Source organism: Melopsittacus undulatus, chromosome 20 (genome assembly GCF_012275295.1).
Source record: "Melopsittacus undulatus isolate bMelUnd1 chromosome 20, bMelUnd1.mat.Z, whole genome shotgun sequence".
NCBI classification, from domain to species: Eukaryota; Metazoa; Chordata; class Aves; order Psittaciformes; family Psittaculidae; genus Melopsittacus; species Melopsittacus undulatus.
Window position 1 is genome coordinate 375,231 of NC_047546.1, and position 240,882 is coordinate 616,112.

General features: G+C 58.1%; 24 protein-coding genes, 1 long non-coding RNA gene and 1 other non-coding gene across 45 annotated transcripts; 14 read left to right on the plus strand and 12 right to left on the minus strand.

Annotated features, from left to right (window-relative positions):
- Positions 1–4,179: 4,179 nt before the first annotated feature.
- On the plus strand, positions 4,180–13,595 carry DAP3 (death associated protein 3). The gene is made up of 13 exons (XM_034071196.1): positions 4,180–4,262; positions 5,425–5,470; positions 8,465–8,584; positions 10,261–10,362; positions 10,624–10,732; positions 10,990–11,082; positions 11,443–11,573; positions 11,708–11,788; positions 12,079–12,237; positions 12,584–12,643; positions 12,945–13,034; positions 13,106–13,223; positions 13,465–13,595. Exons 2-13 carry the CDS (start codon positions 5,429–5,431, stop codon positions 13,548–13,550), a joined length of 1,191 nt encoding a protein of 396 aa, XP_033927087.1. The 5' UTR covers positions 4,180–4,262; positions 5,425–5,428; the 3' UTR covers positions 13,551–13,595.
- A 41-nt stretch (positions 13,596–13,636) lies between these two features.
- Positions 13,637–17,493, plus strand: MSTO1 (misato mitochondrial distribution and morphology regulator 1). The gene is made up of 13 exons (XM_034071310.1): positions 13,637–13,769; positions 13,847–13,970; positions 14,043–14,097; positions 14,415–14,703; positions 14,770–14,933; positions 15,044–15,161; positions 15,254–15,388; positions 15,497–15,649; positions 15,956–16,087; positions 16,314–16,495; positions 16,672–16,770; positions 16,869–16,987; positions 17,191–17,493. The coding sequence occupies exons 1-13, from the start codon at positions 13,695–13,697 to the stop codon at positions 17,427–17,429; spliced, it is 1,884 nt and encodes a 627-aa protein (XP_033927201.1). The 5' UTR covers positions 13,637–13,694; the 3' UTR covers positions 17,430–17,493.
- On the minus strand, positions 17,420–38,068 carry LOC101877025 (GON-4-like protein). 2 transcript variants are annotated; one of them, XM_034071195.1, is made up of 31 exons: positions 37,832–38,068; positions 36,919–37,080; positions 36,401–36,597; positions 35,502–35,576; positions 35,127–35,177; positions 34,712–34,762; positions 33,961–34,056; positions 33,678–33,782; positions 32,716–32,886; positions 31,947–32,139; positions 31,410–31,511; positions 30,731–30,771; positions 30,338–30,441; positions 29,377–29,575; positions 28,931–29,017; positions 28,455–28,626; positions 28,142–28,286; positions 27,834–27,984; positions 27,107–27,223; positions 24,603–26,327; positions 23,940–24,183; positions 23,276–23,457; positions 22,961–23,158; positions 22,367–22,510; positions 21,457–21,600; positions 20,994–21,113; positions 20,651–20,764; positions 20,063–20,270; positions 19,080–19,731; positions 18,496–18,598; positions 17,420–18,193 (listed from the first exon to the last, which is right to left on the minus strand). In XM_034071195.1, exons 1-31 carry the CDS (start codon positions 38,037–38,039, stop codon positions 18,044–18,046), a joined length of 6,411 nt encoding a protein of 2,136 aa, XP_033927086.1. In that variant the 5' UTR covers positions 38,040–38,068; the 3' UTR covers positions 17,420–18,043. The 2 variants fall into 2 exon arrangements, 1 of the variants encoding a protein (XP_033927086.1); XR_004550419.1 differs by lacking the exons at positions 17,420–18,193; positions 18,496–18,598; positions 19,080–19,731; positions 20,063–20,270 and having other exon boundaries at positions 20,900–21,113; positions 37,832–37,916.
- Positions 38,069–38,346: 278 nt separating this feature from the next.
- On the plus strand, positions 38,347–45,455 carry SYT11 (synaptotagmin 11). Its single transcript, XM_034071242.1, has 4 exons — positions 38,347–38,493; positions 40,311–41,134; positions 42,245–42,368; positions 43,315–45,455. The coding sequence occupies exons 1-4, from the start codon at positions 38,460–38,462 to the stop codon at positions 43,623–43,625; spliced, it is 1,293 nt and encodes a 430-aa protein (XP_033927133.1). The 5' UTR covers positions 38,347–38,459; the 3' UTR covers positions 43,626–45,455.
- Positions 45,456–48,385: 2,930 nt separating this feature from the next.
- On the minus strand, positions 48,386–53,665 carry RIT1 (Ras like without CAAX 1). 2 transcript variants are annotated; one of them, XM_034071081.1, is made up of 5 exons: positions 53,554–53,665; positions 52,973–53,029; positions 52,347–52,420; positions 51,557–51,748; positions 48,386–50,677 (listed from the first exon to the last, which is right to left on the minus strand). In XM_034071081.1, the coding sequence occupies exons 2-5, from the start codon at positions 53,025–53,027 to the stop codon at positions 50,447–50,449; spliced, it is 552 nt and encodes a 183-aa protein (XP_033926972.1). In that variant the 5' UTR covers positions 53,028–53,029; positions 53,554–53,665; the 3' UTR covers positions 48,386–50,446. The 2 variants fall into 2 exon arrangements, with proteins under 2 accessions (XP_033926972.1, XP_033926971.1); XM_034071080.1 differs by lacking the exon at positions 53,554–53,665 and adding an exon at positions 53,188–53,420.
- An 835-nt stretch (positions 53,666–54,500) lies between these two features.
- Positions 54,501–62,330, minus strand: KHDC4 (KH domain containing 4, pre-mRNA splicing factor). The gene is made up of 14 exons (XM_034071079.1): positions 62,232–62,330; positions 61,893–62,130; positions 60,849–60,977; positions 60,432–60,511; positions 60,098–60,150; positions 59,709–59,872; positions 59,216–59,427; positions 59,061–59,121; positions 58,542–58,599; positions 58,133–58,386; positions 57,523–57,678; positions 56,461–56,573; positions 55,819–55,910; positions 54,501–54,916 (listed from the first exon to the last, which is right to left on the minus strand). The coding sequence occupies exons 1-14, from the start codon at positions 62,276–62,278 to the stop codon at positions 54,717–54,719; spliced, it is 1,857 nt and encodes a 618-aa protein (XP_033926970.1). The 5' UTR covers positions 62,279–62,330; the 3' UTR covers positions 54,501–54,716.
- LOC115945850 (small Cajal body-specific RNA 4) lies at positions 59,501–59,629 on the minus strand. Its single transcript, XR_004080061.1, has one exon. It is a non-coding gene; the product is annotated as a small Cajal body-specific RNA 4 (non-coding RNA).
- Positions 62,331–63,635: 1,305 nt separating the features above from the next.
- Positions 63,636–71,794, plus strand: LOC101876687 (HORMA domain-containing protein 1). Of its 4 annotated transcripts, none has more exons than XM_034071161.1 (14): positions 63,636–63,688; positions 64,375–64,425; positions 64,784–64,928; positions 65,237–65,300; positions 65,555–65,591; positions 65,985–66,005; positions 66,107–66,133; positions 66,476–66,543; positions 67,198–67,349; positions 67,926–68,182; positions 68,857–68,920; positions 69,444–69,520; positions 70,265–70,348; positions 70,925–71,237. In XM_034071161.1, exons 2-14 carry the CDS (start codon positions 64,393–64,395, stop codon positions 70,997–70,999), a joined length of 1,104 nt encoding a protein of 367 aa, XP_033927052.1. In that variant the 5' UTR covers positions 63,636–63,688; positions 64,375–64,392; the 3' UTR covers positions 71,000–71,237. The 4 variants fall into 4 exon arrangements, 3 of the variants coding, with proteins under 3 accessions (XP_033927052.1, XP_033927053.1, XP_030900973.2); XM_034071162.1 differs by having other exon boundaries at positions 63,661–63,712; XR_004550417.1 differs by lacking the exon at positions 63,636–63,688 and adding an exon at positions 71,567–71,794 and having other exon boundaries at positions 64,326–64,928; positions 70,925–71,216.
- A 177-nt stretch (positions 71,795–71,971) lies between these two features.
- GOLPH3L (golgi phosphoprotein 3 like) lies at positions 71,972–75,753 on the plus strand. 2 transcript variants are annotated; one of them, XM_034071156.1, is made up of 5 exons: positions 71,972–72,036; positions 72,735–72,924; positions 74,238–74,369; positions 74,474–74,588; positions 74,940–75,753. In XM_034071156.1, exons 2-5 carry the CDS (start codon positions 72,757–72,759, stop codon positions 75,365–75,367), a joined length of 843 nt encoding a protein of 280 aa, XP_033927047.1. In that variant the 5' UTR covers positions 71,972–72,036; positions 72,735–72,756; the 3' UTR covers positions 75,368–75,753. The 2 variants fall into 2 exon arrangements, with proteins under 2 accessions (XP_033927047.1, XP_033927048.1); XM_034071157.1 differs by having other exon boundaries at positions 72,740–72,924.
- A 274-nt stretch (positions 75,754–76,027) lies between these two features.
- Positions 76,028–78,596, plus strand: ENSA (endosulfine alpha). Of its 2 annotated transcripts, XM_034071356.1 has the most exons (4): positions 76,028–76,182; positions 76,779–76,904; positions 77,143–77,309; positions 77,389–78,596. In XM_034071356.1, the coding sequence occupies exons 1-4, from the start codon at positions 76,126–76,128 to the stop codon at positions 77,420–77,422; spliced, it is 384 nt and encodes a 127-aa protein (XP_033927247.1). In that variant the 5' UTR covers positions 76,028–76,125; the 3' UTR covers positions 77,423–78,596. The 2 variants fall into 2 exon arrangements, with proteins under 2 accessions (XP_033927247.1, XP_033927248.1); XM_034071357.1 differs by having other exon boundaries at positions 77,143–78,596.
- A 1,586-nt stretch (positions 78,597–80,182) lies between these two features.
- MCL1 (MCL1 apoptosis regulator, BCL2 family member) lies at positions 80,183–83,078 on the plus strand. The gene is made up of 3 exons (XM_034071223.1): positions 80,183–80,543; positions 81,489–81,736; positions 82,057–83,078. Exons 1-3 carry the CDS (start codon positions 80,195–80,197, stop codon positions 82,171–82,173), a joined length of 714 nt encoding a protein of 237 aa, XP_033927114.1. The 5' UTR covers positions 80,183–80,194; the 3' UTR covers positions 82,174–83,078.
- Positions 83,079–85,602: 2,524 nt separating this feature from the next.
- Positions 85,603–88,258, plus strand: GLMP (glycosylated lysosomal membrane protein). Of its 2 annotated transcripts, none has more exons than XM_034071222.1 (6): positions 85,603–85,710; positions 85,993–86,250; positions 86,641–86,823; positions 86,928–87,139; positions 87,220–87,497; positions 87,618–87,757. In XM_034071222.1, the coding sequence occupies exons 1-5, from the start codon at positions 85,648–85,650 to the stop codon at positions 87,491–87,493; spliced, it is 990 nt and encodes a 329-aa protein (XP_033927113.1). In that variant the 5' UTR covers positions 85,603–85,647; the 3' UTR covers positions 87,494–87,497; positions 87,618–87,757. The 2 variants fall into 2 exon arrangements, with proteins under 2 accessions (XP_033927113.1, XP_033927112.1); XM_034071221.1 differs by having other exon boundaries at positions 85,604–85,710; positions 86,928–87,146; positions 87,618–88,258.
- A 2,290-nt stretch (positions 88,259–90,548) lies between these two features.
- On the minus strand, positions 90,549–97,072 carry NTRK1 (neurotrophic receptor tyrosine kinase 1). Its single transcript, XM_034071311.1, has 17 exons — positions 96,885–97,072; positions 95,961–96,035; positions 95,722–95,793; positions 95,276–95,344; positions 94,906–95,060; positions 94,680–94,828; positions 94,447–94,573; positions 94,029–94,358; positions 93,752–93,769; positions 93,517–93,575; positions 93,245–93,347; positions 92,563–92,709; positions 92,340–92,470; positions 92,071–92,243; positions 91,238–91,478; positions 90,822–90,980; positions 90,549–90,734 (listed from the first exon to the last, which is right to left on the minus strand). Exons 1-17 carry the CDS (start codon positions 97,070–97,072, stop codon positions 90,549–90,551), a joined length of 2,382 nt encoding a protein of 793 aa, XP_033927202.1.
- Positions 97,073–97,972: 900 nt separating this feature from the next.
- On the minus strand, positions 97,973–107,599 carry INSRR (insulin receptor related receptor). The gene is made up of 22 exons (XM_034071129.1): positions 107,506–107,599; positions 106,135–106,686; positions 105,005–105,317; positions 104,509–104,651; positions 104,259–104,403; positions 103,958–104,172; positions 103,763–103,889; positions 103,411–103,649; positions 103,165–103,332; positions 102,875–103,070; positions 102,538–102,579; positions 102,196–102,455; positions 101,951–102,087; positions 101,317–101,482; positions 100,282–100,390; positions 100,119–100,189; positions 99,566–99,795; positions 99,375–99,485; positions 99,101–99,260; positions 98,587–98,716; positions 98,386–98,520; positions 97,973–98,241 (listed from the first exon to the last, which is right to left on the minus strand). The coding sequence occupies exons 1-22, from the start codon at positions 107,597–107,599 to the stop codon at positions 97,989–97,991; spliced, it is 3,996 nt and encodes a 1,331-aa protein (XP_033927020.1). The 3' UTR covers positions 97,973–97,988.
- A 1,154-nt stretch (positions 107,600–108,753) lies between these two features.
- On the minus strand, positions 108,754–114,423 carry PRCC (proline rich mitotic checkpoint control factor). Its single transcript, XM_034071278.1, has 7 exons — positions 113,858–114,423; positions 113,000–113,047; positions 112,085–112,657; positions 111,602–111,697; positions 110,796–110,939; positions 110,283–110,348; positions 108,754–109,892 (listed from the first exon to the last, which is right to left on the minus strand). Exons 1-7 carry the CDS (start codon positions 114,284–114,286, stop codon positions 109,806–109,808), a joined length of 1,443 nt encoding a protein of 480 aa, XP_033927169.1. The 5' UTR covers positions 114,287–114,423; the 3' UTR covers positions 108,754–109,805.
- A 1,986-nt stretch (positions 114,424–116,409) lies between these two features.
- On the plus strand, positions 116,410–121,360 carry HDGF (heparin binding growth factor). Of its 2 annotated transcripts, XM_034071241.1 has the most exons (7): positions 116,411–116,626; positions 116,764–116,829; positions 119,969–120,045; positions 120,141–120,279; positions 120,625–120,801; positions 120,895–121,067; positions 121,153–121,360. In XM_034071241.1, the coding sequence occupies exons 2-7, from the start codon at positions 116,800–116,802 to the stop codon at positions 121,157–121,159; spliced, it is 603 nt and encodes a 200-aa protein (XP_033927132.1). In that variant the 5' UTR covers positions 116,411–116,626; positions 116,764–116,799; the 3' UTR covers positions 121,160–121,360. The 2 variants fall into 2 exon arrangements, with proteins under 2 accessions (XP_033927131.1, XP_033927132.1); XM_034071240.1 differs by having other exon boundaries at positions 116,410–116,829.
- A 518-nt stretch (positions 121,361–121,878) lies between these two features.
- MRPL24 (mitochondrial ribosomal protein L24) lies at positions 121,879–123,294 on the plus strand. The gene is made up of 6 exons (XM_034071036.1): positions 121,879–121,990; positions 122,235–122,410; positions 122,494–122,589; positions 122,682–122,785; positions 122,883–123,013; positions 123,099–123,294. Exons 2-6 carry the CDS (start codon positions 122,237–122,239, stop codon positions 123,233–123,235), a joined length of 642 nt encoding a protein of 213 aa, XP_033926927.1. The 5' UTR covers positions 121,879–121,990; positions 122,235–122,236; the 3' UTR covers positions 123,236–123,294.
- METTL25B (methyltransferase like 25B) lies at positions 123,280–126,395 on the minus strand. Of its 7 annotated transcripts, none has more exons than XM_034071029.1 (7): positions 126,178–126,393; positions 125,680–125,793; positions 125,098–125,391; positions 124,620–124,682; positions 123,858–124,546; positions 123,561–123,748; positions 123,280–123,473 (listed from the first exon to the last, which is right to left on the minus strand). In XM_034071029.1, exons 2-7 carry the CDS (start codon positions 125,782–125,784, stop codon positions 123,301–123,303), a joined length of 1,512 nt encoding a protein of 503 aa, XP_033926920.1. In that variant the 5' UTR covers positions 125,785–125,793; positions 126,178–126,393; the 3' UTR covers positions 123,280–123,300. The 7 variants fall into 7 exon arrangements, with proteins under 7 accessions (XP_033926920.1, XP_033926921.1, XP_033926918.1 ...); XM_034071030.1 differs by having other exon boundaries at positions 125,952–126,393; XM_034071027.1 differs by having other exon boundaries at positions 123,858–124,682; positions 125,952–126,395.
- ISG20L2 (interferon stimulated exonuclease gene 20 like 2) lies at positions 126,147–128,464 on the plus strand. Its single transcript, XM_034071034.1, has 3 exons — positions 126,147–126,691; positions 127,425–127,625; positions 127,818–128,464. Exons 1-3 carry the CDS (start codon positions 126,269–126,271, stop codon positions 127,929–127,931), a joined length of 738 nt encoding a protein of 245 aa, XP_033926925.1. The 5' UTR covers positions 126,147–126,268; the 3' UTR covers positions 127,932–128,464.
- Positions 128,465–130,038: 1,574 nt separating this feature from the next.
- Positions 130,039–132,778, plus strand: CRABP2 (cellular retinoic acid binding protein 2). 2 transcript variants are annotated; one of them, XM_034071037.1, is made up of 4 exons: positions 130,039–130,282; positions 131,403–131,581; positions 132,302–132,418; positions 132,513–132,778. In XM_034071037.1, exons 1-4 carry the CDS (start codon positions 130,213–130,215, stop codon positions 132,561–132,563), a joined length of 417 nt encoding a protein of 138 aa, XP_033926928.1. In that variant the 5' UTR covers positions 130,039–130,212; the 3' UTR covers positions 132,564–132,778. The 2 variants fall into 2 exon arrangements, with proteins under 2 accessions (XP_033926928.1, XP_033926929.1); XM_034071038.1 differs by having other exon boundaries at positions 131,442–131,581.
- A 2,552-nt stretch (positions 132,779–135,330) lies between these two features.
- On the minus strand, positions 135,331–138,038 carry LOC101870460 (dnaJ homolog subfamily A member 1-like). Of its 2 annotated transcripts, none has more exons than XM_034071032.1 (8): positions 137,976–138,038; positions 137,614–137,758; positions 137,145–137,343; positions 136,578–136,682; positions 136,269–136,496; positions 135,958–136,188; positions 135,657–135,757; positions 135,331–135,580 (listed from the first exon to the last, which is right to left on the minus strand). In XM_034071032.1, exons 2-8 carry the CDS (start codon positions 137,743–137,745, stop codon positions 135,356–135,358), a joined length of 1,221 nt encoding a protein of 406 aa, XP_033926923.1. In that variant the 5' UTR covers positions 137,746–137,758; positions 137,976–138,038; the 3' UTR covers positions 135,331–135,355. The 2 variants fall into 2 exon arrangements, with proteins under 2 accessions (XP_033926923.1, XP_033926924.1); XM_034071033.1 differs by having other exon boundaries at positions 137,614–137,763; positions 137,976–138,001.
- A 3,890-nt stretch (positions 138,039–141,928) lies between these two features.
- On the minus strand, positions 141,929–148,762 carry NES (nestin). The gene is made up of 4 exons (XM_034071312.1): positions 147,915–148,762; positions 147,196–147,320; positions 146,726–146,799; positions 141,929–146,341 (listed from the first exon to the last, which is right to left on the minus strand). Exons 1-4 carry the CDS (start codon positions 148,725–148,727, stop codon positions 142,278–142,280), a joined length of 5,076 nt encoding a protein of 1,691 aa, XP_033927203.1. The 5' UTR covers positions 148,728–148,762; the 3' UTR covers positions 141,929–142,277.
- A 3,779-nt stretch (positions 148,763–152,541) lies between these two features.
- Positions 152,542–165,054, plus strand: BCAN (brevican). Its single transcript, XM_034071238.1, has 15 exons — positions 152,542–152,748; positions 156,668–156,763; positions 156,893–157,288; positions 157,378–157,552; positions 157,641–157,768; positions 158,416–158,709; positions 159,703–159,945; positions 160,635–160,796; positions 160,959–161,402; positions 163,094–163,201; positions 163,375–163,533; positions 164,081–164,163; positions 164,418–164,562; positions 164,749–164,931; positions 165,022–165,054. The coding sequence occupies exons 1-15, from the start codon at positions 152,739–152,741 to the stop codon at positions 165,045–165,047; spliced, it is 2,652 nt and encodes an 883-aa protein (XP_033927129.1). The 5' UTR covers positions 152,542–152,738; the 3' UTR covers positions 165,048–165,054.
- Positions 165,055–165,743: 689 nt separating this feature from the next.
- HAPLN2 (hyaluronan and proteoglycan link protein 2) lies at positions 165,744–169,864 on the minus strand. Its single transcript, XM_031050331.2, has 6 exons — positions 168,836–169,864; positions 168,497–168,610; positions 167,777–168,127; positions 166,954–167,070; positions 166,696–166,881; positions 165,744–166,382 (listed from the first exon to the last, which is right to left on the minus strand). The coding sequence occupies exons 1-6, from the start codon at positions 169,752–169,754 to the stop codon at positions 166,099–166,101; spliced, it is 1,971 nt and encodes a 656-aa protein (XP_030906191.2). The 5' UTR covers positions 169,755–169,864; the 3' UTR covers positions 165,744–166,098.
- A 495-nt stretch (positions 169,865–170,359) lies between these two features.
- RHBG (Rh family B glycoprotein) lies at positions 170,360–175,124 on the plus strand. 3 transcript variants are annotated; one of them, XM_034071235.1, is made up of 10 exons: positions 170,360–170,567; positions 172,053–172,239; positions 172,490–172,640; positions 172,724–172,871; positions 173,122–173,288; positions 173,458–173,595; positions 173,691–173,824; positions 174,195–174,316; positions 174,461–174,525; positions 174,673–175,124. In XM_034071235.1, the coding sequence occupies exons 1-10, from the start codon at positions 170,387–170,389 to the stop codon at positions 174,727–174,729; spliced, it is 1,350 nt and encodes a 449-aa protein (XP_033927126.1). In that variant the 5' UTR covers positions 170,360–170,386; the 3' UTR covers positions 174,730–175,124. The 3 variants fall into 3 exon arrangements, with proteins under 3 accessions (XP_033927126.1, XP_033927128.1, XP_033927127.1); XM_034071236.1 differs by lacking the exon at positions 170,360–170,567 and adding an exon at positions 171,789–171,841; XM_034071237.1 differs by lacking the exon at positions 174,195–174,316.
- Positions 175,125–234,124: 59,000 nt separating this feature from the next.
- On the minus strand, positions 234,125–238,472 carry LOC117437241 (uncharacterized). Its single transcript, XR_004550412.1, has 2 exons — positions 237,644–238,472; positions 234,125–234,979 (listed from the first exon to the last, which is right to left on the minus strand). It is a non-coding gene; the product is annotated as an uncharacterized lncRNA (long non-coding RNA).
- Positions 238,473–240,882: the final 2,410 nt, after the last annotated feature.

Below are 240,882 nucleotides of genomic sequence, written 5' to 3' on the forward strand. Positions count from 1 at the left end.
TACTCCTGGTTCTGCCACTCTTAGTCTGGATGCACTGCAACAGCTGCACCTAAGGAATGATGTGGCCAATGAGCCCTACTCTAAAGCATCAAAACCCAGGAACAATCCCATTTTCATCACCTAAGCCACCAGGAAAGTCGAGATTAACCCAAGTTATGCACTGGTTTGCAAACAGGCCACAAAAGCTGCTTGTCAGCTAACAACTTTCAGGAAGAAGGAGAGGAGAACAGAAGGAAACCCACAAAACAAGCCCACCAAACACGTGCACATGCAGATTTGTACTTCCTGATGCATAGGAACTGAGAAATCCACACTTCTGGCAGCAGACACGTGGTTCTCTGCTACTTATCATACGATACTGAGGGAACATTCTCATCTTAACTAAAGCAACAGTTGATTTGAGCCAACTCACTAATGCCAGGCCTTCGAACCCCAACTGCTTGTGCAGTGTCTTCTCCTTTCCCATCAAGCCCAAAGCTCGGTCCATCAGGCTACAGCACATCACAAGCTGCCCAGCAGCAAAAGAAGCCTAAACTCATGCACGATGTGGGATTATTGGAGTTCAAGAATGAGAGAGAATCCTACAGGCCACCATGGGGCACACAAATCCACACTCACACCACTGCTTCCTTCCCTAGGGCCTGGGCTCCACAACAGGTCCAACACTGCGGTTGTTGTCTTACACATAAGGTTAGCTTCAAATCTGAACCCAAATCAGCCTCTCAGGGCACCATCGACCCTGCTGTACTTAGCTCCAAATGTACTTAAGAGCAAGGCTTGAAGTAACTCCTCTTACACACCAGCCTTAGAACCTGCAAGAGCAAGACAAAGTGCACGCTGAGCATTAAAGAACTGTGTTAAAGAGCTGTTCTGTGGTACGAGCATCAGTAACAACCCTAGAAACAAAGGCACAAATTGATGCCTCTCATAAACATGCAGCAGGTCATTTTATTTAGCCATTAATTCCTCTCTAAACAGGCAACAAAAATGCTAATCCTGGAGCTCAGCATCATTTTGCCTCCATCACTGTAATCTCTGACTCTGCAATTACTCCATCTGATTCACAGAAAACCCCACAACTGAATCATTTCCTAACCACAAGTTCACCTCCTTGAGGCTTCTTCCCCACCTGATCAAGTGCTGTCCTCAAGGTGTAACTGTACCTTGGCTCTCCACTTGTTCCTGTTCCTCGGTCCCAGTGACAACATCCATCCCACAGCTCCTTTCTGTCATCCCTCCCCCTTATTGTTAAGTAACACCACTGCTTCCTCTGTGCTACTCTTCACACTTGGCCTCCAGGATCTTTCCCATCCTTCTTGCAGCTCCAGCCTTAAAATCTCCATGTGCAAATGCAGCCAAACGATGACAGCCCCAGTTCAGAGGCAGCCACATGAGGCTGAGTTCCCTGGCCTAAGAACCATCTTGGATCATGACAAATGATGCTCCAGACATGCCCTAACCACCACCCCAAGAAGCAAAGCAGAGCAAACTGCTGGTCTCATCCAGCAGATTCTGTGAGTCTCAAATCCCTGCTGGAATCAGTCTTCCCCATGAGATTAACTAGGCAGCATTTTAACATCCGCTTTGAAATGTGCAACCTAGAACTAAATGCTGTTCATTAATGATTCTTCTAATGCCATTTACAGGTTTCACACCTTTTATTCATTCTTATTTCCCTGGTGACACATCCAAAGCCCTTTTTGTCCATCATCTGCTAACATCTCTGACTCCCACTGCCAGCTCCTCAATCCATTTCTCCTCATCCCATTAGCAATATTAAATGAGATTTTGTTTTCTTCTGTACAGATCTTCACTCCTCTCCATACAAAACATGCAGGGATATTCCAGTTGGAAGGTATTTGTCTCCTGTTCAGCTTCAGCTCCAAGGGATGTCAGAAAATCCAGCTGAGTGTCTGAAATCCCAAAGCATTCCTAGGAAGTCTCTGGCCTCCTGGAATTGCTTCTCACAGGCCTTGTCTTCTTTCTTCCAGTGTCCGAAAGGGGCTCCAAGGATGCTGGAGTGGGACTGCAGGGACAGGACAAGGGGTGATAGGCTCACACTGAACCCGGGGAGTTCAGGCTGGGGATAAGGCAGAAGCTGTTCCCTGGGAGGGTGCTGAGGCACAGGGTGCACAGAGAAGCTGTGGCTGCCCCATCCCTGGCTCTGTTCAAGCCCAGGTTGGACACAGGGATTGGAGCAATTTCCTCCAAGGTTTTGCTTTCACAGGCTCTGAATTCGTTTTCCTTCTCCTTTGGCTCTCAGGTGCTCTCTGCCTTGCTTGTACTATGGGGAACAGTCAGCTCTCAGGCTGTTGGCTTTCCCTTTGGGAAGCTGGGAGATGAAACATCCCCAGTGGCAACCGTCCTGCTCTCACCAGCACCAAGTTAGCTGAATGAAACCCAACAACCCATCTGACAGTACCTGCTTCAAACCAACTGTAACTCAGTAGCTGTATGTGCTCCTTCCACTCTTCCCTTGTGCCAACAGCATTGCAGTTTCCATCCCTAAGCCCATCCCTTGCATCAAGGGTGTAAACTGCTTTTTGTATCCTCGAGGACAGCTGAAGCTTCCAAAAAGGACCAAACCAACCTGCTGCTTTTGGGAACTCATGGCTCACGTTTATTATCACTCAACATTATGTCCTTTCTAGATGCTGTTGACTGCACCAATCAAATGTGACTGAAGTTTTGGCTGTCAAACGGAACCAAGATTTGTCTTTACACCCAGACATAGACCTCCTCAAAAGAATAAACCCAAAGTCTTATTACCCAGCTTAGAAAAGCTACTGAAGCTTTCATTTTTCAAGTGCAAATGCTGCTTAAGAACTCGAGTGTGCAGACAGATGATGATTTTAGAGCCCATCTCTACCCATATGTTCAACCAGCTGCTAGAGCTTCCCCATTCACACTGAGGCAGAAGCACCAGGGATGGGCTGGAGGTCCTCAAGGATGCCCATGTGAGACCCAACCTTCGGGATCCACAACCCCCCTGTGCTCTTTGGCACGCATTGCTTTGCAGGTGCAATCCGTATCAGGGCATGGAGAACAGGCAAAACAACCCCCACAACATGCAAACGAGGGGTCTGACCATGGAGATGCAGTGGATGTCAATGTCGGGTCCCATCCCTGCTCCCCACATGCCTCCTAACCAGCGGTAAGAACCCACTACCTGGAGTGTGGCTCCTGACAACACACAACTTCCAGCAGGAGCGAATGTGTGTCCCGAGGCCATGCGATGGGAACCCACATCCCGAGCCCGTTCCAGTTCTCTGCTCCGTAATTACCAGCGTGAGGGAACCACAAACCAGGGGTGAACCCAGCAGCAGGGAGCCAGGAGGCTACCGAACGCTAACCGGAGGCCGGCAGCACCTGGGCTCCGAGCGAGGCGGCTCAGGCTCCACCATCTCACCCCAAATCACCGCTTGATTCAACCGACAGAGGCTAAACCAGCCCTAAAGCGAGATTCCAGCAGCACCACGGAGGGGAGGGGGGGGGAGCACCGGTCCCCGAGCACCGGCCCCCCCGGCTCCGTGCACAGCCGGTACCGGCCACAGACCCCACGGTTGGGGCTCCGGACCAGCCCCGCTCCCGGTCCGCAACCGGCGCCCCCCGGTGCGGCTGTCAGGTGACCTCCCCCCCCGGCTGTCAGGCAGCGGCACCCCCGGGCCTCCCGCAGGCCCCGGGGATCCCCGCCCCCTCCCGGCGCGGGCCCGGCTGTCAGGGATCCCCCGCCCCGCCTCCCGCAGCGGCCCCGCCGGGTCCCCCCGCACGGCCCCACACCCCCCGGTCAGCACCGGGGATCCCCCCCCCCCGACAACGGAACCGTGCACCGGGCGCTGCGGGGCGGCCCCCGCCGCCGGGCTCCCCTCCCCCCCGGGCTCCGGGCCTGAGGCGCTCCCGGTCCCCGCCCGACGCCCCGCTCGCTCCTCACCGTGTCAGCGCCGGCACGAGCGGGGCCGAGCCCGGGCTGCTCCCCGCCGCATCGCTCCCGGCCGCCCGCACCGACGGGGCCAGGGCGGGACCCGCACGGACCGGGGCCGCCGCTTCGGCCCTGCTCCGAGCCGAGGCAGCGAAACCAAAATGGCGGCGGCTCCTGCTCCACCGCGAGCGAGCGCCCCGCCCGCCCCGCGCGTGGCCACGCCCCCCGCCCCGGCAAGGCCACACCCCCCCGCCCCAAGCCACGCCCCCGTCGGGCGCTGGGCGGGGCTTGGCCCTGCTCGGCTCCCGTAGCGGCCCTCGCGTGTGGCGGAGCGCGGCCTACGGTGAGTGCCGGGCCGGGGGTGCATCCGGTGCCCCCGCAGGAGAGCGGAACCGGAACCGGAACCGGAACCGGAACCGGGGGGGGGGGGGGGGGAGGGGCTGCCGTGGTCCTGGGGCTTGGGTCCGGCTTCCGGAGCTGATGTGAGACCCACCAGGGCCGTGCTCGGGGCTCTCTGCATCGGTTCTGTGCAGCTGCTGTGGTGCCGATGGCAGCGGTGCCCTGAGGTAACAGCCTCGGCTGTGCTGGAGCAGACCCGTCCCCTTCCTCACCGTTAAACTGCTGTGGAACCAAGGGGCTGTGCTCCCACCAGAGCAGAGCTTCCCCTTCCCCTCCTGGACGAGCATGGCAAGGGAAGGGGCTGGGAGAAGCCTCCCTGGGCCGATGGCTTCACTGGTCCTTGAAACAGCAAACGTGGGGCTTGTTTTCCAGCTGTGGAGCTGTGGGAGGATGGGATGGAACTGCTGCAAGAGGAGAAGCACCCTCCGTGTGCTGCAGTTAAGCACCCATCCCACTATGAGCCATTGCTCCTAAGGGAAGGATCTGCCTTTGAATGCATGGGGGTAGCTTCCTGCAACCGGGAATTCCTAAAGCATCTTTCTTAGGTATTGGCATTATCTCCTCCAGGAAAAGGCCATGAACGCCCGCGGGGATGACAGATTTAACCATTGAGTGACCTTTGTGCCTTTCTTTCTTGCATCACAGTTGCTCAAGTGGTTTGGACTGGGGTTTGGGTTGGAATCTGTTACTGGACCTGAATCCGAAGCATCTTCAGCCTCTGCATTAGTCCAGTGTCTTCAGAGTCACCACTGTGTAGCTGTTGCTTTTCCATCTCTTTAACAGCTGCACTCAAACTAATGCCTTTCCCCAGGAAAAGAATTGGCCTCCTACTAGAGAAATGAAGTATCTTGACCTCTAAAGTGAGGTTTGGCTTCGGTGTTTTATTTTGGGCTTTTTAATGTATCTCTGGAAAAAGGCAAGGCAAGAAAGGAACAGGTTTTTATCAGGCAGATGATGCTGGTTACCAGTAGCCACTGCCCTGCTGCAGGTTCTGACCGCTTGTCCATAGGATCTGTGTGCCAAGACTTGAAGCTCTCTTCTCTCCCAGTGTAAGATCCATGAATGGTAATAAATCCCCCTTAAAAAAGTCTACTTTTTCTCTGCAGAAAGATGCTGAGGAGTTTGCAAGGACTTCTCTCCCATCCCCTAAAGGTAAGGACGTCTCTCCCATCCCCTAAAGGTAAGGACTTCTCTCCCATCCCCTAAAGGTAAGCCCTGCACTGCTGCGCTGCTGCTGCCTGGGTTTCAGCTCTCCTGTGGACTGGAATGACCATTTACACCTGGCAGAAGGGAGGTGCTGCTTACCTCGGTCCCCTGAAGCCTCCCACGAGTGGAAACTCCCACTGTAGGCAAAGGGAAGAGGGGGGTGTTAGTCCTTCTGCAGTCCCCTCTGTTGGCTGGAGAGAGGACACGGAGCAAGGCAGCAGCGCTGGCTTATGGTGTTTGGTGGGAGGTGAAAGTTTGGCCTTCTGCAATGTCCAGAATGCTGGAATTCCACATCTGAGCCACGAGTGTGGCTCAGAAAACAGAGCTCTGCACTGCTGGGAAGTACAAAGGGAGAAGCCCTTTCCACAGAACAGATCCCTCAGCCTTGCACAAAGGCTGTTGCTGGTGGGAAGATAATTTAGCATCAGGTGGGTGTAAGTAATATCAGCTCTGCCACAGCAATGCAGCAGCACTGTGTTAGCAGAAAAGCTTCCTTACCCTATAAACAGCACAGTGAGTTTAATGGTGCAGGTCTGGAATGACTTCACAGTGGGAGAGAATCTCAGTTGGTTTGTTTGCTCTTGTCTTTTCAATGCTTTTTCGCTAGCACAGCCTGAGATGCAGCCATTAAAGAGGATGCTGTATAACTGCTTCTTTGCAGAGCTGAGGCTCTGGCTGTACAGTACTGGTGATGGCAGCTTGATGAGATAAACAGCCTCTTCTAGGGACTAAGAAATGTGGAAACATGTAGGAACAGCTCCACCTTATGGCACATGACTTTGGGATTAATCTCCATGTACCACGTGATGGTTTGCTGCCATTTCAGGGATCCGAGTTACACTATGTCCTTTGGCAGATGCAAACTTCCCATCAACCCCACTCTACCCTACAAGGAAAACAGCATTAAAAGGTGACGTGAAAACCTGAGAACCTTCCTGACACGTTAGGATTTACTACACAGTTCTACACTGAGCCAGAAAGGTGTATGGATGTGTCTGTGGCACTCTGCGTGAAGCCAAGGGGACCAGTGATAAGCCACTGCCTTTTGTTCAGGAGGAGGGATCAAGTGGCACGTTGCTGCTGTAAAGCAGGAGTAGATAATGCATTGGCAGAGTGAGTAACCAGCTCACTATGAATAGCGTTGGATTCACTACCATAGAAGCTTGTGTTGGTTTTGTAGCACTTCAGAGAGTCAGGAAAGGATTTCATGGCCTCAGGTGCTTAGAAATTGCTTCTGCAGCCCAGCACAAGCTGCATTCCACAAAGGGAAAGTTCCAAAGCACTCAAGGCTACCCAGTGATTCTGGGGAAGACTGATCACATTAAGGTTCAAAGAAGGGATGCTCTAAACCAGGATCCTTCCAGGAGAAGGACGAAGGAAGATGGGATATATTGTGTTGATACAAAAATAGAAGTTCCTCGTACTTGGCTGCAAGAACAGAGGGCTGGACTCCAAGACCAAGTCCTTCTGTAGGCACACAGAAACTCAACACACAGAGCAAGAAGTGAATCCTTGCTTGATTTTCATGCACTGCTCCACAGGTCAGGATTTGCATGGGACTCCTAAGAAAGGATGTCCCAGAGCAGTGAGCTTGCCTTGAAGTGAGCAGAGCCTGCAGCCTCAAGATGTTCACCTGAGACTGAGGGAATGTGGGATGTTCAAAGGAAATGAGAGGGATCATGGTGACAGGTGCGGAATAACTTGGGGCTGAGCTTTTCTAGGTGAGCAGGAGACAAGAGTTGCATGCTCTGGGTATCCGTGTATTGCATTATCCTGGTGCCTTGCTCTAGCCTGTACATGAAGACACTTCTGTGGCTTTGAACTGAACACAGCCAGGCAGGACCATCCTAAACTGATGGTTTGCATTGAGGAAGAGACCACTGTGGGAACAAGACAAAACTGAATGTCTAGTGATGTTCTGTATTTCCCCTGCAGTTAGCTAGGTAGCTAGTGCTGAGTCCAAACCAGTTGAATTCCCTCCCTAAAAGGAGAGGGAGTGCGGAAATGCTGATGCAGGAGCCCATTGTGTGTTTGGGATGTGGGGTAATCCAACATTACACTTTCTTCTTGTGGCTTTCCAATGCCACAATGAGGAAAAGGGGGATGACAGCAGAATTGCATCATGCCACGGAGAGCTGAACCAGCTGCTCCTGTCTCTAAACTTTACCTTATGGCTCCTCTCATCTCTGCAGACAGACAAAATAGGAAACTACTCACTCTGTTTACAGCTGGAGCCTGCAACTGTTCCAGTCAGTAATGGCAAGGGTGACTTTTGCTTTGGTCCCAGCCTCGGCCTGGAGGAGTCACTGCTTCAGTCCCTGACAAATGCTTCTCTTTTCTTCCACCACAACATCATAAAATGCTTGTCCTCCCCCTCACTTTCTTGCCTGGTTTGGCCCTTTCAGCAGTCTCTCTATGGAAAAAAGAACTCATTGGCTTTGCTGTCCCTTTCTCAGCCATGGCTGTGTTCTAATGAAAGAGTCTGGATGCAGAGACACAGGAAAATCAGTATAGGGTCATTACAAATAGCAAATCGTGGCCATCTCGACCACTGACATGCTTCCGGGTTACCAGACAGCTGGAATGTTCAAGGTACTGTTCATCAGGATAGGCAGAAACATTGGGAGAATATCCCAGCAGTAAGACCTTGCTGGCTGTACTTGTGCTCTTAAGCAGTCTTGAAGAGGGGATGGAGAACTCTGCCAGGAACAGGGCTTGGCTCTCTAGGTAACTTACATGGTAGGCAGCTGAAGTGAATGGCAGGGGTGTAGAGGCAGCCTCTGGGTGGGATGTGGCTCTGCACTGTGATGGATTTACATCCCAACGATGAGGTTTTGTCCTCACTGCAGAGAACTGTTACGTAGTGCATGTTACAAACCGAAGCACCACCTGCTTCCTTCGGCTGCTGAGAGGTTTGTGCTCTCTTTGCCTTTTCCTCAGCTGGACCACGGCTGTGCCCTCCATGTGGCAGCCAAGAACTGCTTAAGTGCTGCTGTCAGCCAGGATGTCCAGACCCCAGCACCACCGAGAGCAGTTTTCTACACCAGTGAGAACAACCCGGTGAGTAACTGCCACAAGCATCACTGCCAGACAGCAAGTGCCTGGGCTGTGCTGCAGCCAGGGGTGCTCACTGGGCTTGGGTGCTTCTAGTGAAGACAAGGGACTGCATGGGTTTAATACCAGGCATCTGGAGCATCCCTGGCCCGAAGCAAACAGGCCCTGGCTGTGCACTGCACCGCCTGGGCTTAAACACCACAGGGCTGGTCCTCTGCCTGAAAGCTCCTGGGAACAAGTATTGATTCCTTCTCTGCAGTTGCACAGAGGAGATAGGCTGTGAATTGTAGAGGCTCAGATGTGGCTTACTTGTCATCAGGCACCATTAATTTCAACTCCAGGGTTATTCTTCCCTAACCTCCCCAGGTTGGCTATGAAGGGGGGTAAAAAGCACACCGCAGATGACCTCAGCGCAGCACAGCTCTCCAGCATCATCATTCCAGCCTCACACTCTCTGTCTCAAGCACAAAATGAAGTGGAATAAATGAATGGAATAAGCCTTTGAGGTGCTTTGCTGCTGCCTCTGTAATTGGAGTCTTTCAATACTGATTCCTCTGGGGTCTCTATGGAAACAGCAGCATGCAGATGATCTCACTCACGTGATGCCAGTGTCTCTATAGATTGCACAGAAGAGTCCAGATGGCAAGGATTGTCCCCACTGTCCTGTGCCTACCATTTAGGTTGCCAGGCAACTGGCTTTGGCATCCTGGTTTCAGGTGCCTGATGTTTGGCGACAGCCACCATTGCTTATTCATTTCTCAGGTCAGTGTTCCTTGGACTTGCTGTGTCACACATCACATACTGCAGCAGAGGGGCTCTGCTGCTCCCTGCTTGTGTGGAAAGCCCCACTAAAAATGGGTCAAAATGACCAAATAAAGACTAAGACTTAGCTTTTATACACCTTCCCATTAGCAAAAGTGCCTAAACGTGAGGATAAAGATACTGACCCACTTTACAGAGGTAGGAGCTGAAGAGTGAAGGAATTTGCCAAGGTTATGCAGCAAGTCAGTGATGAAACAGAAGGAAAATGGTCTCTGGAGTACTGCTCTTCTGCTCAAGTCCATGGGTAACACTGCCATGCAGAAGCACAAGAGCTGTTAGTCTGTGTCCAACACGTGCAGGAAAGCTCCAGGGAATCCAGCCCAGAGTTTGAAATACAGGAAGAGGACTGAAGTCTCCAGTGATAGGTCTCCTTCCAGCCTATGGCCAAGTAACATCTCACAGCACAGGAGCTATTGCCCAGCAGGTTCTTAACGTTTTCTTCCTGTTGCTGAGATTTACTGACCCGTGAACACCACATTGGCCACTTAAACACCTTAGGGAGCAGTTGCTGAAGGGACCAAATGGTTTCTCACTATAAATAGTCTGGCAAAGCTGCGTTTACCTCAGCTCCTGCAGCTGTACCAAGGTGAACATAGAGTCCAGGACACAGTGACCTGTCCTAGGAGTACCTGTCCTCAGGAAGGCATGGAATGGAGGTGCCATTAGCATGGGCTCTTCAGAGCAGAGGAGGCAGACAATAAGAGAACAGGCGTGCTGCATGCTGAAAATCCCATCTGAGGAAAGGAATGTAGTGAGAATCCTGGCCTTGAGAACTGCTGGGTCCCTGTGTGGTTCTCCTCAATCCAGAAAAGAGACCTGGGGCTCTCCCAAGTGTTCCAGTTTGCATTTTACCTTCCCAGGCCAACCACGGAGAGCAGCACGAGGGGCGTCACTACAGCATTCCACTGGAGGAGGTCAGAGCTGTGTTCCCACATGGGCTGCCCTATCGCTTCCAGCAGCAGGTACTTGTCTTGGAGCAGGTCTGGGGGGAGTGGACTGGGAGGTGGGAAGAATCAGATCCATTGGGTAGTTGGGATGCTTTCCTGTTGGGATAAGAGAGTGATGTGCTGCAAGAACGCAGTTACTCCTACTGGTCCTTACTGTTATATTCTGGCAGCAGTGGACATTCAGGCCCTGCACAGTCCCAGAGACAGGGTCACGCCAGGAAGAGCTGCAGGGAGCCAGCACTTGGCTTCTTGTTCACATTCTCTTCCTTTTCTCAGATTAAGACCTTCAACGAAGCCTTCGTGATGGTGCGGAAACCAGCTCTGGAACTCTTCAGCTACCTGAAGAGCTCCAACTTTGCACACCCAGCTGTCAGATACGTGATCTGTATCTTTTACTGCTTGCTTGAGAGTAGAATGCAAGTTAAATAGGAGCAGGTGAGTTTACCCACATCACCAGCTGTGATGCACTGGCATGGGGCATACAGAAAGAAGGAACTCCTGAGGCTAAGTTGTCCTGCTGAACAGAAGCAGGATGGAATGCCATCCTTGCTTTGATGGCCCTTGAACATCCCTATACCGGACCCAGTCTGGGATACACTGAAGGGCTTTTTCAGAGCCTTTCCTTGACAGTCCATTCTGGAGATGGTGAGAGGGGAACAGGGAAAACCATGACCCTGTGCCACGTGATTCACTACTGCGCAAGGCAAGGCTGGCTGGTGCTGCACATCCCCGATGGTAAGAACACCGATGCTGTTGTGTTACTACATCAACTACACGTGGGATGTGGGAGATGCTGCTGCAAGAGGAGGGTGGAGAAGGCTTCTAAAGCACAACCCCCACCAAATAAAGTAGAACAGAATGAGTTACTTTCACATGCTCTCAGGCGCTTATCATCAGTCTTTGTGCACTGGTAGTGAGTATGACAAGACGACATACTGTGTGTGGGTCTGTGTAACCTGCTCTCAAGGGAGAGTCTTCTCTGTTAAGGATGATGGGATTTTCTTACCAGTGTAGCAGAATAAGAGCTACAAACACCCCCTAACTCACAGCATTCTTTTGACTAAAAGAAAAGCAACTGTTTGACTTTGCTTTCAGCTCATCTCTGGGTGAAGAACTGCAGGCAGCTGCTGCAGTCTTCCTACAAGAAAGAACGTCTTGATCAGCCTCTGCAAGCATCCTCCTGGCTCAAGAACTTCAAAACCTCCAACGAGCGCTTCCTAAATGAGGTCTGTAGAGCCTGTCAGCTTGTCTTGGTTGGCAGCTAAGAACTTCCCACTGGACTGTCTCTTGCCACCTGGCCTTGCCAAAGCTGCCTTTGCACTACAGAGTTCCCAGTCTAACTGTAGCTCCTTTACTGCAGATAAAAACACAGAGAAGATACGTGTGGGACCAACGAGAAAGCACAGAGCAGGGCAGGCCGCTGGGTGAAGTGGTGGAGCAGGTAGGGAGTGAGAGCTGCTAACAACTGCTTCTGCCTTTGCCTCACCTGCTTTGGAAGATCCCATCAGTGTGTGTGTGTGACCACACTGCGTATGCCTTGAACGCTGCCAGGGATGGAGCAGTCACCACTGCTTTGATGCTCAGTCCCTTAGACCAGATAGCTCCTTTGAAAGCAATGAGTGGACTGGCTTCTGTTTCCTTTTCCTTCCCCCTTAGAGAGTGCCCAGAGCCACCAGAGCTCTGTGTTACCACGAAACCCAAGCTGAGTTTTGAGCCTTCTCCTCCTGGCAGGGTTTAGCTCGTGTGAGAAGCGCCAGCGATGCTGTTGGGGTCGTGCTGAAGGAGCTGAGGCAGCAAAGTCACCTGGGCTCCTTCAGGCTGCTCGTGGCCGTGGACGGCGTCAACGCGCTCTGGGGACGGACGACGTTAAAGAAGAAAGACAAAAGCCCTGTAAGAAGTGCTCTGTTCTGGTGCTGTTCCTGCATTCCCATTGCAGGGGGTTTGGCCTCATATTCCCTGGTCCATTGGGCTTTGCTGGCATGGAGGGACCTGCACAGTCTGGTGCCTGAGCGTCCTTACTGCAGACAGCTCCTCACTAAAAGTGCAGAAACACCTTGTTACAGCAGGGGAGGGCTGGGCACTTCCCTGGGTACCATCACTGAGTGCTAAGTGAAAGCAAGTCAGAAAGTGCTCCTAAAGGCTGCAGCTCATCCTTCCAGTGTGATGTGAAGCAGGGGAGGGGAACTGAGGTCTCCAACTCCAGTCAAAAGCAAGTGACCCAGACACTCCTCACCAGGTCTCTGCAGAGGAGCTGACGCTCGTGTACAACCTGAGGAAGATGATGAGGAATGACTGGGTGAGTTCCAGTCTCTACCTTTGGGGGTGTTCTCTTCAGCAAGTAAAGGTACACGCCAAGAACGTGGGACTGTGGTAATCCCAGCCTGGTTTGGGTTGAAGGGACCTTAAAACTCCTCTGGCTGCCTGCCTAAGAGCTCCTCTCCATCTCCCCTTGGGCAGGTTCAAGCCATTCCCCTTGGCCTGTCCTGCATCCCTTGCCCAAAGCTCCAGTTCCCTGTAACCCCTTAAAGTCTGTGAGCCCACAGCTCTCTCACAGACCCCCTGCTCACAGCTCAGAGGGTTTCTGATCTGCCTTTCAGACCGGAGGTGCCATCGTGACCACCCTCAGCCAGACCGGCTCCCTCTTCAAACCCAGCTCAGCCTATCTGCCGCAGGAGCTGCTGGGCAAGGTGAGTCCCGGCCCCTCCAACGGGCTCTGCCCCTCCGAGGGTCCACCTCCAACCCCCCCTTTGCCTCCCAGGAGGGCTTCGATGCCCTGGACCCCTTCGTGCCCATCCCCGTCCCCAACTACAGCCCCCGGGAGTTCGAGAGCTGCTACCGGTACTACCTGGACCGCAAGTGGCTGCAGCACGTGAACGGTGAGCGCCGCCCCATGCCCCGCCCACCGGTGGGTCCAGGCCCCGCCCACCGGTGAGCGCCGCCCCATGCCCCGCCCACCGGTGGGTCCAGGCTCCGCCCACCGGTGGGTCCAGGCCCCGCCCACCGGTGGGCACAGGCCCCGCCCACCGGCCGGCGCAGGCCCCGCCCACCGGTGGGTCCAGGCCCCGGCCGGCGCAGGCGCGCTGGGGCCGCGCTCACCGCTCCCCTCGTGTGTTGCAGCGCGTACGGAGGCCGGGAAGGAGGAGCTGCGGTTCCTGAGCGGCTCCAACCCGCGGCAGCTCGAGCGCCTGGCGGCGCCGCTCTGACGTAATAAAGGCGACGGAACGGGGCCCAACCCTCCGGTGTCCGCAGCCTCCGGTGTCCGCGTCCGTTCCTGTGGGGGGGGGGGGCGCCGGTGCTGACGCGCTTCCCGTTCCCCGCTGCGGGACGCGCATGCGCCGCGGGGCGCGATGCCGGCCGAGGCGGTGACGCTGCAGCTGGGGCCGTACGCGGGGAGCACCGGAGCGCACTGGTGGGGGCTGCAGGTGCGGGACCGGAACCGGAACCGGGGGGGGGGGAACGGGGCGGAACCGGCGCGGCTCTGACCCTTGACCCCCCGCAGGCCGCCGCGCTGCGCCGCCCCGCAGAGGCCGCCGAGCTCCGGTCCTCCGCGCTGCTGCGGCCTGCGCATGCGCCGGGCGGGCGGGAGGTCCACGTGCCGCGGCTCGTGGCGCTGCAGCTGAAAGGTACTGGGGGGCGGGGCCGGAGGGGCGGGGCCAGGGGCGGGGCGAGCCCCACGTGACCGCGCTCTCCCGCAGGCAGCGGGGGCGCGCTCAGGAACGGGGACGCGTCCGTGGAGGCTCCGGTGACCTGGTGAGAGCGGGGGGGGGAGGGGGTGGTACCGGTGAGTGCGGGGGGGGGAGCGGTGGTACCGGTGAGTGCGGGGGGGGGAGCGGTGGTACCGGTGGGGGGAGGGGGTTGGTGGTACCGGTGAGTGCGGGGGGGGGAGCGGTGGTACCGGTGAGTGCGGGGGGGGGAGCGGTGGTACCGGTGGGGGGAGGGGGTTGGTGGTACCGGTGAGTGCGGGGGGGGGGGGGGAGCGGTGGTACCGGTGAGTGCGGGGGGGGGGGGGGAGCGGTGGTACCGGTGAGTGCGGGGGGGTCCCGCAGCTGCCCCCATTTGTGTTGCAGGAACGGGGCTGTCGCCGCTTACCTGGACACCGGGAGCCAGGGAACGGGTGTACCGGCCTCCGGCAGCGCTGAGGCTCGAGGTGTGTGCTCGGATGCAGGGGGGACGCAGGGACCACGTCCACCGGAGCAGGATGCTCCGAGCCCGTGTCCAGCCGGGCCCGGAGCACCACCGGGGATGGGGCACTGGTGCTGTCCTGAGGGGCTTGGGACTGATGCTGGCCCCTGTGCAGTGAGCGACAGGGAAACCGATGGGATACAGGCTCCTGCCTATGGACAGAGGGGAGAAAGAGCAGGAAATGCATTAAGGAACTGAAGGCTTTTGCTCACCCAAGCGGCTGTTGGGAGCTGACGGGAGCTTCCCTCTTCCCATCTCATTCCAGGTGCGGCTCCTGCCCCTTCCCCACTTGCTGCTGTCCAGGACGTTCCCTCAGGCAGGAATGTGCCGCTCTGGTCCCATCACCCCAATGTGCAGCTGCATCCCAAGAGCCTCTACATCATCCGGCAGTACATGCACGATGGGTACGGCCTGGAGGGCTGGGATCCCTTACCTGGGACGGGGGCTTCATTCTGCCTGCAAGGAATGAAGAGGGGAACAGAATCAGCTCCATTCTTGTTCCTTTGTTCCATAGGGACTGTGGGTGTCTGGAAGCCTTTGCCCAAGGGGAAGGTCTCCTGCAGGACCCTGCGTGCATGGAGGAGCTGGAGGATCGCTTGCACTACTTCACTGAGGAGTGTGATTCCCTTCAGGTCTGAGAGCTCAGCCCCAGCCGCCCTTTGCTTTCAGGACCCTTCCCCATTAGGGTTTGAAGGCTCTGAGGTGCTGCCCTTGTTCTGTGCAGGGTTTTCAGGTTCTCTGTGACCTCCACAATGGCTTCTCGGGAGTGGGTGCCAAGGTGACGGAGCTGCTCCGTGATGAGTATTCAGGGAAGGGGATCCTGAGCTGGGGCTTGACGCCAGCCCTGAGCAGTGGGGCTGTGAGTAGGCAATGGGAGACCCCCAGGAGCAGGCGCTGCTCCCGTGCCCGGTGTGGATGGGATGGGGCCTTGGGTGCAGGTTGTAATGGTTGTGTTCTCCCCCTGCAGGATTCCCATAGGAACGCCTACAGACTGATGAACACAGCCCTGGGAATCATCCATCTCTCCACTCACAGCTCCCTCTTCTGCCCCATGTCCCTCGGTGGGAGCCTGGGGCTCAAGCCACAGCCTCCTGTGACGTTCCCATACCTCAGCTACGATGTACGTGTGCTGGTCTCTGCTTTGGCCCTGAGGCTTCACCCCCCATGTCTCCTTTTCACCCCATAGCAAACAGGACCCCGTTGCCTTTGCGCTGCTGTCACAGCGGCAGCAGTGACAAAGCACTTGCCTGGGCTGGTCCTGGGTGCCCTCTGGTGCTGCAGCCTTGGCTCAGCACCTGAAGCTGCTGACAAGAGGATGGGCACCAAGCAAAGAGCCTCTGCAAGAGCAGGGGTCCCATCTGCTGCAGTCACAGCCCCAGGAGCAATGGGTCCTGTCCTGTCACATCTCCCTTTGTGTCCCTTGCAGGCCTCCCTCAGCTCCCACAGCAGTGCCATCCTGGCAGCAGCCCTGGATACCCTCACTGTTCCCTACCGGCTCAGCTGCTCCCAGGGCTCCATCCTGCACCTCGCTGAAACACTCAACTTCTCTGGGAGAAAGGTGAGGATTAAAGGGCAGCAGCAACCACTGGAGCTGTTCTCCACGTCCATCCCCACATGCAGGGCAGGCTGTGGGGCAGGGCAGGACAGGCTGTGGGGCAGGACAGGCTGTGGGGCAGGACAGGCTGTGGGGCAGGGCAGGCTGTGGGGCAGGGCAGGCTGTGGGGCAGGACAGGCTGTGGGGTGTGGGTTCCAGGCCATCACTTGTCCCCCCTCTTCCCTTGCAGGTTGCAGCTGCTTGGGCTTCTGTTCCCTTCCCTGCCCTCCACGGCTCCTCCCTCCCTGATGCTTTGTGCACCCACCAGGACGTGCCCTGGAAGCTCCTGGCTTCGTGCAGGGAACGAAGGGGCAGCTCCTGCTTTGCTCAGTCTGTGGTGCTCCGAGGGCTTGGCAAGGACAGAGCCAGCAGGTGAGGAGCATCCGAGCTGCTCTGGCCCCAGCACTGAGCTCCAGGTGTCACTCACCCTCCTCCCAGTAGCATCTGCTGCTCCAGGCGGTTGTGTGTGACCCCATGCACAGCAAACCAGCAGCTCCGTGTTCCCAGGTGGGTGCTGTGGCTTGGGGTTGAGCTGGTTTCCTTTGCAGCTCTCCAGGAAGGCAGCCCCGTTCTCCCCTCCATGCCTGGGAGAGCCCTGAGCTCATCCTGCAGCATTACTTACACACTGCGTTCCCTGGGGCCTTCAGGTGGGTAACGTGGCTTTAGGTTTGGGGTCAGAGCAGGGAGCACTCAACTGGGAACTGCAGGGAGTCTGGGATAACTTCATTCCCCTTCCTCCTTACAGCACATCCCACGTCCTTGAGCAGCCATGTTACACCCCAGCTCCATACCCCCAGTTCTTCTCTCCTCGTCTCAGCAGACAAGGCTTCCTCCTGGACCAAGCTCCCCCTTCCTCCCCAGCAGGTAATGAGCACCCCCTCCACTTGCTTTGCAGCAGGAAGCGCTGATGTGGGGCTTCAGGGGCCAGAAAATGCCTCAAAAAGCTGCCCTTTTGGGTGTTTGTAGGGCACAAAACTGCTGAGTAGCAGCAAAGGATCTGCCAGTGAAGCAGAACAGGGAGAGAACGGGGCTGGTGGCTCTATTGACACAAAGCTTTGTCCCTGCAGCTGTGGAGAGCATCCCTGTGCTGGCTGCCCTCCGGTCTGCCCCAGTGCTCCACACGCTGCTCTATGGCCTGTACAAGGACCTGCAGCAGCTGAACCCACGGCGCTGTGCCAGCTTCTTCTCTGCTGGCCTGGAGCAGGAGGACTTCCAGGAGGCCTTGCACAGGCTGAGGACTCTGTCCCAGTGCTATGAGACTGAGCTGGAAGCAGAGGAATCGGATGATGAAGCAGATTCCGACTGACTCAGCTTTATTGCCAGAGGGCAGGAGGAAGGATCACTTTGGGAATAAAGGGAATGGCTTTTGGGATGGCCCCACTGCTGCTTTCAGCTACCCCCTGCCCCAGGCTGGCTGCAGGCCTGCAGCTCCCTGCACTCGGGTGGGAAGGAGGAACAGGGGGGGTTGTATGGCTGGGGGCTCTCTTCACCTCTGCTCTGCCCCAGTCAGACCACACAATAAATACCCAGCTCGGGGTGGAGCTTCCCCACCTACAAGCAACACAAGGGGAGAACTTAACCAACCCCCTCCCATCGTGTGTTGGTTCCACCACAGGAAAACAGGCTTCCTATTAACAATATTTACATGCTTCGAAGGCTGTGGTGTCCACAAGCATCCATTCTGCTGCTGGAGGGCCCCAGGGAGCTTCTAGAGCCTCTCACACCCTAACACCTTTCTCCAGGCCTTTAGTGCAGCTTGACACGAGTACAGCAGGAAAATGAACCCAAACCAAGGCCAAAAGTGCCATCTTCAGTACCTGTGCAAAGGTTTTTCCTTTACCCACAGCACAAGCCTAGCAGCAAACTGGCAAACACCTCCCTTCTGGTGCAGGCAGAAGCTTCTCAAGCCCAGACCAGCCCTCAGTCATCAGGTTCCTCCTCAGAAAGCAGCAGATCCTTGTCTGACAGCTGGTCCGTGTTACTGGTGCTGGTAGCATCCTCCTCATCCTCAGAGCTCCCATCACAGGACGTGTGGAACAGCCTCATCAGCTCTCTGAACCTGTGTGACACCTGAAGGGAGATGCAAGCTGAGGTTATCCTTTGGTGCTGCAACAAGGGGATGGCACAGGCTGGAGCTGGGGGGGTTTGGGCTTTCATGTTAAACCCACAGCAGGTTTTTATGCAGGGCTCAAGGGAAGTGGGAGAGCACCAGGTGCTTCGGTCTCCTTGGTTCTGTTTGGCTGCACCAGAACACACCAGGACTTGGTCTGAGCTTTTGGTTCCCAATGGGGATTACTCCTCCCTGACGCAGCATCAAACCAAAGCTCCACATCCCATCCTTCCCCCCTGCCCCATTGACTGCAGCCCCTCACCTCACTGGCGGTCTTGTTGCCCAGTTTCTGGGATATGGCATGGAATGTTTCCAGCTGGGCTCCCTTCTCCTGGCACGTGGTGAGGATCACTCTGTCGGCCTCCCTGCAAAACAAGGCCCTGCCTTGTGCCTTTCCTCACCCATCACAAGAGTCAGCTCAAAGCAGAGCCTCATCTGGCCCAGGTTTAAGGCGTTTTGAAGGTCAGGAAGTGACATCCTTCCCAGCTCACAGCATTACAATTACCCAATTACACTGCCACAAGCAGACCCCGTTTCCCCCAGAAGCAGCAATGAGAGACAAGAGGGAACAAGGCAGGAGCAGGCAGAGGGAGGGAGCAGAAGACATCTGGAAATGGGAATACACAACAAAGGACTCCATAAGACAAAAGCTGAAGTCAACCACTGCATGCTCAGGGGACGGGAGGTGCAGCTCAGGCACCTCCATCCCTGGCAGTGCTCAAGGCCAGCTTGGATGAAGCCTTGGGTGCCCTGGTTTAGTGGGTGTCCCTGCCCATGGCAGGGGTTGGAACCGGATGAGCTTAAGCTCCTTCCCAACCCGAAGTGTTCCATGATTCCATGACCTACCTGGTCCACAGGACAACCCTCTCTCCGGTCGAGCTGACTTTGCTGTTCTTGGCACAGACGGTGGCTTCGGTGACTCTCTGCTGCTGCTGCTCCTCATCCCTGTGCCCCATGGAGGCAGGGACCCCTCTGTCCTCTGCCTGCTGGGAGTGCTGCTGCCCCTGGTGCTTTGCATCTGCCTTGGCCGGGCTCTGGGTGCAGCCCAGCTCATCCACAGCACATGGGGACCGGGAGCTGCGGCTCCTCCCCAGCGCCGCTCTCCTCCAGCCCTGCTTTGCTTCAGCTTTCCCACCCAGAGGCAGAGGGGACCCCTCGAGTCCTTTGACACCCGACTCAGCCGCTGCCGGCTCAGGATGGAGCCCTTCAGTCTGAGCAGCAGAGGAACTGGGTCCCCTGGAAGCCTCGTGTGGGGCAGGGCCACAGGGCAGGGGGGCAGCTCCTTGCTGCTGGCTGGGTCCCTGCCTCCCCACAGGGCCAGGGCAGTCTTTGGTTCCTTGAGGTAGTTTTAGAGCTCTGTGGAGCTGGGGCCCTGTGGGGCTGTTGTCCTTCGCAGCAGCTCGAAGCCGGTTCTCAGGCTCTTCAGCTTCACTCATCTTCCCTTGCAGATGAGGTCCTGGGGGGAGCCCACACAAGCTGGGATGAGCTCTGAGAGAACCTGGGGAGGTTTCATTGTGGTTATTACATGCGCTGTGAAGGGAGGGAGCAGCTCTGGAACCCCAGCTGTGGTTCCCCATCCTCTCCTTCACACAAGTCAATGCTCTTCAGCACTGCAGGTGCTGCTGGGTGAGGGAGGGCAGGGGCTGGAAGCACAGGAGCTTTAAGGTCCCTCCCAACCCAGCTGTGATCTATGGTAAACGCACACTTGGAGCATCCACAGGGGATGAACACAAGGTAAGAGAATGAAAGGTTCTCAGACTTCCCCTTTCCACTTGGGTGAGCCAGCTCAGAGGTGACAGAGACCTGGCTGGGCACAGGCTGAGATGTACCTGAAACCAGGGACTCTGCTTTCCTAGACCCAGTTCTTGGTTTGCTCTGCACTTCCTCTGCCTCCTCTCTGCTCTCCAGGCTTTCTTCTGCAGCCTCCTTGGACATTGCAGACTCCTTCCCTTCGGGCTGAGGACTGGATTCTTGTTGACCCAGGTTTGCACTGAGCTCTTGAGAATCCTTGGGTTTATAGAACTTGTTTTCACACACCTGCAAACCAATTCAGAGGGATAGAGTTACACATGGGGCAGATATCCAGCCAAACCTAACACCTTCCAAAGCATTCCTTGGCCCTTGCAAAGGCTTCAGTTGGCACTTAGATCTGAGTCTTTCCTTAGGAAGAGGCTCAGTTCTTTCCACAGTGGCCACAAAAGCATCTTCCAGTTAAAAAGCTTAATTCTTAATACCCAACTTGACATCATTGAGCCCAGCAAGGAGGGGCAGTGGGAAGCGAGCAGGAGATCTAGAGGGGAAGATGCTATTGGGCATCTTCCTCAGCACATCACGTTGGGGACACGAGGCTGGAGAGATCATCACAGCAGGGGTCTCTTGGCAGGACCCCACTCCAGCGACTGGGCCTAGCAACTGACCTTACTACTGCAATGGCTGCAGGTCCTCCTTTTGCTTTTCTTTAGCTTGAGATCGCTGCTCCCTTCATGGCAGGAGCAGGAACATTCCTTCATCCCATCCACCCACTCGACCTCCTGGAAACAGACATATTCCAGCTGACAAACACGCATGGAACACAAAGGTGAGAGGCAGGGGAAGGTGAACCCCAGAGGGAGCAGTGGGGCTGGGCCCCTCTGCACGCCCCCAGCCAAGCAAAGCACAACAGAAACCTTTCAGTCCCTTCCTTCAGCTCTTGCCAGGCTCTTGCCCTGCCTCTCCCGTTCGTCCTCATGGGATCTGCTCAGTGAAACAGCCCAGCCCCACCTTGTCATTGGTGTGGCCGCCCAGCTCTTTCCGCTTCTTTGCTCTGGAGGCTGAGTGCATCTTGGCTGGTTCCTCCTCCTCCTCCACATCGGGCAGGGACACTTCTTCAAACCCATCAAACTACAGGAGAGAAACACAAACCCTGCTCTTACCATGACACCCAACTTCATTCTCCCCATGATGACTGAGCTCAGCTCCAGCATGTGACAAGTTCAATGATGTTCAAACAGAGATAAATGCTGGAAAACCATAAATGTTTGGTTTGGAAAGGACCTTAAGATCATCCAGTCCCAATCCCTGCCATGGGCAGGGACACCTCCCACTGCTCAGTCCACCAACAGCTATCCCAGCCCTCTGCTTCCCTCGCTCTGCCAAGGCAGCCTCAAGTCGAGGTCTTGAAGCTCAGACAAGTCCAGTTCCTCCTCTTTTAGCTTTTGGGGTCTTAGGGAAAAGGCTGCTCCACCTCATATTCCTTCTCCTCTGTCCAGTTGATCTCCTCAAAATCCCCCATGCGGCTGGCTGAGGGCCGCAGGTGATCGAAGAAAACAGAGAACTCATCCTGCAGGTGGTCGTGGCCTTTCAGCAGCTGCCACATTTGGGTCTTCAGCTGAAAGAGAGGAACAGAGAAAACAGGACTTTCATTCCATGCTGCCACATCCTCCTCTGAAGGGTTTCTCAAAGCAAGGGGAGCATCAAGGCCTGGCAGACCCTCAGTGTTGCTGCTGTTCATGGCTATGCTGCACCCATGCCACAGCCACCTTCAGCCCTTGTAACAGTCCTCCAGTACCTAAAAAGGGCTGCAAGGAACCTGGAGAGGGGCAGGGGGTTGGAACTGGAGGAGCTTTAAGGTCCCTTCCAACACAAACCAGTCTATGATTAGCATAGAAATATCCCTCTAGAAGCCCAAGCAGACTCTGTAGCACTAAACCAGAACAGACAAAAGCAAAGAGGAGGTAGGAGAGGAGACAAAGAGGCCAATTGACGAGGAAGCCTCTTGAAGGAGCAGCTTCACTTCTCTACCCCTGCTTAAGCTCGTGTGGTCCCAAAGAGCACCCAAGGGAGCCCTGCAGCAGGGGGGCAGCAGGGGGGCTGCAGGGGGGCTGCAGGGGGGCAGCAGGGGGGCTGCAGGGGGGCTGCAGGGGGGCAGCAGGGGGGCTGCAGGGGGGCAGCAGGGGGGCAGCAGGGGGGCAGCAGGGGGGCTGCAGGGGGGCTGCAGGGGGGCAGCAGGGGGGCTGCAGGGGGGCTGCAGGGGGGCTGCAGGGGGGCTGCAGGGGGGCAGCAGGGGGGCTGCAGGGGGGCTGCAGGGGGGCAGCAGGGGGGCAGCAGGGGGGCAGCAGGGGGGCAGCAGGGGGGCTGCAAGGCTGCCTGCTCACCTCAGCGATGTCCTGGGGCAGGCACTCAGTGCAGCTCTGCAGCACTTTGATGATCTTCTGATGGTGAGCAGGGTTCTCAGCAAAGCAGATCTCCAGCTGCCGGAGGAACTTGCGGCTCTTCTCGAAGGCCTGTTGCTCCTCAAACTGAGCAGAGGAGAGCACTGAGCACCCTGCTCAGGACCCCCTGCCCCACAGCCAAACCGGCTCGATGCTGCTTTCCCATTGCCATTGCCTCCCAATGCAGAAGTGGGAAGAGGTGGAAGAGAAACAAGGCTCTGTAGAGCAGGATTCCTGTCAGCTCTAAAGCTTTGCTTTCCATCAGAGGCACAGCAGATAGGAAAAGCCAGACAGGATTTCCAGTGAAGGCTGATTTGGGAGACAAGGGAACTGTTCCACTTGCTGTGTCTGCACAGCCTCTGCAGTTAGGTTCTGATTCTCCAAAGCAATACTGAGCATGAGACTTAAACCCTACTTATAACCCAACGAGGCAAGCAAATGACTTACCAGCTCTTTACCTTTCTTGCCCTAGAAAGAGCTCCTTATTCTTTCCCTCCCCAAGCATTCACATCACATTTATCTGCCCACAGCACCTACCAGCCCACACTCCAAAGCTTGCTCTGGAAGAAGAAAGGCAGCAAAGTCTGTGAGCAGCTGGGGCCAGTCATGCAGCAGCTTCTGCAGGGTGGAATAGAGATCCACGGCCGTCCGCTTGTCCGGGCTGACCTCAAACTCATAGATAACCCGCAGGAAGTCTTCATACTTGCCAGGAATGTGCTGCAAGGCTTCCCGCACCTGCACAAGCATCAGGACAACATGTTATCCCGCATCCAGTTAGGAATCCTTCAGCTCTTGCTACCTGAGCAGTGTCAGAGGACTCCAAGCATCCGCTGCTCCTCTGGCCTGGCTTACCCTGCTTAGATAGGCTTGTGCAAACGCCAGGTCCTTCTGCTCCCGCAGGGGATCTCTCTCCAGGATGTCCTCATCGTACAAGAGCAGCAGCTTGGATGTATCCTTGCTGGCCCGAGCCCGTCCCCTCTTATTCCTGGTTCTGTGGGAGCTCCTGCTTTTCCCAGGGGCTTTCATGTTTTCTCCTAGGAAGAAGCACAAAGAAGTTGGACAATTCCCTGGCCTGGCAGCTGGTTCCTCTCCTACATCAATACTGCAATAGGAAAGAAGGCTTCCAGAGTTGGTGAGGAGTTACCTGGTTACACTCACCTGTAAGGGTAGGAGCAATGCACTTGTTGTGAGTGAGGCTCCTAACACCTTTTACATTGCCTGCTTCTTTTCCTAGCATCTGGGTACAGCAGCAAAACCATCCCAGCTTTACTCAGACCTACCAACAGCTACATCTACTGCACACCAGGGTGACCAGAGCTCTGCTGGGAGCATCAGAGCTGCCTCCTAGCACTTGCCAAGGGTTCTTTTAGCTTATTATCCACAGGAATAGTCAGCATCACAGATAAATAACTAGGGGAAATGCAACCCAGGGACAGTGCCCCCATCCCTCTGCTGTTCATGCAGAAGCAGCCCCATTGCCCCATGCCCTGTGTCAAAAGAAACCCACAGGACTCACCTGCCGGAATCCTGTGGGCTTCCACCTGCGGGGCTGCCTTTGTCAATGGGAAGGCAGATTTGGGTTCCTCTGATGTATCTCCACATATTTCATCATCTTTCTGGGAGCTCTCTATTCCTTCGCCTTCCTCCTCCTCCTCTTCCTCGGGCTCAGAGTTCTCTTCCTGGGAATTCTCTTCCTCAGAATCTCCTTCTTGGCTTAACCGTCTCTTGGTTGCCAACCAAGTCAGCTTTTCCATTGTCTCCTTAGAAAGCAACAACAAACAACATCATCTGCTTTGCTTTCAGTGGTTAACATCAGGCAGCAAGCAGCTCCCTCCAGGAGCAATCACCCCACTGGCAATTCCAACAGCCAGTTTGACCAGTAGAGGGTCCCACTGAAGGGCCAGAATCCAACCACCACCAGCTCTATTTGTGTATTCCAGAATCTGCCACTGCTAAAAGCCTGATGTTGGACAGAATTCCTTACTGATCTTCTCAGCTCCCAAAGTCTTGCTGGAATTGGGAGCTGGAAAATAACTGTCCCTTAAGTCCTTGCTCTTACACAGCTGACAGTCCAGCTTTCCAATTGGATTCCAGCTGTGATTGGCCCTGACTCCACTGGGGTGTTTCAGGATACCAGCAGTTGCCATTAGCAAGGTTTAGAACCTTCTAGAACTCTTACCTGAAGTTCTGGCACTGAGAGGATGGATTCTTCTGAGGCTGATGACATTTCTTCATCCTCATCTTGTGTAAAGTCATCAAAGTCATCTTCTTCCTCTTCTTCTTGCCCTTCTCTCTCTCCGCCAGCTTCAGGGCCAGCCGGTGTCCCCACAGACTGCCCATCTATGCTGGATGAATCCTCTGGTCTTCCCAGAGGACTACTGAACTCTGCCTCGACATCTGCTGGGTAAGAAGGATTCTTTGGGGACTCATTGCTTACTTGTGGTCCAGCAACAGCACCTGCATCCAGCTCCTGTTCACCGTGGGGAGACGACTGCAAAGGCCAGCGGTGTTCTTCTCCCTTCTTATCACACAACTGATGCTCCTGTTTCAGTTCCTTCAGGTCATCTGAGCATGAACATGCAGCCTCCATGTTCAGCTCCTGGCCAAGATCCAGCATGAATTCCTCCTTCGCTTCAGCACACACAAGATCCCTCTTCTGCACTGGGTTTACTTCCTTGGTAGCATCATTCGGTTCTTCGGATTCAATTTTCCCTGTTTCATCTGGATCTTCTAAATGAGGCAACAGGTCCACAGACAACCCCTCAGAAGTGTTCTCCTCTCCTTCCACCACTGCCCAGCCACAGCACTCACTGCTGTTCACCTTCTCCTGACTGCCATTGCTTGCAGGGGCAGGATGGGCACTGCAGTCCTTGGGGGAGAGAGCAGAGCACGAAGTGTACAGCTCGGAGGGTTCAGCCTTGGCCTCTGCTGTGCTCTTGTTGTTTCCAGCAGAGCAGGAAGGAACCAGATTCAGCTGCTCCTCATTCTCACCAACAGCTGATGCCGAAAGACCAACAGGGTTAGGGGACACGATCAGCGAAGGGATTGAAGAAGTCACCAGAGGCTGATTTAATGGACAGGGGAAAGTGGTTGGATTTACCAGTAAGGTTGTGACTGGAATGGCCTGAGCGCCTCTACCAACTGTGGGGTTTATGGGCTGAATCATATTGCAGCCATTGCCTATATTCACCACCTTCACTGTGGTAGCAGGTACAGTGAGGATGACAGGAGACGGCTGAATCAAAGGGGAAGCCTTGAGCAGTGGGGCAGATTTTGCCCCTTTCTTCCTCTGGTACCCCTTACGAACACAAGGCCTGCGTGCCTTGGCTCCAGCCAAAGCTGGCAACATCACTTTGGGCTGAATGGTCACTGGGTTGGAGGACACGAGAGCTGGTGGGACAGCAGCTGGGAAAGCCTGTCTGGAGTCCGAGGGGGAAGGAGAGAGCACGTTCTGGAATTCCAAGGCCTCCCCACTTCCTACCACTGCTGGAATGTTCATAGGCTGCACTCCTGGCACCGTCTGCACCACTGGAGCTGGCTGGATGAGCCGGGGAATCTGAAGCATCACTTTGCTGGGAGGAGCTTCGGGCTGGGCCAGCTTCACAGCTCTCTGCATGGTGAGAGGGGCAGCGCTGGGCTGCAGGCAAGGACTCGGTCGGATGAGGACAGGCTTAAGAGCTGAAGCCCTCTGCCTCCTCCAGGCCCTCCTAGAGAATCGATTGGCAAGGGGCTTGAGGGTCAGCACGAGGCCCTTTGGCATGAGGAGAGGATACTTTTCATCATATTCTGTGTCTGAAGCTTCCTTTCCTGCCCCCAGGACACCTTCTGCAGCAGGTGAAGCTGGTGCCTCCCTGGCATCTTCTGCCAATTGCTTCAGTTCCCTCTGAATGGATGGCAAGCTTGCCTAAAGGGAACAAGAGTTCATGATCTCAGTCCTTTGCCTCCTCCTCTTATTACCCCCTTCAAAGAGCACCACAGAAGGCAACAGAGCAACCTGCTTCTCAAAGGAAAGCAGTTTTAGTTTATACTCCTGCTCATTACTGCCTAGCACTTGATATTTGCTGTGTATTACTTTATATGCATGGGGTTTACTCAAAGCCTTCCACAGAATCCGAGAGCCTGAAAGAAACAAGAGAACTGAGCTGCTTCAGAAAGGTTCCTTCAGTAAATACAAGACTCGGGGGGAAGGAAGCTTCACCACAGCAATGAAATGCAATGGGTGATTAAGAGCACTGGATTTTATGGCATCCAAGCCTAATTCTGTCCTGACTCACTATGGTCACTGTGTCAGTGCTGATTAACAACCTAACGAAGCCCAGTAACAAATATCAACGCATCAAACCAGAGACATGCAGCAAACCAGGGAGCAGGGATGGCCACACTCACTTCAGTCACTTGGCAGCTGGGCAGACAAGCAGCAGGAGCACTGCCTGATCCTTACAGGTTGCCAAGTACTACTGGGTTTGCTACATTTCCTAGCTAGAGTCAGCAGAGCAGATAAGCAGGATGACAGCAATACAATCGGGTAGGTTTTGACTTCAGAGCTGTAGCTTACCCAACAAACCCCTCTGGCCATAGGCTCTAAAGAAAAAGGAAGAAAAACCCACCACCAGCACCACTACCAAGAAAGAAACCAACCCAAACCAACCTCCCCCACATACACACGTTTATAGCAGGAACTACCTTCAGCCAAAATGGGAGGCGATGCTCTTCTCTCTCCACAGGAGGCTTCCACTCATCAGGCTGGACTTCCTCACAGCACTTGAAGAGAACAGGCAACTGCTTTGTCTTCTTGTAGTACTACATGGAAAGAGGGGAGAATGGAAGACAAGAGGATTGTGGTCACCTGGCTGGGCAGGATAAGGGCTGTGCTCTGGAAGTGTTCATGTGAATGAAGTGATTCTCATTACTACTTTGATAAAGGAAGAAAGAGCAATAAATGCTGACAAGAGCTCGCTGCCACCTTGGCTTCTCAAAAGGAAGCATGAAGTTCTAGCAGACGTGCACTTGCTTTACGTGCTTCTGGTTCTTGCTCTCACTCCAGCAGTGGCTCTAGCTTACGGGACCTGCTGGACATTCCCCATGGCTGCAGACAGCCCTCTGGTTTAAGCTTCACTACTCCAAGTTTATCTGTATGAGCTGGTCAGGATTACTGAAGCCACAGTTGGGCTGTCTGCCAGTGCTGGTCTCTTTAGTCAGAACAGTAAGAGCAGTACTTGCACAGTCCAGAGGGTGAGGTCTTTGTGAAGATATCCTCATTGCTAATGAAAGGAGGATATTTTCTTCCAAGACAATAGAGCACAGGCACAAAATGATCCTTGGCACAACCAGCACAGCTCTTCCTGTACAACAAACCCGCAGACATGCGAAGCTGAGTGATACCAACCCAAAAGCTACAGGCACCACTTACTCTGATGATGTTATCAGGGGCTCGGTTCATATTGAGGTTCTTGATCCTCACTGTGAGCTGGTGGGCAGTTTTTGTTGGCAAGAGATATTTGCTGATCAAAGGCTTTGGAAACTCTGTCCCTTCAAAGTGTTTCAGACCTAAAGCTAATAAACTGGAGGAAGAAAAAGGGGGAGAGGGAAGAGAAAAGGCCCATTAGACAGGATGTCAGGCTGCTGTTTGGATGTGCTGTTCCACAGGACACAGCTAGCCCCAGATTTGCAAAGCAGCCCCATTCATGTGCATTTCCTGCACCAATTCTAAGCTCTTACTTGTCCTCCGCCTTGGTGAAGATGATCTTGTCCCGTGGAGGGTTTGCTTTCAAGGAACATATTGGCAGTAACTCAGGATACATAAAGACTCTCCTTGTTGCCAAAATCCATGCCACTTGCTTTGGTAAACATGGGAATTCATTGGCTGTGAAGAGAATTAACTTACTGTGGTGCAAGCAAAAAGACTGTCAATGGAATGGGTGGATTTATGGACAAATACCTCACAGAATCAAAGGAAATCCATCCCAAAGAGCAGCCTGAACCACCTCTCATTGGGAACACCTTCCCATGGCTTCTCCCTTCAGATACTCACCACTCTTCTTCACAGCTTTGCGAGGGCTCCAGTCAACTTGGACTTGGGCATGAAAATCCTCAATGAGCTGCAGTGCTCCCTTCAAGTTGCAGGGCTGGAACATGGTCTGAAACTTGGGGTTGAAGGACAGGCGAAGGAGTGTGGAGCTACGAGCAAAGTTGCCAAGCTCACTCTGCCAAGTCAAACACAGAGGAACATAAACCAAGAGGCTTTCCAATGGAAGGTGAAGACAAATACTTTCAGTATTTCCAAGGAAACAGCAAACCAAAATGACATTTCAAAGCCCTGTTATTAGTGAGCATGATGTGAATTATTTCTCTGAGTACTGAGCATGTTCATAGTAAGCTTACAACATCATCCCCTTCATGAGTGGTAGTTTCATTTAAGGGCATCAATGAATTCATCTCTCTAAACATCTCCAGCAACCAGCAATCATTAACATTCACTTTTAGCTCCGATTTGAGACATATCCTTACCAAAAACATCCTGGTGGTACTGGCCTCAGAACTTAAAGCAGGGTTGGAACTTGCGAGGAGATGGATTTGAGTCAGAAGCTGAACATGCTTGAAGAATAAAATCAGACAAATGGGGGTTTGTTTTCAGTGGATCAGAAATCCAAGAAACTGGAAAGCACAAGTACAGAGGCACAAGAAATATCTCCTGAGCACCCCAAAAATCACATTCGGACTCTAATAATCTCTTAAGCAATAGAAAGCTGAGGGCAAACTTGAATCTCCATCCAATTCCCATTGTCCTTCAGTGGAACTGGGCATGCAAACGTCAACTACAAGAGCTCCAGCTTCAAACATGGCTTTTCCAACTCATTGCTCTAAGAAAGCACCCCCATATGCTTGCTGTACCATTGCCTTCCCCTGCCCCTACAGTATCCAGCAAATACTGAGAGCAGGTAACACTTTATTACCTGCTGCATTTGCTGCTGGAGCCTCTTCCTTTGCACACTGTCCAGAACAAGGCTCTGGAGAGGCTTCTCATTCTGAGGTTTGGATTTCTCCATCTCCTGTGGTGCCTTAATGGAGGACTTCTTCATCCTCAGCTGCTCAAGCTGCTCCTTCACCGTCCGGTGTTGTTCGTTCAGTAAATTGGCCAGGGGCTCTTCAAACCTGGTTGAGACCAAAAGAGGATGGTATCCAAGCAACAACCAACCTGGCAAACCCATGCTTGGCCACAAAACAACTCCAAGAATCTTGTAGATGGATAAAACTGGGGAAGAAGCCACCAGAACTGCCCCCAAAGGAAAGAGTCACACAGGTAGCTACTGTCAAAAGACAAATCATACAAAGTACGAGAGAGCATCCAGCTTCCCTGCTTCTAGTCTGTAGCTGGTTGAAGAGTTGCCTCACTCCCCTCTGGTACTGCTCATCCCAGAGAGAGCATCAGGAAACCCCAGCCTTCACTTTAGCTCCTTTCCCAAACAGATACAGCTTGATCTTGAGCTGATCTGCCCCAAAAACCAGGAGACACCATTCATGCTGCAGGTCACCTTCAGCCACTTGCTGTAACTGGTTAAACAGACTGACCCAGAAAGAAATGCTTTAGACCCTTCCGAGTCACTGTTTCAAGTATAACCCATCCCAGAAATCCTTGAAAGCCAACTTCCAAACTTTATAAGCACCTCAGCCCTAGGCCTCAGCTATATTAAGCAGTCTTCCCTTAGAAAAGGCCACCATTACATCAAAGCTATTTACTTAAAAGGCAAGGTGACACTTGGCCAAACCAGCTCCTCCAGTTGCTTGTCACCAAGCAGTGGCCTGTGCTCAACAGCCATTACCTCACTGGGGGATGGCACAAGAAAACTGCAGGTAACCATAGGCTTTTTAGCCAAACACTGTGATTTTGCAACCATTTATAACCATTGACCCTACCTAAGTGCCTGGGGTGTATTGAAGTTGGGCCGTGACTCTGTAACATTATCCTCATCTTCTGGACCTTCATCTTCCATGTTGGAGAAACCCATCTCATCCTGAAACTGAGAGCAAACGTGTAGCAGCACTCAGGAACAGAAAGCTTGAGTAGCACATTGGTCTTTAGCTGAGACAGCTCATGACAACCCTCAAGCACAGACATTCATCTGCAGGGATTTAAGGAAGTTCCTATGGATGCTCCTTCCCATGGCTAAAAGTGACACTTTCATGACAGGATCCCTTTGCAGTCAGCACTAAGCATCTTCCTGGGACCACCCCTTTATGGCTTTCACGAGTTCATGTCAGAGCTGAGATAGATCTGTTCTTCAGTGCTATACCCAATTTATCACTTACTGTCTCAAAGAGCTCCTCCATCAGTTCATTCACTTCCTTTTCTGCAAGTAAAATTAAAAAGCATGAGGATTTCTTTCCCAAGAAACACTGTCATAGTATCAAGTCACTGAAGGAATCTCTCTTCAAAAGCAAACCCCTCCCCTTGCAAACAAAGGACCATGAAGGAAAGACCCTGATATTACACTCTTTTCTAATGCTGGACCCCAGAAAGCTTCAGCTGAGACTGTTCTGAGTCAGAAATGGAATCTAAAAGCTGATTTCCAGAATTGAGCTGGAAGTTAACCTGGGATAAGCCCTAAACCAAGTTGCTTTGTTGAGAAGATGAAAAATGTGATGTTTATAAAACTAACTTGAAGACTGAAAGGACTTGGAGAACATGGAACTCAAGTCACAGGGCAAGCATCCAGTTCTGCATTGGCCAAAGCTTTATGCTAGCACCTAAGGGTTATTCTTCAGTCTCTGCTATGGAGGAAAGCTGCATTTGACAGCAGAGCAGCTCTGGCCGGAGCCTTCCATGTACGCACAGAAAGGCAGCTCTGCAGAGTCAGGATGCAGACTGGTTTCAACTAGCCTACACAGGAAGAATCTTGGCACCAAAACACTTCCCAAAGCGAATCATTAATCCTAACAAGAAAGGAGATGTGATTCCCACAGGAGGTGGGATTCCCAAAGGACTTACTCGTAATCCTCACAGCACGATCATTCCTGAAGTCTTCTGTATCTGGTTCATCCAGATCTTCCAGGAAATTGTACTCAGGGTCATCATCATCATCTGCTTCATCTAATAAGAAGCACGTTTTGAAACATCATTACCCTGCCCCAAGACCAGCTGCCAGGAGCAGAAGCAGTTTACTGCCTGACCCAGCACAAAGAGCATCCTTATTCGTAGCCATTTCCATTTAGAAGAGGTGAATTTATTCTCTGGCACCTGAGTCCCAGCTCAATTTACAAAGACTGAAGTAGCAGGATTTCAATTTGTGCTTTACATTCCATGTGCACAGCTGTAAGCAGCTGGGAAACTGAGGACAAAAGGAAGTCAAGTCCCAAAGCTTGTTCTTGTTTCTTCTCAAAGAGCAAAGCAGTTGCTTTTACCAAAACAAGTCCTGTGCTAACAAGGAGTGTGATGCACTCCATGGATTCAGGCATATCAGTGCTCAGCTTCCTGACACAGCAGGATGGATTAAGGGCTGAAACACAGACATTTACTGATGGTTACCTTCATTCTCCACATCATCGTTCATGAGGCCTCCAAGCCACCTTTTCCACTCTTCATCATCTGCAGTGTTAGGATCATACATATCAGGTGTGATATCCGGGGCTCGGAGCTCAGCCTCCAGCTGCCCAAGAGGAACATCCTTCAGTGGTCTCTTGGATCGGGTTCGGAAGGCAATGAGGCTGTCTTCCAGAGACTGAAAGGTGAAGGGAAACCACAAGGGAATTACAAGTCTCTGCTTCTCCCACTTTCTCTGGCAGCCAAAAAATCCCAGTACCAAAAATCCAAGATTCCTGACACAAGGAATCCTTTACTTTGGTAGAAAGCCAAACTCATTCCTTTTGCTATTAAACTGCTACTGGTGATAACTATATTCTTGTTCATTTGGCTTATGTTAAACTCTTCTCTGCTACCAAAGAAGCAATCCCCACTTGCACTGTTTTTCTCACTATGACAATGAAACCATGTTCTCTTTACAACCAGCTTCCTCAGGGCTTACTACAGACGTGCCTGCAAAACACAACTGACAGGTTAGCTTTCAAAAGGAAAGCTATCTTCACCAGTCATGTCAATGTCATAGAATTACATCGAGCAGTCAAAACAGTGCTAGGGAGAGTTACGAGCAGAAACAAAGTGTAGTTACAACACAAGAAACCAGGAGCATGTCACTAACACCATTTTACTAACAGCTGCCTTTATTCTCTCCCAGAGCTGGCATCCTACACACTGGGGAGACTCAACCCACGCTATTCCAGCATCCCCAAAGCAGTACCTGGTAAGAATCCATGCATACTGGGCTTGAAGCCAGTTCTTCATCCACTGCATGCAGCTTCTCCATGAACGTGCTGTCTTTGTTTTGCTTTGGTTTTGGAGGTGGTGGAGGTCCCATGGGAACTACTTCAGCACTAATATGTCTAACAACAGGCGTAGTGACCTTTTCCATCTAATTAAAAAGGCCTTTGTGTTAGAAGGGAAATGTCTGTTCTAGATAAAACAAGGACAGAGCAAGTCTCTGTGTGCTCGGCCAGAGCCTAACACAGCAGAAACGAGAGAAATGCTTCACAGAAGGAAAGGGATTCTTTATCCTACCCTCACTTTATCTTTCAGGAAGCACAAATAAACTCACTGTTGAAAAGCCAGGCAGGAAAGATGACATTTGGAAGAGCTGAGTATCAGCCTCAAGGTTACTAGAGCTGATAAACCTGAGCACCAGTGACTGTGGCACACTCCCAACCCTCCCAATAGCAAGCAGAAGGTGGAACTATCGGTACATTATTGCTCTTTCTTCAACTCCAGTGGCAGGGGTCAGTTCCCACGCATGCTTTCTCATTGTTGTCTGTTGATCCTCGGCTCTCACCGCCCTGCACATCCTCCCACTGGTTAACAGGCCCCAGAAATAACCTGTCTGCTTTTGGCAGCACCACTTCCTCCTCCTAAGCCAAGCACAGAAAGCAACTCCCCTGCACTCCTCTCCCACACAGGCAGAAAACCAGTTCTTATCTGAGAAGAGCCTCTTGCCATTGCCAGTGGTTTTAAGTAACTCCTTTATTTCAGATTGAGCTCTTTCTGCAGGGGTTGTGCTTCACTGCTCATGCAGGACCCGCTGCAGGGGGACCCTGAAGCCACACAGCACCTGCCCCACACCACAGCCTGAAGCAGTAGGATCTCCTTTTGCTTTTGCATTAATGGCTTAGGACTAAAGACCCAAGTTGCTTCTAAAGAAAGCAAGTTTACCTCGCAGAGAGTCCCTCCCTCTTCATCAGAGGATCGCCTCGTCCTAGATCGCTTTGCTCCCCGAGGAGAAGAAGCAGTGCTCTCTACATCACTTTCCAGTAAGCTCTACAGCACAAAAGATGCAGAAGGCAACAAAACACTGTTTCAACTCATATTCCAAAGCCATTGAAGACAGATTACTAGAAGGGCTGGGACAACTTAGGAGTTTTCCCATGTTAAAATGCTAAAACATGCAGGCAGCTCCATGCTGAACACAACACATCTTTGTCCAAGCTGCAGTTACCTCTTCTGCAGTCTCGTCCTCATCCTCATCCTCGGGCTGGTATTCTTCATCAGAGGAATCATCTTCCTCAAGAGGAATGTCCACAAACTGAGGAGGCTGCAACAGAATGGGACAGACAACTTCTTACAGGCGAAAGAGCTGCACTGTCAGGTCAAAGCTGAGGAAATGCCCTGAAGCTCAGAACGGGAGGAAAGTGCTGAGAAAGGCTGCAGAGACCAAAGAAATGCCTGAAGTACAACAGGTAAAGTGCTTTCAAATGCACAAAATATTTACATTTGTATGATGGAAACACTGCATGAGCAAACACGAACTTAGAGATACGTTTCTAGCACCTGAATGGTCATTCCCTCCTGCCACACTGCTGGATCCTGCCTACACCTAAATACCAAAGCTTTGGGGGCAGGCAAAGAGATCCAGGCTGTCTTTCCAGACAGTAACACGAGGTCTGGGCACTAACATTCACCATCAGAAGTTTCATCCAGGTAGAGGCTGCTGCATTACCAACGTGGGAAGCTGAAATGACATCCCTATGGCATGTCATCACCTCATCACATTCTGTCTTCCTCTAAGGGTAGCTCTTTCGGGCCTTCTCTGCACCCACTGCTACGTTAACTGCCTCGTCCTGTTTGCAGTGCTCCTGGTCACTGTATTGGCCGTGTTAAAGATGAATCTGCTCCACCCCTCCAAAAGATTCCTTGCTTTCAGGGTGCCCCTAGTACAGTCTCCCACTTCCCAGCAGTAGCTGACTTACCTTCACCTCATTTGCCTTCTTGATTGGAGAAATATTCCACGTTGGAATCACCTAAAGATAGCAAAAGCACTTTAGCTGGCTCTGAAAAGCATGGTCTGCACAGCTTCCATCTCTTACACCAAACCAGTACTTGAGCTTGAGGCCTTGTCCTCCAAACACCAGACTTCCCACAAAGGCTTTCTGAGCTGCCCCTGTGATCCCTGCAGCAGTAACTTCAGGATACTGCCCATTCACTGCATTTTCTAACTCTGACCTGGTTCTGTTCTGCCCATCTAAAAGCTTTACGCTGCTTTAACTGCTTTTTCTCACATGAAGAACAAATCAAAGCACCCTTTACACCTCCATTAGAAGACCCAAGTACCAAAGCCATTTGGGAGGGGGAGGCTGCAAGAGTAAAAGCAGATCACGTACTTACCACTCCTTTCTCCACAACTTCCTTCAGTTTGGAACGAGTCATTTTGGGCTCCTGAGGGTTTAAAAGAAGACAACAGCAACTTATTCAGCTGCTTTTCTTCACTGCAAACATTTCCCCAGCAGCTCTTCACTACAAGGCTTTTCTCTTCCTTACATCCACTGCCTTTTAGGCAGGATCAGAGTGACATCCAAAATAACGCCTCCTAATCCTGTTCCATCATTTACACTCACACACAGACACTACTCACTTCATCCAAGTGGTAATGAAACATCAGTTACGGTCCTACCTATTCTCTCCATAGCACATCATGGACCCACAAGGTAGACTGGTGAAGGTACCATACATTTAGAACAAGTGAAACCCCTTTTTACTTACAAACAAAGGGATATCTTCAGTCTCACTGATGGCTGCTTTCATCATGGCAACCACATGCTCGTTTGTGATCACTTCCTAAACACACACAAAAAATGGATCTTTTACATTGTTTGTTAAAAAGAAACAAACTTAAGGGTAAAATAAACTAGTTAGAAACATGATGGAGAAACAGTCAGGGTACAATAGACTTTGTAATTACACAGGAACAAAGCAAGACTGGACAAGGAAATCTGAAGTAAGCATTAAGGAGTGATAACAGCATCTGCCCCACGCTGCCTGGCAAGGTTCCCCAGAAGAGATTCCCAGCAGAAGGACAGAAAAGAGCTGAAGGAAAAGCCCACCCCAATTCCCCTTCCTTTGTGTCACATCATGAGGAAACTGTCCCTGGCACATGAGGAACGCTGCCGTGAAGCTGCACCAGCTTCCACAGGGGTAAGGGTCTCATTCCCTAAGGAAAGCACGGAATAATCTGTGCTTGCAACATCGTGGTCCATCATTTCAGGCAGCATTTTCTAGAGTCCAAAGGAAGGCAGAAGGGAGCCAGTATCTGTGACTCCATCTCCTGAATGCCACCATAAGGTTCCAGGGAACGTAGGCGACTCTGAGCCATCTCCAGCCCCCACATGGTGCCGTGTGACAGGGAGAGATTTCATTTCTGGCACTTGCACAGCATCAGCTGGTGCCTCTGCCTGCCAGAACCGTGGCAGCCTCCAGTGTGTGTGCCCCAGCCATGGCAAGAAGGGAAATCCTTGAGCTGCCCCGGATGGGAACAGTACCTGCACAAAGCAAACCCAAAGCAAAGCAAAGCACACACACACACGAGCCTCAGATTAAAGCCTAGAGAGCACTGCCTTAGAAAGCTGAGCACTTCCCTCCCTGTCGCATCGCTCCACACTCACATGCAGGATGTTCCTCACGTTGACAACGGTCAGGTTGTGCTGTTTAGCTCCATCTTCTAAGGTGCGGTCGAGGGTATCATCCAGCTTGATGTCACAGGACAAAGATCCCTCCTCCTCTTGACTTTTCCCTTCTCTTTTCCGCTTGGTCGCCTTCCTCCTCCTCTTCCTCCTTTCAATATCCTCTCCATCTTGCTCCTCTGAACATGAACAAACTCGGGATCACCCTCCCACCCAGTACATCCTGAGAACCCGATTTAAACCACCCCAAACCCAACAGCTCCACTCCTGCAGATACTGACGTGACAGCAGCTTTTCCAGAGGAGATCACCCAATGCAAACGGCCACAAGAAAAGGGACTGAACATGAATGTGTGACCGATGGACTCAAACTCTGCAGGGCCTGAGGGAGTCCCTCGAGCAAATAAAGGACGTGTCTTTGCCATCTCTATTGGCTTGAGCTTACAGCAGGGTCTCAGCAGCCCCTTTACCCCTGTGCCACATGGAGCTGGGGCCACTCACCTGCTCTGCTGCTCCTCAGCGGCTTCACCACAGCAGGACTCCGAGCAGGCCCCTGCAAGGGGCTTCTCCCTGGAGCCTCCTGCACCGGGGCCTGGCTCTCAGGCAGGCAGGGCTCTCTGTGCACGGTCCCTTCCAGCTCTGTACACAGCGTGGGCATCTTCCCTGCGGACACAACACTGCACTCAGCACCCACAGCCCTGCCACCAGGCTGCTGCTCTCCATCAAGCTTATCACGACCCATTCAAACCAACGGCATGAGCCTAACACAGCCTGTGGATGGGATCCACACATCAGAGGCTGGCTGCTCCAAGCCTCCCTGCTGCAGAGATGCAGCGGCGATGGGCACCAGCAGCCAGGGAACGTTGTAGCTGTGTGCAGCGTTAGGATGGGGTCTCGGAGCCACCTCAGGCGCTTTAAAACCACACCAGTGCTGACAGAGGTGCTCAAAAATGGGTCAGAAACAGCCAAAACCGGCTGCAGAACCGGTTCCAAGCCAGGCTTGATGCGTTCCCTGAAAGCAGCTCCAAAGAAGCAGGAAAAGGGAAGAAGCGAGGGGGCCATGTGGGAAACGGGACACAACCGCTTGCTTCAATGGGGTTAAAGATGAGGGTATCCGGTACCACTCGGATGGGGAAGCCCCCTCGAGCTCCACGCTCTGGGCCTCGCTGTTACAGCCCCCAAAGGACCAAACCCAGGGACCAGACGAGGAAACCGGGGCTGGATTGGTGCAACCGTGGCTGTGAGGCTGGAGAACCCAAAGCGGCTCCGGAGGCCCCGGGGCCCATCGGCACCACCGGGAGCGGCTCGGCCTCCCCAGGGCTTTTAAGGCCGGAGAAGGCCCAAGCTCCCCCAGCCGGATCCCTGCTCGTCCTTAACCCCCCAGCACCCGCACACAGCTCCGGTTCCCCGTTACCTTCCGCTGCCGCCGCCTCAGGAGCGCCCGGGGCCTCCTTCGGGCCCGGCCGCTTCCCCCCCTTCAGCGAGGCCTCCCCGGGGCCCCTGCCCCCGCCCGGGCCGCAGGAGGAGGAGCCCCCGTGCGCGCCCCCGTGCGCGTCCCCGTCCTCGCGCGCCCCCGCCGCCCTCCGCTTCTTGCAGGGCAGCATCTTCAGCGCCAGCGCCATAACGGCGGCGGCGGCGGAGCCGGGCCCGACCCGCCGGGCCCGCAGGAAGCGGAAGCGCCTCCGCGGGGCCCGCCCGCCGCGCATGCGCCCTGCCGCCGTGTGGGCCCGGCGCCATCTTTGCTGCGCGCTCCCGACCGGAGCGCGCACGCGCACGGGGGGGTGGGAGGGGGGAGCCGCGCGCGCGCGCGCGCGCGCGCGCCCCCGGGAGGCGCGGCCACAGCCCCGGCTCTTGCCGAGTCACCGCCGGGCGGGCGCGGGGGGGGCGGGGCCTGGGCGCGGGGGGCGGGGCCTGCGCGGGGGGCGGGGCCTGCGCCGCGGCAGGACCAGTCGGCAGCTCCTGCATCCCGGGTACGAGCATCCTGCGGGCGGGGGCGGCTCCGCACCGGGCTCCGCATCCCGGATCCCGGCCCCGGCTGGGCCATGGCGGAGATCACCAGCGTCCGTCCGGGCTTCGGTGAGTGCCGCCGGGACCCTGCCCCCATTGCGGCCGCGCTCGGTGCGCGCACCCCCCACAGGCCCCGCTCCGGCCTCCGCCGCCGGGGCGGTGCCAGCGCTCGGCCCCGCGGTCGGTAACGGAGCCTCCGCCGCAGGAGGCGATGGCAGAGCCGGACCCTTTGTTCGCAGCTCCCCGGGGGCCGGGGCGGCTGCGGCACCGGCGGCGAGGCGGGGCCGGGAGGGGGGGGGGGGGGCTGCGGCGGGAGGGGCCGGGGCGGCGGCCGGGGGCGCAGGCGGTGAATGGCGGAGATGGCGCGGCCGGGGCTCGGGTGCGTGTTCCAGGCCCGAAGGTTCCAGGCGCTGCCGCTGCCCTTCCATAGGGCCCCGCGGGGAAGAGCAGCGGCTCCATCGGCGCTGGCGTCGGAAGAACTTCCCAGCAGGAACATGTCCATGCAGGAGCATCTGTGGAGGGGGCTCCCTTCCCTCTGACAGCCGCTGGCATCCGGAGCCACGTGCTGGCATCATGGAGCCAGCGGCCACCATTAGGATAGAATTCCCTGCCCGTTTTCCATTCTTTCCCGTTAATTGCAGTGTGATTCCGTGTGTGTCCCCCCCCCAAAGCTGGGTTCAGCATCACGTCGGAGCAGAGACCTCTCCTGCAGGGTTTGGATTCAAAGGGGTGAGGAAGGAGGCTGCGGTGCCATTGACACGGAGCAAAGCTGCAAACCCGCAGCTAAAATCGGTTTTAGGCAGCTCTATGCAGGGCAGTTTTCAACTGGAAGGAATTACAGAGACCAGGCTAATGAAGGGGGGAATGATGAGCTCAGGAGGAGTTTCCAGCCAGGATAAGAGCAGGGAACCCCTCACTCAGACAGGGAACGTTATGGGGAGTGTTCTGTTAATCGGATTCCCCTTGCTTGAGGCTGTTCCTGCAGTGGGGCTGAGCCACGTTTGGCTCTGAAGTCAATGCCCATTGCAAACCATTGCAAACCCTCGCAGGGACAGACTGGAAGGTTCCTCTCTTGCCAAAAGCACCTTTGCCCTTTGTGCAGAGGGGAAACGTTTCCTCTTGGAAACCAGTTTATTCCTGAGCCTGTTGGGTGCTCAGGTTCGGCTCTGACCTCCTCCCTAACCAGAGATGTGGGGAGGAACTGAACGTGCAGGAGCTCTCTGGAGCATCATCGTCTCCTGGTTAGGGTTCAGAATGGAGACAGGGAAAGCAGAGCTTGGCGTTAGCAGCCTCGCAGTCCAGCTGCTGCAGGTTGTACCTGTGTGAGGAAGGAGCCATAGGGCTCACTTCCAAAGCAAAAGAGCAACCGCTTCCATGGGTATTAAAGCAGTGACACAATGAGGAGTTAGGGGAAGAGCCTGGCTCTGCCTCCCCTATCACCTCCCACCAAGGAACCGAAGGCAGCAAAAGGAGCTCTCCCTTCTCTTCCCTTGTCAGACTGAGCAAACCCTGAGCTTTCACCCTCTCCTTGTCCTCCCTCTGCTGTCCCTGCTCCAGCTTCTGCATCTTGGTGGCTCTTGACTGGGGTTCCTTGAGGGTTAGGACAAAGCCATCAACCAGTGCAGGCCACAGTTGGGCACCATGGCCTGTGGAGATGCTGCTGATGGGCGAGATTTGAGCAGGCAAGCACCTGTCTGACATTCCCAAGCCCAGCACAGGCCTTAGGAATGTGACATGTTTCCCATGTGGGGAAGTCTAAGTTAAAGGCTTTGATGCCCAGATCATGGCCTGAAGAGCAGCCCAGGAGCACTGGGTAGGTCTCCATCCCCATGTGCTTGGCTCCGTGGGGCAGAAGCTGGTTCCTGACTGCCTTGTCTCCTCTGCAGATGTCTCTCCAGTGGTGGCAGGCCTCATTGGTGCTACTGTCCTCGTGGTCTCTGTCTCAGTAACAGTGTTTGTGTGGACATGCTGTCACCAGCAAGCAGAAAAGAAGCACAAAACCCCCCCGTACAAGTTCATTCACATGTTGAAAGGCATCAGCATCTATCCAGAGACCTTGAGCAACAAGAAGAAAATCATCCGGATCCGGAGAGACAAGAACGGTGCTCCCAAGGAGGCTGGAAGGGGAAACCTCTTGGTGGATGCTGCTGAATCCGGTTTAATGGGCTCCGGTAACGCTGCCGACGGGCCCAGCGCAGCCCCTCGCGTCGAGCAGCTCCCCATCCAAGTCAGTTATGGAGAGGAGCTAAGTCCGGATCAAAGCCTCACGCCGGGAGGAAGCAAAACGTCCTCACCATCATCTCCAGGGGATGAGGTCCTGTTGGGCGAGCTCACGTTCTCAGTGGACTACAACTTCCCCAAGAAAGCTCTGGTGGTGACGATCCAGGAGGCTCACGGGCTGCCGGTGATGGACGAGCACACGCAGAGCTCCGACCCCTACATCAAGATGACGATCCTCCCCGACAAAAGGCACCGGGTGAAGACCCGGGTGCTGCGCAAGACGCTGGAGCCGGTGTTCGATGAGACCTTCACCTTCTATGGCATCCCCTACAGCCAGCTCCAGGACCTGGTGCTCCACTTCCTCGTGCTCAGCTTCGACCGCTTCTCCCGGGATGATGTGATCGGAGAGGTCATGGTGCCGCTGGCAGGTGTGGATCCCAGCACTGGGAAGGTTCAGCTCACCCGGGAGATCCTCAAGAGGAACATCCAGGTGAGTCACTGTGGGGTCCAGGGTCTTTGCCTTGCAGCTCATCCTGGTTCTTTGTTCCAGGAGCCTCCGGGTCTGATGAGCAGGAACACTGCAAATCCTTAGCCATGAAACCTGTTTTCCACAGATCATGTGATGGGTGTTAGATGGAGATGCATGTGATGGGTGTTAGATGGGGATACATATGATGGGTATTGGATAGAGATGTGTATGATGGGTATTAGAGATACATATGATGGATATTAGATGAAGATGACTGCTATTAGATGGAGATACATGTGATGGGTGTTAGATAGAGATACATATGATGGGTATTATATGGAGATACATGTGATAGGTATTAGGTGGAGATACCTATGATGGATATTGGATGGAGATACATGTGATTGCCATTACATGGAAATACATATGATGGGTATTAGATGGAGATATATATGATGAGGATATTAGATGGAGATACGTATGATGGGTATTAGATAGAGACAGATATGATGGGTATTAGAGATACCTGTGATGGGTATTAGATGGAGATACATATGATGGGTGTTAGATAGAGATACATATGATGGGTATTAGATGGAGATACATGTGAACCCAGAATTGCATCTAACCCCCATAAATGACTGCACTGAGCCAAGCCAGCAAAGGTGCATCCCCTGCTTAACAGCCCCTGGTTTCTGAGAGTGCAAATTGCTTTGAAGTAACTGCACTGAATTCCACTCACCAGGGCCAGGAATGTGGTTATTCTCCATCAGGAGTTGTACAGGAGCAGCAGCAGCCTCTGTTCCTTGCTCTGGAAGCACTGGCTTAACCCCCTGACTGATCACAAACACTGAAGGTTGCACCTCCAGCCTTTCCCCACAGCAGCAGTTGAGATCAGAGCAGTTAGAGGGACAGTTCCCATGGTGCTTCCCCAATTCCTGCCTTTGGGAATCCCCCCCCACTGCTGGGCCAGGTTAACAGCACCAGGCTCAGCACCGAGGGTCGAGCCCTCAGCAGGCCCCTGGCTGAGCTGGTGCCATTGCCTGCTCCTTCCCTTGGGCACCAAGCACAGGGAAGGGGATGTCAGTGGTACCCTGCTCCTCAGACCCCCTCTCTCTCTCCCTTCCCTAGAAGTGCATCAGCAGAGGGGAGCTGCAGGTCTCCTTGTCCTACCAGCCCGTGGCTCAGAGGATGACTGTGGTGGTGCTGAAGGCCAGGCACTTGCCAAAGATGGACATCACCGGCCTCTCAGGTAGAAGCTATTTTCTCCCCCTCGAAATGAGGAGAGCAAAGCATGGCCCAAGTCCCCTTTGGGCTCTTGTCACCTGCTTTGTTTCCACCTTTCCTCCCACTGCTCCTAAGGGAATGGGTCCCCAGCAGTGAGCATCCGCAAGGGATGGTTACACAAAGACCAGACCCTTCCTGTTGCCAGAGCAGCAATGGCATCCTTCCTGCAGCTCCTTGGTTTCCAGATCCAGCAGATCTCCATGCTGCTTTTGAGCTGGTCATGGATGCTCTGAGCCTCCATACATGAGCAGAGCATGGATGCTCTGAGCCTCCATGCATGGGGTGATCATGGATGCTCTGTGCCCCCATGCATGGGCTGATCATGGATGCTCTGTGCCCCCATGCATGGGCTGATCATGGATGCTCTGAGCCTCCATGCATGGGCTGATCATGGATGCTCTGAGCCTCCATGCATGGGCTGATCATGGATGCTCTGAGCCTCCATGCATGGGCTGATCATGGATGCTCTGAGCCTCCATACATGAGCAGAGCATGGATGCTCTGAGCCTCCATACATGAGCAGAGCATGGATGCTCTGAGCCTCCATGCATGGGCTGATCATGGATGCTCTGTGCCTCCATTCATTCCATGGAGAAACAAAGCTCTGTGTGCCTGGGGCTTCGTTTTAAGCCTGAGCAGAGAGAGCAAAGCAAAGAGCTGAGGGAAGGGGGAGGCTTCGGGTTGAGCTTCCTTCCTTTCGGTCCCTGAAATGGGAGAAAAGGCTCTTGTTAGGGATGAGCCCAGCACTGAGCTCACCAGGGAGCTCCCCCCCAGCCCCATGTCCTATTGAAACTGCCCCAGCCCTTCCAGCAGGAGAACCCCCCCAGGGCAAATCCATGGAGCTGAACCCCCCCTGCTCCATCCGGAGCATCGGGGGCTGTGTTATTGGTCCCCTTCCCTCCGTCCCCCCGCAGATCCCTACGTGAAGGTGAACGTTTACTACGGCCGGAAGCGCATCGCCAAGAAGAAGACTCACGTGAAGAAGTGCACTTTGAACCCCGTCTTCAACGAGTCCTTCATCTATGACATCCCCGTGGATCTGCTGCCCGACATCAGCATCGAGTTCCTGGTCATCGACTTCGACCGCACCACCAAGAACGAGGTGGTTGGGAGGCTGATCCTGGGTGCTCACAGCGGCACCGTGCCCGGCGCCGAGCACTGGCGCGAGGTGTGTGACAACCCCAGGAAGCCCATTGCCAAGTGGCACAGCCTGAGCGAGTACTAGAGCTGGTAGGGCAGCCTTAACCCTTGTTGTAGCTGTAGGACTAAACCTTGGTGCGGCGGCAGCTGGTGATGATGATGGTGATGATGGTGAGGGGGTTCTCTCGTGATGGGATTTCGCGCAGGGCACTCAGCTATCGAAAGAGCAGTCACTGAAACCCAGAAACACAGATATATATCCCAGTGTACTCACGCTATTGCATGCCTAATCCAAACTGACGTTAGTATAAATCCCACTATCAAGTTGCAGATTTTAATACACTTAATTCTCTGTCACTATGGAAGTTGTGTTCGTGCCGAACTGTCTTTGCTGGTATCACCGAGATTGGCCTGGCTTTAGTAGGCTTCTCCCAGAGTTTAACCTCTAGTTTCTTGTTCGTTTGCCTGCCCATTGGTTCTTGCGGTTCTGTTCTTTGCTGCTTCGGGAGCACCAACCACAGTTCCCTGTAAAGCTGGTTTGGAATTCTGCACTGCGTGAAGGGAAATGGCCCTTTCCTTGGGGAACAAAGTCCCCTTGTCAGCTCCTGGAACCCCTGCCACGTACTCCATGTGGGGGCTCTGAGCTCCCAACAGGGACGATTCACAGCCCACCAAAGGCATCTCTTTGGGTGATCTGAGGCCCTTTCCACCCCAGCCCAGGAGCACAAAGTGATGAGCGATGGCTCAGGGACCTCCTGCTGCTCCTTTTGAAGGGCCCACAGCTCAGTTCTGGTGTAGGGCAGCTGAGGGAGGAGCAGGGGCTGGGGGGGAAAGGGTCACAGAGCTTCCTTCCATGCAGTTTGCATCAGAGACGATGCGGAGCTAACCCAGGGCAGAGCCTCTTCCATGGTGCTTGGTCAATGGGGAACGCCTCAGGCTTCCCAGAGGTTTCCATCCCCTTGGAGGTGTGCAGACCTGCTTGGAGGAATGAAACTGCTCCAATGGGAGCTCACTTTCAGGTGGCCTCCAGTTGCTTCCATTATGGGTCCTGCTGGTGACGTTTGGAGCTCATTTCACTGCTCACAGGCCTTGACTCCTGGAGTTTAGAGCCCTGTTGGGACATGATCCTTCCCCTTCCTCCTGCTGAAGGCAGAGCAATGGAGCAGGCCTGGCTGGGGCCACACGTCAGGCAGCAGTGGGGGGCTCCTGGGGCACAGGCAGCACCCTGGGAGCTGGCAATCCCTTGGCATCCCTTCCTTCCTTTGGGAAAGCCGGATCTCTCCTTGGCACTTGCTTCCAGGCAGAGCCTCTGCAGCAGCAGACGCTGCTCCAGGCCTGCAGCTGCCTCTGCATAGGCAGAGGGGCTTCATTCCTGCTGCATTGGCTCCTACACAGGGATTCCTGCCCCAGGGTGCAGGTTGTGTCCTTAGTGCTGCTCTGGCTCCTGGAGGGGCTCAGAGCTGCAGCTCGAGCTCAGTCCTGGCTCTTGCACTAAGCGATAGCATTGCCGCAGGTTAGCGACTGTCAGGGCTTTGCCCATGGGGATGAGGAGGCTCCAGCACCAGGCAGGATGCTCCCCCCTTCCCTTCCCCTCGGCCACATGGATCTCCTCCGGATTCCTGGGGTTGTGAAGGAGAAGCTGGAGCTGGGGCAAGGCGACAAGCTCAGGGTACAGAGGTGCAGGCTCCCGGGCAGGCAGGAGCAGCCCCAGCCCTTGGGAGCACTGGGAAAGTGAAGATGTGCAGATGTCTATATTTGTACAGCCTCAGTAGACAGGAATGACAGGAACTCACTGTACAGCCCCCGCTGTGGTTGGTCTTCACCTTCTCGTGTCTCCTCGTGGCAAATTAACTGGGAAAATGACAACTTTGTGTGATAAAAAAAGAAAAATAAAAGGAAAAAAACCCAAACCCTATCTGGGCACCTGTGGAAGTGCTCAATGAGTGAGGTGCTCAATGAGTGAGGTGCTCCATGAGGTGCATCATGAGTGAGGTGCTCCATGAGTGAGGTGCTCCATGAGTGAGGTGCATCATGAGTGAGGTGCTCCATGAGTGAGGTGCATCATGAGTGAGGTGCTCCATGAGTGAGGTGCATCATGAGTGAGGTGCATCATGAGTGAGGTGCTCCATGAGTGAGGTGCTCCATGAGTGAGGTGCTCAATGAGTGAGGTGCATCATGAGTGAGGTGCTCCATGAGTGAGGTGCTCCATGAGTGAGGTACTCCATGAGTGAGGTGCTCCATGAGTGAGGTGCTCCATGAGTGAGGTGCTCCATGAGTGAGGTGCATCATGAGTGGGGTGCATCATGAGTGGGGTGCATCATGAGTGAGGTGCTCCATGAGTGAGGTGCTCCATGAGTGAGGTACATCATGAGTGAGGTGCATCATGAGTGAGGTGCTCCATGAGTGAGGTGCTCCATGAGTGAGGTGCTCCATGAGTGAGGTGCTCCATGAGTGAGGTGCATCATGAGTGAGGTGCATCATGAGTGAGGTGCTCCATGAGTGAGGTGCTCCATGAGTGAGGTGCATCATGAGTGAGGTGCTCCATGAGTGAGGTGCTCCATGAGTGAGGTACATCATGAGTGAGGTGCATCATGAGTGAGGTGCTCCATGAGTGAGGTGCTCCATGAGTGAGGTGCTCCATGAGTGAGGTGCTCCATGAGTGAGGTGCATCATGAGTGAGGTGCTCCATGAGTGAGGTGCTCCATGAGTGAGGTGCTCCATGAGTGAGGTGCATCATGAGTGAGGTGCTCCATGAGTGAGGTGCTCCATGAGTGAGGTGCTCCATGAGTGAGGTGCTCCATGAGTGAGGTGCTCCATGAGTGAGGTGCTCCATGAGTGAGGTGCATCATGAGTGAGGTGCATCATGAGTGAGGTGCTCCATGAGTGAGGTGCTCCATGAGTGAGGTGCATCATGAGTGAGGTGCTCCATGAGTGAGGTGCTCCATGAGTGAGGTGCTCCATGAGTGAGGTGCTCCATGAGTGAGGTGCATCATGAGTGAGGTGCTCAATGAGTGAGGTGCTCAATGAGTGAGGTGCTCCATGAGTGAGGTGCTCAATGAGTGAGGTGCTCCATGAGTGAGGTGCTCAATGAGTGAGGTGCTCCATGAGTGAGGTGCTCAATGAGTGAGGTGCTCCATGAGTGAGGTGCATGATGAGTGAGGTGCTCCATGAGTGAGGTGCATCATGAGTGAGGTGCTCCATGAGTGAGGTGCTCCATGAGTGAGGTGCATCATGAGTGGGGTGCTCCGTGAGTGAGGCATGGAGCAGCATGGAGAAGCTCATGGCATTGAGCTCATCCATGTGTGAGCTGCTCCATGCCATGAGCTGCTCCATGCTGTGGGCTCATCCATGCTGTGGGCTCATCCATGCTGTAACACAAGCTTGTCTCTTGGATTTGTTATCACACATGGAGCATGCAAATAAAGCTGGAATCGCTTTAGCTGCTGCCTGGGCCGTGACTGATGTAAGCCCCACAGATGGGCTGAGAGCTGGAAGGGCTCAAGGCCGGGTTGGACACAGGGGCCTGGAGCAAGCTGCTCCAGTGGCAGGGGTTGGGACTGGAGGAGCTTTAAGGTCCCTTCATCCTAACCCATTCCGTGGTTCTATCAATTGAAGCACTGGCTCCACAGATGGGAGTTTCTGCTCTGACAGTTCCCAGGCCAAGCACACACAAACTACAGCTCCCAGGAGCGAAAGGATCAGGACCCAATCCCAGCAAAGGAAGCCTCACGGTGATACTGAAGCACTGGCACATCCAAACCCTCTCCATGACCCTCACAGCATTCCCATTTGCTGTGATTTGGCAGGAATGGATATTCTTTAGCTCAGTGGGATGAGTGGGAATTGAGAGGCATCCTTGGACCCTGGCACTGGGGATGCTCCGGGCACTGGGCAGGAGGCTCCAGCCTCTCCCGAGCAGGGATCTGGCTCCTGTCCCTTGTTCCCTGCAGCTCCCGGCACAGAACAGCGCCGGGCACAAAGCCACAGCTTTGGTAATGCCGGATCCTGCAGAGCCCGGAGCCGTTTCCCAGCAACCCCAGTGGATGGGGGGGGGGGGGGGGTCGGTGTCTGTTTGGGTGGCTCAAAAGGAGCCTCAGGTCTGAGCTTCAGGAAGCAGCGAGGAGGAGGCCGAGGTTCCGGATCGATGCCTCAGGAGCAGGGATGTGGTACAGCCCCAGGCATGGCACTGCCGGGATGCTGAGCACACAGCAAGAGCACAAGCCCCGTGCCCCTGTGGTGATGCCCACGGTGCTCAGAGCCCAGTCAAAGCCCCCTCAAGGACTGGTCTGGACAGGGATGGAAATCCCTCCTCAGGTTCCTCCCTGCGGCTGCAACAGCAACGGAAGAATTTCCATGAGGAAAAGGCAAAGGGAAAGGTGCTGCTGAGCCCGGAGAGGAGTGGGTTTGGGCAGAGCATGGGGACTCCGCTCCCACTCGCTTCCCCCCTTCCCAACACAACTGGGGGTCTCCTCCTCCTGAGCCTCACCCCATTCCCTCAAGCAGCTGCGTTGCCAGGGCCATGGGATTGATGGGAACAGCAGCCCCCTCCCGGCTCCATCTTCCTGTAGGGAGCCACAAGGCCCCCCCTGAGCCTTCCCTTGGTCCCTTGGCTGCACCAATTCCTTCTGCTTGGAGCCAGACATGAACTTCCCAGCAGAATTCCCAAGCACAACGTGAGCTTTTCCCTCAGCAGAGCTCTGAGGCTGAGCAGCTCCATCCCATTCCGCTGAGCCCCCCAGAGGAAACATCAGCTGCAAGTGTTTGTCTTCCAACTGCTACACTCTGTCAAATAAACCAGGAATTCCGTGTATTCCAGCTGCTATATTGTATCAAACAAACCAGGAATTCTGGGTATTCCAATTGCTATATTGTGTCAAATAAACCAGGAATTCCATGTACAAATTCAGAGGTGTCAAACAAAAATAAACCCCTTTTGAGTCCCACTGCAGCAAACCCCAGCGCAGCAGCCTCACGCCAGCATCCACAAACACTCCCATTGCATTGAAGGCATCCCAGAAGGCACAGAGCTCCGCTCCTGCACGGTGGAAACAGGCCCCAAGAGCTTCCAGGCCTGCTCACGGCTTCCCTGGAGGTGCAGGGCCTGATCCTGACTGCAGGGGCTGAGCCACACTCTGTTATCGAGGAGAGCAGAGGGAGAACTTGGCAGCAGCACCAGGCCCTGCTCTGCCTCTCCCATGGCAGAAGCAGCCACTTTGCTGTTGCCTCCTCCCAGAAGCCAGGGCTGTTACAAAGAGCCTTTAACCCCTCCAGGGGAGGGATCTCAATCCTACAGCAGCGACCACTGAGGATGCACTCAAGTACACAACAGGGCTTAAAGCCCAAGCTCTCCCCACTGGGAATTATCCCCAGCCCTTCCAAACGTGGGACTGGGAGCAGTGAGGCCACTGGAGCAGAGAAATGAGAACCAATGGAACTGTTCAGCTCAGAACCATGCAGCCTCCTCCAAACGTCTTCCTGCCTGCATCTGGTCTTGGGTTGCAATCCCACGCCGAGAACAGGCCCAGAATTCCCAGTCACACCTCAGGCAATAAGGACTTCAGCCAGAAAAGCAGCTCAAGTTCATGCATTTGCTCTCCTTGTTCCTTGCACTAATCCTGTTACACAGGAGGTTTCAGTTTTGACTGCACCCTCGCAGGCAGCACACTCAGACCGACGTTGGAGTTGGCTTCGGAACAAGATTAACAGCGACTGGCACAGAGGAGCAGGGAATGGGAGCTCTCCTGCACTCAGCCTACAGAGCTCTTTCCCTCTGCAACAGAAAGATTCCAGGCACTTTGTGCTCCAGGAAACCTGGTTCAGCCACGGCTGAGTTACCCACCTATGGTTGATGCTGTCATTAAACCCAACACCAGACATTGGGGCTCTGCTGGATTTAACTCTGCAGATGATGTGGGTGTCAGTCAGCTCCAAAGTCTATGTACAGAGGGTGCCAGCAGCACCGTTCTTTACTGAGCATAAGAAAACCTGTCCCTGTGCCACCTGCACGGTCAGGATGTGACCCTTTAGGGACTGTCATTGCACTCAGCTGATCCCTTCCTTCCACTGCAGCAGCAATTCCACTTTTAAGACTGCACTGGAAGCATCTTACCAGCGTTAGGGGTGTTAATTCTAGGCCCAGATTCCTCTGGATCAGCCATTTTTGTCTACAAAGGAGTTATCCCAGGAAATAATCTGGAATTGCTGTTAGAGGCTTCTCCTTCCCAAAGCTCCTGGGTCCTTTAGGACAGGAACATAAAGCAAAGTGGAAATAAATAAGCAGCCCCCCCTCACTGCTATGGCTTTCAACAAGCAAGTCAGAGACCCCAAAGCTGTGGTTCCTGCAGCCTCGTGACACAGCACATGCTGGGGCACCCAGTAAGTGCTGGGGACAGTAGGAAACTGCTCCATCTCCATGCCTGTTGCCAAGTTACAGCTGCCATAGGAACCAGGATTTGCTGCTTGTGGCTCGGTTTGGATCCCACCTCCACCTCTGCTGTGAACTCATCACTTCCCCACTGGTGCTGGCAGGAAATCTGTGACACGAGAAGAGCAGAGCTCCAGCACAGCTCCTGTCAGTGGTACCCACAGCAGCCAGGGCTGCTGGCCACGACCAACACGTTCCAAAGTGCAGGGCCACAAACCTGCAGCATCTGTAAGCAGCCTACAGGCAACAATGGCTGGATCCAGTGCAAACCCGACAACAAACAACGGGACAACTGTTACTGCTCTGAAGTGGAATATCCAAAATGAAGGGGGCATCATTCTAAGCAAGGACTGGTAAAAGTCAGGTCTTCCCTCTCAGAAGTCCAGTCAGGTTTAAGACACCACCAAAACGTCGTCACTAAACTGCTTTGGTTACAAACGGCTGTTCCCAGGTTTTGTTCTATGGGCAGAGGAATTCTGTGTTCAAGTGACTGAATCCTTCTTCCTTCGGAAGGGCGACTTGAGCCTTTTCCACACGCTGCTTTTGGGTTTGGATTTCTTCTCCATGGCCATCACTGCTTCCTTCTCCTTCCTGCGGATCTCCCGCACCAGGGCATGGAACACGTCGTCGATGTAGTAACGGAACGCAGCCGACGTCTCAAAGAAGGGGCAGTTGAACTCCCGAGCTAAAGAGGAGCCTTCTTCTTTGGAGACCTGCAATGGCAAAACCAGCAGCATGGAATCAACTGGGTTGGGAAAGAGCTCTCAGCTCATCCAGCCCCAGCTGCCAAGGCCACCCCTGCCCCATGGCACTGAGGGGGTGTGAACACCTCCAGGCCGGTGCCTGCAGCCCTGCCCTGGGCAGCCTGGTCCAGTGGGGCAGGAATTGGTCCTCAGCTCCATCTAAACCTGCCCTGGTGCAGCTTGAGGCCGGTTCCTCTTGTCCCATCCCTTGGGAGCAGAGCCCAGCCCCTCTTGCTCCATCCTCCTGTATGGAGCCATCAGGTCCCCCCTGAGCCTTCTCTTCCCCATCTGAACCCCCCAGCTCCCTCAGCCCTTCCCCATCACTTGTGCTCCAGGCCCTGCACCAGCCCCATTGCCCTCCTATGGCCCCGCTCCAGCCCCTCAAGGTCTCTCTTGCAGTGAGGGGCCCAGAGCTGAGCACAGGACTCGAGGTGCAGCCTCACCACAATCCCTGCCCTGGCCCTGCTACCACACTGATGCTGGTACCAAGTTTCTTTCTCTTGTTCTGCCTGCCCTGGAGCTGTGCTTGCAGCTTCCCAGCCCCAGAAATGCTCCTTGCCACTGATTCCTACATCCTTCACAGAAAACCTGGTTTTCTTTCACTCCTCACTTCTGCAGTAACACAACCACCTGCAAGGAACCCTCAGCACATTCATGAAACAACAAAGCCACTTTGGCAAGCAAGGCAGAGCAGCTGCCACTGCCTGAAGGGTACAAGGATGCTGGTGAGGGACCTTCCTCACGGATGGATGCTGGTGACAGGACAGGGGCTGATGGCTTCAAACAGAACCCTTTGTACCCATGTGGTTCCCACCAGGAGGAGCCTGCAGCCGGGGCCATGCCCTTTACCTGCCGCAGCTGCGTGAGGTCGGATTTGTTCCCCACCAGCACCACGGGGGTGTCATCCGTGCGGCGCACGCGGTAGATGAGCTGCTTGAACTCGCGCACCTCGTGGAAGCTGCGCCGGTCCGTGATGGAGTAGCAGATGATGAAGCCCTCCCCGGCCCTCATGTACTGGTCCCTCATGGCCGTGAACTCTGCCTGCAAAGAGATGAGGCTGTAACAGCTGCTCCATTGCTGAGCTGCTCACCATGGACACCACAGGGGCAGCAGCTCCAGGAAGCAGGGCTCAGCCAGGGGCAGGCGCTGGCACAGGGAAGCTGGGGCTGCCCCATCCCTGTGTTCAAAGCCAGGTTGGAAACAGGGGCTGGGAGCACCCTGCTCCAGGGGAAGGGGTCCCTGCCTGTGGCTGGGGCTGGATGTGGTCCCTTCAACCCAACCCATTCTATGATACTTTCAACCTGCAGCATCCTAATGTCCCATTACTGCAGGACAAGGCAGTACATGTTGGGATTAACACTGAGTTTCCTCACTAGAGATCACACCAACACATCATTTCTCACCAGCACCTATTGCTCGTTGATCATGAGCAGGACAGTGCAACAGAGAAAGCGCTGCCTGGAAGCAGAGCACCCTCCTGAGGTGCCTAAATCCACACAGTGTGATACTGATGCTGTGAGCAACACAAGGCTTAGGAAAGCTCAAGAAGCAAAGACAGGGACACTTACAGGGTTGCTGTCTCTGTGCCTGACCATTGCAGACCTGTACCATCCTCCTAAAGGTCCTATTATTGCCATACCTGTCCTGCTGTGTCCAGGATATCCAGATTGGCAGGCTCATCATCAATGCGGATCCGTATTTTGTAAGCATCCTCTGTGAATCCACAGCACAAGGGGAAGAACGAGGTTGGCCACAAGTGCAGCACCCAGGGGCTCTCAGGCCTCCAAGAGAACCACACCAGAAGCACCCAAGCCGGGAACCCCCCTCGACCACTCTGAGCCCCATTGAACACCAAAAGACACGATTTAAGATGCTCCCAGCACCGGTGCTGCTGTTCTGGACCCCCCTCCCCAGCTCTGCCTCACTTCAAAGCACAGAGGAAGAGCAGGGCCCTTCTCCCAAAGCCAGAACAACCGGAATTCAAGGAAGAGCTGCTCCCCCCCATGCTGCTCCCTTAGAAGCCAATCCCTCACCATGGGGATGGGACTCCCAGGCAGGTTTCCAGCCGTTCCCTGCCAGCACACACACACCGGACAGCGAACGGGCTGAACACACGGGCAGCGAGAGGCTCAACCTCCGGCTGTGCCTGTGCCAGAGCTCTTCAGACTGTGAGGAACCCAACGGGCATCGGTCCTTAGCTGAGCCCAACTGCCCACCGAGTGCTCCCGCCCCATGGACCCCCCCAAGAGCAGAGCCTCTCCTCACCGATCGTGGGGTCGTGGTCCTCCGGGAAGCGGTGGCTGATGAACTGCATGGTCATGGCTGGGAACAGAAGCCAGAGGCACAATGACACGGGCCGGGCAGCACCCGCAGCCTCAGCCGCCCGCTCCTGCCCCAACCCCGGCTCGCTGCGAGCCCCCGGAGCCCCCGTCCCGTCCCGTCCCCCCCAGAGCACCCGGACACCCCGAGGCCTCACGCACCGCTCTTGCCCACACCGCCGGCTCCCAGCATCACCAGTTTGTACTCCCGGGACTGCCCCTGCGCGGCGCCGCCGCCCGGCCGCGCTCCGGCCTCCATCCCTCAGCGGCGGCTGCAGCACCGGGACCGATCGTGACCGGCGGCGGCCGCTGCCCCCCCCCCCCGGTCCGGTCTCGTTCTCCTCAGGCCTGAGGCGGCGGCACCAAAATGGCGGCGGCTCCTCCGCCGCCAGCAGCGCCCGCCCGGGCCGCGCCGAGGGGCGGCGCTGGACGGCGGCCCGGAGGGGTCAGCGCACGCGCGGTGGCGGCGCCGCTCCCTCTGCGCGCTCCCGACGGACGGACCCGCACCCAGAGCAGGGCTCTTGGCACCTTTAATGGGCACGAACGGAGGTTCCGGGTGGTTACAGCGCAGGGAAGGCAGCGACAGCACCCGTTTGTCCCGTTCCCAATGCCGTTTGTCCCGTTCCCAATGCTGCTTGTCCCGTTCCCAACACGTTTGTCCCGTTCCCAATGCCGTTTGTCCCGTTCCCAATGCCGTTTGTCCCGTTCCCAATGCTGCTTGTCCCATTCAACGCCGTTTGTCCCGTTCCCAACACGTTTGTCCCGTTCCCAACACGTTTGTCCCGTTGCCAATGCCGTTTGTCACGTGCAACGCCGTTTGTCCCGTTGCCAACGCCGTTTGTCCCGTTGCCAACGCCGAGCATCGCCTCTCCGCGGCCCTTCCCCATCCAAGAGTTCTGCACCACCAGGGAAGCGCCCGGTCCAGTTCATGTCCATCCCCAGGCCAAGAGCCTGAGCCCAGGGTCAAGGCAGGCACGGTCCCGGCTGGTGCCCACAGTGAGCCACAAGGGGTGGAGGATGAAGGAAGAGATGGGGCCAAGCCCTGAGCAGGAGTCCTGGGCGAGCCCGGAGGGAGGGGAGATGGAGAGGAACCCACTGGTGCCCCTGCCCTGCATCCAGCTGGAAGGAGGAGGTGTGGAGCAGTAACAGAAAACCCCAGTGCTGAGTTACAGGAGACACTCGAAGAGTAAAACACAAAGGAAGAGGTTGGAGAACCTCACTCCTCAGCTTCATCACAGCCATTTGTACCTTCCCTGGCTCAAAGTCCCACCACTGAAGCTGTGGTCACCATCAGCTCAAACCAAGCTGCAAACACAGGCTGAGCACCACACACAACACAAGCACCAGGCTGAGGGTGCAGGCAGCAGGACTGACTCTGGCCCTTTTTTAAGTGATCCTGGAACAATGGAGCCTTCCCTCTCTTCTCTTCACAGCGCTTCCCTCACTGCACAAGAGCCTAGCCCTGTCACCACTACTGCAGTTCATGGTGGGGTTTTATTGGACAGATTCACTGCAGAAATAAGGAGTTCAAAAACGATGCATCCCTTTCAAAAGGGGAACACTGAACCTGTTAGCTTCTGCAACTGTAAAAACAAGGGGTATTTGCAAAGTTCAGGCTGTAATGTACATGCATTATTGCTAAAGGGGGGGGAAGAAAAACCCAGATGAATGAAAACTCTTCTCTGCAGCTCTTATGGTGCCATCCAAAAGGGCATCTGTTGTTTAGCTCGCTGTTGTGAGGACGGGTACTGGTACCCCAAGCTCCATCCCTGTGAAAAGGTACTTGCGGTTTTATGGCCCCCGTGTTCCTCCTCTTCGTCTGATGAATCTCCAGCATATGCCACTAATCCAAAGCCCTTTTCTGCAGTTTTCATCTTCTTTGCTTGATGATCTAGGAGGGGAAAACAAAACACACCCCCCCCCAGCCCCCGAGAAGGGAAAAAGCAAACCAAAAAGAGATAAAATGCCCCAAAACGAGTTAATAAAAAAAGACGTTAATTGTAAATCGTTAGTTGGACACCATTTTGAGGTCACAAGGCCAATGGTCATCCAAGGTCGAAGGCCACACGAACACCAGCAGCAACAGCACATGTGATCCATCAGAACCATGTAAGAGAACAGAGAAAGAAGAAAGAAACACACAAGAAAGGGCAAGTTAGCAACTGGGCATCAGCGATGGCAACGTCACCGTTACAGAGATCAACACGTCAAGAAAAGGACCTTAGCTCAAGAGCAAGCTAACAGAAGGACAACCTCAGGGAGCAATACTGCAGAGAAACTGCGGTTAAAGAGGCCTAACGTGAGGCACCTGCAGAGCTGCCAGGCACCAAACTACCCCAAGATGCCTAGGGCTGCAAACACAGCCCTAGGAGAGGATGAGCTCGGAGAGCACTTGGGTCCTTTGCAGACACAAGTCATGTCTGTGCATACACACCTGAGCCACAACTCCCACCGCCAGTGCCTCTAGAGAGAGTTGTTCACAAGGTAAAGCCACAGGACATCCGTGTTACAAAACAAGCCTATGAGATCGTGTGCCTCTGGGTCAAAAATACCTGTCCTTCAGTCCATTACACTCTCCTCATCCACACAGGTATTTATTGAGGCTCTAAGAGAAGCATCCTGTCTTTAATCACAGTGGGTTTAGAGCAGTGCAGCATGAGCTGCTTTTCATCTAGACAGGCTAAAGAAGAGCCAAAAAGAACCCCCACTGCTTTAAACTCACATTAAGACCAGCGGAAGCCCATATGGGAAAGCAAACTTGACTTACAAGTGTCTCTCATTCACTGCACTCACCATGGTTGCCTGCTAAAGACCCCGCACCATTTCTGTCTTCAGAGTCCGATTTCATCCCAGTGACAGGAAAAGCTGGTGGAGGCATCAACTGCCTGTTTAAAGCAATGCAGGCCCTTAGTTCTTCTGGTTTAAACAAGCAGAGTCAAAGGTAACAGCAAACAAGTTCAGAAGCCAGATCCTTAACTTTTAACTGCCTGACTAATCTAGTGGTCTTCCACCGCATCAGTGGACAAGGGAAGAGCAACTGATGTCACCTACATAGACTTCACTATGATCACCCCATTCTTAGCTCTAAACCAGAGAGGATTTGATGGATGAGCTATTAAATGAGTAAGGAATTGGCTGGATGGCCACATCCAAAGAATTACAGTCAACAGCTCAGCATCCAAGTGGAAACCAGTAAACAAGTGGTATCCCTCAAGGGTCCATACTGGGACCAATACTATTTAATCTCTTCATCAATGCCAGACAGGGGGACCAATGACACCGAGCTGTGTGGAGCATCATCGAACAGATGTCCCTTCCCCTTCCAACCCCAACCACACTCTGGTGCTGTTTCACAGCAAAGAACATGAACCACGGATCCCCTTGGCTTTCCATCAGGATCAGGAGAGGCCTGGATGTCATCCTGCCCTCACTCACCTGTCCCTCTCTCTCTCCTTTCCTGAGGAACTTGCTGCCTTCGACCCGGCTCCATCGAGTTCACTCTGACTGGAGAAGCCTGTACCTAAATTAGTCATATGAATGGGTCCATGCTATGAGCAGAAAAACACACGGCATTAGCAAATCTACCACTACAACATAAGCTCCAGCTCCTTAATGATAATGATAGGAAAGCCAACTTTCCAGAGCATATTGCCAACTAGCAGAAGAAACCACTAATCACCACTGTTAAACAAGAGGCTTTCTCCTAAAGATACTGAGGGTAATGCAGTAAGGAACATGCCTGAGAAGCACGAGGGAAGGCACCTCCTCACCTACTCCACCTCAGCTCATAGATAACTGAGTCCCTTCTCAGTCAGCTAATTCTGAGCACTATCCAGACCTCATGCCACAGCCAGCTCTGCTGGAGATGGCCACAGTAGGGCCAACAGAGAGGCAGGTGCTCACTGCCCCATGGCAGAGGTTTTGGCAAGGGTTTCTGCCTGTGAGCAGGGCTGTATCATCTCAGGAGCATTTGCAGGAGCTCCCTTTTCTCACATACAAGCCTGAAGGACTCGAAATTACTTTAATTAAAATCAACTGCTTTGTTCTTTAAAACAAAAAGAACTATTTCTAACTCAGGCTGCTTGAAATCCTCTCAAGTGCAACCTGCAAGGAAGGTAAACGGGGAAAACCTGGGAGTTACTACCACGGTTCCCTCCCACCCCTCGAACAAGCCTGCAAAAGACCCCCCCAAACCCCAAAGAATCTCTCTTTAAGCTAAACAGAAACACACTATGGGCACATCTTTGACCTGGATGCACCAGTAGCCTTGAGGAAAGACCGAGGTAAGAAAACAAGGTGCCAATGCACCAGCAAGTCACAGTTTAACAGTGGTGCATCCACCCAAAGAGACCAAAGCGTGGTCTTGAGGCTGTGCAACAACTGCAGCCATCTGCCAAAGGCCTTGCACGACTCTTCCCACATCAACTGTGCTAAATCATCCCTCTCCAGGCAAGTTCTGGTTTGGTGAATGAAGTAAAATGGGTGATTTTATTCCACCTGGTATCCCAGCAGTCCTGACTCTCTCTCATCCGGCAGCTCCTCAGTGAAGCGTCTCTTTTGACCCTGGGGATGGGGTTGGACTTGTGGCTGTGAACCAGTCGGCAGGGTGGTTTTAACTGGGGCAGCAGGAAGGAAAGGAGCGCTCAGTGGGCTCTGGCGTGCAGAAGATGAAACAAAAGACAAGAAACTTTAATACCAGGCACAGGAAACACACCTCCCATGTAGCTTTCAGACACAGGAGCACAGCTGAAGAGAAACTAGAAGGAAATTCCCAACTTGAAGAAGAAACAAGTATTTCATTTCTAGAAGCTAATCACTGCCTGCAGCTCCAACTCACTGTACGCACACAGAGCTGCATCAAAGCCTCTGGTAACACTTTCCCTATGGGAGTGAGCACCCCCTGCAAATATCCTTTCTGTTCACAGGTGATGAAATAGAGGCTGAAGCAGCCACCCAACAATGTCATTGCTCAGACAGCAGCAAAGCGTGAACAAATCCAACAGCCCTCAAGAATTCTCCATCTGGAACCACCAACTCTTTTCTTGTTAGCAAAGAAACAACTCAATAAACTGATAGCTACAGGGCCAAAGATGAACTGTGGCAGTACCTGGCCAGTGCTGGCTGGAGGCTGTACTTGAGATATGGGATACTGTGTTGGCACAGGCGGAACTCCTGTAGGTAGCGTTGTCAAGACTCCAGGTGCCAAAGGTACTGCCGGTGGTACTATGCCTGGGACCCCATAGGGTGGCTGAACTGGTTGTTGAGGAGGAGGAACAACAGGATAACCAGACTGATAGCCATTGGAAGGGTAATAGGAGGGCTGGGAAGGTACGCTGTTGATAGCAGCGGGCTGTGTGAAGCCTAGAGGGAAAACCACATCTTCAGTTTGCCACCAAAAAACACCATTTCACTGCCAGAAATGAAGGGCTGCATGTTCAAAACTTCCACAACACTAACTGCAAGCACAGCTCTGCAGAATGCCACCCCAAATGCTCTGGGATTGCTGAGGTTTTTACCTGCTAGGGGTACTGCAGTGGTTATCTGATTCACAAACCGGGAGTACTCAGCATGAACCTGCAAGGGATTGGCAGAGATTAGACAAGAGCCATCATGTAGTGTATTAACCTTTCACAGGCAAAAGGCATTTGACCACACAGCTGTAAGGGGGCTTTGCTTCCAGCACACAGCATGCAGAGAGACAGCAATGATTCACACACACACACACACTGAGAACAAGACCCCACTCTTCCTGCTGGCTCTGGGACAGACTCCTGTAACACACAGGGTAATCCTGCACAGGAAATAGAGTGGCAAATGAAGCTAAAAGCTTCCACCTATTCTTCAAAAGAGGCTTTGCAGCCCACACTCCATTAGCAATGCTAACAGAAAGGCTCAGCAGTGCTGGGAAGGGAAAACACCCTTAGGAAGCCAGGAGACATGGGCAGTTTTGCTGGGAGCACACCAAGCAGCAATAGCCAGGCACACACTGGGGCTGGGACAGGCTCTGAAACCTCCCGGTTCTAAGAGCTACTCACGGTTTGCAATAGATTCTCACACAGCTTTTTAGCAGCTGCCAAACCTTCTGGCTTTGGGTGACTGCAAACACACACAAAGGAATAGTTCATAAGCACCAGGGCTTCTGCAGCTCCTTCTTTCATTGTTCCTGTTTGTTTCCAAACACCCCTCATACCTGATGTAAATGTACATGGGTTCAAAAGCTTCTCTGCCCGACGCTGGCTCTATGCAACCTGAGCCTTTGCCACGAAGAAAGACTTTGGCACCTGTTTCAATCTGAATGTGCTGCAAATAGGAGCAACCAGGCCCTTCCACCTTCTCCTTTACATTAAATGTAGGTACAGCATGTTCCAATCCAACAAATAACTTGTCCTGAACATAATGCATCTGTCAATGGAACAGTAAAAGCTTATTATTTCACTCTAAGTATGAGGCTAGAAGTCTTGTGCCTGTGACAGGTGAGTGTCAGATGGCACAGTCAGCCCCTTGCTTTTCTGTAAGCAGGACTGCTCTCTCCATCCCTTTTCTTTTAGGAGGCTGCTGACCCCTGAGCCTCACTCTTCAGACTCAGCTCCATCAGTCCTCCAGGACACACAAAGTACACGTTGTGACAGGTAAATCTTGTCACCAGTGACAGCCAAGGAAATCCACAGCAATGCATTACTCACCCCTGACTGGAATGGAGGTTTCTGGCCAACGGCTGGAGACAACTGAGTAATAGGGGCTGGCTGGTGGTAGACAGTAACTGTAGCTCCGTTGAAGGTCGGACTAGAACCCGTAGCTGCTTTCACTACTCCATTAGTAATGATCTCTTTAATTCTGTTAACAGCTCCTAGTTGACAAAACAAGGAATTCAGTTCTTTCGGCCCTTGTCAACTGTCCAGAGCACCCCAATCTAGTATTAGCAGTCCAGATTAGCTCACAAAGGATGCAACAAGCATGTTACCAACACCAAGATATTCACAGTACAAATCCACGCTGCTCATAACAAAGGCCTTTAATCCCCCCTCCTTTAGCACAAGTCATGATGGAAGAACAGGATTCATTCTGCACTTACGGTCAACCAGTTCCCGTGTCTGACCCTGGACGTGAAGATACAAAGGACGATCTCTGGAAAGGAAATAGTCAAATATTCCACTAAACTCCCAAAGAACACCCAAGAACGGAGCCAATCTAACACATACACTGATGGGACAGGCAGAAAGCCTTTCTACACTGTTTTCATCTCTCAGTATTAGGCAGGTGGGGGACCAGCCATGCACTTAGCACTCCGCTAATGGCAAACTTATTCCAAACAGTCAATACTCCATTGGCTGCCCCCCAAGGGTGATGCTGCCCTTGAAAACCAACCCAAAAGCCCCACCCCTGAGCCCCCCAAGAGAGATACAAACCCTGGTCCCACTTTGGCTTTCTCTTCCGCTGTCATGAACCTCCCTCGGGTCGATACAGCCGCTCCACTCAGGCGACTTATCTACAAATGATTGCAAAGCCCAGGGACAAGTTTAGCACCAAGAAAGCAAGCACAGCAAAACCCCAAAGGGTTTAAGCTTTGTTGGCTTCTATAGGGCACAGACACATTAATAAAGTGGTGAGGAATGGGATGGGGCCCATGAAAAGATACCAACTGTGCTACCTGAGCTCATTATATGATATTGTAGAGAATAAACCACTAAACACCTTCAGAAAACCCTGAGCTTGGTAACTAGGAAACCACCACGGACTGTACTTGACTGCAGCTCTTTAGGCCTTCCAAAGAGGCCCAAGCGTGCTGCCAAGCCCCACAAAGCAGCCGTAGATCCTGCCCGTACCTCATCCTGAGTCTGTCCTCTGGTCAGCAGGTTCCTGCACGTGAGGGGCACGTCATTGATTTCCACCTCTGCCACCACAAGGTCATCTTTGCTTTTATTTGTAGCTGGACCTTTTCCCAGCGCCTGCAGCTTCAAAGAGAACCATTGCAAAAGAGCAGACATGGAGAGAAAGCAGAGGAAAAACCATGCAACCACCTGGGCCTGGTACTCTAGAGGGGACAACCCTTTTCAGCTGTGGAACCTTTACACACATTAACAGAAAGCACATCACATCCCCTACTTCATCATTTACCTCTCACAACCTCGAGCTTAATCAAAACACCCGTTTTACCTTCAGCACATTGGAGTACCAGAAGGAATTGCTGCTTCTGCTCTATAAATAGAGAAAACAGCTGTAGAAGCAAGCAGCAAAGTTGCTCAAACTGACCCCAGGGCATCTCACACTTGAGCTGGCAGCTCGGGCAGAAAGCTGAGCCTAAGAACACCTGGGATTCAGATTTCAACTCCTCTTAGCCACAGAGCTGTTCAAGACCTGAACTCGTCCATACCATGACTACACCCCCCCCCCCCATTTCCTGGTTTAAACCAAAGGCATCACATTCTGTGTCAGTATCTAAGTGCTCTGAAAGAAAGAGCCAGAGACACAGAGATGGCAGAAGCTGCACGGAGACCTCAGAGCAGCTTCCAGTGTTTGAAAGGGGCCACAAGGATGCTGGAGAGGGACCTTCATCAGGGACTGGAGCGATAGGACAGGGAGTGATGGGTTCACACTGAAACAGGGGAGGTTTAGGTTCAATATTAGGCTCTTCCCTCTGAGGGTGCTGAGCACTGCCCCATCCCTGGCAGTGCTCAAGGCCAGGTTGGACCCGGGGGCTTGGAGCAGCTGCTCCAGTGGAAGATGCCCTGGGGTTGGAGCAGGAGGAGCTCTAAGCTCCCTTCAGCCCAGCCCAGGCCGGGCCTCTGCTCTCCGCCTTCCCCACCTCACTGCGGGCCCCTGCACACCTGAAGCCCTCCGGTTCCCCCCGCTCCGCTCCGGGCACCCACCTTGTCCGCCGCGTTAGGCGCCGGCTTCAGCTTCCCCTTGGCCATCAGCATCGCGTTGATCTTGGCGGCCACGGCCGCGGCCGCATCCAGCGCTCCCGAGGGGGCTGCGGAGCTCTCGGACCCCCCCACGGCGGAGCCGCCATCGCCGCCGCCGGTAAAGGGCCGTCCGGGCAGCGGGGCCGTGCCGGGCAGGAGGAAGGCAGGGGCCGGGCCGGGCTGGTCCCATTTACTGCGGCGCCTGCAACACAGAGAGGCCTCAGCGGCGGCCGCTGCCCCGCGGGGGCTCCGGGCCGAGCTCCGGTGCCCGGTGCCGTTATGGGGACCGAGACGCGGCCTCACCCGGCAGCGGCTCCGGTATCTCGCTGCGCTGCACCGCCCGCGGACATGGCTGCGGCCCGGCTGAGGCTGCGGCTCCACCGCCCCCGCGCCGCGCACAGCGTCATTTCCGGTCCGCCGCGCTCCGCCCCTTCCGCCCGTTACCATGGAGACGGCGCGGCTTCCCCCCCCCCCCCCTCTCCCCCCGAGCACCGGCCCCTCGGGAGCGGGGACCGGAGGGGACCGGAGCCGGGGGAGGCACCGAGGGACGGGAGCGGCACCGAGGGACGGGAGCGGACGGGCTCCGAGCAGCACCGGTGCCGAGGGCACGGAAGGGGAAGGAGCCGAGGCCCTCCCGCATGCGCACCGCCGCCGCCGCCATGTTGAGCGCTGCCCGGCGGTACCGGCCAGCCCGGCCCCGGGAGCAGGGATGGGACGGGACGGGGGGGAACGGGCTCGAGCTGCGGCAGCGGAGGCTGAGGCCGGGCGGGGGAACGGGCCCCGCAGGGGTTCACCCCCCGTGGGCACCAGGCCTCAGTGCTCGGGCCCTGCAGCCCTACCGGTGCCCAGGGGATTGCCCGTTGCCATTCCATAGAGTGAGGTGGGGATGGGAACGGGGCTTGTCCCACACGCGTGGCCTTGAGTGCAAGCAAAGAGGCCGCTGGCTCCTGACAGTGCCCCCAGGGTCGTTCTGTCCCGGGGTCACCCCTGAGCAGCCCCCACAGGGGCAGTGAGCACCCCGAGGATGCTCGGGAGCTGCACATGGGATGCTGTCACACATCCATCACTCAGGAACACCGCCCTGTGTGCAGGTAACGGAGCACACCCCAAAGGACAACAACAGCACCGAGCAGCTCAGCTCCCACCATCAAAGAGGCCCAGGAAGACATTGCTGGATCCATGGATGGTGACACTTCCTCCTTCCCTCTTGTCATGGAATGTTGCCTGGATCTCAGTGAAACCCACGGCACAGAGTGTGCTGATGCAGTTCAAGCCTTGCTGAGCTCTAACCACATACCCTGTCTTTTGTATGAATAAATCGTCAAACTACCACCTTGGTGTCGTTTCACCCTAGCACGAGGGCATCCCAGCTCAGCCGCTGGTCGCACGGGGAGGGAGGTCAGGCCACAACCACCTCTCCCAAACCACATTCCCGTGCGTGTGTGCTCTTTAACGCATTGAAGGCAGCCAGAAGCAGGGCCCTGAGGAGCCCCAAAGCTCTGCTCGCATCCACTGCTGCTTGGAGGAGAGCTCCATGTGGAATGAGCCCCCCCCCCGCCGCCATCTTGCTGCGCACGGCGGAGGCCGCGCTGTGCGCACGGCTCGCGGCGCTTGGCCCCGCCCCTCTGTTTGCACACGGCCCCGTGCCCTATAAAAGGGGAGGGCCGGGCGCTGTGGTGGCTTTGCGGGCTCTGTGGTGGTGCTGAACGGTGCTGGGCTGTCAATGCCTTCCCTGCCCTCGGGCTGGTTTCCATGCCGAGGTCGTTGTTAATCCTGAGGGGCAGGTGCCTTTGGGAAGGGAATAGGGCTGTGGAGGGGCTCTCCTGTAGCTGTGTTCCTCACAGAGGAGCTGAGCTCTGGCCTGCACCAGGCGGGGCTGTGGGGGCTCACCTGAGGGGGAGCTCAGCTCCATGCATGATCCAGAGCTCTCCTCGCAGTTACAGACCCATTGTCATGGCCTTGGGCATGTGCTGGTCTGTTGGTAGAGGTGATGAGGAGGCTTGGGTCATGGTGCTGAGTGTTAAAGGCTTCATGATAACATGGTGCCATTAAAGAGTAGCTCCTGTGGGGTCTCCTTCCCCAGGACTCATTGAACTTGCAGAGTGAAACAGCCCAAAGACTTGGGAATGCTTCCCAGAGGTGGCTTAAATGTGGAAAGCCCCTTTTTGGGGTGCTTTGGAACCAGAACCAGGGACTCAACCAGGGGGGAGAAGCCCTCAGCTCATCCAGTCCAACCCTTCCCAGCACTGCCAAGGCCACCCCTAAGCCATGGCAGTCTCTGTGGTGTGTGAACGCTGGTGCCTCCGGTGCATTGAGACATTGCTTGGAGCTGGTAACTGGTTCATTGCCCAGGAAGTGTTTGTGGGGTCGGGTATCAGAGGTGGGATAGCTGCAGTGTGCCCTTGTGAATGGGCAGCCCTGTGTTAATGCAGTGTTTCCTTAACAGGCAGGAGAGAGCTGCAGGATGGCGACTGCTCAGAAGCAGAGGAGCTGTGCGGTATGGTGTCCATGGGTGTTTCAGCACAGGATGCTATTAGGACAGGACAAGGCAGTCAGTGGCAGCTGAGGCACTGCCCCTGGGGGCTCTAATGCTGCTTCACTTGAGAACTGCAGGTTAATTCCATCTTGTAACTGAGCAAAGATGGAACAACAGAATAGCTTGAGCCTGACCTTTGTGCTTGTGCACTTGGTAGAATCAACCGTGACCTAAAATATAGCAAGTGTTAGGAATATGCTTGATGTTAGAACTGGCAGAAGTCATGCTCTGCTGTTCGGAGCTGAGGCAGCACCGGAGCAGACTGCAGCCTGTCCGGGTTGGATGTGGGCAGGGGTTAACTTCTTTCATCCTCTTTCAGAGTGCAGTTGTGTTTCCTACCAAAATAGCCACTGAGCAGCAGTCGCTGATGCTGGTGAAGAGGCTCCTGGCAGTAGCAGTGTCCTGCATTACCTACCTGAGAGGAATCTTCCCTGAGAGTGCCTACAGGACAAGATACATGGATGGTAACCGGATGGTTTCCTGCTGCTTTGCACAATCTGTGGTCAAAGGGCTGTTAAGTTACTGAGTGCTTTTAGAGACACTTGGTCTTAATGTAATGGCCATTGGCAGTGAGTGGGGTGAAAACTTCACTAAGACATGAACAGTTGCTAATGGTGATGCTGCCTCAGCAGTTAAAACTGCCTACACCTATTGGTAATGCTGATTTGAGTCTGCTTTTGCTAGATGCTTTTAGGGAATGAGCTTTCCTTTCTTAGCAATGTAGTTCCTTTTTGTCCTGAGTAACGTATGGATTCATTCTGCTTTTTTGGAGATGTCTGTGTCAAAATCCTGCGGGAAGACAAGAACTGCCCTGGCTCCACTCAGCTGGTGAAATGGTACGTTGGTTTCCATGCATCTAGAGCACTGCCACAGCGTGGCAGCTCTGAAAGGAGCCTTTCTGCTTGGGGGCAGATAGCAAAGTTGCCTTGTTGTGAGCACACAGCAGCTCAGGCACTGCTTTCATTCAGGGCAGGGTTGGCAGTGTTGTTTGAAATGGCAAGTCCATTGTGTAGAGGGAGTGGGACCATTTTGGATAGTCAGAAGCAAAGCAAATAGAGATTAGATGGCCAATATCATCTGGTTTTTGCAGGATGTTAGGATGCTACGATGCCTTGCAGAGGAAATACGTAAGTCTTTCTATCTTTTGGCTATTTTAAATGTATTAAAGCATTCATTGACCTACATCCATTACCTGCAGTGTAGTTACAGGACTTTCTGGTTAGGGAATAGCTGTGCTTTAATGTGTTAAAACAGCTACAGTGTGCTTGCAGACCCATCTCAGGTTCATATTCTTTGTAAGCAGACACTTAAAGTCAGGGCTATGTGGGCATTTTCTTCTGCCAGTTGTTAAGTCCTTTCTGAAACAGACAAGGAATTGAACATATAAAGAGGTTTCCCTTCAAACAGGCAATACAGTTGTCTCTATTAGTTTCCAGAGCTAGAGAACCAGAACAGCTTGACAAGCAGAAGTGAGCTTTGGAATGCTTTTAATGTTCTTTCTTTCCTTCTGTTTCCAACAGCTCAGAATGATTGTCCTGGCAGTGAGTATCTCTGAAGAGTAAGGTACATGGTTGGTTAAGGTGGCTGCTTACAGGGGTGAACAGTTCTGACTCTGCTTTTTCTCTTTACTTTAAAAATACAGGTCTATACCCATCCAGAAGATCCTCAGGTAAATCTAATGGAATATTTTAGTGGATATAGTATGGATATAGTGAAATGTGTACGAGCAGTAGTACTTGCCATTCATACCTCTATACAAGCAGTAGTACTTACCATTCATATCCTGAAAACTCAAGCTGATGTTCCAAGCTATTTTCTCATGGTGATTCCTGGGAAATGTAGATCCTCATGTTTGTGGATGGCAGTTGCATGCATGAATGCTGTGAATGAAGCCATATTAGGTGCATGGGTGTGCCTGAAGCAGGTATTGGGCTGTCATTAGCTGAAGCACCAGGTTACCAGCCAGCAGCAGTTTGCCTTGCAGCTCAGTAACCACTGCCTTTGTTTGCAGACCATCACAGAGTGTTACCACTTCAAATTCAAGTACACCAACAGTGGGCCCCTCCTGGACTTCAGCAGGTACTGCCCCTGGGATCTTCTGCTCCAGGGCTCTCCACCTGGATGTAAAAACTGGAGAGTTGATCTCTTTGGTGTTGCTTTTCTTCATGCTGGCTCTTAAGGCTCATTGTACCACTAAACACTGTCAGCTTAGACTTCACATGCAGTAAAGCATTTTGGCAGGTGATGCTTTTCAGTATCCACTCAAAAGATGATTCTTGGTGTCAAGAATCCAGCACTCTCTGAGCAGGTTCTTTAAGACATTTCATGTGTAGAGGGTGAAATGTTTTAGTACTGGAATGTGTTCTCTTACCAGTAACCATTCTTGTCAGTCAACAGTGTTACCTAAGGGAAAGCAAGGATGTGAGACCTCATAGAATTGGGGCTTTCAGAAGTTCCTCCTTTTCTCCTTTCCTCCCAGGTGTTGTTTAAATACAGCAGTTGGTCACTGCTGCTGAAGCATAATGCTTTCAGGATGCCACCACCTCAGGCTTGGATCTCCAAAGAGCAGAGAGCACACAGGTCACTTAGCATTAGGAGCTGCAGTGCCTGTAATCTCAGCCCTTGGGCAATATAGATGATGTTTACTTCTGACACTCATAGTCTGTTACTCATGTATCTAAATACTGAAAATAGCTTGGTGTATTCAACTGTGAATACTCTGTTCATTTGTAGTAAGGACACAGGGAATAACTCCACCATCACCTGTGCAGACACCAAGAAAGCCAGCATCCTCCTCATCCGCAAGATCTACGTCCTGATGCAGAACCTGAGCCCCTTACCAAATGATGTTTGCCTCACTATGAAGCTGTTCTATTATGATGAAGGTAATGTTTCCATCTTGCCCTGATGCCTCAACTCTGTTCAGGCAATGGAAAGCAATTCAGAGAACTCTTTCCAGGTAGAATCTTTATGGATGTTGGGACTTGTGAGATGATATTTCACTTGTGTCCGTTTCCCATGACACTCTAAAATGTAAAGGGAATGGATTTGATCACTGTAGGAACACAATGTTGTCACTGACTTCACTGGAGCAGGATTTCAGTGCATTTTAAAGTACTTTTCCTGAGTATGCCATGATGTAACATGTTTGGCTCACTATTAAATGTCTAGCTCTGCTTTCCTAAAGTATTACTTTACATTGCTTTACAATGAAAAATCAGAGCTTCAAGATCATCTCTTTCTATATTTAATTGCTTCAAATAGCTTTAATGGGGTTTTGCCTGTTGTGTAGAGGGAAAAAGAACTTCGTACAAGTTGAACATTGATCATTCTCTGCTCCCCATGCATTTATTTAGTAGCTCTTTGTATTTAAAAGAGAAAAGTCTTCTTGCCATCCAAGTTCAAATACATTTTACAGACTGTGTTTCATTCTAACACATTTAATGAATCCTTTCCTGCAGTTACACCACCTGATTACCAACCCCCTGGCTTTAAAGAGGGGGAATGTGAGGGGATGATATTTGAAGGGGAGCCCATGTATCTGAACGTGGGTGAAGTGCCAACACCTTTTCATATGCTGAAAGTCAAAGTGACAACTGAAAAGCAACGAATGGAAAATGTTGATAAAAGCATCCTGAAGAGAGGAGAAACGAATGTGCCTCTCCAGGTGATCCGAGTGGACAGGGATGATCCGGAAGAGGAGAACTGCGACATGAATGTAAGAGCATAAACGTTCTGTGTGGCTTGTTCTGTGGGTTATAGCCTAGAGAAAGGCCATTGAGTCACTGCATGTCTTGCTCTACCATTAATAAAAACCTCTGGGCTTCCAGATGTGTTTAACCAAGATCACGTCTTCAGTACATTTTTTCCTCAAATTTGACTGCTCCAGTTAGAATCTGTCATTGTCAAAGCAGTATTGAACAAGTGCATCTGCAGAATGCCCAGCAGCAGTACCAGTGGTGGTACTTGTGTCTCTGTGAGGCTAGAAGGGAGCCAAGGAGAGCGAGGAGCAGCTTCATGCTGTGGGTACCTGTTATGTGGAGCTGAATAAGCAGCACAGGACACAATGAAGCCTCCCTGAAGCTGTCCCAGTGAGCTGCTACAGCCAGAGCAATGAGTGTGCTCTGGGATCCTTTCGTGCAGCACTAGGCATACAGACAGCCACAGTTGTAGTACTTCTTACAGGTGTTTTTCTTGGTCGTTGAATTAAGTGTGTGTTTTGTTACTAATGAGTTAATGCTGAGCTGCTCTGCATGTTCCATGTCAGATTAAATGACTTCAGTGCAGCTTGTTCCACTGAGAATCCATGGAAAGCTCTGGCCAGGAGCATCTGAGTACAAACCCTCTTCCTACTTTGTCTGCAGTAAATGGTAGTCCCTTTTCTTAATCTAGGAAAACCCCAGCCCGGATAACAAAGTGGAAGAGAGGAATAATGTGAAGATTTCTGAAGCTCAAGGTAACATTCCTGTGTATTTGTCAAGTCTCTTCAGGTTGTGCCTCTGTTTCCTGCAGGCAATGACAAGGGAACTGTAGCTCCAGGAGCTGCTCCCTTGGGTTGTGTTTGGTTACAAACTGGGGGTGGGCTCAGAGGCAGCACAGGCTCTGCCACAGGGGTCCCACAGGGACATTGCCTTGTTCTGCAGTGTAAAATAGGCTCGTGAGTTGTTTGAGCAATTCCCAACATAGACCAGCCTTTAGCTGTCCAATGGATAAAGGAGTTCAGGGATCAAGCCCACTTTTCCAAAGATCCTGTGTGTAAATCTACTACTTAGCATAAGCATCTCTTATGGCTGTGATGGGAAATCACTGAATGCTGAAGATGTACGAGAGTGCAATGCTGGGGCAGTTACCAGCTTGCACCTAGAGAATCAGAGCCCTTGGAAGAACACATTCCCTGCATTTCTAAAGTGTTCCTGATGGCAACACCAGTGCTGAGAGGCTGTGATTGTCAACACTGTGCTTATGAAACTCTTTCACAGAACCACATGTAACTTGTGAGGAAGATGGAGTTACAAAGGCTGTGAGGAGCCAGAATTCCTGTGTTTCTAACCCTCAGGTATGAAAACCCCATCCCATCCTCTGAAACTTTTACTAGAGCTTTTGTAAAGCTTCTTTCCTACTTGGAGTAATGACCAGGGAAGCTGCTAAAGGTTAATTTACAATAGTATTGTCAGCAGTAACATGCCTTTACATTCTACTTGCTGGTGTTGCACAAAACCTGCTCATATTCCAAAGCAATGCAAAGCAGTACCAAAAGGCTGTTGCTCTGTGAGACAGCTTTCACACCAAGCAGATGGGCTGGCTGTTGGCAGGAGGACTGGGAATGCAGTTCTCATGTTTCTAAACTGCCATTGCTAAACGCTCTGCTCAACAGCAATGGCTCTGCTCACTCTGCCAGACCAAAACAGCTTTAAAGGTTGTTAAAAGGTGAGGTTCTGACTCAGGCTCTATCCCTGCGTGTAGCAAGGTGGTTTTAATGTAAAGGGGAAGGATGACTTCAACCACAGGTCCTTAAGAGAGCTTAAAAAAGCATAGCCCCAGGTAACTGTGAGTGACTTATGGATCCAAGTAACTGCAGCTTGTCTCTGCCAGGGCTCTTTGGCACCTCCAGCTGTAAATAGCGCTGCTGACTTCAGTGGGTGTGATTGAGGATTTAAATATCCCTGCATTTCAATTTCAGTTTAAGCAGTGGGGAGCAGAGACAGCTCTGTGCATGCTACAGCACTGAACCCTGCTGTAGCCTCTAATGTATAGATGGATTTACTGCTGTCTCAAGGAAACATCTCTTTTCTGCTTTTAGGTGGATCACTTGGCAAGTAAAACATCTCAACTTCGTATGTCGGAGAGCAGGACAAGGAGTGGGAAGCTATTCCAGACCAGCACTGTTAGTACTGTTCTATTGCTGTTCTTTAGACCTTTCTCCATTCCAAAGGGTGAATAAACCTCTTAAGCTTCAATACATTTCACATTGACAGAATGGAATTCTCATCACTTCTGAAATTCCCATGAAATTCAACACATTTGGATTCTTAGGATCCAAAAAGAAATCATCTGTTCCAAAGAGCTGAATGTTGGTGCAGTTAACACGGGCTGAGAAAGAGGTGTTAGGATGGATGAGATCTTCTGGAGAATGCCTTTACTCCCTGATGTGAAGGAAAAGCCACAGCTTCTGTGGGCATCCTGTGCCACAGAGGAGCTCCTGCTCTAACAGCATAATCCCATCCCAGCTTTCCTTCAGGAGGTTGGAGGGAGGGTCAGTTCTGCCAGCAAAGAGTATCCAGATGTTTCTCCAGGCTTAGCACCTCTGCATGGGGACCAGGTAGCAGCAGGATGAAGCCAAATGATGCTCAATGCAGGTCTTGATGCATCTGGGTCAGGGTGGTCTTTTCCCATGTTCCATTTGCCAATGCCATGGAGCTGTGCAGCACCTGGTAACACAGGGATTGTTCTCCCTTGGCAGGTTCATCAGTTTGAGCTCTCATCTAGTCAAGATGTGCTGCCAAAAAGGAGGAAGATCAGTGAACCAAAGGAGTAGTTCTGGATGCCTGTGTCCAGCTGGTCCTTCACCCAGTTCTCCACACCACTTCCATGTTGTTGTTGAATGCAAATGTTCCTATTGAAATAGCTTTTAGGGATCGTTTTGGTTCTGGTTGTAGTCAAACTGGACAGTTTTGAAAGGAATAAGCCTGTCAAGAAGCCCAGTTGAAGAAATCAGAAGTTATTTTCCTGTATCCCATGGGGAAGGACAGAAGGTGGGTGACTACTGAGGGAACTTGTTCTGAGGTGAGCTGGGGATTTCACTCCTGCTTGTAACCTGGTGCACTCTGATGGGGACTGGGGAAGGTTCGTTCCCCACAAGGCTTCACCAGGAACTTTGGGCTCTCTTTCAAAGCTGAGGAACTCGTTATCCAGAACCTGCCTTGTGGGGCACAAACCCCTCAAGTCCTGGGTTCATTCAAGCTTGGGTTCGGTTTCAGCACTGTTACATGTTCTGCTTTTGCTGCTGGGGCACTTGGGGGGTTCACTTCTGCCAGCCTGAAGGCACCACGCTCCAGGAAGAGGTGTTCTTCACACCTCCACTTCCATGTTTCATGCTGGACAGATGTGATCTATGTAATGACAAAGCATTCAGCTGTTAGAACGCTGCACAATTCCTTATGGATGCGCTTCCAACGCTTCCCAGCGGCTTCGCCTTTCCCAACAACCGACGTCCTCTTCCCATCGCTGTCCATGACCTGGAGCTGCCTCTGCGCGGAGCTGCTGCCGCCTTCAGACGGCATCACCCAACGTTTCGGGACGGGTTTGGCCTTAGGAACGCATCGATCCCGTTCCCGACCCCTCCATTAAACCGCTCTCAACGCCCCCATCGCTCCGTGTTCTTTACCGGGGGCCGGGCAGGAGGAGCTCGGCAGCGCCCGCCCCTCCGGCCGCGCTCATTGGAGGCCCCGGCGCCCCACGGGCTCCCATTGGCCCGGTGCCGGAGCACCGGAAGCCGCCGGCTGCCCCCGCCCGCCCCGGTCCCACCAGGAAGCGGCTCCTCCGCTCGGCCCCGAAGTTTGACCGCGGGGCAGGGTAAGCTCGGGGGGGTTTGGGGGGGGGAGCGCTCGTCCCGGAGCCCCGGAGCTCCCGCACCCCCGGGACGGGTGGTACCGGCGAGGCCGGGTCCGTGTCCTGCGCCCGCTGCCCCCGTGGGGACCCCCCCCCCCGGTCCCGGCCGCTCCAGCGCTGGGCACTGCGGAGGCTGCACCTCGGGTCTTGTGCTCAGCTCTGGGGCCCTCACTACGAGAGAGACCTGGAGGGGCTGGAGCGGGGCCATAGGAGGGCAATGGGGCTGGTGCAGGGCCTGGAGCACAAGAGATGGGGAAGGGCTGAGGGAGCTGGGGGTTCAGATGGGGAAGAGGCTCAGGGGGGACCTGATAGCTCCGTACAGGAGGATGGAGCCAGGAGGGGCTGGGCTCTGCTCCCAAGGAACAAGGGATGGGACAAGAGGTAAACAGCCTCAAGCTGCACCAGGGCAGGTTTAGATGGAGCTGAGGACCAATTCCTGCCCCACTGGACCAGGCTGCCCAGGGCAGGGCTGGAGGCACCAGCCATGGGGCAGGGGTGGCCTTGGCAGCTGGGGCTGGATGAGCTGAGAGCTCTTTCCCACCCAGCTGCTGCCATGGCTCTAAGCTGTTGGGTCCAGCGGCTGCTCCCTATGGGTGAGTGCCCAGGGTGGGCTGAGGGGTCCCAGGGCAGGTGCTCAGCGCTGCTGTGTCCCTGGTGCCCAGCACAGAGCTCGGCTCGGGGGAGATGACGACGCTCACACACCGCAGCCGCCGCACCGAGGGCAGGAAAGGGGCCGGGGAGGAGGACACGGCTGCAGACAGGGACCCGACCGAGGAGGACCCCGATGACTCCAAGGACATTCGCCTGACGCTGATGGAGGAGGTGCTGCTGCTGGGGCTCAAGGACAAGGAGGTAAAGGGGAGGCCTCCTCGGTGCAAACGGCCCTGTCCATAGCGGAAGCTGAAGCCTCCAGCCGGGATGCAGGAGCATCCCCAGCACCCTTAGTGTGAGCTGGTGCCGTGTTCCCAGCGGGAGCTGCTCAGGACACGGCTCCTGATGCGAACCCCACTCCTGCAGATCCAGCTGGGAAGAGGAGTGGTTGTGAGGGACCTGCGGGTGCCCTGCTTCAGGAAGCCGGATGAGCTCCAGGATGGAGCTGCAGGGGCAGTCCCATAGGAGCAGGGCTGTAGGAACACAGCAGCTTGGTTTGGGAGCTCCACATTGTCCCAGGCTGGGGCTGCTGCTCTTGGCTTGGTTGGTGTGTTCCTGGGAATGGGCATGGAGGCATCGGGAAGTTGGGAGAGCACAGGAGGTGTGAGCAGCCCCTCCAGTCCTGTCCTGCCGCATTCCTTCCTCTCCAGAGGGATGGGAGGCAGCAGGGGCCTGGCTCTGAGCTGGGCTCCCACCACTGCCTCTTCCCAGCTCTGCTGTGGGCAAACCCCCACAATCCATCCAGATCCCAAGGATTTCAGGGGGGATTTCAGGACTGAAGGAGCAGCCTCAGAGCCTGAAAGGAACCCGGAGCTTTGGGCTTGGGTGATTGCAGAGCCCCAGGAACCTGCTGCAGGTGCCCTCGGTTACCTCCGCTGGAGAACCGGTTCCGAGGGCACGGCCGGGATGAAAGGAACCTTTGTCCTCACCCACAAGGAAGTGAAGGGAGCAGATGAGGATTCTCCCTCCCCCTGGTGTGTCCGGATGCACTCAGAGCACCCACTCTGAGGGCTTCTATCCGGGAGGCTGCTGATCCCAGGCTGTGCTCACTGGGGATGGGGCTGCAGTGTCCTGAGGGAGCTGCCCGTTGGGAACAGGCTCTGGTGGCCATTCCTGAGCTTTCTTATCCAGACACTTCCTCCTTCCTGGTGCCAGCTCCAGTCTCTGGCTGTGATGTAGCCCAGGGCTGCACCCAGTGGAAGTGGGGATTCCCCCCCACTTATCCCAGTCCCTTCCAGCTCCTCTACTGGTTCCTTGTGGGTTTTCTAGAGCTCTGCACCAGGTCCCCACTGGTTGGATTTTCCCATCCTTCATCCATGGCCGGGAATCTCCTCTTCCTGCCTGTGTGTGGGAAATGTGAGCCCCATCCCTAGCAGTGCTCAGGGCCAGGTTGGATGGGGCTTGGAGCACCCTGCTCCAGTGCGAGGGGTCCCTGGAGCTGGGTCATGTCCAGGTGCTGGGAATGGCTCTAACAGAGCTCCTGTTCCCATCCCGCTCCTTCCTCTTCCTCCCAGGGCTACACGTCCTTCTGGAATGACTGCATCTCCTCGGGGCTGCGCGGGGGCATCCTCATCGAGCTGGCGTTCCGCGGCCGCATCCGCCTCGAGCCGCTCTCCATGAGGAAGAAGAGGCTGCTGGAGAGGAAGGTGCCAATGGGCTGGGGCCTGGCAGTGCTGCTCAGCACCGCGGGGGCTGCAGGATGGGAGCAGCGGCTCCGCATCCAGCCTCAGGTCCCGCTCTGTCCTTCCAGGTGCTCCTCAAGTCGGATGCACCCACAGGGGATGTGCTGCTGGATGAGACCCTCAGGCACATCAAGGCCACGGAGGCTGCAGAAACAGTGCAGACCTGGATAGAGCTGCTCACCGGTAGGGCTGCTTGCAGCCCCATCCCTTGGGATGCTCCCTGTCATTCATCCCTTCCCCACACCTGGGCACTGGACAGGGGCCGAGTGCTGAGAGCAGAGCAGTAGAAGGTGCAATGTGGGGGCAGAGGTGGTTTTCCAGGTTGTTTTTCCCTTGGAGTGGGACCTTGCTCCCATCACCTCTTTTCCCATGCAGTGGTTGACAGGGGGGTTCCCAATGGATCTGGGACTCTTTCCCAGCTTGGATGCTGGGAGAAGCTGGGGTGAGGCCCAGGGAGGAGCAGGATTCCTGCAGCCGGAATGGGTCAGGGTTGGGTTACCAAGTCCATGCTGCACCAAATCCCTTCTCCCGCAGGAGAGACCTGGAACCCCTTCAAGCTGCAGTACCAGCTGCGGAACGTGCGGGAGCGCGTGGCCAAGGCGCTGGTGGAGAAGGGCATCCTCACCACGGAGAAGCAGAACTTCCTGCTCTTCGACATGACCACACACCCCGTCAGCAACGGCACCGAGAAGCAGCGCCTGGTGCGGCGCCTGCAGGAGAGCGTCCTGGAGCGCTGGGTCAAGGACCCGCTCCGCATGGAGCGCAGGACTCTGGCTCTGCTGGTGCTCGCCCACTCCTCGGATGTGCTGGAGAACGTCTTCGCCAGCCTGGCCGATGACAAGTACGACGTGGCCATGAACAGGACCAAAGACCTCCTGGAGATGGACCCGGAGGTGGAAGCTGCCAAAGGCAGAGCCACGGAGATGGTGTGGGCTGTGCTGGCCGCCTTCAATAAGTCCTAAAGAGCCCCCAGGACCATGTGGGGTGGCCTCAGCCCCTTGGCTCAAAGCCGGAGGTGGGGGGGGGCCGGGCACAGCGTTCCTGCAGCAGCGGTGGGCTCGGCTTGGGGATAACGGGGGGGGGGGGTTTGGTTCCTTCCCCCCCTGCAGGGTACGAGCCCCACTGTGTGGCCAGGACCCTCACTCCTCCCCCGGCCACTGCTGCTGCTCCCTGCTCCATGGGGTGACCCCTCGGGGGGTGCAGGCTGGGGGCTGAGCCATGTGGGGGGCAGCTCCGGGGCTGTGGGGTCCCCGTGTGCCCCCGTCGAACCCCCCGTTCCTCGTGCAGGTGGAGCGGTGATGCTGTTTTCTACGCGCAGCCCGTGTCAATCAATGTACGCTCAGCAGCAGGAGGTGTCCGGGGTGTTCACCTGCGCCGGTTGGGGCTGGGGGGAACCGGGGGGGGGCCCGGGGGGAACCGGGGATGCTCCGGTGCCGGTGGGGGACGCACCGGGATCGGCTCCGGTCCGAGGCCCCGCCCCCCTGGTGCCGCCTCGCTTCCCATTGGCCAGTGGCAGCTCCAGCTGGTGGGGCTCCGCCCCCTCTTCCTCTCGGGCGCTGATTGGTCCGGTGTGACGTCACCGCGCCCGCCTCCCTGCGCGGATTGGTCAGCGCTGCTGTCCGTCATGGGGCTGAGGCGTTAGGGGGCGGCAGCGGCCATTTTGGAGCGGAGCGTGGGGCGGCCGGAGCGGAGGGACCGGAGGGCTCTTCCCGGCCCCGTCATGGCGGCCGCGCTCGGTACCGGCGGCCGCGGGCAGGAGGCGGGGCAGGAGAAGCAGGTGGGGATCCCGGGGGGCTCCCATTGCCTCGGCCGCACGTCGCTCTCCACAGCCTTGTGCGCGCATTGGTTGCTTGCTGCCGAGTGCTGGATTCTCATTGGCTGCGGCCGTCGGTGGGGGCTGGACTTCCGACAGGGCCGGTGGGAGAGCGGGGGCTCGGTGGTGGGGGGTGCGCGGGGGCTTGTGGGATACTGGGGGTGCGGGTGATGGGGGGGGGGGCCCCGTCGGTGGGAGCACTCCCCCCCCCCCCCGGTGTGCACCGGGTCGGGGGTGCCGTGGGGCAGCGCTGGCACCGGTTGGACGGGGGGGGCTCGGTCCGTGCAGCCCAGGCCTGGCGTTGCCATGGAGACGGGATGGAGGCGGAGGCAGGACTGGAGATGGTGACGGGGCCTCAGCACCTGCCCCCGCTTCACTTCCCACTCCAATCCCATGGGATGCGGACGGCTCCGGGTGGGATGTGCGGAGCCTGCGCAGGAGCCGCAGCCCTGGACGGACCGAACCCCCCCCCGGGGCTGCAGCAGCGCAGGGGCTGCCCCCTCCGGAGCCGGTGATCAGGGGCTGAGCACGGGGCTCCCCCCCCCCCCCCTCTGTTTCAGGCCATGCAGCACAAGGATCCCATCGCCCCGGAGCGAGCAGAGGAGCTCAAGCTCAAGGCCAAGTACCCCAACCTGGCGCAGAAACCCGGGGGCTCCGACTTCCTCATGAAGAGGCTGCAGAAAGGGGTACGTTCGGCTCCAGCCCCCCTGCCTGGGGGGGACAGCACCGTGCAGGAGGCCCCATTGCCATGGGTGTGATGTGGGAGCACAGCCTCGTTGGGCTCCTGCTTCCCCTGCTTGGATCTCCCCTTGTGTGATGGGTTGGGAGCTGGCTCTGAGCAGCTCCCTAAAGGCCACGTGTGTGTCTGTGCTCTGCATCCCCCTGGTTCCTTCCATCCAATGTAACCTCAGCCTCCTCTTCCAGCAAAAGTACTTCGATTCGGGTGACTACAACATGGCCAAGGCAAAGATGAAGAACAAGCAGCTGCCAAGCGCGGGGCCGGACAAGAACCTGGTGACAGGAGACCACATCCCCACCCCGCAGGACCTCCCGCAGCGCAAGTCCTCGCTGGTCACCAGCAAGCTGGCAGGGTAACCTGTGCCTGCAGCCCTGCCTCCCCTCCTCACCTCCTTCCCCTGCCTCAACGGACCCAACCTCGCTGTGCCCTAGGGCCAGGAGCACCAGCATCCTCATAGGTCCTTGAGCATCCCAGCAAACACAGCCCAAAGCCTGGAGGACACCAGAGGTGCCAGCAGGACCCATGGGCAGGTTTGATTCAGCTGAGCCTGTAAGAGACCCACGGTTCCTGCCTTCGTTTTCCTGCTGTTTGGAAGCCTGCAGAGCCCCATGGGCGCTGTCTCCTCACAGGGAGAAGCAGGAAGGGGCTTGGAGTCGTTGTTTGGTGCTGGGTAGGAGGAGGGAGTGCTTGGAGCTGAGGTGAAGGGGTGGGACATGGGCTGGATCTTGGGAATGAAGGAGCAAGTGGATGTGTGGAGATGCTGCTCCCACAGCACTGAGCTCCTAGGAGGGGACTGTGCATCCCACGGTGCTGGGACTGGGTCTGGAAAGGTCCTGGGGGCTTGAAGCTGCTCTGGGTAGAGCCTGCATGCAGCTGTGGGGCAGGGGATGCTGTGGGGCTCAGCAGCAGGGCTTGAGGCAGTTCCTGCCCCCATGGGCTGCTGGAGGTGCTGAGCTGGATGCCAGCAGCAGCAAGGTGATGGGGACACCAGAGGTGGGCACAGGGAGGATGCAGCAGAGCCACAGAGCAGGGAGGGGGAGGGAGGAGCAGCGTCCAGTGCCCCACACTTGGGTTGCTTTCTTTTCCCTCTCTCTTCTTGCCCTTTGCCTTTTCTTCGCTCTCAGCCTGGCCAAAAGCAACCGAACCCCAAGCAGGCAGCGAGTCGGCTGCGATGCTGCAGCCTGTGCGCTCGGTGCACATCCTGCCTGCTCCTCAGGCACCACCCAGAGGCTCAGCACCTCCTGCCCTGTGCTCAGCGCCCCCATGCCCGCTCGGAGAGCCCTTCAGGGAGTGCAGTTCTGCTTTCATTGTGTGCGGATGCAGGGGGGGTCCCAGGGCAAGGGGGCAGCGGGTGATGCTGTGCAGGGCACAGCGTGTTCCTGCCTGTGGGGCTCCCAACCTGCCTGACGGCTCCGTGCTGCCCATGGGGGTGTTTGCCAAGGGCGTGCTTGGAGCTGCTCCCATCGGGCACCCGGAGCTCCCTTCCCAGCTTAGGGAGCAGGCAAAGGAGCTTTGCACACCCCCGGGGACGTGGCTCTGGCTGCAGCCTCCCTGCTCCTGCCTGTCCCAGCCGGGCTGTGAACAGACCTGAAGCCGATGGATCTGTACCGATAAATACATCTAATTTTGTACTCGTGGAGCCCTTGCTTTGCCTTCCCTTTGCTCCAGCAAGGAACTGTAGGGAATGGGGGAAAGGGGATGGTGCAGCTCGGCCCCGGGGGGGGCTCTGGCCACGTCATTCCCTGTTTTGCTGGAAATCCATGGGAAAGGGAAGCGATTGTTGGCTGCAGGATGAGAACCAGGGAAAGCAATTCCATACAAGGGAAATAGCGATGGAATGGGGTCATTTCCACCCTGCCCGGGCCCCACATTCCCGTCCTCTGCTCCTTGTCCCCTCTGCTTTGCACTGGGGCCGCGGCAAGTGGGGTGCTCGGGGCCACGGCCATGGGGAGCCCCCCGGTGCCCCCCTCCATTGCGGTCCCTTTGTCCTGCCACCGTCAGCGCTGACGTCACCTCTGGCGTCACCGATGTCCGGGGGGGGGGGGGGGGGGGCTGCTCCTCCCACCCGGTCCCTGTGCCCCCCCCCCGTTCTCAGGGACGCGCTGTTCCATCCCATGCTCTGTTTGTGCTCTCCAGGCTGGCACCGCTCCCAGCGCCAGGAATGCGCTTCCCGACCAGGCCACATTCCATAGGGAGGCTCCTGCAGGGGTTGCCTTTGCTCAGCACCAGGATGTGACCCGCAGCCACCTCTGCCCCGGTGCCCGGTGCTGCTCTGCTGTCCGCGGTGCCCTTTGCCCAGGGGTGGTACCCGGGGCACCGGGGAACAGGGAAACCCTTCCCTGCCTCCAGAGCAGGCACCGGGGGGGGTGTCCTGGGGTCCGGTGGCTCCGGATGGGCACCAAAAGCGCTGGAGCAGGGTCATGATTAAAAGAGCTTTAACATCATCGAACCCAGCGTTAACCCCAGGCCAAGGCAGGGGCCGGTGCCTGCAGCCCTGCCCTGGGCAGCCTGGTCCTGTGGGGCAGGAACTGTTCCTCAGCTCCATCTGAACCTGCCCTGGGGCAGCTTGAGGCCGGTTCCTCCCGTCCCATCCTTTGGGAGCAGGGACCTCACCTCCTGTCGGGTCGGGAGCCATCGGGTCCCCCCTGAGCCCTCTCTTCCCATCTAACCCGGGTCGGGGTCTGCAGCACGGTGCTCTGCCCCATAGGCATCCATGGGCACCCACTGCATTCATAGGCACTCATAGGCACCCATTACACCCATAGGCACCCATAGCATTCATAGGCACTCATAGGCACCCATTACACCCATAGGCACCCATAGCATTCATAGGCACACATAGGCACCCATTACACCCATAGGCACCCATAGCATTCATAGGCACTCATAGGCACCCATTACACCCATAGGCACCCATAGCATTCATAGGCACTCATAGGCACCCATTACACCCATAGGCACCCATAGCATTCATAGGCACTCATAGGCACCCATTACACCCATAGGCACCCATAGCATTCATAGGCACCCACTGAACCTATTGCATCCATAGGCACCCATTACATCTATAGCATCCATAGCACCCCTATGCCCCCTCCGCCCCTCCCGTCCGTGCCCCCCCCGCGCCCCTGTCCGCCGGAAGCTTGTCCGGAAGCGGAACCGGCTCCTCGGCCCCGCCCCTCTCCACGTCAGCGCCGCTATAAAGAGCCCCGCGGGCGGCGGCGGAGCGGGGCCGCCATGTTGGGGCTGCAGCGGAACGCGCTCCTCGGCCTGCAGCTGTACTGCGGGGGCAGCCCGGCCCCCCCCCCGCCCCCCGCACCGGGCCCGTTGCGGAGCCCCGAGCAGGAGCTGGACGGCTGCGAACCGGAGCCCGAACCGGAGCCCGACGGCCTCCGCCGGGCCTCGCTCGACATCATCGGGCGGTACCTCAGGGAGGCGGCGGGAGAGCCGCGGCCCGGCCCCAAGCAGCTGCTGCCGGCAGGGCCCGGCCGGCCCCGGGGGGGTGAGGACGGGGTGGAGGAGGCGCTGGAGACGCTGAGGAGACTCGGGGACAGTGTCCTGAGGAAGCACGAGCTGGCGTTCCGGGGTGCGTGCGGAGACGGACGGGAGCGGGGGGAGAACGGAGCCGGGGAACGGGATCGTGAGGGGAGAACGGAGCCGGGAGGGGCTGGGATCTGCTACCGAGGGATGGGACAAGAGGAACCGGCCTCAGGCTGCACCAGGGCAGGTTTAGATGGAGCTGAGGAACAATTCCTGCCCCACTGGACCAGGCTGCCCAGGGCAGGGCTGCAGGCACCGGCCTGGAGGTGTTCACACCCCCTCAGTGCCATGGGGCAGGGCTGGGTAAAGGTTGGGGTTGGTGATGTTAAAGGTTGGATTTGATGGCGTCAAAGGTTGAGGTTGATGATGTTAAAGCTCTTCCCACCCCGCTCGGTTCCATGCCTGAGCCCCGGGGGATGTGCTCCGGTTGTGGCTCTTTCCCCATCCCCACGGGCCTGTGAGGAGCTCTGCAATAGCCCCATCCCGTTCGTGACCATTGACCCAAGCTGGGGCTCGAGTCCCATCCCCTCTGGGGCTGGGAAAGGAGCTGGTTTGGAGCTGAGCTTTCATTGTGAGCCCTCTGCACCCAGCTCCGGGTGGGGAAACCCCTCCTTGTTCCAGGAGCGTTTCCAGCCTTGCTTTGAACACGGAAGGGTTTCGGTTTCACCCTCTTGTCCCGGGCGGTTCCATAACCGTGGCCAGAGGCATGGAATGGGGAGTGCTCGGAGCAGGGTTAGGGTTAGGGTTAGGGGGGCTGGTGCTGGTGGAGCCTTCGGCCGGGCTAAAGAGGGTGCAGGAAAGGGTTAGGGTTAGGGAGCACTGGGGTCCCTGTGCTTCCAGGTGCTGATCCCCCAGCAGTAACCGGTGGGATCTCCCTGGCTCTGTGCTCTGATCCTTTGGGAGCCCCCCAGGGGTGGGTTAGGCAGCAGAGGCAGGCGCTTGCTCCCATCGGTGCTCTCTGTTCCTGCCTCTGAAGCCGCGCCTCTTGCAGGAATGCTTCGGAAGCTGGATATCCAGAAGGAAGAGGACCTGCAGGCAGTGCGGGACGTGGCCGCGCACTTGTTCAGCGACGGGGTGACCAACTGGGGCCGTGTGGTGACGCTCATCTCCTTCGGGGCCTTCGTGGCCAAGCACCTGCAGAGCATCCAGCAGGAGCGCAGCATTGGTTCCTTGGCTGGGATCATCACGGATGCACTGCTCTCCTCCAGCCGCGAGTGGATGCTGAGCCAGGGCGGTTGGGTGAGTCCTGCTCACTGGGACCCACATGGGGCTCACTCCTCTGCACCCCAGTCAAGCACCCAGCCCCAGGGCTGCTGCCCCGGGAGCTCCTGACTCAGCCTTGACCCGAGCATGGGTGGTGTTCCCAGAGCTGAGTCAGGCCCAGCTGTGCTGAGCTGGCTCTGGACCCGGCCCCACGGCTGCCTCCTCTGTGGGGTGGGATGCAGATGGGGGGGTGTGCACTGGGATGTGCTGTGCAGGCTGGACCCAGCCCCTCTGTGCCGGGGGTAAAGGCTCCAGGGGGGGGCTGGCAGGGACCTGAGCTCCCCTCTCCCCCATAGGAGGGCTTCGTAGAATTCTTTCATGTGGAAGACCTGGAAGGCAGCATCAGGAAGGTGCTGATGGCGTTTGCAGGCGTGGCTGGACTAGGAGCAAGCTTGGCCTACATGATCCGGTGAGCCCGGGGCTGCTGCAGAGGGACAGGACTCGGGGTGGCCTGGCTCCGTGTGGGGCTGGGGAGCTCATCACGGCCTCTCTGAGCACTTACAAAGCTGGACTTGAGTGCCCCGAGGAGAAGATCCCCTGAGCGATGCGGTCGGGTTGGGGACCGCTGAGGATTCACTGCTTGGGGGCCACAGAGCGGAGGAGCTGGAGATGAGCTGCTTGCCAAGAGGATGCTGACCCAGAGCTCGGACGGACGCTTCACTTGTATCCCAGAGGGACCCATCCTGCTTAGCAGCAAGGCCGTGAGCCCCAGCAGCCGGACTGAGCTCAGCACCGCAGCTCTGCCTGGAGCAGATGCTTTGGGCTTGTGGCTTTCTGGAAATAGCATCTGCTGCTGCCCTGCCTCTGCTTGTGGCCTCCCTGCAGGAGCAGAGGAGCTGCTGTGGCCCGAGGGGTGCAGGCTCCAGCCCCCATGCTGAGAGCAGAGCCGGTGGCAGGCACTGGGAAACAACAGCATTTGGAAGGGTGGAAACCCCCCCAGGGAAGGGGACCTGGAGCCGGGCACTGGGGGGGTGAGCTCTGAGCAGGGGGTTGGAGCTGTTGGGTCTGTATTGGCTGCTCCTCCCTTGCTCTGGATCCCAAAGCCAGGAGTTAAAGCTGATGTTTGAATGTAGATGTGGAGCCTGGGACCACCCGGCCCTTGGGCCCCAGGCACTGGGGATGCTTCTTGGGGGGCTGGGAGCACTCATCTGCCTCCGGCCCTGGGTTGTGTGGTTCCTGGGGATGCTCTCCTTTAGGAGCGAGCATCCTCGCCCCTGGTGCTTGTCCTGCTGGGGAGCTGGGAGATGGTGCTAAGGCCGGACCTGCTTGTTTGCTGAGCAAGCACTTAGTTTTGTCAATAAATGCCCTTGGTTCTCAATCCTCTTGCACCCAACCCCATTTCCTGCCTCGGATGCGACCTGCTCAGCGCTGCTGTGGGGCTCTTCCTGCCCTTGGGGCACCCCACAGCCCCTGCGAGCTGTGGCTCTGGGTGGCACTGCTGGGGCTCCCCACAGCTGCTCCGGGCTGAGCTGCTCTTCCCTTCCCCGCTGTCTGTGGGTGGGGGAAGTCCATTGTGGGGGTGCTGAGACCTGCAGCACCTCTTGAGGCACCCAGGGGTGCACTGTGGGTGCTGCAGCATCCCTGTTCTGCGTATCCCTGTTCTGAGCATCCCTGCCCCACATCCCTGTTTGGAGCATCCCTGTTCAGTGCATCCCTGCCCCAGGCACGTTCCTGGAGCTCCTCTCAGTTCTGGCTCTTTCCAGACTGTTCTAGAGCCTCCCCAGTGCTGGGGCTGGGCCACGGCCGGGGCTGGTGGTGCCGATAACCGGGAGCTTCCTCTTCTGCTTCCCAGAAGTGCCCCTGGCTTCTCAGAATGGGGGGGGGTAAGGGAAGGGTGAGAGCAGCAACGGGGGGGGGGGGGGGGGTTCAGCACCGCTCTGGGGTGCCTTGGGAAGGGTGGGGGGCACCGCTGGGGCTGGAGCAGGATGTGGCCCCACTGCCTGTGCTGGGAGGGAGGGGAGGGGGTGAAAGCAGGATGCAAATGTAGGAAATCCCCCAGCAGGGTGAAACTGCCCCAATTCCTGCCCCGATTCCTGCCTGTTCCGGGCTCAGGCTGGGCCGGGGGCTTGGTAAGGGGCGATCCTGGCTAGTAATGGATGTTAATAGCTAATAATAGAAGTTAATAGCTAATAATGGATGTTAATAGCTAATAATAGACTTTAATTGCTTCTATCAGGGCTGCTTTTGCCCCTTTCCGGGGTGCTGCCCCTCTGCTCCCCCCCACCCCCCAAGATCTATGGGTGCTGCCCCCCAGAGCCATGGGGACCCCCTGGTGCTGCTGAGGGGCCCGGGCAGGTCCTTGCAATGGGGATGCTTTGGGGGAGCAGGGTTGGGACCTTGTTACCCCCCCCCCGTTTTGGGGTGCTGGGGGGGGTTGGGGCGCACATTGGGGTTCTGCCCCCCCCCCCCTTCCCCCCCCGGGTTCAGCTCTGCCCAGCAACAAGGGCTCTGAATAGCAGCCAGTGGGGAAGTCACGTGGGCCCCTTCCAGGAACTCGGGCGTCCGGTCCTGCCCCCCCCCGCAGCCATGGGGTGACACCAGGGGGTATCCAACCCCCCCCTTGCCTGGGTGTCCTCAATGCCCTGGGGGTCATGGGGGTGTTGGGTGCATGGGGACACCCCTGGACATGGGCACAGGGGGTGGGGGGGCATGGGGAGAGCAGGAGGTGGGGGCAGGAGCATATGGGGGGTGCGGGGGGGGGGTTGTGGTTGGGCTCCAGGTGAAAGGTCTGTTCCATGATGAGATGAGGGGGGTTTGGGGGGGGAATTCAGGCTGCCATGGGGCTGTGACGTGGAATGGGGCTGCCTTGGGTCTATGGGGTTCAGTGGGGCTGCCGTGGGGCTATGGGGTTCAGTGGGGCTGCTGTGAGGTTCAGTGGGGCTGTGGGGTTCAATGGGGCTGCTGTGAGGTTCAGTGGGGCTATGGGGTTCAATGGGGCTGCTGTGAGGTTCAGTGGGGCTGTGGGGTTCAATGGGGCTGCTGTGAGGTTCAGTGGGGCTATGGGGTTCAATGGGGCTGCTGTGAGGTTCAGTGGGGCTATGGGGTTCAATGGGGCTGCTGTGGGGTTCAGTGGGGCTATGGGGTTCAATGGGGCTGCTGTGAGGTTCAGTGGGGCTATGGGGTTCAATGGGGCTGCTGTGAGGTTCAGTGGGGCTGCCGTGGGGCTATGGGGTTCAATGGGGCTGCCATGGGGCTGTGGGGCTGGGGCACGCTCCTGCCCGGGCAGGCTCCAGCGGTGACTCAGGCAGGAATGTGCTGGCAGGACACAAAGTTCCAGCCCTGCCCCACTTGGCCCAGCCCCAGATCCCACTGAGGCTGCCCCATAGCCCTGGGGGTGTCCCCGAGTGCGAGGCGTGGCCTGTCCCCATCCGTGCCCCTATGGGACGTGGGGCCCGGAGGCTGCTGCCCCCCCCCATCATCCCTCATCCTTCCCGTGGGTGACTCATGCCCAAGGCAGTTCCGCAACGCAAGCAGCACGGGCAGGTCCGCACGTCCCGGCCGGGGATTCCCATTCTCCATCCCTATGGAGGTAGAATTCCAATGTGACGTGTCCAGGAGGAATAAAACCTGGAGGTGTTCAAGGCGTTTGTGGGGATTTGATAGGAATTTGATAGGAATTCTGTTCTCCTGATGGGATTTACCATAACAGTCCATGACGATGTCATCCCATAGCGTTAATTCCGGGGGCTCTGTATTCACACAGCATGGATACATCCGGTATTGTTACACCCCCCCCCCCCCCCCCCCCGCTCCCATCCCTGGTTCATGGGCCCCGGGGGGGGGACAGGAGCCAGCGACACCCCCCCCGGAATGGGGGCTTGGAAAAGGCGGCGGCCCCTTTAAGGGAGCGGTGGTTGCGCGGTCACGTGAGCGGCTCCGCTCGCAACATGGCGGCGGCCGTGGTGGTGCTGCTGCTGCTGCCGGTGGTGGCGGGGACCGGAGGGAGGCGGGTGAGAAGGATCGGGGACGGGGACGGGACTGGGAATGGGACAGGGAACGGGGACGGGACTGGGAATGGGACAGGGAACGGGACTGGGAATGGGACAGGGAACGGGATCGGGAACGGGACTGGGAATGGGATCGGGAACGGGAACAGGAACGGGATCGGGAGTGGGACCGGGAACGGGAACGGGATCAAGATCGGGACCGGGATCAAGATCGGGACAGGGACAGGGACCGGGGCCGGGGCAGCAGCGGACACGGAGCCGTGTGAGAGCCGCCGCTGCCCGCAGGTGTCCCTGCAGTACAACCCCGGCTGGAACGGCTCCTCGGTGAACGTGCTCCACGTTCGGGCCGTGGGCGCCGCGGACACCCTGCACTACGTGTGGAGCAGCATCGGCGGCCCCGCAGTGCTGCTGCTGGCGACCCGGAGCAGCACCAGTGCCCTGGGCATCGACTGGGACCGGCTCCTGTCGCCTGCCCCGGCCGGTGCCGTCTGGATCGAGCCCCCCGGCAGCGTCACCCACGCGGCTGCCGTTGTGTTCACCAAGGTATGGGGGGAGCAGAGCCGGAGCCGCGGCCACAGCGAGTCCTGGCCAAGGCCTCTCCTCCGGGGGCTCCGTCTGCTCCCAGCCCCTGGAGCACAGCAGGAGGGGCTGGGATCTGCTCCCAGGGATGGGACAAGAGGAAACGGCCTCAAGCTGCACCAGGGCAGGTTTAGATGGAGCTGAGGACCAATTCCTGCCCCACTGGACCAGGCTGCCCAGGGCAGGGCTGCAGGCACCGGCCTGGAGGTGTTCACACCCCCTCAGTGCCATGGGGCAGGGGTGGCCTTGGCAGCTGGGGCTGGATGAGCTGAGAGGGCTTTTCCATGGCTGATTCCCTGAATCCTCAGCACCAGGTGACGGTTCCCATCCCCTCTCCTTTTCCCCCTCCCTGAGGTGTTCGAGTACAGTGAGACTGGAGCCCAGAAGGAGTTTTTCTACCCCACATATGACCTGTCTGACTTCTCCTGGGCCAGCATCAATCACACCCTGAACCACACAGCTCTGACAGCCGAGTTCTCCGGGGTCCCTGCCGCTGATCCTAGTGGCAGCTTCTCCAACGGCAGCCTGGCCTTCCGGGTACGTGCTCAGGGACGGCCCCACACCGCGCTGGGATCCGCTCCGACGCCGTGTCCCGGAGCGGGGCCGTCCCCATGCGGTGCCACAGCTCCGGCTCCCCACAGGTCACAGCCTACGAGGCCGGTGGGCGCGATGAGGTCCTGCCCAGCCTCCTTCACACTGCAAACAGCTCCAAGGTGGAGTTCATCCTGGCCGGGGTGGCCCCGCGGGGCAATGGCTCCCGCTTCGTGCTGGAGGTGGCAGCGGTGGAGGAGCCGGGGCTGGCACCGGCGCTGCGGGTGCTGCGCTCCATTGATGATGAGTACACCCCGACCGTGTTCGAGGTGAGCCCAGACCAGGGCCCCCAGCACCGGGAGCCTGCCCTGCGCTCACCGCATGGCTCTCACCCCCCTCCAGGTGCTGTCCCTGGCAGCCCAGGCCTGGAACGAGAGCTCTGCACGGAGCTTCCTGCAGTGGAAGGCGACAGCCTATGGCTCCCGGTGGCCGCGGCGCGAGGACGGGATCCGCTGCCGCTCCCAGGGGCTGCGAGCAGCCAACTGGAGCCTGCCCCTGTCCAGCCTCGTCCGTGCCTACTTTGGGGACGGGGCTGGCAGCAGCTACAGCATCAGCGCCCTCAACATCTCCTTTGGGGGAGAGGAGGGGAAGGTTTATGAGGAGAAGCGATACCTGAGCTGGTGAGGGACACGTTCTGCTCCCTTCAGGGCACCCGCAGGAGCTGCCCCATCCCTGCCTGTGTCCAGGCCCCCAGTGCTGCTGCAGGTCTCAGGGTGGGATTTGTGTCCCCCCCACTGCAGGTCGGCGCTGTTGGGCTTCGGGCAGCCCCCCCAGGACACCTTCTCCCCCCTCGTCATCTCCATCATGGCTGTGGCGCTGGGTACCCCAGTGCTGCTGCTGCTGCTGGGCGGCTGCGTCCTCCTCTGCACCCGAAGGCAGCGCTACTCTGAGTATGAGCCCATCAACTGAGCCCAGGGACCCCCACGGCCACCCTGGGCCCTCTCCTTCATCCCATGGCTTGGAGCGGATCCGGTGCCCATTGCAGTTCCCTGCATCCTGGCTCCCTCTGTCCCATTCCTCCTCCTGCTCCAGTCCTCATCCTGTTGCTCCCCATCTGCTCCTGCTCCATCCAGCCAAGGGAAGGGACTCAGGGGGAGCTGGTTCCCAAGTGGTAAACCCAGTGGGGCCAGGTTTGCAGCCCATGGTGTTGTGCTGGCCCTGGGAGGGCTCAAGCAGTGGCTTCAGCTTGGTTGGGTCCTGCTGTGGCTGCTGCTGCCTGGGCTCGGAGCCGGGATCCGGATGCAGGAGGCCATGGACAAGGTGCTCTGTGGCTGCACAGAGGGGGGGCAGAGGCCCCTGAGGGATGTGCTGGGGCTTGGGCTCCAGCATGGGCTTGGCTTTGACCAAATAAAGTGGGTTTTTGTTGTTTCCTGTCCCTCCAGCCCCTTGCAAAGCCCCTCCATGGCTTTCCTGTAGGCCCTTTAGGCCCTGGGAGCTGAGCATCCCCATCCCTGCATCCCAAGCACGCACCATCCCAGGATCCCAGCATCCTGGACACATAATGCTGGCATCCCAGCAGCTCATGTACACATCATTCCAACACCCGAGGCACGTGTTATCCCTGCATCCCGAGATTACAGCCACCTATCACCCCTGCATCCCACACTATCCCTCCATCCCGGGCTCCCCCTGGCTGTACATCACCGTGATAGCCTGGAGCCCTCAGCCATCCATCACCCCTGCATCCCAGGCTCTGTGTGTCACCCCTATTAACCTATATCCCGGGCTCCTGCCCACACATCCCATGTACATCCCGGGATCCCCAGCCACGCTGGGACCCCCATCCTGGCAGCCCAGCGAGCACAGTGCATTATCCAGCCTCAAGTGCTGTCAAGGTGCCATTAATCGCTTCTCCTCGTTACAGTAATAGCTCTAATCACTCGGAATGATTCCCACATCCCAGCGCGGCTCATTCCCACCCATCCCAAGGCTCCATTAGGATCGAACCCACCTGCAGCTGCGGGTCCGTTGTGGCCACTCCAAGAGGGCGCTTCCCGGGGGGGCGGGGGGGATGGAAGTGACCCCCCATAGGCTGCTGCTCTTCAAGGTGTCCCTCGGGCAGGGGGACGGTGCTTGGGGTCGCTGCAGCTGCGCCCAGCGCCGCGATGCTGGACGGGACCCCCAAGTGCACTTAGGGGGCAGGCAGGGGCTGTGTGGGGCCGGGCGCTGCACCCTCAATGCCCCCAAACCACCCAGCGGGGATGCCCTTAGGGATGCTCGGAGCAGACCCAGCCTCAGTGCGGTCCTCGCTCGCAGCACGGGGGTGGGTCGGGACCCCCTGGTGCAGGATGCGGCCATGGACTCCCCACACCCCAATGGGGCAGAACGGGAGCGGAGCCGTTAATTACCTCATTGCGAGTCCATTACAGCTCCCCCCGGAGCCCGACACTGAGAAACGGCAGCGGAGGGGGGACGGGGGGGGGATCAATGAGCGCTGGAGCCCTCGGGGAGCGGGGCTGGAGGGAGCTTAACCCTTCCGTGCCCCCCCGAAGGGGAAGCGGGGCCGCTCCGGGGCGCTGCTCTGCGGCTGCAGAAGCTCAAAGGTTTTAATCTGGTTCCTTCCTCAAATGAGATAAGAGGGGAAAAGAGGCCATAAATCAGCGGAGGAGCAGGGCAGGAGGGACCCCAAGGAGGGGGGGGGCTCGGGCGGCCGCGCTGCGCCCCACGGGGCTCCCCCAGCACAGGAGAGAGGGCTTGGAGCTGGGGATGGAGCCCAGGGGCTGGGGCTCCTCCATCCAGCCCCGGCCGCGGGGGGTCCCGAGCCCCTTGGCTCCGTGCTCGCCCCTGCCTCAGTTTCCCCTCCGCGCCCCCCTTTCCTCCTGCTTATCTCGGGTCGTGGTGGGTAACAAAAGAGCTGCCAGGCCCGGCCTAATGAGCCAGATGGAATCAATTCAGCTCCATTACGGTCAGATCCAGGTCTCCACCATTACCAAGGCGGCCGGAGAGCCCGAGGGGGGATGATGGAGTGGATGCTACAGGGCATGTGATAACCCCCTGGCTCCGATGAGGGCTGTGGGGAAGGGGGGGGCTTCATCCTTTGGCTTTGTGCCATGGAGTCCTACCCAGCCTCCCCCGGACCCATCGGCAACGGTACCCAGGCACCCGGCTGAGGTAGGGCAAGAGCATCCTGGAGGGATGCTGAGCCCCATGGCTCCCTCTTTGCATCTGTGGACAGGGGCATCATCCCTGCATCCCAGGCACACATCCCTGCATCCCAGGCACATCCTCCCCTACACCACAGCCTCCCTGCTCCAAAACCTCCCTCTTTACCCCCAAACCCGCTCCAATCCCACCCGGAGCCAGCGGGTCCCAGTGCAGGGGGAGCCGGACAGCTTTATTATGGACCAGTTGTGCTGCAGAGCGGAGCATCCCAGCAGCCAGGGACTGGGATGAAGGAGCAGCCGAGCCCTATGGTGCCCAAACCCCCCTTAGAGCTGAGCTCCCGGCACCAACAGTGGCCCTGAGCCTGTGCTGGGGGCTCTGAGCTCTGCCCCATCAGCCTTGGGGGGCCCCAGCCCAGCCCTGCACCCCCCGGGGCGCTGGGAAGGGCGTTTTCCACTATAAATAAGGGTTTGTTCCTCTCCCCCCTCCCTTGGAGCATCAACCCGGGGGGGAATCCATGGGGCAGGAGGCAGCAGGGAGCAGAGGGTGCCTGGGGGGGGGGGGTCCCCTCATCCCAGGATGTCCAGGTAGATGGGGGGGGTCTTGACAAGGGCTTGGAGGTGGCTGTGGATGTCCTTGATGGGCCGGCGCTGCTGGGGCTCCCGCTGCCAGCAGCTCTGCATGATGGAGTACACCTCGGAGGGGCAGGTGCGGGGCCGCTCCAGCTCCCGGCCCTGCGTGATGCACTCGATGGCCTGTGGGAATACGGGATGGAGATGGAATAACAGCCTAACCCACCCCCCGGGGCTCTGACACCATCCTCTGCCCCCCCCATCACCCACCTCGGTGTTGGAGAGCTGGTACCAGGGCTGCTTCCCGTAGGTGAAGATCTCCCAGAGCACGACGCCGAAGCTCCAGATATCGCTCTCGGTGGTGAACTTACGGTAGAGGATGCTCTCGGGGGGCATCCAGCGGATGGGCAGCATGGTCCTGCCCCCCACCTGCCCGCAGCGGGGCCATCAGTGGGGCAGGGACCCCCCGTTTGCCCCCCTCAAGCCCCCAGATGTGCCTCAAATTAGAACTGTTTTAACACAGGGTGCCCGGTTAAGCCCCATCCCCGCAGTGCTGAAGGTCAGGCTGGAGCACCCTGCTCTAGCGGAGGGTGCCCATGGAACCGGATGGGCTTTAAGGTGCCTCCCCCCCCCAGACTGAGCTGCTGTGATTGGGCACGGGCTGGGGATGGAAGCGCCCGGCTCACCCGGTAGTAGTCGGTGCTGTAGATATCCCGGGACATCCCGAAGTCCCCGATCTTCACCACCAGGTCGTGGCCCACCAGGCAGTTGCGGGTGGCCAGGTCCCGGTGGACGAAGTGGAGCGAGGCGAGGTAGACCATGCCCGAGGCGATCTGCGTGGCGATCTGCAGCAGGCGGCTCAGCGTCAGCGGCCCGCAGGGCTGCCCCTGCCCCTGCTCCAGCATCTTGGCATCGGGGCCGTGGGACCTGCGGGGCACAGGGGCTGCTCGGAGCCGGGAACCAGCCATGGGGCACGGGGGGGATGAAGGCAGGGACGGGCGGTGCTGGGAAGGATGCGCCTCGGAGCTGCCCGTGGAGCTTTGAGCTCCCTGCATCCCAAAGCGTTCCCCGGCTCCAGGGCACGCACGGAGGCTGCCGGGGTGCGAACGGGGGGCGCGGGGGCCGCATCCAGCAGCTCTGCCTTTGATGCCGAGCGCTGCTGACAGCGGGAGCCGGGGGGGGCTCTGCTCGGCACAACCATTAATGCCAACTCCCATAACGATAATCACAGCAGCCACGTCTCAGAGCTCAGCGCGGCCACTAAAGCGATGCCTCTGGCAGCTGCCCCCCCCCCAGCCCGGCCCCCCCCGTCTAGCAGCAATACCTGGGGGGGCAATCGAAAAGTCTCTGCTCATTCCAGCTGATGGCCAATCTCTCTCTATTTGAGCCTCTCAGACAGCTAATCTAATCAATATTGCAAGGAGGGCTGCATTAGCAGGGAGCAGGCTGGCAGCGCTGATGGAGCGGCCAAGGAAAGGGGGGGGGCAGGCCTGCGACCCCCCCCCCCCCCCAGGCCCACCTGAGGAAGCGGTTGAGGTCCCCGTGCTTCATGTACTCGAAGACCATGATGAGGGGCTCGCCCTCGGTGCAGACACCATAGAACTTGACGATGTGCTCGTGCTGCAGCACAGTCAGCAGCTCAGCCTCACGCTGGAAGTCCAGGCGGGCGCTTTCCGTCACCTCCTTCAGTGCCTGAGGGGAGGCGGCATCAAACACCCCCCATAGACACCCCCATCATCATCATCATCATAACCATCATCATCATCGGCACCCCCCCCCCTTCCTCACCTTCACAGCCACCAGCATCTTCTCCTGCTCCGGGAGGAGGTTGTAGCACTCGGCCAGGAAAACCTTCCCGAAGGCTCCTTCCCCCAGCTCCCACTTGAGCACAATGTCCCGACGCTGCACATGGTGCACACCTGGGGGGGACCCCGACCCATCAGTGCCCCCCCCCCGCCCTGCACCAGGGGTGAGGCACTGGGAGGATGCTCTCGGTGTCCCCCCCCCTTACAGGCGTCGCAGAAGTACTGCGGGTTCTCGATGAAGTTGCTCTTCAGCCCCTCCAGTTTGCTCTCTGCTGAGGACAAGGGGCTGCTGCCCAGGTTCATGAAGTGCAGGGACATGGCCAGGTCGTCGTCTTGGGCCAGCACGGCCGAGCCTTGCAGGGACAAGGACAAGGCCATTGTGGGGGGGGGTCCCACGGCCCTACCCCCCCCCCCCCCCCCCCCAGCCGGCGCTGCCAGTGCCAGGCTCTGCCGAGCATCCCCTCGGCCCGGCCGGCCCCTGGGGGCCAGGCAGCCCCATCAAACCCATTTAGAGGCTGAATCTATTCCAGGAGTGAATTAACAGCTGCTGCCTGTGCTGCCGGGGGGGGGGGGGAACCCGCCACGGTCCCCATCAGAGCCCCCACCAATGGTCCCCATCAACGTCCCCCCCAGCATCGCCACCCACATTCCCCATTAATGCCCCCAAACCTGGTCTACATCGATGTGCTCATCCCTGGTCTCCATTAACATCCCCCCCCCAATGGTCCCCATCCATCAATGTCCATGCCTGTGGTCCCCATCAACATCAGCATCCGTACCCTTGCTCCCCATCAGCATCCCTGCTGTGGTCCCCCCCTCCCCACTGCTCTGCCCCAGTCCCGGCTGTCCCCATGCCCGGTGCCTGTCCCGTGGGGGGGGGATACTCACGGTTGATGCCGAACTTGGAGCGGCGACCGCACTTGTTGAGCGCGATGAGCATGAGGGAGAGGAAGAGGGAGGCGAACACGGCCAAGGCCACGGCCACCGAGACCTGAGCACAGCGGGGACAGGGCCTTGGTAACGGCCACAGAGCCCAGGGGAAACCGAGGCACGGGAGCGCTGCCCTGCGGCCCCATCGCATCGCATTGCTCTGGGCTCTGAGGCTTTGTCCCCCTCTTTTTGGGGTGTCCTGGTCCCCCAGCCGTGGAGCACCCCCTCACCCCGAACGCGTGCTCATCCACCGTCTCCACAGGCCCATCCAATGAGCTGTTCCTGGTCCCTGGGGTGGGAGAAGGGTGTGGGGTGAGTGTGGGGCAGGGGGGGGCCCTATGGGGTGGCCCCAGTGGGGGGGGGGGCACCAGGGATGGCAATGCTCCTGCAGCGCAGGGATGGGGGTACCCCAGCATCAGCCCTGTTGGGGCAGGGGTTGTACCCATTGCAGTGCCCATCACTCACCCAGTGGAGACAGAGACACTGGTGCAGCCCAAAGGGGAGAGAAAGGAGAAAACCTCGTTATTCCCAAGGTAAAGGAGGAAACACCTTGTTATTCCCAGGCAAAGAGGGAAAAACCTCATTATTCCCAAGGCAAAGGAGGAAAAACCTCATTATTCCCAAGATAAAGGAGGAAAAACCACGTTATTCCCTGCCTTTCCCTTCTCCTGCCCCTGGGGGACCTGAGCCACACCGGAGCCACACCAGAGCCACACACAGAGCCAAGAGATGCAGCACGGACCAGGAATGGGCTCCTCGGGGCTGAAGCTGAAGGGGTTCTCCATGAAGCGGCCCTGGATGCTGCGGGAAGCGCTTCCCAGCGGATTGCGGAGCACGAGGGTGTAGTTGCCGTTGTTGACGTGCGTGGGGCGGTTGAGCTGCAGGCAGCCGTGCAGCACCGTGGAGTTGTGCTCGTACTCCACGATGCGCGTGTGGATGTAGGGCCCCTCGGCCAGGGCTGAGCCGTTGAAGAGCCAACGGATGCTGGGAGCGGGGTTGCCGTCCACGGAGAACGGGATGCACCAGAAGTGCTGCGGGATGGCCTCGTGCAGCAGCAGGATCACGGGGGGGACTGGAGGGGATGCACACAGGGAGCAGGATGGGTGCCGGAGCCGGACCCCGCACCCCGACCCCGCTCCAGCCCCCCCAGGGCTGCTCACAGGTGATGTTCAGCACCACGCTGTCCTCCGCCGGCCCCACCACGTTCTCTGCCCTGCACGTCAGCTCCTTGTGGTTGAGGCTGGAGGAGACGTTGCTGAGCTCCAGGATGAGCTCCTGGTCCGAGAGCTGCGGGAGCATCGGGATGAGCAAACACCCCCCCCATGCAGCCCCCCCATGGGGACAGGGACGGGGCCGTGCCCCACTGCGGTTGAGCCCCATGGCCCTGCCTTGCCTTGGTGACCGTGGGCAGCTCGGAGCCCAGCTCGGGCAGCAGCCACTCCGCGGTGCCCGGCGGCTCGGCCGCGATCAGGCAGGTGAGGTTGATGCTGTCCCCTTGGCGCAGAGCGGCTCCGGGGGGCTCGATGAGGACGCTCGGGGGCTCTGCCGGGACACGGGGGTGAGCGGGGCCGGGTGTCCCCCCCCAGAGAGGGCTCAGGAAGGGGGGGGCCGGCACCTACCGCAGGCGCGCAGGGGCCGGCTCCCCAGTGGCACCAGTGCGGAGCCATCCCAGCAGAGCAGGGACTGGTTGCCCAGGTCGGGCCGGCTCCCGATGTGCCAGAGCTGCAGCCAGCGGAGGCCGCAGGAGCAGTTGAAGGGGTTCCCCACCAGGACGCTGAGATGGGGCAGGGAAGAGGACAAGGACTCACCACGGGAGAGCATTCCCAATCCCACTGATCCCGCCCCGAGCCGGATGCCACAGGTGCCACCCCTGTCCCCATCCCCACACCAGGGCTGTCAGAGCCTTCCTCTCCCTGCATCCACAGCCCTATCCCTGCTTCCTCCAGCCAGGGATGCTCTGCACCCTTCTTCCCCTTCCCCATCACTCACAGCTCTTGCAGGGGCAGATGCTGGAAGCTCTTCCAGGAGAGGCTTTGCAGCGCGTTGGAGGAGAGATTCCTGCCGGATGGAGCCCATCAGCGTCCCCTTCCCACCGCAGACCCCATCCTGCATCACCCCACCCTGGCACTGGGTCACACCGTGACCAAGCAAAACCACCTCTGCCACTGTGCCCCCGGCTTCCAGGCGAGAAGGGAGCCCCACGCACCCCAGGACAGGGCCCGTCCCCCCCGCACCGGGGCAGCACAGAGCTCCGGGGGGGGGGGACACGGGGACAGAAGCCCCCCCCCAGGGTCGATGGTTTCCCACTCAGCAGCAGAGCCCCACGTGTGTCCCCCCCCGCGGCGCGGTGACAGCATCGATCCGGTCACCCTGCACCGGGGCTGAGTGCCCGCAGGGATGGGGAAGGGAGCTGGGGGGGGGACACGGACACTCACACATGGCTCAGCTTGGGGGTGTCCAGGAAGGCATCGTCTGCGATGTGCTGCAGCCCCGACCTGGAGATGGTGCTGCGGGAGGCAAGGGCTGAGCGCCCGCAATGGGAACCCCCAGGCCCCATCCTGGGAGCGTTCCCCCTTTGTCTCCCTGCTGCGGGATCAGGCTCCATGCACCGGCCCCAGCCTCACCCCACGGCCCAAGACAGGGACCCCCCCCCCTCGGGTCCCGGGGTGCTCACAGGCTCCGGAGCTCCCGCAGCATCCTGGTGTCAGCCCGGGTCAGGGCCGTCAGCGCCCGCTGGTTCTCGATGACACTGGGGGGGGGGGGGGGGGGGAAGAGGAGGAGTTTGGGGGGCAGCGAAGGACACCCCGTGCCGGGGGCTGCCAGAAAGCACAGGGGGAGGGGTCCACCGGCTGCCTTCACCCCCTTCCCCTGATCCCAAGGCAGGGGGGGAAGGAAAACCCCTTTGGAGTGGGCGCTGCTTCCACAACCCCAAATTCTCGGGTGCAAAGTGGGGATTCAGACCCCCCCCGAGAGGGGGTGGGTTCCATTGTGACCCCAGTGGATGAGGCTGTGGGGATGGGGCAGAAGGGGGGGTCTCTTGGGCGACCCCCGTCCCCACCCAGTGAACAAAGAACTGATGCAGCATCCCCGGCCCATGGGGAAACTGAGGCACGGAGACAACGCCGCAGCCAGCCCCGGCAATGCGGCACGGCCAGGGCTGCACGGGGGGGTCCTGCACCCCCTCCCACCCCAGTACCCTCCTCTGCAAACCGCGCAGGAGAAGGGGCAGGAGCAGAGAGCTTCCAAACCACCACATTCGGGTGCCCATCCCCAGCCCCATCACCCCAGCAACAGCAGCAGCCCCCAGGCCCCTTGCTCTGCCCCAAACCCCTCACCCCCGGTTCCATCGCTCATCACCCCGTGCCTCAGACCCATCATCTCCATCACCCCCAGCTGAAGCTCTGTCACCCTCCGCTCTGTCACCCTCAGCTCTCTCATCCTCAGCCCTGTCACACTCAGCTCTCTCACACTCAGCTCTGTCACCCTCAGCTCTGTCACCCTCATGTCACCCTCAGCTGTCTCATCCTCAGCTCTCTCATCCTCAGCTCTGTCACCCTCAGCTCTGTCACCCTCCGCTCTGTGTCCCAGCCCCACTCACACGTCGGTGAAGCCGCCGGTCCCCAGCAGCCGCTCCAGGCTGCTCACGGCTCCGGGCTCCCGGCAGAGCACGGCCCCGGCCCGGGGGCAGCGGCAGCCCCGGGGGCAGGCACCGGCAGCGGCCGGGGCAGGCAGCGGCAGCGGCAGCAGCAGCGTGGCCAGGCAGAGCCAAGCGGGCAGCGGCAGCATCGCGGGGCCGGGGCCGCCGTCCCTCGCACTCGCCCGGCAGCCCGAGCACGGGGCCGTGCGGGGCTTAAGAGCCACGAAGGGACCGGCCCCCCGGGAGGGGCCGCGGCTCCCCCCGCCCCGGCACCGCCCCCGGCGCCCCCCGGCCGGGATGCAGCGGGGCAGGGACCCCCGAGCCCATCACAGCCCCCCCCGGGTGACCCCAGCGCAGGATGGAGCTGCCCTGGCTCCTGCAGTGTTGGGGTGCAGAGAGGATGGAGACGGGGGGCATTTGGTGGCACCAACCCCCCCCCCCCCCGCCCCAGCAGAGCCGCCGCCCGCCGCATCCTCCCCAGTTCCCTGTTTTAATCTCGGTCCGGGCGTCGCAGGAAGCAGACGAGGCTGGGGGGGGGGGGAATGGAAACCTCCATGAGCTGCACCCCCCTTCGTAGTGACCCCCCCAAACCAGGCACCGCCACGTCCGAGCTTCATCCCCCCTTTATTTGCGCTCATCCCACGGGCACAGATCAGCAGCGGAGCCCCTTACCCAGACCAGCAGAGCCCTGAGACCAGTCCCAGTGCTGGGGACGGGAGGGGGGGGCAGAGGAGAGCCCCGCGACTCAGGTTCCCCACGTGTAAAAGAGGGGGGGACCCTGTTGCTGGTTGAGGGGGGGGGGACCCAGACCCCATTCCCCTCCCAAAACGATAAGGACAGACCAAGGCGGTCTCCGTCCATCCGGCGCCTCCCTGCTCCTTCCCCTTGGCTTGGGGCACCCCAATATATTCCCAGGGGAAACGCGCCCCATGGAGCATCCTGGTTTTTCCCACCACTCCTTTCCCAAAGCACCCGCTCCTTGGAAGCAATAAATAACACAGGGGGGGTCCCGGCGGTGGGGGGGTGGCCGGGGGATGCAGAGTCCAAGGACACGCCGGGATGGGCTCAGGCCATCCCATTGGGAAGCCGGCTGGAGCCGTCGTCCTTAGGGGAAGGCGGTGGGGATGGGGGGGGCTCGTCCTTCCCGTGGGACTGATCCACGTCGGGGTCGGGGGGTTCTCCGGAGCCACCGCGGCTGTAGAAGAAGGAGAGGGTGCGGAAAGCGGGGGCCATGTGGTCCTTGATGCTCTCCAGGAGCTGGATGAAGGAAGGGCGCAGCCGCGGGTTCTGCTGCCAGCACAGGCACATCAGCTCGTGCCTGCGGGAGAAGAGGCACCGCTGGGCTTGGGGCGCATCCCAAAGGAGCCAGGGACCAGACCCCAGGGTGATGGGCACGGGGCTGGGCTCTCTGAGCAGTGCAAAGGGAGGGTTCGGGGGGGGTCTCCCCCATCCCCACACTCACAGTTTGTCGGGGCAGTTCTCGGGGCGCTCCAGGACCCCGTTGTCCATGACGAAGCGCAGGACCTGCTCGTTGGACATGCCCTGGTAGGGCTGCTCGGCCAGCGTGGCGATCTCCCACAGCACCACCCCGAAGGACCTGCAGCACCACGGCACTCAACCAGGATACGGCCCCCCCGGCCCCACAGGGCTCCCCAGCACCTACCACACGTCGGACTGCGTGTTGAAGATGCCGTCCTTGAGGGCCTCTGGGGACATCCAGCGCACGGGGAGCAGCCCCTTGCCCCCCTTCCGGTAATAATCCGTCTCGTAGATATCCCGGGTCATGCCGAAATCTGGTGGGGAGGAAGAGGAGGAGGGAGCTGTGAGCCCCAGGATGCTCCCTGCAGCACTGGGTGCCTGGTGCCCTCAGTGTAAGGACATGGAGCTGTTGGAGCAGGGCGAGGATGAGCAGCTCCCATAGGAGCCAGGCTGGGAATACTGGGGCTGGTTCAGCCTGGAGAAGAGAAGGTTCCTTAGAGCAGCTCCAGTGCCTAACGGGGCTACAAGAAACCTGGAGAGGCGCTTGGGACAAGATGCAGGGACAGGACAAGGGCAATGGCTTTAACCTGGTTGCACGGGGCTTGGAGCATCCTGCTCTAGCGGAAGGTGTTGGAGCTGGAGGAGCTTTAAGGTCCCTTCCACCCAACCCTGCCTGGGGCTCAGTGTGGGGCTGGCACCTCCAATCTTGACGGTGAAGTCCTCGGACACCATGCAGTTGCGGGCAGCCAGGTCCCTGTGCACGAACTTGTTGGCATTGAGGTAAGCCATGCCATCGGCGATCTCCCCGGCCATCTGGATCATGTCCTTGAGCGATGGTGGTGGCAGCCCGGGGTTGTTCTGCACCATGCACAGAGACCCAGGGGGCTGGGGGGGATGCAGCAGGACTGCCCCAAGGGATGGGGTTGGGGTCTCTGTGCCCATGGGCACTGCGGGACCCGGCCAGCCCCTCACCTCGGCGTCAGGCCGCAGCGAGCGCAGGTAACTCTTCAGGTCCCCACGTGTCATCAGCTCCATGATGACCAGGGCTGGCTGGCCCTGGGACACGACGCCGAGCAGCCGCACCTGGGGGGCACAAAGAGGGGCGGCCGGTTTGTGGCCAGACCCCCCCGTGTCCCCTCCGTCCCCCTTGGCCCCACACCTACCACATGGTGGCACTTGAAGGCTTTCATGACGGAGGCCTCGTTGAGGAACTCGATGCGCTCCCGCATGGTGGCCAGCTCATTGACCGTCTTCAGGGCCACCTTGGTCTCCTCGCCCTCAGCATCCAGCCCCAGCAGCAGCCCCTCGTACACCATCCCGAAGGAGCCCTGCCCCAGCTCCCGGATCACCGTGATCCTCTCCCGCGACACCTCCCACTCGTCGGGAATGTACACTGCAGGGGGGGTCCCGCTCTCACTGTCACCTTGCCCACCCTGCCCCTGTCTCCATCTCCATCCTCATCCCATCTCCATCCTTGTCTCCATCCCCATCTCCATCCCATCGCCATCCTTGTCTCCGTTCTCATCCTCATCCCCATTCCCAGCCACATCCCCATCTTCATGACCATGTCTTCATCTTCAGCCCCATTCCCATCACATCCCCATCCTTGTCCCCATCCCCATCTCCATCACATCCCCATCCCCATCTTTATCCACAACCACATCCAATCCCATTCCCATCCCATCCCAAAGGAAGGCCCTGTCCATCCCCACGCACTGTCCGAGGTGCTGAAGTACTCAGGGTTGACGGAGGTGTAGAGCGTCCCACTGGGGTACCCATCATTGCTCCTGCCAGGGGTGGCATCACTCAGAGGACGGGGGGGGGGGCACGGTGCCACCGCCCCACATCCCAGCCCCGAGGCCACGGGGATGGTCCCTACCTCTTCTTGTTGTAGAAGAAGACGAAGACGGCAAGGCAGGAGATGAGCACCATGAGCACCACAGGAGCCACCGTGAGCAGGACGTAGAAGCTGTTGGACTCCTCCTCGGCTGCTGGGAGCCCACCCCACACATTGCAGGATCCGTCCCACCACCACCGTCACCATTGGACCAGCTCCCCAGCCCAAGCAGCACCCACTGGTCCCTGGGTGTCCCCATCCCAGAGCATCCCCTGATCCTCCAGTGTCCCCCAATCCCCCAACTCCCCAATCCAGTGAAGATGGCCTGGATGAAAGGGAGCTTTGGTTGGAAATCAGGGATAAAAGGAATGTTGGTGACCTTTGCAAGAAGGAGCAGGTAACTCAGGAGGAACACAGGGTTGGACAGGGAGAAGATCAGAAGGGCCAAAGCCTGACTAGAACTTAATCTGTTACTGCTGTAAAAGGTGGAATCATGGAATGGTTTGGGTTGGAAGGGAACTTAAAGCTCCTCCAGCTCCAGCCCCTGTCATGGGCAGGGACACCTTAAACTGGAGCAGGATGCTCCCAGCCCCATCCAACCTGGCCTTGAGCAATGAAACTGACTCTGCAAAGACATTAACACCATAAGGATGGTGAAGGAGGTTCCCCATCCTGTACTGGATGTGAAGGGAAGCAGTGGCAAGGGCTGAGGAGAAGGTCAAGGCACTCAACACCACCTTTGCCTCTGTGTAAGGGTGAGAGCCATTGTCCCAGGGGTCCCAAGCCCCCTGGGCTGGAAGCACAAAGGCAGGAGCCCCTTGAAGCCCTCATCAGCCAAGGAAAAATGGTCAGGGACCTTCCTCACCACTTACACACACACAGGTCTATGGGGCTGGATGGGACCCACTGCGGGAACTCACAGAAGCTCTCCCCAAGCCACTTCCCATCATTTCTGAGCAGTCCCAACCCATCAGCATCCCCTGGTCCAGCAGCACCCCTGACCCCCAGCTCCCTGCCCCACAGCCCATGCCCATGGCTGGGGACCCCTCTGGTGTCCCCACTGTCCCTTGTGGGTACCTGGCCCCAGGATGTAGAACTTGATGAGCCCTGTCCATGAGCCGTTGCCAGCCAGAGACGTGGCCCGGACCTTGGCCGAGTAGTTTCCCGGCTGGAGCAGAGCCAGGTGGACCCCTCCGTACTTGGAATAGCGGTGTCGGGACACACAGACAACGGTGGTGACCTCCTGGGGGGGACAATGGTGGGGTGGGAGGGAGATGATGGGAAAGGGATGGGATAGGGATGAGGATGAAGATGGGAGGGGGATGGGGATGAAGATGGGATGGGGATGGGAATGAGAATGGGAAGGGGAGAGGATGGAGATGGGATGGGGATGGGAAGGGGAAGGGATAGGGATAGGGATGGGATGGGAATGAGAATGGGAAGGAGAAAAGATGGGGATAGAATGGGAAGGGGAAGGGATGGGGATGAGATGGGGATAAGGATGAGGATGGGGACGGGATGGAGATGGGGATGAGGATGGGATGGGATGGGGATGGGAAGGGGAAGGGATGGGGATGGGAATGAGAATGGGAAGGAGAAAGGATGGGGATAGAATGGGAAGATGAGGGGATGGGGATGGGATGGGAAGGGATCGATGGCTGCTGTGCCCCCATACCCAGAGGTGTTAGGGGTGCTGCGGGGGGGTCCTCACCTCGCTCTCACGGCTGTACTTGATCTCATACTTGAGGATGAGCCCGTTGGGGTTGCGAGGCTCCTCCCAGCGCAGCAGGACACTGTTCTTCCCTGCCGGCTCCCACGTCACATTCCCGGGAATGTTGTCGGCTTGCACTGGAGAGGGGGCACAGAGGGGGCTCAGCTCCCATCCCCCTCCCCATCCAGCCCACACAGGAGGCTCCCGGTGCATTCCGGCCCCATGGAAGCAGGCTCGGGACATACACTCGGGCATGGTCCTGGCGAAGACGAAGGTGGATGCGCTGCAGCCCACGGTGTGTGCAGCGTGGTTGCAGGCGTGGATGTCGATGCGGTACTCGGTGAAGTGCCGCAGGTGGGACAGCACCGCGCGGTCCCGCACCACCTTGTCCTCGAAGATCTGGAAGTGGGGTTTGGGATCGTCCCCAGGGCCGTGTGCTGGGGGCTCCAACCAGGATGTGTTGGTCGGGGATGCGGCCACCAGGTCCCTGCGGCGCTTCAGGGTCCTGCAGGACACGGGTAGGGATGGAGCAGGGGGTGCCGGCTCCCCAAGCTGGGCTGGGAAGGGCTGGTGTGGTCCCCACTCACCTCTGTGGGTTCTTGTTGATGGATGTCACCTTCCAGGGTGGCCTGAGACAGTGGGGATTGGATAAAGGATCCGTCAGGAACAGCCTCTGGATCCCCATCCATGCTCCCCCTCCGGGAATCACACCCTGCACAAGCTGCACAACCAGAGCCTGCAGCAGCTCTGGGACCGCAGCCACCACATACTCTCCATCCCCATGGGCAGGATCCACTTCGTCTTCAACCCCCAAATGTGCCTGGCTCAGATCTACCCCATGGTGATGGGTACCAAGGGGGGACAGAGCAGGGCTGGGATCAACCAACGGGGACCCCCAACCCAGGACCCCCCCTTGGACATCACCTGGGGATGATGATGGAGCTGTGGAGGAAGTTCTCAAACTTCTTCTGGAAGGACTCAGCCTCCCCCTGCATGTGGAGCTGCCCATCGGCCGGGCGGCAGGGGCAGCACCGCTCCTCCGCATCCTGCTCCAGCTCAGCACCCTCCCCATCACCGGTCCCAAAGCGGGTGTCCGCGCTGCTCGTGGGCAGCTTCAGGCCTGCGGGTAGAGATGGGCAAGGCTGGAGCTGATCCCAGAGCCTGGCATGGGGGGAGCATCCTCGTCCCCAGGCACCGGCCTCATCCGGCCTCACCTTTGTGGCAGTAGTCATTGACATAGAGCTCCATGTCCTCCGCCAGCTGCTGCCACAGCACCAGGTAGTAGGTGATGTTGCCGTTGCGCTGCGTCGGTGGCTTCCAACGCACCACGATGTGGGAGGAGGAGTTGGACATGGAGATGACGTCCCGGGGCACCGTCGGGGCTGGGGGGGACGTGGGGATGTCAGTGCCCCCCCCGGGGCTCCACCGTGGGGCCCAGCAGCCCCAGTGCCATCCCTTACCCGCTGGCATGGTGCGGATGTAAACCACCTCGCTCTGCGCCCCATAGTTGCGCCCTTCCTCGGCCGTGGTGAGGGTGATGGCGCGCACAAAGATGGCATACTGGGTCCATGGCCGCAGGTTGAGCAGGGCCACGCCAGGCTCCTGCTCACTGCTCAGCGGCAGCTCCACGTCCAGCACGTTCCAGCTCTGAGCCCCACACGCATCCTGCCCCACGTACTCCGACACGTTCTGGAAGGGTCTGAGCCGCAGATCCAGGTGTTGGGATCCCCTCCCGGCCACCCCACAACTGGGGTCCATCCCCATGGGATGGGGCTCCCGAAGCCTCCATGGAGGTGGATGGGGACCACTCACGACTCCTTGTAGTAGACGATGAAGCTGAGGAGATCCCGGTACTCGGGGGGCCGGTACCGCTCCCACTTGAGGAAGATGCGGTCGGACTCGGTGATGTTGGAGATGAAGCGCAGGGGCTGGGTCTTGCCTGTGCAGGGGAGGGAGGGTTGGGGCCGGGTCTCGGGGCACTGCCGCGCTCTCCAGCCCCATACTCACAGGACGCCCGGTCCCCGTTGGTGCGAGGGTTGATCTCAGCCTTGTTCTGCCGCCCCTTGGTGCCAGTCACCTCCTCCATGCGGTAGATCTCAGCCAGGCACAGCTTGGGGTTGAAGGCAAAGTACATCTTGCCCACGGGGATGGAGAGGACATGGTGGCTCCAGTCCCAGAGCTGCTGCAGGTTCTGGTTGTCCAGCACGTACAGGGTGTAATTCCTGGAGGAGACATGGATGGAAGAGGTGGGAATGGGCATCCCAGAGCCCTTTGTCCTCCCGGACCCAAACCTGTGCCCCATCCTCACCCATCAACCATGGAGTCCCCGCGGATCAGCTTGAGGTTCTTGAAGAAGGACAAGGAGACCAGGGCAAAGGAGTGCTTGATCTTCAGGAAGCCTGTGATGGTCTCGATGAGGCCCAGGCTGCTCTGCAGCTCTGAGGCCAGGTTATCTGGGGCCAAGAAACCGGTGTGAGGACCCCCCCGTCCTCATTCATCCCCCCCCATCCTTGCCCCCTGGGCAGGGTGGGATGCAGGAGCCTGGAGGCAGCACTCACAGCCCCGGCGGATGTTCACGATGAGGTTGCCCTCAACCAGGGTGCAGCCCCCGAGCTCCTGTGCTGCCCGTGTCGAGTCAATGGTCTTGGTGCCCACCTTGCAGGCCTTGGGGCACAGCCCCTCGCACTTGTGGCAGAACATGCTGCGGATGGGACACAGGACCAGGGAATGAGGGAACCAGTGAGGGTGGGAAGTGCCTTTCAGCTCATCCAGTCCCCACTGCCAAGGACACCACTAACCCATGGAACTGAGGACCTCAGCTACTCCATTCCTGCCCTGGGCAGCTTGGTCCAATGGGGCAGGAATTGTTCCTCAGCTCCATCTAAACCTGCCCTGGAGCAGCTTGAGGCCGGTTCCTCCCGTCCCATCCCTTGGGAGCAGAGCCCCCTCCCGGCTCCCTCCTCCCATCACCTCGGCAGTGATCGGCTCCCCCTGAGCCCCTCAGCCGCTCCCCATCCCTCGTGCTCCAGCCCCGCTGCCCGTTCGCATCCCGACCTGCTCCCGTTCCTGGTGTATCCCGCAGGGCACTCGGACAGGCACTGCCGCTGGTGCAGGACGAACTCGGAGGCGTGCCGGGGGTTACCGGACACCTTGCGCAGGCTGGCGCAGTACTCGGCGGTCACGCAGCGCCAACCCTCGTACTCGTAGGTGCGGGGCGGGCAGGAGGGCAGGCACCGGCCCTGGAACTGGAAGTGGCGACAGGCGACGCAGGAGCGGCCGTCGCGGGGCCGCCCGCAGCCCCCCAGGCACTCGGAGTGGCAGCACTCGCCCGAGGCTGTGCAGGCGGAGCCGGCGCCGCAGGGACACACTGCGGGGGACAGGGACGGGCATGGAGGGGAGCAGCTCCTGCTCCAGCGCCTGCCACGGGCAGGGAACCTTCCACTGGAGCAGGATGCTCCAAGCCCCGTGTCCAACACTGCCAGGGATGGGGCAGCCACAGCTTCTCTGGGCACCCTGTGCCAGCGCCTCAGCACCCTCACAGGGAACAGCTTCTGCCTTATCTCCAACCTGAACATCCCCTGGTTCAGTCTGAACCCATCACCCCTCGTCCTAGTGATGCGCTCCCTGATGAAGTCCCTTCTCCAGCATCCTTGCAGACCCCTTCGGACACTGGAAGCTGCTCTGAGGTCTCCACACAAAAGATGATGTAGGGATGAAGCGATGGAGCAACGGAGTGATGCAGGAATGGAAGGAGGGGAAGATGTGTAATGGGATGAAGGGATAAAGGGAAAGGGAAGGGGAAGCAGAAGGGAAGGGGAAGCAGAAGGGTAGGGGAAGGGAAGGGGAAAGGAAGGGATGGGGAAGGCAAATGAGAAGGGGAAGGAGAAGGGAAGGGGAACAGAAGGAATGGGAATGGGAATGGGAAGTGGAAGGGAAGAGAAGGGAAGGGAAGGGAAGGCAAGGGAAGGGCAGGCAGGGCTGCGCTGCGCTGCAGGTCGCAGTACCCGGTGCCGGTGCCGCAGCCCCGATAAGATCGGTGTTTACTGTACACACCCCTGCCCAGCCTCCTGTTTACAGCAAACGAGGCCGGGAGCGGCCCCGTTACAGAGCGGCTCCGGTTACCCCTGCCCGCCCCGGCCGGGCCCGAGCGGCCCCATGGCGGCTCCGGACCCCCCGGTACCCACCCTTCTGGCAGTAGGCGGAGGTCCAGCAGCGGTACTCGCGGCGGCCGCTGACGCTGGTCTGCGCACACGGCTCCCCCACGTCCAGGATGCCCGGACAGACGTCGGCGCACTCCGCGGCCGGTTTGTTGCCCACGATGTAGGGGTTGTCGCCGGCGTCCGGCAGCAGCAGCCCCCAGTCGATGGTGGAGAGGTGGCAGAGCTCCTGGTTGCGCTCGATGCGCACCGAGCCGCGCAGGATGTGCGCCAGGCTGTGCAGCCCCACGTCCCGCAGGTGCGGCATCTCGAAGATGACCAGGGCGTAGCTGAAGAAGAGGTTGGTGCCGCGGATGACGGAGAGGTTGGGGAAGAGGTCCCGGAGGCTTTCGAGCCCGTACACGCGGAACAGGAGCAGGTACTCGGTGATCATGAGCAGGCGGGGGAAGCTGAGGCCGCGGAAGTCCTCGGCGCCCGTGGTGAACATGAGCAGGATCTGCAGGTTGCCCTCGATGATGGAGCAGTTCTCCAGCTTCTGGAGCTGGGAGACGTCGTTGCGGATGTCCATGCTGCCGCAGACTGCGGTGGTGACAAGGGGGAGATGCTGTGGGCAGCGGGGATGGGGCCCCCAGCACCGCTGCTGCCGTGGTTGTGACGGTCAGGGTGACAGGAGCGGCTGTGACAGGCGGCTCAGGGCTGATGCTAACGAGGGCTGGCTCTTGTCTCGCCTCCTGTCAGCCCCACACCACGTCCCTGCGCCCCACGGGGGTCAGGATGCTCCATGGGGAGCTCATGGCATCTTTCCGCCCCCCCCCCCCCCCAGATGTGTGCTGATGCAGGTCCTGCTCCAGCATTCCCAATGATCTCCCACTGGGTTTGCCATCCCGGGGCTTTCCCACCCAAAGAGTGGGAATATCGCAGGAGCATCCCGCACTTCCCAGTGCAAGCAGGGATGCAAGGAGAAGGTGGCAGCTTCCCGGCTGCAGCATCCCCAGCCCGGGCCCTGGTGCTGAGTGATGAGATCCCAGTGATGGGACCTCATGGATGCACATGGGCACAGGGACCCTCTGCGGGTGCAGCAGGGATGGGGGGGGACAGGACAGATCCTGATCCCAGACATTCCCCACCATGGCCATAGGAGCCACAGGATATCCCCCCTTCCCTTTTCCATTCACCCCCATTAACAGCGCTGTCCATGGCTCCTTCCCACCATCCCAGCTCCCAGCTCCAGCCAATCCTCCCACCACGCTCCCTTCTTCCCATCCCAACAAGTGTGTGGGGGAATCCCCCACTCTCCTCCTCCTGGATGTGGGATCCACAGCACACAGGGCAGGAAACCGAGGCAGGAAGCACCCAAAGGGCTTTCCCCCCCCCCAGCACCCCCATCCCAGCACTTACTCTCGGACGGGGCCCGCACGGGGGGCAGCGGGAGGGGGCCGAGGAGCAGCAGCATCAGCCCCAGTCGTGGGGCACCCAGCAACCTGGTGCCCATCCCGGCCGCTGCTCTGTGTGCGCCGCGGTCCCTATGGGGCTGGCTCTGGGGCAGGGCCGGCCCCGCGGTCCCTATGGGGCTGGCTCTGGGGCAGGGCCGGCCCCGCGGCCCCTCCGGTTGTTGTCGCTGCCGCACACCAAATATTTAGCCTGAAAACCACGGGCCGCGGCCAGCGCTTGTTTGGGAAATAGAGGAGGGCAAACACCGCCCCCCCCCCCCCCCCCCCCCCCCCCCCCCCGGGATGGGCCGGGAAGCGCTGGAGCCGGATCCCCATGGGCAGGGAGGCAGCGGAGCCCACGGAGCAGCACAAGGGGATGGAGCCGGGGTCACCCCCCGGGAGTGTGGGACAGGAGCTGGGTGAGGGGAGGCTGATTTCTTACCCGAGGGCTGAGCACAGGGGAGGGTGCGGCCATGGGGCAGCCCCAGGGATGGAGGGAGGGAGGGAGGGATAGAGGGATGGATGGAGGGGTGGATGGAGGGACAGATGGATGGATGGATAGAGGGATGGATGGATGGATAGGGGGATGGATGGACAGATGGATGGATGGATAGAGGGATGGATAGAGGGATGGATGGATGGACAGATGGATGGATGGATAGAGGGATGGATGGATAGAGGGATGGATAGAGGGATGGATAGAGGGATGGATGGGATGTTGGGGGCAGGATGTGGCCACAGTTCCCTTGAGAAGCTCTTTGCTGGAAAAAACCTTTCAGAGGCAATTCCCAGTGTCTGGAGCAGCCGGATCCGTTCTGCAGCCGCTGCCCCAAACAAGGGTTTGAGAACAGGAAACCCGGCTGGTGGCTGCCATGGGGGAAGTGGGTGCGAGGGTGCACGGAGGGATGGGGGCTCTTAAGGTGGAGAAAGCCGGGGCTGGCACCTCGGGATGCGGGAGGGTACCGGGAGCCATCCCCATCCCCATCCCTGCTCTGCCCATCCCTGTCCTGGTGCAATGGATGAGCCAGGGGAATGCCGAGGGTCGGGAATCCACATCACGGCTGAGCAAAACCCAGCACCCATTCCCTTGGCTGAGTGTCTCAGCCCTGGCTGTGCACCAGCAAGGCTGCTCCCAGAGCAGGGGCTCGAGCCTTCCCATGGGAAGGGAGAACACATCTGGGATACCTGGAGCAAGGAGCCGGGCGCTGCACAGATGTGACTGAGTTCATTGCAAAGTTTATTCCTTATCAAATCTCTCGCTGGAGGCCTGGGCTCTACAGGGGAGAGAGCAATAAATCACTCACCAGTGACTTTATTCCGCTCATCCAATGCTCCAAAGGGGCTCCAAAAGTACTAAAACATCCCAGGAAGTGACCTGGGAATGGGGGGGGGGGGGCGTCCTTTAAAGCGCTCTAAGGAAAGGTTTCACTCAGGGTTGCTTGAACAGGGAACAGGGGAGAAAACCCCAATGTGGGAGTCCTAAATCCAACACCAAAGAGAAAGCTGCTTTACAACACTAAAACCCATAGTGGGAATGGGAGGGCAACGCCAGCTCTGGCCCCTTTAGCAATAGGGTGAGGCCACTGAGATTTGGCTGCAGGGAGGGCTCTGGGCAGAAGGAAGGGGAGGGGGGGGCAGGAAATGTACAGATACACACTGAGCATCTTGATCCCAAAGCACCTCGGGATCCTCCTGCGCTCCCAGCTCTGACCTGCAAAAGGAACTTCCCTGCAGCACTGAGGCTGCTGGAGCCGAGCACAGGAGCAGGGACTCAGCATCCCTGGAGCAGCCACCAAGAGCGGCTGCGTGAGAGGAGCTCCTCAGCCCCCAGGATGCCCCAACTCAAAGGGGCACAAAAGAAGGGGGCCCCAAGGCCAAGCTTGCTCTTGGGAGCGTCTTTCCAAGGCTAGTGGAGCTCCGAGTGCACAGCGAGTCCAGGACAGGAGCAAAGTGGGAACTGGGAGTTTATTGAGGCTCTGCCCAAGGTTCCTGGGTGAGGCTGCATGGGAGCCCCTGCGCCCACAGCCTCGTGCCAGGCCCAGCTCCTGCCTTGGGCAGGATCCGTGGTGTGGGACAGGCTGGGATTGACCCTTCCATGGCCTTGCTTGTTAAGGAGGGGGGGAAAGGGTGCGGGTGGAGGCTCAGGCCCAGCCGCATGAATCCCTCCTCGGGGCGGAGGGGAGCGTGGTGTCCGAGGGCCTGGGTGCTGCCCAGGAGCAGTCCAACGGGAAGTGCCCTGGGATACAGGCAAGGAGCAGGGCAGAGGAGTCAGAATCCATATTTGGCCTGAGTCTGGCGCCTGCTGAGCTTGTTTTCAGACCAAGTGTTCTTCAGCTCCAGCTCTCGCTCCTTGGCCTGCGGGACAGGAGAGGATGGAGATGAGCGCTGCTGAGTCAGCAGCTCCCACAGCTTCCCCTTCCCTTTGCCAGGGGTGCCCAAGCACTTCAGGCAGCAGCCTCCGGCCCGGAGCTTGCACCATCCCCATCCCAGAGGCCTGAATCCATAGGGATGCACAGGCAGCTCGCTCAAGCTCAAACGCAGCTTCTTGAGGGGACAGCGTCAGGAGCTGCTCCCGAAGCACAGGGCAATGGGGTGGAATGAAGACAGGCAGCAAAGAGCCCCAGAACACACTGGGGCTGGGGAGTGAAGCAGAGGCAAAAGCCAGGCAGGAGCTGAGGGCCAGGACACCCTCAGGGCCAAGGTGCTGCTGCCACGAGGGTGCTGGTGGCCCCAGGTGCCACTCACCTGATGGATCAGGTACGTGATCTGGTGCTTCCTCCTCTGCTGGCCCGTGGGCTGGTCTCCTTTTCTCTAGGAAGCAAAAGCAAGAGAACTGTTAAAGGCTGCAAAGATCCCGACCCAGAGAGCAAAACACGAGCGGAGCCTGCACAAAGCCAGGGCAAGAGGAGGTTGGACACCAGAGGATGCTGTCACCATGGGAACAATCAGCCTTAGGAATCATGTACCCAGGGAGGTGGCAGATTCCCCATCACTGGATCCTGTGATGGTTCATCTGGGCTGCCTTGGCTAGAGGGGATGGACCAAATGATCCTTGAGGATCCTCCCAACCTCAGAGTCTAGGACTCAAGAGATGCTTTGTTAAAGGGCTCTGGGCAGCTCCTGGCTGGTTTCTACCTCCTGCACCCCATGTTTTGAGCAGCTCTGATGTGGAATTCTTCATACACCACCCAAGGGTCCCTGTCCCCCCATGCTGGTGACTGCATTCAACACAAAGCCTCTGAACAAAGCTCTCTGTACCTTGCTGAAGGACTTCATGGTCTTCTCCTCAGTCAGGGACTTGGTGAGCCACTGCTGGGCTCCGCTCAGCTGATCGTCCCCTTTGATATCCACAAAGTTGATCTCCTCTCGCCCTCGGTTCCTCTTGCCCTGCAGCCGCTTGAACTGCACCGAGAGAAGGCACCAGGGTTACAGCAGCACCGGAACAAGGCAAGGGGGATGGAGGCTGAGCCCCGGCCCCAAACCCCTCCCCTCTTAGCAAGGGCACTTCTGCTTTGCTCCAGGCAGGAAGGCTGGGACCTCACTGCCCCATGCAGAAGAGAAACCAGCGCCTCCTCATGGCACCTCAGCCTCCTGAGTCACTCCCTGCAAGCTCTAGGGAGGTGCTGGGGGTTTTGCTGGCAGCACATCCACCTCCCACAGCACAAATACACCTCTGAAGGGCAGAGGTCCCTCGGAGATGGGTGACTCCTGCGTCAGGCTCAGTTTATGAGCCTGGCAGCTGCTGCCTGGGGTCAACAGTGGGAAAAGGTGGTTGAAAAGAGGGGTTTGAGGGGTTCAATTCACCCCCGTGCTGGAGGATGCACCAGGAAGGTACCCCCAAGGTGGCTCATCTGCAGCTCAGCAGGGAACAGCTTCCCCCCCTCTCTGCCCCTCATAAGGAGGGGATGGGGCTCTGGAAGCAAACATCCCTGAGGGATATCACCACCCCCTGCTAGATCCCATGGAACAGCTGAGCATGAAGCACAGGGGGTGCTGGTGGGGTCCTGAGCCCCAACAGAGCTTAAGCAGCAATCCTGCAGCGGGACAGGGAGTGAAGTGCCAACCGCTTCGTCATCGAGGAAGGAGGAGTCGCTGCTCATCTCCTGCGGTGCTGCCTGCGCTGGTTCCCCCTCCTGGTAGTAGCCGGTGCTGTAGTAATCCTGTCAGCAGAAGGAGAAGCAGTTCAGCCCTGGAGCATCCCTACCCCGAGCTCCTGGGATGGAACATGGAATCTCGGCCCTCACCCCATCAGCTGCTGGGGAGCAGAGTGTGCTACACACAGCAGGAAGCGTCCCATCCCTGGCAGTGCTCAAGGCCACACTGGATGGGGCTTGGAGCACCCTGCTCCAGAGGAAGGGGTCCCTGCCCATGGCAAGGCTTGGAGCTGGAGGTGCTTGAGGTCCTTTCCACCCCAACCCAGTCCCTGATGCTTTAACCCCGGGGCTCTCGGCTCCCTGTGCCCCTACTCTCACAGGTGACATCCCCAGAGCCGCAGGTCTGATCCCAGAACCAGCTCATCCGAGCAGCCTTCCCAGGGCAGAACGCACCTGATAATAGGCTCCAGGCTCTCCGTAGGCAGGGAACTGGCTGTAGGCTTGGCTGCTGTAATCTTCCCCAGGCTTGGGCACCCAACTGTGCTGAGCCCCACTGGAGCCTGCGCCCGTCTTGAACTCCAGAGGCGCGTTGGCAGCAGCGTCCTGGAAGTGGGGCTCCGGCTCCGTGCCGGGGGGGGGGTCGTCGGGCACCCCGGGGCCAGAGTACAGGTAGGTGTCAGCACCCACCGCGCCGGGCTCGCTCCTGTCAGACAAGGAGAAGTAGTTCTCTGGCTCGAGCTCTTCGTCGCTGTCATCCTCTTCCTGTGTGATCTGTTTGGTTACCTGCAGGGCCGCACTCTTGGCCGCGGCTTTGATAGCGGAGGGAGAAGGAGTCGTGGGCACCGCTGGCTTGGAGGGAGGTTTGGCTTTGGAGGACGAGGTCGGGGCTTTCGCTTTGCAGTCAGAGGGGCTCTCCCCTGCTTTCCTCGACACGGAGTAGGGCAGCAGTAACCGGTTGCTCTCCTTCACGGTCATGTTCTTGGGCTGGGGGAGCAGCGCGGACAAACCCGAGCCCTCGCCGCGGCTCTGCAGGGGTCCAGGCAGGGAGAATGGTACCCAAAGAGGGAAGAGGAGAGGCAGAGTGAGACCCAGGAGCTCTGCTGCCCGTCCGCTCCTCTCCATCCCCACCAATGGCTTTCCCAGTGCTGCTCTGAACGCACCAGGGGCACCAGTGGAACTGGGCCCTTTGCAAGCAGGTGCCAGGCTCCCCCCCCACCCCTTAACCCCTGGCTTTTGGAGCCTGAAAGGGATGAAACTGCCCCCAAAAAAGGGGCGACCCACTCAAAGCCACGCACTAAAGGGGGTCATTGGTACCAGTGGGAGCTCGAGCTCCGTCCCAGCCAAATGCTTCTCATTCCAGGGATTTACCTGAAGAGGATTTTTCTTCTTGCTTGGTTCATCTTCCTCGGAATCTGACTGAGAAAGAAAAAGAGAGCTCAGCACGTGAGGCACCCAAAGGACAAAGGCAACCTAGGCCCGAAGCAGGCAAAGAGCCCCCAGTGGGGCGGCTCCGGGTTGAGCATCAGCACAGGGGATGTGGGTCCAGCCCTTCTGGTGCCCCAGGGCAGGGCAGGGAGCTAAACCCCTCCTTGGTTCCTGCTACAGAGGGACCCGGCAGCAGCTCCTGCCCCATCAGCCCAGGGAAGGGGCTCACTAAGGGGGCCAGGGTCCTGCTTTTCCCTGCTCCCATCAGGGATTTAGGGCTCAGGAGCCCTCGAAGGTGCTGCCAGCGCAAGCAAAGAGGGAAGCAAACACCTGAAGGTCCACAGGGCCTGAAGCCCTCGGCAGGAGAAGCTGTGGCTCCCAAGCAAGGAGCAGCAGGGAGCTGAGGGGGATGCACCCGCTCCATCACCTCGGGGCCCTCAGGAGGAAGCAGTTGCTCTGTCAGGAGTCTAAAGAGGGATTCTCCATCCCTTTAATGCTGCAAAGCTCTTCAGGATTAGGGCTGGTGAACAGGGCAAATGCCTCTGGAGATGCCACAACGGCCTCTGGTGCCCTATGGGATCATCATGGGATGGGTTGGGGTGGAAGGGACCTTAAAGCTCATCTAAAGCCACGGGCAGGGACCCCTTCCACTGGAGCAGCTGCTCCAAGCCCCTGTGTCCAACCCGGCCTTGAGCACTGCCAGGGATGGGGCAGCCCCAGCTCCTCGGGGTCCCAGCGCCCTCACGGGGCTCCCCCCTCCCATGGAATCCCGTGTGCTGTGGGGTCCCCGTCCATACTCACATCGGCCTCACGCAGCTCGGGCACCGGGATCCGCACCGGCTCCGTCCTCTTCTTGCCCCGGGGCAGGCTCAGGCCGGGCTCGGCCGCAGGGGGCAGGCTCAAGGCCTCGGTGGTGGCCGCGTTCCGGGGGGGGGGCAGGAGGAGCCCCCCGAGCCTCGGCTGCTGCTCCGCGCTCCCACCCGGCTCGAAGCCCCTCAGGCCGGGCGGGGGGCCCGTGCGGAAGGGAGGCGGCGGCGGGGGGGGGAAGCCGCTGCCCGGCGGCGGCCCCGTCGGGGCCTTCGGGGGAGGCAGAGAAGCGAAGAGGCCCCGGGCCGGGGGCTGCTGGGCCGCGGCCGGAGGAGGAGCAGGAGCGGCCGCTTCCTCCTCGTCACCCGCGGGCTCCTCCGCATCGCTCTCCTCGTCGCTGCTGGCGTAGGCCACGAGGGACATGGCCCCCCCGAGGAGGGCGGCCCTCCGCGGGCAGCGGCCGCTACGCGAGGCCGAGGATCCGGCCTCCGGGCTAGGCCGCGCGGCCGCCGCGCCTGCCGCGAGCACAGCGGGGACGATGGGGACGGTGCCGGCGGAGGCTCCGCCGCCGGAGCGGCCCCAGCGCGGCGGGGCCGCGGGCTCGGACCAGCGGCGGAGCGGCCGCAGCGCCCGGCGCCGCGCTCACAGATAATGGCTGCCGGCAGGGTCTGCGCCCCGGCGCGCCGGGACTACAACTCCCAGCGTGCCTTGCGCGCGGGCGACAGTCAGCCTCGCAGCGCGGCCGCAAGGCACTATGGGAGTTGTAGTCCGTGCGCCGCCGGGCCTGGTCCCCGCTCCCGGCGTGCCCCGGGGGCCGCGCCGTGACTCGGCGGGGAACGGGGAGGGGACGCCCCGCGGAGCCGTGGGCAAGGCCGAGGCCTCGTTCGGGCCTAGCGAGGCCTTGCAAGGCCTCGGGGTACAACGCGGCCTAAGCCGGCCGCGGGGCCGCAGGGGGTCCTCGGTGCTGTGTCACGGAGCGGCCCTTCCCCTTGGATGGGGTTATCCATGGATCGGGATCGAGAGGCCGGGATCCGGCGGCCGCTCCGAGCGGTGCTCGTCCGTGCCCTCCTCCCTAAGCGGGGCCGTGAGCACGGAGCCCTTAAACCCCCTCCTATGGGGTGGAAACGCGGCCCCAGCCCTGACCCCACTCCCTTTATGTGCCAGGGGAAGCTGGAAGGGGAAGGATGGAGGCCGGGAGCTGTGGGTTCAGTTAATGCAGGTCCATTGGCTTTAGGCTCCCTGCATCCCAACCCTTTGCATTGGGATTGATCCGGGTACAAGGGGGGATGCTGGAGTGGCCCCAGAGCACAAACTGCCCCTGTTGTGCCTCGTCCGCCTGCTCCAAGGGGGAATGTTGGGAATGGCACCGGCTTGACCTGGATTGGGATTACAAGGGGTTGGCACTGGGGTTTAGGGGGGTTACACTGGGTTTCGCACTGGTTTCACACTGGTTTTTACTGGTTTCACACTGGTTTTATACTGGTTTCACACTGCTTTAACAGTTTAATAACACAGTTTAACACATTTACACATTATCACCTTCCTTTACCCAGCTTTACACAATGTTACCCTGGGTTTGGACAGTGTAACACTGCTTCCACTGGGATTTACACTGGTTCCATATGGATTTACACTGGTTTTACAGTTTTACACTGGTTTTTCATGGAGTCACACTGATTCCACATGGATCCACACCAGTTTCTCATGGATCCACACCAGTTTCTCATGGATCCACCCTAGTTTCTCATGGATCCACATTGGTTCCACATGGATCCACAGTGGTTCCTCATGGATCCACCCACACTGATTCCACATGGATCCACACCAGTTTCTCATGCATCCACACTGATTCCACATGGATCCACCCTGGTTCCTCATGGATCCACATTGGTTCCACATGGATCCACCCTGGTTCCACATGGATCCACACTGATTCCACATGGATCCACACTGATTCCACATGGATCCACACCAGTTCCACATGGATCCACCCTGGTTCCTCATGGATCCACATTGGTTCCACATGGATCCACAGTGGTTCCTCATGGATCCACACCAGTTTCTCATGGATCCACCCTAGTTTCTCATGGATCCACATTGGTTCCACATGGATCCACACCGATTCCACATGGATCCACACCAGTTTCTCATGCATCCACACTGATTCCACATGGATCCACCCTGGTTCCTCATGGATCCACACCAGTTTCTCATGGATCCACCCTGGTTCCACATGGATCCACACTGATTCCACATGGATCCACACCGATTCCACACGGATCCACACCAGTTCCTCATGGATCCACGCTGCTTTTCCCAAGTTCTCCCGTTTCACTCTCGTTCCTCACGGATCTCCTCTGCTTCCACATCATTCCCCCCCATCCCCATCCCCATCCCGCTCCCCATGCACCGGGCTCGGCTCCATCCCCCCGCGTGGGTCGGGCGCAGGCAGCGCTGCGGAGCCACCGAGCGCATCCACCGGGAGGCGGAGGCCGGGATTTGGGGGGGGGTGTGGGGGGGGCGGAGGGAGGGCGCAGCGAATTCAAACCCAAACAAGCGCATGGGGCGCGGACCCGCTCCGCGCAGCCTCTAACCCCGGCGCTGCCCCCCCACAGGGCTCGGGACCGGGCCCCGCCGCACCGGGGGGCAGGAGGAAGCGCCGGGTCCCTTCCTCCTCCTCCTCTTCCTCCTCCTCCTCCTTCTTCTCCTCCTTCCCCCCCGTTCCCGTCCGTGCTTCGCCGTGCGGATCCCTTCGCTTTAGGGGTTCGCGTCCTAAAGTTGGGCTTTGATCCCCCCCCCTTTTCCCTTTCCCTTTCCCCCTTCTCCCTTTCCCCCTTTCCCCCTTCCCCTCCGCCGCACCGGGGGCAGCGGCAGCGAACATGTCCCGTTCCAACCGGCAGAAGGAATACAAATGCGGGGACCTGGTCTTTGCCAAGATGAAGGGGTACCCGCACTGGCCCGCACGGGTAAGCAACGATGGGGGGGGGCACCGATGGGACCCGGTTTCATCCTTCCCCCCCCCCTTTTCCCGGTGCTCCCCGTTGCATAACGCGACCGGTGAACCGGGAATGGGGGGGACGGGCGGACACACGCGGAACTCCCGCTTGGATCCAACTTTACCGGTGCCTTATGTAAGGCCGCGGGTGGCAAAGTTGGGGGGGGGGAGGTTTGGGAAGCGCTTTGTGGGTGTTTTAATGGGATTTGGGGGCACCGGGAATCGCGTCCCGGGGCCCTTTGGGGCCGTTTCTTCGCCTTCCCTCTTTGGGGGTGTGGAGGGGACCGGGGGAGCACGGGGGGGAATGGGGACCCCCTCCCTGTTGGGTTCCTATGGGAAAATCGCCCCCCCTTCCCCAATATCATCCTATTCTGACCCCCGTGGCCTTCCCATCGCCGCGGGGCCATGGGGGGCCGGGAGCTGGGCTTGGGATAATGGATGTTATGGAAGAGTTGGGATGGAGTTTGGGGGGGGGCACCCACACGTGGGGGTGTCGAGGCAGGTGCCCCCCCCATGTGCCAGGCCTCCAGCCCCATTCCCGGTTACCGGGCGGCATTCCCAAGCCCATTATGGATGACGGAGGGGGGGGGGGGGGTGTCCCTGCGCATCGCTGGGGACCCCAAAGTCCCCGGCGCAGGGGGCAGCACATGGGCCGCGCACAGTGGGATGCATCCAGCTTGATCCCGATGGGAAGCTCCGGCCTTGGGATGCGCTTGGGGTTGTATGGAGCACTTCCCGATGCAGTTTAATCCATGGAATATTCCCCCCCCCCTTCCCGGCCTTGTTGCAAAGCGGCCGCTAAACCCCAACCCCCCCTTCCTGCATCAAAGCGGAGCGGGGAGGAATCCCCCCGCCACCATTCCCACCATTCCCAACCATTCCCGACCATTCCCGACCATTCCCGACCATTCCCGACCATTCCCTCCTCCTTTCCCCCCCCCCCGACTCCTGGCTTTGAATAACTTTTGTTTGGTTTGTAGGGCTCAGGCGGGGAGGCCGCGGAGGGGGTTGGGAACCGCTCGGATTTGGCAGCGGCTCTGCGAGGAGGAGCCATAGGGATCCACCATCATGGAACAGGTTTTCCATGAGGGATAGGGGTGGATAAAGGGGGATTTGGGGTGTTGAGCACCCCCCCCCCCTCCGGTGACTAACCCCGTGACTAATGGGGTGCTGTGATGAAACGGGCTGGGATGGCTGTTCCCAACCAGGTGTGGCTGGAATGGCGAGGGAAGGAGCAGGAATGGCAAAGGGAAAGCTGGAAGCACCGGGGGGAGGTCAGGTTGTGGCAGCGGCTCCGTGCACCCCTCCCTCAATTCAATGAGAGGGGAAACTGAGGCACGGATCCCATTCCACCAATCCCACCGATTCCTCACATCCCAGCCCTTATCCATACAGCCAGAACCCACTGGGATGAGGTGGGATCACTGCAGGGACTGGAATGCACTGGCCCAGGCTCCCATTCCCATTGCCAGACATTGAGCGGGGGGGCTCCCTGTGCCCAGGTCAGATCCCTTTGGCACTGAATCCAGGGAATGTGCAGGCCGGGGCTGGTGGGTGCTGGGAGCAGCCCCATAGCCTGGATGGGGCCGCATGGCCCTTGGGCTCGGGCTCACCCCGGTCCCCCCCACCCCATAGCAATGAATCCCATTCACTACCCATTCCCTATGGGAGGAAATTGAGGCGGGGGGGGGGGTGCTCCCAGCGCTGCCCTCGGGATCCCGGGGGCCTCCCTTTGCCCCATGGACCAGTCACAAAGGGCAGGAGCTGAGCCTGGGGGGCAGAGTCCAAGTGGGGCTGGTGCCCGGCCACGCTCCGGAGCCACTGGCTCCCAGTGCCGGGGGGGGGACACGGGACTGGGATAACACTGGGTGTGCTTTACCCTGCACTGGGATGGACAAAGCAGGAGCAGGGTCCCCCCCAGCACCCATGGGTGCTATCGTGGGCCTCAGTGGGGCACCACCTGCCTGGCCCTGCAGATAGAGCCCCATGGGAGGTGCAGGGGGGCAGAGATAAGGGGTGGGTGCTGGGGCCCTGCTCATCCGGACCCATCCATGGGCCCCAGGCACGACCTTGGCCAAGGATGGGGCCTGGTGCCCTGTGTCCAGATGGGGATTCCTGGTTGGAGAAGGTCCCTTCAACCCAAACCGTGTCCTCAGCAGCGTTCCTTAGGGAAGGGGGTTGGAACCAGCACGATGGAGGGGGTGTTGGGGGCAGTGTTCCCACCTGGGATGCTGGAGCGTTGGCTGCATCCCACTGGGAATGACCTGGGAGAAGCTGCTGTGAGGGTGAGAGCATCCCTGCTCCGGGCATCCCTGCTTCTGGAATGCCTCCATGCACTGGGAGGTGACAGAGGAAGCTTTGGGGCAGGATGGTGCTGCCATGGTGGGGAGTTGGATAGGGCATGATCCCAAATCGCACCGGGAATCGAGCTGGGAAGATGGATGCTCCCGATTGCATCTGGGCAGGGGGGACGGCAACAGAGGCGCATCCTGGTCCAGCTCTGGGAGCAGGGAATGTGCCCAGCAGCTTCCTGCTCATTCCCAATGCCTGCAGCCCCTTGGGACAACAGCATCTGTCAGTCCTGGATGGCAGGGGATGAAGCCGGGCGGCATTCCCAGCCCTGGGAATGAAACCCTCAGCTGGGTCAGGCCTTTGAGCATCCCATTGGCTGGCTTGGGAGGAAGGGGAGTGGGGGGTAAATGGGACCCAGCACCCCAAGGGCCTGCTTGGCTCCTTCCAGGCTTCCCTTGGGAATTGCTGGCTCCCAGAGCCGGGGGGGTGGGGGTGGGGGGGGTATTTTTAGCTGCTATTTAAAGCCACCGGAGTCGCTTTCGCTCTATTCCCATTTGGCACCTCGGGAATATTTGTGTTCAAGGAAGCGGCACCTGACAGCAGTGGGATCACAGCAGCATTGGGGGGGGGGGGGTCCCAGCACTGAGCACCCCAACACCTCCTCTTTATCCCCCCCAATCCCCATGGAAGCAATGGCTCCTGCCTGGATCCACCTGAGCCAGCTGCCCATGGGGTGGGAGAAGGGTGATTCCCAAAGGATGCTGCTGCTGCTCTCCCGAGCAGTGTCCCCATGCTCATCCCATCCCTGCATCCCACAGATCGATGAGATGCCAGAAGCTGCAGTCAAATCCTCCTCCAACAAATACCAAGTGTTCTTCTTTGGGACCCATGAGACGTGAGTGGGGCTGGGGTTGTGGGGGGGGAAGCGCTTCCCTATGGACACGGAGCGAGGTGGGATCCATCCCTCACTGCTCCTTGCATCCTGAGCAGGGCATTCCTGGGGCCCAAAGACCTCTTCCCCTATGAGGAATGCAAGGAGAAGTTTGGGAAGCCCAACAAGAGGAAAGGCTTCAGCGAGGGCCTCTGGGAGATCGAGAACAACCCCACAGTGAAGGCCTCTGGCTACCAGGTCAGTGGTGCCTGGGTGGGCCCTTCCCTATGTGATTTGCTGTGTAATTCCCTATGCAATCCCTATGTGATTCCCTATGCAATTCCCTATGTGATCCCTATACGATTTCCTGTGAATCCCTATGTGATCCCTATGCAATTCCCTATGTGATCCCTATGCAATCCCTATGCGATTCCCTATGCGATCCCCATGCAATTCCCTATGTGATTCCCTATGCGATCCCTATGAAATTCCCTATGTGATCCCTACACGATCCCTATACAATTCCCTATGTAATTCCTTGTGTGGTTCCCTATACAATTCCCTATGCAATCCTTATGTGATTCCCTATGGGATTCCCCCCAGCCCACCCAGAAGCAGACCTGCTCCGAGGCGGCCGCGCGGGAGCCGGAGGGCGACGGAGACAAGAAGGGCAACGCCGAGGGCAGCAGCGACGACGAGGGGCAGCTGGTGATCGATGAGCAGGCCAAGGAGAGGGCCGAGAAGGCCGGTAGCAAGCGGAGAGCGGACGACGCTTCCCAGGTAGGCGGAAACCGGGAATGGCGAACGCTGCTTCCCATTGGGAATGATGGAGGGGGGGTCCAGGACGGGCTGAGCCTCCTTCTCCCTGCCCAGAACTCCCCCAAGCGCCCCAAGGAAGCAGAGGGGCAGGAAGGGCCCAAAGCCAACGAGGAGCCCCCCGAGGAGGAGCCGCAGGTGAACGCGGGTGATGGTGACAAGAACAGTGCTGGGGCCGCACCGGAGGCCACGGGGACGGGCACGGAGGAGCTCAGAGACCACGAGGAGAGGTGAGCGCCATGGGCTCCCCCCCTGGCTCCATAGGGAGCAATGGGGCGAGCGCTGCGAGCCGCTGTGGCTGTGTCTCCATTGCAGGCTGTAGCGGGGCCGGGCCCGTCCCCATTGGGCTCCCTTGGGTGCTGCTCGGTGTGGCCACAGGAAGAGGAGCCCAGGAGCCCAGCGAGAGGAAGGAGTGAGGCGAGGGCCTGCGTGGGGCCTGCTCCCGGTGCATGCTTCCCGCAGCCAGCGCCGGGGGCTGAGCGGCTCCTGGGAAATAAACGCGATTCCTGCCTTTTTAAAGCGATTCCTGACTTTTTAAAGCGATTCCTGACTTTTTAAAGCAATTCATGCTTTTTTTAAGGCAATTCCTGCGTTTTTAAACGATTCCTGCCTTCTCAAAGCGCCTCTGCCCGGCCTCGCAGCTCCTTTGCGCTGCTCCCTGTGGGCTGAGGAGAAAATGGAGCCGCGGCCGGGACTACAGCTCCCAGCGGCCCCGAGAGGCCCCCGGCGGCAGCGCGCAGGCCTCGGAGGAGCCCCGGCCTCGCGTGTGGAGCCCCGCGGGGCGGCGGGGATGGAGCGGGGCCTCCGGTGTGGGCCCAGGCCCGGCCACGGTCATCGGGGGCGCTGGTGGACTACAACTCCCAGCGTGCACCGCGCGGGGAGTGAACGGCGCATGCGTTGGGTGGATGAGGGACTACAACTCCCAGCGTGCACCGCGCGGGGAGTGAACGGCGCGTGCGTTGGGTGGATGAGGGACTACAACTCCCAGCGTGCACCGCGCGGGGAGTGAACGGCGCATGCGTTGGGTGGATGGGGGACTACAACTCCCAGCATGCACCGCCGCTGCCTGCGCCCCTCGCAGGACTACACGTCCCGTCGTGCACTGCGCCAGGCCACGCCCCCCCTCGTGGACCGGAGGGCGCCGGAGCAGGAGGTGAGGGGGGGGGGACGCGGTACCGGGGGGCACCGGGGGCCTATGGGGGGCACTTGGTGGTCTCCTTGGCACTGGAGGCTCTATAGGGGATCCTATGGGGGGGGTCTCCACGTTCACAGGGACCCCGGGGATGCCTTTTGGGGGGGCATCTAAGAGGGACCCCGGGAGTCCCCCCCCTTTGTCACAGCACCCATGGGGGTCTCCGTGTGCCCCATGGGGGTCTCAGCGTTGCCCCCCCCCCCAGCCATGCGCCTTTCGGCCGTGCTGGCTGCTGCGCGGCTCCCCCCCGGTTACCGGCACGGGACGTGGCCCCCGGACACGGCGGCCGCGCAGCGCCGGAACCCGCCGGGGCAGCGGCGCCGCAGGGTCGTGGTGGAGCCCATCGACAGCGAGGACTGGAAGGTGTTCCAGGGGGACACGGTGAGTGCTGGACCCCCCATCCCCGGTAACGGGTAACGGTACCGGGACCGTGCCCATTGACCCCCGGTTCTCCCCCCCCGCAGGTGCAGGTGCTGACCGGGAAGGATGCGGGCAAGCAGGCAATGGTCACCCAGGTCGTGCGCGCCCGCAATTGGGTGGTGGTGGAGGGGCTGAACACGGTGAGGATGGGGCTGGGTGCTTGGGGGGGGGGGGGGGGCACAGGGTGGGGGTGCCGGTGGTGACCCCCCCATCCTCACCATCCCCATGGCAGCACTACCGTTATGTCGACCGCATCTCCAAGTACGCCAGCTCCTACATCGCGAGTGAGGCACCGCTGCTGCTCAGCCAGATCGCACTGGTGGACCCTGAGGACCGGTAACGGGCACTGGTGGTGCTGGTGGTGTTGGGGGGGGGAACACACGATGCTGTTGGACCCCCCCCAGCCCATCCTGAAGCTGCTCCTCGGTGCCAGGAAGCCCACGGAGGTGCAGTGGCGTTACACGGAGGAGGGGGAACGCGTCCGTGTGTCCCTGCGCAGCGGCCGCATCATCCCCGTGCCGCTGCAGCAGCGCCCCGATGGCATCGTCCCCGAGCAGTGGATCGGTGCGTGGGGACATGGGGACAACGAGGGGGACACACACACAGGGAGTATGGCAGGGGGGGGTTAATGCTGTCCCTTTGCATGCAGATGGCCCAAAGGACACGTCGGTGGAGGATGCGATGCAGAAGACGTATGTGCCCTCTCTGAAGACCTTCGAGGAGGAGATCATGGATGCAATGGACATAGTGGAGACGCGCAGGGCTAAGAAATCCTACTGGTATTAACTGGGGGGCACTGGAACCCCCCCCCGCGGAGCAATAAAGACCTCTCACTCTGCCCCATGGGGGGTTTATTGCGCTGGGGGGCTCTGTTCCTCTGGGGGGGACTCGGCTTCATCGTTGCTGCCATCCTCATCCTCCAGCCCTGCCAGCACTGTGCCCAGGGGACAGCGCGCTGCCACCAGCACCAGGTTCCGGGGGGAGAACCGGGGGTCGAAGAGGGGCACGAGGGCACAGTGGAAGCCTATGGGGACATGGAGTGGAAGGAGGGGGGGGGCTCAGTGATGGCACCGGTGTCACCGTTCCCCCGGCGCCAGCACCGGGCACCCACCACGCTCCCGCAGGTACAGCAGCCGGTCCAGCAGGATGAGGGTCTCCACCAGTGGTGCCAGCAGCAGCGTGAGGCTGAAGAAGGCCACGACCTTGTGCTGCTGCTCCAGCATGGTCCCCACGGCATCGGAATCCAGTGGGATGGAGGCAGGATCCAGCCCCACGCGGGGCAGCCCCAGGCGGGCGTATCTGGGGGGGGACACACATACACACAATGGGGGGGGATTGACTGAAGGGGGTCCCCCCAACCCCAAACTCACTGGGGGACACTAATGGGGTTCACCCCCCCCATACTCACTGTGGGAAGCTGAGGGCATGTGCCTTCTTCACTGTCTGCACCCCGGGACGCCGGAGGCCGGGCCGGGCCCCCCGGATGAGGGTCTCGAGCACAGCCCGGTAGCAATGAGCCCGCAGGCGGGGGCTGCCCCCCCCCAGGCGCCCCCGGTACTGCTCCAGCGCATGGCAGGCGCTCTCCCGCGCCCGGTACGAGAGCTCATGGCCTGGTAAGGCCGAGACCCAGGAGCTGAGCGGGTACCCGGGGGGGGTCGAGAGCTTCATGTAGCAGCAGCCAACGGAGGCCACGGCAGCCACCGAGGGGCTGCGGGCAAAGTGCCTCAGCAGCGCGGGGCTCAGGTCCCCGCAGGCATGGAGCCCCGTTACCAGCACCCGGGCCCCATCCGCTGCCCCCCCCGGCCCCCCCAAGGGGTTGCGAGCAGCAGGAGCAGGGGGGTCAGGGGGTAACAGGAACTCCCCCCATGGCAGCACCGGGTCCAAGCGGCCCGGGATGTGCTGGGGGCCCCGTGGGGTGAGTGGGGAGCAGGGCCGGGGGGGGCCGCGGCGCCGCTGGGGGGGGGCCCCCCCGGTTTTGTGCAGCTCCCGCAGCAGCTCCCGGTCGAAGCGCTCGGCGGCTGTGGCCAAGCGGCCGTCACCTTCCACTGCCGTCACCGAGAGGCCGAGGCCGAAGGCCAGGAACCGGGAGAGGTGGCCCTGGGAAAGGGATGTGGGGGGGGGGGCACAGTCAGACAATGGGGACACAATGGAGACCCCCCCAAGTTCGTACCTGCCCCGCTCCGACGTCCACCATACGTGTGCAGCCGGTGGCCTGGCTGAGCCGCTGCAGGAGCTGTGGCATAGGAGGGTGATGGAGGGGGGGGGGGTTTGAAGGGGGGGTCATGGTGCAGTTCTGGGGGGTTTGAAGGGGGAGTCATGGTGCAGTTCTGGGGGGTTTGAAGGGGGAGTCAGGGTGCAGTTCTGGGGGGTTTGAAGGGGGGGTCACGGTGCAGTTTTGGGGGCTGTGAAGAGGGGGTCACGGTGCAGTTTTGGGGGGTTGGAAGGGGGGTCACGGTGCAGTTCTGGGGGGTTTGAAGGGGGGGTCACGGTGCAGTTCTGGGGGGGTTTGAAGGGGGGGTCAGGGTGCAGTTCTGGGGGGTTTGAAGGGGGGGTCACGGTGCAGTTCTGGGGGGTTTGAAGGGGGGGTCACGGTGCAGTTCTGGGGGGTTGGAAGGGGGGTCACGGTGCAGTTGAGGGGGGGCCCCCACCTTGCCCAGGCGCCGGATCTCGTGCTGCTTCTTGGGCTTGACGTGGCGACGGAGCAGGGGGTGCAGGCGGCGGCTGTGGCAGGGGGGGCGCGGGGCGGCCCCGGGGCGGCCCCGTGGGAAGGAGAGGGCCCGAGAGGCCGCGGCGAAGGCCAATAGGGACAGGGGCCAGAGCGGCCCCGGCCCCCCCGGGTCTGGCCCCCCCAAGAGCCGGGCGAGCTGCGGGGGGGGGGCAGAGCCCAGCGCTGTTTGCCAGGGAGGGGGGAGCTGTGCCCAGAGCCCCTCGGTGAAGAAATCCTGCGGGAGAGGGGGGGACATGGGATGGGGATGGGGATAAGGGGTGATATAGGATGGGGATAGGGGGCACATGGGATGAGTATAGGGATAAGGGGTGATATAGGATGTGTATAGGGGATATGGGATGGGTATGGGGGGATATGGGATGGGTATGGGAGATATGGAATCTGTATTGGGGGATAGGGGGGATATGGGATGGGTATGGGGGATAGGGTGGATATGGGATATGTATGGGTAATATGGGGGTACATGGGATGTGTATGGGGGGGGACACGGGGGGGCACTCACGATGACGCAGGCATCGAGCAGGGGCCGGTAGAGCGACAGGAGCCGGACGATGTCGGCCGCTCGCTGCTGCTCCCACTGCAGGGGTCCATGGGGGGAGGCGGCCATGGTGGAGCCCTGGGGGGGGGGGTGTGACGTCATCCTGGGGGTGTGACGTCATCCTGGGGCTTCCCCTGTGGCCCCCATGGGACTGACTTGTCACCCATGTGGCTGTGATGTCATCCCGGGGTGTTTCCCGGGACTCTGACATCACCACTAGGGCTATGACGTCATACCCCTCCCCGGCTGTGAGCTAAGGGAGGCCCATGACGTCACAGCAGAGGCCATGACGTAACGGGGCAATGGCGTCACTGCGAATACGGTTCCCTCGCCGTGACGTAATCAGACGGTGCCACTCCCCCATCTTCCCGCAGCAGTGACGTCATCACCGGGCAGCTCCGGCATCCCCCGTGACGTCACCCGAGACGTCACCACCGCGCTGAACCGCCGCTCACCACTCACCGCCACGCTCCAGCCGCGTTGCCGCCGCCGCGCACGGATACTACGTCACTTCCGGTTCTGTCTCCTTCCGGTGCCGCCGGTACCGGCTGCCATGTCGGACCTGATCCTCAACGTGCACGCGGGGCCCGTTGCGCGTCCCCGCGCGGCCCCGACGGGCAACCGGAAGCACCAGCGCTTCCTGCAGCGGCGGCGCGCGCAGCGCCGGGGCCTGCGCCGCCAACCGGAGCCCTCCCGGGGCTCACCGAGCGCCGACAGCGGCTCCGCCGAGGCCGCAGCGCCCCCCAGCGGAGCGGCGGACGCGGCCGTCGCCATCGACTGCGAGATGGTCGGGACCGGGCCCGGCGGGCGGCGCAGCGCCCTGGCCCGGTGCAGCATCGTGGGCCGCGGCGGGGAGGTGCTGTACGACCGGTACGTGCGGCCTGCGGCGCCCGTCGTGGACTTCCGCACCCGCTGGAGCGGGATCCGCCGCCACCACATGGCCCGCGCGGTGCCGTTCGTGACGGCACGGAAAGAGGTGCGGGAGCGGCGGCGGACGGGGCCGGTGTAACGGGAGGGGGGGGGGGCGGCAGTGCGGCCGTCGGGGGCGTCCAGCGCCCCTCTGCGGACGGTGGTGGTAGTGCAGCCCTCGCGTTGTGCCCATTGCCCCCCCGGCGGACGGTGGTGGTAGTGCAGCCGTCGCGTTGTGCCCATTGCCCCCATGCGGACGGTGGTGGTAGTGCAGCCGTCGCGTTGCGCTCATCGCCCCCCTGCGGACGGTGGTGGTAGTGCAGCCGTCGCGTTGTGCCCATCGCCCCCCGGCGGACGGTGGTGGTAGTGCAGCCGTCGCGTTGTGCCCATCGCCCCCCTGCGGACGGTGGTGGTAGTGCAGCCGTCGCGTTGTGCCCATTGCCCCCATGCGGACGGTGGTGGTAGTGCAGCCGTCGCGTTGTGCCCATCGCCCCCATGCGGACGGTGGTGGTAGCGCAGCCTTCGCGTTGTGCCCATCGCCCCCATGCGGACGGTGGTGGTAGCGCAGCCGTCGCGTTGTGCCCATCGCCCCCATGCGGACAGTGGTGGTAGTGCAGCCGTCGCGTTGTGCCCATCGCCCCCATGCGGACGGTGGTGGTAGTGCAGCCGTCGCGTTGTGCCCATCGCCCCCATGCGGACGGTGGTGGTAGTGCAGCCGTCGCGTTGCGCACGTCGCCCCCCTGCGGATGGAGGCGGAAGCGCATCCCGGGCGCCGCACTCATCCCAAGCCGCTCCCGCAGATACTGCGCATCCTGGCCGGGAAGCTCGTCGTGGGTCACGCCGTCTACAACGACTTCAAGGCGCTCAAGTACTTCCACCCGCAGGCCCTGACCCGGGACACGTCCAAGATGCCGTTGTTGAACCGGAAAGGAGGCTTCCCGGAGGACGCCACCGTGTCCCTGAAGCGCCTGGCCAAGGCGCTGCTGCACAAGGACATCCAGGTATCCCGCAGGAAGCAGGGGGCTGCCCCCATCCCTGGCAGTGCTCAAGGCCAGGCTGGATGGGGCTCGGAGCACCCTGCTCCGGTGGCATTAAGCTCCCTTCATCCCAACCCATTCCATGATGGGTTTTGGGGGTGCTGGGCTCAGAGCAGTGGCTCAGGCTGTGCCCCCCCCGTTTGCTGTCCCCAACAGGTCGGGAAGAGCGGCCACTCCTCCGTGGAGGACGCCCGGACCACCATGGAGCTCTACAAAGTGGTGGAGGTGGAATGGGAGCAACACCTCCTGCTGGCCCCCAAGCAGGAGTGAGGCCCTGCTGCAGCTCCATCCTACACCCCGAGAGGGGTCCTGGTGCCATTCCATCCATCCCTATGGACAACGGGTGGGAGCATGGAGCCGGGCGCCGGCATCCCTGCGCCCTGATGTGCCTTCTCACACCATGGTGTGACATCCTCCATCTGCCCCAGTGATGTGGGGCAGAGCTGTGCCCCCGGAGGTGCTGGGAACACCTCTGGGTGCCTCAGAGGGGGCTCTTCCTGCTCCACAGCCCCATTCCGTGCGGGAATGGGTGCCCAGGGCAGGCTCCTTCCCGTCTTGCACAACTACCTCTGCCAGGGGCAGGGAGCGCCCAAAGGCTCCGGGAGCTTTGGGTTCCATCTTCCTCATTGCACAAAGACCAGGACGAGCCTGGGCACGGGGACCGGTGCCACCAGTGCCACCAGTGCCACCAGTGCCAGCGCCACGTCCTTGGCACTGCCTCCGGTGTGGGGCTGCCCCAGGGGGGCTGTTCAGAACTGAGCTTGTGACAGCCCCGATCCCAATTAAACAGGAATGATTGAGGAGCCTTTGGTGCTGGAGACCATGGGGGGAGCCCCAGCCCGTGGTGGAGTGGGCAATGGGGTGCCCCACACCAGGCTCTGTGGGGCAGTTCCCCCCCCTCCGCATTCACAGCAGCCCTGTGCTCATGGGGACCCCCCCATTGCCACCCCCTTTCCCCACTTGGGGATCCCTCCTGCATCCATGTGGGACTGGGGGACCCAGTGATCCCAAGCATCCCATGGGATCCTGTGTGGTGCTTTGGGGGACAGATCCCAAAGCCTCCATGTGCCTGCGCCAGGAAGGGCTGGGAATGCCCCCGGATTCCCGGGAAGGTGGGAGCATGGATGGGGAGCCGGAGCCTTTGTGTCTGGGCTGCCTTTGGAAGCGATTGGAGCCGAGTTTACGACCGGGCTTTGGAATGGCCGAGCCTTAAAGGAGCTGTTACCTCCTCGCGAAGGAGGAGCCGGCGCCTGGGGGCATATGGGGGGGGGAGGCCATGTGTGGGTCCCAGCCCCACAGCGGGGGCACATTCCCGGTGTCCGGTTGGGATCGGTTCCCGAGGGAGCCCCGCAGCTGGGATGGATTTGCAGGGGTTGGGGGGAGCAGCAGGGGCTCAACGCGATGAGGTTGGGGGGGTCCTGCCCCGGGGGGGGGTTCGGTTGACGCCGGACCTTGTCCCCCCTATGAGGGGCACTTGGGGGGTGACCCCCATTGGCCTCTGCCCTTGGGATGTCTGCGGTTTCCAAGGAATCTGGGGGGTGAAGCCTTTATCCGCCCTTCCCAGCAGAATCCCTTCCAGATGTGGGGTGGGGGGTCCCACCCTATCCCCTCCACCCACTTCTCCAAATCCAGCTGGTTTTCCCCCAAATCCATGGCCTGGGGGGGGCCCACACACACACACTCACATCCTTGGGGTGCCCCCTCCTCGAGCCCCCACCTCTTCCAGCCCCATTCCCTCCGGCACCCGCTGTAGGTCAGGATCCGTCCGCTCTTTGTTGGGAATCCTGTTCTTCAGGGGATTAGGGACTCGCGACAAGCCAGGACTCGGCTCCTCAGCAGCGTCACCCCATGGAATGTGGGGGGCTCGGGGATGGGATTGGGGGGGGAATGTGGGTCCGGGAAGGGGGGGGGGTCACCCCTAAAGAGCAGCAGGAATCCGGCTCCTTCCATCTTGGAGCCACAAACTCCATGATCCCGGTGCCAGCACCACGGGACCCCCAAATCCTCCCCTTGCCCCCCCCAAACCCCACCTCCCGCAGCCCGACCACGCATGTGAACGGGGGCTCCTCACTCGTGCCCGCGCATCACGGCTGGGCTGGGCACCTGCACGTGTGGGGGGGTGCATGTGTGTGCCCCCCCCCATTGAGGGGTGCAGGGAGGTTATAGAGGGGTGCATTGAGACCGGGGGGATATGGGGGTGCAGACACTTGGGGGGGTCACGGTCACTTTAAGGGGGGATTCGGTCACTTTGGGGGGTCCCTCCCATTGCGGAGCCCCGCAGGTGAGCGCGGAGCCCCCCCCCCCTTTGGGGCCGGGGCTGGGGGCGGAGCGGGTGGGACCTGCCCGGCAATAAAACGGGCGGCGCCGGGACCGGAGCGCGGCGGGGTCGTTGGTGCCGTTCGTGCGCTCGCGGTGTCCTCCGTTCCCGTCTCCGTTCCCGTCTCCGTTCCCGTCTCCGTTCCCGTCTCCGTTCCCGTCTCCATTCCCGTTCCGGGTCCCTATCCCGGTGCCCCCCCATAGAGCGGCCCCCGCCGCTGCCCCCGGCCCCACGATGCCGAACTTCTCCGGGACGTGGAGGATGAAGAGCTCGGAGAACTTCGAGGAGCTGCTGAAGGCTCTGGGTGAGTGCGGGCTCCGGGGGGGCCCTGCCCCACATCTCCCCTCCGAGCCCCGCTCCAGCGCTGCGGGACCCCCCCTTTGTTCCCACCTAAAGCCCATTGGGGAAACTGAGGCACGGGGGGGCTGGAAGGAGGGGGGGGCTGTATCCCCAACATCTCACCCAAGGGGACCCCGCTCTGTGGGGTGCCCCCATCCTAAGCCGGCTCCCCCCTGCCCCACATTGTGATGGGGGCCCCACGGCCGAGGGGGGGGGAAGGGCGAGGAGCCCCCCCCGCATCCGGATTTGTTCCAGGTTAGGGGCTCCGGAGCGAATATTTCAGGATAATTATCACTTTCTTGGGTTTCATTCCCCGCCCCCCCCCTCGTTCCCCCCCCTTCCCCCCCGTCCCCCCCCCCAGCCCCACCGGGGGGAACCGCAGCAGGGACCGGCGGCTCCTCCCGCCCCACCGCGGGCCTGGGGGGGCTCTGGGACCCCCATGGTGGATGCGCTGGAGGGGGGACCCCCCCATCTGCCTGCATCCCCCCCCCCAATAAAGGGACTTTGCTCCTTTTGGCGGCTGCTTCTCCCCTTGAGCATCACGGAGGGAGGCTCCGGGACCCCCAAGTGTGGGTCAGACCCCCCCCTCCCGCCCCTCTCAGCAGCAGCATCCCCACGGGCCCGGCCATGGGGAGCCCCCCCCCCCAAGGGGTTGTTTCCGTGGTCCCCCCCCACACCTCGAGTACCCGCATCACGCTGCGGGGTCGGCCCCATCCGTGCCCCCCATCGCGCTGCGGGGGGAGCCCCGCTCCGCAGGGCCCCTCTATGGGGCAGTGATGGATGAGGCCCCGCGGCAGCGCGGACAAAGCCGCAGCTGCGCTTTGGAAGGGGGGGGGGGGACCCGCGGGTCACCGGGGGCCGTGTCCCCGCAGTCACCCCGGCCCGGGGGGAGCCCCCTCACCCCCCACCCCCCCCATCCCATCCCATCACCCGCATCCCTTCCCCCGGGCGCATCCGGAGCCAGGTAACGAGAGCCAGATGTGGCCGAGCCAGATGTGGCCGAGCCAGATGCGGCTCCGCGGGGCCAGGGTCCCCCCGAGGCATCCCCAGGACCCCCCCATCCATGGGGACCCCCCCCCCCGCAGGGGTTAACGTGATGCTGAGGAAGATCGCGGTGGCCGCAGCCTCCAAGCCCTCGGTGGAGATCAGGCAGGAGGGGGAGAGCTTCTACATCCGGACCTGGACCACGGTGAGGACCACGGAGATCAGCTTCAGCATCGGGCAGGAGTTCGAGGAGCAGACGGTGGACGGGCGGCCCTGCAAGGTGCGGCTCCACATGCATCCCTACATGCATCCACACACATCCACACACATCCCTACACACATTCACATGCATCCCTACATGCATGCCTACACATCCCTACACACATCCCTACACACATTCACATGCATCCCTACATGCATGCCTACACATCCCTACATGCATCCCTACACACATTCACATGCATCCCTACACACATCCCTACACACATCCACATGCATCCTACATGTGTCCACGTGTGTGGCAGGAGCACTCGTGTGTGTGTGTGCGCACTCTTACATGTGCATAGGTGGGTGAGCATCACGTATGCACACGTCTCACACACGGAGGCTCTCGTTGCATTTACATGGGTGCGTGTGCATGCATTTACACACATGTGCCTGCACACGGGTGTGAGTTCAGGTGTGCACACGTGTGTTTGCACACACGCAGCCACATGCTCACTCCTGTCCGTGGGGGTGGTCCCTGCCCCTTCCCTGTGCCCCCCCCCCCCGGGTATCCCAGGCACTGTTGGGAGCAGAAGCAAATGTCCCCATCCCCATTCCCATCCCCATCCATGTCCCCATCCTCATCCAGGCCCTGTCTGTGTCCCCATCCTGTTCCCCATTCCCATGCCCATCAATGTCCCCATCCCCCTCCCAGCGCACTGACGGATGTTCCACCCTGTCGGGGGGTGCTCTGGGGCTGTTTTGGGGTGTCCCCCCCCCATTGTCCCCTCTGCAGAGCTTGGCCAAGTGGGCGAGTGAGAACAAGGTGGTTTGTGAGCAGCGGCTGCTCCGGGGCGAGGGGCCCCGGACAGGCTGGTCCAGGGAGCTGACCAACGATGGGGAGCTCATCCTGGTGAGCATCCCTGCCCCGGGGCATGATGGGAAACTCCCTTTGGGGGGGCTGTGTTTGTGGGGGGGTCCCATCCATCACCTGCTCCTCATTGCAGACCATGACGGCCGACGACGTCGTCTGCACCAGGGTCTACGTGCGGGAGTGATGCCACCACAGCAGTGTCCCCATGTGTCCCCCCCCAAGTGTCCCTTCCACCCCCCCATAGCCATGGGGGGTGCATCTTCCCATGGGGGCACAGCAGAGCCCCTCAGAAGCCTCCTTCTCTTGCTGCAGCCAAAGCACCCGGGGGGTGGGGGGAATTTGGGCTGATTTTAGGCAGTTTTGGTTCATTTGGATGTGTTGGATTTGGATGCAGTTCTCTTGCCCCCCCCCCCCCCCCAAATATTTATTGTCACTGATGTGGCTCCAGGCGGTGGCTCCATGGTCACAGAGCACCAGGGCCAGGCCCCCCCCTCTCCAGGTCCAAACCCCCCAGGAGCATCCCTGCCTCTTCCCCCTGCTTCCCAATAAACATCCTTTGCCCCATCCCCATGTCCCAATGTCCCCATGTCCCGATATCCTCATGTCCCGATATCCCCATGTCCCGATGTCCTCATGTCCCGATGTCCTCATGTCCCGATGTCCTCATGTCCTGCTCTTGCTGCCACACGCCCGATCCTTGCGCAAGGGCCCCCAGGCAAAGGCAGTGGCCGCGTTGGCACATCCCAGCGTGGGAAGCAAGGGGGCAGCCATGGGGCAGCAATGGGGGGGGGGGGGCACTACTTCCCCCCCCAGCAGCAGGAAGGCTGTAATTACACCTTCCCTGGGGAGGAGGAGGGGATGAAGGCTGAAGGTGGACACTTGGCATCACCATTCCTGGCCCATGTCCTGGCTTTCCCAGTATCCAACTGGGACCATGGGGGGGGGGGGGGGGTGTCAATGGACCTGGATCCATCACCAAACCTGCAGCTTCCCCCCACTCCAAGACCCCCACCTCCCACCCTGGTAATGGAAAACCAGCACCCCCCTCCCCCCGCAATTCCTGCTCTCCTGCTTCTCCCCCCCTTGGAATATCCGCTTTCCTTGGCTGCCCAAGGGACGGCTCCGGTTCGTGTCATGGGGGTATCCCATAGCTGGATGGGGGGGGGGGGGTATGGGGGTCCCATCCTGCTGCCCCCAAGCTCTGCCCCCATCCCAGCTGGGAATGGGGGGTGGGGGTCACAGAGACCCCAGCTCCAAGCGGGTGCTCGGGAATGCTCTGGAATTCCCCCCCCCCCCCCGTTCCATGGCCCCTCCTGGGTGGTTTCGGTGCTCCCGGCGCCTCTCGGCGGCCCCGGTGACCCCCGGGATGGGGAGGGGGCCCCTCGGCTTTCATGGGCGAGACAAAGAGGGGCCGGGAATGAGCCGGGGGCGAAGGGGAGGGAGGCAGCGGATGAATGAGAGACCCCCGCGTTCCAATGGGAATGGGAATGGGGGGGGGGGGGCTGGAGCATCCCCCCCATCCCTGCGCCCATCGCCGGAGCCAAAGGGGGATGCGTTGGGATGTGTGGGGAGGCGACACAGCGAGGACCACCCCCCCCCCGCCAGGATGGAGCGTGCTGGGGGTGGATGGGGATATGGATGAGGATAGGACATGGATGGGGACATGGATGAGGCTTTGAGTGCCCCCCAGGACTTGCTGAGCAGCTTTAGGGGGCACATCCCCATTTTCCAGGCTGGAATGGGGGGTCCTGGCTTGGAGGAGGTCGGGGGGGGGGGAAGGGGGGGTTAGGGATGATCCGTAGGGATGGGGGTCCCGCTGATGGGTGCTGGGAGGTGCCAGCTTTGGGAAGGGGCATCCCCGGTGTCATGGCACTGGTGGCAAAGGGCAGAGAGACCAGTTTGGGGGGGGGGACGACACCCTCATAGGTGGTGACCCCATTGCTGTGGGGTGGCCCCATTGCATGGGGGCCCCCAGGGCAGCCCAGGACGCAGGTGACAAGCCCCATAACGTGCTATCACCTCTGAGAAGTGACACTGGGGGGGGGGGGAAGGTGACCCCCCCAGCAGGGTGTGGGTTCACCCCACTGCCTGTAGGGCCCCCCCCTCCCCAAGCTGGCCGGTGGCCACCATTGTTCCCATTCTCCTCCTCCATCCACACTGGGAGCCAAGCCCTTCCCTAAGCTCCAGTATGGACATGGGGGGGGGGTGGTCAGCTGCAGGGTGGCCCCCCCGAGTTTCCTCCCTCACTTTTGGGGAGGGGGTGTCCCCTATAGCTGGTTCTGCCCCATAGACCATAGGGGTCACAATGGGGCGGAGGGGATGGGGGCAGCTCAGGTTGTGGGGCCCAGCCCAGCCCCTGCTGCTCCCCAGCAGGGAAACTGAGGCACACCCCGGCCATTGAGGCAGGGAATGCATTGGGAAGCCGCAGGGATCCGGCACCACACAGCCGCTGGAGTTGGGATTTGCTTTTAATGCCAAGTACAAAGTTCCCCCCCCCCGCCCCCCCCGACAATGACAACAGAGAAAAAATGCTTAAAATTCCTCTAAAAAATAAATTAAAGGGCCGGGACCCCCCCAAAAGTCCCGTTTTTGTGTGCAAAGATACCAGAAACACCCCCAACCCCCCCGGCTCCAGCAAGGACAGAAACGGGCAAAGCAAAGGCCCTGGGTGCACCCCATGGCGCCGTGGGGCTGAGTGGGGCAGGTCAAGTCCTCCCCCATGGGGGTTTTGCCCCAGCATCAATGGGGAAACTGAGGCAGGGGGTGAGGGTTCCCCCCTTATCCATGGGCAGCACCCCCTGGGGGGGGGGGTGCATCCCTATGGAGGAAGTGCTGGTGGGGGGGGGTCCCCAAAGTGGAGGGGGCAAAGGGGGTGCAGTGCTGTCCAATGGTGACCTATGTACATCCCTGAAGGTGACGGCTCCCAGAGCCCCCCCCCCCCCCGGCTCTGCCCCACGGTGCCCCCCCCAGCCCCAGCTACGAGGTCTGGCACTGGACGTGCTGGCGGCTCCCGTCCTCATCATCCTCATGGAAGGGATCCCCAGGGAAGGGCCTGCGCCCTGGCCCCCCCTGGTCCCGGTAATCACTGAGCTCCACCTCCTCCGTGTCCTCTGTGGCCATCACCTCCTCCTGTGCTGGGAAGAAGGCCTGGAGCTGGCGCAGGCGCTCGGGAGGGAGCCAGCCTGGATCCGGGAATTTCACCTGGGAACGCAAGGGAAAACATGGGATGAGCGTGAGGAAAAGGGCAGGGAAGGGGGAGGCGGCACCGGGGGCTCACCTGGAACTGCAGGATCAGCTTCCCCTTCTGGAACGGGCTCCGGTAAACAGGCATCCCCTCGTTCGGGACACACTTGAGGTCTCCAGGCCGGATCACGTCCCCTGGGGGGGGAGATGGGAGTCACCTCCCAGCATCCTCATAGGGGTGGCTCAGTGCATCCCAATCCCAGCCCCCTTGCAAGGGTGTCTCAGTGCATCCCGGTCCCAATCCCAGCCTCCACACAGGGGTGTCCCAATGCATCCCAGTCCCAATCCCAGCCCCCTCACAAGGTTGTCCCAATGCATCCCAATCCCCATCCCACCTGGCTGGGAGGCCAGGAGCAGGTTCCTGTTGTCCAGGGTGCGGATGACCTGGCGGCAGCCGCACAGCGCATCGGCCAGGCTGATCTCCCTGCGCACAATGAGGTCGTCCCCGCTGCGCCGGAACACGGGATGCTCCTTCTGATCCAGGACAATGATGATGTCCCCGGGCTCCAGCCCTGGCACCTGGTCCCCTTCCTCATGGAACGTGATCTTCTGCCCGTCCTTCATGCCTGTGGGATGGGGAAGTGGAGCTCAAGGGAGGGTTGGAACCCATTGAGGGGTCCCCCCCACCCTGGGACCCATCCCATACCTTTATCCAGGTGGACACTGAGGATCTTCTTCTCCCTGACCACCTTGCGGCCGTTGCAGGAGAGGCAGCAATCCCGAGGCCGGATCCACTCGCCCTGGCCCTGGCACTGAGAACACACGGTCTGGATCTGCTGGATCATGCTGGGTCCCAGCTGATGGATGCGCACCTCCATGCCTGAGCCGTGGCACTTGGGACACCTCCTCTGGGCACCCTCCCGCACCCCACAGCCTGTGGGGAGGGATGGGGAGGGGGTGAGGAGGGGGCTGCAGTGCTGGGACCCCCCCCAAACCCCGGTACCCTGCTGCTCACCTCCACACTTCCTGCAGATGACGTTCTTCTGCAGGGACAGCTTCCGAGTGGTGCCGTTGTAGAGGTCCTCCAGGGACACGGAGAGCTGGTGCACCACAGTCTTCCCTATGGGGAAACCGGGATCAGCCCCTTGTCCATGGGGAGCAGCGGGCACGGAGCTCCCCCCCATCCCTTCGGCTCCACAGGGATCTATGGGGCCGCCTCCAAGCACCCTCCCCACAGCCTCCTCTAATTGCCCCCGCTATTAAATCGTGCCACAAGCAGGGCAAGGCCCCGGCCTCACCCTCTCGCCATGACCCAGGCCACAGGCACGCCAGGAGTCACCGGAGCGGCTCCGCACGCCCGGAGCAGCGCGGGGCTGAGTCAGCCCCAGCCCCGGGGACCGCGGGGGAAAGCCGGGGCCAAGGCAGGGAAGGGCCCTTTGAAGAGGGGCACAGGGAGAAAGTCATCAAGGGCCGAGGGAGGCGTCGGGCTCAGCGCCGCGGGCACGGGGGTGGCCCAAGGAGCCCTTTCCTGCCCCCCCTCCTGCCCCATAGCAGGGCCTGGGGGTGCCGCTGGGGCTCGTACCTCTCCGGTCGCCCCGGCCGCGCATCCGCACCCCCCCTCCGAAGAAGAAGTCGAAGATGTCCATGGGGGAGCCGAAGCCGGCGCTGCCCCCGCGGCCGCCCAAGCCTCCTTCCTTCATGGCCCGCTCCCCACCGCGGTCGTAGAGAGCCCGTTTGTGGGTGTCCGAGAGCACCTCGTAGGCTTGAGAGATCTGCTTAAACTGGGGGGACAGGGGTGAGATGGGGGGAATGGGGTGAGAAGAAGGGGAAACAGGGGTGAGATAAGGGGGGAATGGGGTGAGAAGAGGGGGAAATGGGTTCAGATGGGGGGGAAGTGGAAGGAAGAGATGGGGGGATGAGGTGTGATGGGGAGGAAAAGGGGTGGGATGGGGGGAATGGGGTGAGATAGGGGGAAAAGTGGGGTGAATGGGGTGGAACTGGGGTGAATGAGGGGCAACCGGGGTGCGATGGGGGGTAGGCTGTGCACGCACCCGCTCGCCCTCGCTGGGGTTCTTGTCCGGGTGGTAGCGCAGCGCCAGGCGCCGGAACGCCCGTTTGATCTCGTCCAGGCTGGCCCCGGGCCGCACGCCCAGCAGATCATAGTACCCGGTCTCCTTCACCATGGCCCTCGCCGCGCTGCGCTGGGACAGAGCCGCCACATGCCCATTGCACCCGCACCTCGGGGGTCCCGGAGCCGGCGGGGACACGGGAGCCCCCCCCCGAGCACCGGCACCGGTGACAGCGCCCGAGGACCCCGCTCCGGGCCCGGCCGCTGCTGCCCCCGCTCCGCCGGGGCCGGGCGGGGACACCGGGGGGTACCGGGGGGCACCGGGGCCCGGCCGCCATCACTCACCGCCGCTCCGCTCCCGTCTCCGAACTCTCTGGAAGCCGGGGACACGCCCCCCGCGCTCCCCATTGGCTGAGGACCGCCTCCTGCGCCCCGCCCACGGCGCTCATTGGCTGAGGGCAGCCTCCTGCTCGCCTCTCGCCGCGCCCATTGGCCGCGCCTCCCTCAGCGGCCAGCCCCGATCCAGGGTTTCATTGGCTATCAGCTGTTGGAGGACGAGGAACGCGATTGGCTGTGATATACTGCCGGGTCCGCCTCCTCGGCAAGACGCCTCTTTCATTGGCTAGAACAAAGTGGCCAATCAGGGGAAGGAGTGCGGGTGCCGAGGGCTGCGGACGGCCCGCAGGGGGCGCCATAGTGCGCGGTCGCGATAGGGGTCGGGAGGGGGGGGGTCCGTGTCCCCCTGTTTGGGGGGGGGGGCAGCAACAGGGAGAGGTTTGGGGGGGTCCATGGAGGAGGAGGAGGAGGGGGGGGCTCCATGGACCTGGAGGTGAACCCCCCACCCCCCCCCGAAACCCAAGCCCGGCAGTTGTCGCCCCGATGGGGTTTCAGGGACCCCCCCTCCACCTGCCCGCGGCTGGAATGTGGTCGGGATTTATGGAGATCTTCCAGCCTGATGGATGGGCAAGGGCTGGGGTGGGGTCAGCAAACTGGGAATGGGGCAACCGAACTGGGAATGGAGATGTTGAACTGGGAATGGAGATGTTGAACTGGGAATGGGGCCCCCGAACTGGGAATGGAGATGTTGAACTGGGAATGGGGCAACCGAACTGGGAATGGAGATGTTGAACTGGGAATGGGGCCCCCAGAGAGTGCAGAATGCTCTGGAGCTTCATCTCTTTCTGAAGCCATCCCCAGCCCCAGCTGCGGGGGTGACTCAGGACCGGTCCCGGTCCCATCCTGTCCCCACATCCTGCACCATCCCCAACCCCCCCATGGCAGCAGCCGGGATCTGAGGGGGCTGTTCCCTGCGTGTCCGTGGAGCCGGGGGAGGGGGGGCACATCCCTGTTTGTCCCGGTGCCACCTGCATGCGGTCACCGGCAATTCCAGGAGGAAGGAACCGCTTCGTCAGTGGTGTGTCCGGAGTTGAGTCACCTCCTGCCCTCGCGGCCCCCATCCCGGTGTGCCGTAGGTGGGTGCCATGGGGTTCCCTGGGAGAGGGGTATCCCCATTTCCCATTGTTGCCTCAGCCCCTTTCCATTTGGGGCTTGATGAGAAGGGAAACTGAGGCACGGAGCTGGCACACACGTGTTGGGATCCGGCCGAGCTGCTTCCCACGCTGCATCCCTTTTCCCATCCCGTTCCCACCCCACTTAATGATGGGTGGCTGATCCCGGACTGTGCTGCATCCTGCACTGTTTATGGGTGCTGGGGGTGCTTAAAGGGGGAGGGGGCGTCGCCCCACGGAGACGGGAGCATGGTCCCAGGGGTTTCATCGCCCTGGGGATGGGATGCGGTGGGATGCTATGGGATGCGATGGGATGCGGTGGGATGCGGTGGGATGTAGTGGGATGAGATGGGATGAGGTGGGATGCAGTGGGATGCTATGGGATGCGGTGGGATGTAGTGGGATGAGATGGGATGAGGTGGGATGCGGTGGGATGCTATGGGATGCGGTGGGATGCTATGGGATGCGATGGGATGCGGTGGGATGCAGTGGGATGAGATGGGATGAGGTGGGATGCGGTGGGATGCGATGGGATACGATGGGGGATCATCCCCCCCGGGCCCCCTCCACCCTCCCCGCCGCTGACGGACGGCTCCAGACGCACATTCCCGGCGGGATCCAGCCGCGGGGCTCGGCCTCAGGCATCCGCGATTGCCCCGATTTGGCAGCAGCTGCCGGGGGGGGCAGGACCCAGCAGCTGAATGAGCCCCAAAACGGGGCCAAGAGCTTATTATAGAGACCAGAGCTATTCTGGGGGCTCTCACTCGGGTGAAGTGCGAGCGGGGGGGGGGGATGCAGGAAGGGATGGGAATGGCTGGGAATGGGGATGGGACCCCCACATCCCTGTGTTAGAGTGGGTCTGGGGGCGCGGGGTGTGTGGGGGGGGTTAGGTCCATAGGGGGACAGCCCATAGGGGGGTCCATAGGGGAACAGAGCAGCTCCTGCTCCCCCCCCCCCCCCCCCCCCCCCCCAAGGGGCTCGTTGTGGGGAGGGGGCTGCCCCAGCCCCTGCGCTGTATTTTTAGTCCTTTCCTTATAAGGTTCCCAGGAGTTTTTGGGAGCCGGGAGCGGGATGAAGTCATCGCTGAGGTCATCCCGCCCCCCCCCCCCCCCCAAGCCCTCACCCCACAGGGAGGTTTTGTGGTGGCTCCATTGAAATCCCACTCTCGCCAAACAAACCCCTCCCGGCTGCGGGGCTGGGGGGGGGGGTCTTAAAGCAGCAGCCCCACATCCCCTTCCCCCCCATGGCTGGATCCCCCCTTTGCCCGTTGTGGTTTGATGGCTCCTGGTCTGCGGGGGGGACACATGGGAGGGATGCAGGTGCCTTGTGTCCCATTGGCACAGGTTTGGTCCCATCAGGACACACTTGGTCCTCCTGGGGACATCCTTGGCGATGCTCAGTCCCATTGGGGTGAACCTGGTTCCATCAGGGACACACTCAATCCCATCGGGAACATGCTTGGTCCCATCACGGACACGCTCATCACTGGGACATGCTTAGTCCCATCATGGCCATGCTTGATCCCATCAGGGCACCCTTGGTCCCAGCATGGACACGCTTGGACCAGTTTGGGATGTGCTTTGTCCCACTGAAGACACATTTGGGACTCTGGGGTCTGCGAACTCACCCCGCCGGGTGCCCCATAGCCCTGAGCAGCCTCAACCCATCCTCCTCCTCCTCCTCCTCCCCTCCACCATCTGTGCCCCCTCGTCGCTTTGTCAGCACCGGCTGGAATGTGGATTCATTTCATTAGGAATGTCACCCCCCGCCTTGGGAATCTCCTCATGCATCCATCCATGCATCCAACCGCTGCCATCACCGGGCAGCTCCAGGGGTGACACTGGGGAGGGGGGGACCGGAGCTGCCATTGGGCTGATGCTGCCCAGGCTGATCCCGGCCTCAGCGCCTGCTCCAGCTCATCCCGGTGCTTGGATCTGCTGGAGTTTCACCTTAAAAGGAAACCATCGCCCTCAGGCTTGGGGGGTGGGGGAAGGGAGGGGGGGCCGGGGGCTTCCCATGAGGAAAGGCAGAGCCATGGTGGGTCCTTATCGCTCCCTGGCTCCCAGCATCCCGGTGCTGGCATGGGCTGCATCCGGAGTGTGGGTGAGCAATGGGGCCAGCCAGGCAGGCACCCAAGGGGCGATGCTGAGCGCACCCATCAGCACCAATGGGTGCTGCCGGTCTTGTCCCCTTGCCCAGGGTGACTCAGGCCTTTGCCCAGGATAAAGGAGCCCATTCTGTGCCCAAAGGCTGATTTATGCAGCGCCGTCCCCACGCCTGCTCACACAAAGGGCATTGAACCCTCCAGGCTCTGCTCAGCCCCATCCTGAGGCTCAGCACCCTTTGGGACAAGGGGAAAAGATGCGTCAGGGTCCCGTTGGGGTGAGGAAACCCCAGTGTGGTGCTCAGGGGTATCAGTCCCAAGGGCATCCTGCCTGATCCAGGCAGGAATAGAGGCTGGATTTGCTGGCTCATGGCTGGAGGCGCTGGCACTGGGATGGGGTGGGCTGGAATCCCGTCCCGCTCCCACCCAGGCAGAGGTCTTTCCCTGGTTGATTCCATGGTTCTGGGATCACCCGGGAGGGGTGCATTGCCCTGGAATGGGGAGCATTGAGCCAGGTCACAGCAGGGATGCAGGAGCATCAAACCATGGATGGGGGTCACATAAGCCTGGGGATGGGGACCATCACCCTGGAGACGCACAATGGGGACACCAGGGAGCATCCTCCTGGAGCCCCCATTCCCAACCCATGGTGGCAGCTTCCCTGGGGCTGGAATGAGGAGAGGAGCTGAAGGCCGAGGCTTTATTAACTTAACATCACGGTAGTGAATGCACCCGGTGTGGGTCACCCCATGTGGGGACCGGGGACCCCGCGGTGTCACCATTGGGTGCTGCACCCCGTGGGGTGGAGATGGGAGGGGGAAAAGATGGGGTTCAATTAAATACAGCCACAAGCACACACCCGGAGGGGGCAGAGATGGGGCCGGGTCCCTGCATGCGACCCATGGCCGTGGTGGCTCTTCATGGAGAGGGGACACAAAAACCCACACAAAGGTGTTAAAGACCATGAGGGGATGGAGGAGCGTTAGGGGGGGGTGCAGGGTGATGCCAGGGTGGGGGGTACCGGAGGGGTCCCCATCACTCATCCCTCATGGAGCAGGGCTCCTGCTCGGCTCGGATGGGGACGGTGTCGCCGTGTTTGCCACATGCGGTGGCATCGGCTGCCTTGGTGCCGGCGGCATCTCCGGTACCCGGCATGGCCGCGGTGGGGTCTGCGCTCTCCATAGGGAATGCCGGAGCCGTGCCGGTGATGCCGTTGGGCACCTCCTCGCTGAACTCAGCCAGGTCCTCCAGGCTGGCAGCGCGGTGCAGCCCGTTCTCAGCCCGCACCGGAGCCGCCTCCGCCGCTGCCTCCTGCACCGTGGGCTCCTCCTCGCTGGATGAGGTCGGGGAGGAATCTTCTCCTGCATCCTCAGTGCCCTGCTCCCTGCCCTCAGCTGCCCTCGTGCCCATCACCAGCTCCTGGTTGAACTCCAGGGCTTGCTCCACGAGCTCCAGGAGATCCCGGTCCTCCGGGATGTCCAGCGGCACCTCCAAGGCATCCGGTTGCTCTTCCAGCACCTCTGGGGACCCCCCCTCTTCCGGCACGGGGCTGGCATGAGGTGGCTCAGCCTCAGGGGGCTCCTTGGCCTCAGCTGGGAGAGGGCTGTCAGCATCCCCTGCTTCCTGCTCCATGGATGGGTGCTGCTCATCTGATGGGTGCTGCTCATCTGATGGGTGCTGCTCTTCTGATGGGTGCTGCTCTTCTGATGGGTGCTCCTCTTCTGATGGGTGCTGCTCTTCTGATGGGTGTTCCTCATCTGATGGGTGCTGCTCAATTGATGGGTGCTCCTCTTCTGATGGGTGCTCCTCATCTGATGGGTGCTGCTCAGTTGATGGGTGCTCCTCTTCTGATGGGTGCTGCTCTTCTGATGGGTGCTCCTCTTCTGATGGGTGTTCCTCATCTGATGGGTGCTGCTCAATTGATGGGTGCTCCTCTTCTGATGGGTGCTGCTCATCTGATGGGTGTTCCTCATCTGATGGGTGCTCCTCTTCTGATGGGTGCTGCTCAATTGATGGGTGCTCCTCTTCTGATGGGTGCTGCTCATCTGATGGGTGCTGCTCATCTGATGGGTGCTCCTCAACTGATGGGTGCTCCTCTTCTGATGGGTGCTGCTCAATTGATGGGTGCTCCTCTTCTGATGGGTGCTCCTCAACTGATGGGTGCTGCTCTTCTGATGGGTGCTGCTCTTCTGATGGGTGCTGCTCATCTGATGGGTGCTCCTCTTCTGATGGGTGCTGCTCTTCTGATGGGTGCTGCTCATCTGATGGGTGCTCCTCTTCTGATGGGTGCTGCTCTTCTGATGGGTGCTCCTCTTCTGATGGGTGCTCCTCTTCTGATGGGTGCTGCTCTTCTGATGGGTGCTGCTCATCTGATGGGTGCTCCTCTTCTGACGGGTGCTCCTCTTCTGATGGGTGCTGCTCAACTGACAGGTGCTCCTCTTCTGACGGGTGCTCCTCTTCTGATGGGTGCTGCTCATCTGATGGGTGCTGCTCATCTGATGGGTGCTGCTCAACTGATGGGTGCTGCTCTGCTTGGTGTGGCAGAGGATCCGGCACCTCCTGGGGCTGGAGCACTGCCGGAGGGATGGGCTCAGCCATGGGATCCTCCTCGTCCATCCCCAGGCTGCAGCCTTGGGGTGTTCCAGCACCGTCCGGCTCCACTGCTCCATCGAGCTCCTCATCTGGTTCAGCAGCTTGGGCTGGTTCCTCAGTGCCTCCTCCTGCCACCAGCCCCATGGCCCCAGGCACAACGGGGCCTTCCTCCGGCTCCGAGGAACCCCCCTCAGCCTCCTCCTCCTCATCCTTTAGCATCTCTGTGGGCATCCTCATGGCTGCATCTGCTCCAGCTGATTCCTCACAGTGCCCTTCATCCCCTGGCGCTGGGGATGCTCCTCTGGCAGCTTCCCCATCACCTCGGCTGCCTTCGCTTGCTTCAGCTTTGATCTCTTCAAAGTCCTCAGCTTCCTCTGAGCTGGAAACCTCTTGGCTGGGAGCAGAGACCATGAAGTAACCTTCCTCCTCCTCAGCCCCTGCTTCCTCCTCATGGCTCTGGGCCATGCTGGGAGATGGGGGCTTGTCCCTCCCTTCCAGCCACCCTTCATCCTCTGGAGCTCCTTCAGATGCTGCCTCCAAGGTGTCCTCAGCCTCTGGAGGGGTTTGGCTGGATGGGGCCACATCCAGCACCTCCCCTCCATAGAGATGCAGGGGGGTGCTGTCGGGCAGCGTGTCCTCCAGCTCCAGCCTCCTGCCTGGTCCTGCTGCCTCCTCCAGCTCCCCCGAGCCCCCATCCTCATCCTCATCCTCATCATCCTCCAATGCCCCATCCCTCTCCATGCCTGGTGCCTGCAGAAGCTCTGCGGGGCTGGAGCCGGGAGCATCGTCAGCATCCTCATCATCAGCATCCTCAGCATCAGCATCCTCATCATCAGCATCCTCATCCTGCCCTTCCCGAGCCTCGACCAGCTCCAGGCTCTCCCCTCGCCCCTGGGGGCCGGTGAGGACCGCCTGCCCCATGGAGCCGTCCTGCTCATCCCTCGCCGGGGCCGGCTCAGCCCCTTCCTCATCCTCTGCTTGGCTTCCCTCCAGCCATGCTCCAGCTCTGTCCTCGCCTTCCAGCCCTCCTGTGCTCCGTGGGGTCCCCTCTGCCCCCAGAGCCCCCTCCGTGTCCTCCGCTGCCTCCTCCCCGTCCTCTGCAAGGGACTTTTGGCTGCTGCCGTCCCCATCCCTGCCCCGGGGCTCCTTTCCCTGCTCCCCTTCCATGAAGCCCTTTCCCTGCGGCTCCTCCTGGCCCAGGGCTCCGGGTCCTGCCCCCAGCACCCCCCCGCTGGCCTCCCCCTCTTCTCCCTCACCTTCAGCCCTGCCTGAGCCCTCCCCTTCCACCGCATCTTCCTCAGCCCCCGATGGAGCCTCCTCCGCAGGGGTGGCCCCATGGATGCTCCAGGGCTCCTGCGCTGGGCACGCCTCCTGCCCCCTTTCCTGCCATGCCTCGCACACAGGCTCCTGGTGCTCAGGATCATCCTGCTCTCCAACAGCATCCTCATCCAGGCCCGGGTGGCTTCCGTCCAGGGCAGCACCAGCAGCTGCAGCTTCCCTTGGTGGGGACTCCTCTTGGTGCCCATCCATTCCCTCACCCTGGAAGTCACCGGGCTCCCCGTAGGGGATGTGGGATGTTCCCTCCTCCTCCTCCTCTGCCTCATCCTCCGGGTGCGATGCCTCCATGCTTGGGACCTCCACCTCCTCCTCCCCTTGTGCTGGTTCTTCCCAGCTGGTCCCTGTCTGGCCAGGGCCGCTCATGTCCTCTTCATGGGCCACCACTTCTGGTTCCCTTGGGCTCAGCACAGGGGGAATCTCCTCTTCCCACTCTCCCATCTCTTCCCGGCTCACGGTGGCACTTAAGGAAGCAGCAAGGCCACAAGGAGGGGACGTGGCTCCATCCCACTGGGCTCTTCTCTCCACACCCAGCCCCTGGACCATCAGCTCCACAACCTCCTCCTCTGCTTCAGGGGCTTCACCATCCTCATCACCCTCAGAGAGGTCTTGCCCTTCTCCTCCCTCTGCCACAGCCTCTGTGTGGGGAATGGGGCTGGGGGCATCCCGGGGGGCCCAGGCAGCGCTGAGCATGGGCTCTTCTTTGGCTTGAGCATCATCCTTCATCTCCTTTAGCGCGTCCTCCAGCGCCTCGCTGACCAGCTGGGCCGGGTACCGCAGGCTGTGGGGCTTCTCCAGAGCTTCTGATGTGGGGTGATCCTTCCCTTGGCTCCTCTCATCCTCATCTCCCCCTGGCCAGGCAGGACCCTCCCCTGGGCTCCCCAGTGTGGGGCTGGGGGGGGCTGGGGGCATCTGGATGGGCAGTGAAGGGCTTGCTGCAGGGAAGCTGGGGGCACCCCGTGGTGCTGGGCTATGGGCAGCATTGATGCGCTGGAGCTCCCTGGTACCCGCGCTTGGGGTCTGGGGGCTCAGAGCATCACTTGGGGCTTTCCCTGGCTGCCCCCTCCCCTCTGCCCTGGTGAAGGGCAAGGGGCTGGCACGGTGCTCCCAGGGCAGTGTCCTCCTGGCCTCGGGGCCCAGCTTGGTGCTGCTGCTCCCCTCCAGCTTGAGATCTGCAAAGAGTGAGGGGCAGAGGGTGAGGAGCTGCTTGTGGGGCTCCTGCATCCCCCCCCCCCCCCCCCCCCCCATCACCTCTCCATGCCCCTGTGCCTATTTTTAAACAGCCCCTTGATGGGAAGTGGGAAATTCCTGCCTGGAGTGCTGCGGATGCCGGTGCTCCCGCAGGGCAGGGGGGGTGGTGGTGTTGGCATCACACAGGGATGATAAACTCTTATCATGCCAGGAGCTCTCTGGATGCTGTTCACACCTTCCTATCAGAGCTGAGGAACCAGCCAGGAAAGTTGTGTCTATATCGAGCCTCATCCCAAAATCCCCCATCCTGGTGCCAGGGATGGTATCGGGGATGGAGCTGGGATGGAGCCGGGGTGGTCCCTTACCTCTCACGCCGTTGGCCAGCCGGTATTCCCCCGCTGGCATTTGCAAACGGGTGCTCTCTGCTTCCAGCAGCGTCCTGCAGGGAGAGGAGCGTGGTGGGTGCCCCATGGTGGGTGCTGCAGGGTGGGAGCTGCACCTCGCAGGGAAACTGAGGCACGGGAGGGCTGCGGGGGTTCTGCTGCTCTATCCCCCCCCCCCCCCCCCTCCCCGCCTTGCTCCCGTCTCCCGTCCCATCCCCCTGTTCCCAGGATTAGTGTCCGCTCCGGTGACATCATGCTCTGCCGGGGCCGGCGCTGGGGACAGCCCCTATTCTCATGCTAATTGTGCCCCCCCATCACCGGCAGCCGCCTTTGTCTGGGGCCATCTGGAAGGGCTGGAAGAGGGACACCCCCTTTGCAAGAACACCCCCCCCCAAAGCATCCTCCCTGTGTGCACACATTGGTCCCCATCCGCATCCCCATCGGGACCTCACCTGTAGGTCGCCACTTCCAGGCTAAGGGACATCTTGAGGTGCATGAGCTGCTGTCTGTCCTCCAGGACCTGGGCGATCTGCACCCGCAGCGTCTGCTTCTCCTGCTCCAGGGCCTCCAGCGCCAGCTGCGGGATGGGAACAGGGACGCTTCAGCCCTGTCCCAGCCCTGCCGGACTTGGGACCATGCGGGTGGCTCCTGCTTCCACCCACCCATAGGGAAAAGGGGTCCTGGGAGCTTGGTTTGAGGGGGGCTGAGGATGGGGAGAGGGGGCGAGGAGGGGAAGGACATCACAAAGTGATGGGGAGGGGGCTGCGAGGGAGGGAATGCCGTCGGGATTCAGGACTGCGGGATGCCAGCGTGGGAAAGAAGCGCCTTTGGCTTCTCTTGCTCTGTGGTGCCCGTGGCTGATCCCTGGACCTGGAACAAAGAGGGCTCCTTCCCCGGGCGCTATCCCGGCATTCCAGCCCCATTCCCCCTCTGCTGAATGACTTTTGCAGCTGTTGGGCTGCAGCTGCAGCAAAGTCGGTCGGAGTTTATCCTGCCCATGACCCCCCCCCCCCCGCCTGCTGCCTGCTCCCAGCACAGGGCGCTCCTGTGGGGTGAGGAGCAGCAGCTCCAGGCAGGTGGATGGGAATGGACCCAGTGTCCGGGTGCTGCTCCGCTGGTCCTTGCTGGTGGCGACAGGGATGCCCCCGAGCTGCTCTGCTCCTTCACCCACCTGGAACTTCTCTGCCTCCCCGCGCTGCTCCTGCCACTGCCGGGACAAGGACTCCTCCAGCATCTCCTTGCGCGCTTTGAGGCCGGCCAGGTCCTTCTCCAGGCGCTGGAGCTGGAGCTGGCTCTGCTGGTTCTCCTCCACAGCCTTCCAGAGGCTCTCCTTGGCCTGGCAGAGGGAACCCTCCAGCTGCGACACCTCCGTCTTGTAGGTCTCCACCGCCCCTTTCCAGATCTCCGAGAGCCTCTTGGAGTAATCCTCCACCTCCAGGGGCTGGAAAGCCACGGGCGCACAGCGGAAGCTCTCCAGGCTCTGCGAGAAGCCGGCGAGGTCCTGCTCCAGCCCCGCTTTCTCCTCCTCGTGCACCTCCAGCAGCGCTTCCACCTCCTTCTGCAGCCTCACGGCGCTCTCCTTGAGCCAGATCTGCGCCCTCCTCTCCTCCTCCAGCTCCTTCCTGCTCACCGACAGCTGCCGCTTGGCCGCTTCCCGAGCCGCCTGCTCCTTCTGGCAGCGGCTCCTCACCTGCTGCACCTCCTGGGAGAGGCTGTCCCGAGCCAGCTCCGCAGCGCACTTGCCGCTGTAGGCATCCCGCAGCGCAGCCCGCAGCGCCCGCAGCTCCTCCTCGTACCTGCCCCGCCGCTGCTCCCCGGCCGGGCCGCTCCTGGCGCTCTGGATCTCGGCTCTCAGCGCCTCGTTCTCCTCCTCCAGCACCTTCACCCGGCCCAGGTAAGCTTCCAGCCGCTTGTTGAGCTCCCACATCTGCAGCGATTCCTCGCCCAGGGCTCTCGCCCCGCTCAAGCTGGCGGCGCTCAGCATCGCTGCCGAGGGATGCTCTGGAAGAGGGGGAAGGCAGGGAGGGAAGAGTGCCTGGAGCAGAGGGGAGCGCAGCTATTCATACTGCACGCTGGGCAAGTGGGAGGCCCCTGCGGCCCGGGCGAGCCGCCAGGTTTAACCCTTCCGCTGCTGCCTGGCTCCAGCCCACAAGGGCTCCAGCCGCTTGAGCCCCCCCCCCCCCCCCCCAAGCTGTGCTCCAGATGTGATGTTCCAGCCTTGAGGAAGAGCAAGGTGTTTCTTTGGCACTTTAGGAAGGTGTTTGGAGGGGTTGGATCCCCCCCCTGGCGTGGCGGGGCTGGGGAAGTCTCCCTCTCTCAAAGCTTGAGTGCTCTGCTGTGGGGCTGGAGGGGCCTCTCTGGATCTCAGCATGGAGCATGGGAGATGTCCGAAGGTGGGCTGGCAGTGAGGGCATCCCTTCCTTGCTGCTCTGAACCGTCCGGTAAGGAAGCCCAATGGAGCCCATCTATGGTCCCACATTCCTGGGAAGGTGCTGCCTGGGAACACCGGTGCCCCTCAGTGATCAGTTTTGGGCTCAATGCCCTCCATCCATAGCGACATCGCTTTGGCACAAGGGGGACAACGGAGGGGGGCAGGCAGAGGGCATCACCCCGGCCACCCCCTCCTCGGGGTGCTGCATCCAGCTGTGTCCAGCTGCAGCCTCCTCGCATTCCACATGGGAAACCCAACGGCGTCTGCAGCCGGTTCCGTGCCTGAGACTTGGCAAGAGCCGGCTCCACATTTGGTTCCAATGCGGGGGGCGAGGGGAGGAGGCTCCGAACTGGAAACTCGGGAACAAAAGAAGCAGGAAAACGTCAAATGGGGACAAACTTGTTACCGGCGTTACCGCCTCCCCCCCCCCCCCCGGCCTCCCCATCCCTGAGGTTCTCCCTTGGGATCGTTCCCCCCCGGTTCTCCCATGGGATGGGCCCTCGGGTCCTCCCCAGCAACAGAGGGAAAGGGAAAACGCCCTTTCCCTCGTTGTCCCAAGGGGCGGCTCCGGGCGAGCTCCAGACACAAGCAACAGTCCCCTCTGCTGGCAAAGGGCACCCAGTGCTGTCCCCAAGCTCCTTCCACCACTGCGGGCTCCGTGTCCCCGTTGGAAGGGACCGGCTTCTCCCCCTTCAGTGTTAAGGGGGGGATGCCCTGACATGGGGGTCCCCAAAGGCATCGTCTTCCCGACTCATCTCCGGCCAGACTTCCTGCCTGGCTCCCTGGTCAGGCTCTGCTCCGCTTATCGCAGCCGGGATTGAAATGCCATTAAGCAGCACAGGGAGCGCTGAGGCTGAGTCATTCATCTTCGGGTCCCCAGAGCTCTGCCTGAGCCTTCATCCTCCTCCTTTCCCTTCTTTCCAGCTGCACATCTGCTCCGGAGCCGGCCTCACTCTCCTTTTCCTCCTCAAGCCTTTGCTTTCGCTTCACCACATCCCTTCTCCCATCGGGACAACCCAAATCCTGCAGCCCAGGGAGGACTCGGGATCTCCAGGGATGTAGAGGGGTCCCAGCACTTCTCTGCTTTGGGGAGCCTGGGGCGACACCCGGGAATGGGAATGTCTGTGTATCCCTTCCTCCTGTGGGGTGCTCAGCGTTGGGAATCCCTTGGAATAGGGACATCTGTGTCCTGGGGGATGCTCAGGGTCAGAATCCCATGGCATAGGGAGGTCTTTGTCTCTGGGAGATACTAGGGGTCAGGATTCCATGGCGTGATGCCAGCCAGCTTGGCATGGGGCACGTGTCAGAGCTGCTATGTGACTTCAAGCAGGGCTGGAGCAGGAGGAGGAGGAGGAGGAAGCACATCTGGGCACTGGGGCTCTTCCAGCCTGGATGCAGCTGGGGACTGGATCCCTTTCTGTGCCTTTGGCTGCTGGAGCTGGGCCTGGGGCAATGGGAAGGGCTGGGAGATCCCCTGTGGCTGCAGGCAGGGATGGAGATTCTCTGATGTCTAATAAGGGGTTGTGCCCTGCTGCCACTTTGCTCTTCTCCTTCTTTCTTTACCCCTTCCAGGACCTGGAGGTACCAAGAGCTTTTCCCCACCAATGCCACGAACCAGGAAGGACCAGGAGCTGCCCTGGGAAGGGACAGGCAGAGCCACAGCCCTGGAAGGTGTCCTCTGAGCCGGAATGGGTGGAATCATCGAACCACAGAATAGGATGTGATGAAGGGACCTTAAAGCTCCTCCAGTTCCAACCCCTGCCACGGGCAGGGACCCCTTCCACTGGAGCAGCTGCTCCAAGCCCCTGTGTCCAACCTGGCCTTGAGCACTGCCAGGGATGGGGCAGCCACAGCTTCTCTGGGCACCCTGTGCCAGCGCCTCAGCACCCTCACAGGGAACAGCTTCTGCCTCAGAGCTCAGCTCAGTCTCCCCTCTGGCAGGTTCAAGCCATTCCCCTTGGCCTGTCCCTACAACCCTTGTCCCAAGCCCCTCTCCAGGTTTCCTGCAGCCCCTTTAGGCACTGAAGCTGCTCTCAGGCCTCCCCTTCAGGAGCCTTCTCTTGTCCAGGCTGCCCCAGCCCAGCTCTCTCAGCCTGGCTCCAGAGCAGAGCTGCTCCAGCCCTCACAGCAGCTCCATGGCCCCCTCTGGCCTCTCTCCAACAGCTCCAGGTCCCCCTTGTGCTGCTGCCCCAGCGCTGGATGCAGGATGCAGTGGGGGGGGGCTCTCACAGAGCACAGCAGAGAGGCAGGATCCCCTCCATGACCTGATGCTCCCGCTCTGGGTACGAGCCCAGGACAGGGCTGGAAAGCAGAAACCCCATCCGGGCTGGAACATTTGTTCCCAATTAGGATGGGGATGCTCCTTGCTGAGCTCTGCGGATTCCCAACCCGGAGCCTTTCACCACAAAACTACCGGGTGCAGGATGTGAGCTCATGGATGGGGTTCGGGGGGGGGGGGGGGGGGGGCAGAGCTGGGTACCCCATCCCAGTGCACATCCCTATCCCTGGAGGGCAGAGCATCTCCCCCCCATCCCCCGCACCGTACAGCGCACGAGGCCGCCACCGCCGTAATTAATTCCCGGGGTGAGGAATGATGAATTCCACTCAGGAGCTGCAGTTTGCTGCAAACTCACCCTGCAATTAGCTGGCAGGAGCCGGAGGATGCTCCACATCACACACAGCGGGAGCCAGGGCCGGGGAAGAGCAGCCCTGAGGCTGGCCGATGGGCACTGCCCTTCTCCTAAACGAGGGTCCTCAGCTGCACTCCGCACTCCAGGGGGGCTCATTCAGGAGGAATCTGCAAGGCATGGAGCCTAAAAGATGCGTTAAGTGCCCGTGACACGGCTGCAGGTGGGTAAACTGAGGCACGGGGCCCGGGTCCGGCTTCTCCCCCGACCCTTTTGGCACTTCCAGTCCCTGGATAGCGCCTCCATCCACTCCCAAAAGGGGTTTTCCATGACAAAGACCCCTGCCCATGGCCTCCTCCTCATCCAGCTGGAGCTGCCCAGTGTTAGGATTCAGCATCCAAAGTGCAATCCCGGCTGTATGGAAGTGGAGTGGGTTGGGGGGGGTCCCTTCTCCAACCAAGTCTTTGGGATCCAGCGCCGGCTGCTCCTCCACTTGTGCTGCATTGGGTTAAACAGCGTGCCAGGGTTGAGCATCCTCCTCTCCCAGCATCTTGTGCTGGGTTTGCCTGCTGCCAGGAGGGAGGGAAGGGAGGGAAAGGAGGGAAGGGGAGGGACAAGGCGCTGGTGCCAACACGGTCATCGCCTGTTCCCCCCCTCCTTTAATGAGGGGAAGGAATAAATATAAAAGGAGGAGGGAAAGGGGAAGGGAAAAGAAGGCAAAAGAAAAGGAGACGAGGGCACGGACGCACACACACACGTACAAGGCTCCTCTTTGCTCGCTGCCCGCACTTATGCCTGGTGGAGCTCGGTCCCAGCCCTCCTGCCTGCACTACCCCGGAGAAGCCGCCGCTCAGCCCCTCACCGTGGCCTCGGGGCTCGGGACCCCCCCCCGGCGCTGCCACCACCAGGAAGGGTCCCCACGGAGCTGCTGCCGTGCATGGAGCAAGGTGGGATGCGGGGAACGCGGTGGGGAACGGGGAGGGGTGAGGAGGGAGCTCCTCATCCCCCTTATCGCGTTTCACCTCTGCGCCGGGGGAGAGTAAGAGGGAAGATGATCCAGCGTGGGGATGCCGAGAGCTTGCCGCGTGGTTTTTCCCATGGGATGCAGGCAGCGGGCATGGAGCATCCTCCATGGCAGGGCAGGAGGATGCTGGAAGCTGGTGGTCCCCGTGGTCCCGCTTTGGGGAGGTTTGTCCTTGTCACCGACCCCCTCACAGCATCGTTCTGGTTTTGAATGGACCAGCTCGTACCTGCAGTGCTGGAGCAAAGCAGGGAGGAAAGGCAGGGGCTTGCTAAGTTGAATGTGAAAAGGACTTCGGTGCTGCCCCCCACGTCCCGTTGGGAATGGTGGGAATGTGGGGGATGCTTCAGCAGCTGCTCCCATGGCAGTGTTGTTCTGGGAGAGCTGCAGGATGGGAAGGGGGGTCCAGCACGGATGTAGGGTGTCCCATCACGGGGAACCTTCCCCTTCTCTCCTGCAGAGCCTCTGGATGGGTCCTTGTCCCAAGGAGGCTGCAGTCAGAGGAGCGATGGGAAGGGAAACTGAGGCACGGAGCTGCGCAGGGGCTTGAACAGAGCCCCGGGGCTCCGGCTCCCCCCGATCCCTCCCGGATGCTCCATGGGGAGGTTTTCCATGGAGCAAAACTGCCCCATCCCAGGGGGAATGGGGCAGAGCCCAGGAGCTGGGAGGGCTGCAGGGCACCAGCGGCTCCCCTGGCACCGGCACTGCCCGTGTCCCAGTGCAGGGGGTGACCATAGGAACACACGGGATGTCCATGGCTTTTCCTCTCTGAGCACCCTGGTGTGACCCCCCCCAGTCCCCCGTGGGGTGCCCCGGGCCGGGGCATTTTGCTGCAATCCCTTTTCTTCTCGCACATCCCGTTGTGTTCCCGGGATGAAGGGGCTGCCCTTGAGCATCGCCTCCGGGGACCGCTTTTGGCTGAAGCCGCCTCCTCTCCCATCACGGGGACTTCTGGCTCAGTCCAACCCCGGACCTGTTGCTCTTCCTTTCGGCAGCCGGAGGGGTGGGAAAAGGTCCCTCTGCCCCATCCCGGAGCCTTTCCCAGCTCCTGGAGGGTGACAGGGATGTTTTACGGCTGCTTTTCTGCGTTTAGACTGGGGAAACTGGGAGCCCTTGTGCTGGGAGCGAGGAGCTGCGTTAACGTGCGGAGGGGCTGGATCTGAGCAGTGATGCGGGGATGTGGGACCCCACATCCTCCACCCCGCACTCTTATCCCAGCCCCTGCCTCAGTTTCCCCCCCCCCCTGGAGCCCCGCAGCCGGGGAGAGTTTGTTCCATGTGTCCCTATGGGGGCTGCTCCCAGCCCAACCCCTCAGTGCGGGACCCCCCTGCGCTCCCTGCTGCATCCCAGCCCTCCAACAAGGAGCCCCTTTCTCCCTGCTGGAATAGGGGGGGCTGAGGGGTTCTGGCAGCCGGAGGGACCCCCCATTCTCCCCACCTGCTTCCGGCCTTTTAAGCTTTGCCAGCGGCTGCTGCCAAGAGGCTGAGGGCGCTTCCCGACCCCTCCGAGCCCCCCCCCACATCCCGGGATGGGGCTGGATCCCGGCTCCAGAGGCAGCCACGTGTGTGGTGGGATGGGTGCGCGCATGGATGGGGCCGGGGTGTCCGGAGCCCTTTGCCGTGGGGACAAGGGCTCCCTGCTCCAGGCTGGAGCGTGGCCAAGCTCTGCCCGTGGCTGCTGCTGACTCATTCTGCAGCTGAGCATCCCTGGAAAGCCACCGCTCCGCTCGCTGCGGGCTGCGGGCACCTTGTACGCCGGCAGGAGCGGACGAGGGGGTCGTGGAGGAGGAGGAGGAAGCCCCTTTCCATAGGGGAAGGGATCGGGGATCATCCGTCCCCTGGCAGCAGCTCCTGCTTCTCCCCCTGGAGCCGCAGCCTCGAATCGTGTCCTCCGAAAGCGGGGCCGAGCTCAGGGGAGCGAGAAAACTCGTTCCCATCCCAAAATAGACTCCAGTTCCATTTTCCACCTGGTTTCCCATGGAGATGGATGTCACCTGCGTGCATGCCTGTGTCTCAGTTTACCTTCAGCAGCTCCCAAGCTCTGAGCTCTTTGAGACGATGGAGCTGTTGCCATGCCCCCTCCTTCCTGGCCACTTTTGCCTCCTCCTGTTCCCGGCTTTCCCCTCCCTGCGTGTGGGCTGGAAAACTTTCCATTTGTGGCAAAGAGAGAAACCCCAAACCCAACAGAAATTCCAATCCCGGACCCCAAACCCCGTGCCTTTTGCTCCGAGACATCAGTCATGGCTCATTGGCAGCGTGAGATGAGGTTTAACCCCCTCCACGTCCCATTCCCGGTGCTCCAGCACCTTATCCCAGCTTATCCCAGAATGGTGCATGAGGGGAGCAGGCACCCTCTTGCCCTGTTCCTGAAGGGTTTCATCCCCACCCGAGGCTCAGGCCACGGTGGTGCCTTGGGAACGGGAAGGGAAGGCACTTCCCTGCTTGGGCACCCGGGGCCTGCAGCCAGATCCCGCTGGAGCCGGGCCACCAGGAGGGAGGGTTTGTCCCTGCTCCGGAGCTCCAGAGCTGAATGCAAATGACGGGGAGAACAGAGAGCTCCTGGCTTGGCTCTGTCTGCCCATGGGGAGCTCCTGCTGGGAGCGGGGTCTGTGGGCTCATGGTGCTTGGGACTGGGGCTGCACATCCATGGATGTACCAGGGGCTGCGCATCCCTGGTGCCTGGTGCCAGGGGCTGTATTCCCAGCCTCTCCCTGGCCCCACGGGTGCACTCCGGGCGCTCTGCTCACGCAGGGATGCAGGGATGGGACCAGCCTCCAGCCAGCCTGGCCCTGGCAGCCTGCACCTGGCCCTGGGAGTGCTCTGCAGGAGCCAAACCCTCTTCTGAGGCTGCCGAAATCCACAGCACAAAGAACTCATGGATTCAGCAGCTGCTGCGAGTGTCCAGGGCTCCGGAGCATTCCCAGGAGCCCCCATCCCCATGGAGCCTGTGCAGAGGGCTCAGGGGGCCCCGGGCGATGCTGCCCTGCCCCGTGCAGGTGCATCCCCTGCATCCCCCATCACCTTCCTGTCTGCGGGGCTGAATGAGGCCCTGGGAAGCTGCAGCCCTCCCCGTGATGCCCCTGTCCCCCGGGGAGGGCTGGGGGCTGGAGACGGCCCTGCTCTAGCACGGGGCCGTCCTTTCAGCGCCGTCCCCTTTGTGCCAGGCAGCCCTGGGAGAGGCTGGGACAGAAGAGCTGCTTTGGTCGGCCCTGGCTTTCCCAGCCTGCGCAGGGAACCTCCGGCGTGAGCTGAATGGCAAAGAGGAGCCTCCCCCCCTGCTTCCCCCCTCCCTTTGTGCACTGGGGCTGGGCCCCCCCCCGAGGCTGACCTCAGCCCCCTTCGTCCCGGCCAAGCACACGTGCCCGGGCGCACGCACACGCATGTGCACGAGCCCCGGCGCACACGCGTGTGCACGTCCCCTCCGCGGCCCTCGCTGCCGTTCCCCTGCTCCACACCGGCTGCTCCCAAACCATCCCGAGGTTGTCCCGGCTCTGGCATCGCCTCCTGCCCTCCGCAGCCAGGGTTTGGGCTCAGACTTCCCATGCTGGTGGGGCCAGGCTGGGCTCTGCTGTCCCCAGGGGACCCCAGGCTTGTGGGGCTGGATGGGACCCAGTGGTGCCCAGCCAATGGTCCCGGTTGCTCGTGTTAACTGGGATCCATTCCCTTCTTTTCCCTTGCCCCATGGCTGGTGCCACCTTCTCCCTCTGTGCCCCAGCACGTCATGGCATCACCCCATCACCACACACAGGGGCTGGGGGGGGGACACCCCCATTCTCTCCCCCCCATGCAGGGCAGGGGGATTTTGGTGCTTCACACGTGATGGGTTTTCCTGCCCTCCCTTTGCAGGGCAGAGCATGGCCCCAGCCCTGCCGCTGCTGCTGCTGCTCTGGGTGTTTGCCCCCGCCGTGGTCCCGGAGGTGTTTGGCACCGGAGATGGCACAGGTAAACCAGCACCATGAGCCACATCCTGGCTCCGTGCCCTGCAGTGGGGACCTGGGGTGGGGAGGGGGTGGTGATGTGGGGGTCACCCCATGCTGGTCCCACTCATGACTCCTCTCTTCTCCCACCCAGAGGACCTCAAGGCTCTGCAGGTCTCCATCCCACGGCAGCCAGCCCTGGATGCGGTGCTGGCAGGCGACATCACCATCCCCTGCCTCATCACCTACCTCGGCCCCCAGCCCACCAGCAGCAGCAGCACCGGGCGCCGGGCGGTGCTGGGCACCCCTCGGGTCAAGTGGACCTTCATGTCCGAGGGCCGGGAGGTGGAGATCCTGGTAGCGCGTGGGGACCGGGTGAAGGTGAGCGAGGATTACCGGCTCCGCGCCTCCCTGCCCATCTTCCACCAGCGCTACACCAATGCCTCCCTGCTGCTCACCGAGCTGCGGCCCAACGACTCGGGCATCTACCGCTGCCACGTGCAGCACGGCATCGAGGACGGCCACGACATCCTGGAGCTCAGAGTCAAAGGTACCTCCGGATGGGGAGAGCTGGGATGCGGGAGCAGAGGCACGGATGCAGCGGGATGGGGTTGCCATCAAGGCCATGTCCCCTCGCAGGGGTGGTGTTTCACTACCGGGAGGGCTCCATGCGTTATGCCTACACCTTCGCCGAAGCAAGGGAAGCCTGTGCCAAGATCGGGGCCCACATCGCCACCCCCGAGCAGCTCTATGCTGCCTACCTCGGCGGCTATGAGCAGTGTGATGCCGGCTGGATCTCGGACCAGACTGTCAGGTGGGCACCAATCCCTCAGCATCGCACCCAACACCCCCCCATTGACCCCCAGCAAGTCACCAGCCTTTCCTGCCCTGTTCCTCCCCAGGTATCCCATCCACACACCCCGTGAAGCCTGTTATGGAGACATGAATGGCTTCCCTGGGGTGAGGAACTATGGGGTGGTGGACCCGGAGGACATGTATGATGTGTACTGCTACGCTGAGGACCTCCCAGGTACCTGCAGTGCCACCATTGCTCCATCTCCTGCCCTCCCCTGCTTTGCAGCTGCACTAACTCATCCCCTTAACCCGTTGTGAACCCATGCTGGTGCCCATCACTACCCTCAGGGCTGGAGGATGCCCACAGTGAGCTGCCCTGGGTTGCAGCACACTGTGGGTGCAGTGCTGTGTGGGGTTCGGGGTTTGGGCAAGCTAATGCTGTGCTTTGCATGTGCTGGGGAGCTGGATGCCCCTCTGCATCAGGGGTTGCAGTGATAGCACAAGGGGCAATGGGCTCAAACTGAAAGAGGTGAAGTTCAGGTTGGGTCTTAGGCAGAAGCTCTTTGTGAGGATGCTGACGAACTGGGATGGGTTGAAAGGAGAGGGTTTGGATGCCCCATCCCTGGCAGTGCTCAAGGCCAGGTTGGACACAGGGGCTTGGAGCAGCTGCTCCAGTGGAAGGGGTCCCTGCCCGTGGCAGGGCTTGGAGCTGGAGGAGCTTTAAGCTCCCTTCAACCCCACTCATTCCAGCTCTGTTCCTATGGGAGGCAGTGGAGCCTCCAGCGCCGCTCTCCCCACACGGACTCCGGAGGTGATGGGGGGAGGGGGGGGTCCCTTCTCCTCTCTCCCCCCCCCGACACCTCCTCCTTCCTCTCTTGGCAGGGGAGATCTTCCTGGAGACGTCCCCGATGCGGTTCACGCTGCGGGAGGCGGACGCGCGGTGCCGGGCGCGGGGTGCGGAGCTCGCCAGCCCCGGGCAGCTCTATGCGGCGTGGAGCGCAGGGCTGGACGCCTGCAGCCCGGGCTGGTTGGCGGACGGCAGCGTCCGGTACCCGATCGTCACCCCCCGGGAGCGCTGCGGAGGGGCCTTGCCCGGCGTCAAAACCATCTTCCAGTTCCGCAACCAGACTGGCTTCCCCGACGCCCAGAGCAGATATGATGCCTATTGCTTCCGAGGTAAAGAACGGGCACGGAGAGAGGGGTTGGGAAGCATCCAGGCAGGGATGCGGGCGCCCGGTTGGGTGCAGGGTGCTGGGATGTGTGCACGGATGGGATGGCGTCGGGAGCTGGGATGCGCTTAGAGCGAGGATGGTTTTGTGCTATCGACCTCCTGTGGTAGGATAGGGGTGCCTTGAGTGGGGTCTGTATTGCATGCCCATGTATATAGGGATAACCTGCACGGGCCTCATGCATGCTATGCTGTGATAGAGGAGGGATGCTCTGCATGGTTTCAATAGTGCATGCTGCTATATTGTGATAGAGGGATACTCTGCATGGTCTCAATAGTGCATGCTGCTCTATCGTGACAGAGTAGGGATGCCCTGCACATCCTCACCACTATATCGCGACAGGACAGGTCTTCGCGAGCTGCGTGGCTCCGGGATCGTTATTCCCATGGCCAGGGGCGCACTGCAGGAGCTTGGGCACATCCTGCAAGGCTGGTTTTGGGCAACATCTCACAGTGGTGAATAGGAAACGGGACTCGGACACGGGCGCTGAGCTGCCGATGGGGTGGTGCTGGAGAACAGGGGGGATAAACCAGGAGGGGATGAGGAAGGCTGGAGACTGGCAAGGAAAACAGGCACGGAGGGAGGAAGAGCCCCCACTCTGCTCCTCCTTCCTGGCCCCACATCTCTGTGCATCCCCTCAGGGCCGTGGGGATGCTGCGCATCCCCGTGCCTCAGTTTCCCCATCTCTCAGCAGGGAATCCCATGGGTTAGGCAGGATGAACCCGTCCCATGACCCCGCGATTCCATAACCCACTAACTCCCCACGGTCTTCTGCGCTCTCCGGGCTGGGATGGGGGTGAGGAGCAGGACCCCCCCCCGGGGCTGGGATGCTGCTGTGCACCAGGAGGAGCAGGAGGAGCCGCTGGCTGGCTGGGTCCGCAGCGGGTGCCGGGCTGTCCCCAGGCAGGGCAGTAATATCCCACTTTCTTTCTGCCCACAGAAGGGACAAACTCTTTCCCTGAGGCTCCAGGAAGCTCCGAGGGCCTCCAGGAGATTGTTACAGTGGCAGAAAAGCTGGAGGAGCTGCAGCTTCCCAAAGCGCAAGTGGAGATTGAGTCGCGAGGGGCTATTTACGCCGTCCCTTTCTTTATGGACGATGATCTGGGACAGCCGAGCCCGGCCCCCGAAGACGCACCAGGGACAGGGGCCCGGCACCCCCCAATAGATACCTCCATGTCCTCAGGTCACCCAACCTCTGCCACCCCCTTCCACATGGCCCCCGTGCCCCACAGGCAGGCGTCCCTCTTAGCTGTGCTGGGAATGGGAGCCCATTCCCTGAGGAGCAGCGTGGGTAACAGGGGCAGCTGGGGACTCATCCTACATGGGCACATGGAGCAGGATGGGGCGACAGTTGGGCACCCACCCCATGGTGGTGCCAGGGCTGCTGTGCGGAGTGGAGCCGCAGGGATGGAGGCACCAGGACTGCGAGGAGAGCTCAGAAGCACCCATGGGTGCCTGGCTCACCCAAGCCATCCCCATCCCTCCCGCAGAGGGACAACCCATGGAAGGGCACCGGTGCTTGGTGTAGGGCTGCGGGGACATCCGTCCGTCCCTCCCTTGGCACAGGGTCGGTGCAGGACTGTGGTTTAGCAGCACAAAGAGCAGGGTCTGGTGGCCGGAGGGGCAGGAGGAGCAGGGTGAGGGGCTGAGCATGGCCCCTGCTGCCTGGAAGCTTGGTGGGGGCCAAGCCAAAGCTCCCTCTGTGCTGCTTCAGAGGGGACACCGCAGGCACTCGGGGCCATTCCCGTCTCCACGTGCATCTTCGTGCCGGATCCCGGCACCGGCGGGGGATGCCGGTGCCCGTGGCCCCTCGGTTCTGGCTGCGTCTCCGTGGTGCCAGCCCCTCACCAGCTTTTGCCTTGCCCTTTGCAGAGGAGGAGCAGGGAGCAGCCCCTGGCAGCACGTTTGAAGGGCGAGATCGCAGCCAGCCCACGGAGCAGGATAGAGCCACCAGCGTGCAGATGCTCTCCATAGCCCCGCGGGTGGGCGCAGAGGGACCCACTGGTGCCCCGTCCGTGCTGGGGGCTGCAGAAGGTGACCCAGAGCCTCCCAAGGGGTTCCCCCGCCCGCCCAGCCCCACGCCGCGCCCCGAGCACCCCCGGGATGCTGTGGGGCGCTCAGCCCACGCTGCCAGCCCCGGGCCACCGGGGCACCGGGGCCCAGCGCCGACCAGCGCCGCTTCTGCCACCTCGACAGAGAGGGGAGAGCACAGCGGGACCCCCCCCGGCCCTGCTGCTGAAGACGCGGAGCTCTCGGGGGATGCGGTGGAGAGCCCCGGGGCGGCCCCGCTGCCCCCGGCGCCCGTGCGGCCGCAGGAGGAGGGAGAGGAGCCGTCGGGGGCCCTGTGGCTCCCATCGCCCGTGGCCCCGGGGGACGGGGGCACCGTCCCTGCGGCGGAGGTGACCGCGGTCACCCCGTGGCACACGGAGGGGCCCGGCGGCGGCAGCAGCACCGCGGCCATGGGAGGCGAGGAGGCTGCGCCGGGCACTGAGCATGGGACACCTGCGGCATCTTCGGAAGAGGAGGAGGAGGAAGAGGAGAAGGAGAAGGAGGAGGAGGAGGAGGAGGAGGAGGAGGAGCCGCCCGCTCCCTCCGCTGCAACCGTGGAGGGTTTCCTTGCAGCCGTGCCCGGAGAACCAGGTGGGACCCGCAGGGACGGCCCCAGCTCTCCCCACAGCGGCAGCTCCGGGGTGACCCCCGGGGGGACCCCACTGGGGGACCCTGCGCCCAGCACCTCGGGGCCCCTGCCCGCCCTCCCCACCGAGCGGGCCAGCGTCGGGGCGGGCACCGCCGGTCCCCGGGGCACCAGCCTGGCCCTGGGGGCAGCGCTGGTGGCTGCGCTGTGGCCGTAGGGACCGCAGCCCCTTCACGCTGCGCTGCCCTCGGCCCGTCCGTCCGGTCCCTTCTCGCTCCGTCCTCAGCCGGGGACGGGGAGGTCACAGCTCTGGAGGGGCACGTATTTGTCAAACAAATTGCTCCGAGCTCCGCATGCACTTTAAACCTCTTCGACTTCTGTGAAGTGTTTTAATGACTCTTTCCATGAGAACCCCCCCCCAGTAACACCCCCAAGGCGGCCCCACGCCCTCCTCCTCCTCACTAACGTGGTACTAATAAAGGGAATTAAAAGCTTTCTAGAACAAGCACCTGGGCTTGCTCTTCCCTTCGTCCTCGCGCCCGCGGCCTCCCCACTGACGCACTAATCCCCCCCATCCCGCGAGTCTCTGGGGGGGTGTGATGGATGCGGGGGGACCCGGCTGCTTTGCACCCTCCCTTGTTGGAGGGAGCTGCATGGTGTGAGTGGGGGGGGATTCCTAGAGATGGGGTCCAGCCCCCCCAGCAGTGCCCCCCTGCCCAGTCCTGTGTGTGTCCCCACCCATGGGGGCTGAGATGGGTGAGCAGTGGGTGCATGAATGGCCACAGGCGGGTGTCTCCCACTCAGGTCCCCCCACTGGGATGCTCCCTGCTCTAGTGCCAGGCCCCTTTCCTGCTCATCCCACGGGACCATACAGGATCCCTGCTCCCCTGGTCCCATGGCATAGATGATGCTCCATGGTGGGAGGCCAGATCTCATGGGATGGGTGCCTTTGCCCTGGCAAGGAGAGATGCTCACAAAGAGCCATCCGTGGGGTGTTAGAGCCCCAAGTAACTCATCCTGCTCCATGCTGGGGATGAGCTGAGCGTCCTAAGGCACCTTGTGGGGAGGTGGCAGTGCCTGGGGGTGGGTGAGGGTGGAAGCATCATCCTCAGCACGGCTCCACCGAACCAAGGACCGTGAAATGGGGCAGCATCAGGCTGGAGGGCATCAAGGACTTTGAGACTCTCTGCTCGACTGGCGCCACTGCAGCCCCTTAATCAGGCTCTTGAGCCGGGGCTGGGAGCACACGATGTGCCCTGGGAGCTTTAATGACCGTAACGGGCTGCTGGGGACATGAGTTATCAGCCCTGGCCAGGCTGAAGGTGACAAGAGGCTCCTCTTGCTGCCGGGCTGTGCCCAAGGGTTCATCCTTTGCACGTTCCCTTCCCAAGGCACATGTGCTGCATCACTGCAGTGGGAAGCAGGAGCCATCCCCGGGGTGGCTGGAGCAGGCCAGGGCCTGGCACAGCACCGAGCTCCTGCTGTGGAGGATGAGAGCATCCAGCTCACGTCCCTGTGCCCTGGGGGGAGGCCAAAGCCCCAGGTCCAGCCGGCTCCGAGCCAGTCGCATCCATGGACCAAGGGCAGCATGGGATGGCTCCAGGCTCTCCTCCTCCTGCCCGAGCCTTGGTGCCCCCATAGCCAGAGCAGGGACCTGTGGGGAGCTCGAGGTGAGGAAGCTGCATGTGCCTTGCAGGTGGCTGCATCCCCAACCCCTGCCTGAACGGAGGGACCTGCACAGAGGACGATGGCCCCGTCTCCTGCCTCTGCCTGCCCGGCTACGGAGGCTCCAGCTGCGAAAGACGTGAGTGCCCAGGACCCACCATGGATGTGCCAGGCCCCTGCCCAGGTCCTGCTGAGCCTGGACACGTAAATGTGGGGAATTGAGGGGTTTGGGGTTCTCTGCTTGCTGCTCAGTGGGGCTCCATCCCCCTGACCCTCTCCTTTCTCCCCTCCTCGCTCCCCACTGCTGCTCAGCACTGAGGCACTGCAGCCCCGGCTGGGACAGCTTCCAGGGAGCCTGCTACAAGCACTTCTCCACCCGGAGGAGCTGGGAGGACGCGGAGGGACAGTGCAGGCATTACGGGGGACACTTGGCCACCATCCTGACCCCTGAGGAGCAGGACTTCATCAACGGTACAGACCCCGCTGCATCCCCATCCTGAGCCCTGCCCGTGGGACCCTCGGCATCCCTCAGTGCTGGGCTTCAGAGACTGAAACCTTGAAGCCAAAGGAGAGCCAAGGGAGAACAAAGGGACCCAGGCTGGGGAAGGCAGAGGAAATTAAGGGTAAAGGAAGTAGTTGATGTGATGGACTGCCCAGAGTGTGGTTAGATGTTCACTTGGCTGATGGAGGATGGATGGATGGATGGATGGATGGACACACAGAAAGAACCACAGAATCACAGACTGGTTTGGGTTGGAAGGGACCTTAAAGCTCAGCAGGGACAGGAATGAGCAGGCAGGGACCAGCAGGATCCTGGGCACATGGGGCTCTGCCGCCACCTCCCGTCCAGCCCTGTCCCCATGTCCCCAAACGCCCCAGCACCGCCCCCCCTCACCCCCAGACCCCAAATCTCCCCATATTCATCCTCCATCTTCCTTGAGCCCCCTCCTGACGGCTGGTTCTGGGTGGGGGGGTCTTGGATGTACCTCCCCCAATACCCTCCTGTGTCCCCCCCCAGACCAGTACAGAGAATACCAGTGGATCGGCTTGAACGACCGGACCATAGAGGGAGATTTCCAGTGGTCTGATGGGAGCCCCTTGGTAAGTGGGGGGAGATGCCATGTGCACCCCCCCCCGGCACCTCATCGTCTGTACTCATCCTCCTCCTCCTCCTCCATCACTTGGGAAGGTGTCCAGCACTGGGACCAGGCTTGGATTCTCCAAGAGCATTCTCAGGGGTGCTTGGACGGACCCCAAGGGGCATGGAGCCACCTTGCTCCTAACGGGGGTGTCATGGCCAGGCTGGGGGGGCTGCTGGTGAGCCCCCCCAACCTTTCTGTGTGTCCCCCCCCCAGCTCTATGAGAACTGGCATCACGGACAGCCCGACAGCTACTTCCTCAGTGGGGAGAACTGTGTGGTCATCGTGTGGCACGACGGGGGCCAGTGGAGTGACGTGCCCTGCAACTACCACCTCTCCTACACCTGCAAAATGGGGCTGGGTAAGCCTCTCCCCCCCCCCCCCCCCGCCACCCCGTTCCCTTGCACTGAGCTTGGGGGGCTGTACCCCCAAAGCGGGGCTTTCCCACCGTGGTTGTGGTGCGGAACCAGCCCCTTGGCTGCTCGGTTCCTTTGGGGGCTGTTTGCTGCAGTTTGGGGGTGCCCATCCCTGGTTCCCCCCCCTACAGTGCAGTGCGGGCCCCCCCCCGCCATCAGCAACGCCCGTGCCTTCGGCAAACCCAAGCAGCGCTACGAGATCGGCTCCACGGCTCGGTACCGCTGCCGCCCAGGCTACCTCCCTCGCCGCTCGCCCCTGCTCCGGTGCCGGGAGGACGGGAGCTGGGAGCCCCCGCAGCTCCTCTGCCGGCCCGGTGAGCCCCTCGCTCCCCCCTCTGCCCAGCTCCTGCCCCCGGGGCTCCCCGTTCACACCGGGCTCCCTCCGTCCCGTCCAACCCCTCCAGGTCTGGCTCAGCCCCCCGGTGACTGAAGCCGACACCTCGCGGGACCCTGGCACTGGATGGCTCTGGGAGAGCGGCACAAACGGGGCTCCCCCCCCCCCCCTTGGTTTTGTATCTGTACAAAGAAACCCCCGTCACTAAAGACCCCCTGGGAAGGACCCGACAGCGACCAGAAAAGGAGCACAAGGGTTTGGTTTGTTCCTGGGGTCGAGGTGGGGACCAGGGGCACAGGACGGCATCGATGTGCCGGTGTCACCACCAGCTTTCTGCCACCTCTGGCCCAAGGGGCCTCCTCCTGTGACACCCTCATGGATGAGGTCCTGTGGTGGATGAGCTCTTCCCCACATGGGCAGCACCCGCCAGCACCATGGAGCCAGACAGCCCCTGGCACAGCCGTGTGCCCAGGGACCACACAAACAGGGAGCCCAATGTGGGATGCTGCTCGCAGCGAACACTCGGGATGGGTGGGCTCAGGTGCCAAGGGATGCTGGCATCTCCCCACGCGGTTTCCCCCCCTGTACCACACCAACTCCGGTGCTTTTTATAGCTCTTTATAGCAGCAGAACTCAGCAAGGCCTGGAGTGTGGTGCCAGGAGCAGTGATAACCCCGGGAACAGCATCATCCCCTGATGGAGGTGGAAAATCCTCACCAAATTCCCCTCTCCCGGAGGCCAGGGGGTCCCTTGGCAGCGGCCAGGGGGGAGTGTGGCTTTGCCATACAGCTTTATGTGCTTTATTAATCGAGAAGGTGAAACTCTATTAGTCACACAGGGTAATGCCCAGCCCTCCAGAGTCCTCCTGGCTGTGGGAAGCGAGGATGGGGTGAGGGATGCACTGGGCTTGGGGAAAAGGGTGCTGGATGAGACCCCCTTCCTAGCCCAGCAATGGGCTGAGCACCCAGAGAGCCCTAGGGCAGCTCCATCAGAGGATGCACCAAGCGCCCAAACCCGGCCCTATCGGACATCCTATTGATGTAGGAACCACTCAAAGTCACCAGGAGACCCCTGCTTCATGCCCTGCCCCGAGCTCCGCCCCGAGGGCTGGTATCCCACCACATTCCCACCTCTCCTCCCGGCGTTCCTACTCCTCCACGAAGCAGTAGGTGCCGTAGATCCGCCTCTCCTTGCTGGGGAAGCCGAAGCTGTGGACACCGGGATGTGGGAGCCCCCCGCAGCGCTGGCGGGGGGTGGTGATTGGGAACCTCACGCTGCCGTCCTCCAGCCACCCTCCATCGCAGCGATCCAGCTGGGAGAACTTCCATGCGGAATAGAGCTGCCCCACTTTGGCCATGGCAGCCCCGTGGTTGCGGCATGCTTGCGCCGCCTCCTTGAAGCTCAGGTGGCCCCGGATGAAGTAGACGTGGCCTGGGAATGGGGAGAATGTGGCAAGTGATGGAGGCACCGCCGGTGATGGGATGCATGACCCCATCCCTGATACTTCCTACACCTTAGGCAGGAGCTCTTCCCTGTCAGGGTGCTGGGAAGCTGTGGCTGCCCCATCCCTGGCAGTGCTCAAGGCCAGGTTGGACACAGGGGCTTGGAGCAGCTGCTCCAGTGGAAGGGGTCCCTGCCCATGGCTTTAGATGAGTTTTAAGGTCCCTTCCAACCCAACCCATCCTATGATTAAGTCGAGGTGGGCACCGGGGTTGGGTGGGAGGGACAGGGCCCCCGGCGCTACCTTGGAGAGCAGAAGTGAAGCAGAAAGCATCGAACCGGTCCCTCTGCTTGTCCCTGGCCCCATAGCTGCGGACCCCGGGCAGGAGGAGGCGGCCGCCGCACGGCTCCCGCGAGTTGATGATGGGGTAATGGACGGTCCCATCGAGGACCCAGCCGGCGTTGCACCAATCCAGACCCTCCGTCCAGGCTGCAGGGCGAGAGGCAGCTCAGCACCACCCCAGAGCCCGGGGAGGATGAAGGGGCTTCGGGGATGCTTCACCTTTGTAGAGCTGCTGGTAGGTGGCGAGACGGGAGTCCTGCTGCTCGCAGGCTCTCTTCGCATCGTGGTAGTTCAGTTTGTAGCGCCCGCTGCTGGGCTGGTAGGGGAAGACGATGCCTGGGGGGACAGGGACAGGGGAAGAGGTTGAACCCCCCCCCCGGTGCTGGGCTGCATCTCTAAAACCTGGGGCCTGGAGGGGATCCTGGGTGCAGCTCTGGTGGCCCCAGCATCGGGACATGGAGCTGTTGGATCACATCCGGATGAGCAGGGGCTGGAGCAGCTCCCATAGGAGCCAGGCTGAGAACATTGGGGCTGTTCAGCCTGGAGAAGAGAAGCTGTGTGGAGACCTCAAAGCAGCTTCCAGTGTCTGATGGGGGCTACAAGGACGCTGAGGAGGCACCTTCATCAGGGAGCGCAGCGCTAGGACAAGGGGTGATGGGTTCAAACTGAACCAGGGAAAGTTCGGGTTGGATCTAAGGCAGAAGCTGTTCCCTGGGAGGGTGCTGAGGCGCTGGCACAGGGTGCCCAGAGAAGCTGTGGCTGCCCCATCCCTGGCAGTGCTCAAGGCCAGGTTGGACACATGGGCTTGGAGCAGCTGCTCCAGTGGAAGGGGTCCCTGCCCGTGGCAGGGGTTGGAGCTGGATGATCTCGAGGTCCTTTCCAGCCCAGCCCAGTCTCGGATCCCATGTGAAGGAGCTGCTTCCCTAAACCCCTTTATCATCCCCAAAGACTCGGTGCTGGGCAATGGGGTTTTGCTTCGGACCCAAGCACCTAACCAGGGCCCAATCCAGCCCAGGCACACAGGGGATGATCCCATCCTCACCCTCAAGGTGCAGCGTGAGCGAAACGCTCTCATCCTCCAGCCCATTGACGAGCTGGCAGCGGTACCGGCCCTCGTCCTCCAGCGCCACGTGGCTGATGGTCAGCGAGGCGTCGTAGCGGTGGCTGTGGCGCAGGCGCACGCGGGGGCTCAGGGGCCCGTAGTTCTTGTGGTAGAGCCCGTTGGTGATGATGATGATGCTCTCGCCGTAGTTGGCCGGCTCCACCTTGCTCCACTTGACGCGGTAGTTGCGGGGCAGCGCGCGCAGGACGCAGGGCAGCGTGGCCGTGGCTCCGCGCCGCGTGTGCACCGTGCTGTGCAGTGGCTCCAGCAGGTACTGCAGCTGGGGGGCGGCTGTGGGGCACCCACCATGGGGTCACCAAAGAGCTCTGAGGCTGTCCCACCACCCTCCAACCCTCACTGGCATCTCCGGCCTGGTTTCCATCACACATCCACCACCCTATAACCCTCATTGGCATCTCTGGCCTGGTATCTATCACATATCCATCACCCTCCATCCCTCACTGGCATCTCCAGACTGGTTTCCATCACCCATCCATCACCCTCAGTGGCATCTCCAGAATGGTTTCCATTGCTTATCCTGCCTCCTTCCCCACCCCCTTGCACAGATCAGCCCCTGCCCTTGTCTGGAACCTCCCGTCCCCCCCATCACCTCCCTCCTCTAGCACTGACCCCAACCAGCAGTGCCCCCCAGCTCCATACCCGGGGTCCCAGTTGGACTCTGGAAGATGCTCAATGCTGGGGGTACCACCGAGAGCCAAAGGGAGCTGAGCAGGAGAAGCTGGTGCATCCTCAGAGCCGGGGGCAGGACGGTGCCTGGGGGGAGCACAGTGGTCAGGGATGATGTGGTCGATGAGCCAGAAGGAAGGGATGGGATCCAGAAGGACTGGGACACGCTGGAGAGCTGGGACTGTGTGAACCTCATGGAATTCAGCAAGGCCAAGGGCAAGATCCTGCTTCTCCATTGGAGTCTCAGCCACATTTACTGTGCCAAGGGGACACAGAACACACCAACCCCCCCCCCCCCCCATCCCCTCTTACCGTCCCCAGCCGTGTCCTTTGGGAAGCCACAGTTCCCATCCAGCCGCGTCCCGGCTCCGTCACAGCCGCCCCATGGCAGGGCTGAAGGCTCTGGGAAGGTCAAGAGGGAAAAGAGGACCCAGGGACACAGGGATGGGTGCCCTGTCACTGCCCTGGCGCTGGCACCGTCCCTGCAGCGCGGTGCCCCTGCGGTCCCATGGCCATGCCCGCGCTCCTGGACCTGTCTCCGTCTCTTCCCACTTTCTTGTCCGGTTCTCCCCCCCCAACACCTCCCCGAGGGATGCAGGGGAGGAGGAAGCACAATTTCCCATTGTGAGCATCTTTCTCTGTATTGTTCTGCTCGGCAAAACACAGCACACCCGGATAACAAACATCCCTTTATGTGCTGGCCACAGCATCGGGAATGCCAGCACCACCCCGGGCTCCAGCACCCCTGGGACCGGCAAAGCCTCCCCTCAGCATCAGCACCCAGGGCTGGAGGGTGCTGCCTGCACCCGCAGGACTCAGGGCTGTGGGCATTTATGTGGCAAGGCCCTGATAGGGGGATGCTGCTCCCATCCTTTGGAGCTCCCATGGGATGGGGAAGGGGGGTCCCAGTGCTCCTGCTCCCCACCAGTCCTGAGAAGAAGCATCCAAGAGGCTTCCCCATCCTCATCTTGTGGCTGGGATGCTGACGGGAACAGGACCCGGGTGCACAATGAGGCTGTGTTCTGGGCTCCTTTATCTCCTTCCTCCCCCAGGTCCCATCTCCAGGGGTGGAGGAAGCTCTTCCCGAAGGACACACAAGACAAGCAGCATCTGTTCCCAGCACCAAAGCACACAGTGACCCCGGCTCCACAGAACAGGGAGCAGCAGCAGGGGATGCGCTGCTTCCCGGCCCCCTCCTCACAGCTCCCAACCCCTCCATCACCATTCCCATGCCCACGGCTGCAAGAGCAGATCCTGGTGGATCTGCTCAGGGCTCCTGGGCTGGAGGATGCTGGGTCCCAGCTCCATGGCACCACCAAGAGCGGAGGCTCCGGCTCCAGCCCTCGGCTCTGCCACAGCCGCAGCCTGGAGCAAGGCCCTCGCCAGCCCTCCAGGAGTGACTCATTCCCGTTCCCCATCCCGTTGGCGTCAGGGCATGACCCCAGCCCGACGCCGCTCCTCTGAGCTCATTCCTTGGCCTGGCGCGGTGCAAAGGAGGCACCGAGTCCCTTCCCAGCCGCACGCTGGTTTCCCATCTCCTCCTCCTCCTCCCGGCACACAAACACCCCTGGCGGCTCCATCTCCTCCATCCCACCCCAAAGCCCCTTGTTCCCCCCATGCCCAACCTCAGCAAGGCTGAACCCTGGGACCCCCCCATCCCACCCTGCCCCTCGCACCCAGCCCCGGCAGCCCCCGGCTCCGTGTCCGGATGGGGCACAACCGGTGCCGGGGTTTCCGTGTTGGCAGCTCCAGGCGTGGGAAGCACCGGGGCAGGGCAGGGCCTGGCAGCCACAATCACAGGCGGGGTTTGAGGCCCCAGCCCCGTTTCCGTCTGGATCTGGGGGGGTTTTCCTGCCCCACACCATGCCCGAGCCTGGCACCATCTCCAGGCTCCGGCTCTCCGGGCTCTGCTTCCTCCTCCAAACCTTCACCATCCTCCTCTTCGCTGCCTTTGTACGCTTCAGCCCCGAGAGCAGCCCCGGGCACTGCTCCCAGCCCCCCAACTGCAGCCGGAGAGTCCAGGAATCGGGATTGCAGCTCCCCCGTGAGTATCCCAGCCCTGGCTCCATCCCTCCCAGGCACTGCTCAGCCCAAGCCTCCACCACATCCAGCGGGCTCCAGGCAGGGGGAATATCAAGGCACAGGGATACAGGACCTGGGGGTGGAGAGGAAGCAGGCACATTGCAAGGGATTCCTGCATGTTGGAAAAAGCCAGGCTCAAACCAGGGAGATTTCATAGGATCATGGAATGGTTTGGGTGGGAAGGGACCTTAAAGCTCATCCAGCTCCAAATCCCTGCCATGGGCAAGGACCTCTCCCACTGGAGCTGCTTGCTCCAAGTCCAACCTGGCCTTGAGCACTGCCAGGGATGGGGCAGCCGAGCATCCTATGGACCTGCTGGACTCTGCAGTGCCCAAACCCTCCTTTCACAGATGATTCACTCCTTCGGTCCAGCCCACCAGGAGCATCCTGAGCTGGGGAAATGAGGCGTTGGTCCTGCCTTTCTGAGGAAAGGGTTGGAAAGGGACCAAGGGATGGGAATTGAGAAGAGCAGGAACAGGAGCAGGAGCAGGAGCAGGAAAAGGAGCATGGACAGGGGCAGGAACAGGAGCAGGAACAGGAGCAGGAGCATGACCAGGAACAGGAGCATGGACAGGGGCAGGAACAGGAGCAGGATCAGGCAGGTTCCCCTGGTTTCACCCCACCCCACGCAGTGACTCACGGCTCCGGCACAGGGGAGGGACCGGACGGAGCTCCCAGCACAGCCCAGGGGTGCAAAGGGCACCGAAGCCCAAGGCAGAACCAGGCTCCCCGCTTGCACCAGGGGCTGCTGGGGCTGGGTGCGAGGGGCAGGGTGGGATGGGGGGGTCCCAGGGTTCAGCCTTGCCGAGGTTGGGCACGGGGGGAACAAGGGGCTTTGGGGTGGGATGGAGGAGATGGAGCCGCCAGGGGTGTTTGTGTGCCGGGAGGAGGAGGAGGAGATGGGAAACCCAGTGTGCGGCTGGGAAGGGACTCGGTGCCTCCTTTGCACCGCGCCAGGCCAAGGAATGAGCTCAGAGGAGCGGCGTCGGGCTGGGGTCATGCCCTGACGCCAACGGGATGGGGAACGGGAATGAGTCACTCCTGGAGGGCTGGCGAGGGCCCTGCTCCAGGCTGCGGCTGTGGCAGAGCCGAGGGCTGGAGCCGGAGCCTCTGCTCTTGGTGGTGCCATGGAGCTGGGACCCAGCATCCTCCAGCCCAGGAGTCCCGAGCCACCGAGGTCCCAGCCCCACCTTCACACCCCTGTAATGGGGTGCAGGTGGCTCTCGGGGCTGCAGGGTGAGCCTGTTGTGAAGGGGGTGCCCCAGAGCTATAGCAAAGGGTGCCACGGGACAGCTTCAGCCCCCACCTGCACAACCGGAGGGGCTCAGCTGAAGCCTTAGGGCCCCCAAAGCCTGTTAGAACATGGGGTGTCTGAACCCCTTCATGGGGACAGACGCTGCCTGCCCCCGCTGCCTCCAGACCCATCCCAGTGCCTCTCCTTCTCCAGGGTTCCGGGATGTCCACCTCCAAACTCTCCTTGGCTTTGGGTTCCTGGTGGCCTTCCTCAGCCGCTCTGGACCGGGCAGCGTGGCCACCAGCATCCTGGTGCTGGCCTTTGCCATCCAATGGGCTCTGCTGCTCCAGGGCTTCCTGCACCACTTCCAGAATGGCAAGATCCACATGGGAGCTCAGAGGTGAGGCTGCTGTGGCCCGAGCATCCCTGCTCCAGCCCTGGCACACGAGCTCCCTCCCCTGTGCAACTCGAGCTCTGCTCCGGAGGAGGATGAGGAGTGTTACCATGTGCGCTGGGTACCACAGCCCTGCCCTTTGGCATCAGCATCGCAAGGCTCGCACTGCCCCTTGGAGCAGTGGGATGCAGGCCCTATGCTGTGGGCTCAGCTCCCGGCCCCCCCAGCCCCACACCTTCCTCCTTGTCCTTCCCAGCATGGTCCATGCTGACTTCGGAGCTGCAGCCGCCCTCATCTCCACTGGAGCTGTGCTGGGCAGGGTGAACCCTGCACAGATGCTGGTGCTGACGCTGCTGGGAGTCACCCTCTTCACCCTCAATGAGTACATCCTGCTCAGCCTCCTGGGGGTGAGTCAGTGCCCTGGGGACGAGCCCTGCCTTGCCTATGGAGCCAGTCCCCCTCCCTGCACCGTGTTTGCTGTGCTCAGCAGGTGAGCGACAGCGGCGGCTCCGTCACCGTCCACACCTTCGGAGCCTATTTTGGCTTGCTGGTATCCCGGATGCTGCGCCAGCCCCACGGGGACCAGTGGGAAGAGCAGCAGGACACAGGGCACCCACCGGATGTCTTTGCTGTGGTCGGTATGGAGCTCGAACTCGGAGCATGTGGTGGTGGAAGGACATTAGGACAGCGTGGCTTTGAGCAAGAGTCCTGCAGACCATCAAGGGCAGAGGCTCTCCTCCTCCATAGGGGCCTGTCCTGGGGCTGCGTCACCCTCTCCAGGACCAAGCTATTCCCCACATGCTGTGAGCTGAGGCCGCTTGCATCTCTTGACGCCAGCAAGATCAGCCCCAACATCCAAACCTGCTTCTTCCCTCCCCTTGCCCACAGGAACCATCTGCCTGTGGATCTTCTGGCCCAGCTTCACCACTGCCACCAGTGCCCATGGCAGCGCTGAGCCCTGGGCACTGCTCAACACCTACTTCTCCATGGCAGCGAGCACCATGGCCACCTTTGTCCTCTCACCTGTTCTCTATGACAAGAGCACCCTGCACATGGTGGGTCCCCTACTGACACAAACCCACATCCATGGGCACGAATACACCCAGGGGATGTCCTTCAGGCTTTCTGAAGTTTGCTAAGCCCCAGTTTGAAGCCCCAGATCCCCCGAGCCCCACGCTGATGTCCTCTGCGATCCATTCCCCTCCCCATGTCCTGCTCCATCAGGTTCAGATCCAGGATGCCACCGTGGCTGGTGCAGCCGTGATGGGTATGGCTGGGGAGATGCTGGTCACCCCCTTTGGGGCGCTCATCGCAGGGTTCCTGGCTGGTCTGATCCCTCCGCTTGGCTTCAGGTTCCTCACGGTGAGTGGCCTTGGGAGCACCGAGGAGACCGGAGCCAGGGCAGGGACCCAGCACCCCCCTTGCTGAGTCCTGGCTCTTCCCTGTGCTCTCCGCAGCCCTTCCTGCATTCCAGGCTCAACATCCAGGACACGTGTGGGGTTCACAACGTCCATGGGCTGCCCGGGGTGCTGGGCGCCTTGCTGGGAACGCTGCTGGCAGGACTGGCAACGGCAGATGCCTACGGTGGCAGGTGAGGAAGGCCAAAACAGCACAGAACCAGATCATGGGGTGGGTTGTGTCGGAAAGGACCTTAAAGCTCCTCCAGCTCCAATCCCAAGGGCTGCGACACCTTCCATAGAGCAGCTTGCTCCAGCCTGGCCTTGAGCACTGCCAGGGATGGGGCATCCAAACCTCTCCATTCAACCCATCCCAGTGCCCCACCACCCTCCCAGGGAAGAGCTCCTGGCTCAGACCCCATCTCCATCCCCCCTCGGGCAGGTTAAAGCCATTCCCCTCCTCCTGCCCCTGCACCCCTTGCCCCAGAGCCCCTCTCAGCCCCCAGCACTGCTCTGAGGTCTCCCCGGAGCCCCTCAGCTCCCGATTCCCTCTCCCGGTGCCAGGCTGGAGCTGGTGTTCCCGCAGCTGGCCGGGGGCGGCCGGAGCCGCACGGAGCAGGCTCTGCTCCAGCTCAGCGCCCTGCTGCTGTCACTGCTGCTGGCCGGGCTCGGGGGCTGCCTCACGGGTGAGCTGTGCCTGGGGCAGGGCAGGGGGCAGCGGCCCCGGCGCTGCGCTCCGTGCTGCCGCTGGATGGCAGCAGAAGCCCGGCCACGGGAGCTGGGCCGGGGCCGCTGCCCCCGCTCAGCACCGCGGCTTTCGGCATCCTCAGGAGCCGTCCTACGGATGGGAGCGCTGGGAATGGCCTCGAGCGAGCGGTGCCTGCAGGACATGGAGGTAATGGGAGAGGACGGGGTTCGGGGGGGGGGGGGGAGCAGCATTCGGGGTGGGAGAGCTCCGGGAAGCCCCCCCCCGGTGCCTCCCGTCCCGGGCTGAGCTGCCCCGAGCAGGGCTCGTTTCCCTCCGTGTCTCTCCTTGGTGCAGGTGGATGAGGAAGGAGGTGAGCACAGAAAGGAGCCGGGTACCAGCACCTTGGTCTGATGAGGCCGCAGTGAGCACCATCGGTTGAGCCCTTTGCCAGCATCCCCAGGGCTGGGAGGCTTCTGCCAGCCTGGCTTTCCCAATGGGCTGCTCCGCTCCCGATGTGGGAGCCAGATCCTGGTCCTGGTTTGGGCACAGGCAGGTGCCCCACAGGCCTTTGTAGGGTGAAGAGATGCTGCGGGGAGCTGGGTGCTGCAGTGGGAGCCATCAGCTTGTTCCAGGGACACCTCAGCCACTTCCCCTCTCTGCTTTGTGCCTCGGGGTCCTCATCTACTGCTCTGCAAGGAGAGGAAGGCGATGCCAGGGGCTGTGCTGAGGTACCCAGCCCCACAGAAAAGGTTTCCTATGGACACTTTTGTGCACAATGATTAAAACACAGAGATTTTGTAGCTTCAGGATTCGCCCTCATTGCCCCACAGGGCAAATCTAAACCTTCTCCCCCTGGGACCACCCAAACCAGAGATGCTTTGGTGCTACCGGATTCCCAGGCCAAAACATAGGCCCACAGGGTTCCATCCTGCTGCCACCGCAGGCAATGGGCAGGGTTCTGTGTGCAGAGATCCCAAACCTAGTCTCCATGGTTCCGTGGGGCAGAGGAGGGATGCAGAGCGGTGCCCTACAAAGGGGGTGTCAGGCTCACAGTCACCCCAGCCCCACACCACCTCCTCTAACCTCCCCTTGCCCCTTCCCGATCTCCTCCCAGCACATCCCAAAAGCACCCCACTGCAACGGGAAGAGAAGCCCTTCCAGTGGGATCATGGCGAGACCCCCCCAGACCCAGGGCTTGGGGATGAAACGGACTTCGCTCCTCCTCCCTGCGCCCATCCCCAGCCCCTCTGTTCTGTAACAGGATTAGGGCAGCCCTGCGCCCTCCCAGTGCTCCCATTGCCCAGTGCTCCCAGTTTGCTCTCCCAGCAGCGTTTGAGCGAGCTGAGAGCTGGGGTGGGTGCCGATGGCGCGAGCCTGAAAGCTTCACTCAGTGAACAAATTGCTTCTCTGTAGGGGCCGTTTTCCTCCCAGGTTGAGCATAATGCTGGCAGTTTGGGGAACAGATGGTGCAGCTAAAGCACATAATCCCACCGGCCCCACCAGCTCTGCCCACAGCGCCAGGGGCCCGGCCCGGGACAGCCTGGGTCCTGGTGATGCCTGGGTGATGATGGCAGCTCAGGAGGAGCACGGGTGAGAAGCCAACCTTGTGCTTCGAGGGGGGTTTGGGGGCCAGGCCCTGCTCCTGCCTCAGTTTCCCCACTATTCCCAGCAGGGTTTTATCCTCAGCTCGCAGCCTGATGTGGGGAGATGGAGCAGGAGGCAGCCCCTGATGGAGGCCCCTGCCAGCATCCTTGTAGCCCCTGCAGACACTGGGAGCTGCTCTGGGGTCTCGGTGCAGCTTCTCTTCTCCAGGCTGAACAGCCCCAGTGTTCTCAGCCTGGCTCCTATGGGAACTGCTCCAGCCCCTGCTCATCCGGATGTGATCCAACAGCTCCATGTCCCGATGCTGGGGCCACCAGAGCTGCACCCAGTGCTGCAGGGGGGCAGGACCACACTAACACCCATTTTAGCCCCGTTTCCCTGGTTTGCTTCTCTCTCCACCAAGAAAGAGACTAAATGTTCAGTATTGAAGAGGTGGAAAGAGCTGGAGATCCCATTCTACCTGCTCCCAAGGGCTGGGCTCAGGCTCTGTGTGCGTCAGGCTCAGGGATGCCGGGACTTGCCTTGCGGAACAAGTCCTTATTGCAAACACAGCAGCAGGGAAAGCAGGATGAGGCAGGGGAGGGCACAGACACCTGCACGGAGCCAGCCCTGCCTGTGCCGCGCTGGCACCAGGGAGCCCTTCCCCATGCTGAGGACCCACTCCGGATGCTCCCCACCGCATCCCTGCTTCCAGGGCTTCACTTCATTCCCGTTCCCCTTGCCCTTGGCAGCCTGGCCCCCCGGGAGCCCCGGCTCTAACAGCTCCCTTTGGCCTCTGTGGGGCAGCCCAGCTGCCGAGAGACCTGCTTCAATCACCTCCTGCTAATGCAGGAGCTCCATCAGCTGCTCCAAGGGGGGGTTTGCAGGGCAGAGCAATCACAGCATCTCCCTGGTGCAGCTGGGGAAACTAAGGCACACAAAGAGGTGCCTGAGAGTCCATTGGAATTAGAGGCAGGACAAAGGCTGGGCTCTCCCAGCTCCCGGCGTACGTGTCCTTACACATCCCTCAGGAACAGCTGATGCTGGCGCTGTTGATAGGGAGCCAACTAATCATCTTTCCCACCTTCCGGAGGGTGTGAATCGTTATCCCAGTGACACCTGGAAAGCTCCTGTCAGACGAGGCTGGTGCACACACGTCTAATAATGGGCGCCATATGGGAGAGGGAAGGCTCAGGAGAGGAGAAGGGGCCCAACCGGCTCTGTAGCAGACAAAGAGCAGCACCCAATGGCTTCCCATCACCAGCACCGTTGGGAAGAGCAGCACTGAGCCATGGCAGAGATGCTCATGGCACAGAACAGGGAATCATGGAATGGGCTGGGAGGGAACTTAGAGCAAATCCAGCTCCAAGGACACCTTCCATTAGAACAGCTTGCTCCAAGCCCCATCCAACCTGACCAGCTTCTCCCCATGTGCTTTTATCCATTACTACTCCCTGCCCTTTGGTCTTTTACATCCAGGGTGGTTCCCAGCCACAAACATCACCACAGGCTTGATCCATCCTCTCCTCATCTCCTTCTCCTTTCACAGCCATTCGTCATCACTCCCAAGAGCATCCCACTATGGTTTGCTGCTCATCACCACTTGGGATGCAGGGATGCAGGAGACCCACTCCCCCTTGTCCCTCCTCATTACCCAACCAGCACTGGGCTGCATCCCTGCTGGCACCTCCATCCTCCTGGACACGATCCCACTGGTTTTGGACAGGGAGGACATGGTGTGAATTAGAGACAAATCCCTGCACTGGGGTCATTCCAGAGTCCACAAACTGCCTCCCTGACCCCAAATGTTGGGGGGCAGAGCTCGGCCCCTCTGCAGCCCCCACCGCCTCCCATCCACTGCACTCACAAAGCCCCATTTGAGCCTCCATCCATCACCAGCACCCTAATGAGGCATCCTCAGTGGGGACACAGCAATTAAAATCCCTGCTGTGCTGGCACATGGGTGGCTCCATCGGTGGCTGCTGCCAGCGCCCAGTTTGGGGTGAGCAGGGTAACACTGCCCCGGGCAGCACCTCAAAGGCATCTCCCCATGGGGGAACAATGGGCTCCTTCTTCTGGCTTCAAAGAAGAATCCACCCTAGCAAAGAGGGAACAAAGGCACCGGGAAAACTGGGAGTCAAGTTTATTTACAATGGGGATAGGAAGGGAAGGGCCTGGAACAAAGGTGTTCTGTCCGGGACGGGCACTGAGGGGCTCTTTCCCCTCGCTAATTGCCACTTGCTCCACAAGATCCATTTATCTTGCAGCTCAAACGGCCTCCTCAGCCCTGCAGGTTGAAGCACTGCTTGTGTGTGACGCTGCCCAGCACGACTGGGGTGCAAGGAGCAGTGGCTGCTGCAGTCCCACCATCCAAACCCATCAGGAAGCTTCCTTCACGCCTCCCAAACAGTGGGATCGTGTCCAGGAGGATGGAGGTGCCAGCAGGGATGCAGCCCAGGGCTGGTTGGGTAATGAGGAGGGACAATGGGGCTTGGGGCTGCTGCATCCCTGCAGCCCAAGTGGTGATGAGCAGTGAACCATGGTGGGATGCTCTTGGGAGTGATGGCGAATGGCTGTGAAAGGAGGAGACGGGAAGAGGATGGATGAAGCCTGTGGTGATGTTTGTGGCTGGGAAGCATTCTGAGATGTAAAAGACCAAAGAGCAGGGAGTAGTAATGAGTAGGCCAGGTTGGATGGGGCTTGGAGCATCCTGCTCTAATGGAAGGGGTCCCTGCCCGTGGCAGGGGGTGGAACTGGATGAGCCTTAAGCTCCTTTCAACCCAAACCAGGCCGGGATTTGATGCTGCCTTGACTGCTCCTCTGCCCTGCAGCACGCAGCCTCCCTGCTCCCATCCCTGCCCTCACCCTCAGCACATCCATGGGCGCAGAGCCTGAACGGATGGGAAGAGGAGGAAGAGGAGGTGGGAGCATCCCAGAGAGCCGAGAGGTCGAGCGTATTGACAGAGAGGCTGTTGAATGGCGCAGGGGAACAAAGCCGGCCCTCAGCCGGGCCAGTGGGGCTGTGTAAAGTGAGGGGCCGGCACCAGCGGCCGCGGGGAAGCCCTCCAGGCGAGTGGCCTTTAGTGCTGTGTTTGCCTAACCCCTGACCCTTCCTTTAGGGCTCTAATTGAAATCCCAGCTTGGTGACAAATTGGCATGACCAGCGGGCCGGGGGTGAGCCTGGGAGGGATGCTGGGAAGTGCTATCCCTGCTCCGGCAGGAGCCGCCCCATTGCTCCTTCCTGATCTGGCATGGGCCACCCCCAAAGTGCTCTACACCCCAGCTGAGGTGTTGGAATCTGCCTCTTCCTTCCTCTCATGGCACTGCCCAAAGGTGCCACCATGGCCACGATGCTTGAGCAGGCTCAAAGCTCCTGTAGAAACCCCCGTTTGGGATGAGGATGCTCCGATGCTCCATCAGCCCTTTGCAGGTTGCACCCCGGCAAACCCCAGCACACAGAGCCCAGCTCCTGTCCCCAGCCAAAGGGAAAGGTCCCAGCCCTTCTCTGGGCTTTTGTCCTGAAATAAAACCTGCTTTTGGGAGCCAAGAGGAGAGAGGAGCTCCCAAAAAGCAAATACAACTGAAACCCCAAAGCACTTCCCAGGGCCTGGGCGTCAAACCCTAACATTGAGCCAAATGGAGCTGAAGATGTCCCATTGCAGAAGCTCCTGGGACAGAAGCAGCCTTGTGAGCACCAAAATCTCATTTTCTGCAGAAACCAGACTGAAAACAGAGAGAAAAAGGCCCAAATCAGACACTTCAACACCCCCCTTCATCCCTTTTGCAGCATCCCTGCTGTTCTATGTGGTACCTCAGGGATACAGAGCTGCTCCACAAAGGTACCACTGCACCTGAGATGATGGCAAGGTGGGGATTACTGCTGGCTAAAGGGGCTCTATGGAGTTCCACCATAATCCTCATCTTTTCCCTTCACTTTTCCAGCCATCCCAGAACACCGTAATCATGGGATGCTGGGATGAGACTGCTGCGTGTTCCTGCCAACAGGTAGGGATTGAACAGTTGATGTTGTGCAGATTATCCAAGATGAATCTTAAGGGGGATGGAATAATGTGTGGTCCCTTGTGCACCCAGGCCCCCAGAGCACAAACAGCACAAGAAGGGACCAGTTCCAGCCTAAACCTGAGCAGATTCCACGTGCAGGCAGGAACTGGGAATCACATGGGCTCCTGCCCATGGCTCTGCCAGCCCATCCTGCAGGATTGTGGTCTGTTGAATCCAGACCCTAACTTTGGAGCATCCATCACATTCAGTGGTGTTTGTGCATCTACCTCATAGTAAAGCACCTTAACCCCCCTTGCTGCCTGCACCTCATTTGCAAATCATGGGCAGGGATTTTAACATACCCTAAAATACCTTTAACTGCAGGTTTCGTGCCTGTCACCCATCACTGATTAATGCATTTCATCACTCTTATTGTCATTATTGTTATTAAATGTGCATCCATCCAATTCAGACATCAAACCCCCGTCGAACAGGACAAAGCCGGGATTAAGCAGGCTTTGCTTTCAGGAGGTGCAGCCATCAGAGATGAGGGATCTGATGTCAAACTGAACCAGGTCACCAGTCTGCACAAGGAGAGGTACAAGGTGGGAAGTAGCTTCCATCCAATAGACCTCAGGCACCGGTGGGACCTGGGCTGTCTCATCCCATCCTCCTCCTGCCTCCCTGCAGAAGACTTTGCCATGTTTGAAGGCAGTGAAACCCTCTGAGCAATCCTGGAATTGTTTGGGATGAAGGGACCTTAAAGCTCCATAGGCAGGGATCCCTTCCACTGGAGCAGCTGCTCCAAGCCCATGTGTCCAACCTGGCCTTGAGCACTGCCAGGGATGAGGCAGCCAAACCTTCTCCATTCAACCCATCCCAGTGTCTCATCACCCTCCCAGGTATCTGCCTAAGATCCCGTCTCCATCTCCCCTCTGGCAGGTTCAAGCCATTCCCCTTGTCCTGTCCCTCCATCCCTCCCTCCCAAGCCCCTCTCCCGCTTTCCTGCAGCCCTTTTGGGCACTGGGGCTGCTCTGAGGTCTCCCCTTCACGCAGCAGAGGAGCAGGATCCCCTCCTTGAGCTGCTGCTCTGGGCTCAAGCGCACCCTGAAGCGGGGCCATGGGGCCCGGGCAGTTTTGCAGTGGAGGTTCTATGGGGCTTGCAGCCCAAACCCCTTGGAGGGCTCTCAAAGTGGCCTTGAGAAGGCTCCTGCTTCCTCTGGGGGGCATCCTCATGACGAGCGGCTTGAAGGCAGCTCCCGGCTGGATCTGCAGCACCCTTGGGCTGGCAGCGAGAGGCCAAAGGAGCGTGCGGGTCCCAGGCTCACAGGGAACAGCCCCGTTTCCCAGTCCCCATCCTCATAGAAATTCCCTTCCAGTCCCCCCAGTGCTTTTCTTCTGCTCTCTCCTTTAGCCGGAGCTGCCCTCCTCTTCCCCACTCCCACCGGGCGCTTCCCCCCTCCTCTGTCCCCAGCATCCCCCTTTTCTCTCGCCTCTCTATAAACAAAGCGCCTCAGTGTCTGGGGGGAAGAAAAGTTGCATTATGCAAATGGGAAAAAGCAGAGAGGAGATTTCTCACTCCGAGAACCCCCATTCCGGGCCTGCACCTCGGTTTCCATGGCATGGCCAAAGCCTGCTGGAGCCTGGTTTGCATACGGATGAGAGAGGAGATGAAATCAGCACGCAAGCCCATCGCTGACAGAACCCCATTGTTTGGCCCTGTCTGATTTGGAGGCTAATGAAACGCCATTAAAGCAGAAAGAAAGAGGGAGAAACAGCCCAGCGCTTTCATCCTGCCTTTGGTCAGTGCTGGGGAGGGGGAGAGCACCATGACGATGGAAGGGCTCAGCCTTGGGGTGAAGGTATTCCGGCACTGGGGAAGGAAATTCCCAGGATGCACTGCCCCTGCGAGCCGGAGCGATGCCGACGGGAGATGGTGCTGTGGGCAGAGGCTGGGCTGGAGAGCTCCTCTTGAGGAGGTACAGCATGGGAAGAGCCCAAGCTACAGCAGCACCCATCCATCCATCCCATCAGCGAGGGCGCTGACCCACTCAATCCTACCCTGTGCTCAGGAATGACACTGGGATGGGCTCAGCTCTCCTGGTCGCAGGCTTTCAGAGAGGAATCAATGGGAAGCTGGGGCACCAAAGGAGCAGGAAGCAGCATGCTCCTTCTCTTCACTTCTTCTCCATCCAAACTGGGGGAAAAGCCCCCACAAAACAGGGAGAGAAACACCCCTGGGTACCCCATCTGCCCCCCCATCAGCATCCTCCTTGTGCTATTCCCAATGTGTCAGGTTAGGGAGGTCCAGGCCTCCGAGGAGGTGAATGGGATGGAGCAGGAGCTTCGCTCCCTTTCCCCTTGCCACGGCCACCCAGTCCCGTTCCCCCTGCCCTGCTGCCAGCAGCACATTGTCCCCAGCGTGATCGGCCTTGAAAGGGCTGCTTTGCTTTCCCGGGGCCCATTGAAACACCAGAGACCAAAGGCTGCTCCCTCCAGGCGCTCGGAAACCTGGCACCTTTTCCACTTGGCTTCCCCGTGCCCCTGAGCCCAGCGGCTCCTGCTGAGGTTTTGCCATCAACAGAGTTTTGTTCCCTTTGGAGGGCGGCGCAGGAGGGACACAAGGACCTTGGAAATGGGCAGCGTCTTTGACACTGCTATTCTGCTGCGACCCCCCTGGCTGAACAAACAGCTCCCAGAGCAGCCGTTTACTCTGCTTCCTCCTCCGGGGGAAAACACTGCATCTTGGGCCTAATTAATTTACCTCATTAACATTATCTGCATTGGCTCCCTATGCAAAGGCCGCGTTCTGGGGGGGACAGAGGGGAAAAACCAGGGATGAAACATATCTCAGCCTCTCCCAGCCCCGACTGCGAAAGGGACATCGCGGAGGGAAGGGAGCTGCTCCCATCCCTTCATCCTGCACCTCGACCTCCTCTCCTTGGCAAACAGAGCACGGATGGGGCTGTGGTACTGCACACCCGTGCTGCTGCACTGGAAGCGCACTGCGTGTCCTTAGGGAAGGACGTGGATGGGATGGGATGCTCGTGATAGACCATGGGATAGATGCCCATGAAGCCAATGGGCTGCTGGTAACCAGGGAGCTCTGGGCTGGTTTATACCCAAAGGGGAGCCTGCGCTGTGCTTAGAACCTGAGTTTTCCCAGGTTCAGGAAGCTGCCGGGGAGGCAGAGGGCCCTGTGGAGCATCCGCTTTCCCTGCTCCTGCCTAGCAAAGCCCTGCTCTGCCGGCTTGTTCTTTTCCCTGCCAGATGCCAGCTCTCTTCAGGCTCTTTCTTCTCCCCACGCTTTGCTTTGCCGCATGGATCCGGAAACCAGAAACAAAAGGAGAGGAAAGAAAATGGGATGGATGCTGGGGGGGAGGTGGGGAAGGGGGAGTTTCCCTTCCGTTAAAGCTTTTTGCAGCTCTCCCAATATGAGACACTCTGGAATCTCACATGAGGAGTGCGTGTGCCCACGTGCACGGCCACGTGATGGGTGCCCGGCTCTGCCAGGCGAAAAGGAGGAGGATGGGGTTGCATCCCGAGCCCTTTGCCTGGAAAACCAGGAGGATGCAGAAGGGAGAAGCTCCTCTCTGCTCCCAACCTGCATTCCCAAAGCTTAGGAAGGGAAATCCCCCATTCCCGTCTTCATCTCCAGCGATCCTCCTAGGGTTTGTTCCTTGTAGCTTGGGGTGTGTTTCCATATGGAATGTCGGCTCCCCACAGCAGTCGCTCTGTGCACGCCGCCTTTCCCAACAGTTCAAAACCCAGCTTCCCCCTTCAAATTCCCTGAATGTTAAGGCCACGAGGAGCTGCTCCCATCCTCGGGAGCCCCGTCGGGATTCTCCGCACCAGAGGAATGGGAATGGGAAGAAACCTTTGTGTCCTGATGGACAAGGAGGAGAGGTCCCTTTAGCATCACTTGTGCTCCAGCTCAAGTGAGTTCCTGGAGGAGAGCCCTTGGTCCCGGCAGGTGGGAGATGCTCCCACCACCAGGAACCTGCTATTAGCAGTGGGTGCTTTATCCACCCCATTCCCAATGATGTCCTTTTTCCCTTCATTTTGGGCTTGGGTTTTCCTCCTTTTCCTCCAGTTTTAATGTGTCCTTTGCCCTCCGAGCTGGAATTTGCCATTTAATCAACTTCGACCCGGATCGCCTGGAGGGGGTTTGGGAAAAGGGGAGGAGGGGATTGGGGGGGGGGGGGGGGAAAGAATGGAAACGCTAATGTCCCATCCCCTCCCTAAAATGAGTTTTAATTGTAATCCTTTAATCCCTCTCAGATGGCCCTCTCTCCACTGATGTTTTCCATAATTATTCCTTGCCATTTTCCCATCGGGCTCAGGAGTGTCTTCAAGAGGGAGGGGGTGGAGAAAAGGCCCTTTTATAAACTAATAATAATGGGGCAAATTAAGACACAAAGAGGCAAATAACAAGGGGGCGAGGGCTGAATGGGCATTATTAATGCCTCCCCCCCCAAATTTCGGTGCTGGTGCTCTCAGCCACCCCAATCAGTGGGCAATTGAGGCTCGAGTGGCTGCACCCTCCCACAATGACCCACATTTAGCCCAAGTGGCTGCATTGAGGGAGGACCAGGTGCGCGGGATTGGGAATCTGGGAATGCGCCTCCAGGCAGCGTCTGGCCTGCGGGATTCCATGCTGGATCCCGGGAATGAGGAGCATCCAGGGCCCTCTGCCCATCCTCTGCCCCCCTGGATAGCTTGGCTCCCAGCAGTACCCAGTGTCACTGGGGATCCCTGTGTGCCATGGGGTGCACATCGCAGCCAGCCCCGGACGGATGGGACCTGTTGGAGGGACCAAAGGCCAATAAAGGTGTTAGGGATGCTCCTGAGGGCTTGGGAATGGGAACCCTCTGGCACTTGGGGGCTCAGGGGCTCTAAACAGGGGGGTTAATTCAGGGGGGGTAACGATGACCTCCCTTTGAGAGGATGTAGGCCCCAGGGAGCAGGAATAGGGATTGGGATGCTGATGCCAGAGCATCTGTGGCAAAGCATCCTGGAGAAAAGGACCCATTTACAGAGCACTGAGCTCATATTCCACCTGGGAAGCCTCTTCTCTGGCTCTGATGGGGGTTAATCCACCCCGAGCATCTCCTTCACCCTCCCAGCCCTAAAGCTCACCCATCCCTGCTAATCATCCCATGACTTCAAGCAGCCTGACCCAAAACGCCTGCTCCTATTCCTTCCTGCTTCCTCCTCGCAGCAGCCAGCCCCGTATCCCATCGGGATGAGAGTGCCACGAAGGGCACGGCCACGGTGACCCCGAAGGGCAAGGGATTCTTGCAGGAACAAAGAGCCCCTGTGTGCCGGCCGCCGGGAGTTTGTGTGCAATTAAGTGGGGGCAAAGCAAACAGAGGCAGGTCATGAGCATGGAGCTGAGGGTGCTTTTATAGACTCCCGGCTCCAGGGAATGGGAAGCAGCAGGAAAACGAGAGGAGGCCCAAAGTGAAACTGGGATGAGAGCAAGGGGAAGGGCTGCACCAGCAGCATCCCTTTAATCCGCAATGGATGCACATCCGAGGGAGAAGGGCTTCAGGGATGGAGGGGAGTGGTGGGAATGTTGGACATTCCATATGCACTTATCCACAGTTCACTGAAACGACCAAAAATGAAGGAGTTTTGGGCTGGGTTTTGTTACCAGCCCTCAACACAAGCACCAGAGCAATGCCTTAGCGGGGTTCTGTGCTGCCGACAGGGAGCGATCCCTGTAAACCACATCCATAGATCCCAAACCTGTTTATTCCCATTGGTGATCACCAACACAACCCCTCCCGTCAGCCCGGACCCGCTCCCAGGCTCTGCCCCATTGGGCAGCAGCACAAAACTGGGCACAAATCCCGACTTTTCCCCCATTTCCCACGTCGGCATCACCCATCCCCTGCAGCACCAGCTTCGGGACAAAGCCACAGCAGCCGATTCCCAGTATCCGTCACGATAAACGCCTCTTCCCACTCGTACAAAGGGATAACACCAGAGGAAGAGGGAAGGCCGTGGAAAACACCCCCCGACCTTTGCTTCCTTTGGGAATAGCTGCGATTAAACCCCTTTCCCGGCCATTTGGGAAGCTTGGGAGCGTGGGTTCGGCTGCAGCGATGCCATAGACCCCAAGCAGCCCCATTCCCAGTGTCCCAACCCATCCGAGGCTCCCTTTTCCCAGCTCCCTTTATGGGAGCCTGGCTGTGGGAAGCAGGCAATGGGGTAACCCCGCACCGTGAACCCCAAAGCCGGCACCATCCACATGCCATGGAGGGGAAGGAGAGGGGGAAGAAGGAGAAGAAAGGGAAAAGAGCCCCCTTTAAACTAAAGAGGAGGAGGAGGAGAAAGCCAAAGGGGGGGGGGGTGTAAAACTCGTTAGCACTAATTATCAGGCGCAGGGACACCCGATTAATTTGCAAGTCAATTAAGTCTCCATAGGTTCACGTTTCCTGTTCTCAGCCACTGAGGGGGAAAGAAAGAGGGAGACACAACTGCGGCCTTAATCCTCCTCAGAGGCCGCCATGGCGGGGCCGCCTGCCCGTGCCAAGGCGGAGGGAAGGAGGGAGGGCAAAGGGGGGGCTCCAGCTGGCACCCGCCATAGCCCAGGGGCCGTTATGTGCCAGTCATTGTGCCCTCCGGAGCCGGCCTGGCACGGCGCCGGCGCCTTCCCCGCCGCCATTTGGGAGCCCCCGACGCCATTTTGTCGATGCCACAGCCCGTGGCCATGTTGTGCTCCTGCCTCCTCCCTGCTCCTTTGCTTTCCCCCCACCCCACCATGTCTATGGGGCCCTCAGGGCCTGTAAGGGGCTACCAGGGTCTGTAAGGGGCTACCAGGGTCTGTAAGGGGCTACCAGGGCCTGTGGGCGCCATCGAGGCCTGAGTGGTGGCTGGGAGGCCAGGTCTACCACGGTGATGGGCTGATGGGGACCATGCTGTGAGGGGTGGGTTGGGTGGGGGTCACCCCCATAGAGCCTTGAGGTACCAGATGGGGCTGGGGGCTGATGGAGAGGAGCATGGGGAGAGAGGAGATGGGGTTGAGGGTGTCCCCCATGCCTCAGTTGTGGTTTCTCGGCCCAAACCGCACCAAAACCCACATTTTCCGGGAGCAACCTCAGGAATGAGGCAAGAATTGGGGGAAAATGGAAGGAAAATGGCTTCAAGCCATGGATAAAGAGAAGCAACAGTGCCAGAGCCCCCGGCGGGACACAGCCAAAGGGACCCCCAGCCAATCCCAAGGCCAATCCCAAAGCACGGGGGCCATTTGTGTGCGTGTGGACACAACAGGGCTGGGACCTGACAAAAGCCCCCTGATTGACACAGAAAAGGGGCTGACAAAAGGCCGAGCGGAGCACAATGGGACCACGCGCAGGGCTGGGCATCCAGGGAGGAATTCGGGACACCTCCACCTTCGCCATCCATGGGACCTCATGGAGCATCCTCCTCCAGCCTCGGAACAAGGAGCTTGGCACCCTCCGCACCAGTTCTGCTGCTTCCTCACCCACCAACGGGCACCAGAGCCCTCGTTTGTGCCAATTGGATCCTTTGGCCAGAGCTTTCCCGATACAAACGCAACCAGCTGGGAAAGGAGGGCCCAAAGTTTGGTTCAAATCCCTATGGAGCACAGGGAAGCTGAGCTCCACCTGGAGGGGCAGCATCCCAGGGGAACGGGCACCCCCATCACCCATCCCTTTGAAAACCCCTTTGTGTGTGATAAAACACGCAGATTTTGTCATAAAACCCATGTGTTTTCCCTAAACCCCATGTATTTTTCCTAAAAAACACGTATTTTTCCTAAACCCCACTTATTTTTCATAACCCCACCTATTTTCCTCATTCTAATTCCAGCTGGAGTGAGGACCCAGCTGAATTCCCATTGCATTTATCCAAGAAACCTTCTCAAAACCCGGTGGGTTTGGATCTTGTTTTTCTCTCCCCCTTCTCCTTTCTTATCGAGAAACAAAAGTGTTTGGAGACTGAAACGGCTCCATTGCGACAGGGAAGACCTGGAGCAGCGATTGCTTCCCTGCACAAGCCACGCTGGTTGGGAATGCCTCGGAGCACAGCCTTTGGAAGTGCGAACTCGCCTCTGTTGTTATCCTTTGGCTTTAATCATATCCAGGACAATTCCAGCAGCTCCAGAACTGAGGAAGCTTTCCCTACCTGAGAGGTTCCAGGCTGGTTTGTCCATCAAAACGAGTTTTAAGCAGGACGGACCTAAGTCGAAAGCCCCACAATAGGGATTTCACATGGAATAAACCTCAAAACGCACGCTTTTGTTTTTATCATTTTCCTGAAAGGTTTTTCATTTTAATCCTTTTTTTTTTCTTAATCAAAAGGAAAAAAAATATCTCGTTCCCAAGAAGGAATCAACCCAAATTCCTCAGAATAATAGGAAATAGCCCGGGATGATGCGACACAATGGAGCTAAAGCGGCTCCCACCAGCTCAGGAGCCTGCAAAATAAATCCCGAGGAAGATTTGATTTTTTTGGGGGGATTTCTTTGCAAAAAAAGTGGGAATGAAATTCAAATTTTCCATTTTCATGGAAAAAAACCGAGATTTTAGCGGGATCAGTTGGAATTAAATGCGGACATTTGAGTGTGTTCAGAAACTTCCCTAACGTTGGTCATTCGAAAAAGGAACAAATATTAGCGGCAGTAATAGCATCGCAGCTAAAATCCCTTCTTTTCCTTTAAATTCAGGGGGGGGGGACGGGACACGAGCACTACGATTTAACCGCCCCCCCCAGAAGAAAAAGTACTTTTTCGTTTGCTCCATTCTAAAGCAAAGTGGAGGAATTGCCTTTAGGAACAGCCTTAAATCGGGATCCTCGACCCGACAAATCCCGAGTAACGACGGCTTTGTCTGAGCCTCGGATTCCCCCCATCCTCGAGCCCCAGAAATACACCGTGGCCCACCTCAACCCCCCCACCCCCCCCCAAATTTCCCCTCTAGGATTTAAGGGGATAATTCGCCTTTAACAATTTGTAGGGTTAAGAATCCAAAAGGACCAATTGAGTCCATTCGAGGAGGGATTTTTTACCACTTTTATGGGAGAAATGGAAGAAAACGAAGGGGGAACTTGAGGGAGGAAAATGGGGATCTGGGGGGGTCTCAGGACTTCCCCTCACCCCTCACGACAGTGGGAGGTGGCTGAGGTGGAGGACGAACCCCACTCGGGAGCGCTCCTCCGGGGGGAGAAGCCACCAGGAATGCCAAAGGATGCTTTAAAGCGAGGGACGAGCCGCGCTGTGCGCTTTAACCGAGGTGCTAAAGCCGGAGCCGTGTTTCAGTGTGTAACAACCCCCCCCCCCCCCCCCAAATGCCCCTTTTGCTGCGGGTTTTAGGCTTTAACCCGGTTTCAAACCAACTCAGCGCCCGCGCATCCCCCTCGGACCTGCCCGCTCCCTCCAGAGCCCTCCTCGCCAACGAATTCCTTGCTCCCAATCGCCTGTTGCGAGCCCGGTGCCCCCCCGAAGCCCCGGCAGCGGCCGGGGGGGTGGGGGGGGATAGGGGAGAGGGCTTAACTTGGGGTGCGCGTTACCCCCTTGAGGTGCTTTCGCTTCGCCCATCACGATCGCGGTCACCCCAGCAAATGCCCCTCAAGTAATTGAATTAAAACCAGCTTCTTTTCTAATCTGCTTTGGCGGGGGGGGGGGGGAACGGGCGGTTACACACACCCCCCCCCGAGCATTTTATAATGAAATGTAAGATTACAAATTAATTGAATTGCTTCCCCCCCCCCTTTTTCAATCTGTCATTCCCTGAAATTTGGGGCTAATCGTAAAGCAGTGGAAAACAGCCCAAGTGTGTGGGGGGGGCTACAGAGAGGTCCCCCTCCATCCATGCAGCACTCACAGAGCGTGTCCAACCTGTACCCCCCCCCCCACACCGTATTCCGATATTTGCACCCCCCAAAAACCCCCTTGAAGCCTTAAAGAATAATGATCATAAATCGAATACATCCCTCTTTTGAATGCACCATCAGTTCGTCGGGATACAGAAGGGCTGGAAATCCTGGGAAACGAGAAATGCTGTCGGGAGTTGAAGCTTTCCTCTTGGTCCTATTCATTTCATTGGGTTCCGTGATTTTATTCGTACCTAAACACGGCTCCTACATTTGGAGCCGCAGAGATTAAATATTACAATTATTATATATGATATTTATTGCAATTTAAAGCACGGTTCTGGTAGAAAATGCTGCAACCAGAGAGAGATTTCGGTTGTCTTTAGATTTACACCTTTTACCCCCAGTCCCTGTTTAACCACATTTATTGGGACCAGGACACGACCTCGCACGTTTTACATCCTATCCATACCTTCCCAATTCGATCAAAAGCTATTCCTAACCTAAACCCATCACCGGAGCGCAGGCGGTTGCCTTTGCCTCCTGGATTTGTCCATCCCCGCTGGATCACCTCCCATTATTTCACCTTTGAACAGGCTCCTGCCTTTTGCCAACTTTTGAGCAACTTTTGAGGAGTTTTAAGCCCAAATCAAAGCGTTTCAGGATTGAAAAATCTCTTTTGATAAAGAGAGAAATTGCGACGGCTTTTTGCTGCTGCTCCCCCAGGACCCATGGGCACGATCCGGGACCCTTCTGCTTTCACTCTGCTCTTGCAACAAGAGGAAACCACAAAGCGTATGAGGTGCCCGATCCCTTGGGCATCTCTCCCAGCACCTCAGCTTGATCCTTGCACCCCTTGGTGCCAGCCGGGTGCTCCAGGATCCCCCCTTGGCACTGACCCGGCAGCCCAAGATGCTTTTGCACTCCCTTTGCTTTGTGTCCTTGCTGTCTCTCCCCCCAGCTCCTATCGGCACAGATTTTAGGGGGAATAATGCAGTATCCCAGGTCGTGCGATGCCAGCGGCTTCCCAGCACCGGCATTGGGGAAACGGCTCTCCCGGCAGGGAGATTCCAAACAGCAAAGTCTTATAGCCCAGATTAAAGACATTTAATGCTTGTTTGCAGAACGAGAGGGTGGCACCGGGACTGAGCAACCGGTAACGGGCATTAGGGAGAGACAGCTCCGAAAGCTCCATCCCTTTCAACCCGGTTTCGGATTCGCTTCGGGAGGATGCAGCTTCTCTTTAAGCTACTAAAACCCCGAAGTGCTTTTCAAAGGCAGTTCTTGCTCTGCTCTGACCTCGGGGGGGGGGGGGGGGGGTCCTGTGCTTCCCCCCAAGGCAAGTCCCCCCATAAACTCCAACCACATAATAACCCCCAGCCTGGAGCGTTCAACCCGAGCCCGTTTCCCCTCTATCCCAAAAGGAAAACATTCCAACCTGGTGGGAAATAACACAACACCCCCACCCCCCCTTTTTGGTGCACACACAGTTAAGCTACGAAGCAGATGGGATTCTTGTTCCCGCATCGGCATCGCAGCACCAAAACCTCATCTGGGTGATGGATAAAGCCAAACCGAGGATAATTTACCCCAAACACGGCTCCGACCACGCTGGGGTTTAACCTGATATTTCACAGGGATCAGTTTAACGTTCTCTACATGGGTCCCGTTCCCCCCCGCTCCCCTTTAGCCCTCCGGTTCCAGCAGCCGTGATGGGATTTAGCACACGAGGGCTTCCAGGATCACTGATCCTATTAAACTTCCACAAACAGGCAGGGAAACAGCCGTTGGCTGCCCAGGGCAGGGGAGAGGGACGCACACACCAGCAACGACCCCAAATCCTTGTGGAATACGTTAAGATGGGAGGAGTCCCCCGATGATCTGCTCCAAGTGTGGCTCTTAAAACCCCTTTCCCCACAGACTGGGACAACGAATCCACACACAGGTCCCTATGGAGATAAGCAAAGGGCATGAATGGAGTTGTGGGGTGGGATAAGAGTCATAGGGTGCCCCCCAAAACCCAGGGTCAATCCCATCTGTCCTCCCTTGGCTCCACCACCAGCAGGCAGGGCCAGGGTCCCTGAGGATGCTGTGCCAGGCACAGTGCCCTGGGCACCAGCACTGGGGGGATGCTCCACAGCAAGATCCCCCCCATATCCCATCCGTACCATGGGGCAGCCTTTGCCAACCACCCCAGGAAAGCCCTAAAAGCCTGAGGGAGGGGAACAGAGCAGCTTCCATCCTGAAACCCTCCCCTAAGCCGTTTGCTTCCCACTAAACCCATTGGTGTTCCCTAGTGCCAACAGAACGCTTGCGCCCTGGCACACGCCATGGAGAAAAGAGGGCAGCAGCTGCCAGGCAGCGCCGAAGCAATGACATTTACTGGGGGGGGGGGGGGGCGGGGGGGGAGAACACACCGATGGGGGCAGCTGGCTGCTGATTATTGCGTTATTTGGGGGGTTTAATTCATCTTCCTTTAAATAAGATTGTTCCAACGAACAAAGCGCTCGCCCAGGCCACGTTTCCAAGAGGAAAGATGCCAGCACGGGATGTGCCGCAGCCCCATGCACCCAAAGGCTAGGAAAAGAGGGATCCCAATCTATTCCTATGGGCAGGTCTCTGGTGTGAGCTGAGCGAGGCCATCGGGGAGGCTGGGGGGGTGTTAGCTATGGATGCATTGGGTTTCTCTCCCCCCACTGATTCCTGTCATTCAGCCCCTTCCCAAACCTGCTTCACACATGGAGCATCCCAGCCAATTTGGAATGTCTCAGGGACCTGTTTCCACCTCCTGCTTGCTGCAGCATCCAGAAGCAGCTGGAAAACACCCCTGCAAACCCAAAAGCAGGAAGCCCCAGCTCGGCTTCACGGTGATGCCTGGGATGCTCCATGGCCCCAGATCCATGTTGCATCCCAACCTCCCGTGCCACCTACCAGCCCTTTGTTTCCCAACCCATCCCTGGCTGTGCCCTGTGTTTTATTGCTATTAACATGCAGAAAATACATGGAAAAGAAACAATATCTTCCCAGCTGAACCACCGCATCCCTCCCACCCCCTTTAATACAACCTTGAGCCGCTCTGCCAAATATTCCCATTTAAAACTGCCAGCACAGTCGTGATAGGATTTGTTATCATTTTGGGAGATGGGTAATTTTTGCCTTAATAAATGGGGTTTTCCTCATTTACCGCAATAGTGGAACTGGGAAGGGTTCATTGGATCCCACACCGCAGCTGCGGGCACAGGGATTCTCCCAACAAGGCATCACTGCTCAGCAGCACTTTAAAGCCTCTGGGATGCTTAACTTAGTGATTTATCCCTGTTTCCTCATGGCCAACTTTGATCTTGTCTCAGTGTTTTTCCCCTCCCAAAACAACCTCTTTGGAGACACGGAGCCATGCAGGAATCTTGCTTTTGAGGAGCTGTCATTTGCCATCCAAAACACACTCATCCATGTGCCAGAGAGAACACCAGCAGCTCCTATTGGGGCACAACTGGAGAGGAAGGCTCTTCACCCCCCAGTGAAGGATTGCATGCACCCTGGGCCAGTCCAGAACATCCCAGACTGGTTTGGATTGAAGGGACCTTCAAGCTCATCCAGTTCCAACCCCTGACCATGGGCAGGGACACCTTCCACTTCCAAATCCCATCCAACCTGGCCTGGAGCACTGCCAGGGATGGGGCAGCCACAGCTTGTCTGGATCCCTCCACCCTCACAGGGAAGAGCTTCTTATCTCCAACCTGAGCAGGAGAAGGCAAGAGGGAAGCTCTCAGCCCTCCATAGTGCCCGCTCTGGAGTGGTACCTCGAAGCAGTGATGCAACCGAGTCCAAAATCCACCCCAAATCCTTTCAGTTTGTCCATTTTGGGGGAAAACGCATCCAACCCATAGGGAATACAAGTGCATGGAACTGGAGGGATGGCCAAGTCCTGGCACCCTCAGTGCCCAGCTCCTCCTTCTCCATCCCATTCCCTAGCACCTGCCGGGGGGTTCCGCTGCCTCCTGCTCCCCCCTGCACACGCCTGCTTCCCATGTGGAATTCCAGCCCCACAATGGCGCAGGCAGCGGTGCCAGGGGGATGCCAGCCCCATCCCGGGTAAACGTTGCTGCCCCTTTTGTCTGGGGCCATTGAAAGCACTGGGGTGGTGGCGGCGGGGGGGGGCTGTCACCGTGTGATGAGTGGCTGTGCGGCGTTACCCGTCTGGCACCGGTGCCCCCTCGCCACAAATGCCATTGGCAAAGCTGTGCACAAACAGCTTTTCAGGGCTCGCCTGGTTCTCCCGGCTGCCATAGAAACCCCTCTTTTAGCTGCGAGTATATTAAAGGGTGGCGCTGGCCCTCGCCTTGAATTCATCACATTGTATTCCCCTGGCGAAAAGAAGCCCCAAATCAAAGGAGAAAGCCCACCCCTTTGTGCTCTGTCTGAGGGAGATGGTCGGGCTCCGGCTCCTTCCGCACTTGGAATCGCATCTCCCCCCCTTTCCAAGCATCCCACCAGCCCGCAGCTCCCGGCCTCCTCTCCCTCCATCTCCCCCGGGCACCACCAAAAGGCTCCTAGAAGAAGGATCCTCAATAAAGAGCAGATAGGAGCAGGTGAATCCCTCCCTGCTCCGCTCCATCCCTCCCCAGTGCTGCTCGTAACCAATGGGTCCCAACAGGGGGCTTGGGGAGGCTGGGAGAAGCAGGCAGGGGTGTCTTTGGTCCCGCAAATCCCTTTCCTTAACAGCACCAGGCTGAACAGGAAGTTTCCAGCTGGAATGCACCCGGACTGCAGATGAAATCATCTGCAAGGTGCCATCCAAGAGGCTCAAACCCATCACTCCCCAGCGGCAGAGCAAGCTCATCCCATCACACAAGCAAGGATGTGGCCCCAGGACCTGGCTGTGCTGAGCAGAGCGGCTTCGCCCGCCCTCGGCGGCACTGCAGAGGTAATTTAGTCATTCCAGGCGCTGGGAATCGCCCATTCAAGCAGATTTCATGCCCTGCCACCGGCCACATCTCTCTATCAGGGTGGCTGGCGGAGCAGCACCCGGGATCCACCTCCAGCCCTTGTCCCACCACAGTGGAGATCCAAAGCAGCCCCAGGACACTCCAAAGTCCAGGAGTGCAGTGGAAACACCCCAGCACTTGGGTTTGAAACCTGAATTTTCACTTGCAGAGAGGGGAAATTCCTGTTTCTCGCAGAATTTGGGATAAATCCTGGTGCAGATTTCATTTTGCTCCCCAAATTTCCCTTTTCAGCCCCCAAAAAGAAGCAGGTTTGTCCCCATCTCTTGGCTGCCACTTTTAGCCAGTTCCCTCTGCGGAACAGTCCTCCAACCTAACCTGAGCTCCCTCCTCCTGGCTCCCATCAGTGCAGCCACAGGCCGGGAAAGTATTCCCAAAGCTCATCCCAATTTCATGTTCAAGCCATTGATTTTACCCCCACTGACCAGGGAAGCAGCAAAGCTCCAAGCTGCATTGCTCAAAACCCCTCCAAGTAACCCTGGTTCTGGTCAAGAGCCGGTTCTAAAGCTTGGCCTTGGCTTTGATGGGCTCTGGAGGGGTCCCAGAAGCCACCAAAAGGCCAAGGACAGGAGGTGCCCAGGGCATGGTTCCTGTTAGGCTTTAACAGAGGGGATGGATCTTGCTCCAAGGCCATTCTCAGCTCAGGAATGAGCCCTTCATTCCTTATCCCTGCTGAGCATCAGTGGTTTCCCGTTCCCTGCCACAGCTTCGGTTAAGTCCTCCTCAGGAGCACAGCCCCTCACAGTGACTCTGGGGGCCTTGGGGGTTCCACATGGCCCCATATAACCCCCCAGACCCCAGCAGCAGCACCAGGACCAAGCTGATGCGGGCGCAGAAGTGCTGGGAAGAGCCACCCAAAAGCCCCACACACATTCAAGGGGGAGCTGGGTTCCTGCTCCGAGGTGGCCTCACCCCAGTACCAAGCATCCCATGGCCCCACCTCATCCTCCCTCCATCCTTACCGCAGTGATGCACCCACCCCAAACGATCCGCAGGACCCAAATGGGTGCAGGAGCACCCAGCCCCTCTAAACCCCCCCTCAATGGTGATGCTTTGGTCCCTCTCATGGTGGTGAGGGGGGACCCTGGGCCGGCGGTGGGGGGGGGACGGACCCTGCCGCTTGTCTGGCCCGATCTGCATCACAAAAGGCCCATTCTTGCGAACTTGGGCGACCTCCCGACCCCGGCAGCTCGGGGAGTGAATGGCTTTAGTCTGCCACGACCATCATGTCACTGTGATTAGTGCGTGAATAAACTCTCAATCCCGGGCTGGGGGAGGCAGAGCCGGTGGGAGCAGCGCTGGATCCCTCCCAGCATCACCACCAGCACCCAGGGGGATCCCATCCCACCCAAAGCATCCCCACTGCGGATCCTGCCTCCCAGCTCCCTGCTTAGGGGTGATGCCAACCCCTTCCCATTCCCATTCACCCAATTGGGTGATGCCAACCCAATTCCCATTCCCAACCCTTCTGCTGCCTCCTCAGGAGGCCTCGCTGGGTGAGCAGAGCAGCCCAAAGCTCAGGCAGCAGCAGGAGCATTGATGGGGAAGTTCCCTGCACCACTGGAGAAGACTGGGCCAGATCCAGTCCAGGTCCCTTCAGCTCCTGGAAGGGTTCAGCAAGAGCTGCAGGAGCATCCAAAACACCTGAGTCTTCCTAAATGACCCAGCCAGAGCCACTCACCCAGAGGAGGGATGAAGATTCTACAGGGGCAGCCAGGCTGGTCCTTGCTCCAAGGATGCTCCAAGCTCACTTTGGTCCCAGTGGCCCCAAATCCAGCATCATTGAGGGGACCCAAAGCTTTTGGGCAGGCAGAAAGGCATGTTTTGAGGGAAAAACCTGGGGGATCTTGTGTTTCTGGAGGCCCTGAAGTGCACTTCCATTTACAAGCCAAGCTGCAGGATGCAACAAGCCTCCAACATCTGCTGAACTCTTGCGCATCCCTCCCGCTCGCTGCACATCCCACTCTATCCGATAACCTCCGGGTTGCTCAACACCCATCCAAACCTGCCAAAATATCACCACTTTAAGCCTAAAAATGCAAGATCTGTAGAAAAGGCTTCGGAAGACAGTAAATTAGGCCCTGTGCAAGGGCTCTACATGGGAAGCTAATGACCTTTTGTCTCTCCTGTCTACAGACGGGCCTCATTTGCATGGATGCAGTTGGAATAATCTCGCCCATATTTCAAGCGTGTGGCTGCATCCCCGCATCCTCCTCCAGAGAGGTTCCCTCCTGCTGTGTGTGCCATTATAACACTGCAGCCACTTCAGACTGCCTCGAAAGCCACCGAGACACCAGCCAGGCTCTCCCCATGGATCAGAAAGAGAGGGGCTGAGGCCCCAGATGTGGCCAGATGGAGCAGTCCTGATGTAGTGTGGCTAAAGGGTACCCCAAGAGCAGTGCCTGCACCTCAGCTATGGAGAGCATCCCTATGGGGAGATACTCCACTAACAGCTCCATTTTCCTCCAGGGATCAAGCTTTTGGATGGAGCCCAAGCGTTTTGCTGCGAGCTGGAGCCCTGGGATGCCCTTTCTTAGGTGCTTTGAGGATCCTTATGAAGCAGTTCCCAAAGGGCAGGTTAAAAATGGTGGAAGAGGAAAAACCGGGTGCCCTTGAGGCCTCCCCACACCTCTCCCTGCTCATGTTGCTTTTCCTCATGGCCTGGAGGCATCTCAGAGCTCAAGGAGGAGCTCTGAGCCCAGCTCCTGCTCAAGGGGTGCAGCAGGGCTGGCAGGGACCACCTTACCTGGGGTAGCCTTGGCTTCATACTGCCCAACCCCATCCACTTGCTCCACAGAGATCCCAAGAGCAGGACTAGCCCTGACTCTGGGCAAACTGGATTGCAAGAGCCAGAGCATTGCAGCTCAGGCAGCCCAGGACCCCAACCCCCTGAGCATCAACCTCCCCCATCTTCCTCCTCAGCCCTTTCCAAGGCTTCCAGCCTGAAAACGATGCTGGAATTGATGCTCTCTCATTTCCTGCTGCCATCCTCCCTTCCATCGAGCCTCAGGACCTGGTCTCAGCCCCTTTGCCCTGCACCAGCATTAGGTCCATCGGGGAGCAGAGCAGCTCCGTTAACAATACCGGTGCTGGGAAGGCAGCGGCGTGGCAAACCCCAGCCCTCAGACAAGGCAGAGCTGTCAATCCAGCCCCGAGCACTCAAAAGATTGATTAAGGACCCCCCAAAAAAAGGAGAAAGGAGGGGGGGGGGAGACACAAACAAAAGGGGAACGGGAATTTCTGGCCATGAGCTGGGAGGCGGAGACAGAGGGAGGGAACAGCCCGGCCACGTTAAAATTCCGACGGAGAACTTGGAGCTGAACTATAGAGTCTAGACAAGCATTCAGAGCCCCGGCCCGATTGTTGAGAGCCGCTATTGTCTTAATTAACCATTTGAGCTGCAATGGAAGCAGCCAAAGCTTTGCTTCTGCGGCCCAGCCCTCCGCATGCAGACAAACAGCCCCGAGTCAAGTGCTGTGATTTAAACCCCCCTCGGCACACACACACACACACACACAGACACCTTCCTATGGGGATATGGGGGGGCTCTTTGCAAGGGTGGGTGCAGAAAGGGGGTAGTCGGAGGTGGGAGAAGGGGGGGGGAAGAAATGCAAATCCTCAATGCACCGTGAATGGGAACAAATGGGTTGATTCTTTTAATCTCCTAATGTGCTTAATAAAGCATTATTGCGATGCAAATTTGACTGTAATGCTGTACATATTTTCGTTGCCATGCTGGTAATTTTAGTTGGCGGCACAATCCAGCGCTTTGTTTTAGGGAGTTATTTTTGGGTTGGGGTAAAAAACCCCCAAAGGGATAGTTTGGAGGGTCTCACAGCATCCCTGCCCATGATATCCCACTGGGAATCTCTGCTGCTCACTCTGCACACGCTGCAGTTAAAGCAATGGCTGAGGTGGCCACATTCTCCTCTCATGACCCCAGCAGAGATGCAGGAGCAGCTCAGAAGCGCTTCTCAAGCCTCTTCTGAACCCTCACCCCACTGGTGCCTTCCTGCCTGCTACATCCCATGTATCCAAAGGGGGATACTGGAATATCTTCATGTACTGGAAGATGTAAAGGTATGCCAGGAGCTGAACAAGCCTGCAACTTAAACCAGGGAGATTTAGGCTAGATATAAGGCAGAAGCTCTTCCTTATGAGCCTTCCTCCCCCATCCAGCCTTCTTTAGGGTGGGTTTGGGATTTCTCTGCTCTGAGGGGTGCCTGCTCCTTCCGGAGGTGTTTACATGAACCATTCCCAGTGCCCAGCTTGTGGCCTGCATGTTGAGGTGGGGCAGGGGTTAATAAAGGCTCATATTGCCCCTTCCTCCCCATAACCTGGAAGCTGGCACCTCTCTGGAGCACCCTAGAGCAGCGCCAGCTTCTCCTATAGAAACCAGGGCTCTACACCCATGGGGGGGGGGGGGGGGGGAGGAATCTGCCTCCTTTTCTGCTCGTGTGTGTGTGTGTCAAGGTACAAACCTGATTGCAAAAGAAAGAAATTAGAGACAATTATAATCATGGAGCCAGGCTGCAGCTCTCCAAGGGAAAACTGTCATGTTGGCAGGATAAATTCAGCTCCGAGAGCTCTGGAAAACAAACAAGAGATGCGTGTCAATGGGCAGGCTCTGAATGCTCCCGAGGCCACATGGAAAAGGGGCTTTTCCAGCCCAAAGCTGAGCATCAAATGCTCTCTGGATGTTGAGAAGCCCCCAGACTGCTCTGCCCCTCTCATGGGAGCCCTGAGGTGAGCACTGGACCCCTCCTGCTACAGCATCTCCATGAGGGCAGGGGTAGAAGCACCACTGATGATGGGGATGGGGTCCTTTGCGAAGCTCCTGAGTGCAGAGGGAACACAAGCCTGGAAAACTGCATCCCAAATCCATTGGATATAGGAGTGGGCAGGAGCTTTCCCATCCTCTTCTCATCCCTACAAGTGTGCAGGCCTTTGCTGCAAGAAGGATGGAAACTGGAGGCATGAAGTGTCTCTCCTTAACCTATAGGGAACATTGATCCCTCCACCAGTGCAGGGATGGGGGCAGGAAGCCTTTCAGCAGCTGATCTCCAGCAGAGAATGGCTGCAGGAAGGATTAAGGGGATTAACATGGTCCAGGAGCTACTTCCAAGAGGTTTGCCACAGCCAAGTGCAGGGCAAGGAGAGGCAAGTAGAAGCCCCTGCCCACACCTAGGGAGCTGGCAAGGCAAAAGAGGTCCACAACACATCCTGGCCTTTACTGGTCCTCCTTCAGGACCATTCCCAGCAATGCAAACCCACCTGTGACCTCCCAGGATTCAAAGAGCAGCCTTTGTGGGGAGGAAAAGCCACTTGGGCCCAACCTACATTCCCAAATCCCCCCAGAATTCCCACAGAGAAACAAGGACCACAGAAACTTACGTGCTCCTTCATCACACATGTGCTCTATCCATCACATCCATGCTCCACCCACCACACACATGCTCCATCCATCACATCCATGCTCTATTCACCACATGCTCCATGAATCACAGCCACACTCCAGCCATCATGTGCATGCTCCAGCCTCCTTTGGGAGGACATGGACCAGCCCAGTACCCTGGAAAGGGGCTGGAGATGTCCAAGGGATGCCAAGGATGGCGTTCCCTCTGTTTTGTCTTTGTTCCAGCCTCGGGGCACCCTCACAATGTTACCCCTTACTCCTAATAACTCATCTGCTTTATCCGATGGGAGCAGGTTCGTTTGGTCTGTGCTTTTCATCACCATTCCCCACCATAGGAACAGAGCCACCAGTGAACAAACATCTTGAGCAAGCCAAGCTTTATTGTCAGCGATCCTTCTCTGGGGTTGGGTTTGCCATGCAAGAACAGCAGTTGGGAAGGAAGAAAGAGCTCCCTTATAGCACCGTGAACAAGAGGGAGGCAGAGGGAAGCCGAAGCCTTCACTTCATTAGCATGAAATTTGCTGGTAATTAGATTTCGGGGCATGAATATTTTAAAAACAGGGAAAAGACAGGCTGTCAAAAACAGCCTGGCACCGGCAATTCCATCATGTGGGAGACGGAGACATCCACAAGCCATTAACACACATTTCCTGCGCTCCGAGATTGCCTTTCCTTGCTTTGCTCTTTTTCCCCTCCCAGCCTCGTGCTCTTCACCTGCAAGCAAAAGAAACACAAAATCACTGCAGCTTCCATCTGAGCTGGTTGTTTCCTGCTTTGCCAACATCCCAACGTGATCCCGGGGCTGCTTTTCCTCCCTTAGCATCCTTCCCTCCCCTGCCTCCCACCGCAGCCTTGCTAAGCAGAGGCAGGCCTGAGGTTGGGTCATCCATCAGACCTCCCCACTCCTGCAGGACCAGATTAAATTAAGGCTGCAGGAAGCTTCTGTCTTGATCTTGAGGCTTTTCTGCTGAAAACACTGATTTTGATCACTATTTGCATAATTGTATGGTTAGGTGCTCGCCGGGTCCCTAATGATATGATCTGTGTTCAACACGGCTCCACCGAGGGACGGTTGTGAGGGGCATAATAAACCACTGCTCTGTGCTTACCGCAGGCCTGGCCTTGGCTCTGCCCTGGCATCCCCTTCCCACAGCTCCTCCCCGCAGCCTCGTGACCCCCAAACCACAGTGGGGCCAGCCCCATGCTTGCCCTTCCCATACAGTCTGTGTGTGAGGACATGCACCGAGGGCGATACCAGCCACAGGGGACAGAGGCTGTGGTTGGGATGCTGGTCCCTGCTACCGAAACAACCCTCGGCAGAGCCACCATCCTCCGATGGCTCCATCTAAAGGGATGCAGTTGGGATGCAGCACCACGGGCATCATTCTTGCCCATGCTACGTTTCCGACGGGACCAAAAGCTGGATGGAAAACAGCACAGACCCACATTTCCCTCTGTTTTCTCAGGAGAACCTTGCATGCCAGAAAGAAATCCATCCCAGGGGCTGTCTGTTGGGATGATTGAAGATCTGAGCTCTTTTGGAGGTGGGGGTATCACAGGGTAGGATCCGTCCATGCCTGGAAGCAGCACAGACACCAGAGCACATTCCCAGTGCGACCATTATGGTGCCACCAACCCCATGGATGTGCCCAGGGAGGAGCTGCTTGCTCATGCACTTGTCAAGAGGACATCAAGCTCAAGATGTCCTTGCTCATTGCAGGGGGATTGGACCAGATGACTTCTGAAGGTCCCTTCCAACCCATTCTATGGGTCTAAGATCCTGTTCCCTCCTGAACTCTTCCTGTGCAAAGCAGCAACATTTGGGGGGATTTTCGCTTCCAAAGATCCTGGGTTTAGCCCTAAATTGGGACCAAACTCTAGAAATACTCTAGAAAAGGGGTCTCTTTCCTCTGCACATCCCAAGTCCTTCAGAAATCAAGTCCTTATTTTAACCTAGCCCTGAAAAAGCCTCTTGGGAAGAGAAAACAACAAGAACACCCCCCAAACCCTGATTATTTGACCTTGCTGTTGAAATTCTCTGTGTTAGTTCCTCTTATCACTATCATCATGATCACCATCCCTGGCAAATTCAGCCCACACAAACCAGCCCCACACAAAGCAAATCCTAGCCCTCAACTCGGGTCATGCCTCCCAAAAATCTCCTTTGCAAAGGCTTTATGGGCCCGAGCAGGGAGTGGAAGCCGTTGGTACAAGGAGCTGAGCGACCAAATCAAAAGCATGTGAGCAGATTAAAGAATCAATCGCTCCGTTTGATGCAGAGGAAATCCCGCTAATTATAAAGAAGGGGCTTATTTCCTGGAGTCACCCTGTTTGAAGTCATCCAAACCAGGAATACTTCATTACTTTATGGAATATGGAACATGGAGCCCCTTCTCCCACTCGCCACTCCTCGGATGCCATCGCTGGCACCAGGGCTTCCAGGGGGTTATGGTGATGTCCTTCCCATGTCTATGCACTCATGGAGTCAAATGAAGCCCACACATGAGCCTGCAGGAATGTGTTTAAATGTGCTTTAAAAGCAGGTTAGAATGGAAAAGGGAAAAGCTGGGATTTAGCCATGTGAGCTACCGGGCTATTATTGCAAAGGGATGCGCATTCCCTGCCAGCAGCCTTCGCAGTCATGGACCTGGAATGAAACCAGACTGAAGGGGTTTCCCTCATCCTGATCCTTGAAAAGGGAAGGGGCCTGGCAATGGCATTATCAAATCTCACCCTCCACAAGCCCATCCACAGCAGGAAGAGAAGAGTGAGCTGCGGGCTTTTGGTTAATGGACACAGGTGGATTACACCCATAGACAGGACAGAAACCCCCAGGTATTTGGAGGCAAAGAAAGACTTTTCCTTTCCAAACTGGCATAATGATGTTGACTGTTGAAGACTCTGATTTTCTTCCTCTCTCCAGGTCGGGACATGCTTTGCTCAAGGGCAGATCACCCCTCTGCAGCTCTTGGTTCTGGAGCCAGGTGATGAGCAGCACAACTTACATTAAAACCCCAACAATAATCATCCTTTTGGAGGCTGAATAACGTGACCCAAAAGGTGCAGGCAGGGAAAGGCAAGGAAGTTCACTTGATCAATTCTTGCCATCCTTGCTGCAGGCTCAAGGGGAGCTGGATACCCCTGAGTGCATCCCTGGTGCTGATGCTGCTCCTTAACCCAACATCCTCAAGCAAAGCCATCCCTGGCTATGATGCAAAGCCCACAAGATCAAACCCCTCTCCTAGGATGAGATTAAGCTCTCTGAGCCCTTTATTCCTCTAAAGGCAACCTCTGGGGAGCAGGTTTCATGCAGAGCTGCCCCTTTCCGTGCTGGGGCAGCACCAGGACAACCCAGGTTTGGGTTTTACTCAACCCTGGTTATGAGATTTGCCTCCTGCGCTTCCCTGCCTGGCCTTGTATGTTTGGGATGGATGGAGCAGCCAGATTTATCCTTGCCCCATCCCTGGCAGCATTCAAAGCCAGGTTGGACGGGGCTTGGAGCAACCTGCTCTAGTGCGAGGTGTCACTGGTTTGGAACTGGATGAGCTTTAATGTCGCTCAACCCGAAGCATTCTGTGATTCTATGGTTCTATGACAATAACACTTCCCTGGGCACCTGTATCAGGCCCTTCCTGGCTGGTAAGAGAACAGCAAGAAGGGAATTGGGTTTTATCCAAAGAGGCTTTCTAGGGCTGGAGATGATCTTCCCTCTAATCCATCTCTGTGACATGGGTTAGTGGTGGCCTTGGCAGTCCTGGAGCCATGCTTGGACTCGATCTCAAAGGGCTTTTCCAACCTGGTTGATGCTGATTCTATTCTATGCAGCAGCAAGAGGCAGCCCCAGGGCTGAGCTCCAGGTCTGGAGGAAGGAGCCTTGGCTGCATCCCCACTGCCTGAGGGATGGGCTCTGGGCAGACAGACCTGAACCTTCCCTGCTCCTATCCCTGTCCCGCATCAGCTCCACAAACAGGGATGCGGGGTTTCTATGCCTTAAGCACATCCCCATCCACCAGCCCCTGCTGTACACTGAGCACCGGGACCTCAGCACTGGGGCGCAGGAAGGGGGTTTGCTCCCTGGAGGAAGGGGTGAGCAGGTCCCCATGGAGCGGGTGATTCTGAGCGGGTCACTTTGCCTTCATTATCTGCAGTTTGTACACAGGCATCATTAGGGATTCATTCGGTTTCCCTAGCAGCAGGCATTAGTCTGGTTCCCTTTCCCCCTTCCCTCGCCAGCGCCCTTTATTTTTAGTGTCTTATTTACAGTTTGACAGAGTAACTGTAACCCTTGCAAGCTACTCCAGCGGCTTTAATCGGGGGAATAATGGCTCCTGTCTGGCGATGAATAGAATTTAGGGGACAGATTGTTCCACACTCGCCCGGTGGGGTAATTTATTTATGTGCGCACTTGTCAGGAGGAGAAAGGGACGGGGGGATCTGTATGCACCGAGGACACTGAAAGGGAAGGGAGAATGGAGCCAAACACCCCAGATCCCGCTGCCCCCCCCTGCTTTTGGCAGCTGAATACCTCCAGTGGCCGTGAACTTGGAGGGGTTGAAAGCCCCATTCCCAGGCCCTCGGCACGTCAGCGGGGCCGCCGGGTGCCGGCAGTGGGCTCGGGGCTCCAGATGGGTCCGGCCGCCGTGGGCAGCCCTCCCCGGCACTGCCCCGCATAGCCGCGGCGCGGGGAGCACGTCCCATAGCAACCGTACAGTAACGGGAGCACAGCGGGGGTCTGGGAAGAGAGGCAAAGCCCTCGGAGAAATACAGGATGGGGCCAGACAATGGCCCCTCTCATATCATAAATTACACGGCAGCAACAAAAGGGGATGGATCCGGCCCTCGTCCCCACTCCCACAGCCCGGGTGCTGGTGGGCATCCTCGGACAGGGTCCGCTCTTCGTCAGGGACTGGAGCGATAGGACAAGGGGTGATGGGTTCAGACTGGAACAGGGGAATCAGGTTGGAGATAAGGCACAAGCTGTTCCCTGGGAGGGTGCTGAGGCGCTGGCACAGGGTGCCCAGAGAAGCTGTGGCTGCCCCATCCCTGGCAGTGTTCAAGGCCAGGTTGGACACAGGGGCTTGGAGCATCCTGCTCCAGTGGAAGGGGTCCCTGCCTGTGTTAGGGGTTGGACCTGGATTTAAGGTCCTTTGCAACCCAACCCATTCTATGATCTATGATTCTGTGGCAGTGACAGCCTGATGGGTTTCCAAAGGAGGGAGGTCGTGGCATTGCAACTCCCATCCCATGACATCTCCTGCACCTTCCTCCTGTCTCCACTCCACAACATCCCTGCATTCTGCCCCAAAATGCTGCCAAGCATCCAATGCCTGAGCATGGAGTCATCCATCATGCCAGGCCTGTGGTCCCCCAGCCAGTGCTAACCAGGAATGGGGAGAAACAGATCCTGGCCCAGAGGTGTGATGCTCTCTCCTTCTGCTCTTCAAAGAGGCCCTTTTACTCCTTTTCCTCTTGGTGGTTCAGGTCCAGGAGCATTTTGCATCCAGAGCCAACAGCAGGAACATCTCAGCTCAGCTTCTCCCATGAGCTTTTGCCCGGCTCCATCGCAGCCAGACCTGGTCTCCCATGCAAAGCAGGACAGTGGGATGCAGGCAATGGTCCCCTGCTTGGCCTGGCTTCCACCTATGCTGGGAGCCTTTCCCTTCCAAAACATAGCCTTAAAGTTAGCACATAATTACTGCCTCTGCCTAAGTGAAGACCCTTGCTAAATCACTGGTGTGGTATTAAGGCATCCCTGATGCCTACACACTTCTTACACCCATAGCAGCCATGTGGCTACACAGCATCTTTGTTCCTGGGGTAATACCAGTTTACTGGTAGAGGTGCTTAGAACTGGGTGAGACATAGGAGGACTAAAGCAGGTAGAAAGCACCAAGATGTCATCTCCAGGCCATGGTGCAGAGAAGCACAGAGTGTTCTCTGGATCTCCATTGCCTGCAGCACAGCCCATGCGATGCTCCTGGCATTTCTCCAACCCTGCTCCTGGACCAAAGGCTTGGTGCTGGCTCTTTGGGAGCAGAGGTCCTGCAGTTGATGAGGGCTCTCCTTCAGCTCTGTCCCAGACACATGCTCAGGATCCCACCTCCGGGGGTCATGGCCAAGAGACTCACTCAGACCTAAAAGCTGCTCTAGTCCCAGACTGCTTTGGGTTGGAAGGACCTTAAAGCTCCTCCACCTCCAACCCAAGGACCCCTTCCACTGGAGCAGGATGCTCCAAGCCCCTGTGTCCAACCTGGCCTTGAGCACTGCCAGGGATGGGGCAGCCACAGCTTCTCCATTCAACCCATCCGCTCCCAGTAAGAGCTTCAGGGCACACCTTCCCTTTGGCGGAGGGACCAAGGCTTCTCCTTGCTCGGCTCAACCCCAGCCTTGCACACACTCAAAGGTGCAAGAACACCCCAATTGCTGCCCCATTCCCCGGCCCTGCTCCATCCCACCACAGCGATGGTCGGCAGCAGGACCTGCAGCACGGCTGCATCAGGCCTGGAGGGGGGAACCCTCCTCGTCGGGGTACAATGGGTGTCTATTCTGCTGATCACAAGCTTAATCCTCTTTGGTTTTTAATTGGCATTTGGGCTAAGCTGATTTAAACCTCTTCACCTTGTTGGGTTCCCCCCTCCCCACTTCTTTCTCTTTTTTTTGGACCAAATAACAACGCTGCCATCACCAAGTCCCCGGCACAATGACATCTTTGTGCGAGGGCGAGAGGAGAGGAAAGGCGAAGGGAGGGGGGAGAAGGGAAATGTGCTGAACCCACTCGGAAACAATGCGGAGTTTGTGATTCAGACTTGACCACTGGCAAAGGACCCGCTTCAGCTGCGCCTGGTTAATAAACACACTGTCCCTTCCCAGCCCCTCTCCCCCTGCCCATCACCTCTGCCTCGGGGCTGCTCTACCTGCGGTACCCATCCATGGATGGATGCGGCATCCCTGTGCCCCAGTGCGTTACCCGCATCCCACCCTGCTCTCACCAGTAATGCAGGACCAATGCACAGCAGCAGGATGGTGATGTCCCAGTGTCTTCTCCATCCCATGGTGTTGGTGTCCCTGTGGCGAAGGCCCAGGAGCCCCGAGCAGCCTGGAGGGATGCTGGTGCAAATCGTGGTCTACATCATTGTGCTCCAGGAGGAGGAGGAGGATGCATGCGGGAACAGCCACGGTGAGGGGCTTCTGCACAGGTCCCACTGGCCAGGCTCTGGTGGCTTTTGGATGCTGGCTTCATCTGAGTTAAAACCAAAAGCAACAGAAACACCTTTTTCACCCTTTTTTCAGTTCAAAGACAAAAGAACCCCAAAAGACCTCTTTGTTCTCACAGGTGGGAGCCCTTTCACAGGGATTGAGGATCACGAGTTAACAAACCCACATGGACAAAGTTAAATCCACAACTGTCCCAGGCTTTGGGCTGAGGGGATGGGGAGGAGGATGCTGGTGACCATGGAGCTTTTGGCCTGACTGGTTCCCTATAGTGTGGTCATGGTGGTCTTGAAGCTGTCCCTGAGCATTCCCTATGGGAGTTGGCCCATCCTGGCAGCGTGCAGAGGCTGCCCAGTGGAAGAGCTTATGGAAAGCCTCATAAATGGATCCACTTACCAGGAAATCCCATGGAACTTTCACCGGGGCTGGAGACATGGGATTCACCAGCCGGAAAGCGAGCAGAGCATCACGGAGGGGGAACCCCCATTGCTTCCTGGCAGGAAGAGAAAGAAAAGAGGATGGGAATGTGCTAAATGTCAGCCCCATCCTTCTGTGCCTGGATTACACCAGAGCAGGGAGATTACAGCCATGTTCCTGGTGGAAAAAGGGGATGGAGGAAGAGGAGAATCAACTGGGGCAAAGCAGGGCTGGAAACTGGACATCTAAGTCAACCCCCCCCCCTTTTGTGGGTTGTTTTCTTCCCCATTTGCCTTCTCCAGGCTCCCCTCCCTGCCCAGGCCACTTTAAAGCCTTGGGAGATGCATCGGGAGGAGATGCTTGGATCAAATATAGAGTGAGGATCCCGGTGGAACACATCCCTGTGACCCCAGCCTGATGCTCTGTGGGAAGCAAGCAGGAGAGCCTGGTTCCTTTCTCATCTGCATAAACTCTGCCTTCATCCCTCCACACATGGATTCAAACAGCGAGTGCAGAGGTTGCTTGGCTTGTTTAGTAGAGGAAGGTGCTTGGGCCAGAGAAAGAGCCTTTTCTCCTGCTCATCAATCCCATAAATCGTCACTAATGCTACAGAAATCAGAGAGAGGATCCATGATGTGGGAAGGAAGTGATGGAGAGTGAGCAGGAGCAGAGCAGGGATGCCCATATCCATCCTCTCCTTCCAGCCCCGCTTCCCACCCATCAACATGCTCCATCCCAGGGTGAGAATGAGGAAAAGGAAGGAAGAAACCCCCAAACCCAGTGTGGAGCAAAGGTTAGGAATGAAAGCAGTGAGAAACCAGCTAAGTCCATGCGGCTTAGCCAAATAGCTGAGAGCCTTAGTGCATTTTTGGGAGCCTTAGGAACGTGGTTCCCATTCCTGACTAAGCACGTTTGGCAGGCGAAGGGGAGCGAGTGGCTGCAGGAGGGATCCCAATGATGGGGATGGTCACCACTTCCCTGCTCCTTTCCCACCTTATAGACCCCAACAGGGCCCAGGATTGAGCTGAGCAGCACTTCCCTATGGGGACAATCCCAACCGAGTGCGTTTGGGGCTCCAGTATCCACCAGCCAAGGGGAAAATCCTGGGATTTCTGTTCCTTCTAAGGATAAATTTCCGGTTGGTTTTAATCTGCTTTCCACATTCCCGTCGCACCAGGGTTAAACTCACTCCGTGCATGGAGGCTTTTAAGTTTCTAGGTCCCATGGCAACAGAGGGATGGGGAGAAATTAAGAACGACGACAAAACTCTCATGTAACACCCAGCTCTGCACCTAAAACACCAGCTTCTCCCAGTGGGATCTTCAGATGAACCCACCCCACAGCATTCCCAGTGCTGGAGCAGCATGACTCAGTCCACATCCCATTGGATTCTGTGGTGTAGAAAGGGAGATTTCCCCCCTCTTAGCGCAAGATCTTTGGGCCCACAAACCATCAGGACCAGGTGAAGCCTTTCCCACCTCTGCTTATCCAAAGAGGGGATGAATTCATGGCTCACATTGATTTCCCCTCTCAAACAGCCACAGAATGGGCTCAACAGCATTAAAAATGGCTCTGTTGGGTTTTTCCAGCCCAAAGAAGTTGAGGGGACACGGAGATTACAAATCAAAGGGGTTTCCCTCATCCTATTGAGGTCCATAAGGAATGAAACAGCATTTCTTGCCGAGCCTCAAACCCCACACTATCCACATGTGGCCTGGAGTTTGCTTCCAATGGTAATGAATAGAAGATGGGGTACAAAAGCCTGTCCCTCGCCTTGGCTCCATCCCACTGCACAGCCTGGAGCCAAAACAAAAGGAGCTTGAGTTTTAGGGGGCAAGTTGGGTGCTTTGGGCATAGCCAGGGGGTTGCTCATGGCCACAACGCCCTACACCGAGCCCATCAGGGGTGGGAAGAGGAAAACCCCCATGGATGAGGCTGGAATGAGCACCCCGAGGCGAGGATGCGGTACCCAGGATGGGATCATCGGCGTTGCCCGGGATGCTGTGAGGATGCAGCCGCCTGCATGGTGAGGACCAAGGGGGGAAGAGGATCGGCCATTTTAGACGTCGGCTGCCTAAAATGGTGGATTCCCACCTTTTTGTTATCCCTTTCTGCTCCCGTTTCCAGCACGCATGCACCCGCGGGAAGGGGAGGGAGAGGGGCCGCGGCCCCCCGCACGCAAGGGCGCCGGCAACGGGAGCCAGCCTGGAATTAGAGGGAGAAAGGAAAAGAGGGGAAAGGGGGGGAAAAGAGGGGAAGGATGCGCTCGCCTCGACACGGCCTATCCTATCCGTTGGCTTTTGTGCATCCTGCGGAAGGGAGAAGCAGGAAGGGAATAAGTGGGGGGGAAGGAAAAGGGGGGAATGAAGAGTGTTTGGGAGAGGCTGGTGAGGGGCAGGGATGCTCATGGGGTGCAGGGGGGGGGAATCTTCCCTCTTTTCTTTGCCGACCCCCCTTCGCCCTCCCCGCAATCCCGCTTTGACTTTTCCCACAGAAGTAGCCAACCTCCAAGAATGCAAATGACATTCATTATGCAAATGCATGCAAATCAGGTTTAACTATCGGAAGAAGGGCTCGGAATTTCTAATGGGTTAACTCTTTCGTGCGCAACCGGGATCACAAGAGCCCCCCGTGTCTTCCGTAAGGGCTTTGTGTTCCCTCATCCAGGGCCGGGCACCCCGACCCGCACCCCCCTTGGGTGCCCCGTGGTCCCCATGGTGGGTGTTGGGTGGAACAAAGCACCAGGGCAAACCCAGCATCACCAACAAAACCCCATTGGTGAGGGAGCGGCTGCCCCTTCCTTCCACATGCTGGCAGGAGGGGAGACAAAGCAGGATGAATGCAGGACTGGGGGGGAGAAAATAAGGGAGGAAAAGGGAAAACAAACAAAAAGGAAAATGAAAAATGAAAAAAGGAACAACAAAAAATAAGGAAATAGGAAAGAAAAAAATCAAAAAGGAGAAGAATGGAAAAGGGAAAAATGGAAAAGGGAAAAATAAAGAAAATTGAAAAAAAGAAAAAGAAAATTGAAAAGTAAAGAGAAAGAAAATGGAAAAGAAAAATGGAAAAAGAAAATGGAAAAAGAAAACAAAGGAAATGGAAACAGAAAAAGAAAATGGAAAAGGCAAAAAAGAAGAGCAAAAATTAAAAATGGAAAAAGGAAAAAATGGAAAAGGGAAAAAAAAAGGGAGAAAAGGGAAAAAGAAATAAGAAAATGGAAAAGGAAACAAAACCTAAAGGAAAAAAAAGGGAAAATCCGGATTGAAACCCATGAACTAAAGAAAGGGAAGGGGAAAGCAGGAGGCAAAACCCTCCCCGCGCTGCACCCACAAAGGCTGGTGCCAGCCATGAGGGTTCTGCTGCTCACATCCCACCGGTGCCGGGACAGGCACGGAGCCACCGGCTCTTTCTGCTGGGGAAAGAAGGCACCAAACGGCCCCAAAATCCCCTTTTTTGGGCCAGCTTTTGCATTGCAAACCTCATCATTTCCAATCACATCTTCCCTGGGAAAGGACCTACGGAGGGGTGGCACCAGGACCCTCATCCGCATCCCTGTGAGCCGGGATGCTCCCAGTCGTGGCACCACCACCCCTCTGGGAAAAGCCCAATTCCCCATCCCAGCCTCCAGAACACAAAGGCCCTGGTGCCAGGTGCTGAAATGGAGAAATCCCAGTGCTCAGGCTCGTGCTCACCATCCGCAGGGATTATGGAAAGGGAGCAATAGATGCGTTATATCGTTCTCAGTATTTTATAGAGCTGCTGCTATTGATTAGCAATAATAATGCATTTTAATATTAATTCTGAGCCTTGCCTGAGGATTATGCCTAAACCCTCTGATTTTCCTGTGATTTTCCATGATTTTTAATGCTCCTTCCAATACCCACATTTGATTTTTTGGTCCCAATCTGCTCCAAACCTCTTGTTCTTGAGGTTGGGAGCTGCTGGGAGCAGGAGGAAATCTGGGCTAGGGCAAGAACCTCCCAAATCTTAGGGGTTGGGTTAGGAACCCCATTGAAAGGATTGGTTTATAGGGCTCTGAAGTGCACAAACCCCAAGCTATTGGCTAAATCTAAGTGAAATAAAGCTTTTTCTTTCATTAATAAATAGTCTTTATAAATGTGGTCTTTGCCTGCTTGGGCACCTACAGAGGGAGGAATATTCAGCATTTGGTAAACCTTGAGCATCCCAAAACAATGGGAAATGAGTCAGCCCATTCCCTATGGAAAAAGAATTAGGAGGGGGAATAAATAAAAGAACCAAAATCAAGAGTAAAACCCTTATCAATGAAATCAATTTGGGTTTCTTTCTTCTCTTCCTGGCCTTCAGCACACAGCAATGGCCCATGTGCACGCCTTGCCCTGCTCCTTTGGACTCCCAGCCCCACTTCCCAGTGGTCAAACTGGAAGGGGGTGATTTTGGGGGAAGAAGAATTGGAAATGCTATCAAGGATAAAAGAATTGGAGGCAGAAAACGGGGCTGGTGGGTGCAAATCCTGCGCTCCGACAGCTCCTTATTGCCAATGTCTAATAGGCAGCATCATTATCATAGCACAGTGCTGAGCAAGGCAACTTCTCCAATGCTTCCTTAGGAGCACACAAGTAGCGTGTAAATTGTGATTTACTCAGCCTGGTAACTCCTTAGGATTCACTTAGCAAATACCTGGTGGCAGAGGCATCCCTGGAGCTGCAGGACACGGGCTTCAGGCTGCGGGAATGAAACACAAGTTAGTTGGGATTAGTGCTGGCAAGCGTTGGAGAAGCATCACATCCCAGAACGGGTTGATCTTTAGGAGCCTTCCAACCCAAATCATTCCAGGATTCCAGGAGCTGGAATTCTGGGTTTCTCCCAGCTTCCCACATGAAAAGCATCATTTCCAACCGTGATTTTAAGTGTGTTTGCTATGAAAAAGGCACTTCCTTCCCTCCACCTCCCTCCTCTGTCAGATCTCACCATTCACACCTGCATCCATTTGGAACCATTTTGCCCCATGTACCTCTTAAGCCTGGGGCTCTGGGGCAGTAGGAGCTGCCACCCTGGTTGGAAGTCCCTAAAGACTCCAGCTCCATGCCCCAAACCAACCTTCCCAAAGGAAAAGAGCCTTCAGAGTCCCCAACTCCTGCATAAACCTCTTGGTTTTCCTCCCTAGCAGGACCTGTTGGGATTTCTTGATGAAATCTGGGATTTGGGGCTATTGTACCTGCACCAAGGGGTATAATTCTCCTCTTTCAGGAAAAATCCTGACTTTTTACCACTCCTGCAAAAGCAAGAGGAAAAGAGGAATTCCACAGCGGTGACTCGCGATAGCCGACGCTCATCACCTCTCAGGATGCAACAGGACATGGAAACACCCTTAGCCCACCAAACAGTTCCCACTGGGATCACAGAGGTGATTTGATGATCAGGCCTTAGCATAGCAGGAGGTGAAAGCTCCCTGCACTGTTTGGAGGCAGGAGCTCCTGCTGCTTGTTCTCCGCCACCACTTGGATCTCCTCTCCTATTGCCCTTTTCCTAAGGGACCTCACCACCCTTGCCAGGGCTCGATGGTTTCTGGGCCACGTTCCCTTCCACAGCCCTCCCAAAACCCCACTGAAAAGAGAAAGGAACCCAACCCGACCCAGCGCCCTTTCTTCTGCTCTTCCCAAAGAACCGGGAGGCGCGAGCACTCCAGAGTCAAATTTGCCCAGGACCCGCGGTCCCTAAGAAAGCAGGACTCATTCTCCTTCCCCAAACTCCACGGCAGCAACAAAAGTCCCTTTCAAGCCCTTCCAGACGCAAGTCCTTCAGCTCAATTAGTCAGGCACACAGAGACACAAAAAAGCCTCCCATTCAAGCCAGTGGCTGGCTGTGGAGGACAAGGGCGAAGAAAGGATCTTTCTCCCACGCTTTCACTGGGTGTCATAACAAGCAGAAAGCCCTCTTACGGGGGGATTATTGGAGATAAGAGTCCGATGGAGGAGCTGCTGCAGGAGCTGGGGCTGCAGGAGGAAGGGAGGAGGGGATGGGGTTTGGAGCTTGCAGCTCCCAAGGTCGGGAGCGAGCGCGGCACCGCGCTCCATTGCCAAGGGTTGAAAGAGGAATGACGATATTCCAACCCCCCCCCCCCTTTCCCTGGTCCACACACGCGCAGAATAATCCCGCTTCTCCATGGCAACCTGCTCCGTGGCCATCCCTCGCACCGGAGGAGGGAGGCAGCTCAACGGCTTGCCCTGGTGCTGGCAAAACCTCCATGAGATGGGCAGTGGGGCCGGGAGCTGTTCGATCCCTGATGCTCCAAAACCAAGCAGTTATCCCAAGCCAAGAGGGCCAAGGAAACGGCAAAGCTCCCTCTGTCCAGGAAGGCATCCAGCCCGGGTGATGCTCCTGGAGATGGGTGGGATTAAGGTTGAAAAAATAACTTTTTTTGGCTTAAAAAAAGGAGGAATTTGGTGGGTTTGTGGCTCAAAGCCAAAACAAAGCAGGAGAAGGGAGAAAATGCCCCAAAGAATGGGGTTTGTCTGCAAAATCATGAGGTGGGTCCATGGTCTGGGGCCACCCATCCTCTGTGGTACCCATTCAGCATCGCGAGCCCTCAAAGGTCCCTGCAGGCAGTGGAAAGGTCCTTTAGACACCAGTACTCACATTATTCAGCAAGGTTCCCAAAGGAATTACGAGCCTCATTCCCTTCAACAACCAACCAAAGTTACATCCTTAATACCCCACAGCCTTCCCATCGGCTCCATGTACGGCTGTGGAGGCCGGTGCACTTCCAGCTCTTCCCAAAGCCACGATTCCTTTCCCAAAACAACATCACAGAGGCAAATTCCAAGTAAATGCTAAAAAACTGAGAGATTTTTTATGCATCCCTCACTGCTCTGGGACGCTCCCATTCCCAGCACCATTGAGGACAGGATGGGAAGAGCATCCAAGCTTCGCAATGTTTTACAGGGATCAGGGATATAAACTCTCCAGCTTGGGGATGGAAAGCTGAGAAACTCTCTCGGAATACATTATCCCATAATTGTAGGGTTTCAAGCACTCTCCTCCCAAGCAGCTGGTGCCTGCTGATGCCAGAGAAAGGTTATTTGGACCAGGCACATTCCTGCTCGGGAATCCCTAAACCAACCCTGTGAAATGCCATAAAAGCTGAATATTCTACCTTATTCTTACCTAAACTAGCAGGTATTTACCAAGGCCAGAGGGGAGGGATGGGTGAAACAAAGCAGGCTGCTCAGGGACAACCTTTTCCTTCTTTCCCAGTGCTCTGCTTCCCTATTTCCCCCCTCAGAAGGAGTGAGTTTTGAGCTTCCACCAGGCAGGAACCTGCTGAAGGTCAAATGAAACCTGGTTTAGCTGCACCCACCTAAGCAATGCAAGGCCACAGAAGAAGCCAACAGCCTCCTGGAGCCGCATGCAGGGCTTGGGGCTGAGCCAGCCACCAAAGACCCACTGTTTCCCCTATTTGAGCTGCATTTTCTGGCTGTCCCAGAACCAGCTCCACCTACCCATAGAAACCCATTGCACCAAGCGGCTGAACCCAAAACGGATGTTCCCTTTGCTGGTACCAGCATCCTGTCCTCGCTCCCTTTGTCCCTGCTCCAGCAATACTCCAAGCCCTAAAAGTGGAATTAAAATGGCTTTTACACCTAGCCCGAGCTGTCAAAGCTGAAGCTCAGGCCACGGCTGGGTGCGGATTACGCAGCTTAGCTTTACAGTTACAGATGCCAGGTTTAAGTCTGGTCTCGGCTGGAGCAGGATAAAGCCTGGAGTTGTACATCAGCACGAGCCTGTGATCCACCGATAACCAGAGACGGATTCAGACCCAAGACCTCCTGTCCATAAGGACACCACTCAGTTCCAATCCCAGCACTGGGATCTGCGGATCCCTCACCACAGCTGGGAACCACAACTTCCCAGCCCTTTTGCTGCCAAACCAGCCAAAACCAGACCCTAAAGCTCCCAGTCCCATCGGTTGTCATCCTTCCTCCCAGTGTTTTACAGCCAGGGGGAAAGGCAGCGAGCGAGGAGGTGTCGGCACTCACACGCACACGTCCCTTCCCATCTCCATCCCTGAAAATCCCGCAGGACAAGCCGGAACGTGGCCCCCCCAGGGCCTATTTTTAGGGCCACGTTGGCAGCGCTGTCACACAAGCCTGGACCAGCAAAACCTCCTTGATGGTAGAGGTGAAGCTGCTGACGAGCGCCGCGGCTCTGCCTTCACATCCAATCACCCTGGCTGCATCTGAGCGACCTCCGTCTCCTCCGAGCAGCCTCAAGACCACAGAGCTCATCGTTTTCCTCCTATCCATCCCCTTCCCCAAGGCACTGCCACCGGCTTCCCACAGGCAAGATGCAGGAGAACCGCGTGGGCCCGTTTGGTGTGCACCCAGCATCACGTTTGCACCCTAGGATGGGGTGGGAGCCTAGTAAACCAGCACCAGACACCCCAAAGCCATCCCAGGGTGCTGCAAACTGCGTCGCATCAGTGGCCAGAGCCACATAAGGTGGGGACAAGGACCAGGGTCACCTTTCCTCGTGCCTCTATGGGGGACCCTGGTTAAAGCAGAGCATCGGCCCAGCCTCTGTTCTCACACACCCGGCACTTGCTGGAAGGAAAGTGGGGCCTGATGTGATTCCAATGGCAGCTTAAAGCACCCACTCAGCCACTCTCCCATAATCCCGACAGGAAAATAGTTCCCTTGAAACCGCTCAGGGGTTTTGGAGCCCTGATTGTTCGCAAAGGAAAGACCCTGCTCTCGGCACAAAGACGAGCTCCCCTCTCAATCCCGATCCAGGGCTGGAGCCTTCAATAAGCGTTTTTGACCCCTACAGGTACCAATGGCAAGAAGCTTTCTGCTTTCTCTTGGCACAGAGACATTCCCCACCCCAAACCCCAGCTCTGGTCCTGGAGCACATCGTATGGACCCAGCACCCCAAAAGCAGAAGAGCTTTAGGGGTGATGTGGGCGCAAGCCGCTGCCTCCTGCACAAAAACACCTTTCAACCAACGCATCTCCCATGCAAACCCGGCTGGGAGTGCTTGGAGAAAGGAAATAAATCCATATGTTGTTAAACTCTATAGATACACACACAGATCTATACCATATCCATATGGTTTCTTTGGGGTGGCATGGCCGTGTCATTTCGCACCTACCCAACCCTGCAATGGGAGCGCGATGCTGGGGAGGAAAAGGAGCTTTGTGGAGACCTCGAAGGGCTTGAGCCATCAGGGCCTCCTTTTGTTTGCAGTAGAAAAGTGGGAAAGGCCAGCAGAAAATCCCTCCACTTGGGAAATCGCTGCTTTCCTCAATCCTGATGTTAAAAAGAAAGGAAAAATGAGCAATTTCTCATCATTTGGAGTGGAAAATTTCCTTCTCTTATGGATAAAAATAGGGAATGTTTTCTTCTCTCCAATATCCACTGGCAGCATTGACCAACACAGGTATTCCTGCACGTTTGGCAATGCCCCGACCAGCATTGTTCATGAGGAGAAGGAGCTTTGGACCCAACAACAAACCAACCCGCTGCATTCCCACCGCCTGGCATAAGTATTAAGGACAGGAGCTAAAGACAAGCTCTATCCTAAGGGAAAGCATTACAGTGAATGAAATTAATTCTCAATAATTCTATTTGTATATTCAGTTCTTCTCAATGACTCACTGAACCAGAGGAAAATTAGCATTGCTCCATTTTTACCTCTCCCCAAACACTGCTTCTAAGCATGGAAAAGAATGTGGAGAGCTAATCTCTTGATACAGAACATGCAAGCATATCTCCTATTAATGTCTCCAGCAGTTATGTGACCAGAAGGGAGAACTGAGTAGACAGTGCTGAGTGTTAACCAGTCAAATCAGAGTGCCCAAGCAAGCTTAAACAGCCACATGTAAGCTGCAATTTGGATCAACGTCACGCCAACACGCTGGGCTTTCTCCTTGCTCCTGGATTCCAGTGGCAAATCGAGGAGAAAGGGGGGAAAAAATCATAAATCAGCTCTTTGCAAGAGGATTCCCACCCGCGTTCCCAAAGGCCTCGGAGAGAGCCAAGCTCTGAGCGCGCAGCCGGTCCTGCCACTGGGAATCATCACCCACAATGACAAAGATCTGAATGAAGAAGGAATCTCCACCCGGATGGAGAGTACCAGGATCAACAGCATCCCTGGATCCTGTGGGGGCCCCAAAAGGGCCACCCCAACAGCATCAAGTGGTGTGAAACTGGCTCCCATTCACCCTGCCAGGCTGGGAGCACAAAGGAGAAGACCTGGAGATGCTTTAGCCCCGTGGTGTCGCGATGTCCCTGAGCAGAAGGGAGGCTCAGGACTGTTTTAAAGGGTGGGTTTTGCATCAGGGAATGAGATGCACAAGCTCTAGAGAGCTGGGCCAGGCTTTGAACCCATCCTCTCCATCATGGACCACCATGGACACCTCCTGCCCTTGGATCCATCCCACCACACACGGGCTCCCTCCTCTCCGGGTTGCTAAATCCCGGCCGAGTTTCACCCTCATCCCATTTCGCATCCCCCCATTCCTGCTCTTGTCTTTGTTATACCCAAGCAAGTGACACCATCAACCATCAGCCTATGGTGGTGCCGCCTTGGCCCCGCACAGACCAGGATTGGTCACCTCGGAACACCAAAAGATGATCACATCCCATCGCTTCCAGCCTCTGATTGGACAAAAGGCGCTTTTTTCCCCCCCGCCTTGAACGAAGACACTGGCCAATGGTGGATGGCACATGGCAGCTCACCAGTGCTCATCCAGCAATAAAAGTCCCTTGTCCCTGGATGAGCCACCAAAACCCCTCTGCACGAGGGCTCAACGCCAGGGTCCACCCGAAGCCACCTCCCAGTCCATGAGCCTGGTGAGCACCAGTTCCACCAGCAACCATTCTCCTCCCATCTCCATCTGCCTCGGAGGGATGAAGGAGGAGAGCTCCTTGCGGTGACCTCCTGGTGCCACCAAAGCCAAGGTTGAACAGCTCCGTCCTATGAGACGCTCAGGGTGTGAGCATCCATAGAGGATGTTCTCCCTTTCCATGGAGGATGCTCTTTCCCCTTCCATGCACCAAGGCTCAGATGCTTCTGTTGCCCTGTCCTCTGTAATATCCCACTCTGGCTGAGGGACAAGCAACCAGGCCAGGAGAGTGGCACCTCCAAGGGCAAGGAGGAGCAGCGAGGCACCAGAGAATAAAACAAGAGCTTGTAAGAACTTCCCTACGCCCCTGCGACCGCCGGCGTGGGCTGCGGGAGCAGCGCCAGGAACAATAGCAGCACCTAGATGAACCTTGAAGGGAAGACAGAAAGGAGGTTTTCCTTCAGCTTTCCCCAAGCAGATCATTATAGGGAGTTAAGACACGCACTAAATTATTCTGAATGACAGGGCTGTGGGTGAGGAGGGAGGCAAATACCTTGTTTGTTCATCTAAAGTCATCATGCGAGCAGGAGAGCTCTTGTACGTTACACCCAGAGGTACAGCCTTGCCCCGGCCAAGCTGCCAGGGACAGCTTCTTCTGCCTCTTTCTTTTTGCCCCTTTGCCTTTTGTGAAGACCCCCACGAGCACACGAGCGAAACGAGCGGGTCCAGCACGGGTCAGAAGGCAGCTCCTTGCCTCTGCCTCTCACAAGAGGGTTTGCATGAGGTAGCAATGTCAGAATTGCTCCTTTCCAAAGCAGTTCAGGTGCTGGCACCCCCGTTTGCCCTTTATTATTATGAACTCTCCCCCCCCCTCCCCTTTGGAATCACCATTCTGAGATTAGAAATGATCTTTACATCATCACAATCCATCACAAGATCTTTGTGTTCTTCTACGCACTACCAAGACCCCTTTCCAAATAGGTTGCTGTATTTTGCAGGTAGCATCTAAAGGCAACCAGTCCGACCATTAAAAGCGAGTGGGAAGCACCCGGTTCCCCTCTTTGACCCCAAATTCCCTTCTACGGTAAAGCAGGTAAAAAAAGAACATCTCAGTTTCCATAAGGAAAAGGTTGGTAGAGAATCCAGGGAAAGGGACAAGGATCAACATGGATTTGCAGAGGATAAATTAGACAAAATCAAGTTCCCTGATTAGTCTCCCGCGGTTTCATACGTGCATAATATATTTTTGCAAATCCCCAATCTTGGAATCTCGAGTCCGTTCAAAGAAATGGAACAGACAAAGGGTTAAAAGAAGAAAGAAAGCATTTGGATAGTGGTACTAGGGAAGAAAAACAAAGAAAACGGCAAGAAAGCAGCTCCCAAATCACCAGATCCTTCTCTTTTAATCCTGAGATCAAGTTATATCTGTCAGGGAAGAAAATGAAACATAGGAAAAAAAGAGGGAATGGGATACGGGGAGAGGGGGAAAAAAGGAAAAGGAGAAAAAGAAAAGGAATCCAGCGCTCGTATTTGCAAAACAACCATTAATAACCAGTGCTCTGTTGCTGCTTTATTAAACAGATAATCCAGCACAGTAATCTGCATTGATTTAGGGATTCTCTGGTGCTCTACGACTGGTTACGCAATGAAAAGTTCCTCCTTGAGCTGTAGTTCTGCGTCCTGGGTTTAACTAATTCCTAATCTGATGGGACGTTTGACTTTGTTAATTCAAGACCAATTCCCGGCCACATCCTTGTCTTTCTCAAGACGGACGTTCTCTTCGCATGCACAGAATCAAGAAACTCACTTCAAATCACAGGAGGCAAAGAGGTTCTTTTAGGAAAAAAATCAAATCCTACCTCGGCTTTTAATTCCAGTCTCAAAAAGTTGTCTTTTGGGGGGGGCTTTTTTCCCCTTTCTTTTTTTTTTTTCCTCTTTTTCTTTCTCTTCCCTGCTTTATTTTTTTTTTTTTTCACTTCATTTTGTCTTTTCCTCCTCTTCCTTTGGGCGAATTTCCTTTCTTCTCCACATCCTCCTCCTCAGGCGTGTAATGGGGTTATTTTTACTTTCGGTTATCTAGCTTTATGAAGACTCGACACCACTCATACAGCTAGATAACCAAAGATAACAACCAACCCCTGAAGTCTACAGCATTAGCAGGAAAAAGCCAACCTCTTCTTCTCCCGGGGGGTCGAGGGGCCACATGGCTTTTAAGGAAGGAATGAGGGAGGAAAAACGGATAAAAAGATGCAAATATTAGCAGCGAGATCCATAATATCACCCCCGCTACGGCAGCGGCCCTGTTCCTGCATCCCAGGGGCGAAAGCATCGGTGGGATAGGCGGGATCAGGCCCCTCGGAAACACAATTTGGAGCAGAATTCCAGGATCGCCCCGCCAGGAGCTGCCTATTTCCTTGCCGAGCTGGAATTTGTTTCATTTGCAAACCAAATGCTATTCTGCAGGTGCTGAGAATTAAGCCCGCATTATTTTTAATAACTATCAAATTAATGCATTCAAAGTGGTAATAATCAAAGCAAATAGAATTTGCGCCCGCAACTTAAAATATGCGTTAAAAGACCGATAGGACATTTCCCCACCCATAAACGCCTTTAACGCTCTCGAAACAAAATGACTGCGAAAATCAAAACCTGCCCGTTTAAATAAAGAACAACTTGTGGTGCTTTGGCTTCAGCCAAGATCTGGGGGGACAGAAGTGATGAATAAACACAGAAAACACGAAGGAAATGATGAAAGGGAGGCAAGGGAGGAAGGAGGGAGGAAGGGAGCGAGTCCTGCTCGCAGCTCAGCACCCCGGCCCTGCGCGCAGGGTCCGCGCAGGGACCCGCAGCCCTCCTTTGCTTCGGGGGGAACCCGCAGCTCCGCTCCGAGGACACCCGCAGTCCTCGCCTTCCTTTCTCGCATCCCTCCGTCCTTCTTTTCCTGCGCGGGGAACCCGCATCCCTCCGTCCTTCGCTTCCTCGGGAGGGGGGACCCGCATCCCTCTGTGGAGGATCCTGCATCCCTCCACCTTTCCCCCCATCGGGACCACCCGCATCCTTCCATTCTTCAAGGGGAACACCCCGCACCCCTCGCCTTCCTCCGGGAGACCCGCATCCCTCCCTCCCACCTCCACCTGCATCCCTCCATCACCTCCATCCCTCCGGCGGCTCGGCCAGGCTGCGGAGGGGGGGGGGGGGTCTCGAAGCTCCGCTCCTCCGAAACGCCGCCCCCCATTCCCGCACCTCTCCGCGGAGCGGAGCGCAGGCAGCGCGGGGCCGGAGCCCGGCTCGGCTCCTACCTGCTGCCCACTGCTGCCTGCTGCTGCCTGCCGCTGCCCGCTGCTGCCCACCGCTGCCTGCCGCTGCCCGCAGCCTCTGCGCCGGGGGGAGCGGCGCGCGGCACTTTTCATTCATGCTTTCACACTCCCGGCCCTCGCCACCGCCTCTCATTGGCTGGGCCCTGCCTGACGTCACCCCGGCCCTGATCTCCCACCCCTCTGCAGCGCCTATCGGTTCATCAATGGGCGGGTGAAGGGCCCGGAGCCGCGCGCACCCGCGCGTCGCCGCCACCCATCACCCCCCCCCCCCCCCCCCCCCCCCCAAGCTCTGTCACCCCCCTCACCTTCATCATCCTCCCCCCCCCCATCTGCACCATCACCGTCATTATGACCATTGCCCTCAGCACCATCATCCTCATCGCCACAACAATCAGCACCAAGCTCAACACCACGACCACCGCCCTCATCACCACCATCACTGTTACCATCACCCTCACCACCACCCTCATCACCACCGCCATCACCATCGTCGCAACCGCCCTCATCACCACCACCCTCACCACCATCACTACCATCATCCTCAATGCCACCACCATCACCTTACAACCACCACCCTCACCACCAACACCATCACCCTCAGCACCATCGGCCCTTACCCATCCCCAACACCAAGCATCACCACCATGACCATCATCTCCCCAAACCTTGCTCCATCTCTACAGCCTCTCGGGGCCTTAGCCCTCTGCCTTCTGCCGCCCCTCACTGTGGTGTCGGGCAGGGACCGGGGCCTGCCCGCACTCTGCAGACCCAATGGGACATCAGATGCCATCAGATGGCGATTGTATTTCTGTCGTTCAAACACCCAGCCCCGGTTCTTTTGATTTCCCAGCCTCAAAATTAATAAGGGAATTTTTCATCAAACAAGAACGGGGCTTTGGGGTTTATTTGGGGCTTTTTTTTATTGTTTTGGAGTTCGTGTTTTTGGGGTTTTTTGCATTATTTTTTCTTTACTCTGCAAATTCCCCTTTGCCTCGGATTTCCTTTCCCTAGGATCAAAGAGCCAGGTTTGGGGCTGCAGCTTTGCCTTTGGGGCGGGAGCAGCAGGGACCAGCAAGCACCAGCCCTGGGGGCTCTAAACCTGGCCGAGGTGGGAAGGGGGGGCAGCCCATCCTAGCCCCGTTTGCCCTAGGACTCAGCCTCTATCCCCTACCCCCGGACCACCGCTGCCTGCAGACCATCCCGGTGGCCTCCTACGTGGTCCCCGGCTGCACTAAGGGGTTTTTAGGCGGAGGATATTCACTTCCAGCCCTGTTTAGGGAAAAAAACACGTATTTGGAACACATCCTAAAGAGTGCTCAGGGAGCGGAGGGTGGGGGTCCAGCACCCTCCATCAAGCCTCCGTCAGAGGGGATTTTGGGGACGCGGCCCCGCACCTCAGCCTCTTTTTAGTCTCCGTTTTCATAAATCCAGGCGAAGTAAAAGGAAAATCGGTTAAAAATGATCGAAATTTGTATTTTAGGCTCCTCCGGGAATTATCCTTGAATTTTGGTTGAAGCCGCCAAAAGAATAAACACGATGAATTTTGTTATATCCCGAGACGCGATGCAGTGCTACGGATTCCACTTTCAAACTTACATTCACCGCTGGATTATCCCAGTGACATACAGTATATATGTCTATGTATATATGTATATATTAAGGTCGCTTTCGAGCCGTCCCGAGCCGGGAAGGTTTACAGGAAGGACCCCAGAGATGCTCGGCTGCATTTCGTGTTTTATTATCAACCCAAGCCCAGCTCCGCGCTTTGCTGCTGCCCAAAGTCGCTTTAGGGAAACCGAAGCCTCCCAAAACCTGCCGGTAAATACCCGAAAGTGGCCGCCGCGATCGCGGCATCACAGCGGGCACGGCCGATTTGAAGCTTCCCAGCCCTAAAACGAGCTCGCAGGCCATTCATAAAGGAAAACTTCATTTTGGGGAGGCTAAAGGAGGAGCTGAGCTGGGCAGGATTTGATCCCGTGGGTCCCAGGGACCGGAATCCACGCATGAACCGAAAAAGGAATCAAAACCTACCCCAAACGCTGCGCGATTTTATTCTTCCCCGAGCAAGGTTGAAGCATAAACTCCTTCCTTCCCCAGGAAGGGAAAATGAGGGATAGGAATGAGGATTTTATAGGGGAAAAAAAGGGGGAAATTTAAAATTTAAGGTTAAAAATTTGGTGAAATTTACTATTAAAATTTCAATAAAATTAGAATTTAAATTCAAAGGTTCCTGGGCAGGAAAAAGCCGCGCGGGATTTTCACCATCGCCAGCCCCGAGCATCACATCTGGCCCGAATAACGGCTCCAATTATAACAACCTCCCCCCCAGCCCCGAAATTACTTCATTTTGGGGCCCTTCTCGGCCTGCTGCGGGGTTCTCCCATCGGGCTTTAACCGAACGGAGCAGCTCGGCCCTGGTTGGGAATTGGGGGAAGGAATTAAAGGAAGGCCACGCAGGGAGAAGTTTGGAAGTGGGGGGAATCCTCCCCTTGCCCCTCAGCTCCACACCCGGCCGCGCTCATCCGCGCAGGGAGGAGGAAGAGGAGCGTAACCTCCGCGGTTGTAACGGGGGGTTAATTTCATTTCAACCCCATCCAACGGGATTTGGTTGTTCGGCAGCGAGCACGGGGCCGCGGTTCCCAGCTCTGCGCACCCCCAAATCTTACCCCCAGAGGCCGGTAGGGGGGTGCAGGGAATGGGGGTCACCCGTGTTCGTGTCCTCAAAGCACCCACGCAGCTCGCAGGAGGGAGATTTGCCCCCCCCCCCGCAACTCTATCGGGATAGGGGGGTCTCTTAGCGTGGAGAGCAACAATGAGCAACGGACACGTTGGAGGACCACGACCGGGAATGGCAGCATCCCTCGAAGGACCAGCACCCCAAACCTCGGTCCTCGGCTGCACCCCACCGGGAGTGGGTCTGGATCCCCTCTGGGATCGGGGAAAGCCACCGTGGATGGGTGAAACCTGGGGGGGTGTCCCCAAACTTTCTAAGCTCAGATGCCCGGAGCGGGGGGGGGATCCCACCTGCCGACCCCGCAGCCTCCCTGGGAACAGCCCCCCCAAAGGTCCCGCTCCCGGAGCATCCCCCTCCCGACCCCGCAGCCCCTATAAAGCCGTTTTAAGGGATGGAGCCCCCCAGACACCCCATTTTTCGCCGCTCCCCCCTTATTTTTTGCTATGATTTTCTCACCGAGTCCAATAAATCGCGCTGCTCGTCTGGCCTCAGACGTGTTCAGCAACCCAAGCCCCGCCGCTTTTGTTCCGCCAAGTCTCACATTGTTTGTCCGGCTGCGGAGCCAGCCCAGCGCGGCCCGCGGGGGCTCCGCGCCCCGGCCCGGCTGCCGGCAGCAGCCGCAGGGCTGCGGGGGGAGAAGCGGTTGGAGAAGGGGGACGGGTCCGGCCCCAGGTTCCCCCCGGGTTCTTCAGCCCACCTCGAGGGGAATGAGCCCATAAGGCCGGTGGGTCCTGCCTGCGCTGCTCACCTGCCTGCACTGCCATCCCTCCCTTCCTCCCTGCCCTTTTATCCTGCCTGAGCCCCAGTGCCCTGCCTGCACGGCTCTACTTCCCTTCCCTGCACTGCTTGCACCCCCGCGCCCTGCCTGCATCTCTCTGACTCCCTGCCCTATCCTGCCTGCACGGCTCTACCTCCCTTCCCTACCCTGCCTGCGCCCAAATGCCCTGCCTGTATCTCTCTACCTCCTTGCCCTCCTATCCTGCCTGCACCCCAGTGCCCTGCCTGCATCGCTCTGCCTTCCTTGCCTATCCTGCCCTCCCCTCCCCGTAGCCCGCTGGTCTCCTCGGTGGCCCCGGGACCGGAGCCGCCGGCGGAGGAGAAGGGGCCGTGCCCGGCGTAAGGATATATAGGAGCGTCCGCGGAGCCTCCACGTAGCCTATACGTAAAGTATACGTGTTGGAGTTAACAAAAGTTGGGCTGCAAACGCTGGGCGGGGGGGCCGGGGAAGGAGGGGGTGGGGGCCGTAATTCCGAGCTTAACCTGCTCGCAATCGATCAGCAAGGATGGCAATTAAGAGCTCATTACCATATATGCAAATCTAGCAACCCTGCTCTGCAGGCGCCCAGTGGGGGGGGGGGGTGAGCGCCTCGGGGGAAGTGCAGCGGGTTTCGGGTCGGCAATCGTGGGGTCGGAGGGGGAAGGAGAGGGGAAAATAAAGGGGTTTTGGGGGTGTTGGGGTGTGTTTAAAGGCAAACGGTGGGGCCGCGGGTGCACAAAGAACGCGGGGCGCGTCCGCGTCCCTGCTCCGGATGTGACCCAAACCCCATCATTTAAAATTCAAAATAACGATAAAATTCCCTCCTTTTGGAAATAAACTCCCCGAGGAGCTCCCCAAAACCCTGAGCCGGCGCCCTGCAGGGAAAACCCCGTTAATTCGGTCTAAAGGGGTCCCCGTCCCCTTGGTGGGGCTCGGACCGCTCCCAGCCCCGGCTCTGGCACCGAGAAGAGGATTTTAAGGGGAATTAAGGACTATTTACCTTTGATATATAGAAACCCCCACTTTAAGAGGGTGGTTTTCCAGCGCACACGCTCGATCCCGCGTTCCCCCGTTGAAATAAGGAATTAACTGTGATTTTATGGGCATCGTCGGGTTTTGAGGGTCTATTTTTCGCTTAATAAGAGCGTATTAGGAGCGAAGCCCCCTTGATATTTAGTAACCAAAGCTGGGGGTGACACCACAAGGAGCGGGTGCCCCCCTCCTCTAAGCAGCGTCTCCCACCAGGGTATTTTATGAAGTTCCAGCCGGGTCCGTGCTTCCGTCTTTCTGTTTGGGGAATGACTTTGTTTTCCTCCTTCCCCAAGCCCGAATCACGGTTTATTGAAGTCAAATAACGCTCGCTCCAAGCTGGACTCTAATTTCCTTCCCTACTCGGGATTGATGGGTTTTAATTCCCCATAAATAACGTTTCTCCCCACGTTAATATAACGATAATGAACTGAAATCCGGGAATCGATTCCTTCCTCTCAACACAGTTTTTAGGGATTGGGTTGAATAAGAGCTATAAAAACACCCAAAGTGGACAAACCCATCCAGAGGGCTCCGGGAGGGGGGGGGTCCCCTCACATTACCGGCCACAGCAGCTCCATAAACCCGGGTCAATCTCGCTCCGAGCCGGGCCAGCGCAACAGCCCTGGACGGAGGTAACCGCAGCGGACTCTGTCTTTATTCCTTCCCTATTCCCCCAAGTTTTTCCCCCTATTTTAATTGGGAAAAGCCCCTTTCCAGCGACCGCATCCGCAGCTCGGCAGCTGAACCGCTTGTCCCGGCTCCATCCAGGTCGCTGCTCCCCGCATTCCTCTGCCTCATCCCTCATTAATTCCTCAGCTCTCAGGATTGATTATTTTACACACAGATTTTCCCCTCATCCCCTTCATTTATTTACAGCGAATGGCCCAAAAAGGGAAACGAGCGCCAGGCTGAGGGATCCTCCTTCATCCCGGGCATGTCCCTTCCATCGCATCCCAGATTTTGATTTGATTCTTATTTATATTTAGGGAATGAAGCCGCCAATTTCTGCAGATCTCCTGCGAGTTTCGGAATGGACCGAGCACTGTTTGGAAGAGGGGGAAAAATCGATCCAAATCCCTTTCGGTTCCTCCTCTCTTGGCAAATCCGCAGTTCCCGATGAGACGAAGCCTTTCTCCCGTAAGCCCTCACCCCAGCCCCTGCGGCTCTGGCATCACTTCACCACCCGCCGGCGAGGACGGCGGCTTCGCCCCCCACATCATGCTCCAAAACAGGGATTAATTTCACTTTCCCCCTTCTCATCCCAAAGCAGCAATTCCCGAAGTGCCGGGAGCCGGAGGGGATGTGCCCGGCCCCTCCACACCGCAAGTTTTGGGGCGCAAAGCTCCGCTTTATTTTCTCTTCTATTGAACTTTAGAATGGAGGGGAAAGAGAGGGAGATTCATGTCGGCTTTCCCGGAATTCCCTCTGGAATGCCTGCGGAAGTGCTGGCTCCCCCGTCGGAGGGCACCCAGCCCTTCCCACAGCCGGAGTTGTTTTGCCGTCCCAGCTCCCATTCCTTTCGCACAGCAGCCGGGATCCCACACGGGTGTTAAACAGGCGGCTCAAACGGATGCTTTTCTTTAAGCGAGCTGCTGATGGGAGGCAAATCCCGGACTGCGGCGAGGCGAGGGGGGATGATCCAGGAGGATTTTCACCATGGAAAACCGGGATTTTCGGGGCTCGCTGTCCCAGGGGAGGGGACCCACACCGGAGCCACGTAGCCTTTACCTTGACGCAAAAAAAGCCCCCATCAAACCCAAAGCAACCCCTTAATTCTGCCCAGAAAAGCGCCCATCGCTGCGCACAAGCTATAGCGGGTGCTGGGGATGTCCCCCCCATCCCAAGGCAGGGGTGCAGCCCCCACAGGGTTTAATGTCAAAGTCTTTGCCCTATTTTGCACACCCACCATCCCCGAGCCCCAGCCCCTTTCCCCGCAGCCCCATGAGGCCACGCACATCGGGGAGCTGCAAAGGGGGGGATGCCCGTGGTGAAGGCACCAGCAGCACCCCCAAAAAGGCTCAGAAAGCCTTGGGATGCACCCATCCCTTCCCCACAGGTACCTCACTTGCCTGTGCCCCACGCATGTAGCCGTTGTGAGCATGCAGGGTGCACTTACCACGCGTGCAGGACACGCAGGCTGTGATGCGCACAGGGGGTGCATACATGGTTCGGTGCACATACGTGAACACACGTGTGCACACCAGCTCCATCCACCCAAGGACTCCCGCACTGAGATGCTCCCCGTGCCCCTCTCCGTGTGCAGGGGCAAAACAGCAGCCAAAAAATGCTCTGCCCATAGGAATGGATGAGTCTTTTGCTGACTGGTGCTGGGCATCAGGGAGCATCTCCGAGGCTCTGATGCTTCTGCAGGGTGCTGAGAGCCTGCAGGGCCCTGGCATGGACCAGCCCTGATGGGATTTTGAAGGGAAATCCCTTATTTTTTTGCCTATCAGCTCCATGTGGGAGGCCTCCTAGAAGTGCATCTTGCTGATACGCAGTGATGGTCAGATACAGGGTTTGGGTCGAAATTCTCCTTGTGGAGAATTCCTTCAATATCTGGGGTGTCTGAGCTCTAATCTCATGGATTTAGGGGGAAAGAGAGGGTTTTGGAGCTGGTGATTGCCAAGGAAAGGTCTTTGTCTCACCCACTTGTGCTTTCACTGGGCATTTTTGCAGTGCCACGGCTGCAGCATCTCCCCAGACAAAGACAAGTGCAACAAAAGATGCATTTCGGTTGCGTGCTGAGGGACAGGAGCAGAGAACCTCCAGAGCTGGTCCCAGGGCTGTGCCAACCATGGACACCCTCACCCTTTGCTCCATCCTCAGCTACCAGCACCCACAGGGAAACAAACCCCTTCTCCCTGAGCCAGCTCCAGGAAAGCCTCCTGTCTTCCTCCTGCTTCTCCCCACCGAGTGTTTCCTACCTCAGGTGGAGATTGGAATAGTTCACCTAAAAGGCCAAACCGCAGCTGGATGCCTTCAGAAGAGCCCCATAACCTGGGAGCATCCAAGGGGAAGGGGGCTGGAGCCTGGAAAGAAGGAAATTCATTTCTATGGGATTGTTTGGGCCTTTTGGGATGTTTTCCCAAGCCGACAGTGATAAAACCCCACAGCAGAACCCCCACCCCCCCCCGACCCCACCAAACCCAAGCCGAATGCAAATATTCCCTCTTCCCATAGCAGAGGGGAGCTCTGTTGTGTCTGGATGGAATTGGGTGAAGTGTCCCCCCGGCACCTACCCCGGCTCCCACAGCTGCCCGACGCACTCAGTCCAGCAGGTGCCTTTTCTTCTCCTTCAAAGGGCTTTGATCTGGACAGCTCTTTTGGAGAATGGGTTTGTTAGTAAGAGATGCCTGGCACGAACGCGGCCTGATTACAGCCCTGCTCGTTAAAAACAGCTTCCCTAGGTATTGAAGGGGATAACAAGGATATTTCAACATTCCCAGCGTGCACCTTTAAGCGGCAGAAAATAAGGGAAATTGCTGGCGTTTAATTCACTATTGCTCCTTTTGAACTCCCACTGGCTTTTCCCTGCAATTGTTCCCTTCGCCGGAGCTCCAAGCCGAGACTCGGCGACAGCAGCATCACAGGGCTGGAGGGACGGGAGGCACAGCGGGACCGGCTTCCCCATGCGGAAAAGGGCCGACGAGGCCGGTTTCCACTTGGATGTCGGAAGATTTCCCACGTCAGGGCCCACGGCTCCGCTTTAGAATCCCTCTTGGATTTGGGAGCGTTTCTTTTTTGTCTCTATCTCTATCTTTCTTCCCCCAAAGCGAGAGCAGAAAAGCCCACAGCTGGTGTTGGGGGATGAGCCGCTCACCCATGTTCTGCAAAGGGGAGGGGGGGGAAAAACCCACCCCAACCCTCTAATTTTAGATGTTCTGCAATGCTTACAGCATACATCCCTCCAACGGCCTGGCACTGGTGCTGGTTTCCACCCCAGCACAAGGAGAGGAAAGGAGAACTCGGCTCCACTGCGACCCTTTCTATGGATATCTCCTCCTTTCGGGGGTCTTTCTGCCCTGGGAAGGCCCTTTGGTTGATAGTTACAGATCGCAGCTCCTGGGGAGAGGATGAAGCCGATTTGGGGCAATTTGCCCACATTTTGGCTTCATCCACTCCTTTCAGAATCTCCGTCCCCAAAAAAAGCAGCTTTTTGCGGAGCGTTGGGAGCCCTGCAAATGAATCCCCGAGTTAGATCTGTTATTTAACAAGAAGTCCCGTATTTCCCAGCTCTTTTGCCCTCAAGACCTGGATCTTTCCCTCTATGGGGCTGTACCTCCAACAACCTGCATGCGGATGGGGCCCCCAGCTCCATCCATCCCACCCCATGATCCTTCTCCTCCGAGGTTTTAGACTCAGACCCAACCAATTCCTCCTTTTCCCATTGAACCCCCAAAACAGCACCTAAAAAGGGGGGGGGGGGGAAGCGGAGCCGCAGCATCCCCATCCTGAAAGGGGGAAATCGTGCACAGAGGCAGGACAATGGGGCTCAAAGGGCTCGGTGGGCTGCAGCCCCCTGCTAAAGCCGAGCCTTAGGGGAGGGCGAGGGTCTCGGCTTACCCGGCCTCGCATCAAAGTCTCCTCCATTGGAGCAAATAACCTTTATGTCCAGGGCCTAGCAAAGTTTGCTTTCTCCCTCCAGGGTTAGGCACAGCAGGAGCAAAAGAGAAAGCAACGGCTTGTAGGAGGTTCCCGGCGCATAATAACCTCAGAGGAGTTTAGGTCTAAAGACTAAAAGGCTCTATTTACTTTCAGTGACAAGGAACAATCTAAGCAGATGTCCTTTGATGGGATTAGTTATTAATCCTTGAATCATGGGTAAATGGGAAAATGATCCATTATTTGCTGCAAAATCCTTTACTCGTCGAGGTTTCGAGGCCGGGCTGGAGGTTGTTAGCAGAAAGGGCTCGACCTGTCCTGGAGGGGATTTTGGGGCCGGGTTTCATTCCCAATGTATTTTTTACAGTTTGTGCCCTGGAGCGTGGAGCCGAAATGAAGGGAAAAGAGGAGAAACGGACCCAAACCTGCAAAAACCCCGAGGAAAAAGGGGGTTGCTTCCACTAAGGGCTGAGAACAATGCGACGTGTCAGACAGTTCTCAGCGTGGAGGCCTGGATTCCTCAGGTAATAATGGTGATGGTGGGAATAATGATAGGAATAATAGTAATCCTAGGAGGAATAATGATAATAATGATAATATCATCACCAACAACAATAATAACAATAATAATACAAACGCTATAATAATAAAACCTGTAATAGTATCACCTATAACACACCTATAATATTGCATATAATAATGATATCACCTATAAGAATATAATCACCTATAAGAATATCAATATGTACTACTAATAATAATTAATAATGATCACATATAACACCACTTATAACACCACCTATAATTATATCACTTAGAATTATATCACCTATAATTAAAACACCTATAAGAACATAATCACATGTAAGATTATCAGTATCAATATCATGATTATCATGAGTATCAATAATAATAATATAATCATCACCCATAATGTATAATAATAATCAGCCCCATGTATAATAATAATATCACATAATGATATCGCCTATAAGAATATAATCACATATAAGAATATAATAACATATATCAATATTAATATCAATAATATCAATAACAGAATTACCCCCTATAATAATATCACCTATAACAACACCACATATAATAATTAGATTGCTTATGATAATGCTATGACCTACAAGAATATCATCACATAGAAGAATACAATCCTATATAAGAAAAGCATCACAAATATGAATATCATGGCATATACAAATAGCAATACCATCATTAATATCATTATAATCAATAATATTAATAGTAATTATAATGCTAATAATAATAATGGAATTGTCATCTATAATAACACCTGTAATAATGATATCACCTATAAGAATATAACCAGATATAAGAATATAAACACATGCCACATGCTCCAAAGAGGGAAGCGTGGGAATAGCCAGTGAGATGCTCCAGGGTGTCTCAGGGGACCAATTCCCAGTGGATATAAATCCATGCGGATGCTTCCTGGTGCTGTAGCCACAGGAGCCTCTTCCCAATGCTGGGAGGGTGATGCACACCCCAGCCATGGCTCATCCCAGCCCCAGATGGGAGCAAAAGCCAAAGTTAGTGGGCATTTCCCCATCTCTCACAGCTCAAATTCTTGGAGTGAACATGAACAGCCCCAAACTCCAAGTTGGGAAATGGAGAATTCCCAATGGATAATTTCCTCTGCTTCCTTTCGATTTGTGTTCTGACTGTAAAGAGCAGTGCTGGCTCCGAGAGGGGATAAACCATGTTCTGATTGAAGCACCACACAGTGCCAACCCACAGGTCCCTCTCCAGGGCTACGACCACAATTCCAAAATCAAGGAATAACGGATAAGCCCGTGCTTGATTCTGTTACAAATCCTTTATTGATCTTTTACTATTGTTTTACTGACCTTTTACTATTCTTTTACTGATCTTTGACCACACAAAGAGTAGTTTCTGGCTGCAGGGAGTGAGCATCATATGTGGGGAAACTGAGACCTGGATAATGCTTTAACCAAGGGTCACAGGCATCCAGCCTCCTCCCTGACAGACACTTGGAATGGTGTTTTCCAGCACGTAAACCAGTGGGATAACCTGCAGCCAGCTGCCTGCATTCGGGCAAAGGCCTGCAAGGAGCAGCCTATTGGAGGTGAATGGCTTTGGACTTCGAGCATCTTCATGGGATAGGGAAACTCAGTGCTGGGAATGTTGGGCACCACTGGGCAGCTCCAAATCCAGCCCTGCAGGCAATGGGATGTGTCCTTGCCTCCCCTGAGGATCAGGCTGGCTGCCTATTGCTCTCTATTGGCACTGGTGGGGTCCGCAGAGGGGCAGCTCAAGGAATTCCCACCAGGATTGGGATCATTCCTGGTGCCGTCCATCAGGCAGCACGGCCGCTGCTCCCTGCGCTCTGCTGCCATCTGGCGGCCAAATGCGACCGTGCAGGGTCCCCATCCCTGCCCCCCCACCTCCTCTGTTTGTAACAGTTCCCACCAGTGTCCCCCCAGCAGCAGCCCCACCAGCTCCCCTGGTCCCAAAGACACCCCACAGAGAGCCAAGGGGGGCAACGGGAACCCCAAGCCATCCTAAGGCGCTCCCACTTACCTGGTGTCCTCACTGGCAGCCCAACAGAAGTCCCACCTCCAGGCACAGCGAGGCCTTCCTTGTTCTAAAACCAGGCTCATGAGGATCAGGGGATGGTCTGACACCAGCTGGGAAAGGCTTCGGTGGGGAAACGTGGGCCTGACGCATACGGAGCCATAGCAAGCGCTGTCTCAGGGTGTCCATCGCAGCCAAGCAAGCAAACAGGGATGGGAGGCATCAGATTCATCACCCCACAGCATCCCAGCGGAGCCATCACCTTTGCCTTAGGGCTGTTGGTGGGGTTCCCACCGAGCCCAGGGTGTCTCCAGGTCCTCAGACTGCCTGGATCCCAGGGACAGGGATGGGAGACTTGAGGATACCTGTGCAGGAAAGCAGGGTCCTGGTGGCTGCCCTGGATGTATCCCACTGCCCTGGGTGCTGGGACAGCCCAAGGCCCATCCCCACCTCAGCAGGAGCTTGAACCCAGGAAAGAAAGAGCCAGAAGCAGCAGAAATTATCAGAAACGTGTATTTTCTTTTCTTTTTTAATAGTAAACCTCTTTACAACAAATATAGTGAAAGAGTTTCCAAACAAAACTCGTAAGTATTTTTCATGGTAATTATTATTATTATCATCATCATCATCATCTTTTTTTTAATATATTTTTCTTTTTTTTCCTTTTTGTTATTTTTTTCCTTTGTTTTGTCTTAGTGTGGAATATACAATAACGCATCACCATACAGCACAAAAAAAAGAGGGATATTGGAAAACCAAACTGGACGCCTCAACCACGGGCTGCAGTCCCTGGGAAGGAGCCACTGATTGTCAAGGGTGCAGGTCGGAAGCAGGGATGGGAAGGGACAGGGATGGGGGTGATGGTGTCCCCAAGACTCGGGAGGCTCTCAGCCAGGCCAGCAAATACTCAAGAGAAAGATGGAATTAGGCAAAGATCCCAGTCCCAAACTCCATATATCCTCCCTTGCAATGCTGCTGCTTGGCAGCATCCCACCCAAAGCATGGAGCAGGGGACAGCCTGGTCCCCTTCTCCATGCACACACCAGGGTGCCTCCTGATCCATACTGCATGGACGAGCATGCCCATCCCATGAGCATCCCATGAGCATCCCAATCTGCCACCCGCGGGCGCAGAACCCCTTGCCTCACACACGCACGCACACACACACATGGGGAGGAGCATCGGGAAAACAAAAGAGGTTCAAAAATATAGAGATATATATATTATAGATACACAGTTCATCCTTTTTTTGTCCTTTTTTCTTCCCTTTTCAATTGCTTCTCAAAACAATAAATAAACTCCTCAGGGGAAGTGTACGTCCTGTCCTGGTTCATCTCTACTTGTGCAGCATCCTTAGGGAGAAAGAAAGAGAAGAGCTGCCTGTGCTGATGCGGACTGAGCTGTGTAGGGGATCCCATTAACCCCATACAGAGGAGCTGAGGAGAGGGGGATTTCTGCTTTATTCCCTTATTTTAGTGCATCCTTTAAAGGGTGTTCTATCTTGTTCTATCTTACCAAGACGGTTGCAGATGCCCCACACTATGCTAACACCTACCTGCTTTACTTGACCTATGGGGAACTTGGGGATGGGAGAAGATTGAGGACCCAACCCAGAGGCCATCATAGGACCTGTTTGCCAATGGGATTAACAGCACAGCTGCAATGGTCCCACTTGGTTCAGCATCCCATTCACCTGCAAACTGCTTGGGAAGAGCTGTGGGGAGAAGGGGAGTCATGGCCTGAGCTTGGTGATGGGGCTGCTTCATCCCTTAGCCTTGAAGGCAGGTGCTGGGAGCCCTCGGAGACATCCCAGCATCCATTCCATGATGGGGAAAGGATGCTCTGCACTGCTCTGCGCTGTGGTTAAATGCAGGGGGGCAGCAGCTCTTGCCCTTCTCTGCCTCTCCCCATGGCATTGGGATGAGGATGCTGTAAAATCCCCATCGCTGCCTGCATGGAAGATGCAGCAAGGTCTGAGCCACACCACCCTCTTCTGGCTTAAAGAAGGCATATTCCAAAGAGGACTTCACTCAAAACGGAGCTCCAGAGGAATAAACTGAACATAAATGGGTTTTCCAGCTGCTGGGGAATGGAGGGGAGCTGGGATGACCCCATCCACTCCTCCGAGGTCCCCTATTCCTGCTGGGAGCAGGGGAGCCAGAGCATCCCTGTTTCCAAGGCTCCCACAGAAGCTGTTTCTGGGTGGTGCTGACCTCCAGGACCCATAGGTGATGCCCCAGCAATTCAGGAGCCTTCTATGGAAAAGCATCCGTGGGGCTCAAACCATCCCTGGGCTGGGACATGGAAAAGAGGGGAGCAGAGAGGGATGGGGAAGGGGCTACGTGGGAAGAGCCAAGAGGGTTGATAAGAAGTAGCTGTACAAGGCGGCCACGGCCGAAGTCAGTATTATTACAATATACTCTGACAAAAATAGAATCTCATTTCCTATCAATACAACAAAAAGAAGCCGTTTTCTGTCCTGTTCCCGTCGCTGACAGAGTGAAACTCGCTATTTACATGTACAGTAGGCAGGTAAAATACCCCAAGTGAAGGAGCAGAGGGAGAAGAGATGGAAGGGGACAGGAGGACAGAGAAGGGAGAGGCTTCTGGCTTCGGGCAGGGAAGGGGGATGGAGGTAGTGAAATGGAACACTTGCTTGAGCTCTTCTGGGTGAAAAGGGTAAGAAAAGGGGGGAATAAAAGGGGGAGGAGAAGTGAAGTGGGATGGGAAGAGGAAAAGGCAAAGGAAAATGAAGTGGGATTGGGAAAGGGAAACGAGCTGAAGCCCACGGTTACGGACTCACCCATGGCCCTGTGAGAGGTGGATGGGGATGAGGTTTTGCCACTTTGGGTGTTCTAAATGCCCCAAACAGCTCCAAATTGTGCCTCATCCGGAGGGGAATGCAGGATGTGGCACCGGGGGGGTCACAAACAATGTATGGCTGGAAGATGCAAACTCCTTCCCAAATCCCAGCAAAAGCATTGGGGGGGAAGTGCAGGAGGTGGAATTTTCCATGGAAAATGGGGGGGAAGGGGAATGTAGATTTGCTTTTTCCCTGCTTTGCTGAGGTTTTGGGGGGGGAGGGAGGAAGAGGAAAATGAAGGGGACAAGAAAAGGAAACCTTCTTTCTCCTCACCCCACATTCCCCCATGGGACCATGCACAGCCCCTTGGGACCAGCTCCGGATTGAACACCTCCAGCAACCCTCAGAGCCCCAACCCCAGCAGCAGCCCCATCCACATGGCAACAAACCCCTTCCCAAAGGATCTCCATCCACCCTCATCCAAGCCTCTAATGCAGCCGGGCTCTTCTCCATCCCCTAAACCCACCCCGTTTAGCATGGGGGGGGTCACCACATCCCCTCGCATCTGACCCGGTGTGATCACTCCACATTGCAGTGAGTCCATCCCCATCCATCCATCCCCATCCTCAACGCCCTCCTGATGCACCCCCACGCTGGTATCTGAGGCTCAAGGCATCACTTAGGGTCCTGCCCCATCCCCATGTTTCCTCATGGAGATCTCCTGCCCCATCCTGCTGCCACAGCTGATGAACCAGCCCCTGTGACCTCCTTCCATCCTCCTCCTCCTGCACCAAGCCAGGGTGAAGCCCCAGTTATCCCAGTGCATACCAGCAACAGAGCCCCCATCTGCTCCTGGTGCCCAGCACATGGCCATACCCCTACAACGCTGCTCTCCCCAGCATCACCCCACCAAAGGGACACCATGGAGCCAACCAGCCCCATTCCCAGCACAAACACCCCACAAAGGAGCCAGCCTCGGCTCTTCCAAACCCTGGGAAAGACCAGCCTTCCCGGGATGGGGCAGTCACAGCCATCCCCCCAGTGCCAGCATCCTGGCTGCATCCACCAGCACCAAACTCACCCTGGTGCTAGGGTCCCCCCATCACCCCATAGGGAGCAGTAAGGTCCTATAGGGTGATGAGGGGTCCCCATAGGGTACCAAAGGGGTGATGCTGATGGAGGGGGGGGTTGTCTATGAACCACCCCAGCTTACCTCTGCCTACGGCCCGCGGCGTCGAGCCCCGGTCGCGCGCGGTGGGGAGGGATCCACAAGAGATGTCAAGAAGGTAAAAGATCAGAAACAAAGACTTTGGTTAAGTAACCACACTTTTAGAAAGGAATATATCATTTTGGAAACATTATCAGTGCATACTTCTTAATATGAAAATATACACAATTGTCTTTCATTCTCCAAAAAAAGGAACAATTAAAAACAAAAGCAAACTAGCCCAAACACAATATATTAGCTTTTTTTTGTCTTTTTTCTTGTTTTTCCCGTCTTTTCTCGCCATCCTTCCCAAATTCGCACGTTCCACTTTGTTCAGGTTACGCTTTTTTTGCTTTTTTTGGCTTTTTTGGTTTTTTTTTGTAAAGTTTTTTTGTCGTTTTGTTTGTTTCTTCATGCATTTTACACCTTTTATAACCTTTGAGAATAAATAAGCTCCATTTTTGCTTCCACATCTCTAAAAACTGCAGCATTTTAACTATTGTCATTGAAATCGTGCAATGTTTTTTTGGGGGGGGGTTGGTTTTTTTTCCTTTTTTTTTTTTGCAACACCCCTTTTTAAAAAATGGATTTTTTTTTCCCCCCCAAACTCAAAGGAAAAAAAAAATCCAAGGATCCCAACTTAAAAAAATTACCCACGATTGTAACCGTCAACAGTACAATGAGCACGAGAACAGAAAGTGAGACCCGAAGCGGGCCCAGAGAAGCACAAAGGAGGGTGTTGGTGTCTTAAGATTGTCGTTTTTCTCGTTGTCTTTTGAAAATTAGGAGGAGTTTTCTGGGTTTTACAGTCTGGGGGGGGGGGGGGAGAATGACCCGGACACAAAAATAAGAATATAACCCTAAAATAACCCCCAAAATCAAGCCCCCCCTCCCCCCCTTCAACAAACCGAGCCCTGAAACGGCATCACCACGATGGTGAAACTGATGCTGGATGCGACCCCGGGTATCCCTGCTCTTCCCACGAGCTGTACTTGCCCGTGGCATCAGCCCAAAGGGGGTGATGGGAGTCCTGCTGCCGGGATGCTCTGGATGTGCTCCGGGTGGATCTAAACCCGCATCTCAATGGACCCCAGAGCGTTTTTAGTCCTGGGGTTTGTGGTCTTTTCCATCCAGGTTCTCAGCTTCAGAAGAGTGAATTCAGGAGTCAGGGCATGAAGTCCATGAGCAAAAACGGGAGGGGGGGGTGGGGGTGTTTTGGTGGTGGTTTTTGTGTCCCCCGCCTCGGGGTCGATGCTCCAGCGGCGTGGATGGCGTCGAGTGCCAGGAGGGTTTTCCATGCCTCCTTCCCACCGGGATCTCCGGAGCAAGCTGCTCCCCAGCAGGGCACAAACCCTTTGGGTTGGGTTTTATTTCCTCTTTCTTTTCGTGAAGGAAACAAAAATCAAACCTATAAAATGAGACCAATGAGACGTCGATAATCCCACCTAATTTCCAAAGCAAGGCCGTGCAAAGAGCTCAGGTGCGTGTCCGGCATCGCCGGCTTTGGGGGGGGGGGTGTCAGCGTAGGCGAAGGAGGAGGATCACGGTCCGCAGCATCTCTCCTGCTTCCCGGATGGAAAACCAGAGGAGGAGGGAGGGAGATTTGCTTCTGCCGCCGATGCCGAGCTGGCATTTTGGAGGTGAGAGCTGAGCATCTCCCCGGGATACAGCTTGGGGAGGGAGGGAGGGATAGAGGGGGGTTTAACCACATAGAACCTGCCCGGAGCCATCCCGAGGCTCAACAGAGCATGGGAATGGGAGAGGGAATTAAACATTTACCATTTAAAAGGAAGAAAATCATCAATTGGACAAACTTTGTGGCAGCAATTGGCTATTTGCAAGGTTTCCATGGGGAAATTTGAGCTGGTCCATGGCTTGGAGACTCCCCACAGCAGGGATTTAGGGGCAGGATGCTCACCCCAAGCTTTGGTACCTGGGCAAGGTTTGGTGTGAGCTGGCACTGGTCATGGGCTGAGCATAGGCTTCCCTGATCCCAGTGCTCAGTCTCACCCCAAACCCATTCCATCACCAAGGAGAGAAGGAAAAGTCAGGGTAGGTGTTGGCTCTGAAGGGATGTGCCCCATTTCCCCTCTTTGGCTCTTGATTTTCATCCGATGTTGGGAGGATTTTCTCCAACCACTCACTTTTAAGTTATCCCTATTCATAATAAGCAACATTTTGGGTGTTTTTCCAATCAGAAACTTTAGGAAAAACGCTTGGTTGGGAAAAGTGGCTAAAACTCCATAAATCTGCTTCTGTTCTGCCATCATCCTGGGATGCACCATGCATCAGTGCACAGAGCTGGCCAATGGATGCTCGGGGAAAGGGATAAATCCTACCATGACTTTTTGCTCCTCTCTGCACTGCCTTGGGGGGAAGCCCAGCACCGCTCCTGGCTCCCAGAGCCCATCCAAAGGAGCTGTTTGGCAAAGGTGGCATTTGGGCAGGTTTTGTGCCGGTGGTCCTGGTGTGGTGACAAGGAGGATGGGGATGGGGACCAGCATCCTGGAGAAGAGCGCCTGCAGGGAGAAAGCCCATTTCCAAGCCCTCAATCCCTAAGCCGGTGGCTGCATTTTGGGGCAGAGAGAGCTGATGTTGCCAGCAGCAACATGAGGAAATTCCTTGAGTTTTCCTCCTTTTTCCCTCCACTAAATCACTCTATTGAGACTTTCCTTTCCACCCAGTTCACCTGTGTCATTTGAGGCCTAGAAGCCTTCAGGCCAAACCCCAAAGGATACCAATGTCAGTTGCATCTTTCAATGAGAACCACGTAATCCTATTTTTCCAATGTAAAGCTTTGTCCCATGTGGAATGGGAATGCATTTTTACAATGCATTTACCAATTTTGTTTGGTAAAACCTGCAATTTTCTGTAAAAGCAGCATAAGAATCATAGAATCCTGGAATGGGATGGGCTGGAAGGGACCTTAAAGCTTATCCAGCTCCAACCCCTGCCATGGACAGGGACACCTTCCCCTAGGGCAAGGTTGCTCCAAGCCCTGTCCAATGGGATGGAAGCATTTAAGGAATCCTTCCTCTCCAAACACACTGCACTCAGGCAGAGGCCAGACTTTGGGAAAGGATAACTGGAGTTTGAACATGGTCATGGCCAGGAATAGTGGAGTTCCCTTGGGTGCTGCCTGCATCGACCTCATGCAAACAGGTTTAAGTCTTCAAAATCTGCCTCTTATTCCTTCTTATCCCTTCTGATTGAGGAAAATCAGTGCCTGCCAAAACCCTTCAACC

Bases quoted from the DNA above. Each gene is read 5' to 3' on its own strand.
- DAP3 (XM_034071196.1), top strand. From the start codon at position 5,429: ATGCTGAGGAGTTTGCAAGGACTTCTCTCCCATCCCCTAAAG. The intron at 10,363-10,623 runs GTACTTGTCTTG...TCCTTTTCTCAG, and splicing joins CCTATCGCTTCCAGCAGCAG to ATTAAGACCTTCAACGAAGC. The intron at 12,644-12,944 runs GTGAGTTCCAGT...TCTGCCTTTCAG, and splicing joins AGATGATGAGGAATGACTGG to ACCGGAGGTGCCATCGTGAC.
- MSTO1 (XM_034071310.1), top strand. From the start codon at position 13,695: ATGCCGGCCGAGGCGGTGACGCTGCAGCTGGGGCCGTACGCGGGGAGC. The intron at 15,162-15,253 runs GTCTGAGAGCTC...TGTTCTGTGCAG, and splicing joins AGGAGTGTGATTCCCTTCAG to GGTTTTCAGGTTCTCTGTGA. The intron at 16,988-17,190 runs GTAATGAGCACC...TTGTCCCTGCAG, and splicing joins TCCCCCTTCCTCCCCAGCAG to CTGTGGAGAGCATCCCTGTG.
- LOC101877025 (XM_034071195.1), bottom strand. From the start codon at position 38,039: ATGGCGCTGGCGCTGAAGATGCTGCCCTGCAAGAAGCGGAGGGCGGCG. The intron at 37,081-37,831 runs GTAACGGGGAAC...TTGTGTCCGCAG, and splicing joins TGAGGCGGCGGCAGCGGAAG to GGAAGATGCCCACGCTGTGT. The intron at 20,271-20,650 runs GTCAGTTGCTAG...ATTGGTTTGCAG, and splicing joins GCAGCCATTGCAGTAGTAAG to GTGTGTGAAAACAAGTTCTA.
- SYT11 (XM_034071242.1), top strand. From the start codon at position 38,460: ATGGCGGAGATCACCAGCGTCCGTCCGGGCTTCG. The intron at 38,494-40,310 runs GTGAGTGCCGCC...TCTCCTCTGCAG, and splicing joins CAGCGTCCGTCCGGGCTTCG to ATGTCTCTCCAGTGGTGGCA. The intron at 41,135-42,244 runs GTGAGTCACTGT...TCCCTTCCCTAG, and splicing joins TCCTCAAGAGGAACATCCAG to AAGTGCATCAGCAGAGGGGA.
- RIT1 (XM_034071080.1), bottom strand. From the start codon at position 53,284: ATGGAGGCCGGAGCGCGGCCGGGCGGCGGCGCCGCGCAGGGGCAGTCC. The intron at 52,421-52,972 runs GTGAGGAGAGGC...GTGGATTCACAG, and splicing joins GGACCACGACCCCACGATCG to AGGATGCTTACAAAATACGG. The intron at 50,678-51,556 runs GTAAAGGGCATG...TTGCCATTGCAG, and splicing joins ACCTCACGCAGCTGCGGCAG to GTCTCCAAAGAAGAAGGCTC.
- KHDC4 (XM_034071079.1), bottom strand. From the start codon at position 62,278: ATGTCCGCGGGCGGTGCAGCGCAGCGAGATACCGGAGCCGCTGCCGG. The intron at 60,978-61,892 runs GTGGGTGCCCGG...TTCTCTTTGAAG, and splicing joins CGCCTAACGCGGCGGACAAG to CTGCAGGCGCTGGGAAAAGG. The intron at 59,428-59,708 runs GTGAGTAATGCA...TTCCATTGACAG, and splicing joins AACCTCCATTCCAGTCAGGG to ATGCATTATGTTCAGGACAA.
- LOC101876687 (XM_031045113.2), top strand. From the start codon at position 64,667: ATGTTAGAACTGGCAGAAGTCATGCTCTGCTGTTCGGAGCTGAGGCAG. The intron at 64,929-65,236 runs GTAACCGGATGG...GCTTTTTTGGAG, and splicing joins CAGGACAAGATACATGGATG to ATGTCTGTGTCAAAATCCTG. The intron at 67,350-67,925 runs GTAATGTTTCCA...CCTTTCCTGCAG, and splicing joins GCTGTTCTATTATGATGAAG to TTACACCACCTGATTACCAA.
- GOLPH3L (XM_034071156.1), top strand. From the start codon at position 72,757: ATGACGACGCTCACACACCGCAGCCGCCGCACCGAGGGCAGGAAAGGG. The intron at 72,925-74,237 runs GTAAAGGGGAGG...TCTTCCTCCCAG, and splicing joins TGGGGCTCAAGGACAAGGAG to GGCTACACGTCCTTCTGGAA. The intron at 74,589-74,939 runs GTAGGGCTGCTT...CTTCTCCCGCAG, and splicing joins CTGGATAGAGCTGCTCACCG to GAGAGACCTGGAACCCCTTC.
- ENSA (XM_034071356.1), top strand. From the start codon at position 76,126: ATGGCGGCCGCGCTCGGTACCGGCGGCCGCGGGCAGGAGGCGGGGCAG. The intron at 76,183-76,778 runs GTGGGGATCCCG...CCTCTGTTTCAG, and splicing joins AGGCGGGGCAGGAGAAGCAG to GCCATGCAGCACAAGGATCC. The intron at 76,905-77,142 runs GTACGTTCGGCT...CTCCTCTTCCAG, and splicing joins TGAAGAGGCTGCAGAAAGGG to CAAAAGTACTTCGATTCGGG.
- MCL1 (XM_034071223.1), top strand. From the start codon at position 80,195: ATGTTGGGGCTGCAGCGGAACGCGCTCCTCGGCCTGCAGCTGTACTGC. The intron at 80,544-81,488 runs GTGCGTGCGGAG...CGCCTCTTGCAG, and splicing joins GCACGAGCTGGCGTTCCGGG to GAATGCTTCGGAAGCTGGAT. The intron at 81,737-82,056 runs GTGAGTCCTGCT...TCTCCCCCATAG, and splicing joins TGCTGAGCCAGGGCGGTTGG to GAGGGCTTCGTAGAATTCTT.
- GLMP (XM_034071221.1), top strand. From the start codon at position 85,648: ATGGCGGCGGCCGTGGTGGTGCTGCTGCTGCTGCCGGTGGTGGCGGGG. The intron at 85,711-85,992 runs GTGAGAAGGATC...CGCTGCCCGCAG, and splicing joins CGGGGACCGGAGGGAGGCGG to GTGTCCCTGCAGTACAACCC. The intron at 87,147-87,219 runs GTGAGCCCAGAC...ACCCCCCTCCAG, and splicing joins ACACCCCGACCGTGTTCGAG to GTGCTGTCCCTGGCAGCCCA.
- NTRK1 (XM_034071311.1), bottom strand. From the start codon at position 97,072: ATGCTGCCGCTGCCCGCTTGGCTCTGCCTGGCCACGCTGCTGCTGCCG. The intron at 95,345-95,721 runs GTGAGTGTCCGT...TCCATCCGGCAG, and splicing joins ACCCCCAAGCTGAGCCATGT to GAATCTCTCCTCCAACGCGC. The intron at 94,574-94,679 runs GCAAGGCAGGGC...ATGCTCCCGCAG, and splicing joins AGCTGCCCACGGTCACCAAG to CTCTCGGACCAGGAGCTCAT.
- INSRR (XM_034071129.1), bottom strand. From the start codon at position 107,599: ATGGGCACCAGGTTGCTGGGTGCCCCACGACTGGGGCTGATGCTGCTG. The intron at 103,650-103,762 runs GTGAGTGGTCCC...TCTGCGGCTCAG, and splicing joins ATCGTCTACTACAAGGAGTC to ACCCTTCCAGAACGTGTCGG. The intron at 99,486-99,565 runs GTAGGTGTGGGG...TGTGCCCCCCAG, and splicing joins CCTTCAAGTGCCACCATGTG to GTGCGGCTGCTCGGCGTCGT.
- PRCC (XM_034071278.1), bottom strand. From the start codon at position 114,286: ATGTCCCTCGTGGCCTACGCCAGCAGCGACGAGGAGAGCGATGCGGAG. The intron at 113,048-113,857 runs GTGAGTATGGAC...TTTCTTTCTCAG, and splicing joins CCGAGCTGCGTGAGGCCGAT to TCAGATTCCGAGGAAGATGA. The intron at 112,658-112,999 runs GTAAATCCCTGG...GGACCCCTGCAG, and splicing joins AGAAGAAAAATCCTCTTCAG to AGCCGCGGCGAGGGCTCGGG.
- HDGF (XM_034071240.1), top strand. From the start codon at position 116,743: ATGTCCCGTTCCAACCGGCAGAAGGAATACAAATGCGGGGACCTGGTC. The intron at 116,830-119,968 runs GTAAGCAACGAT...TGCATCCCACAG, and splicing joins ACCCGCACTGGCCCGCACGG to ATCGATGAGATGCCAGAAGC. The intron at 120,280-120,624 runs GTCAGTGGTGCC...GATTCCCCCCAG, and splicing joins TGAAGGCCTCTGGCTACCAG to CCCACCCAGAAGCAGACCTG.
- MRPL24 (XM_034071036.1), top strand. From the start codon at position 122,237: ATGCGCCTTTCGGCCGTGCTGGCTGCTGCGCGGCTCCCCCCCGGTTAC. The intron at 122,411-122,493 runs GTGAGTGCTGGA...CCCCCCCCGCAG, and splicing joins AGGTGTTCCAGGGGGACACG to GTGCAGGTGCTGACCGGGAA. The intron at 123,014-123,098 runs GTGCGTGGGGAC...CTTTGCATGCAG, and splicing joins CGTCCCCGAGCAGTGGATCG to ATGGCCCAAAGGACACGTCG.
- METTL25B (XM_034071027.1), bottom strand. From the start codon at position 125,768: ATGGACCCCTGCAGTGGGAGCAGCAGCGAGCGGCCGACATCGTCCGGC. The intron at 123,749-123,857 runs GTGAGTATGGGG...GTCCCCCCCCAG, and splicing joins CATGCCCTCAGCTTCCCACA to ATACGCCCGCCTGGGGCTGC. The intron at 123,474-123,560 runs GTGGGTGCCCGG...ATGTCCCCATAG, and splicing joins GCTGTACCTGCGGGAGCGTG to GCTTCCACTGTGCCCTCGTG.
- ISG20L2 (XM_034071034.1), top strand. From the start codon at position 126,269: ATGTCGGACCTGATCCTCAACGTGCACGCGGGGCCCGTTGCGCGTCCC. The intron at 126,692-127,424 runs GTGCGGGAGCGG...CCGCTCCCGCAG, and splicing joins TCGTGACGGCACGGAAAGAG to ATACTGCGCATCCTGGCCGG. The intron at 127,626-127,817 runs GTATCCCGCAGG...TGTCCCCAACAG, and splicing joins TGCTGCACAAGGACATCCAG to GTCGGGAAGAGCGGCCACTC.
- CRABP2 (XM_034071037.1), top strand. From the start codon at position 130,213: ATGCCGAACTTCTCCGGGACGTGGAGGATGAAGAGCTCGGAGAACTTC. The intron at 130,283-131,402 runs GTGAGTGCGGGC...CCCCCCCCGCAG, and splicing joins GGAGCTGCTGAAGGCTCTGG to GGGTTAACGTGATGCTGAGG. The intron at 131,582-132,301 runs GTGCGGCTCCAC...TCCCCTCTGCAG, and splicing joins TGGACGGGCGGCCCTGCAAG to AGCTTGGCCAAGTGGGCGAG.
- LOC101870460 (XM_034071032.1), bottom strand. From the start codon at position 137,745: ATGGTGAAGGAGACCGGGTACTATGATCTGCTGGGCGTGCGGCCCGGG. The intron at 137,344-137,613 runs GTGCGTGCACAG...CTGTCCCCCCAG, and splicing joins ACCCCAGCGAGGGCGAGCGG to TTTAAGCAGATCTCTCAAGC. The intron at 136,683-137,144 runs GTACGAGCCCCA...GTTTCCCCATAG, and splicing joins CGGCCGGGGCGACCGGAGAG to GGAAGACTGTGGTGCACCAG.
- NES (XM_034071312.1), bottom strand. From the start codon at position 148,727: ATGCTGAGCGCCGCCAGCTTGAGCGGGGCGAGAGCCCTGGGCGAGGAA. The intron at 147,321-147,914 runs GTGGGTGAAGGA...CCCATCCCGCAG, and splicing joins GGGAGGCAGAGAAGTTCCAG to CTGGCGCTGGAGGCCCTGGA. The intron at 146,800-147,195 runs GTGAGGTCCCGA...CTCTCCCTGCAG, and splicing joins CTGGAAGTGGCGACCTACAG to GACGCTGCTGGAAGCAGAGA.
- BCAN (XM_034071238.1), top strand. The intron at 161,403-163,093 runs GTGGGACCCGCA...TGTGCCTTGCAG, and splicing joins AGCCGTGCCCGGAGAACCAG to GTGGCTGCATCCCCAACCCC. The intron at 163,534-164,080 runs GTACAGACCCCG...GTCCCCCCCCAG, and splicing joins GGAGCAGGACTTCATCAACG to ACCAGTACAGAGAATACCAG.
- HAPLN2 (XM_031050331.2), bottom strand. From the start codon at position 169,754: ATGGGAATGGTGATGGAGGGGTTGGGAGCTGTGAGGAGGGGGCCGGGA. The intron at 167,071-167,776 runs GTGAGGATGGGA...CTGTCCCCCCAG, and splicing joins GCTCACGCTGCACCTTGAGG to GCATCGTCTTCCCCTACCAG. The intron at 166,383-166,695 runs GTAGCGCCGGGG...CCCCATTCCCAG, and splicing joins CTTCACTTCTGCTCTCCAAG to GCCACGTCTACTTCATCCGG.
- RHBG (XM_034071235.1), top strand. From the start codon at position 170,387: ATGCCCGAGCCTGGCACCATCTCCAGGCTCCGGCTCTCCGGGCTCTGC. The intron at 170,568-172,052 runs GTGAGTATCCCA...CTCCTTCTCCAG, and splicing joins ATCGGGATTGCAGCTCCCCC to GGTTCCGGGATGTCCACCTC. The intron at 173,289-173,457 runs GTGGGTCCCCTA...CTGCTCCATCAG, and splicing joins ACAAGAGCACCCTGCACATG to GTTCAGATCCAGGATGCCAC.